This window comes from Coregonus clupeaformis, chromosome 37 (assembly GCF_020615455.1).
Source record: "Coregonus clupeaformis isolate EN_2021a chromosome 37, ASM2061545v1, whole genome shotgun sequence".
Classification (NCBI taxonomy): Eukaryota; Metazoa; Chordata; class Actinopteri; order Salmoniformes; family Salmonidae; genus Coregonus; species Coregonus clupeaformis.
In genome coordinates this window covers 5693686-5945444 of record NC_059228.1, presented here as the reverse complement: position 1 = coordinate 5945444, position 251759 = coordinate 5693686, and the positions used below count along the sequence as shown (strand labels likewise).

Below are 251759 nucleotides of genomic sequence, written 5' to 3'. Positions count from 1 at the left end.
TCTGAATACTTAGGCCATAGCCTAATTATCCAGAACATTTACTGTAATTTGTTATTTTATTTTCAAAGTGAAAAGATTGATTGTATTTAAAGGCATGACTGACTGACTCATACTTATATAGGCTACTATAGTACTTAATAATAATAATAATAACAATAATATATGAAGAACATTTGTAATCTAACACCTGTTTGGCAGTGACACACACGCCGAGACTCCGAGATCATTGAGTGCTTTTAAAGATCTGTAGCCTATCTCTGCTGCACTGTATCAGCACAATGGACAGCAATGCCGTTTAGATGGGCAATTACTCTATTATGGTCTCTTTTTTTGCTTTCTTGAGTAAGGCAGCTCCAAAATGCAGGTGTTTCAGCCTATCTCAGTGCTTTCTGTGGTGGTGGGGCAGCCAGCGGAAAATACAGAGCGTAGGTGTTGGTAATGTTCTCTAGTTGCACCATGATTAGCTCAGTGTTCTGTCACTCGTGGGGACAGTATGTCACCGCCAAGTCTAAGGGTAGACCTCGAAAATTCAAGCTCCTTGGATGCTGAAATAGAGTTACATTAGAAGTGCCCATCCAAGAAGGCTCAAGGTCATTGGCCACAGATAAAATGACGTCAAATCACGTTATATCTACAGTAGCTTTGATTGGACTGATCATGTCAACATCAAACTTTCAAAATCTTAGCTAGCAAGCTAGCAGTCAACATCATGAATTAAGTCGACAATCTACTGGCAAATCCTTTTTAATCCTTGTCATATGAAGATAAAAAATGAAGAGAAATGATAGATACAACGTATCGGTGCTCAGGGACATAAATATTACACAAGAAGTTGGAAAATCGCATATGAGTGGTTTGGAAGGAATCAGTGACAGTGGCTAACTGCAAGCATTGAAAGCAATCACTAGCCTGATATTCAGTGGAGTGGCTGTGTGGTCCCAAATCTGGGATTAAGGTTCTCTTTACCAAGTTTAAAATGATAAACATTCAACATTGGCCATGCTGTCAATGAAGCATGACTTGTGCCGCACTCAAAACAACTGTTAATTCGGAACTGCGAAAACTTGACTTCAGTGAGTTCAAGACAACTGAGAAGTCAGGAAAAAACTAGCTCCGACTGGGAAATACATTTTGAATGGTCATCCAACTCGGAATTGTAAGTCGGGAACTCAAGCCTCTTTCCAGAGCTACGACCTGAAGATCACTGACGTCATCATGATTCGACCTTGGTTTTTCTCCGAGTTCCCAGTTGTCTTGAAAGCACCATAAATCCTGAGAATGCCAGACTTTGATTACCAAATTTGCCCACGAAGGACCGCTGCGCCACCTTCCTGTTCAATTGAGCACAGCACAACAAGGTGAGTCCAAAAATGTAGTGTATGCTGCTGCATAAATTATGTAATATGCCAGGGAGATATGTATACTGTAGCTAAGAAAGTAATACTAAGTATATGTTGTGTAGTAAGCTGTTAGTAGCCCATGTCCCTCACCCTAATAATTTGGTCTATTTACCCCTCTTAATTTATTCTACTGTTCTGACTTGGTGGTGCACATGTAGCCTATAACATGTTTAAGATAAATGTAATCATCAAATTTTGTAATAGCTGTCATTGTCTGCTTATATGCCCCCTTTATTTATCCTACGGTTCTGACTTGGTGTACAGGGAGAATACTGTAAGAACGGCCCATGTTCTGAATTCTGTCGCTGTACATTTCAAAGTGCTAAACAAATAGTTATATTGACTACGTCTGTCCTAAATCGCTCATTAATGTCTTAATCGAAATTACGGATTGCCTCTTATCCGCTTGTCGTCCCCTTATGCCATAGTTTGTATATCTCAACTGTCAGTAGAAACCAATTTGTTTAAGCAAGTAAGCCATATCAGCTATGTTTTTTTAAAAGGTTGTAAATGAGGCTGAATTAACAGTTTCGCTACCAGACAAGGCTCCGCTGATAGCCAGGTTTAGCAGTGGTAAGATGTTGGGACAGCTTTATGTAGGCGCTAAAAGTTTCTGGGAACCGTTTGTCACTGTTATAGTGCAATTAATGTATTGTTTAGTGTTGTGTTGTGTAGTGGCTTTGCTGGCATACATCCCACTTGTAAATATTTTTTTGCCCCACCAAGATTTACATGCTAAAATCGCCACTGCTAAGGGGGCAGTTGAAATCGCTGATGGGGCTACATTCTTCATGAATAATTTACTCAGAATATTTTTCCCCCCAATACATTTATTGCTTTGAAATGTATTCCAGAAACAGTTTATTTTTACTTGGCATATATTTAAAAACAATACATAAATCTCACACATAGGGATTTTTTTTCTAATTGCATTTAGTGTTAGGCAACCTTATGATTACTTTGTCATATCTTGTATGTACTGTAGATAATACTTGCCATCTCATTTGGAGATTAGATTGAGATGGCGTAGACTATTGTAGGTTTATAATTTGAGATGTACACGTTTTGAAAACGCACAGAAACCTACTGTATCTAAGTATTAATGTTTATTATTATTTTTTTTGGGGGGGTAAGGGGGTGGGGGGTAAGGGGGGGTAGAAGGATTACTTTATCCTATCCCAGGTATTCCTTAAAGAGGTGGGGTTTCAAGGTGGTGAGTGACTCCGCTGTCCTGGCGTCGTGAGGGAGCTTGTTCCACCATTGGGGTGCCAGAGCAGCGAACAGTTTTGACTGGGCTGAGTGGGAACTGTGCTTCCGCAGAGGTAGGGGGGCCAGCAGGCCAGAGGTGGATGAACGCTCGTTTGGGTGTAGGGACTGATCAGAGCCTGAAGGTACGGAGGTGCCGTTCCCCTCACAGCTCCGTAGGCAAGCACCATGGTCTTGTAGCAGATGCGAGCTTCAACTGGAAGCCAGTGGAGTGTGCGGAGGATCAGGGTGACGTGAGAGAACTTGGGAAGGTTGAACACCAGACGGGCTGCGGCATTCTGGATGAGTTGTAGGGGTTTAATGGCACAGGCAGGGAGCCCAGCCAACAGCGAGTTGCAGTAATCCAGACGGGAGATGACAAGTGCCTGGATTAGGACCTGTGCCGCTTCCTGTTTAAGGCAGGGTCGTACTCTTCGAATGTTGTAGAGCATGAACCAACAGGATCGGGTCACCGCCTTGATGTTAGCGGAGAACGACAGGGTGTTGTCCAGGGTCACGCCAAGGCTCTTTGCACTCTGGGAGGAGGACACAACGGAGTTGTCAACCGTGATGGCGAGATCATGGAACGGGCAGTCCTTCCCCGGGAGGAAGAGCAGCTCCATCTTGCCGAGGTTCAGCTTGAGGTGGTGATCCGTCATCCACACTGATATGTCTGCCAGACATGCAGAGATGCGATTCGCCACCTGGTTACCACTCAACAACAATAGAAGAAGACGCCTGTGACAACTCTACCTACTGTCTCTTTTTTATTTGTTCTGTTAAGCAGGTATGGGTATTATTATTACAGGCACATTATCTATAGAAAATGATAGAGTCTAAATGGTTATCTGAGTGATACTTACCTTTTACAGTGCATTCGGAAAGTATTCAGACCCCTTCCCTTTTTCCCAAAAATGTTTACGTTACAGCCTTATTCTAAAATGGAGTTATATCCTCATCAATCTACACACAATACCCCATAATGACAAAATTTTGCAAATGTATTAAAAATAATTATTTACATAAGTATTCAGACCCTTTGCTATGAGACTCAAAATTGAGATCAGGTGCATCCTGTTTCCATTGATCATCCTTTTTGGATTGGAGTCCACCTGTGGTAAATTCAAGTGATTGGAAATGATTTGGAAAGGCACACACCTGTCTATATAAGGTCCCACAGTTGACAGTACATGTCAGAGAAAAAACCAAGCCATGAGGTCGAAGGAATTGTCTGTGGAGCTCCGAGACAGGATTATGTCGAGGCACAGATCTGGGGAAGGGTACCAAAACATTTCTGCAGCATTGAAGGTCCCCAAGAAAACCATGGCCTCCATCATTCTTAAATGGAAAAAGTTTTGAACCACCAAGATTCTTCCTAGAGGTGGCCGCCCAGCCAAACTGAACAATCGGGGGAGGGAGGTGACCAAGAACCCACTGGTCTCTCTGACAGAGCTCCAGAGTTCTTTGGACTGAATGGACTGAATGCGAAGCGTAACATCTGGAGGAAACCTGGCACCATCACTACGGTGAAGCACTACCCCCCCCAAAAAAATAAATAAAAAATAAATAAATAAAAAATAAAAAGAACAAAAAGAACAAAAAGAACAAAAATTTAAAAAAAAGAAATATAACATATTGTAAAGTGGTTATCCCACTGACTATAGGGTGAATGCACCAATTTGTAAGTCGCTCTGGATAAGAGCGTCTGCTAAATGACGTAAATGTAAATGTAAATGTATGGTGGTGGCAGCATCATGCTGTGGGGATATTTTTCAGTGGCAGGGATTGGGAGTCTAGTCAGGATCGAGGAAAATATGAAAGGAGCAAAGTACAGCGAGATCCTTGATGAAAACCTGCTCCAGAGCGCTTAGGACCTCAGACTGGGATGAAGGTTCACCTTCCTACAGGACAACGACCGTAAGCACACAGCCAAGACAAAGCAGGAGTGGCTTCGGGACAAGTCTCTAAATGTCCTTGAGTGGCCCAGCCAGAGCCTGGATGTGAACCCGATCGAACATCTCTGGAGAGACCTGAAAATAGCTGTGCAGCGACGCTCCCCATCCAACCTGACAGAGCTTGAGAGGATCTGCAGAGAAGAATGGGAGCAACTCCCCAAATACAGGTGTGCCAAGCTTGTAGCGTCATACCCAAAAAAGACTTGAGGCCGTAATCGCTGCCAAAGTTGCTTCAACAAATACTGAGTAAAGGGTCTGAATACTTACAGTACCAGTCAAAAGTTTGGACACACCTACTCATTCAAGGGTTTTCTTTATTTTTACTATTTTCTACATTGTAGAATAATAGTGAAGACATCAAAACTATGAAATATCACATATGGAATAATTTAGTAACCAAAAAAGTGTTAAACAAATCAAAATATATTTTATATTTGAGATTCTTCTAAGTAGCCATCCTTTGCCTTGATGACAGCTTTGCACACTCTTGGCATTCTCTCAACCAGCTTCACCTGGAATGCTTTTCCAACAGTCTTGAAGGAGTTCCCACATATGCTGAGAACTTGTTGGCTGCTTTTCATTCACTCTGCGGTCCAACTCATACCAAACCATCTCAATTTTAACGAAACACCTGATGACTGCTGATCGTTTTCCTCCTAGAATGAGTCAAAGCTCTCAAAATAGCAATATCATCACAACATTATGCAAGGATCTCTCTGTTGATGATGCCTGGCGTTATTTCAATCCGGATGCAAAGGGTTATACCTTGACCAACAAAACTATGTCACGAAAATCTAGAATATATTTATTCCTAATTTCCCCCTTTTTGTTACAATTTGTTATAGATGTAGATCATCAGTTGGCTCCATTTTCTGATCATCATTTGATTTCCCTGAATTTACAAGCTACTAAAAAATCAAAAGGTATTCGAGGATATTGGAAATGAAACAACACACTTCTTAAAGATCCTATTTTCATTGGAAACATCAAATTGTTAGCCAAAGATATTTTTGCAAGAAAATAATTCTTCAAATATAAAGTCAGAGTTGTAGCCATTAAACGTGCCAAAGAGCTGAAGCACCTAAAGAACCTGAGCGAAAAAGATTTGAAGATTTGATGAGCAAGCTTGACAGTTTTCTAATAATCTATCTCAAGAAGAATAGTCTGTATTCAAATCTTTACAACTAGAATTAGAACAGCTTTACACGGGTGCCTTAATTTCTCTTTCGGTGTCTTGAACTTTTTGTGTTCGGTGAACGTTTTATCAAAGTCATTCACATGTTTTACAAATATATAAATAGTTATGTGATACTAAACCAAGATACATCCAAAAGATTCAGTATCAACAGAAGTGAATGACAGGGATGCCCAATTTTGCCCTTTTTAATCATTTTGGTAGTGGAACTTCTATCTCTAGATATTCTGAATAATGCAATTCTGCATGGCTTATCCATTTTTAACAAAGAAATCAACATTTCCCAACTGGCTGACGATACTACTCTTTTTTTAAAAGACAAAGACCAGGTAGCCCATGCCCTTAATGCTATCACTGCATTTTCTATTGCATCTGGATTAAAGCTGAACATTTCTAAATGTGAAATCTTATGTTCATATGACTCTGATGAGAAAGAAATATAAAATATTCCTTTAAAGGACTGTGTTAAATATTTAGGAATACATCGATCAAAAAACCACTTAGTCAGACAACGTATGAATTTCTCTCCTAACATTAAGAAAACCAATAATATATTTAATAATTGCCTACAAAGGGATATTTCTATACTTGGGAGAGTGCTTCTGTCCAAGGCAGAGGGATTGTCGCATGTTGTGTACCCCTCATTATCTTTATTTGTAGAGCCCTCTACCTGTAAAGCGATCAACAAGACCTTTCTTGACTTCATCTGGAAAAAGAAGTCTCACAAACTAAAAAAAGTCAAATAAAAGATCTGAAGGAGGTCTGGAAGTGTTGGATTTTGTTGACATAAATAACACTTTCAAGGTCAATTGCTTGAAAATATGTTTGGTCAATACAGAATCAATTTGGTATTTCATTCCAAACAATGTGTTTAATAAATTGGGAGGTCTTCAGTTTTTTATTAAATGTAATTATATTCCTGAAAGATTACCCAATAAATTGGCTAGGTTTCACCAACAAGCTTTAATGTCCTGGAAAATATGTTTCTTACAAAATTTTTCCCCAAATAATGCTCTTTTGTGGAATAATTCAGACATAACTGTAAGGAATAAGTAATTGTCCTACCCTAGCTGGCATGAGAGGAATATTGACTTTGTTCTTGATGATTTTGACAACAGGGGTAATATTCTTTCATATGAACAATTTATAACACTGAATGAGTTTCCAATACCTCTCAGAGAGTTTATTTCTGTGATCAGAACCATTCCTAGTGGTCTAACTACACTAATGAAAACTCATCTTAGCTTTGGTGATGATCACGGAGCTTATCCAGAACTCAGTTTGGAAGGCTTGGGCTTACTTGAGAAATCTTGTTGTAACAAATACATAAGACACATTTTCCATTCACGGAACCAACTTACGCCTAGAGGAAAACATTTCTGAAACATGCTTATTCCTGACATTGTCTGGAAAAAAACTTGGTTGATTTTTTTCACATTTTTAGTCATTTAGCAGACGCTCTTATCCAGAGCGACTTACAGTTAGTGAGTGCATACATGTTATTTTTATTTTTTCATACTGGCCCCCCGTGGGAATCGAACCCACAACCCTGGTGTTGCAAGCACCACGCTCTACCAACTGAGCTACACGGGGCCCATGCCTTACAAATATTGGATACCAAACAAATTTAAGGAATTGTACTTTAAGATTCTACATAAGATATATCCATGTAATTCTATGTTGTCCAAATTTGTTGATATTGATGATATCTGCATTTTCTGTGAAAAAGAAGGTGAAAATCTGACTCACTTGTTCTATGAATGTAAATCTATAATAGATTTTTGGAAAAACCTAGCAGAATACTTATTTACCTTTTTGAACACTACCCATGTTTTTGACATGAAGGATATAATATGTTACTATTGCAATGATAACAAGACCTTTACAATCGGAAACGATGGCAACAAAACACAGAAGACAACGCAAAGACACAACTGTTCCTTCTGTATTCCCATGGATTGGATCTAGTGCCGTGCCAAAATACAGAGGCGCTTTTGAGAAGAGAAAGTGTCAAAACGAGCGTGCGGAGGTATGTAGTCTAATCATTGCAGTTCGAGTTGATCTGATTGTGTACCATTGCACCATATCATGTAGACTTAGCCTAGGCGCTCTATCGGTTAGCATACAGCGTGTGCCCTGTCTTTATGACAAGGGGTTTGAGGAAATAATAGACAATAATTGTGTCACCTTACATTGTAATAGGCAGTAATTGTGTCATCTTAGATTGCAGAATACACAGAATAAAAATGAAAGGTCTTGTTGCATTTTAATTACTCATTTTTTCATAATCATAATCTCCAATGTCTAATGTGTTGGCTAGCCATACTTTATTTGCATGACAACATTTCACATTTTTAACAACTCTATATCCTTGCGTGAAATACTGTACATGGCCCCAGGAACCACCTGGCGTAGGCCTATTTGGTTGCATGTAGTCTGGTCTATTGTGTATTCATAACCCCCACCTCGCCCTGTTGATAGTGGCCATGAGTATCCTAACAATATAATTACTTTTAAATCCATGGCCATAAAATGTTTATTACAGATTATAAACATGGTATCACTTGACTTGTGTGTTAGGATGGACGTGTTTCTTTGTCAATACACACAACAATAATAATTTGGCATATAACCCACACTATATCAACTTTCAATACCTTTCACTTTTAGAATTGTATGTATCATGAACTCCCATTGTGCCACAAATAACTGTGAGGTCAATATCTCCATCTCACTCACAGGTTCTGACCTCAACAGATTGGTCTTCAAAGGACCAAGCAACAGCAAGCTCCTCTGGCACCCATGTGAGTTGTTGTCTACTGGATATTTTCACACCTTTTCCCAATGTCTGATGTGTTGGCTAGCCATGGCTTATTTGCATGACAACATTTCAGGCAACTGTATAGCCTTGCGTGAAATACCTGGCCACGGGAACCACCTGTAGTAAACACTGAGTGTACAAAACATTAAAGGGAAATTTCACAGTTTTTCAACGTCAAATTCATCATCTCCAGCACCACCCGAACATCAACAAATGTGAAAATTGTGCGTTTCTATGTTTTGTAGTAAAAAATATAGAGGATTATGTTTTTCCAATGGCATTATCGGTGTGCATTGTGTGATTTTAACTAATTATGAGTAGGCTTTGCCCACTGATTGCCTACTAATTGTCAACTAATTGGTTGATGACGTATTGGAAACACTTATCTTCTTCTATCTTTTTTACTAGAAAACATAGAAACGCACCATTTTCAAGGTGGTGCTGGAAATGATGAATATGAAGTTGAACAGTTTGGAAATGTCCCTTTAAGAACACCTGCTCTTTTCATCACACCAGGTGAATCCAGGTGAAAGCTATGATCCCTTACTGATTTCACTTGTTAGTTCCACGTCAATCAATGTAGATGAAGGGGAGGATACAGGTTAAAGAAGGATTTTTAAGCCTTGAGATAATTGAGACATGGATTGTGTATGTGTGCCATTCAGAGGGTAAATGGGCAAGACAAAGGGACCTTTGAGCGGGGTATGGTAGTAGGTGCCAGGCGCACCGGTTTGTGTCAAGAACTGCAACGCTGCTGTTTTTTTCACGCTCAACAGTTTCCCGTGTGTATTGTCGTGGTAATTATTCTAATCAAAGGAGAGACTTTTAGATTTCCTCAAAACAATTTAACTTTATTAATTACTGCAGTAATGGAGTTAGTTGGTAACCACCTTGGAGGTGATCACTGAGAACTCAGAAGAGCAGAACTGAGGTTACAGCTCTTTATAGCAAAGACACATCCTTCTGAATACATGACAAACAGCAGATGTGTGGAATGGGTAAAAAGGTACATTGTGCTCTTATGCAACAGACATCAAGATTTAGATGGAGCCAAATATCTGTCTCTAGTTCATTTACTGCTTGTTTATACAGAAATACTAGAACATTAAGTCATTCCCTCAAATGATTAAGTCCAGTGTTCATCTTCCATATAGGATACATAAACTGGAGATTGGGTCTCCCTGGCACCGACAGACAGGCACACAGACACTAATCATGGAATGGAATGTTGTCTTATTACCAAGTCATCGCAAATCAATTGTCAGCGTTTAAATTTCAGAGGCTCATCTCAGTTCCACACAGACACAGGAGAGTTCTAAAAACCATATTATGTTGCCTCTCAGAAGAACAGACAGTGTGAATGTACTAATATATCTAATACATTCTAATATAAAAGTAATGTGATTAACATAATGTTGTAATTCTACGACAGAATGGTCCACCACCCAAAGGACATCCAGCCAACTTGACACAACTGTGGGAAGCATTGGAGTCAACATGGGCCAGCATCCCTGTGGAATGCTTTCGACACCTTGTCCATGCCCCGACGAATTGAGGCTGTTCTGGGGGCAAAAGGGGGCGGGATGTGCAAGTCAATATTAAATTTAACATTTTTGTCATTTAGCAGACGCTCTTATCCAGAGCGACTTACAGTTAGTGAGTGCATACATTTTCATACTGGCCCCCCGTGGGAAACGAACCCACAACCCTGGCGTTGCAAGTGCCATGCTCTACCAACTAAGCTACAGGGGACATAACTGAGCTACAGGGGAAGCTGTTCTTAATGTTTTGTACACTCAGTTTACGATTGCACATAGTCTGGTCTATAGGAGCCATGAGTATCCTAACAATATCTTTACGTTTAGGACTATGGCCATAACAAAAACGTTTTACAGGTTAGTAAACATGGTATCACTTGACTTGTGTGTTAGGGTGGAAGTTTTACTTTGTACAATAATTATTTGGCATGTAACACATACTATATCAACTATCAATCCCTTTCAGATTTCCTATTGTCTATAAATATTGTATGAACTGACAGAATTCTAATGTTGCATTACATCTCTTTTATGAAAGACTGCAGCAACAAGTCAAAGCCCTGGACCCACCTAGCCGGGGCTTGATGTCCTTCAGGCATCCTGGACCCCGACACCGGTCTCTGAAAGCTCCGGACCTTCTACCCATGTGTCCCCTAAGAAGAACAGGCAGGAGGTAACCAGTTTTGTGGAGCCGCTAACCGGAGCTGAACTGGACCCTGGTGGAGCGGACTGCCCTGGCTCCGGAGTGGAACCACTGACCGGAGCTGGACTGGAGACACGCACCACTGGTTTGATGCGGGGAGCAGGTACGGGCCGTACCGGACTGGATACACGCACCACTGGTTTGGTGCGGGGAGCAGGTACGGGGCGTACCGGACTGGATACGCGCACCACTGGTTTGGTGCGGGGAGCAGGTACGGGGCGTACCAGGCTGGGGAGGCGCACTGGTAACACAGTGCGTAGAACAGGAGCAGGATATACTGGACCGTGGAGGTGTACTGGAAGTCTGGAGTGTACAGCTGGCACAACCCGTCCTGGCTGGATGCCCACTTTCGCACGACACGTACGGGGCGCTGGCACAAGACGCACTGATCTGTGAATGCGCACTGGCGACACAGTGTGTATCTCCGCATACCTTGGTTCCTCAATGAACACACACTCCTTTTGTTGCCTGACCAGCTCCTCTCTCCGTGCATCCACTACTTCATTCTCCCTACGGGCCTCCTGCAGCACCTCCTCTTGAAGGGAGCTCTCCTGCTCTATTCTCGCTATCAGCCCCCGTAATGTGGTGGCCTCCTCTCTTAAACTGCAGATCCGCAGGTCTTGGAGGACCTCTAAAATAGCGGCCTCCTCCTCTACAGCCAGCCCTTTCACGGCCTCCTGCTGCCTCGTCGTCCACCCCGTGTGCCCCCCCCAAAAAAATTATTGGGGCTGCTTCTCTGGCTTTCTTCGTGACCGAGTCCTTTTAAGTCGCCGTTTCTCCTCCCTTGCTGCCTCTGTCTGCTCCCAAGGAAGGCGATCCATCCCAGCCTGGATCTCCTCCCATGTTCATGATCCCTTACCATTTAATATCTCCTCCCAAGTCCATGATTTCTGCTCCTCCTGGGCACGCTGCTTGGTCCTTGTTTGGTGGGATCTTCTGTCACGTTCGTTGAGAGACGGGTCAGACCAAGGTGCAGCGTGATATGCGTACATGTTTATTAAGACGAATAAACACTTGACAAAATAACAAAACAACGAAAACGTTAAGTCCTATGGGCTAATCACACAACAAGCCTAACAGGAACACAAACAAGATCCCACAACTAAGGTAGGCAACATGGCTGCCTTAGTAGGATCCCCAATCAGAGACAACGATAGACAGCTGCCTCTGATTGGGAACCACACCCGGCCAACATAGAAATACAAAACTAGATATACACATAGAAATTCACACCCTGACCAAACCAACTAAAGACAACCGGGCTCTCAAGGCCAGGGCGTGACAATCTCAGACAACCATTGGTACATCTGAAGAAGCTGTTCTAACAAACACTTCACTACCAGAGAAGCTCTACAAAGAAGAAGGACATTGTGACCTCTGGTGGACAATCAGAGCCTTACAAGTGAGCTGAGTGACGACCCAGCCAAAACCTCCTTTCCAAGATGTCTTGGGTCAACAGAGATAGATGAGTGGCAAACACGGAAATACATTCATTGGTTTCTTACTCCGAACGGGCGGTGGTTAGGGTGCTTAGTATTGTGATTACCGTGAGCGTAGTTTCCAAATGTATGTACGATAAGTTTGACTCTCTTTGTCCCTCTCTCCCTCCTTCTATTGACCCCTCCCTTTTTGATAGCCAAGCAGTCATGCTGTTGTTAGTCCGCTAGGGACTTTTCTAATGTATTAAGTAAGTATGTATTCTGTGTTATTATTTAGTTAGCTAGTTAATACATAATGAAGCCAATTAGTGTATTGTTGACTCATAAGTAAGGTTAGGGTTCTTGCAGATTCAAGGATTATGCGACGTTCAGAATGAGACTGATATGAGGTAATGATTAATAAGTGACTGTTATCGATATATAACATATATATATATCTTCTAAGAGTTTAATTCAGGAGATGGTAACTCATTAAACAACTTATTCCGTGGTGCCCCAAAATCCTAATGAGTTAATTGTTACATGATTAATTTAATCGAGTGACAATTAAACATAGTTCGTTGATTCGATAAATAACAGTCATCAGATTAATGAAAGTCACGTCACAACAATATGTATTCACACCCCTGAGTTAAAACATGTTAGAATTACCTTTGTCTGTGATTACAGCTTTGAGTGTTTCTGGGTAAGTCTCTAAGAGCTTTGCATACTTTTCTGGGTAAGTCTCTAAGAGCTTTGCACACTCCTTAGTCCTTGCCGATGGCAAGAATACCAGTAACATGATGCAGTCACCACCATGCTTGAAAATATGAAGAGTGGTAATCAGTGATGTGTTATGTTGGATTTGGCTCAAACTTAATGCTTTGTATTCAGGACATAAAATACATTTCTTTAACAAATGTTTTGCAGTTTTACTTTAGTGCCTTATTGCTAACAGGATGCATGTTTTTGAATATTTTTATTCCGTACAAGCTTCCTTCTTTTCACTCTGTCATTTAGGTTAGTTAGTAGTGGGTTGAGGTCGGGGGATCTGATGCAGCACTCCATCACTCTCCTTCTTGGTAAAATAGCCCTTACACAGCCTGGAGGTGTGTTCGGTCATTGTCCTGTTGAAAAACAAATGATAGTCCCACTAAGCCCAAATCAGACAGGATGGCGTATCACTGCAGAATGCTGTGGTAGCCATGCTGGTTAAGTGTCACCAGCAAAGCACCCCCACACCATAACACCTCTTCCTCCATGCTTTACGGTGGGAACTACACATGCAGAGATAATCCGTTCACCCACACAACCTCACAAACCTCACAAAGACATAGCGGTTGGAACCAAAAATCTCAAATTTGGACTCCAGACCAAAGGACAAATTTCCACCAGTCTAATGTCCATTGCTTGTGTTTCTTGGCCCAAGCAGGTCTCTTCTTCATATTGGTGTCCTTTAGTAGTGGTTTCTTTGCAGCAATTTGAAGGCTTGATTCACACAGTCCCTCTGAACAGTTGATGTTGAGATGTCTGTGTCTGTGACTTGAACTCTGTGAATTATTTATTTGGGCTACAATTTCTGAGGTTGGTAACTCTTATGAACTTATCTTCTGCAGCAGAGGTAACTCTGGGTCTTCCATTCTTGTGGCGGTCCTCATGAGAGCCAGTTTCATCATAGTGCTTGGTGGTTTTTGCGATTGCACTTGAAGACACTTTCAAAGTTCTTTAAATGTTCCGTATTGACTGACCTTCATGTCTTAAAGTAATGATGGACTGTCGTTTCTCTTTGCTTATTTGAGCTGTTCTTGCCATAATATGGACTTGGTCTTTTACCAAATAGGGTTATCTTCTATATACCACCCCTACCTTGTCACAACAGAACTGATTGGCTCAAACGCATTAAGAAGGAAAAAATCCACAAATTAACTTTTAAGAAGGCACACCTGTTAATTGAAATGCATTCCAGGTGACTACCTCATGAAGCTGGTTGAGAGAATGCCAAGAGTGTGCAAATCTGTCATCAAGGCAAAGGGTGGCTATTTGTTTAACACTCATCAAGAGAACATCCCTGGTCATCCCTACTGCCTCTGATCGGGCTGACTCACTAAACACATGCTTACTTTATAAATGATGTCTGAATGTTGGAGTGTGCCCCTGGCTATCCGTAAATAAAAAAAACAAGAAAATCATGCCATCTGGTTTGCTTAATATACGGAATGTGAAATGATTTTTACTTTTGATACTTAAGTATATTTTATTTATTTGTGTCATTTAAATTTGCCATTAAGATGTGGCCTTCTATTTTTTTTATGTGACTAAATAATCAAATAATCAATAATTGCTCAACGAGTCTGTGAAAGGTCTGTGCACGGCCCTGTGAGGGATGCTGGCATATCTGACCCTGGATCAGTGGTTGGAGGCAATTTATACCTATACAATTTGCAGAGTTGTGACTGGAGGGCAATCTTTGTACACTTAAAAGGATACTTCAGGATTTTAGCAATGAAGCCCTTTATCTGTTTCCCCAGACTCAGAAGAACTCATGGATACCATTTGTACGTCTCTGCATCCAGTATAAAGGAACTTAGAGGTACTGTAGTTTCTCGAGCTAATGCTAACCAGCATTAGCACAATGACTGGAAGTCAATGGTATCTACTAGCATGTTAGCAGTTACCATAGACTTCCAGTCATTGTGCTAATGCTAGTTAGCAATTGCGCTAACGCTAGTTAGCAACTTCCTTCAAACTGCACGCAGAGACAACATCTTTATCCACTATTTTATCTGACTCTGGGGAAAAGATTGCCAAAGTAAAATTATTTGTTGTATATTATTACACTACTGTTGGTGTGTGTGTGTGTGTGTGTGTGTGTGTGTGTGTGTGTGTGTGTGTGTGTGTGTGTGTGTGTGAGAGTTAAATACATCTATGGAATCTTGAGTTTGATTGTTTTGTTACCAGAGATGTACATACCACTGTCTTATTGTATGTCTTCTTTAGATAACGACAATGTTGAACCGTCTCATTATTTTCAGAGCTTCATAACACACCACACTATTAGCTGTTTCAGTTTCAATGGACAGTTTAGGAATAGGCTGTAGTTACATAATTTGCCTGGCTTTCACTGTGAATTAAGCAAAATGATCACTAAGAACACAAAGATGCATAGCAATGTGATTTGTATTGTCTCTGTACAAAATATACACATCTTACATATGCAATGCAACCAGTTGAGGCTTGCTAACTAACTACACACAAAAAATATATACACATCTTACATATGCAATGCAACCAGTTGAGGCTAACTAACTAACTACACACAGTCAGTAAAAATGGGTTAGTAGTATAGATGGGTTTCACTGGTGGTCAGTGCATGAAATCACCTACGGCACCTGCAAGCGGATAATCAGAGCCAGACCCCCCCCCCAAAACAAAAGACATTGTGAAAACATATTCAAGTGGATTAAATGTAGATGTACAGTAATCAGTAGTTACAAATACTGGATTGGAGTTGGAAGAAGGTGCATGTTATTACAACAAAGGTGTTAACCGATTAATTATACACTCCAGGTAGAAGTTGGCCCAGCGATAGTTTAACAAATTACAAAATTACATATCCCTGTAAGCAGTCTATGGACAAGGTGTGACAGCAATGAATGATTTGGCTTTGTTTCCCTGGCACTGTTTCCAAATTCTAGCATTTTAGCATTTGTGGCACAAACCCAATGCAAGTCAATGGCACCTCTATTAGCATTTTTGCGCTTCATGTCCAAATAAGTGACTTAAGCCTCGTTTACACCTTGTGCTAACATGTGTGTTTTGTGATCTGATCTATATGATCCAATCACTATCTGATCAATGTTTGTCACATCTACACATTGTTTTAAAATGTCTCTTATCCGTCCAATGTGTCTGCATTGTGACAAGATTAGCTGGTGCCTCCCTCTATGCAAATGATTCTTTCAAAATAATATGATTTTGTTCATTTTAAGACATTTAATGATGCCATAAGTCAATGGTGCAACCTGTCAATGACTTTAGAGTCCGGTCAAATTATGATTTAAATTATTTGACCATCTGTTTACACTTGATTGATATCCAGACACAATGTCTGCCTGACTACCTCCTGTCATGTCTCCTCCCGTTGCTCCCCTCCGGCGCTCTGATTTGCCGGTCTACTGAGCCACCGGTCTGAACGCACCCTAATCACCTCCAGCGCACCTGCACCTCATCATCTCATCACCACCCCTATATAGCACTGGACTGTTCAGTGTTGTCGTGTACTCTCTCTTTGTCGTTCTCTTGCGCAGTGTTAAGTAAACCTTTACGTTGTTGATTCCTGCGTCTTTGTATCCTCAGTACTCGTCACACCTCCAGAGGTGGTCAGGAAGATCTGATCACAATCAGATCACGATGTGTAATTTAATCATCTACACCCTGTCTAAAAATGTGGGCACAATCAGAATGTGGACAGGATCAGGACAAAGGAGGCATGTTAGCACCAGGTATAAATAGGGCTTAGTTGAACTACACAATCAAAATGAGACACTTTAGGTTGATTTGGATTTGCTAATATAAGTACCATTGACTTGCATTGGATTTGTGCTACAATGTCAACATTTGGAAACAATGGTGCAATGCCAGGTAAACAAAACCAAAGCATGGATTGTTGTCATACCTTGTCAATAGACTGCTTACAGGGTAAGGAAACCAAAATGAAATGTTGTAATTTGGGTGAACTCTCTCTTTAACCAGAGTCCTAGGATCAGTTATCCTACTCAATCATAACCTTAATCAGTATTTGGCTGTAGGAATATCTGACCCTGGACCAGTTGGTTAAGGGCAACTTCTATCTACTCTCAGGAACAGGTAAAAGGGGGTAGAATATGGACGTTATTGCTTATGCCACTTGTAGGGCTGAGAGGGATGAAGTAATTTAATGAGACAAATAAGAAGTAGTTGATGGAGACAGGTAATGTTATCTTACAAAAGATAAACATTCTCTTCAGAAACACAAAGGCATTCCACACCATTTCAAACAGCCTTTTTTAATCCCCAGTTCGAAACTTGAAGTTGGCAAAGAATTGGGAAACTACTATTCAGTTGACAAATCACTCTCTTACACAGTGACACACACACACACACAACCCCACAGCCATACACACAACATTCACATTCTATCCCTTTCCACTCCAATCTCTCTTTATCTCTTTCTCCACTTCCTCCTCTCCTCCCACTCTCTCTCACATTTCACACGTGTCTATTTATAGCCTGATATAACTGCAGGTGGCTTTAAATTCTTCTTCAGTTTGTGTCTGACTCTTTGGTAGAAACAGTACTGGTGTCCTCACACCCACCTACCCACCCACCTTCATGCACACGCACACACAAACACGCGCACACACTCACTACAACACACATGCCTGACTTTGTGTACGTAGACATGAAACAAGAGGCTTAATTTGGATACTGTAGCGGGTGGAATTGTTCTTGACATGTTGCTGCTCTTTCATGGTCGATCAAAACAGAAATGCTTCCAGTTTCAGTTGCATGATCAGTATAATGAAAAATAGGCATAATATAATGTATTACAGTATTTGATAAGCCAGACATTTCCATTTGAACTCCAATTCCCATGCTTCACTGCATCAGTTAGTCACCTACAGTAAGAAGTCTACTGGAGCCTAGAAGGTCCAAGCAGCATGTTCATCAATACAGCCCCACATTACTGTCTAGTAGTTCTTGACCGCAGGGTTATTGTAAGAGGTACAACAGTCAGCATAAGTTAGTGTTAGTACAAAGGAGGCCTCATATGGGTTGAAATTTGAATGGATTCCTACCAGAGACTGTAATGACAAGTAAGCACACGTATGCGCACACACACAGAGCGAGGCACCTGTGGATGACTCTAGCAACAGCAGACAGACAGACAAACAGACAGGCTTTGTACAGTATTTCTGTATATACGTACAGGTTATTATTAGTGACATCATCATGCGATATTCAAATCAGTCCCTTATTGAAAACAACTCTGTCTTCTATTCGCAAGAAGTCTCATCCTTCAGATCCTCAGTCCCTTCAGTTCCATTGTCCCTTTTCCAGGTGTCCTTTCCTCCTTTGTCCACTAAGTGGCGCTAGTTACCTTTGTTTTAATGACAGAGATGTCAGTGGTCCTGCTGCTCTGTAGAAGTTACCTCTAGCCACAGATCTAGGATCAGCTTAACCACTCCTGACCCTAACCTTAACCATTAGGTTGGGACATGCAAAACTGACCTTAGATCAGTGAGTATGGGGGACTTTATCCTACGTTGAGTCCAGGCTGCAGGCTACAGAAGCTTTCTCAGAAACAGGAGTGTTAAAAAATTATATTGTTAACGAAACGGGTGTTTTCACCAAGCAAAGCGCTCCAAATGTTGCAGATAGACGTAACGAATAGAGCTGACACGATTGACTCCCTATTACACAGAACAGGCAATCATATTTGTTCTACACAACACATTTCTATTTGAATGTTCTGTAACGTTCCTCACTGCTGAACTGGTCCTTGATGTGGTTGTGGGTGTGGATCACCAGCCCCTCTCTTCTCTGTGTCTCTGGGAGAGATGAAGGGCTGGAGAAGAGGAGGCACCCCCTTTTGGCTTGGAGTGGGGGTGGAGAGAAATGCATGCACACACGCACACACACACACACACAGGCACAAACACACACACACAAATACATGTGCAGTGGAGGCTGCTGAGGGGAGGACGGCTCATAATAATGGCCGCTAAGGAGCAAATGTAATAGCATCAAACAGAAGGAAACCATGTGTTTGATGTATTTGATACCATTCCACTTATTCCGCTCCAGCCATCACCACAAGCCTGTCCTCCTGTGGTACACGCTCACACACACACCTCCCCTGTCCTCCAGCCACTTTCCTATGTCAGAGGCTCCTAGATGACGTTGTCGAACAGCTGCATGGACTGCATGATGTTCTCATCCTGAAGAGAGAGAGGGGGGGGATAGAGAGAGAAAAGGAGAGAGATAGAAATGTTAGGCATAGAGAGAGACAACAGGGATAGCACGTTTCTAGAGGCACAATGAATCCCTGTTTGTTTCAGCTTTCTTTCTTAAGGGAGTCTGACTCCCTAAGACAGAGACGACAGTAGAGGTGACCCTCAGAAGAGTCAGCTTAGACATTTCTCTCTCTCTCTCTCTCTCTCTCTCTCTCTCTCTCTCTCTCTCTCTCTCTCTCTCTCTCTCTCTCTCTCTCTCTCTCTCTCTCTCTCTCTCTCTCTCTCTCTCTCTCTCTCTCTCTCTCTCTCTCTCTCTCTCTCTCTGTATTTAAAGTGCATTTTACATGGGTCACAACCCAAAAAGGGAACAAAACAATGTTGGAAAATGGGTGAAAAGGGAATATAAAATGTGCAAGCAGTAACGGTCCTAAAACCAAACCTTGGGGAATGCCCCAATTAACCTTAGTGAGATCTGAGGATACAGCGGTCAGTTACACAAATGGAACCTGTTTTACAAACAAGAACTCTCACACACCACACATACAACCTACCTTTTGGCATGACTCGATGAACTCATCAATAGTGACCACCCCATCATTATTACGATCCATTTTCTAGAAGGGAGAAAGGGGAGGAAAAAGGGGACACACGTCATTCAGTGCCCCTGGAGCAGTTTGGGGATTGAGTACCTTGCTCAAGGGCTTGCTCTAAAGTATTGGGTTTGATTAATAGAAATGGTATGTTGACCTGGAAAAAGCTCTCCACGTGTTCTCTGGGTGCCTCGTCCTGCATACAGGGGTATGTGTACTTCCCCATCATATCATAGATAGACTTCATTATATCCATCATCTCCTACAGAGAGAGAGAGAGAGAGATGACACAGGGTATACCCAGCTAGCATTTGGTTCCTTGGAAGTTGGGGGAATGTATATTTTTGGTTTCACATTGGTTGTGGGAACGAAGCCATACGTTTCCTGATGGGTAAAACTGAACGTTTTTTAAACGTTCTGAGGACAGAAATGAAAATAGTTTTACAGGTAGGTTCTGAGAACATTTAAAAATATATATATTGCGTAGTAGAACTGCATAAGTGTTGCTCTCCACTTTTTGAAATCAGTGGAATTAGAGTATGATAGCTAAGGAGATGGAGAAAACACCTGTCTCCGGATTACATCTTCAAACTAAGGGCAACCATGGCATCCGTGACAGAGAGGGCGAAGCATCCATCCATGTATACGGGTAAGATAGTCTAGCTAGCTACATTTTCAGATATTACACATTCCTAATTTTGTCAGAAAGTCGTTTTCATTTCAAGTTAAAGTGTACTGTTAGCTAGCTAGCTAACATTAGCTGGCTGGCTCGCTAGCTAACATTACGTGTATGATCTGTGTAGTAATATTATTTGTATCTCAGAGCCATTTGCTTTGATAGTTATAGCCTAATTTTAGCTAGCTAACATTGAACCTGGTTGGTTTGCTACCTGCAGATTCATGCAGGGTAGTAACATCATGTGTTGGGATTATGGTTCATTGTTTAGCTAGCTAGCTAGCTACATGTCTTAACAAAAGACTCCACTATGCAAGTAACCATTTCAATAGAATGTTAATGATTTCACTGTGACAACTGTTGATAGACGTAGCTGGTAAATTCGCTCTGGCTATCTACTCCGATTTCAGAGCACTCTCGTCTGAGAGTTGAATATGGCCGGTGTCAGTAAACGTTGGCAAAAAAGCGTAAATTGTTGCAAGCAGCACAGTTGCAGTCACCAACGCTCTGGATAACATAAAAACAGCCTAACCAGCTCTGCTAGGGTGAGTAAAATGGTCAGAGTGAGCTGTTCTCTCATTTGTGTCTGGAAGTATCTAGCAAGCTAGCCAACGTTAGCCAGTTAGCTTGGGTGCTTGACTGCTGTTAGGACAGAACGGTCACACATGACTTTAAACAGAACCATGAGAAAACCTGTAGGAAACATTATGCTGAAGTACTGAAATTGCCACAGCAGACTGTTCCCAATGCCAAACCAGTTGGAGAACGTTCCTAGAACATTACCAAAATGTAAATGAAATGTAACCATATTTGAACTTTTAGGAATTGTTCTGTTAAAGTAATGAAATACCAAGAAAATAATGTGTGTTTTTGTTAAGTTTCATAAATGTGCTGAGAATGTTCCAAAATCCAATCAACTATCCTGCACCATTCCCAGAAAGTTGTGGGAAGGTTGTATGCAAAATAACCATAGGACAGCCACGCTCTCACCAAGCTCTAAGAAACATAAGGTTCTCAGAACGTTATGTGCTAGCTGGGTACTGTCACAGCACAAGATCAGTCAATCAAGCTCCAATCAGAGATTGAGGGTCAACTTGAGAACTGTCAACTTTAGAATATACTTTAGATTTATAACATGGATAGACAGCTCAGAACTTAGAAGAGGAGACTCAGATTTCAGAATGGAGAGGTACAGTCTACACACCCCTTGCACAGTCTTCACATTTTACTGCCTTAACATTTTTACGGATCTACACAACCTACACCACATTTTTAAAGTGAAAGTAAATTATAGAACATTTACTCTTAGGGTGCCATTGTTTCTGTCAAAATTGCTCAAGCTCAATAACTTTGGTTGGGAATCTTTGATGAACAGCAATATTCAAACCTTGTCTCTGATTTTCAAGGAAATTTAAGTCAGGACTGAGACTGGACCACTCAGGATCACTCAACACCTCTTGGAAAGATATTCTGGTGTGTAGTTGGCATTAAAGTTTTTTCATTGACCCGCTGAAAAATACAACTCTATCCCAGGGTAAGTTTCCAGAAGACTGAGCCGTTTTTCCCTCTCACTTTATAGCTGGGCTTGCTCCATCATTTTTCTTTTGATCCTGACAAACTCCCTAGTCTCTGCCGGTGACAAGCACACCCATAATATGATGCTGCCACCACAATATTTGAAAATACAGAGGATTTGACCTATTGGATGTATTGAATTTGACCTAAACTATTTAGGCCAAAAAGTGTATTTCTTTGGTGTGTTGTCTTGCAGTATTACTTAATGGCTTTATTGCAAACAGAATGGATGATTTGAAGCAGATCTTTTTTAACATCCTTCTTTTCAAGCTGTCATACAGGCCAGTAATGTTGTTGATCCTCTGTATTTTTCAAGTATTGTATATGTGTGAGTGTGTGTGTGTGCATCCGTGTGTATGCATCTGTGTCTTACCTCTTTGGTGATGCAGCCGTCTTTGTTCAGGTCGTACAGGTTGAAGGCCCAGTTTAGCCGGTCATTTATCGTTCCTCTCAGAATGATAGACAGACCAAACACAAAGTCCTGAGAAAAGAGAGAAAGACAAAGATATTGAGAGAGAGAGAAAGAGAGAGAGAGCGATTTAACATTTTTGTATCCATTCTTCTCCACCCGTCATACTCACCAGCGTTCAACATTTACACAGCTAGCACATTTGGTTCCTTGGAAATTGTGGGAACGTATGTTTTTGGTTTCACATTGGTTGTGGGAATGAAGCTATATGCTTCCTGACCGGTAAAACAGAACATTTTGGAACGTTCTGAGAACAGAAGTAAAATGTGTTGCCCATCCCTGGGCTATAGCATCAGCAAAGAAGATGATGTGGCTCACTGCAATACACTATATGCTCCCCAGTGTGTCTATCAACAATGTTTTGACCCTTATGTGTGTGTGTGTGTGTGTGTGTGTGTGTGTGTGTGTTTGAAAGGAGAAGAAAGGCATATATTCTATCTGTATACATATTCAGCTGCATATACAGTATACAGACAGATATAGGTTTTCCTCACTCCCTTAGGAAGTAGACAATAGTAAACAATGATCTTACCTCAAAACTAACTGATCCATTCTTGTTAGTGTCAAAGGCCTCAAACAAGAAATGTGCATATGCACCCGAATCTGAACGGACAGAGATGTACAGAATGTAGCATCGAAATGTGTCTGGGACAACAACATACTAAAAATTCCTCAAACAAGTGGGAAATATATGTTTAGAACAATACCTGATCAAATACGTTGTTAGTACATACATGTAATTTCAGACAACACACTTTAGTTAGATATATCTTCAACCTAAATCTGATTTCAAACACGGCCTTGTAAGTGTCCTGCTGTAAGTAGTACAGACATAATGGTAAAAAATATATTATATGGCACATCACATAAATACAAAAATCACTGGTCTTAAATGTTGGTATTCTTGTTAAATGTTTCAGTCACTTTGGGGAGTAACATATCTTTAAAATACTAGGTTTGGGTTTATGGTTAAAGGTCAGGGGACAAAGCTTTAACTGTCATTGACTCACCTCCCTGGGGGAAGAATGTGGAGTAGATGGTTTTAAAGGTCTCCTCATTCACCACTCCACTAGGACACTCCTACCAACAACAACACAGAAAGAACAGGATCAGTCAGAAGGCAAATCTTCTGCCATCCATATACTTTTACTATTATACATCAAAACAGCTTAGCTTCAGGAAAAGTTATTGAAAGAGGGAGAAATTTTTTGCAGTTTTAAAGCTAATTTCCTGCAATTCTACACATTTTATCATGACTTATACCAGGTTAATATGATATATGAGTGAGAGTGACTAACACAATCAACGGGGGCCTCCTGGAGGTTAAATCAAATCAAATGACATTTTATTGGTCGCATACACATATTTAGCAGATGTTATTGCGGGTGTAGCGAAATGCTTGTGTTCCTAGTTCCAACAGTGCAACAATATCTAACAATACACAACAATACACACAAATCTAAAAGTAAAATAATGGAATTAAGAAATATATAAATATTACGATAAGCAATGTCGGAGTCCAGAGTACAGTATATATATACAGTACCATTCAAAAGTTTGGACAGTTGATTGTTAAAGTTGATTTGTGGAATTTCTTTCCTTCTTAATGCGTTTGAACCAATCAGTTGTGTTGTGACAAGGTAGGGGGGTATACAGAAGATAGCCCTATTTGGTAAAAGACAAGTCCATATTATGGCAAGAACAGCTCAAATAAGCAAAGCGAAACGACAGTCCATCATTACTTTAAGACATGAAGGTCAGTCAATCTGGAACATTTCAAGAACATTGAAAGTTTCTTCAAGTGCAGTCGCAAAAACCATCAAGCGGTATGATGAAACTGGCACTCATGAGGACCGCCACAGGAATGGAAATCCCAGAGTTACCTCTGCTGCAGAGGATAAGTTCTGAGTTACCAGCCTCAGAAATTGCAGCCCAAATAAATGCTTTACAGAGTTCAAGTAACAGACAAATCTCAACATCAACTGTTCAGAGGAGACTATGTGAATCAGGCCTTTATGGTCGAATTGCTGCAAAGAAACCTATACTAAAGGACACCAATAAGAGGAAGAGACTTGCTTGGGCCAAGAAACACGAGCAATGGACATTAGACCGGTGGAAATGTGTCCTTTGGTCTGGAGTCCAAATTTGAGATTTTTGGTTCCAAATAAAATAACATTTGATTTGTCACATGCGCCGAATACAACAGGTGTAGACCTTACAGTGAAATGTTTACTTACAAGCCCTTAACCAACAATGCAGTTTTAAGAAAGAATACAAAAAAAAATCACAAAAAAATAAATAAGAAAAGAATAAGAAAGAGTAGCAGTAAAAATAACAATAGCGATACCTGTACCGAGTCAATGTGCGGGGGCACCGGTTTGTCGAGGTAATTGGGTAATATGTACATGTAAGTAGAGTTATTAAAGTGACTATGCATAGATAATAAACAGAGAGTAGCAGCAGCGTAAAAGAGGGTGGGGGGGCAATGCAAATAAATGTAAATGTAAATAGTCTGGGTAGCCATTTGATTAGATATTCAGGAGTCTTACGGCTTGGGGGTAGAAGTTGTTTAGAAGCCTCTTGGACCTAGACTTGGCGCTCCGGTACCGCTTGCCGTGCGGTAGCAGAGAGAAAAAAGTCTATGACTAGGGTGGCTGGAGTCTTTGACAATTTTTAGGGCCTTCCTCTGACACTGCCTGGTATAGAGGTCCTGGATGGCAGGAAGCTTGGCCCCAGTGATCTACTGGGCCGTACGCACTACCCTCTGTAGTGCCTTGCGGTCGGAGGCCGAGCAGTTGCCATACCAGGCAGTGATGCAACCAACCAGGATGCTCTCGATGGTGCAGCTGTAGAACCTTTTGAGGATCTGAGGACCCATGCCAAATCTTTTCAGTCTCCTTAGGGGGAGTAGGTTTTGTCGTGCCCTCTTCACGACTGTCTTGGTGTGCTTGGACAATGTTAGCTTGTTGGTGATGTAGACAACAAGGAACTTGAAGCTCTCAACCTGCTCCACTACAGCCCCGTCGATGAGAATGGGGACGTGTTCGGTCCTCTTCTTTTTCCTGTAGTCCATAATCATCTCCTTTGTCTTGATCACGTTGAGGGAGAGGTTGTTGTCCTGGCACCACACGGCCAGGTCTCTGACCTCCTCCCTATAGGCTGTCTCGTTGTTGTCAGTGATCAGGCCTACCACTGTTGTGTCATCGGCAAACGTAATGATGGTGTTGGAGTCGTGCCTGGCCATGCAGTCATGAGTGAACAGGGACGACAGGAGGGGACTGAGCATGCACCCCTGAGGGGCTCCCGTGTTGAGGATCAGCGTGGCGGATGTGTTGTTACCTACCCTTACCACCTGGGGACGGCCCGTCAGGAAGTCCAGGATCCAGTTGCAGAGGGAGGTGTTTAGTCCCAGGGTCCTTAGCTTAGTGAAGAGACTTGAGGGCACTATGGTGTTGAACGCTGAGCTGTAGTCAATGAATAGCATTCTCACATAGGTGTTCCTTTTGTCCAGGTGTGAAAGGGCTGTGTGGAGCGCAATACAGATTGCATCATCTGTGGATCTGTTGGGGCGATATGCAAATTGGAGTGGGTCTAGGGTTTCTGGGATAATGGTGTTGATGTGAGCCATGACCAGCCTTTCAAAGCACTTCATGGCTACAGACGTGAGTGCTACGGGTCGGTAGTCATTTAGGCAGGTTACCTTAGTGTTCTTGGGCACAGGGACTATGGTGGTCTGCTTGAAACATGTTGGTATTACAGACTCAGTCAGGGACATTTTGAAAATGTCAGTGAAGACACTTGCCAGTTGGTCAGCGCATGCTCAGAGTACATGTCCTGTTAATCCATCTGGCCCTGCGGCCTTGTGAATGTTGACCTGTTTAAAGGTCTTACTCACATCGGCTACGGAGAGCGTGATCACACAGTTATCTGGAACAGCTGATGCTCTCATGCATGTTTCAGTGTTACTTGCCTCGAAGCAAGCATAGAAGTAATTTAGCTCGTCTGGTAGGCTCGTGTCACTGGGCAGCTCGTGGCTGTGCTTCCCTTTGTAGTCTGTAATAGTTTGCAAGCCCTGCCACATCCGACGAGCATCGGAACCGGTGTAATACGATTCGATCTTAGTCTAGTATTGACGCTTTGCCTGTTTGATGGTTTGTCGGAGGGCATAGTGGGATTTCTTATAAGCTTCCGGGTTAGAGTCCCGCTCCTTGAAAGCGGCAGCTCTACCCTTTAGCTCAGTGCGGATGTTGCCTGTAATCCATGGCTTCTGGTTGGGGTATGTACGTATGGTCACTGTTGGGATGACGTCATCGATGCACTTATTGATGAAGCCAGTGACTAATGTGGTGTACTCCTCAATGCCATCGGAAGAATCCCAGAACATATTCCAGTCTGTGCTAGCAAAACAGTCCTGTAGCTTAGCATCTGCTTCATCTGACCACTTTTTTATTGAGCGAGTCACTGGTGCTTCCTGCTTTAGTTTTTGCTTGTAAGCAAGAATCAGGAGGATAGAATTATGGTCAGATTTTCCAAATGGAGAGCGAGTGAGAGCTTTGTACGTGTTTCTGTGTGTGGAGTAAAGGTGGTCTAGAGTTTTTTTCCCCTCTGGTTGCACATCTAACATGCTGGTAGAAATGAGGTAAAACGGATTTAAGTTTCCCTGCATTAAAGTCCCCGGCCACTAGGAGCGCCGCCTCTGGATGAGCGTTTTCCTGTTTGCTTATGGACGTATACAGTTCATTGAGTGCGGTCTTAGTGCCAGCATCAGTTTGTGGTGGTAAATAGACAGCTACGAAGAATATAGATGAACACTCTCTTGGTAGATAGTGTGGTCTACAGCTTATCATGAGATACTCTACCTCAGGCGAGCAAATACTCGAGACTTCCTTAGATATCATTGTGACCTGTACGCTCTTGTTGGCTGGCCCTCACTACATATTCGTCACCAAACAAACTGGCTCCAGGTCATCAATAAATCACTGCTAGGCAAATCCCCGTCTTATCTTAGCTCACTGGTCACCATAGCAACACCCACCCGTAGTCTGCGCTCCAGCAGGTATATCTCACTGGTCATCCCCAAAGCCAACACCTCCTTTGGCCGCCATTCCTTCCAGTTCTCTGCTGCAAATGACTGGAACGAACTGCAAAAATCTCTGAAGCTGGAGACTTATCTCCCTCACTAACTTTAAGCATCAGTTGTCAGAGCAGCTTCCCGATCACTGCACCTGTACACAGCCTTTCTGAAATTAGCCCACCCAACTACCTCATCCCCATATTGTTATTTATTTTACTAATTTGCACCCCAATATCTCTATTTGCACATCATCTTTTGCATCTATCATTCCAGTATTATACGAAATTGTAACTATTTTGCACTATGGCCTATTTATTGCCTTACCTCCATAACTTACTACATTCGCACACACTGTATATATATTTTCTGTTGTATTTTTGACTTTATGTTTTGTTTACCCCATATGTAACTCTGTGCTGTTGTTTTTATCGCACTGCTTTGCTTTATCTTGGCCAGGTCGCAGTTGTAAATGAGAACTTGTTCTCAACTGGCTTACCTGGTTAAATAAAGGTGAAATAAAAAAAATACAAATACAAATATCGTGCACCAGCTGTCTTACCAGAGGCTGCTGTTCTATCCTGCTGATACAGTGTATAACCCGTCAGCTGTATGTTATTCATGTCACCGTTCAGCCACGACTCGGTGAAACATAAGATATTACAGTTTTTAATGTCCCGTTGGTAGGATATTAGTGCCTGTAGTTCGTCCATTTTATTATCAAGCGATTGTAAGTTGGCCAGTAGTATCGATGGTAAAGGCAGATTAGCCACCCGTCGCCGGCTCCTTACCAAGTACCCCGATCTCCTTCCGCGATATCTCCTTTTCTTTCTACTACGAATGACGGGGATGAGGGCCCTGTCTGGTGTCTGGTACAAATCCCTCTCGTCCAACTCATAAAATAAAAATTATTAGTCCAGTTCAAGGTGAGTAATCGCTGTTCTGATGTCCAGAAGCTCTTTTCGGTCATAAGAGACGGTAGCAGCAACATTATGTACAAAATAAGTTACAAACAATGCGAAAAAACACACAAAATAGCACGGTTGGTTAAGAGTCCATAAAACGGCAGCCATACCCTCCGTCGCCATCATTTGTCTTTGTGAGACGCAGTGTGGGTGAACAGATGATCTCCGCATGTGTATTTCCCACCGTAAAGCATGGAGGAGGAGGTGTTATGGTGTGGGGGTGCTTTACTGGTGACACTGTCTGTGATCTATTTAGAATTCAAGGCACACTTAACCAGCATGGCTACCACAGACATTCTGCAGTGATACGCCATCCTGTCTGATTTGGGCTTAGTGGGACTATCATTTGTTTTTCAACAGGACAATGACCCAACACACCTCCAGGCTGTGTAAGGGCTATTTTACCAAGAAGGAGAGTGATGGAGTGCTGCATCAGATGACCTGGCCTCCACAATCCCCCGACCTCAATCCAAATGAGATGGTTTGGGATGATTCAGACCACAGAGTGAAGGAAAAGCAGCCAACAAGTGCTCAGCATATGTGGGAACTCCTTCAAGACTGTTGGAAAGCATTCCAGGTGAAGCTGGTTGAGAAAATGCCAAGAGTGTGCAAAGCTGTCGTCAAGGCAAAGGGTGGCTATTTGAAGAATCTCTAATATAAAATATATTTTGATTTGTTTAACACTTTTTTTGGTTACTACATGATTCCATATGTGTTATTTCATAGTTTTGATGTCTTCACTATTATTCTACAATGTAGAAAATAGTAAAAATAAACAAAAACCCTTGAATGAGTAGGTGTGTCCAAACTTTTGACTGGTACTGTACATATGTTTGATATGGAATGTATAGACATTGTGGACAGTATGTGGATAGAATATGTAGTATATCTGTAGAATATGTAGGATAGAATAGTGCTGTATATGCAATAGTTGAATAGGATGGCCTTGACTAGAATACAGTATTATACATATGAAATGAGTAAAACAGTATGTAAACATTATTAAAGTGACCAGTGTTCCATTATTAAAGTGACCAGTGATTCCATGTCTATGTACATAGGGCAGAAGCCTCTATGGTGCAGAGTTGCGTAACCGGGTAGTAGCCGGCTAGTGACAGTGACTAAGTTCAGGGCAGGGTACTGGGTGGAGGCCAGCTAGTGATGGCTATTTAACAGTATGATGGCCTTGAGATAGAAGCTGTTTTTCAGTCTCTCGGTCCCAGCTTTGATGCACCTGCGCTGACCTCGCCTTCTGGATGATAGCGGGGTGAACAGGCCATGGCACGGGTGCCTGAGTTCCTTGATTATCTTTTTGGCCTTCCTGTGACATCGGGTGCTATAGATGTCCTGGAGGGCAGGCAGTGTGCCCCCAGTGATGCGTTGGGCAGACCGCACCTCCCTCTGGAGAGCCCTGCAGGTGCAGACAGTGCAATTGTCGTACCAGGCGGTGATACTGCCCGACAGGATGCTCTCAATGGTGCATCTGTAAAAGTGTGTTAGGGTCTTAGGGGCCAAGCAACATTTCTTCAGCCTCCTAAGGTTGAACAAGGTGCTGTAGCACCTTCTTCCCCACGCTGTCTGTGTGGGTGAACTATTGTCAGTGATATGTACGCCTAGGAACTTGAAGCTTTACACCTTCTCCATTGCAGCCCAGTTGATGTGGATGGGAGCATGCTCACTCTGCTGTCTCCTGAAGTCCACGATCAGCTCCATCGTTTTGTTGATGTTGAGAGAGAGGCTACTTTCCTGGCACCACTCCGCCAGGGTCTCGTCGTTGTTGGTAATCAGGCCTAACACTGTTGTGTCGTGTGCAAACTTGATGATTGAGTTGGAGGCGTGCATGGCCATGCAGTCATGGGTGAACAGGGAGTACAGGAGTGGGCTGAGCACGCACCCTTGTGGGGCCCCAGTGTTGAGGATCAGTGTAGTGGAGGTGTTGTTTCCTACCTTCACCACCTGGGGGTGGCCCATCAGGAAGTCCAGGACCCAGTTGCACAGGGCGGGGTTCACACCCAGGGACCGGGGCTTAATGATGAGCTTGGAGGGTACTATGGTGTTGAATGCTGAGCTGTATGAACAGCATTCTTACATAGGTATTCGTCTTGTCCAGATGGGATAGGGCAGTGTGCAATGCAATGGCGATTGCATCATCCGTGGATCTATTGGGGCGGTATGCAAATTGCAGTGGGTCTAGGGTGTTGGGTAAGGTGGAGGTGATATGATCCTTAACTAGCCTCTCAAAGCACTTCATGATGACAGAAGTGAGTGCTAAGGCGATAGTCATTTCGTTCAGTTACCTTTGCTTTCTTGGGTACAGGAACAATGGTAGACATCTTGAAGCAAGTGGGGACAGAAGACTGGGATAGGGAGGGATTGAATATGTCCAGCCAGCTGGTCTGGCATGCTCTGAGGACGTGGCTAGGGATGCTGTCTGGGCTGACAGCCTTGTGAGGGTTAACACGCTTAAACGTCTTACTCACGAGAACGAGTGGGCGAAGAAGGTGTTTAGCTTGTCCGGGAGCAAGACGTCGATGTCCGCGACGTGGCTGGTTTTCCCTTTGTTATCCGTGATTGTCTGGAGTCCTTGCCACAAACGTCTTGTGTCTGAGCCGTTGAATTGCGGCTCCACTTTGTCTCTATACTGACGTTTTGCTTGTTTGATTGCCTTACGGAGGGCATAACTGGACTGTTTGTATTCAACCATATTCCCAGTCACCTTGCCGTGGTTAAATGCGGTGATTCACGCTTTCAGTTTTGCGCGAATGCTGCCATCTGTCCACAGTTTCTAGTTTGGATAGGTTTTATTCGGCCAGGATTACTACAAGTTTAGATAGCTGGCTAGACTAACTAGACTAATTTACCAATCTAAACCATTTTACTTGACATGGGCTAATTCAGTGACTGTCAGCGAGTGACATATGTGACTCGTTTCAGGAAACTAGGCGTATGTCATGCGTCACTACTTCACAGGAGAGGCATTTGAATGTAAATATGTATTTTTTATCAAAAGGCGTTTTTGGGCAGAAATGCATTCTAGAACATGTGAACTTTCATGTGCCTTAATAACAAACTTGTATGCCATCTGTAAATATGAATACAATTGTTAAATTACGAGCCTAGTTGGTTTAGCTACAGAAAAACACAGGAACCTTCCTTCTAGCCATGATTGGCTGAGATAATGGATGGGCTGGACATACCGAGAGATGAGATTGGATTGGTTTGCCATGTACCACTCTTCTGTCTATAACATGAGCTGTTCAGTATGTGTAGGTAATACTTTCTAATGCAGCTTTTTTGAAAGATATCACAAAGAACTGCAAAAGTGTTGCTCTCAACTTTCTGGAGGACTGAGTTTTGAAATCACTGGAATGTCCACTGGAAGCATAGTATGATAGCTAAGGAGATGTAGAAAATTCTGCTGTTTGATTGCAAATATGCAGAGGGTGTCGAAAAAGAGAACACAGAAGGCTGTTGTATAAAACACCTGTCTCCGGACTACATCTTCAAACTAAGGGCAACCATGGCATCCGTGACAGAGAAGGAGAAGCATTCATCCATGTATACGGGTAAGAGATTCTTGCTAGCTACATTTTCAGATATTATACATTTCTAATTTAGTCATGAAGTCATTTTCATTTCAAGTTCAAGCGTACTGTTAGCTAGCTAGCTAACTTTAGCTAGCTGGCTCACTAGCTAACGTTAAGTGTATGATCTGTGTAGTAATATTATATCTCAGAGTCATTTGCATTGCTAGTTATAGCCTAATGTTAGCTAGCTAGCTAACATTGAACCTAGTTGGTTAGCTAACTGCAGATTTATTCAGGGTAGTAAAGTTATGATTTGGGATTAGGGTTCATTGTTTAGCTAGCTATAGTTGAAGTCGGAAGTTTACATACACCTTAGCCAACTACATTTATACTCAGTTTTTCACAATTCCTGACATTTAATCCTAGTAAAAATTCCCTGTCTTAGGTCAGTTAGGATCACTTCTTTATTTTAAGAATGTGAAATGTCAGAATAATAGTAGAGAGAATGACTTATTTCAGCTTCTATTTCTTTCATCATATTCCAAGTGGGTCAAAAGTTTACATACACTCTATTTGGTAGCGTTGCTTTTAAATTGTTTAACTTGGGTCAAACATTTCGGGTAGCCTTCCACAAGCTTCCCACAATAAGTTGGGTGATTTTTGGCCCATTCCTCCTGACAGAGCTGGTGTAACTGAGTCAGGTTTGAAGGCCTCCTTGCTCGCACACGCTTTTTCAGTTCTGCCCACAAATTTCGATAGGATTGAGGTCAGGGCTTTGTGATGGCCACTCCAATACCTTGACCGTAAGCCATTTTGCCACAACTTTGGAAGTACGCTTGGGGTCATTGTTCATTTGGAAGATCCATTTGCGACCAAGCTTTAACTTCCTGACTGATGTCTTGAGATGTTGCTTCAATATATCCACATAATTTCCTCATGATGCCATCTATTTTGTGAAGTGAACCAGTCCCTCCTGCAGCAAAGCACCCCCACAGCATGATGCTGCCACCCCCGTGCTTCACAGCTGGGATGGTGTTCTACGGCTTGCAAGTACCCACTTTTTCCTCCAAACATAACAATGGTCATTAGGGCCAAACAGTTCTATTTTTGTTTCATCAGACCAGTGGACATTTATCCAAAAAGTATGATCTTTGTCCCCATGTGCAGTTGAAAACCGTAGTCTGGCTTTTTTATGGCTGTTTTGGAGCAGTGTCTTCTTCCTTGCTGAGCGACCTTTCAGGTTATGTCGATATAGGACTCGTTTTACTGTGGATATAGATACTTTTGTACCTGTTTCCTCCAGCATCTTCACAAGGTCCTTTGCTGTTGTTCTGGGATTGATTAGCACTTTTCGCACCAAAGTACATTCATCTCTAGGAGACAGAACATGTCTCCTTCCTGAGCGGTATGACAGCTGCATGGTCCCATGGTGTTTATACTTGCGTACTATTGTTTGTACAGATGAACGTTGTACAGGTGTTTGGAAATTGCTCCCAAGGATGAACCAGACTTGTGGAGGTCTACAATTTTTTTTCTGAGGTCTTGACTGATTTCTTTTGATTTTCCCATGATGTCAATCAAAGAGGCACTGAGTTTGAAGGTAGGCCTTGAAATACATCCACAGGTACACCTCCAATTGACTCAAGTGATGTGAATTAGCCCATCAGAAGCTTCAACAGCCATGACATCATTTTCTGGAATTTTCCAAGCTGTTTAAAGGCACAGTCAACTTAGTGTATGTAGCTCTGAGTTTCTACTTTTATCCAATGTAAAAAACACCATTTCAAAATTTGCTACATAAGACCGAATTGAGCCTGTCGGTCACATATACTGTAAAAAGAGGAAAACTGCTGCAATCAAGTTCAAAATTGCACCTTGTGTATTCTACTAATCTAACGCTCAACAGTAAGTTGATCTACCGACTGACTTTTTTAAAAGTATTTTTTTACAGCCTTGGGCGTGACGCGACTGAGTGACGGAGCAGCAACCCATGAATACTCCTTTCCCAACCCCCCTCCTCAGCCCCAGGTCCCTAGCCTTCCCATATTCCCATCCCCTCTCTTCCCTGCATCCCCAGACTCACGTTCTTGAAGCCCCTGTAGAGAACTTGTAGTTCCTTCTTGTTGAACTTGGTCTGCTCCTGTAGTTTGTCCAGCCCCTCTGGTCGATGGCACACAGTGGACAATTCAAAGTCATCCTCTACGCTGTCTGTGGGACAGAGAGGACTGTTAGATATACCTATAGGAGAGTGGGGGCTGGTGGGAGGAGCTATAGGAGGACAGGCTCATTGAATTGGCTGGAATGGAATCAATGGAACGGAGTCAAACGTGGTTTCCATATGTTTGATGTGTTTGATACCGTTCCATTAATTCCATTCCAGCCAATACAATGAGCCCGTCCACTTATTGCTCCTCCCACCAGCCTCCACTGCTATAGGCTACTCCTACAGGTGCCTGCCTGGCCCACCTTTTAATTGGTACTAGTAATAATAGTGGTAAAAACACAACCAACTAAATCAATGTTAATTATCAACTGTTGAAATATCATTACATTACTGTTAGCATATATTAGCTTTACTAAAACATACAGCTAGATGAGAAATTGCTACATTTACATTGTATTACAATTCTCCAAAACTGATGAGTACAAAGAAAGACAGGTAGTCATCAAGTCATCAATAGAAAACAAAAATATATCAACATCACACTGTGAGATTCCTGAATGTCTATGGAGAAGTTAATTTAGTAACCCGGTGTACTCATTGATGATAACTTTCAGTGAAAGTAGTGGTAACCCATCGAAACATCAGCGAAATGACAAAAGCCATCAGATCTTCAGACAATATGATAATATGATCCTCACATTCCATCCCTCCCTCCCCATCCATTTCTCTCTCCACTCATCCCTCTCTTCCTCTATTCCAACCTCATTACACCCACAGTCAGCTGAAGACAACCATGCCCCACTCCTCCTCTCCTCTTATCCCAAGATGCAAAGCAGGGCTGACGGTCTGTCCGCATCTCACCTCTACACATCAGATACATCAGTCACACACCATACCAGAAAAAATACCATCAAATACCACCAGAACACACAGTCCAATGATACTGAGATATATCCAGATATATTGTATATATAGTGTGTGTGTGAGAGAGAAGGTACGTGTGCATGCGTGTGTTTGTATGTATGTATTTGTGTGTGTATGCCGTAAGTGTGTGTCTGTAAGACTAAGAGAGTGTGTGCTGTGAGCATGTGTGTGTGCCGTGAGTGTGTAGATGTGTGTGTGTGTAAGAGTAAGAGAGTGTGTGTGTGCATTTGCGGGCCCATGTGTGTGTGTGTATGTAGACTGAAGACTGAAGAGTCACTTGCATTGACTGACTGAGGCGGCAACGGAAGGCGTGCAGCAGGGCAGCAGCTTGAGGAATCTCTGCTTTATAGTCTTTTTACTTTTGATGGTGGGAGTGTTACCTGTAATCACCAACCATGGCAGAGGTTAGACATAGAGCACACACAGACAAAAAAAAAATGCAGAAAAACTCACAGACGCAGGCCTTCACGTGCACACAAACTGACATGCACACCCACAGCCATGCACGCACGCACGCACGCACACACACAAACGCACACACACACACACACACACACAGCATAAGCAACATGCAACTCATTGAAGCATGCACAGCAGTCTCCCATAGTAAGGGCAACGGTTCGGTTTGCTGACCTGGCTTTTCTAGGACGGGCGTGTGCGTCCATTTCAGCTGATAGTTTACACCACCATACACAGACCTCTACGGGTGAGTCATTGGCAAACACAAAGAAATAATTAATACTCAGTATGAAGCCATAATTACATCTTGTGTCTGAACGGACTATAGGGAACTGAGGGAATTAAATGCCAAACAGAGAAAGGCAAAAAGGTTCTTATGAGTTACGAATCCACATTTATGTAACCTTTTCAAAGATTTCAAGGAATCAACACATCACAATTTCTAGACAATTCCTAGACTACCAGTACAATCGTTTTTGATAGCCCTCATGCCTCCTAGACAAAAGCCATAAGGTTAGCCAGTTGAGCTAAAGCCCAACTCTCTACTCCAGCCGTTTTCAAAGTCTGAGATAATGGGCCTCCCTTCAGAGAACATCAAGACAATAATTTGCATGATATATATATTCCATTCTGTTGAAAAAAAAAATAGTTGCAATGAAACTGTTAGAAAACAACTTTTATATTATATTTTTTGGACACAACTTAATTAACATGCAACTGACTTATATATTTTTAAATCAATAAAAGTGCTTTCAAAATATCCAGTTAATTATTATTCAGTCTGCATTTTTTGTTGTTGTTTATTTTACAAAGTATGTCATTGCCCTTTTAAAACGCTGTTGCCCCTTTAAGAGCTCTGTTGTGCAGTTGCCTAAACCCTGCTACGCATTTTTTTAACGATGCCATGCATGCAACTTTAGGAGTTGTGAAATAAACGTGGTAGCACTGGAAAGCTGGAATACCCCTCTTTTTAAATGTAGCCACCAAACTGCTTTAAAAGGTGTGTTTTCCCCGCGATTGTAACTAGAAACAGGCCTAATATTGATTCATTATTAGAGAACCGAATACAGTTATGCTGAATCCCAAACCAGTCCCTTCCAATCGGCCCTCCATTTGCGTGTTCACGTGCACCTCCGCCATATTCACGTGTCCCAAAGCCAAGGGAGTGAAGATTATCAAGGGTGTAGGGGCTAATTAGACCCTCCGATAGCCTATTCGACCAAGCCAGCAAGGCTGCTGGCTCCAGAGCAAAGTGGTATCCCGACATGCACCGCAATATGTTTGGAGTTTGTGCAATTTCATACAGAAGAATGGAGAGGTGGGCCTAATTATATGACATGTGTGATTGTTTGTGACTGATTTCGAGGTTTGACACATAAAACAAATGAAATACCTCCCAAATTAAATGTTTGACTGTTACTGAGGTTTATATCTTGTATAACGACAGGGGTGATTTGTTAATTTGAATTTCATGCTCTTTTTATTATTTAAACACGGAACATTAATTGCATCATTCACAGGGTTGGGTAGGTTACTTTCTAAATGTAATCCGTTACAGTTACTAGTAACCTGTCCAAAATTGTAATCAGTAACGTAACTTTTGGATTACCCAAACTCAGTAACAATCTGATTACTTTCAGTTACTTTTGAATGACTTTCCCCTTAAGAGGCATTAGAAGAAGACAAATAGGATCCATCAAACACATGTGATGTGATATCATAGTGGTCTCTGACTTTCTGTCATTGAGAAAACAGAAAGGTATCATTATGTATTATTTCCCTGCAAACATCCTTTCAGAATTTAAAAGTAATCCAAGAAGTAATCATCTAGTTTTTTTAAAAAGTATCTGTAATCCGATTACAATATTTTTGCTGGTAACGTAACCGATTACAGTAAAAAAAAATTGTAATCAGATTAAATGTAACCGATTACATATCATCAGTTACTCCTCAACCCTGATCATTCAAGTGTCCCGAAGTTGTGTCCAGAAATAGTTTGCTTTATTGATCCTCTCCCCACGCTTTGGAAGTCACCCTCTGAGTTTCATCAGCAACACGTGACAATGGAGGGCCCTCTGAACTCATCCACCAGAAATCATCCCATGTTACTCACTACTCACCCTCACCCCACCGACCACAAAAACAGTACATGTACAAACCAAGTTGGAACCAAGAATAATCACAGTGCAATTCCAAGACACACTCAGTAAGAATCAGACCTGGTACTATCAGAGAGAAGTCATGTGTGTCCTAAAGGTTAAGGCAGAGAGAAGAGAGCTGGACTTACTCTTGCCCCTGCATCTCCATAGTTACAGCAATTTCACAACTTTTAGTAGAACTCCAGCAGTTTGAGGGATGAAGGCCATGATAGAGCAGTATTGTATGACCCGTAACTATACCAATACATTAACACACCTCTGAACGAACACACGCACACACGCATTCGCACACGGACACACAAACACACGCACACACTCAGGTTGACATAATCTCTATTATGTATGCTGACCTTCCCTCACACTGTAGGCTTATGTATAGTGCAAAAGTGATTTAGTGTGTAAGTCACATTGGGTTTTGTTTGTGGTGACACTGAAGACATGTATTTTCCAGAATGCGGTCAAAGACTAGTTTGAATTGGATGATTTATGAAAGGATGCACGGCAAGCCATCTTGGATGTATTACTTTAAATGTAGGCTTCTCAACCCATACCCAACAACACCAACTGTGGTGAATGCAGCGAACAGCCCTCTGAAGCATACCCTGACACATGTTTACACATAGCTCTGCTTAGTCTGAGATGTGCTTGTAATGTGGATATTCAGGTTCCTTCAAGTTCTTTCAGACTCTGCGCGAGTGCAGACAGCTGGTTTGCAATGCTGTAGTAGGATTGACTTGAAGAGATTTAGGGGAAAATGGAGGGCAGGGGCGAGGAAGGTGGGATGGCCTGTAATGACTTGTCCCAGGATTATTCCATGTTCCTCAACTACCCGGCTGTCATTCCTGGCCTTTTCGTAGAGGCTGTGAAACTCTTCTCAGTATACATAGTAGGCCCATGCATTTGTTGTGTAAATGTTATTGTTCATGGCTATTTTGAGAACTAATGTGCTGTATTTGCATAATTATGTGGCTAGATGAAACTATGCCACAGGGTGGGAAAAGTCTAAATTATCAGCAGAATAGATTTTCGAGTCTATGTGATTGACTGCCTTGCTTAACTTGCAGAAGAACAGAACACAGGATCTCATATAGACTTGGAGTGAATGTTGTCTGAGCTCTTGTGAAGTGCCTCATACTCGGGGACTTCTTGGTGGTGCCTCATACTTTGGCACAGAACACAAGGAGACATTTTCCGTCTTTAATCATACAAGCCTGTCATATAGAATCATGAGTCATCTGACCCACCCAGCCAGGTCCTGTCCTGAATGAATCAGGGTTTCTTTGTGGCGAGAACTAGATGTGCACAGAACAGTGAGGTCAAGTGAGTGTGTGCAGTGGGTCCATAAGGCCAACCTCTCTCCAACCTGTCACACACCACCACTCCCCTCCAAACAAAGCCCCAGAACACATCAGTCATTGCATGATGTCAGTCATCCTCTCTTAGGCTATGAGAGTGCTTGCCTGGTCGTGCTGGGCACAGATCACTGTCCTGCTGAGAAGCACTGTGAATTTGAGCCTGCGCTATCACCACTCCATATTGGAGGCCACTTACATTGCTGGGCAGTCAGTCACTTGAAATACCAGCAGCTGGCTTGCAAAACGATCAACCAAGTATGAGGATTCAACACATATACTGTAGGCCTATCCAGTTTTCCTCCTAAGGATCAGGATGTTAGAGATATCAGTATGGGTGTATTTGATCTAGGCTAGACTTACTGTGCCATTGATTGTTAGTGAATGTGTGGGAGTCATAGTTCATAGTCCATATTATACAGTTTCAGTGCTATGCTGGTTAATGATAGCTGTAAGCCATGCAGAGGACCACTGAAGAGAATGGCACAGTGTCACACTGTGTGAGTAGAACATAATGAATAGAACAGGCTTGGAACCTCTAACCCTGGCAATTTGTCTGGTAAACTCATGGGCACACACGCAATGGCTGCCTGGTATTGTGATGCAATAATTTCCATGGTAATGTAGAATGTCGACACTCATCTCGGTTTGTTCTGAAATCGTTTCTGTTAGAAACATAAGGTTAGCTTTCCTGCAACATTATTTTGTTGGGGCCTCCCCCAGTGGCGCAGCGGTCCCGGGCTGTGTCGCAGTCGGCCGCGACCGGGAGACCCATGAGGCGGCGCACAATTGGCCCAGCGTTGTCCGGGTTAGGGGAGGGTTTGGCCGGGATGTCCTTGGCGGGCCGGGTGCATGCACTTTGACACGGTCGCCAGTTGTACAGTGTTTCCGCCGACATATTGGCTGGCTTCTGGGTTAAGCGAGCAGTGTGTCAAGAAGCAGTGCAGCTTGGCAGGGTCGTGTGACCTTCGCCTCTCCCGAGTCCGTACGGGAGTTGGGACAAGACTGTAACTACCAATTGGATATCACGGGAAGAAAAAGGGGTTTAAAAACCATAATAAAAAAACATTATTTTGTTGAAATATAATTTAATCTCTGATAAATTTACAGAATTTATTGCAAATCATAGGATTCACCCAAATCTATAGGATTCATGTAATATTGAATAAATATACAGTGCATTCGGAAAGTATTCGGACCCCTTCCCTTTTTCCACATTTTGTTAGGTTACAGCCATATTCTAAAATGGATTAAATCCTCATCAATCTACACACAATACCCCAAAATGACAAAGCAAAAACTGGTTTATCTTTTTTTTGCTAATTTATTAATTTACATAAGTATTCAGACCCTTTGCTATGAGACTCGAAAACTGTGGTAAATTCAATTGATTGGACGTATTTGGAAAGGCACACACCTGTCTATATAAGGTCCCACATTTGACAGTGCATGTCAGAGCAAAAACCAAGCCATGAGGTCGAAGGAATTGTCCATAGAGCTCCGAGACAGGATTGTGTCAAGGGTACCAAAACATTTCTGCAGCATTGAAGGGCCCCAAGAACACAGTGGCCTCCATCATTCTTAAATGGAAGAAGTTTAGAACCACCAATACTCTTCCTAGAGCTGGCCTCCCGGCCAAACTGAGCAATCGGGGGAGAAGGGCCTTCATCAGGGAGGTGACCAAGAACCCGATGGCACTCTGACAGAGCTCCAGAGTTCCTCTGTGGAGATGGGAGAACCTTCCAGAAGGACAACCATCTCTGCAGCACTCTACCAATCAGGTCTTTATGGTAGAGTGGCCAGACGGAAGCCACTCCTCAGGCACATGACAGCAAAAAGGCACCTAAAGGACTCTGACCATGAGAAACAAGATTATCTTGTCTGATGAAACCTCTTTGGCCTGAATGCCAAGCAGCACATCTGAAGGAAACCTGGGACCATCCCTATGGGGAAACATGGTGGTGGCAGCATCATGTTGTGGGCATGTTTTTCAGCGGCAGGGACTGGGAGACTAGTCAGGATCGAGGGAAAGATGAACGGAGCAAAGTACAGAGAGATCCTTGATGAAAACCTGCTCCAGAGTGCTCAGGACCTCAGATTGGGACGAAGGTTCACCTTCCAACAGGACAACGACCCTAATCACACAGCCAAGACAACACAGGAGTGGCTTCGGGACAAGTCTCTGAATGTCCTTGAGTGGCCCAGCCAGAGCCCGGACTTTAACCTGATCGAACATCTCTGAGAGACATGAAAATAGCTGTGCAGCAACGCTCCCCATCCAACCTGACAGAGCTTGAGAGGATCTGCAGAGAAGAATGGGAGAAACTTCCCAAATACAGATGTGCCAAGCTTGTAGCGTCATACACAGGAAGACTCAAGGCTGTAATCGCTGCCAAAGGTGGGGCCAGTATGAAAATAACTGTAACTCTCACTAACTGTAAGTCGCTCTGGATAAGAGCGTCTGCTAAATGACTAAAATGTAAAATGTAAATGTAAATGTAATAAGGACAAGATGTTGATCTGTTGACCTTGTCATTCACTTTCTTCCCCAAATGCTCGCTGTCCCACCCCCTACAGGTGTGCTGCCAAAATAGGCAGTTCGAGGTCAGAGATTAGAGCTAGAGGTACTGATATACAGACACACACACACACACACACACACACAAACACACACACACACACACACACACACAGAGAAGCCTTGGGAGATGGGAGGGAGTGTGTGTGTTTGATCTGGCCCACGCAGGGTCATCAAAGCCATTATGGCGACAGGGCAGAGTCACTCACACACTGCTCCATCCCTAGCCAAAATGCACGCACTCAAACACACACACAGGGTGACATTATACCCTACATAATAAGGAAAAGCTGTTTATTTTTATATTTCTTTCATAATATTTTGGTTTTTCTTAGGGCGTAGATCAGCTTTAATATTGCGAGTAGATTGTAGCCTCCATCAATGTAATTGTCTGCATAATTTCCAATCCCCCATATATTTACATAAAAAAAAATATATATATATATACACTACCGTTCAAAGGCTTGGGGTCACTTAGAAATGTCCTTGTTTTCGAAAGAAAAACTATTTTTTTGTCCATTAAAATAAAATAAAATTGATCATAAATACAGTGTAGACATTGTTAATGATGTGAATGCCTATTGTAGCTGGAAACGGCTGATTTTTAATGGAATATCTACATAGGCATACAGAGGCCCATTATCAGCAACCATCAGTCCTGTGTTCCAATGGCACGTTGTGTTTGCTAATCCAAGTTTATCATTAGCTCAGCTGGTAGAGCACGGCGCTTGAAACGCCAAGGTAGTGGGTTCGATCCCCGGGACCACCCATACACAAAAATGTATGCACGCATGACTGTAAGTCGCTTTGGATAAAAGCGTCTGCTAAATGGCATATTATTATTATTATTATTATTATTTTAAAAGGCTAATTGATCATTAGAAAACCCTTTTGCAATTATGTTAGCACAGCTGAAAACTGTTGTGCTGATTAAAGAAGAAATAAAACTGGCCTTCTTGAGACTAGTTGAGTATCTGGAGCATCAGCAATTGTGGGTTCGATTACAGGCTCAAAATGGCCAGAAACAAATAACTTTCTTCTGAAACTTGTCAGTCTATTCTTGTTCTGAGAAATGAAGGCTATTCCATGTGAGAAATTGCCAGATACTCCACAGAGATTTTTGCCCATTCTTCAAGGCAAAACTGCTCCAGCTCCTTCAAGTTGGATGGGTTCCGCTGGTGTACAGTAATCTATAAGTCATACCACAGATTCTCAATTAGATTGAGGTCTGGGCATGGACTAGGCCATTCCAAGACATTTAAATGTTTACCCTTAAACCACTCGAGTGTTGCTTTAGCAGTATGCTTAGGGTCATTGTCCTGCTGGAAGGTGAACCTCCTTCCCAGTCTCAAATATCTGGGAGACTGAAACAGATTTCCCTCAAGAATTTCCCTGTATTTAGCGCCATCTATCATTCCTTCAATTCTGACCAGTTTCCCAGTCCCTGCCGATGATAAACATCCCCACAGCATGATGCTGCCACCACCATGCTTCACTGTGGGGATGGTGTTCTCGGGGTGATGAGAGGTGTTGGGTTTGCGCCAGACATAGCATTTTCCTTGATGGCCAAAAAGATAAATTTTAGTCTCATCTGACCAGAGTACCTTCTTCCATATGTTTGGGGAGTCTTCCACATGCCTTTTGGCGAACACCAAACGTGTTTGCTTATATTTTTCTCTAAGCAATGGCTTTTTTCTGGCCACTCTTCCGTAAAGCCCAGCTCTGTGGAGTGTACGGCTTAAAGTGGTCCTATGGACAGATAGCTCCTTCAGGGTTATCTTTGGTCTCTTTGTTGCCTCTCTGATTAATGCCCTCCTTGCCTGGTCTGTGAGTTTTGGTGGGTGGCCCTCTCTTGGCAGGTTTGTTGTGGTCGCATATTCTTTCAATTTTTTAATAATGGATTTAATGGTGCTCCGTGGGATGTTCAAAGTTTCTGATATTTTTTATAACCAAACCCTGATCTGTACTTCTCCACAACTATGTCCCTGTCCTGTTTGGAGAGCTCCTTGATCTTCATGGTGCCGCTTGCTTGGTGGTGCCCCTTGCTTAGTGGTGTTGCAGACTCTGGGGCCATTCAGAACAGGTGTATACAGTGAGGGAAAAAAGTATTTGATCCCTGCTGATTTTGTACGTTTGCCCACTGACAAAGAAATGATCAGTCTATCATTTTAATGGTAGGTTTATTTGAACAGTGAGAGACAGAATAACAAAACAAAAATCCAGAAAAACGCATTATGATAAATAGATTTGAAACTATAGCCAGTTATAATTGTAATGGCTTAGCAGATAATAACAAAATAAGAACAATATTTACATGGCTCAAAGAGAAGGAATATAATATCTATTGTTTACAGGAAACTCATTCAAGAATTCTAGATGAAGTTGTGTGAAAAAAGGACTTGGGGGGGATATACGGATGATATTAATTAACAGTCATCTTGATCCGAATGTGCAAATTATCCAAACAGATCCGCAAGGTAGATGGATGATTTTAAATATGTTATTGGACCATAAACAGATATGGCTCATTAACCTTTATGGACCAAATAATGATGATCCATGCTTCTTTGACAATATGTTAATAAATTATCAACCCTGCAAGCAATACAAGACTCTATTATTATGGTGGGAGATTATAATACTTTTTTAAATAGCTCAATGGACCATAAAGGAAATCACACTACAAACTATCACCCTCATGCTCTTAAGGAAATCATGAATGTCATGGATACATTAGAACTAGTGGATATATGGAGGCTTAAATATCCTGACCTACCGAGATATACATGGTGGAGACTCAATCAAGCTAGTCGTCTTGACTTCTTGACTTCTTTCTTATGTCATTCTCGTTGGCACCTAAAGTTAAAAAAGTGTTGATAGGGGACAGAATGCGGTCGGACCATCATATAATTGGCATATTCATTACTCTTACTGAATTTCCACGTGGGCGAGGATATTGGAAATGTAATCAAAGCCTATTGGATGATAACTTGTTTTTAACTAGGACAGAGGAATTTATAACTTCATTTTTCAAACATAACATAGGTACAGCAAATCCCCTTATTGTATGGGACACTTTTAAATGTGCCTTTAGAGGCCATGCAATTCAGTACTCATCTTGAAAACAAAAGCAATTTAGGTCAAAAGAGTCCATACTAACAAAGGAAATAGAAGGTCTAACAGAACAGATAGATAGCAATAAAAACTGTAACATAGAGCTCAGAATAAATTAGAGGAAAAACAAAAAGAAATGGAGAAACTTATTCAAGAAAGATCAAGTGTAATATATTATGAATATAAAGCAAACTGGATGGAATATGGGGAAAAATGCACCAAATTATTTTTAAATCTTCAACATAGAAATGCAACCAAAAAGAATTTACTGAAACTGGTTACAAATGACGGAGTCACCCATGATTCACCAAATTATATTTTGAAGGAGGAAGCAAAGTACTTTAAGCATATGTTTTCATTTCAGTCGCCTCCATATCCTCTAACTGAAGCTAATTGTAGGGATTTTTTTTCTATAGATAATGTAAAATTAACAGCCATACAGAAAGACTCATGTGAAGGTGAAATTACAGAGGAGGAACTTCTGGATGCAATTAAAGACTTTAAGTCCGGGAAAACTCCAGGGTTGGATGGCATACCTCCTGAGTGGCGTACCTCCTGAGTGGCGCAGTGGTCTAAGGCACTGCATCGCAGTGCTAACTGTGCCACTAGAGATCCTGGTTCGAATCCAGGCTCTGTCGCAGCCGGCCGCGACCGGGAGACTCATGGGCGGCGCACAATTGGCCCAGCGTTGTCCAGGGTAGGGGAGGGAATGGCCGGCAGGGATGTAGCTCAGTTGATAGAGCATGGCGTTTGCAACGCCAGGGTTGTGGGTTCGATTCCCACGGGGGGCCAGTATAAAAAAAATATCTGGGAAACCAGGCCTGCTATTCATAGCAGACTTTGAAAAGGCATTTGATAAAGTACGACTGGAGTTTATATATAAATGCCTGGAGCATTTCAATTTTGTAAAATCTCTTATAAAATGGGTTAAAATCATATATAGATGGGTTCAGAACTTTTGTGAAACATCACAGTACAGTTGAAAAATATATGGCAAATAGAAATCCAAAATGGATGGTGTTGAGAGCTAGATGGGAGGTGTTGAATGTAGCTGAAGGATGGGACTAATAACAACTAACAAAAACTAATAACAACAAGATAACTAATGTAAAGCATACTGTGTCCATAATAAGTATATAGGTTATAGGTTGAGAGCTTTTGTGAAAGAGCACAGTTAGAAAGATATGGCATATATTTACATTTACATTTACGTCATTTAGCAGACACTCTTATCCAGAGCGACTTACAAATAGGTGCATTCACCTTATAGCCAGTGGGATAACCACCTTACACATTTGTTATTTTTAAAATATTTTTAATATTATTATTATTTATTTTTTTGGGGGGGTAGAATGATTACTTTATCCTATCCCAGGTATTCCTTAAAGAGGTGGGGTTTCAAGTGTCTCCGGAAGGTGGTGAGTGACTCCGCTGTCCTGGCGTCGTGAGGGAGCTTGTTCCACCATTGGGGTGCCAGAGCAGCGAACAGTTTTGACTGGTCTGAGCAGGAACTATGCTTCCGCAGAGGTAGGGGAGCCAGCAGGCCAGAGGTGGATGAACGCAATGCCCTCGTTTGGGTGTAGGGACTGATCAGAGCCTGAAGGTACGGAGGTGCCGTTCCCCTCACAGCTCCGTAGGCAAGCACCATGGTCTTGTAGCAGATGCGAGCTTCAACTGGAAGCCAGTGGAGTGTGCGGAGGAGCGGGGTGACGTGAGAGAACTTGGGAAGGTTGAACACCAGACGGGCTGCGGCATTCTGGATGAGTTGTAGGGGTTTAGAAGCAAACCGGATGGAAATCATGAAAATGATCGGAGTGGTTTAGGGTAGAGCAAGTTCAGGAGTAAAAACAAACAAAATAGAATTATTGTAAAATTGACTGTGTCCATAAAATGTATATAGTATGTATAAGCAGGAAGTAGAAGCCTAAGCGTTGTTGTTCACTAGTTTACTCCAATTAGGGGAGGGGTGGTGGGGTTGGAAAGTAATAAAGGGAAATATATATATATTTTTAAGGATATGTATATATATGTATATACAGTTGAAGTCGGAAGTTTACATACACTTAGGTTGGAGTCATAAAACTCATTTTTCAACCACTCCACAAATGTATTGTTAACAAACTATAGTTTTGGCAAGTCGGTTAGGACATCTACTTTGTGCATGATACAAGTAATTTTTCCAACAATTGTTTACCGACAGATTATTTCACTTATAATTCACTGTATCACAATTCCAGTGGGTCAGAAGTTTACATACACTAAGTTGACTGTGCCTTTAAACAGCTTGGAAAATTCCAGAAAATGATGTCATGGCCTTAGAAGCTTCTGATAGGCTAATTGACATCATTTTAGTCAATTGGAGGTGTACCTGTGGTTGTATTTCAAGGCCTACCTTCAACCTCAGTGCCTATGTGCTTGACATCATGGGTAAATCAAAAGAAATCAGCCAAGACTTCAGAAAAAACATTGTAGACCTCCACAAGTCTGGTTCATCCTTGGGAGCAATTTCCAGATGCCTGAAGGTACCACGTTCATCTGTACAAACAATAGTACGCAAGTATAACACCATGGGACCACGCAGCTGTCATACCGCTCAAGAAGGAGATGCGTTCTGTCTCCTAGAGATGAACGTACTTTGGTGTGAAAAGTGGAACTCCATCCCAGAAAAACAGCAAAGGACCTTGTGAAGATGATGGAGGAAACAGGTACAAAAGTATCTATATCCACAGTAAAACGAGTCCTATATCGACATAACCCGAAAGGCCGCTCAGCAAGGAAGAAGCCACTGCTCCAAAACCGCCATAAAAAAGCCAGACAACGGTTTGCTACTGCACATGGGCACAAAGATCGTACTTTTTGGAGAAATGTGCTCTGGTCTGATGAAACAAAAATAGAACTGCTTGGCCATAATGACTATCGTTATGTTTGGAGGAAAAAGGGGATTGCTTGCAAGCCGAAGAACACCATCCCAACCGTGAAGCACGGGGGTGGCAGCATCCTGCTGTGGGGGTGCTTTGCTGCAGGAAGGACTGGTGCACTTCACAAAATAGATGGCATCATGAGGAAGGAAAATGATGTGGATATATTGAAGCAACATCTCAAGACATCAGTCAGGAAGTTAAAGCTTGGTCGCAAATGGTTCTTCCAAATGGACAACGACCCCAAGCATACTTCCAAAGTTGTGGCAAACTGGCTTTAAGGACAACAAAGTCAAGGTATTGGAGTGGCCATCACAAAGCCCTGACCTCAATCCTATAGAAAATGTGTGGGCAGAACTGAAAAAGCGTGTGCGAGCAAGGAGGCCTACAAACCTGACTCAATTACACCAGCTCTGTCAGGAGGAATGGGCCAAAATTCACCCAACAATACATTTAATTTGTTGTCCTTAAGCCATTTTGCCACAACTTTGGACGTATGCTTGGGGTCATTGTCCATTTGGAAGACCAAGCTTTAACTTCCTGACTGATGTCTTGAGATGTTGCTTCATTATGTCCACATAATTTTCCTTCCTCATCAGCAAAGCACCCGCATAGCATGATGCTGCCACCCCCGTGCTTCACGGTTGGGATGGTGTTCTTCGGCTTGCAAGCCACCCCCTTTCTCATCTAAACATAACGATAGTCATTATGGACAAACAGTTCTATTTTTGTTTCATCAGACCAGTGGACATTTCTCCAGAAAGAACGATATTTGTCCCCATGTGCAGTTGCAAACCATAGTCTGGCTTTTTTATGGCGGTTTTGGAGCAGGGGCTTCTTCCTTGCTGAGCGGCCTTTCAGGTTATGTCGATATAGGACTTGTTTTACTGTGGATATAGATACTTTTGTACCTTTTTCCTCCAGCATCTTCACAAGGTCCTTTGCTGTTGTTCTGGGATTGATTTGCACTTTTCGCACCAATGTATGTTCATCTCTAGGAGACAGAACGCGTCTCCTTCTTGAGCGGTATGACAGCTGCGTGGTCCCATGGTGTTTATACTTGTGTACTATTGTTTGTATAGATGAACGTGGTACCTTCAGGCATTTGGAAATTGCTCCCATGGATGAACCAGACTTGTGGAGGTCTACAATGTTTTTTCTGAGGTCTTGTCAGATTTTTTTTCCCCCCATGATGTCAAGCAAAGAGGCACTGAGTATGAAGGTAGGCCTTGAAATACATCCACAGGTACACCTCCAATTGACTCAAATTATGTCAATTAGCCTATCAGAAGCTTCTAAAGCCATGACATCATTTTCTGGAATTGTCCAAGCTGTTTAAAGGCACAGTGGACTTAGTGTATGTAAACTTCTGACCCACTGGAATTGTGATACAGTGAATTATAAGTGAAATAATCTGTCTGTAAACAATTGTTGGAAAAATTACATGTGTCATGCGCAAAGTAGATGTCCTAACTGACTTCCCAAAACTATAGTTTGTTAAGAAGACATTTTTGGAGTGGTTGAAAAATGAGTTTGAAGGACTCCAACCTAAGTATATGTAAACTTCTGACTTCAACTGTATATATTCGCGGAAAAGAAACATATGGGGGATTGGAAGTGATGCAGACAATTACATTGATGGAAGTTACAATCTATCTGCAATATTAAAGCTGATCTACCCCCTAAAAAAATAAAGAAAATAATAAAATAATAAAATATAAAGTATAACTTTTGTATGACTGACGCCTTTAGTGAGAGGTCTAATGCTTTAATATTTAATAATTTATTTTATAATTTATGCCCTCTGAATTCATATTCCTTATATAAATAGGCCTGTTTCATTTTGTCTGACATGCCATTCCAAATAAAATGTAATGTTTTTTTGCTCATGTAATTTAAAAACAGTTCGCTAGGTATGGGCAAATAAGCAAATAGGTGAACTGGGATATGACTAAAGAGTTAATCAGGGTAATTTTCCCACAAATAGACAGGTATTTTCCTTTCCATTGTAGCAAGATCTTATCTATTTTGCTAACTTTCTATTAACATTTAGTGTAGTGAGATCATTTATTTATTTCAGGATATGTATACCGAGTATGTCCACATCAACATCAGACCATTTTATTGGTAAACTACACGGTACCGTAAAAGTTGTATTTTTTTGTGATCCAATGCGTAATATAGTACACATCATAATTTGGTTGTAATCCAGAGAGGTTATAAAAAGTATCTCGATCCTCTATAAGGCTGTGGAGGGATCCAAATTGTGGATATTTTTTAAATACATGAATCATCAGCGTACAATGACACTTTTGTTTTTAAGCCCTGGATTTCTAACCCTTTGATATTATTGTTGGATCTGATTTTAATAGCTAACATTTCAATGGCCATAATAAATAGATATGGCGATAGTGGACAACCATGTTTTACTCCTCTTGACAGTTTAATACTTTCTGAGATGCAGCCATTATTTACTATTTTACACCTAGGGTTACTATACATGACTTTAACTCATTTCATAATAGATTCTCCAAAATTGAAATATTCCAGCATTTATATAAAAATTCAAATTCCAAGGAAAAGCAGTTGATGAAATGGACCCTATCATCTCAAATCAAAGAATGTCTGGAAAGCCATTGTTTTGTGTCTTTTCGGCTAGCTCTGCCTTGTGTTCCCTGAGGGTACCCATACACAAACCATGTTTTGGAAAAACGTGTCTACTAATACCTTCAAATGGCTACAATCCATGACCAACTAACCATCTAGGAATCTGTCTAGTACTAATATAAACTATAGACTGTCCCAGTCCACAGTTCATTAGGTACAGAGAAGAGTGAGAGAGGAAAAAGAGATGTAGACACAAGCTAGGTTTCCATCCAATTGACGACAGATTTTTATGCAAATATTCTAAAATCTGCATAAAAACAATATGCGCATTTTCCCACCAGAGATGTTTCCATCAAATTGACTTGTTGCGGATAAAAGCCTGCGCGTTTATGACGTAGTGCACATAAAAATACCCTTTGCGACTAAATTCCCATGTACTGAATAAAAAATAGAAGTTAAATGGGTATTCATCATATTTTCAACTCTACTGATGGTTTTCTCATAAAAAAAAATTGGGTTATATAGCGAGTGTGCCCACTCTGATATTGGCACGTGTGCTCTAACCAACAGCGCTATCTGCACACTGTTGGCTAGAGCGCACGTATAGCCTATATATGATGAGATTATTATTATTGACAAAATGATTATTTTTATTTGTCAAACTGCAGCCAAGCATCGATTATCATGTCACCAGAATAAGACCCTCGATATTTATTGGAAAGGAGCATCAAACTCATCACCTTGCACTTTCACCACCCTGTGAAGTTCCTCATAATTGATTTAATCTGTAGCCTAATAAACTGCATGCTTTCCTGATGAGTCATAGTGGGAGGACCACAAAACATGTCATTGTGTGACTCAAAGTTGACTTTGATATGATGGTTAATATATCCATATTTGCACATTAAAGCATTAAAGCATTTCCACCGACATTTCTCACATCATTAATTTTACCGACACAAAAATATCCCACCTTGTCTAGCGTATTTTGTTTAATCAACATTTGGAAAGTGTACCGAAAAATGTACGCACGCTCGATTAGACACCCAACAACCTGAATTATAGCCATTCAAGTCCACCATTTATCAGACAGATTAAGGATTGAGTCTACTTCCGTACATAGACGTTCCCTTCTTGAATAAAAAACAGAAACATTTCCCTCCTTTAATATATAATGTTTTCTCTTTCCCTTCTTCTGCCCCTACTCTTATCTCTACCCCGGCCTGAATCATCACCTTCTACACCTACTCTTGCCCCAGATCCTGCTACTGCCCATGCCTGCCTCTCCTTTACCTCAACTCTACAGTTACCCCGATCCCTGACTTCTACCCTTCCCTGTCCTCGGACCTTATCCTCAGCCTGATCCCAACCTACCCCCTGTCCCCAACCCTAATCCCAGTCCCTACCCCCTGTTCCTAACCCATACCCCTACTTCTCTCCCACCCCCTAACCCTCTCCCTAACCTCAAGCCCCTCTGTACCCAGCCCATAACCTTGCCTCTTCTCCTACCCCTATACCCACGACTCTACCTAGCCCCCCCAACCTTCCTGTCCCTTAACTATACCTGTCCCCTGTCTTATACCCAGCCCTCAGCCCCCTGTATCTTACCTCCGGAGGAGAAATCGATGAGCCCCAGGAAGTGCATCAGTTTGAGGGAGCTACAGACCACCAGGAGTATCCCCACTGTCTGCAACCCCTCCATCTCCCACACCTCATGGAAAAACACCAACTGCATCCTGACACACTGTCCCAGAGATAGAGAGATCTCTCCTCTCCCTCTTTCTTTCTCTCCTTCTCTCTGTCTATCCGTGTCAATCCAAGAGAGCCCCCGTTAGCTCAGAACCCCTCCGGTCCCTCAGTCACATTTATATCACTCTGTCCACCTTGTTCTCTCTCTCTTGTTCAGTCTCCCACTATCTGCCAGTAGAAAGCCATGGTACGTCCACTAAGGTCAGAAGTGACGACGATGTAGAGATTAACTCCCTCTGTCCCCTCTCCCCTGTCTGCAGTAGGTAGTATTGACAGTATAGAGTTGACTCTGTCCGTAGTAGCTGCCCTGTCAAGAACAGCTCACAGGTGGTTGTCTGTCAAAGCCTTGATGCCTCAGAAGGCACAGAGAAGGTCCTCTGGAACTCAGCCGCCCTCCGGTTTGACCTGTCAGCCAGCCTCCTCAACTCTCATCAATCGTCCGTAAGTCCAGATAACAATCGTTAGAAGTAAGAAGAATTCACGTCATTTACCAGAGTAGAGAGGTGATTATAGTCCCCTCTAGTTCTAAGGTATATCTAAGGTTTATGATTTGATCTACCTATTCCCTTTTCTTTCTGTCATTCTGTTTGTTTCCCTTCCCTAAGTCTCTCCATCCCCTCCTGCTCAGTCCCTCCTAGTGTGTAATTGGGTAAGTAGCATGAGTTTGGATAGAGGGAAGAAAGAGCTAGGAGAAAAGGATGAAAGATGGAGGAGAGCTGGGAGAGAGGGGAGAGAGGGAGGACAGAAGAAGAAGGAGAGGGGAAGAGGGAGGAGAGAAGGATGGCAGACTCAGGAGAGGAGAGGAGAGGAGGGAAGGAAAGCAGAGAGATCACTTCAGAAAATGCTGTGAGTCTGTGAGGATAGGGGTGGAATGGGGAGGGAGGAGAGAGACCGACATGCAGCTGGGACTGACATTATGTTGGCAGCAGTGGCCATACTCACGGATGTGTCTCTCTCTACTATAGGTGCTTCCCTTGCACCTACACAAACACACACATACATACGTGCAGGTGCAGGCCTGTGTGTGCCAGTGAGCTGTATTGTGTGTCATTGGATGAAATCTGACTCCAGGTGTATCATGTCTTTGTGCCAGTAAGATGCCAGGCCTCAGGTTGTTTAGCTTGGCACCTGATACACTAATGCAGTAATAACGCCACAATACCCAAACCAACACCATGCCAACTAACCACAAACTGACAAACTGACACCAAACCAACAGTTAACCAGACTGACAGACCAACTACAGTGTAACTTACCCAGCCAAACTAAGCAGAGACTAACAAACTAACCACAGTTAAACTAAACAGTTAAACTACAGTAAGTTACCAAAACTAAACCAAACAAAATCCAACCAACACCAAATGACTCAACTAACCAGGCTACTGCTATACGCTGAAGCCAAAAAAAATATCAGACTTTATAGCAGAAAGAGAAAGACATTACGTCACAACCTTTTAGATACACTCCTCTGTAGCTCAGCTGGTAGAGCACGGCGCTTGTAACGCCAAGGTAGTGGGTTCGATCCCCGGGACCACCCATACACAAATAATGTATGCACGCATGACTGTAAGTCGCTTTGGATAAAAGCGTCTGCTAAATGGCATATTATTATTATTATTATTATATACACGATATGGGGCACTATCAACAAGTGGAAATACACTCTCAATGAGAGCGGTAGAACTGGGGAGGAAGAGTAAAAATATACAAGGGATGAGATGGAAAGTGGGTTGAGGGACAGGGCTGGGTGTGTGCGTGCGTGCATGTGTGAGTTCTCAATGCATTTTCAATAATAATAAGGGACTGGTCTGCCTGCTCAGTGATTAATGCTCCACTGGCGTTATTGGAACTAAGCTCCTCGGCAACAGCACCTAGTGACCACTAAACACTCAGCCACACCAACGAGCAACTGAGGGCTAGCTCCTTGCTAAATCAGATAACCTTGGCCAACACACACACAAACACACGTTCTCCAAAAATGGTTTTCCTTTGCATAACAGTTGAATGAAATGCCACTGATGTGCTGCTGATGTTTTACAGTTGTTTGTTTGTGATGTTTATCATGTCACTTTCAAGCCAAAAGCAATGTTCTACATTGATTCTATTTACATCTATTCTCAGTGACGGTAACAGTTCTGTGATATGAAGGTCATGTAGTGCCATGTAAAGAACATCTTGTTTTCTGTTTACCTGCGAGAGCGAGATCTGAGTGGTACTCTGGATCTGACTGGTACAGGTTTGATATGTGCATGTCCCAGATGACAGTTTGGAAGTAGAACAAACTGAGCAACCTTTTCAAACTGAATTGTCTTTATACTGCAACCTTTTATGCTCAGACTGATAAGATATATATGTCAGATAATTCAGAGTAGGATTTTCTATGTCTTGATTGTGTGTGTGTGCATGTGTTTGTGTGCTTGTGTGTTTGTGTGTGTGTGTGTCCTGATATCCTGGTGGAAGAATCTGCACGATTTCACTGTAATTACAGAATAGCTCAGATAAAAGTAGCTGTCTGACTGTTGGTCAGTACACAGCGTTGGAGACATGCTTTAAATAGCTCCCATCCAATGTTATACTGACACATGCACGCACGCACTCCAAACACACACACACACAGACACACACAAACACACAGACAGCCCTATTGGAGAGCAAACAGTGTGATGTCTTAAGTTAATCAGCCAGACTATGTATTAGTTATGATGAGGGATACTTTGCCTACAGCCAGACAGACAGAATAATTGAAACACCTCCAGATTTAGACTTCTATCTGTGCAATTATCCCTCTCAAAGATAATAAGCTAATTAAAATGTCTAGGTGTGTGTGTGTGTTTGTGTGTGTGTGTGTGTGTGTTTGTGCACGCGTGCGTGTGTGTATAGGTGAGAGACAGAGGGGGGGCATTGACGAATGGCGCTCAAAATACAGTAATGTGTTCCCAATTACTGTAAATGAAAGGCGAGATCAATTTCCATAGATCATTAGCTTTAGGAAGGTATTTTTAAATAGGGATCTAGGACAAAATAGATTAATTACATTAACTAGGCCCTTTTGGCATGAACTACATAAACTGACAAATCTGACTACAAAGTAGGAAAAATATTCACTGTATTCATAGCAGAAACATGCACCACACCTGCACACACAGGCACACAGGCACTCGACTGGCAGCATTGAAAAATCTGCTTTGAGGCTGTTCTGTCTTTTTAGAGTCACATTATCAAAGTTGTGTCAAAGCCTTCTTTCTTAGCCAAAATGCAACATTGACTGGGGAATTCTTCTGATCAAATTATGTTATTTGTGCTCACATAATTTGTATTATGCATAATAGATTTGTCATTACAGTCAATAATGAATTCATGATTGGAATCCACTAACACTCCTCAAGAGGGCAGTGTTGTGTAAATCAAATGGAGCATCATCATTAACATTTGTATGTAACAGTGATTTGTCAGTCTAAATTCTACCTTGTTTCTTCCTGCCTGCCTGCCTGCCTGTCTGTCTGTCTGTCTTTCTGACTGCAATTTCTGCATATTATGTGGGTGTTAATGGTTATGATTATGATTATCATCAACATCATAACCATTATCTATAGCAGTGTTATATAAAAATCAGCAGTAACTATGATACAGTATGAAGAGGTGAGGTCAACAGATCATGTCTGTAAAGCACTCCCCTCTTGCATCGCTCTCCTCACTTCCACGTGTGTGTGTGGGTGTGCCTGTGTGCCTGTGTGTGTGTGCCTGTGTGTGTGTGTGTTTATATATAAGTGTGTGTGTGTGTGTCATGCTTCCGGTAACTCCTTCTAAATTGTGGTTGTATAGCTTTCCACACTTCCTTAGTGTGGTTTCCATCTCTGACCAATCAGAATCACCCAGCTGGCCAGCTGTGCCTGCCCCTGCCCCAAGGCCAGGAAGACCCCATGGAATCGAACAATCATAAAGCAATCAGTTACTCAGATACCATCAGAATGATTAATATAAATCATGTTATATCAAAATGTATGGACAAAATAGATTTGGGTGGAAAGATACAGAATTGTAGCAGTTTGTTTGTTCTGGTGTGCATTGAGAACATTTTAGCTATGTTTTCCTAGATATCCTTTAGCTATTCATTACTCTCGTTTGCGCCTCCAAGTTGCTCCTTGTCTTTTCCTCTGGGGGAAGCCATGGCTTGTTGGATTTGTGTCGCCGCGCCGCTTTACGAACTGAGTGGTTCACTGTTGTACATTACTGACACTCACTCTCTCCCAGTTGATTGGGGATATATTGATTTATCAATTTTAGAGGCTTAATTTAAACTTTGTACACTTTCAGGCCTGAATGTGTACAAGCACGCACATACGCGGATTACGTGCGCACAAACACACACAAAACCAGGTCGCTCAAGATTCACCTCGAAATTGGGTGTCCATCCATGTCCCGAGGATGTCGTGAGATCCCTTCAAAACACACCACTAGGGGCAACAGTATGCACTATTACCGTCAAGTAGGCTTGGGTTTTGCTAGGGTGTTGTGGACGGGGATGGTGGATGGGCGTAAGAATTGAGCTCCAGCTACGAGGGTTGCATGTTCAATCACAGTGCTAGACACAAACCTTAACCCTTAACTTACCTAATGAATACCTACATTTAACCAGCCACCAGGCTCCTTGCCAGGAGGCTCAACCAATTGACCGTGGCAACGCAGGGTGTCAAAAACAACTTTGAAATTTGACGTTTGGAATAATTTCGAAATTTGACGTTTGGATAAACGTGGACAAACATCAGAATCTGAGGTAAAATTGGTCAAAGTGTGACACACACACTCCCCTGGACAGGACCAATGAAACTCCATATCTGAATCATCATGTTACTTGGCAACTTCCTATGCCACTCTGAACAGCGTCACAATCCTCCTCAAAGTACAAATAAGCAATACATACACTTCTGCCCACTGATATTCAAGGAGTGGGGAGAGAAGGAGAAGAGGGAGGGAGGATGGAGGGGGAGAGGAGAAGGGAAGAGAGGCTGAGGAGTAATGAATGGGAGGTCCAGTGGCTATGCGCCCGGGATTAGGTAAAAGGTAGAGAGAAATAAAATGAGACAGAGGGAGAGAGAGCGAGAGAGAGAGAATGGAGAAGGAGGGAGAGAGGGGAGAGAGAGATGAACAGAACATCCTCTCAGAGTAATGAGTTATCAGGAGAAGAATTGAAGGTCAGCTCACTTAGTGTGTGTGTGTGTGTCAGCAGAGCAACAGTGTGTCAATACTGACAGAACTACAGTACAGGACGCCACACGCACACACGCACGCCCGTCTGATCGACATTAAGTACTTAGGGGCTAAAGGTTGATTTGGAAAGGAACATCACACAAATTCATGTCTACTCGACCTGACGAAAATCCTTGGGATTAAAATGTTGTCTATAAAGGTAGTAATTGGGAGCATATACAGTGTGCAGGCCTTTTCTTTATTTTTGTATGTATACTTTATTAGCCAGGCAAGTTTTTGGGCGTATGACCACTATCTTTTTTATTACAGTATTTCGGGAAATCAGACACCTTGACTTTTTCCACATTTTGTTATGTTACAGCCTTATTCTAAAATTGATAAAATCAAATACATTCCTCATCAATCTACACATAATACCCCATAATTTTAGCCAATTAAAAAAAAAAAAAAAAAAAAAAAAATTATTTACATAAGTATTCAGACCCTTTGCTATGAGACGCGAAATTGAGCTCAGATGCATCCTGTTTCCATTGATCATCCTTGAGATGTTTCTACAACTTGATTGGAGCCCACCTGTGGTAAATCCAATTGATTGGACATGATTTGGAAAGGCATACACCTGTCTATATAAGGTCCCATAGTTGACAGAACCAAGCCATGAGGTCAAAGGAATTGTCCGTAGAGCTCTGAGACAGGATTATGTCGAGAAACAGATCTGGGGAAGGGTACCAAAACATGTCTGCAGCATTGAAGGTCCCCAAAAACAAAGTGGCCTCCATCATTCTTAAATGGATGAAGTTTGGAACCACCCAGACTCTTCCTAGAGCTGGCCTCCTGGCCAAACTGAGCAATCGGGGGAGAAGGGCCTTGGTCAGGGAGGTGACCAAGAACCCAATGGTCACTCTGACAGAGCTCCAGAGTTCCTCTGTGGGGATGGGAGAACCTTCGAGAAGGACAACCATCTCTGCAGCACTCTACCAATCAGGCCTTTATGGTAGAGTGGCCAGTCAGAAGCCACTCCTCAGTAAAAGGCACATGAAAACCCGCTTGCAGTTTGCCAAAAGGCACGTAAAGACTCTCAGATCATGAGAAACTAAATTCTCTGGTCTGATGAAACCAAAATTGAACTCTGTGGCCTGAATGCCAAGCTTTATGTCTGGAGGAAACCTGGCACCATCCCTACGGTGAAGCATGGTGGTGTTAGCATCCTGTTGTGGGGATGTTTTTCAGCAGCAGGGACTGGGAGACTGGTCAGGATCGAGGGAAAGATGAACGGAGCAAAGTACAGAGAGATCCTTAATGAAAACCTGCTCCAGAGCGCTCAGGACCTCAGACTGGGGTCAAGGTTCACCTTCCAACAGGACAACGACCCTAAGCACACAGCCAAGACAATGCAGGAGTGGCTTCGGGACAAGTCTCTGAATGTCCTTGAGTTGCCCAGCCAGATCCCGGACTTGAACCCGATCAAACATCTCTGGAGAGACATGAAAGAAGCTGTGCAGCGACGCTCCCCATCCAACCTGCCAGAGCTTGAGAGGATCTGCCGAGAAGAATGGGAGAAACTCTGTTCTATGAGGTGTACTGTATATTTCTGTAAAAGTGTTAAATGCTCTACAATAGTAGATGGTAAACAGGGCACCAACCTCGATCCCTTCCTGCTATTCCACACATTTTGCCATGAGGCTGAGAGATACATTTGCATTTTTAAAGCAAATTTCCTGCAATTCTACACATTTTGCTATCATATGCTATCTTTTTGGGGTGTTGGGGGCCCCCTGGAGGTTGGGGGCCCGGGGGTACGTGCCCTGCGTGCCCGTATTTTTTCAATACAATATTTGACTATAACTTGACATGCATAATTTTTTAAATAATTTGTATCCAATGGCAGGTTGTGAGCATGTTGAGAAATACAGTGGGGGAAAAAAGTATTTAGTCAGCCACCAATTGTGCAAGTTCTCCCACTTAAAAAGATGAGAGAGACCTGTAATTTTCATCATAGGTACACGTCAACTATGACAGACAAAATGAGAATTTTTTTTCCAGAAAATCACATTGTAGGATTTTTTATGAATTTATTTGCAAATTATGGTGGAAAATAAGTATTTGGTCAATAACAAAAGTTTCTCAATACTTTGTTGTATACCCTTTGTTGGCAATGACACAGGTCAAACGTTTTCTGTAAGTCTTCACAAGGTTTTCACACACTGTTGCTGGTATTTTGGCCCATTCCTCCATGCAGATCTCCTCTAGAGCAGTGATGTTTTGGGGCTGTCGCTGGGCAACACAGACTTTCAACTCCCTCCAAAGATTTTCTATGGGGTTGAGATCTGGAGACTGGCTAGGCCACTCCAGGACCTTGAAATGCTTCTTACGAAGCCACTCCTTCGTTGCCCGGGCGGTGTGTTTGGGATCATTGTCATGCTGAAAGACCCAGCCACGTTTCATCTTCAATGCCCTTGCTGATGGAAGGAGGTTTTCACACAAAATCTCACGATACATGGCCCCATTCATTCTTTCCTTTACACGGATCAGTCGTCCTGGTCCCTTTGCAGAAAAACAGCCCCAAAGCATGATGTTTCCACCCCCATGCTTCACAGTAGGTATGGTGTTCTTTGGATGCAACTCAGCATTCTTTGTCCTCCAAACACGACGAGTTGAGTTTTTCTATTTTGGTTTCATCTGACCATATGACATTCTCCCAATCCTCTTCTGGATCATCCAAATGCACTCTAGCAAACTTCAGACGGACCTGGACATGTACTGGCTTAAGCAGGGGGACACGTCTGGCACTGCAGGATTTGAGTCCCTGGCAGCGTAGTGTGTTACTGATGGTAGGCTTTGTTACTTTGGTCCCAGCTCTCTGCAGGTCATTCACTAGGTCCCCCCGTGTGGTTCTGGGATTTTTGCTCACCGTTCTTGTGATCATTTTGACCCCACGGGGTGAGATCTTGCGTGGAGCCCCAGATCGAGGGAGATTATCAGTGGTCTTGTATGTCTTCCATTTCCTAATAATTGCTCCCACAGTTGATTTCTTCAAACCAAGCTGCTTACCTATTGCAGATTCAGTCTTCCCAGCCTGGTGCAGGTCTACAATTTTGTTTCTGGTGTCCTTTGACAGCTCTTTGGTCTTGGCCATAGTGGAGTTTGGAGTGTGACTGTTTGAGGTTGTGGACAGGTGTCTTTTATACTGATAACAAGTTCAAACAGGTGCCATTAATACAGGTAACGAGTGGAGGACAGAGGAGCCTCTTAAAGAAGAAGTTACAGGTCTGTGAGAGCCAGAAATCTTGCTTGTTTGTAGGTGACCAAATACTTATTTTCCACCATAATTTGCAAATAAGTTCATAAAAAATCCTACAATGTGATTTTTTTCCCTCAATTTGTCTGTCATAGTTGACGTGTACCTATGATGAAAATTACAGGCCTCTCTCATCTTTTTAAGTGGGAGAACTTGCACAATTGGTGGCTGACTAAATAATTTTTTTCCCCACTGTATGTTCCCACACACACACACAATCCAATTATTTAAATAAAACGATAAAGCAACAAGCTTTCTACCTCTTCTCTGACCTGCTAAATAATGAGTAATAATAATATCACCATGATGAACTGCCATCAGGACACTGGTCATCTATTACAGAGAGCACTCATTAGACTAAGTAAGGACATACACACACACACGTACACGTATGCTCACACACACACACACACACACACACACACACACACACACACACACACACACACACACACACACACACACACACACACACACACACACACACACACACACACACACACACACACACACACACACACACACATATTGAAGTACTTATTGGAGATGCCACTTTCCAAAGATTTTCAAGGATCTGGTCAGATCTGTCAAAGCCTAATGCACTATAGAGAGAGGCTGCTTATTCATTAATTCTGAGTGGGCCAATCCTGGCACAGGGATTGGAGAGGGAGAGTTCTATAGAACTTTACTTTTGACGAACCAGCTGGCACACCTTGAACACTGGGTACTGTCCAACAGATATAGAGATGGTGTGTGTGTGTGTGTGTGTGCGTGCGTGTACACATTTTCTATACTTGAGAGTACCAGAAGTCCTCACAAGAAAAGTAAACCAAGTAAAATCCAGAGAAGTGAGGACATTTTGCCGGTCCTCACTTGCAAAAAGTCAATTTTATGTTTAAGGGTTAGGTTTAGGGTTTAGAATTAGGGTTCAAATTACGGTTAGGTTTAGGTTTAGGGGTTAAGGTTAAGGTTAAGGTTAGGGTAAGGGTAAGGGTAAGGGTTAGGGTTAGGTTTAGGGTTAGGGGTTAGGGAAAATAGGATTTGGAATGTGAATCAATTGTCGGTTCCCAAAAAGTCCTCACAAGTATTGTAAGACATAGTTTTGTGTGTGACAGTTGTCTACCTATACAGCTCTTTAACTGCATCTAAAGAGATTATGGCAGATATCCATTTCTAAATTGATTATCAAATAACCATTTCATTGAGTACTAAAAGTGCTTGACAGACAGCCCTAAAATGAGAAGGGAACTTCAGTGAACTTAGTATAAGTGCAAACTTTCATAGGAAGAGGTGACCCCAGGAATTACAACAGGCCAGAAATGCAGTCATTTTCTTATTGTCTGAGAGGAGGGCACCCTGGGCATCTGCGATAAGAGTGTGTGTGTTTGTGTTTGTGTGTGTGTGTGTGTGTGTTGGTGAGATTAGAATCTTTCACAGCGTCACTCTGAGCGAGAGCAGATTAAAATATTAACAGGGTGCAAGAGAAAGGTAAGGGCCATACAAACTTCTGATTAAAAACAACACACTGGGTAACCCTCACAAGGCCTACATATCCTTGTCATAAGACTGACTAGCCTTGGACACAGTTTTAAGCCGGGACTCAAACAAACCGCATTGCCCCAACATCGCATAGAAGTTGACTGGATTAGTTGGTGCAGTGCGGTTTATTTGAATCCCACCCAGAATTATCCACAGCCCATCATCTATGTATGTTCTTCCATTTGGGAAACACAATCCTGCCCTTTCCCCCTTTAAAACCCACTGAAGCTGAGGTTCCCTCAGTAAGACAAGAGCCAGAGCACTCAGCCACTCTCCATAGTGCTATTGATTAAAGTGTAAAAGCTCATATCAGCAGAGGAGGGGAGAGAGGGATGAGGGAAAAAGAGAGGTATGGTGTGTGTGTGTGTGTGTGTGTGTGTGTATGTGTGTGTGTGTGTGTGTGTCTGTGTGTGTGACAGAGCCAACAGTTCCGTCAGTAACCCAACTCCTAAGCCAAAGACAATGTGGCCCCCTCAGGACATCAGCAATGCGGAGAACAGAGGGTCACACACACACACAGACACACACACACACCGACACCGTCCATTACCTTCCCATCTTATGACTTCAAAGAGTCCAAACTGCTCCAGAACTTTGACGAACAGTCCCATCACCACCAGGACAGCTATCATCTCCAGCCCATCCAAGCTCAACATCCTGGGGACACGATCTCATCGAACTAGGCCCAGGCCCAGCCAGACCCAGTCCCTTATGCCGGATTAGACCTAAATGTATATATTGTGCCTCAGTCCCCAGACAGAGCAGTCCCTCTGCCTGTACCAGCAGAACCAAGCTGGGTCAACCAGATTCAAGGTGGGTACTTCCAATGAAACCCAAACGGTCACCAAGTTTCCCCCGCCTCTGGAGATAAAGGCAAAGAGAGAGAGAGAGAGAGAGAGAGAGAGAGAGAGAGAGAGAGAGAGAGAGAGAGAGAGAGAGAGAGAGAGAGAGAGAGAGAGAGAGAGAGAGAGAGAGAGAGAGAGAGAGAGAGAGAGAGAGAGAGAGAGAGAGAGAGCGTGAGAGAGAATACTGGATCAGTCCTGGACTACCATCCGGTAAAGACTCCCCCTGCCTCCTCCAACATTCCCTTCTTCCTTTCCTTTCTGCTGTCTTTCCTGTCCTCCAACCCTGTTCGAATAAAGGAATCCAGGGAAAAGTGCTGTCTCCTAATCCTTTGGCTGTGGTTGTGTGTGTGTGAAGGAGAGTTAGAGTGACAGAGTGAGGGAGATGCAGGAGACGGAGGGAGAAAGAGGGAAGGAAGGGAAAGAGAGAGTAGGTGGGAGGCGGGAGAGTAAGAGAAAGAAAGAGAGGGGGGATGAGAGAGAGAGAGAGAGAGAGAGAGAGAGAGAGAGGAGAGGGAGGTATGCCCAGTGACTTTACCTTCATTGATTTGCCTTATGTGGTTTCCAAGGTAACTGGCTGAAAATGTTTGGGAGAACCCGACTCTAGAACAGGCGTGACAACAGAGACAAAATCTATCCTGCTTGTAAAAAAATAGCTGTTTAACTTTTTTTAAATACATGTATAATTAGCAAGTTAATCTATTTAATTTATGCTTTAATTTTGGTGCATTGTGGGAAACTGTTGTGGGCGGGGAAATAATTGATGTATTTCGAATGGTACGGTAATTTCACCCCACAGAATACAGTACTGTACCATATCTTTGGATCGCCAAAAACCTTTTGACCACTAGTGGGTGAATGGTGATGTCAAAGATTCTTATACTGTAAGTAATGCAAGATAGACTACAGCCTGTCGTTTCCAATGGGAGAAAATGAATGGAGTGGGCAGATCCAAGCATGCGCTAGCGAGATCCTATTGGCGCGTTCTAGCATGTATTTGCATATTTCCGATAGGGAACGTCTACTCTGTGAAGTGCGCGTGTGCAATAACTCAATTCACCCTTGCAGTCCTAAACAACGTAATTTTTAGAAACTTTTGTCTGTTCGTAACAGATTGTAGTTTTGGGAACAGAAAACTGTACTGAGATCAAATGTTTCATCAATGAGATCAATGTGCAGAATGTATGCCAAAATCCATCTCTCTTCATCTTCTCCCACTGGCTTCCTCCACTGGCTTCCTCTCATCACATTATTTGCTTCAGAGTTATATATCCGGTGAAACATCTGGCTCATTGTTCTATCTGTGTTACTGTTGTTTCTGCCTTATCAACATATTTTGAGGCGTGCCTTGTAAGAGGCTATGTGTTGCACCCATGAGTGAGAATGCTGTACCAATTTAACTGCTCTATGGTTATAGTGCCCCATCAATTTAACATGTACTGTGTAGGAGACAGATTGGAGTGGCAGCAAGCCTTAAACCTTAAATGGTTGAGCATTTTGACATGTCCCTTTGGTCTATTTTGCACTGTAGTCACTGCCAGTTTGGAAGCCTTTGTTAAGGCCTCTAGCAGTGCAAGTGATATAAAACACCAAATATTCATTAATATGCTGTAATGTGTAAACACTTTACCTACAGCCAACCTTCCTGCACCAATTCCTTGTAATTACAGTAAAATATTGTGAAATACAAACCCCTACCCTCAATGAATTTAATTAATTCATACATTAATTCATTCACTCTGATTTCAGTAGCATTAACTTTATTTATTTTCTACAGTATAATACAGTCAATTTTACGGTATTGTACCGTCATTATGCAGTACTTGCTTTGATATCGTATTTACAGTATATTACAATTTTACTTGTGACTGAGCTACCTGTAAGTTACTGTCAAATTCACGGAAACCTCTTTACAGTGTATGCAGTAAACTTCTACCCACATAATGAATGCAATATTTCATTAGACTACGTAAACACCAGCACAAAATCCCTTCAGTAGTAGCTTTAGGAGAAACAGCAAGAGCTGGATCTGAGCAGAGAGTGGGTGGAGGAAACAATTAGATGGAGGAATACTGGTAAAAACGAGCCCCTTCTCCTACAGCTCCTCCCACAAGCCTCCTCTGACACCCACACACATACACACACACACACACACACATTAAGCTTGGCTACCTCGCTCGGGCAATGAACAGACACTTAGCCATTAGTAGGAGTGATGACTGGTCAGGGTCAGACCACAACCCCGTCATTACCCTGATGAGATGTGGATGTAGTAGACTACCACTGCAGTACCATTAATCTAATCTCCATTTAGGCTTTGAATCCTATTAGAATAAGCCAGGACTCCCCTACTCTTGTGATAAGTGCCCTGGGATCTCCAGTGACCACAGAGAGTCAGCACCTCAGCTTAATGTTTCGAAGAATGATACCCTCTATAGTGCAGTGACCCCGTCACAGTCCTGGGGTATTGAGGTCTACTTCAAACTAGAAGACGATTTCCCACTACTGGCCCTCCAACACCACTTCCAGCAGCATCTGGTTTCCCATCCAAGGATTGACCAGGCCCTGCTTAGCATGGAGATGAGAGCCAGCAGAGGGAGGCAGGGGGGTAAGGCTCAAAGTCCTGTCCCAGTGAAGATATCTCTTATCTCTGTACTACAAAAACAACAGCACTGGTAAAGCATTCATTCATTCACTCTCTCTCTCTCTCTCTCTCGCTCTCTCTCTCTCCCTATCTGCCTCAACCTCTCTGCCTAAAACTCTCTCTCACTGTCCTCTCTTTCTCTCTGCCTCAGGCTCTCTCTCTATATCACTGCCTCTTTCTCAATGCCTTTCTCCTTCCCTTTCAATGTGTTTATTAGTCATGCCTGTGTTGTTTGTTTAGAGTCTCTGCACTAGACATCTCATTACTGTGGCTGTCTCAGCAGTACACAACACCAGGGAACACCCTGGCATGGCAAGTCATTGTTCTCATAACCCCAATTTAGCCTGTCCTTGATTGACACTACAGGGAGGCACACAATTTGACAGGGAACACAATCTGACATACTGTAACTGCTGATATCTGTGGGGGTTTGACAACAAAACAAACACCATGCTGTGACCTGCTCGCTCCTCCAATCGGTGTTGACAGTGATGTATATGTCTGTATTGAGCACAGGCTATTTTCAGAAACATAGTACCCCCCTGTCAACACACACAAACAAACGCTAGAATTGTCATTGGGCCTGAAAATTAGAGCCCGGTCCAACCTAGCCCGACCACAACCTGAGCCCGAGCCCCACCCGAGTCCGAGCCCCACCCGAGTCAGCCTGGGGGGCGGAGCTAGCATGTTGGAGTGAACGGCTGTGTGTGAGAGGCTCCCGCAACTTTTTTGCGAAATAATCTAACCTAACTTACTTTATTGCACTTGTTACAAAAAAACTTTTATTTCTAATACAATATTGTAACTTTCTATGTGAAAATGCCTAGTAATAAGCGACCAAAGGACAATAAATCCACATCAGAGGCCTACTCCCCACCAAACAACGAGACAGACATGGCGGAAGGCACAGGTAACAACGTGACACTTACAGAATTTACCCGGGCTTTGGGAGAACTACGTGTTGCTATAGCGGAGGATCTTAAGGCTACTATTGCTGAACTGGACACTAAAATCGAGAGCACCATTCGAACGGTCGCTTCGCAGGGCCAGAGTATTGTGGACCTTGAGAAAGCTTCTGAATTCAACGCTGGTAGGATCGACGAGTTAGAGAAGCTATGCACGTCATTGCAGGATAATGTGCAGAGGCTTTCTGTGAAAGTGGTCGACCTGGAGGGCAGATCCAGGCGTCATAACCTTCGCGTTGTGGGTCTGGCAGAAGGGGTGGAGGCGGGCTCTCGCCCCACCCACTTCTTCGCCAAGCTACTGAAGGATGCAATGGGACCGGATGTTTTAGCTTCGGATCCCCTACTGGACCGTGCACATCGCACCCTTGTCCCAGTGCCTGGACCGGGCCAGCATCCTCGCCCAGTAATCATCTGTTGTCACAGTTTCAAGACCAAGGATCTTATCCTGCGCGAGGCTCGAATGAGGTGCAACCTGTTACATAAAGGGCACCCCTTTCGTGTCTATGAGGACTATGCGCCCGATGTGGCAAAGCACCGCGCTGGCTACAGAGATGTCATGACCAAACTCTACAAACTCCATCTTCGCCCAGCCTTGCTCTTCCCTGCAAGACTAAGAATTACCCCGCCTTCCGGGGAGAAGATTTGGCTCTCCTCGGTTTTGGACGCAGAGAAGTTTATCCGGGAATATACGCCAATCCCCCGTACAGGTTAGAGTGCCTTGTCATTGTGTGTTAGGGTCTGCTCATGGACTCGAATCCATACCATACCATAACGGGTGAAACCGTATTAAACGGTCTCAGCAAGGGCTACCGAACATGTAATACGATGAGCTGACCAATGGAGGGCGGTCAGAGCTCTCACTTAACGTTAATTTCACTTTCATTCCGACTGGGTTTAGAGCGATGCCTGTTTGGGAGGCCTTCCAGGTCGGATCATTGACACTTTCGGAAGGATATACTTATATTCCCCCATTTTTGTTTTGTTTCGTTATTTATTTTTCAATTCTTGCATTATTCCTATTACCATGTATTTATTGCTTGCAGGGGTCTGGGGGTGATGGTTGGGAAGGGGCAGACGCAGACACCTGGATAGCAAGTTGATGCTTTGTGCTGTTCTGCCTTTGTCATAGCCTGGCCCGCTCTCACGATCTGATTCCCACCAGCCCTCCGTGGTGCTTGTGTCTGTGTAGGTGTGCGTACATATAATAATTATTATTTGTACTTTATTAGCATTTTAGTGTTATGTATGTGTATATTTTAAATTAGTATAGATTATTATTCTGGGGTATGAATGTTTGTGTATGTAGATGTGTGTGTATGGATGTATGTGTGTATGCGTGTGTATGTATCTGTATATATTTAAGAATATTTATTGTATATGTATATATTTTTTTGGGTTTGTGTGTGTGTATGTATGTGTGTGTGTATACGTGTGTATATGTGTGTGTGTGCGTAGATATATACGCACGTGTATGTGTGTGTGTGTGTATGTATGTAGGTATGCACATGTATGTATGTGTGTGTGTGGATGTGTATATGTGTATGTGTGCACATATGTATATATAAATCACTATCTTTTAAAATAATTTTAAAATAATGTATTATTATTTATTTTATTTTTAATCCTTGTTCCCATCTCCTATCCCACAATATGTAACTGTACTGCTGTCTATGTCGGTTACTGATGGTTTATGTTTAGACCGGCATTGCTTAGCAATAGAATATTGTGATGATACATCTTGCTTATCTCAGGGATTGACCCAAGATTAACCTTAAGTGCGCAATATGTTTAAGTTGCAACTTATTCTGTTTAGGTTTATTAGATGCTAATTGAACACTTTAAGTGCGGGAGCCTCCTCAGTTCATATGTTAGTAGAAGTTCTAGGATAGTGAGAGGTGAGCGTATAGTTGGGATTTTATTTTTGTTTTACCTCTTGTTCGAGGTTGCGCCGTGCTTTTTTGGCATCGGCCAGACAATGTGTTTGTTATTCAAGCGAATTCTTGAATACCTACATAAGAAATTCGAACTTATTTGATATATGGAGGATCTCTAATCCTACGGGTAGGGAATACTCCTTTTACTCTCATGTTCACAATGTATATACTCGAATTGACTACTTTTTGGTTGATGCTGAACTACTCCCCTATACCTGTAATGTGAGATATCATGATATTATAATCTCTGACCACAGCCCACTCACCTTCTCCCTGAGATTGGGTGACATCGTACCAAACGAGAGGGTCTGGAGGTTGAATCCTCAGCTCCTCACAGAACCAACATTCTGTGAACATCTTAAAGACCAAATTTCATTTTTCTTTGATACCAACGACAACACAGAGACTTCCCCAGCATTATTGTGGGAAACGCTGAAGGCTGATTTGAGAGGCTGTATCATCTCCTTTCAGACTGCCAGGAGTAGGCAAAACAGAAATTTTTTTGTAGAACTGGAGGGACAAATTCACTTACTGGATAGGGAGAATGCTAGACATCCATCTATGGAGAAACATAAAAAAAATATGTCTTTAAAATTTAAATACAATCAGATCCTCTCGGCTAAAATTGCTAAATCTTTTCTCTATGCCAAGCAAAAATATTTGGAGTTTGGTGACAAACCACACATATTACTCGCCAGACAACTTCGAAAAAATGTGAGTGACCGAATGATTCACAAAGTTAAATCTGCATCTGGGGAATTACTCTCCTCCCCCAAAGACATCAATGACAGATTCCGTCAGTTTTATGAGACTCTATATACATCTAAAGCGGATCCTAACCCCTTAATTATGCAAAACCTTTTGGAGGACTGTAATCTTCCTGCCCTGAACCAGGAAGACTCTAACTTCCTGAATAAGGAATATCTCTTGAAGAAACTAGAGAAACAATTAAATCTCTAAAGAGTGGCAAGACCCCGGGCCAGATGGATACCCTGGTGAATTTTATAAAACATTCAGCAACATGCTCTCTCCCTACCTGCACAAAATGTTGGTTCGGGCCAATGAGGATGGAGCTCTCTCATCTACTTTGGATGAGGCGTTTATTACAGTTATACATAAGAAGGGTAAAGATCCGGAAGAGGTAGGGTCATACAGACCAATATCCCTCCTTAATACAGACCAAAAGATTTTAGCAAAAACTCTGGCTAACAGGCTTAGCACTTTAATTGGCAAATTGGTCCATTCGGACCAGACCGGCTTTATCTCTAACAGAAACTCATTATTTAATCTCAGGCGCCTCTTCAACATTATGTATTCTCAGAGGTTACCTAACGTGGACCTTGCCGTTATATCTCTTGACGCCGAAAAGGCCTTTGACCAAGTTGAGTGGCCCTATCTATTCAAGGTCCTACAGAAATGTAATATTGGAGATGGGTTCATAAATTGGATCCAGCTTTTATATAGGAACCCCTGTGCGAGAATACTCACTAACCAATCACTGTCGCCCCGATTTAACCTTCACAGAGGGACAAGGCAGGGTTGTGCGCTGTCGCCTATGCTCTTCGCCCTAATTATTGAACCTCTCGCTCAAGCGATCAGATCTCATTCAGCAATACACGGCTATAATACTAAAGATACTCTAAATAAGATTTCCCTATACGCAGATGCTATTCTCCTCTATGTAACAGAACCCCAAGCTAGTATTCCAGCTATTCTTGAGGTGATTAATTTGTTTGGTACCTTCTCGGGATACAGAATAAATTGGAACAAGAGTGAATTAATGCCCATACGGTTGCAAAACACCTCCTGGCTAGAACATCTTCCAGTTAAGTTATCTTCAGAAAGATTTATCTACCTTGGAATTGTTGTCACGGCCGTCTACGGAAGGAGTGGACCAAAGCGCAGCGTTTGTAGCGAACATGACTTTATTAAAGTTAAAGTGCACGAACGAGAAAACAATAAACAATGACGGATAGTGAAGTCCTCAGTACACAGACTGAAACATGGAACAAAAACCCACAAACACAAAGTGAAACACAGACAGTTAAATATGGCTCCCAATCAGAGACAACCAGCACACAGCTGACACTCGTAGCCTCTGATTGGGAGTCATTCATTCAAACATAGAAATGAACCCAACAGAAATACCAACATTGAAATACACCCAATGAATGAACACACCCTGGCTCAACATACAAAGTCCCGGAGCCAGAGCGTGACAGTACCCCCCTAAAGGCGCGGACTGCGACCGCGCCTCAAAAACCCCAAACAGGGGAGGGCTGGGTGGGCATTACTCCTCGGAGGCGGCTCCGGCTCCGGGCTTGACCACCACCCTTCTTCAATCCCCCCGTAGCGCCCCGGTCCGATCTGACCCAGCTGGTAGGATCTGGACTGACGACGCGCACCCCTGGCTTGGCGCGTGAGGCAGGAACGGACCGGACCTGGCTGACGATACGCACCCTAGGCTTGATGCGTGGAGCCGGAACGGGCCTCACCAGGCTGACGACTCGCATCCCTGGCTTGGTGCGAGTAGCAGGAATGGGCTGGATCAGGCTGACGGCTCGCACCCTTGGCTTGGTGCGAGTAGCAGGGACGAGCTGAACCAGGCTGACGACTCGCACCCTTGGCTTGGTGCGAGTAGTAGGAACGGGCTGGACCAGGCCGACGACTCGTACCCCTGGCTTGGTGCGAGTAGCAGGAACGGGCTGGACCAGGCTGACGACTCGCACCCTTGGCTTGGTGCGAGTAGCAGGAACGGGCTGGACCAGGCCGACGACGCACACCGTAGGCTTTGTGCGTAGAGCAGGGACAGGCCGGACTGGGCTGGCGACGCACCCCGTAGGCTTGGTGCGTGGAGCAGGAACAGGCCGGGCAGGGCTGGCGACGCACACCGTAGGTTTGGTGCGTGGAGCAGGGACAGGCCGGGCCGGGCTGACGACGCACCCCGTAGGCTTGGTGCGTGGAGCAGGGACAGGCCGGGCTGGGCTGGCGACGCACACCGTAGGTTTGGTGCGTGGAGCAGGAACAGGCCGGGTCGGGCTGACGACGCACCCCGTAGGCTTGGTGCGTGGAGCAGGGACAGGCCGGGCTGGGCTGGCGACGCACACCGTAGGTTTGGTGCGTGGAGCAGGAACAGGCCGGGTCGGGCTGACGACGCACCCCGTAGGCTTGGTGCGTGGAGCAGGGACAGGCCGGGCTGGGCTGGCGACGCACACCGTAGGCTTTGTGCGTGGAGCAGGAACAGGCCGGGCTGGGCTGGCGACGCACACCATAGGCTTTGTGCGTGGAGCAGGAACAGGCCGGGCTGGGCTGGCGACGCACACCGTAGGCTTTGTGCGAGAGGCAGGAACAGGCCGGACCGGGCTGGAGACGCGCACCGTCCATTTGGTGCGAGGGGCCGTAACAGGCCGGACCGTACTGGGGACACACACCACTGGCTCTACTCCGGGAACTGGAACGGGCCGGACCGGACTGGTAACACACCCCAGTACCTCTCGCCGTGCCTCTATACCTCCTTTCCCTACTTTGACCAGTGGCCCCCGTAACCTGGTGGCCTTTTGGATACGCCCCTTCTCTGCCTCCGTCAGCCCCGTCGTCCATGCCCTGTGCCCCCCCCTAAAAAATTCTTGGGGGTGCCTCTCGTCCCTCCGACGCTGCTCCCACCTCCAGGCTGCCTGTTCCTGGACACGCTGCTTGGTCGTAGAATGGTGGGTTTTTCTGTCACGGCCGTCTACGGAAGGAGTGGACCAAAGCGCAGCGTTTGTAGCGAACATGACTTTATTAAAGTTAAAGTGCACGAACGAGAAAACAATAAACAATGACGGATAGTGAAGTCCTCAGTACACAGACTGAAACATGGAACAAAAACCCACAAACACAAAGTGAAACACAGACAGTTAAATATGGCTCCCAATCAGAGACAACCAGCACACAGCTGACACTCGTAGCCTCTGATTGGGAGTCATTCATTCAAACATAGAAATGAACCCAACAGAAATACCAACATAGAAATACACCCAATGAATGAACACACCCTGGCTCAACATACAATGTCCTGGAGCCAGAGCGTGACAATTGTAGTTACCAAACAATACTCCTTACTATTTAAAGAGAATTTCCCTTCTCTGATGCAAAATCTCAAGGCAAACATACAATTTTGGAGAACTCTCCCAATTTCTCTGCTCGGAAGAATTAATGTCATTAAAATGGTCTTCCTCCCACAACTGCTCTACCTATACCAGAACATCCCAGTATTCATACCTAAATCCTTTCATAAACAACTGGACTCTATTATCAATCCTTTCATCTGGGATTATAAAACACACAGGATAGGTAAAAAACACCTATGTAAATCCAAGATGGAAGGAGGATTGTCTCTCCCAAATTTTATATTTTACTATTGGGCCGCTAACCTCCGCGCTGTTACGTTTTTGCTGGATGACGCACCCCCGCCATCCAGCTGGCTTAGCATGGAGAGTGAGGAGTGCCACCCCTTCTCTATTGGTGCTGTGATTTTGTCACCTGTCAATCTGGAGATGTCACTTTACCGTAACAATCCTATTATACATAGCACAGTCCGAATCTGGAAGCAAATTAAAGTCCACTTTGAGCTTAGACCAATATCATTCATGCTCCCTGTTGCCAGGAATCCCTCCTTTGCCCCCTCTAACCTTGATAACACCTTTGAGCGATGGGGAGAGTTGGGGATAAGTACCATAGGGGATGTATATATAGGAGGGACCTTTGCTTCCTTTGAATCGCTGAGGGAAACTTATAACCTTCCCAGAAGTAACTTTTTCAGATACCTACAAATTAGAGACTATGTTAGAAAACACCTTCCAACATTTGGGAATGCTAAACCTTCCATGTTTGACGGATGCATAAAAATATGCCCCACCTCAGACAAACTGATATCTCGTCTATATGACGCTTTTCAATCTGTTAGCGCACCCTCTACTGATGCCATTAAGGCAAAATGGGAGGAAGAACTAGGGACTGATATTTTGGTGGCAGACTGGGAGGATAGCTTGGAGTATATCCACACCTGCTCCATTAACTCCAGACATCGTCTCATACAATTTAAGGTATTACACAGATTACACTATTCCAAAACTAAACTGCATAGGATATTTCCTGATACATCCCCTATGTGTGATAAATGTCAGGCTGAGCAGGGTACACTACTCCACTGCTTTGCCCTATGCTCTAGTCTGTATGGTTATTGGTGTGGAATTTTTGGGGTCCTCTCTGAAGTTCTAGAGACTTCAATAGACCCAGACCCGCTTCTGATAATCCTGGGAGTGTCCGATTCCCTAAACGGATTAACCAACTCCCAAAAACAACTCATCTCTTACAGTCTCATTTCGGCAAAAAAATTAATCTTGTTGTTTTGGAAAAGGAGGGAAGCGCCCTCTACCAAATTATGGCTCAGCGAATTGGCAAACACTGTACACTTAGAAAGAATTAGATATATTCTGAACAATAAATTATCAACATTTGATCAAATCTGGCAGCCTTTCCTCTCTTACTTGGACCAGTCGGCGCTGTGAATTTGTACTTTTTAACGCACTCTCAATTGTCATATTGTAATCTACCTTTGGGCAGCGTGTGCTGGCCCCGACATTCGAGCAGTCGGGAGGGGAATAGAGTGGAATAAGGGGGGGAGATAAAGGGGGGTATAAGTGGGGGGTTACATCTACCCTTTTTCTTTCTACCTGTCCCTGTTCTGTATGTCGTGTTTTGTAATATTTGTTTTGTGTCCAGAACTCTGGGTCTTGTTGTTCATGTCTGTTCTCTTATGTTTAGATAAGAACTGTACACATGTCTTTCATACCTATACACCATTCTTGTGTGTGTTCAATAAAAAATATTTGAACAGAAATTTGTTCAGCCTGAACAAGAAAAAAAGACGGATTTCTTGAAAACGGTTGCGCCTTTACCCAGACCATGTTGCCATTGTGCATAACAGCACATTTCACCAGTGGGCTATATTGACCGGTGAGAACAATGTGGCGGAGGCATCAGCGGAGTGAGGAGACGAGCAATCATATTTTCTAAGAAAAGTGTGTAGAGGAAAACTCACTTTACTTATGATCAACAACTATTGAATGTGTCAGGCTTTATAAAACATCCATAGCTTCAGAAGTTAGACAGATCTAGCTGCTATTGCCTGTTTTAGAGTGTTTGTTTAAAGGGATACGTTGTGATTTTGGCAATAAAGCCCTTTATCTACTTCCAGATGAACTCCTGGATACCATTTGTATGTCTCTGCATCCAGTATGAAGGAATTTAGAGGTAGTTTCAGGAGCCAATGCTCACTAGCGTTAGCGCAATGACTGGAAGTCTATGGTATGTACTAGCATGCTAGCAGTTACCATAGACTTCCTTTCATTGTGCTAATGCTAGTTAGCAAATGCGCTAATACTAGTTAGCAACTTCTTTCAAATTGCACACAGATAACATTTTTATCTACGAGTTCATCTGACTCTGAGAAAGTAGATAAACGGCTTCATTGCCAAAATCCTGAATTATCCCTTTAAAACGGATTCCATAATCCAATCCGATATCAATTGAGCTCCAAGCCTCACCCAACAGCAGCATGTTGGACAAAGCAACTTAATTTCATGAATGCTTTTAGTTTTTAGTTTTTTTTTGTCTATGCTGTAATAAAGGCTTTACAGCTTGATTTAGTTCGAAAAAACTGGGATTTCTTAAAATGTGTATACTTTTGTTCCAAACAGTCAAAGAAATCAACGTTTTAATGTACTACCTGTTTGGCACACAGAATATCACGCAGCGCTCGCTCCTCTTCCTCCTACTTCTTTTTGGTGTTCTTGATGTTGTTCTTTTTTTTATTGCTCTTATTATTATCATTATAATAATACATATTACTATTATCATTAACTAGGCCTAGTAGTAGTAGCCTTGTATAATCTATCTATCCAACATCGAGCTGTGAGAGTGTGTCCTGTTATAGCTGTCTTTAACGTCACTTAGGCCTACTTCAATGTATCTCAATCAATCATTAATTCATACAGCATAGGAGTCATTCATGGCTTTAAAACAATAAAGCATTTTATTTTGAAAATGAAATATAACGAAGGGAGCCTTGAATAATTAAAAATAAATTATTCAATCATTTGAATAATCGCTCAAAAGCCCTGTGTTTTGAATGTATTTTTCATTCCGAAATAACTGCATCAAGTCTATGCCTGATTAGGAAAACATATGTCTACTTTCCATAGTTTACCAGGTCCAGCAAAGCACAATAGCAGGCCAGTCATAGGGTGTATTTTGTTAGGATGTATCGGTGTTAAAGATGCGTTATGAAGGTTTTGTATGATTTCAATCAGAAGTTTTGAAAGTAGCGCACACGAGCCAAAATGGATCGCCGAAAATTGTGGCCAATTGTTTACATCGTCATCCATTTCATATGATGCAAAAAATAAAAACATGTTTTTTTTTGTTTTTTTTTTGCAATTCTTATGATATGTTATGAATTCCAATTTGCAAAATATGTAACGAATTTGTAAGTGCTTAAGATCCCGTTCAGCGAATATTGGAATCCTGGTGCCACTAGTGGTTGCAACTGCTGCTGCTGCTGAGAGAGAGAGAGAGAGCAGTAGTAGAAGGTGCGCAGACACGCACACACACATACGCGAAAGCACGCATACACAGACATTGTTCTCTGTTGAAAATGCACAAGAGCACAGGAGGCACGTTTGTTAGAGATTATTCTTCTCATGGATGTATTGATGAGGTGTCATCCTATATATATGGAAGGATGACAGGAGAAAGGGAACAAGGGAAGGAACAACAGAGAACGAGAGAGAGAAATGACCTATGTGGAGTGACTAAGGCCTGATGACATTGTGAGTGTCAGTGAGAGAACGACAGAATGAGAGGAGAGGAAAAACCATTGCTACTTTATTACCCTCCAGCATCTCTTTTCTCCTGCAGTATTCTTCACCTCATTTTAGCTGTCAGCAGGTAAATTGGCCTCCTACAGTGCCTTGCAAATCTTTTTTTTTTATTCATCCCCCTTGGCGTTTTTCCTATTTTGTTGCATTACAACCTGTAATTTAAATGGATTTTTATTTGGATTTCATGTAATGGACATACACAAAATAGTCCAAATTGGTGAAGTGAAATGAAAACAATAACTTGTTTCAGATTTAAAAATAAATAAATAACGGAAAAGTAGTGTGTGCATATGTATTCACCCCCTTTGCTATGAAGCCCCTAAATAAGATCTGGCGCAACCAATTACCTTCAGAAGTCACATAATTAGTTAAATAAAGTCCACCTGTAACGCAAATCTAAGTGTCACATGATCTCAGTATATATACACCTGTTCTGAAAGGCCCCAGACTCTGCAACACCACTAAGCAATGGGCACCACCAAGCAAGCTGCACCATGAAGACCAATGAGCTCTCCAAACAGGTCAGGGACAAAGTTGTGGAGAAGTACAGATCAGGGTTGGGTTATAAAAAAATATCTGAAACTTTGAACATCCCACAGAGCACCATTAAATCATTTTTTTTTTTATGGAAAGAATATGGCACCACAACAAACCTGCCAAGAGAGGGCTGCCCACCAAAACTCACGGACCAGGCAAGGAGGGCATTAATCAGAGAGACAACAAAGAGACCAAAGCGGAGATTGGAGTATCTGTCCATAGGACCACTTTAAGCCGTACACTCAAGCCATTGCTTAGAGAAAAAAATAAGCAAACACGTTTGGTATTCACCAAAAGGCATGTGGGAGACTCCCCAAACATATGGAAGAAGGTACACTGGTCAGATGAGACTAAAATTGAGCTTTTTGGCCATCAAGGAAAACGCTATGTGTGGCGCAAACCCAACACCTCTCATCACCCCGAGAACACCATCCCCACAGTGAAGCATGGTGGTGGCAGCATCATGCTGTGGGGATGGTTTTCATCGGCAGGGACTGGGTAACTGGTCAGAATTGAAGGAATGATGGATGGCGCTAAATACAGGGAAATTCTTGAGGGAAACCTGTTTCAGTCTTCCAGAGATTTGAGACTGGGACGGAGGTTCACATTCCAGCAGGACAATGACCCTAAGCATACTGCTAAAGCAACACTCGAGTGGTTTAAGGGGAAACATTTAAATGTCTTGGAATGGCCTAGTCAAAGCCCAGACCTCAATCCAATTGAGAATCTGTGGTATGACTTAAAGATTGCTGTACACCAGCGGAACCCATCCAACTTGAAGGAGCTGGAGCACTTTTGCTAGATGTGCCAAGTTTATAATCCCAGTGGTTAGATGTGCCAAGCTTATAGAGACATACCCCAAGAGACTTGCAGCTGTAATTGCTGCAAAAGGTGGCTCTACAAAGTATTGCCTTTGGGGGGGTGAATAGTTATGCATGCTCAAGTTTTCTGTTTTTTTCACCCAAAAAATATTTAGCAACTTCAAATGGTAGGCATGTTGTGTAAATCAAATGATACAAACCCCCCAAAATCAATTTTAATTCCAGGTTGTAAGGCAACAAAATAGGAAAAATGTCAAGGGGGTGAATACTTTCGCAAGCCACTGTATATGTGTTGTGTAGTTGTATTATCACCTCTCCTCTCCTCTGCTCTCCTCCTCCCCTTCTCCTCTCCTCTCCACCCCTCCTCTTTAGCTCTCTATATCCCTCCTCCCTACACCCCCACGCAGGCAGGCACACACACACACACACACACACACACACAGACACACACACAGACACACACAGACACACACACAGTTGCTATTTCATTCACCCAGCAAGCAAGACGAGGAGGAGAGGAGAGTAACATTAGTCTCAGTGCCCTCATAAAGATAACCTCAGAGAGATCATCTAACTAGTGCTAAACAACACACAGCTTTCATTTAGCCCTATCACGTACCCTCCATACAGTAATGATGCTATCAAATGCACTCACTAATCTGTCAGGATGAGGTCCGACTGCAGAGTGGAGTGGGAGGCAGAGAGAAGAGGACACACAGACACAACAAACACACACAAAGACCATTAGAAACACGTGTACACACGCTTATGCACACACACACACACACACACACACACACAGCCAGCCAGCCAGCCAGCCAGCCAGCCAGCCAGCCTATCAAAAGCACAGTCCATTATAAATGAAGAAACTTTTCTGTGTGTGTTTTTTATATATTTTTTATAATTTTTTTATTCTAGAGCGGTCTGAAGCGTTAGTAGCAAATGTGATAGAGGGACAGGCAGGGCTGGCTGTTCCTGTTGTTATTTCCGAGGCGTATGGATGACTGCTGTATACACACACTGAGCTGTGGTGGGATAACTTAAACTTATGTGCTCCATTCAATACTCCACTCCATATCCTTTTAGACATATTTCCAACCTCTTTCTCTCTTTTTCTCTCTCTCTCTGCGTCTCTCTCTCTCACACACGCAGACACACTCAATGCTCTTCCTCGCTATCCATTAATTCTCGCTGTGACCATACATCATACATCTATTTAGTTATTCATCGAGCAGGTTGTTTATCATTTATCACTTTAAACAGGCCTCATATCTGCTGTAGAGACACAGACAGTCTCTATAGTCTTCATTATCTGTGCTACAGATAAGGGCTACAGAAAAATGAATATTTCAGCTAAAATAGGACACCTAGTGGGCAGAGAGAGTAAAAACAATACCCGAAGTCAATTGTTGAATATGGAATATTACTATTCTTCAAAATAACATTTAGGGCATACTCGTGCGCACACACACACAAACACACATGGTGGAGCTAGACTCACCCTTTCCAAACAGCAGATAAGATAGACGGAATCGAGACAAGATAGTCCCGTGTAGCTCAGTTGGTAGAGCATGGCGCTTGCAACGCCAGGGTTGTGGGTTCGTTTCCCACGGGGGGCCATAATGGAGAATTTTTTTTATTATGCACTCACTAACTGTAAGTCGCGCTGGATAAAAGCGTCTGCTAAATGACTAAAATGTAATGACGGCGTAGAGACCTCCCATCCCCTCCTCTGGGAGGCTTGGAAACTTTAGCGACCTGACAAGCATAGCCAACACAGTATATGTGTGTGAGAGAACAAATATGTGTGTGAGGAGGTATATTCTGACCTACTGCCACACCCAAGTGTCCCCTCCCTTCTAAACAAGAACACACAAACACACCCTGTACCATCACCTGTGTTCATTATGTGACCTAATTTCAGTTATAGAAATGGTTTACCAGAATCTAGCCAGTGTTTACAGCTATAGGTCAATATACTGAGTGATGTAGCTATTGTCATGTATGTGTGTAAGCTATTGAGAGTTTTTTGTGTGCTTGTGTGCCTGTTATTCATTGAATGTTTTTTATTGTGAAGTAACAATGTTGTTTGTCGCCGTTATGCCCTGTGGCAAGGGACAATAGGTGTGGACAAACACAGGCTCACTCTCTCTCGTATTCCCTGCGTGTGTTCTCTCTCGCACTCTTGCTCTCTCTCTCTCTCTCTTTCTTTCTCTCTCCAGTGTGTGTGTGTTAATGACGCTAGTAGATATGATCAAACACACTCGCATGCAGTGTGACAGGATCACAGTCAGAACATTTTAATTCCCATATTTCCAAACGCACCCCCCCCACACGCACACTAACTTGAACAGAAGAAAGCCACATCTATTAACTGTGGAGTAGAGAAGAAAATGCAGAAATGTGAGCTCTCTATTAAACTTTGGGAGAATGCATAAGCCTGGAAACCTGGAGTGAGACAGAATAAACAGAAAGGGGAAATAATGATAAAAGAAAAGACAGACAGAAAGACACAGACAGAGTGAAATTCCTGGAATATCCAAGGCCTGAGGTCATCTGCCTTTTGCCTAAAGAGCAGAAACCGGGACTTCACCAAAGAAATTGGAAATACAGACATTGTCATCCTACAAGAAACATGGTATAGAGGAGACGGACACACTGGTTGCCCTCTAGGTTACAGAGAGCTGGTAGTCCCCTCCACCAAACTACCAGGTGTGAAACAGTGAAGGGACTCAGGGGGTATGCTAATTTGGTATAGAGCAGACCTAACTTACTCTATTAAATTAATCAAAACAGGAACATTTTACATTTGGCTGGAAATTCAAAAGGAAATGATCTCAACAGAGAAAAATGTCCTCTTGTGTGCTACCTATATCCCCCCACTAGAATCCCCATACTTTAATGAAGACAGCTTCTCCATCCTGGAGGGGGAAATCAATCATTTCCAGACCCAGGGACATGTACTAGTCTGTGGCGACCTAAATGCCAGAACTGGACAAGAACCTGACACTCTCAGCACACAGGGGGACAAACACCTACCTGGAGGTGACAGTATTCCCTCCCCCATATGCCCCCCTTGGCACAACTACGACAACATAACCAACAAAAACGGGTCACAACTCCTGCAGCTCTGTCGCATGCTGGGTATGTACATAGTCAATGGTAGGCTTCGAGGGGACTCCTATCGTAGGTACACCTATAGCTCATCTCTTGGCAGTAGTACTGTAGACTACTTTATCACTGACCTCAACCCAGAGTCTCTCAGAGCGTTCACAGTCAGCCCACTGACACCCCTATCAGACCACAGCAAAATCACTGTCTACTTGAACAGAGCAATACTCAATCATGAGGCATCAAAGCCAAAGGAACTGAATAATATTAAGGAATGCTATAGATGGAAGGAAAGTAGTGTCGAAACCTACCAAAAAACAATTAGGCAACAACAAATTAAATCTCTTTTAGACAACATCCTGGACAAAACGTTCCACTGTAATAGTGAAGGTGTAAACTTGGCAGTAGAAAACCTAAACAGTATATTTGACCTCTCAGCTTCCCTATCAAATCTAAAAATCTCTAACAGAAAACCGAAGAAAAGTAACAACAGTGACAAATGGTTTGATGAAGAATGCAAAAACCTAAGAATAAAATTGAGAAACCTATCCAACAAAAAACATAGAGACCCAGAAAACCTGAGCCTACGCCTCCACTATAGTGAATCACTAAAACAATACAGAAATACACTACGGAAAAAGAAACAACAGCATATCATAAATCAGCTCAATGTAATTGAAGAATCCATAGACTCTAACCACTTCTGGGAAAATTGGAAACACTAAACAAACAACAACACGAAGAGCTATCTATCCAAAATGGAGATGTATGGGTAAACCACTTCTCCAATCTTTTTGGCCCTACAACAAAGAACAAACAGCAAAAGAATATACATGATCAAATGAAAATCTTAGAATCAACAATTAAAGACTACCAGAACCCACTGGATTCTCCAATTACATTGAATGAACTACAGGACAAAATACAAACCCTCCAACCCAAAAAGGCCTGTGGTGTTGATGAAATGATAAAATATACAGACCACAAATTCCTATTAGCTATACTTATACTCTTTAACATCATCCTTAGCTCTGGCATCTTCCCCAATATTTGGAACCAAGGACTGATCACCCCAATCCACAAAAGTGGAGACATATTTGACCCCAATAACTCCCATGGGATATGCGTCAACAGCAAACTTGGGAAAATCCTCTGCATTATCATTAACAGCAGACTAGTTCATTTCCTCAGTGAAAACAAGGTACTGAGCAAATGTCAAATTTGCTTTTTACCAAATTACCGTACGACAGACCACGTATTCACCCTGCACACCCTAATTGACAAACAAACCAACCAAAACAAAGGCAAAGTCTTCTCATGCTTTGTTGATTTCAAAAAAGCTTTTGACTCAATATGGCATGAGGGTCTGCTGTACAAATTGATGGAAAGTGGGGTTGGGGGAAAAAACATACGACATTATAAAATCCATGTACACAAACAACAAGTGTGCGGTTAAAATTGGCAGAAAACACACACATTTCTTTCCACAGGGCCGTGGGATGCAGTTTAAGCCCCACCCTCTTCAACATATATATCAACGAATTGGTGAGGGCACTAGAACAGTCTGTAGCACCTGGCCTCACCCTACTAGAATGTGAAGTCAAATGTCTACTGTTTGCTGATGATCTGGTGCTTCTGTCACCAACCAAGGAGGGCCTACAGCAGCACCTAGATCTTCTGCAAAGATTATGTCAGATCTGGGCCCTGACAGTAAATCTTAGTAAGACAAAAATAATGGTGCTCCAAAAAAGGTCCAGTTGCCAGGACCACAAATACAAATTCCATCTAGACACCGTTGCTCTAGAGCACACAAAAAGCTACACATACCTCGGCCTAATCATCAGCGCCACAGGTAACTTCCACAAAGCTGTGAACGATCTGAGAGACAAGGCAATAAGGGCCTTCTATGCCATCAAAAGGAACATAACATTTTACATACCATTTAGGATCTGGCTAAACATACTTGAATCAGTTATAGAACCCATTGCCCTTTATGGTTGTGAGGTCTGGGGTCCGCTCACCAACCAAGAATTCACAAAATGGGACAAACACCAAATTGAGACTCTGCATCCAGAATTCTGCAAAAAATATCCTCTGTGTACAACGAAAAACACAAAATAATGCATGCAGAGCATAATTAGGCCGATACCCGCTAATGATCAAAATCCAGAAAAGAGCTGTTAAATTCTATAACCACTTAAAAGGAAGTGATTCCCAAACCTTCCATAACAAAGCCATCACCTACAGAGAGATTAACTTGGAGAAGAGTCCCCTAAGAAACCTGGTCCTGGGGCTCTGTTCACAAACACAAACAGAACCCACAGAGCCCCAGGACAACAACACAATTAGACCCAGCCAAATCATGAGAAAACAAAAAGCTAATTACTTGACATATTGGAAAGAATTAACAAGAAAACAGAGCAAACTAGAATGCTATTTGGCCCTAAACAGAGCGTACACAGTGGCAGAATACCTGACCACTGTGACTGACCCAAACTTAAGGAAAATGTTGACTATGTACAGACTCAGTGAGCATAGCCTTGCTATTGAGAAAGGCCGCCGTAGGCAGACCTGGCTCTCAAGAGAAGACAGGCTATGTGCACACTGCCCACAAAATGAGGTGTAAACTGAGCTGCACTTCCTAACCTCCTGCCAAATGTATGACCATATTAGAGACACATATTTCCCTCAGATTACAGCGATCCACAAATAATTTGAAAACAAACCCAATTTTGATAAACTCCCTTATCTACTGGGTGAAAAACCACAGTGTGCCATCACAGCTGCAAGATTTGTGACCTGTTGCCACAAGAAAAGGGCAACCACTGAAGAACAAACACCATTGTGAATACAACCCATATTTATGTTTATTTATTTTCCCATTTGTACTTTAACTATTTGCACATTGTTACAACACTGTATATATACATAATATGACATTTGAAATGTCTTTATTCTTTTGGAACTTCTGAGTGTAATGTTTACTGTTAATATTTATTGTTTATTTCACTTTTGTTTACTATCTACTTCCCTTGCTTTGGCAATGTTAACATACGTTTCCCATGCCAATAAAGCCTTTAAATTGAATTGAATTGAATTGAGAGAGAGAGGGGGGATGAGAGAGAGAGAGAAGGAGAGAGAGAGAGAGAGAGAGGGGGGTGAGAGAGAGGGGGGATGAGAGAGAAAGAGGATGAGAGAGAGAGAGAGAGAGAGGGGGTGTGTGTGAGAGAGAGGGGATGAGAGAGAGAGAGGGGGGGTGAGAGAGAGGGGATGAGAGAGAGAGAGAGAGAGAGAGGGGATGAGAGCGAGAGAGAGAGAGAGAGGTCATGCTCAACATGAGCTCCTGATTTATTTCAGTTTTTTTTTTTTTTTTTAGAATCGAAATAATTCAAGGCAAGAAGTGATGAACAGCAACTCTATTAAATCAGAATATTTAAAAAAGTAACTTTGCGCCTCAAATTAAGAAGTTTTGACTCTCACTAGCTAGCTACACAACAAAAACCTAGCCAGCAGGCTAACAAGCCAGCCAGAAAATTGAGCTAGGACAAACCTAGCAAGGGGAGTTAATACAACTACATCAAACGACCAAACTGAGTGAGTATATCAAAAAGAAGCACGGACTTTAACTTTAAACATATCTTCTGTTTTTGTGTGTGAAGATTTTTCACTCTTTTTGCTGGTTTTTTAGCTAAACAGGAGCTAGCTAGCAACAGCAGCAGACAAACAAAACTGGTTGCCATAGCAATGGTGCAGCAGAACAGAGCAGCAGCAGCAGTAGTAGCAGAGCTCACAGGCACCATGTCCCCACTCCCCCTCAGCGCTGAGTCCATTCTCTACCCTCCAGAGGCCAAAAATGACACAACAAGGAAAGCTTTTAAACAGAATCTACTAAAGGGTAGGCCTGAAACCCTTTTCACAGACCTCTACAAAAACAGTTATGTGAGTAATCTCATCTTTCTCACTGACCAGCCAAATGCATGGCGCTCAGCAGTCTGCTCTCACTACCCATCCGTAAAGAAAGAGGGAATGTGTCATGGGTGGAAGCTGAAAGTCAAAGAGACAGACGACCCTGACAGCACCATGATAACAATCAACCTCTACAAGACTGGGACTGTCATGGTGCAAGGTAACCTTAGGCTGTTTGAAACAGACTTTCAGACCATTAAGGAGAGAGCAGAGAGAGAGAAGGACACCACCAGTGACTTGCCCTCCCACAAGACAAACTCCACCAGCACCACCCTCACCCCTACTATCCCCACCCAAAAAGGCACATCCAGCACCTCTCTTCCCACCATAGTGGACACGCCACAGGAGGAGAGCGACCCCCTCAGTGCAGAGCAGGCTCAGGCCCTCCTCACCACCATGGCTGCCATGAGGGATCAGTTCACCAAACTGGAGGGAGAGGTGGTCCTGCTCAGGGAGAGTGTGAGCAAACAGCAACCAGTCATCCACACCTTAGAGGAGCTCCTAACTAAGGTGTGGACAGAGCAGGACAGCAGCCTTGCATCACAGCTGAAAGAAGTTCAGCAAGAGAGAGACGGACTCAAGAGAGAACTGGCTGATCTAACAAAGGAGGTGAGAGAGCTCCAAAAAGCCAGGCAGAGCAGTAATAAACGAGCTGACCACACTAAGAGAGGAGCTGCAGGAGAGAAAGAGAACAGAGAACAGGCTGCAGGAGCAGCTAGATCACCACTCTATGACCTGCCCTCACACAGCAGAGGAGCCCACCTCAACCAGCCAGGCCTCCCCAGCCCTGCCGGCTGCATGCCTCCCCGCCAGCCCCCAGAACAGCCTCCCACTGACAGCGGCACCGGTACAGACCAGCCACACCCCAGCTCCAACACCCACCAGCCCCGATTCTACCCCCTCCAGTCCAGAAGAAACACTGGCTGAGATTGTCCTGTTGATGGACTCAAATGGGAAGTTTGTTCAGGAGAATAAACGTTTCCCTAGACACAAAACGAGAAAGGAGTGGTGCCCAACAACGCAGAGTGCCATGGCGCTGCTTGATAAGACCCAGCACAGGTCGCCAAGCCACATAATCATACACACCGGAAGCAACGACCTGCGTGCTCAGCAGGAGAGAGTGGCGACTTCACTACGGGGAGTGATTGAGAAGGCCTCCGCAATCTTCCCCAACTCAAGGATCGTGGTGTCAACCTTTCTACAGAGGAAGGACTTCCACCCTGCCACAATCCAAAGAATAAACGCCAGCCTCTCCCGGGACTGTGCCCTGCGACCCAATGTACACCTGGCCCACCATCCCACCCTCGATCTGGACTGTCTCTATGACCATGTTCGCCTGTACAGAGAGACAGTCCACATCCTTGCTAAGACTCTCAAGGACGTCGCTTTAAACCGCATCCCGACCTCTCCACCCAGGAACAGCGGAGCAATCTCCACCCCCCCCCGAGATCACCGAGACAACACCCCGGACCAGCACCCTGGACCACCCAGCCACGGCCACAGCACCACCAACCTCAATGCCCACCACATCCAGCGCAGCACAGACCACCCCAGCCCAGCTTCAGACCCACCCAGACGAGGCCTAACACCCCCCTCCCCCCCACCACAGACCCACACCTGGAGGAGCCACAGCCCGGCAGACAGAGCTATGCACAAGCTGTGAGAGGAGCAACTGGCCCAGCTCCCCACCAACGAAATGAGTGAAATCAAACAAATGCTGAATCTACTATGCTCACATGTGATAGGCCGAGGGTCATGGTAAGATGAGCACAAGAACTCCACCATCCTCACACCACATCCACCCAAGTGGCATGACACAAATACTATCTTAAATGATAAACAAATCACATTTGCATAATAAGAGTTTACCTTAATTGAAAAATCCTATTTTAATTGTTCTTGTTGGATTGCGAGTGTTTATCTCATTTTGAAGGTAAAGAAAAAACTGTTATGAAGTCCTTTTACGTTGCATGTTGGAATTTACAAGGCTTGAAGTCCTCTGCTTTTGTGCTAAAGAGCAGAAACCCAGACTTCCTTAAAGAAATTGATGATGTTGATATTGTAGTACTACAGGAAACATGGTGCAGAGGTGATGTTTCCACTGGCTGTCCACTAGGTTATAGGGAGATAATCGTACCATCCACCAAATTAAAAGGAATCACACAGGGCAGAGACTCAGGGGGAATGCTAATATGGTATAAATCTGAACTAACTAATTCAATCGAATTGATCAAAACAGGACAATTCTTTATCTGGCAAAAAATCAACAAGGAGGCTATCTTAACAGATAACAACGTATTCCTCTGTGCCACATACATTCCCCCCTCAGAGTCACCCTACTTCCATGAAGAGAGTTTCTCCATTCTAGAGGGGGAGATTAGTCACTTTCAGGCCCAAGGCAATGGGCTGGTCTGTGGAGACCTGAATGCTAGAACAGCAGAAGAACTTGACACTATTAACAGTCATGGGGATAAACACCTACCGGGAAGCAACATCCTTTCCCTCCCCACATACCCCCCCAGAAACAACTATGACAAAGTGAAAAACAAAAATGGAGTTCAGCTCCTGAAGCTCTGTCGCATGCTGGGTATGTACATAGTCAATGGTAGGCTAAGAGGGGACTCTTTTGGTAGGTACACCTACAGCTCATCCCTTGGCAGCAGTACTGTAGACTACTTAATCACAGACCTCAACCCAGAGTCTCTTAGAGCCTTCACAGTCAGCCCACTAACACCTCTCTCTGACCACAGTAAAATCACAGTGTATCTGAGAAGAGCAGAACCCAACCATGAAGTATCACGGCCCAATAAATTACATGGTACTAATCAGACCTATAGATGGAGTGCAGACAGTACAGACATCTACCAAAAAGCAATTAGTAGCCAAAAAATAAAATCTCTCCTGAACAACTTTTTAGCATTAACATTCTCCTACACCAATGAAGGTGTAAATTTGGCCGTTTGGAACATAAACTTTATATTTGACAAATTAGCCTCCTTGGCTAATCTTAAGAAACATAAGAGCAAACCAAAAAGAATAGATAACGAAAAATGGTTTGATAATGATTGCAAAAATCTAAGAAAGTCATTGAGAAATATATCTAATCATAAACACAGAGAACCAGACAACAAAAATATAAGTCTTCAATATGGGGAAACACTGAAGCAATACAAACACACCCTAAGAACAAAAAAAGAACAGCACATTAGAAATCAGCTGGATGTGATTGAGGAATCCAGCTGGAATAAATTAAATAAACCTCATAATGAGGAATTGGCTATCCAAAATGGGGATATGTGGAGAAATCACTTTGCAAACCTCTACAGCAATATAACAAAGAGCCCAGAACAACAAGATATACAAGAAACATTACAAATCCTTGAATCAGCAGTCAAAGACTATCAGAATCCTGTGGATACCCCAATTACAGAACAAGAATTATTGGAAATACTTTGCACTCTCCAACCCAAAAAAGGCCTGTGGTGCTGATGGTATTTTAAATGAAATGATCAAATATACAGACCACAAATTCAAATTGGCTATACTCAAACTCTTCAACATTATCCTAACTGCAGGTATTTTCCCCGATATTTGGAACCAAGGATTGATCACACCAATTTATAAAAATTGAGACAAATTTGACCCAAATAATTACAGAGGAATTTGCGTTAACAGCAACTTGGGGGAAATTCTCTGCAGTATCATAAACAGCAGACTACATCATTTCCTTGATGAACACAATGTCCTAAGCAGAAGCCAGATTGGATTTGTAAAAAATTATCATACAACAGACCACATTTACACCCTCCAGACTCTAATTGACAAACAAGTAAATCAAAACAAAGGCAAAATCTACTCGTGTTTTGTAGACTTCAAGAAAGCATTTGATTCAATTTGGCACAAAGGTATTTTTTACAAACTAATAGAAAGTGGTATTGGAGGGAAAACATATGATGTTATTAAATCAATGTACACTAAAAACAAATGTGCGATTAAAATCGGCAACAAGCAAACAGACTTCTTCTCTCAGGGACGTGGAGTGAAACAGGGCCAATAAATCCAACACTATTTAACATCTACATTAATGAATTGGCAAAAACATTAGAAGAATTGGCAGCACCTGGTCTCACCCTACACAACACTGAAATCAAGTGTCTGCTGTACGCAGATGACCTGGTGCTACTGTCTCCCACTAAGGAGGGGTTACAGCAGCATCTAGATAATCTGCACAGATTCTGTCAGACCTGGGCCCTGACCGTTAATCTAAAAAAACGAATATAATGATATTCCAAAAAAGGTCCGTAAATCAGGATGACAAATATAAATTCTATTTGGACACAGTTCTATTAGAACACACCAAAAATTACACATATCTAGAACTAAATATCAGCAACACAGGTAGCTTTCACATGGCTGTGAATGAGCTGAGAGACAAAGCAAGAAGAGCATTCTATGCCATTAAAAGGAATATTAAAATCGAAATTCCAATTAGAGTCTGGCTCAAAATGTTCCAATCAGTTATAGAACCAATTGCTCTATATGGCAGCAAAGTATGGGGTCCGCTCTCTAATACTGAATTTACCAAATGGGACAAACATCCAATCGAAATACTGCATGCAGAGTTTTGCAAGACTGTATTGCAAGTGCAAAGAAAAACTCCAAATAACGCATGTAGAGCAGAATTGGGCCAATACCCCCTCCTTATTCGAATAGAAAAAAGAGCCATCAAATTTTACAACCATCTAAAAACAAGTGACCCCAAAACATTCCATCACACAGCTCTACTATGTCAAGAGATAGAGTCCCCTCAGCCAGCTGGTTCTGAGGCTCAGTTCACTAACCAAAACCAACCTCATAGAGTCTCAGGACAGCACTCAGAAAATCTGGCACAACCAAATCATCACAAAGCAAAAATAAAAATCTATAACCTATTGGAAAGACACCACAAAAAATCAAAGTAAACTTCAATGCTATTTGGCTCTAAACAGACAGTACATGGTGGCAGACTATCTGACCACTGTGACTGATAGAAAACTGAGGAAAACAATGACTAGGTACAGACTCAGTGAGCACAGTCTGGCTATAGAGACCGGTCGTCACAGGCAAACCTGGCTGCCTAGAGAGGACAGGCTGTGCTCACTCTGCCTCCGGGGAGAGGTAGAGACAGAGCTGCATTTCCTACTACACTGTGAAAAATACTCAGACTTAAGAGAATCTTTCTTTCCCAAAATTATCATTCAGTACAAATAATTTGAAACTATAAAAGAGGAAGAAAAAATCAAATATTTATTGGGTGAAAAGCCAAAATGTGCAATTTTGGCAGCCAAATATGTGTCCTCCTGCCACAACCTGAGGGACAGCCAGTGAAAAGTGTAATGTAATGTCAATAATATTTCCTGTTTTGTTTTGGCTTTCATATCATGTAATGTGTCTTCTCAGTCATGTTGAGATTGGTCGACTACTATTGCTTTAATGTATTGTTATTCTCATTAATATTGTTGTTGTAGTTGCTGTTAATGGTAATCCCATTTCCACTACTTCTATTATTGCTCTTGGTCCCACCATTTTTGTTATATCTATACTTTGACAATGTAAGTAATTTTACTTGCCATTTCAATAAAGGCTATTGAATTGAATTGAATTGAATTGAATTGCGAGAGAGAGGGGATGAGAGAGAGAGAGAGAGAGAGAGAGAGAGAGAGAGAGAGAGAGAGAGAGAGAGAGAGAGAGAGAGAGGGGGGGGTGAGAGAGAGAGGGGATGAGAGAGAGAGAGGGAGAGAGATAGAGGGTGAGAGAGAGAGAGAGAGAGAGAGAGAGAGAGAGAGAGAGAGAGAGAGAGAGAGAGGATGAGAGAGAGAGAGAGAGAGAGAGAGGGGGATGAGAGAGAGAGAGGGATGAGAGCGAGAGAGAGAGAGAGAGAGAGAGGGATGAGAGAAAGAGAGAGAGAGAGAGAGAGAGGGGGATGAGAGAGAGAGGGATAGAGAGGATGAGAGAGAGAGAGAGAGAGAGAGAGAGAGAGAGAGAGAGAGAGAGAGAGAGAGAGAGAGAGAGAGAGAGAGAGAGAGAGAGAGAGAGAGAGAGAGAGAGAGAGAGAGAGAGAGGGGATGAGAGAGAGAGAGGGATGAGAGCGAGAGAGAGAGAGGGGGGGGGATGAGAGAAAGAGAGAGAGAGAGAGAGAGAGAGAGGGGGGATGAGAGAGAGAGGGATGAGAGAGAGAGAGAGAGAGAGAGAGAGAGAGAGAGAGAGAGAGAGAGAGAGAGAGAGAGGGGATGAGAGAGAGAGAGGGATGAGAGCGAGAGAGAGAGAGAGAGAGAGAGAGAGGGGATGAGAGAAAGAGAGAGAGAGAGAGAGAGAGAGAGAGGGGGGGATGAGAGAGAGAGAGAGAGAGAGAGAGAGAGAGAGAGAGAGAGAGAGAGAGAGAGAGAGAGAGAGAGAGAGAGATTACTAGGGAAGGCACACAGATAGAGAGGGAAAGAGAAAAGAAAGACAGAGGGCGAGAGCAGTAGGTGAAAGCAATAGTCAGGGAATAGAGCAGAGACCCTCATATATTAGTTATGTTGGTACTCTCCTCAGAGAGAGGAAGACCAAGGTCACACACACACACACACACACACACCACTCAAACCTGACTTCATGAGCTGGCAGTTGGTCAGTACAACATTCCCTACTGGCTTGCAACTCTCTCACTATCTCAATTATCCCTCTTTCTGTCTTTCTCATTGACACGTACTCATTAATATATGTACAAAAAGGTTTATCTAATTTAAAAAACGTGCAAACTCATTCTCACACTCCCTACCAGCACATCCTGGATGCATGTATGTTCATTATACAGACACTAGCAGGCAGTGTAGGGCACGCATGTGTGCATGCCTACGTTTCTGAGTGCGTGCATTCGTGTGTATGTGTGTGTGGACAGCAGTGCAGCATTTATGTGTGATTGATGATACAGCGTTTTGTTTAAAAATAATCCTGTAACATCAACAAGAGGACAAAACAACCTATCCACAAATGCCTGAATACACAATAGGGCTCTCAGTCTTTCGGATATGATTGGATTAAACTCTTCAAAGTCAGAGAAGATGGAACAGTTCACACACACAAGCACACGCATGCACGCACACACAAACATTAGTATTCCATAGGAGAATTTCAAACAGCTCTCAGAAGACGTCAGGTGTAAAATCACCAGACATTTTTTTCACTTTTCCCTCCCTTTCCCCTACCTCCCCCTCCCCCCTCCCTTCCCCCTCCCTTTCCCCTCCCTCCCCCTCCCTTTCCCCTCCCTCCCCCTCCCTTTCCCCCTCTCTTTCCCCTCCCTTTCCCCTCCCTCCCCCTCCATTTCCCCTCCCTCTTCCCTCCCTCCCCCTCCCTTTAACCCTCCATTTCCCCTCCCTCCCCCTCCATTTCCCCTCCCTCCCCTCCCTCTCCTCCTCCCTTTCCCTCCCTCCCCATTCCTTTTCCCTCATCCTGCCCCTCCATCATCAATGAGGTACTCTGGGACTGGTTAAATGTAAATGTGTCAGTTTCCCAGTTTAGGAAGAAAACAGATAAATAAGAACCCATAAGAAAATATTAAGTATTTCAATCATTTCATTTTTGCTCTTTCATGTTGTTGTTTTTCACGCACCCACATACACTGTGTAAAATGGCCAGTTTCTGAGTGATTTTCTGTTTTCTGTGCAACTAGAAGCAAAAAAACTCTAGATCACTTTTACTCCACACACAAAGACGCATACAAAGCTCTCCCTCGCCCTCCATTTGGCAAATCTGACCATAACTCTATCCTCCTGATTCCTGCTTACAAGCAAAAACTCAAACAGGAACTACCAGTGGCAAGCTCATTACGGAAGTGGTCCGATGAAGCAGATGTTAAGCTACAGGACTGTTTCACTAGCACAGACTGGAATATGTTCCCGGGATTCATCCGATGGCATTGAGGAGTTTAGCACATCAGTCACTGGCTTCATCAATAAGTGCATCGACGACGTTGTCCCCACAGTGTCTGTACGTACATATCCCAACCAGAAGCCTTGGATTACAGGCAACATCCGCACTGAGCTAAAGGCTAGAGCTGCCGCTTTCAAGGAGCGGGACACTAATCTGGATGCTTATAAGAAATCCCGCTACGCCCTCCGACGAACCATCAAACAGGCAAAGCGTCAATACAGGACTAAGATGGAATCCTACTACACCGGCTCTGACGCTTGTCAGATGTGGCAGGGCTTGCAAACTATCATGGATTACAAAAGGAATCCCAGCCGTGAGCTTCCCAGTGACACGAGCCTACCAGACAAGCTAAATGCCTTCTATGCTCGCTTCGAGGCTAGCAACACTGACCCATGCATGAGAGCACCAGCTGTTCCAGATAACTTTGTGATCACGCTCTCTGTTGCCGATGTGAGTAAACAGGTTAACATTCACAAGGCCGCAGGGCCAGACGGATTACCAGGAGGTGTACTCAGAGCATGCGCATGACCATCCCAGACACCCTGGACCCACTCCAATTTGCATACCGCCCCAACAAATCCATACCGCCCCAACAAAATGACGCAATCTCTATTGCACTCCACATTGCCCTTTCCCACCTAGACAAAAGGAACACCTACATGAGAATGCTGTTCAATGACTACAGCTCAGCATTCAACACCTTAGTGCCCTCAAAGCTCATCACTAAGCTAAGGACCCTGAGACTGAACACCTCCCTCTGCAACTGAATCCTGGACTTCCTGACGGGCCACCCGCAGGTGGTGAGGGTACACTGTAAACCCGAACAATACTATTCAATAATTGAATTAAGTTCTGTAAACATAATATAAGTGAAAACATAGTAACATAACTGTTTTAGGTTCCCATAACATGCACCCCACTTTTGATTTCGTGAGACTGTTATTTTTTTATTCAGATGAAATGTATCGGTGAGTTTATGTAAACAGGACTTCTGATGATAGATTGACAGGCACCTATATCTGTCAAGTTTGACCTTGATTACGTCTTATGCATTTCAAAATCTTTCCAACATGGCGGATGGTCCCTGCGACAGTGGATACTTTCTTAATGGTAAAAATGTAATAATGATTATTAACTGTATCGTGCGTGTATGATTTGTCAAACTTCGAATGGATATCTGTCAAGCTAGCAATCTGGTTAACTGGCAAGTGCCAGGCAGGTGGTGGGAAAGTAACGTTAGGTAGCATTGATGATACATAATCATTTAAAGTAATTAATGAAAGCTGGAAATTAAATGCAGGCAAGCCAAGGTCTGGGAGCACTCGTGACGTATGTAGGCGACTGGAGTCAGATTTGTCTCTGCTGGAGTGGATTTCACCAGCTACAAACGAATACACGAGCTACAAAAGTGCACACTGTTGCATGAGGGTTCACGCGGTAAGTTAATTACTTTGTTTCGATAGATAACGGTAGCTATACATTTTAATGTTTGAACATTATTTGAGTGGTAGCGTTTCTTTGGAGAATATATCCATTGTCAAGATCTCTATCCCTATCCGAATTGTACAACGCGCCAAACTCACCCACACTAGCTACCTCATTTGGCGCATGTCTGCATGACAGGTGCACAATATGGCGCAGGAGCAGGATGTCAGGAGGTCTCCGTAAACACAGGAAAAAGAAGCAGAAGCAATCCAGAGAATGAACCACCGCCCTCAAATATAAAGAGACCTAAGCGGGCTGAAGTGAACTTTCTGCCAAACTTCCCCCTTGGAGAGGACTTGGGAGTCTACAGTCCATTCAGAAAGCATTCAGACCCATTTACTTTTTCCACATTTTGTAACGTTACATCCTTATTCTAAAATGGATTTTAAAAAATTGTTCTAATCAATCTACACACAATACCCCATAACGACAAAGCAAAAACAGGTTTTTAGATTTTTTTTGCAATATCACATTTACATAAGAATTCAGACCCTTTACTCAGTACTTTGCTGAAGCACCTTTGGCAGCAAGTACAGCCTCAAGTCTTCTTGGGTATGACGCTACAACTTGGCACACCTGTTTTTGGGGAGTTTTTCACATTCTTCTCTGCAGATCCTCTCAAGCTCTGTCAGGTTGGATGGGGAGTGTCGCTGCACAGCTATTTTCAGGTCTCTCCAGAGATGTTCGATCGGGTTCAGGTCTGGGCGCTGGCTGGGCCACTCAAGGACATTCAGAGACTTATCCCAAAGCTCCTGAGTGCTCTGTAGCAGGTTTTCATCAAGGGTCTCTCTGTTCTTTGCTCCGTTCATCTTTCCCTTGATCCTGACTCCCAGTCCCTGCCACTGAAAAACATCCCCACAGCATGACGCTACCACCACCATGCTTCACTGTAGGGATGGTGCCAGGTTTCCTCCAGACGTGATGCTTGGCATTCAGGCCAAAGAGTTCAATCTTGGTTTCATCAGAATAGAGAATCTTGTTTCTCATGGTCTGAGAGTCCTTTCGGTGCCTTTTGGCAAACTCCAAGTGGGCTGTCATGTGCCTTTTACTGAGGAGTGGCTTCCGTCTGGCCACTCTACCATAAAGCCCTGATTGGTGGAGCTCTGCAGAGATGGTTGTTCTTCTGGAAGGTTCTCCCATCTCCACAGTGGAACTCTGGAGCTCTGTCAGAGTGACCTTCGGGTTCTTGATCACCTCCCTTACCAAGGCCCTTCTACCCATATTGCACAGTTTGGCCGGGCGGAGAGCTCTAGGAATTGTCTTGGTGGTTCCAAACTTCTTCCATTTAAGAATGATGGAAGCCACTGTGTTCTTGAGGACCTTCAATGATGCAGAAATGTTTTGGTACCCTTCCCCAGATCTGTATGTCGACACAATCCTGTCTAAAAGCTCTACAGTTAATTCCTTCAACCTCATGGCTTGGTTTTTGCTCTGACATGCACTGTCAACTGTGGGACCTTCCATAGACAGGTGTGTGCCTTTCCAAATCATGTCCAATCAATTGAATTGACCACAGGTGGACTCCAATCAAGTTGTAGAAACATCTCAAGGATGATCAATGGAAACAGGATGCACCTGAGCTCAATTTCGAGTCTCATAGCAAAAGGTCTGAATACTTATGTAAATAAGGTATGTTTGTTTTTTATTTGTAATACATTTTAGAATAAGGCTGTAACATAACAAAATGTGGAAAAAGGGAAGGGGTCTGAATACTTTCCAAATGCAATGTACATGATGCCCACACAAGGCGTACAACTGTTCTCCGTGCTCTTCCTGTTTTGCTGCGCGAGGAAGTCTCAGGATTTTTCAAAACATGCAAGGTAGGTTTCCTGTCATTCAACCCACCCTAGCTGCTGAGGTGATCTGAGAGGATTAGATGGGTGAGTATGGTCTATCTAGCCAAACATAGGTAATCATAGATATATTGCTATATAACATGTCTGCCTAGTATTCTCATCTGAAGTGCATCGTGTATTTCAGGTGGAGGATTCAGACGGGTTTGGTGACTCACCGGTAGCCCTGCTTACAATCGTTGGTGACAACATGGAAAATCCAGTCCACTACAATAGGGTCAAGTTCTCTGTCGTCCTGGAGAGTGAAGTTGTTTTGACTGACCTCCCCAGACTGCCGGATGCTTTCCTGGTAATGTTTGGTCTGATCTATGCTCTACATCTCAGTTATCCGAAATAACTGTCCAACACGTTCGAGTTCATTCAGAAAATCCTGCTAGGTTTAGAAGATGGCAAACTGAAGCCAAGACTACAGGCTCTGAAAAATGATTTGATTATACATGTGTAGGCATTGACCAAATGTCTACCACGAGCTGATAACACTCTTCGTTTTTGTTTCAACATAACGAGATGTGGCTTAAGGTTGGAGTCTTATTTTTTAGATGACATTGTGATGGATTCTGTAAGAAGTGTTATGCTGAGCTGCTAGAATACAGTACAAAAGATTGTCAAGAGTATTATGTTTGAAGTCGGAACAGAACATTTTACAGGCCACATACCACAAGTGCTTTACATGGGCTTTTCCCTGAACCATGCAGGTGGAATTTGCATAGAATTGTATTGTTGCGACTTTACTTTTTGTATGAAAACATACACTCCTGTGTCTTCACCTGTACACTTATTTTATGTTTTTGTTTCCATAGCATTTGGTTTTATGGTTAATATGCATGTTGTTCTTTTATAAGCTGTTTTATCTGCTAAAGCTGACATCTTTTGAAGAACTATCCCATGGTAATGGCAGTACAGTATGTTTTAGACTTAGAGCAACCTGGACACACAACAGTGTATGCTCCAATACTTTAGATTCAAGAACTGTTTAATAACAATAATAATTCTAAGCTAAATCTCAGAACCAAATACTGAGCCAAGTCATTACATGTCTGCAAAGAGATTAGCCTGAGAACAAAAGCCAGCCATGACTTTAATGTACAAAATGTTGTGCAAAGTGATACTGTTGCGTCACTGCAGTATTTCCACCCCATCATGGGTTTTTGATGATCTTTTGGAAGGTATTGTGCCTGTTGAGCTATCTCAATTGAATTTCTGTTTACTTAAATAAAAAGCTGTTTAATAATCCCACACTGACCTCAAAAAAGTATTATTTGTTGACATTGTTGCATTTTTTTTTTATTGTTTAGGAAAGGAACCCCAAAAGACACTTGCTCTTACTCCTTAATCATCATTACAGTAGCACCTCCACCAGGGTTGGGGTCAATTCCATTTCAATTCAGGAAGTAAACTGAAATTCCAGTTCTAATTTAATCTCATAGGAGGTAATGAGGAAAATTGAATTGATATTGACATTTTAGTTTACTTCCTGAATTGAAAAGGAATTGACCCCAACCATGGTGGAAGTGCTACTGAACCTTTGCAGTATGTAGGCTAATAATTGTAGGTCATGGTGTTTCTTAGATCTGCCATTTTCCTTAACTTATTATTTCCTTACTCAAATGTATTGAGATTACTTTTTCTAAGCATGTCGTTAACATGGCACTTGAATAGGTCTACCACTGTTATTTTTTTCAAGCATGTTGTCCACTGTTTGTAACACGGCACTTGACTAGGCCAAGCACTGCAAGTTGATTTACATATGGGGTAATGTCTCAGTGGAGGTCAGGGTCGGGTCAATTCCATTTTTAAATCAGTCATTTCAGGAAGTAAACTGAAATTCAAATATTGCGGAAAATATTAGAACTTCAGTTTACTTACCAAATCAACTGAATTGAAAAATGACTGACCCAAAGTCTGGGACCTAAAGGCTCCTGAACAGCTTCTACCCCAAGCCATAAGACTGCTTAACAGTTAATCACATGGCTACCCTTACTATTTGCATTGACACCCTTTTTATTAGCATTTATCTTGCACCGGCTCTATGCCCACTCACTGGGCTCTACCCATACACTCACACGTACTACACTGACACTCCAACACACACATTGGATTAAAATAGATGTAATTGTCATTTTTTTGTCAACAATCTACACAAAGTACTGTAAAAGTGGAAGAACAATTCTAACATTAGTGAAAAAAATATGAAAATAAAACACTAATATGTTGATTAGATACGTTTTCAACCCCCTAATATCTCGATTAGATAAGTATTCAATACATGTTACAATCACCTTTGGCAGCGATTACAACTATGAGTCTTTCTGGGTAAGTCTCTAAGAGCTTTCCACACCTGGATTGTGCAACATTTGCCCATTATTCTTTTCAAAATTATTCAAGCTCTGTCAAATTGGTTGTTGATCATTGCTAGACAACCATTTTCAGGTCTTGCCATAGATTTTTAAGCAGATGTTAGTCAAAACTGTTACTTTTTCATTCTTGGTAAGCGACACCAGTGTAGATTTGGCCTTGTGTTTTAGGTTATTGTCTTGCTGAAAGGTGAATTAATCTCCTAGTGTCTGGTGGAAAGCAGACTGATTTTGCCTCCATTACGTTTCTTTTTTATCATGAAAAACTGCCCAGTCCTAAACGATTACAATCATACCCATAACATGATGTAGCCACCATTATGCTTGAAAATATGGTGAGTGCTACTAAGTAATGTGTTGTATTGGATTTTCCCCAAACATAACAGTTTGTATTTAGGACAAAATGGTGAATTGCTTTGCCAATTTTTTTGCAGTATTACTTAACTGCCTCATTGCAAAAAGGATGCATATTTGGGAATACTTTAATTATGTATAGGCTTCCTTCTTTTCACTCTGTCCATTAGGTTAGTATTGTGGAGTAACTACAATGTTGTTGATCCTTCCTCAGTTTTCTCCTGTAACTGTTTTGATGTCACCATTGGCCTCATGGTGAAATCTCTGTGTGGTTTCCTTCCTCTCTGGCAACTGAGTTAGGAAGGACGCCTGTATCTTTGTAGTGACTGGGTGTATTGATACACCATCCAAAGTGTAACATCACCATGCTTTACTCATGTACCAATAGGTGTGAGGCATTGGAAAACCTCCCTGGTCTTTGTGGTTGAATCTTTGTTTTTCAATTCACTGCTGGACTAAGGGACCTTACAGATAATTGTATGTGTGTGGTACAGAGTTGCGTGGACTCACTCTGTGTTTAGTCATGTTAAACACTATTATTGCACACAGAGTGAGTTCATGCAACTTATTATGTGACTTGTTAAGCAAATTTGTACTCCTGAACATATTTAGGCTTGCCATAACAAAGGGGCGGAATACTTATTGACTCAAGCTCAGCTTTTCATTTTTTATTAATTTGTGTACATTTTTTAAAACATAATTCCATTTTGACATTATGGGGTGTTGTGTGTAGGCCAATGACAAAAATAACTCAATTTAATCCATTTTAAATTCAGGATGTACACTGGGGAAAAAAGTATTTAGTCAGCCACCAATTGTGCAAGTTCTCCCACTTAAAAAGATGAGAGAGGCCTGTAATTTTCATCATAGGTACACGTCAACTATGCCAGACAAATTGAGAAAAAAAAATCCAGAAAATCACATTGTAGGATTTTTAATGAATTTATTTGCAAATTATGGTGGAAAAAAGGTATTTGGTCACCTACAAACAAGCAAGATTTCTGGCTCTCACAGACCTGTAACTTCTTCTTTAAGAGGCTCCTCTGTCCTCCACTTGTTACCTGTATTAATGGCACCTGTTTGAACTTGTTATCAGTATAAAAGACACCTGTCCACAACCTCAAACAGTCACACTCCAAACTCCACTATGGCCAAGACCAAAGAGCTGTCAAAGGACACCAGAAACAAAATTGTAGACCTGCACCAGGCTGGGAAGACTGAATCTGCAATAGGTACGCAGCTTGGTTTGAAGAAATCAACTGTGGGAGCAATTATTAGGAAATGGAAGACATACAAGACCACTGATAATCTCCCTCGATCTGGGGCTCCACGCAAGATCTCACCCCGTGGGGTCAAAATGATCACAAGAACGGTGAGCAAAAATCCCAGAACCACACGGCGGGACCTAGTGAATGACCTGCAGAGAGCTGGGACCAAAGTAACAAAGTCTACCATCAGTAACACACTACGCCGCCAGGGACTCAAATCCTGCAGTGTCAGACGTGTCCCCCTGCTTAAGCCAGTACATGTCCAGGCCCGTCTGAAGTTTGCTAGAGTGTTTTTGGATGATCCAGAAGAGGATTAGGAGAATGTCATATGGTCAGATGAAACCAAAATATAACTTTTTGGTAAAAACTCAACTCGTCGTGTTTGGAGGACAAAGAATGCTGAGTTGCATCCAAAGAACACCATACTTACTGTGAAGCATGGGGGTGGAAACATCATGCTTTGGGGCTGTTTTTCTGCAAAGGGACCAGGACGACTGATCCGTGTAAAGGAAAGAATGAATGGGGCCATGTATCGTGAGATTTTGAGTGAAAACCTCCTTCCATCAGCAAGGGCATTGAAGATGAAACGTGGCTGGGTCTTTCAGCATGACAATGATCCCAAACACATCGCCCGGGCAATGAAGGAGTGGCTTCGTAAGAAGCATTTCAAGGTCCTGGAGTGGCCTAGCCAGTCTCCAGATCTCAACCCCATAGAAAATCTTTGGAGGGAGTTGAAAGTCCGTGTTGCCCAGCGACAGCCCCAAAACATCACTGCTCTAGAGGAGATCTGCATGGAGGAATGGGCCAAAATACCAGCAACAGTGTGTGAAAACCTTGTGAAGACTTACAGAAAACGTTTGACCTGTGTCATTGCCAACAACGGGTATATAATAAAGTATTGAGAAACTTTTGTTATTGACCAAATACTTATTTTCCCCCATAACTTGCAAATAAATTCATTAAAGATCCTACAATGTGATTTTCTGGATATTTTTTTCTAATTTTGTCTGTCATAGTTGACGTGTACCTATGATGAAAATTACAGGCCTCTCTCATCTTTTTAAGTGGGAGAACTTGCACAATTGGTGGCTGACTAAATACTTTTTTCCCCCACTGTAACACAACAAAATGTGAAAAAAGTAAAGGGGTGTGAAAACTTTCTGAAGGCACTGTAATTGTGGAGGGTCACGCAGGCCTTCACAATGGTCTCAGCTTTCTCTGGGGAAACCCCAAGGGCTCGTCCTAGGATCCTCCATCTCGCAGCAAGGATGCCAAAGCAGTACTCTAAAATGACTCTGTCTCTTGAGTGACGGTAGTTGTAGATCTTCTTGGCATCATCAAGGCCAGAATAACCTTTGAATAAAATAAGCATGTCATTAGTGTTGAACAGTAACATGAAGGCTATCAAATGTGTACAGTATCCAGTGCTTGACTTGGGCAGGAGCTCACCGGAGCTGAGTACCGGCACCTCACATTTTCTACCGCTTGAGCTCCTGTTCCTCTTATAGAATATTAGCTCCTGCACCTAAATATAAACAGTACCAGCACCCGTACCTATTTCAGTTCAAGTCAAGCACTGACTGTAACAACTGTGTAGTCTATACTTTGGACAGCACTTTTATGTGAGGCATATCATTACTACATTACATATAATTTTCACATCATAATATTACAAGTCACATGCATTTACAGTATCTTACCTGGTTATGGTCACATCATGTTGACCTTCAGAGGGAATGTCTTGTCTCCCACGAAGCCATATGGGCTCGGTGTTTGGGTCCCTGGCAAAGACTCTGGCCTTGGAAGAGGCAGCTCGCCTACACAGTGTTGCCAACATAGCGACTTTGTCGCTATATTTAGCGAGTGTTCAGACCCCTCTAGCGACACATTTTCAAAAAAGCAACTAGCGACAAATCTAGCGACTTTTTCTGGTGTTATTTGAGACTTTTGGAGACTCTGACGTAAAAGCACGTATCGTTCTTACTCTTCTCAACGAGCCATCCCAAAGCACTCACAGGCGGCCCAGTCCTTGCGCAGCAGTCCCTCCCAGCTGCAGTCAGAGCAGGAGATGTTCACCCTTCCGCCTCCAGACTGCAAATGAATCACGCATGCGGGAAACCGCCGCTGGCTGATCCCGCCCTGGCTTACATTCAGGGTGGGATGAAAATGTAGGGTGTTTTTTACTCACTTTTTGTCTCTCCCACGACGTTATTCCTCTCTCCTACAGCCAGTGTCCATCACAATTACATGCACATGGCAAATTATGCAAATTAGGTGATGACGTCATTTAGCGACTTCTATCGACTTTTAGGACAGCCAATAGCTACTTTCCTTACTGAGGAGTTGGCAACACTGGGCCTACAATGAGTTCAGAGCCGAACTTACTTCGCAAGAAGATTCCCTCATCTCCCTCCCGACCAAATGCGCCCACGTCGACCATGGTAAAATGGTACTTTGCATCGCAGACTGCCATCAGGACCATTGAGAAATAGCCCTTGTAGTTGTAGTACTCGCTGCCCGAGTTTGCCGGAACTCAGATCCAAATATTTTTCCTGTCGACAGCTCCTACAAAAAACGGATAATTCGCCAAAAACCGAATGGTCACAGTCAACCTTTCTTCAGCACTTACGGGCAAGATGTGATTTCTCTCGTGCGAGATGTGAGGAGCAAGCCACTGAAGCAAGTCGTCAAATCTGTTAGCCGACATGTGAAAGTATTGAAAATGTATTTCCTTGTCAATGCTTCGCATAGTTCGGACATGAGACATATTCTCCATCATGCCATCTTGTAGTGTTCAGGGGACGAACATGCCATTTTCTTCCTTGTTGTTTTTATTTATCATCTTGAGTAGTAAGAGCAGTTCAAGCTCTTCCAATTTGGAGGCAGACATGTTTGCTTCTGCTTCTGTAGCTAGTTTAATCCTTAATTAAAGTAGTTGAAAGCATAGAACACCAGACATGTAGCTAGTTAGCTAGTATTTTTAAACAGGCATATAACACGGGATCCGGAAGTTCAAATGACGTTGCTAGCTAGAGTCAAAAAGAGTGCCTTGGCCCCTCTTGCTTGGTAAGCTACTCTGGCAACCCAAGCTCCCTAGTGGATAGACACTACACAACGCAGACTTCCTCTCTGGGTGGAACGAAACGAAAAGTGTCCACTGCCCTAAAAAAACAGTGTAGAGCCCTTTACTCATCAACACCTCATGGCCACAACCTTGTGAGTGCAACTAGCTAGTTAGCTATGCTATAGCGGAGCTAGAGTAGCTAAGAAGTAGCTAGCTAACTAGCTAAGTTAGCTAGTTAAATTACTAATGTCACAGCCAACAACAATGTAGCCAAAAACGACTTGCTACTTAGCTAATGTGTTACGTGGATATCACATAATTTGTAGGAGTAAGAAATTGCACATTGCTGTTTTGACTAAAGCAAGCTAATGTTAGCTGGCAAACAAAGTTTGCTAGCAAACGTTAGCTAGCTAACTGGCTACCAAAGCAAAGTTGGCTAACGTTAGCTAGCTAGTTACTCAACGTTATTTGTGGAAGAGCAGTTTAGCTAGCTTGTTAAGAATAATAAAATACAGCAAAGGAGACAAGTGGCTATTGACTGTTTATGTTTTCATTGATCCACTTAGTTCGTGGGACCCTAGGACCCTGCAGGAATCTCTTCTTGCCAGGGCAGCCATGATGTATTATTACTTTGGCTCCAGCAACTGCACCAGAACAGGCGAGGGGCGTTCGTCGACCAAGACGGAATGAGATTTCCACAAGTGAAGTAGTCGTTTTTTACAACAACTTTAACATTGGTTGTATATTCGAATCGTGTCAATTTGCTTATGATGCCCTTTTCTGTTTTAATAGTGGGCAGTTAGCTAGGGATCTATAGAATGTTGCTGTCGAGGAGGATACATTTAAGCCGCACGAAAGGTGAGGACACATTTCTATCAGGCTTTATATTTGACAACATAGTTTATTTTGAAAAGATAAGGTTTGGTTGATTTATGATTGTTATACATTCCCAAATATGTTGCATGACATAGTTGTGTGAATATCATGCAAAAACGTAATTTCATGTTTTTTTCTTTCTCATGTCTCAGTAAGACCAGTCCGCAACACCCGTATACTGGAGAGTGGAGCAAAGCAGACTTTGAAGGTGAGTTAGTCCCATAAAGACATGGACTGACTAACATAGTTCAACATCGTACCATTTTCTCAAGGATTTTGATGCATAAAACCATAGCTAGTACACCACACTAACTCCTCCGACTCCACTGACTCATTCCTCACAAATGCAGCCGCAAACCGATATTGGGCTGAACGAGAGAAGCATTGATCGTCGGACAGGCCAGACAGAGCATCAGAGAAGGATGCAAAAAAGTGAATGCGGAGTCGCCAGAGATGGGTTAGTATATAAATGTGAACCAATCTATATATTTTAAAGGGATAGTTCACCCAAATTACACAATGACACATTGGTTTCCTTACCCTGTAAGCAGTCTGTAGACGTGGTATGACAATTCAAGCTTTGGTTTAGTTTTCCTGGCACTGTTTCCAAATGCTAATGGTTTAGCATGGGACCGTTATTAGCATTTCTTCGCGCATCATGACCAGCTTATTAGGATAACTTATTGTCTATTGTATTTCACAGGCCTTAGCTAGTCGGATGAATGAACTCTCTGCTGAAGAAAGGCAGCGCTTTAAGGGGGCTACTGAAGACATGATGTCTGATGTGGAGACAGACCCAGAAGACCCCAACGTGTTTACTGTGACATCCCCATCCTGGCGCCCACCTGAGTTCGAGGACTTCATCGCATCAGTAGACCAGAGAAGGGCCAAGCGAGGGTACACTCTTAGAAAAAAAGTGCCATTTGAACCTTAAAGGGAACCCTTTGAAGAACCCTTTTTGGTTGCAGGTAGAATTGATGTCGGGACCTTGACAAACTTTACAATGAGTGAGTGATGACCTTGAAAGCACACAAGACTGATGGCTATAACACTGGTGAGGTGTGAGTGTCAAGAGTACAACCAACCCCTATCACTGTCTTTAGTGTCAGCACTTCTCAGACAGGACACAGAAGTACTCAGGCTCTATAGTGCCCATTGAGTGGTTTTCACACTTTCTGTTTCCATTCTGGCAGAGTCACGTCAGAAAGCTTGTTTTGAGTGAGCACAGATACCAGTCTTTACATCTTCACAGTGGTCAGGAAGTGACAAGACCTGCCCGCCCTAATAACCCATCGGCAACCGCCCGACTATATGTGATGAAGTAAAAATTGTAGGCCTGCACCCGACCCTAACCCGCAAATATAGACAATGCACTGTACAGAGACGCCGGAATAATGTTTTGACAGGGGGTGGGAGATCTTTTGACGTTTCTGCTTATAAATTCCGACATTTTGGTAGGCTATCTTTTAGTCAACTTATCAATAATTAAATACATGCAGCATCTCTACTGTCATTACTTGTTGCCCTAGAAGACTAAAGACACCCTTGCTCACCAGAATAATAATAATACATTATAGAATGAATGCTTCAATCTTTTCTCTTTCATATCTGCTTCTCTTGCGGAGCAAGGACATTTAGGGACCGGGTAGAAAATGCAATAGCAAAAAAAAACAGGAAAGATTTTCTGTTTGACCGGTTTAATGGAAAATAAAAGCTGTGAAAATGACGCAACATGTTTCTGATAAGATTTCAGTTCAGCTTGGATGCATATTTTAGCTAAGTGGTTGAAATACTATCAGCTTATATGATGCTAATAAAGACGGTCCCTGCACAGACTGTCCCTATCGCGCATTCACATTCTCTCAAGATGCTGAAAGAAAGAAATCCTATTTCTCCACTCCTGTCCCTGAGTCAAAATGTAAGTTCAGTATATAATTTTACTGCAACAAATGCTTAATTGTACAGGAATTAATAGCCTATTATATTAGGCAATGTGAGAGGTTATAGACCTATAGTCAGTGTCCAGATTTCAGTTACTATTCTATTTAACCCATCTGAACAGTACAGTTCCCTTGACGTGCCATATTTGAAGTCCCGGTCTGGTGACTGTCAAATTTGTATAGCGCCTCACAATCAGCACACATAACATAGCCATCATCCTCTTTTACCACTTCACCAAATCTTTCCCAAACAGTAGACTACTGTTCTGGTCCTATTTATTTTCAATTCTCCATTTCCCAGCTTTTCTCTTATTGAATTAAACTCAGATGATGTCAAGCAAAGAGGCACTGAGTTTGAAGGTAGGCATTGATATACATCCACAGGTACACATCCAATTGACTCAAATAATGTCAATTAGCCTATCAGAAGCTGCTAAAGCCATGACATCATTTTCTGGAATTTTCCAAGTTGTTTAAAGGCACAGTCAACTTAGTGTATGTAAACTTTTGACCCACTGGAATTGTGACACAGTGAATTATAAGTGAAATAATCTGTCTGTAAACATTTGTTGGAAAATTACTTGCACAAAGTAAATGTCCTAACCGACTTGCCAAAACTATAGTTTGTTAACAAGAAATGTGTGGAGTGGTTGAAAAACAAGGTTTAATGACTCCAACCTAAGTGTATGTAAACTTCCGACTTCAACTGTATGTTCCAACCCAACAGAACCCACACAGTGAGTCAAGGACACCATACATAAATACCTAATGAACTCTAAAGCTTATGGAATCATCTATGTGTATGAGTGAACATGTTCTGTATATGTTATCCTGATGTGCACTTTAAATATGTATCGTACAAATATGCTTTAAACTGTACTTTTAAATATGTATAAGCATGTGGCTTCATAAAGTAGGACAGAAAATGGCATAACATTGTTGTAGATTTAGAATCTAAACATTTTAACCTCTGTCATTTTCCTCTTGTGAGTGTCATTGTTTTATCTGTATTGTTCTTATGTCTTGTGTTTAACACAAATAAAAATGATGTATTGCATGTCAATACAGATGGTCAGGCAACTTGTCCACATACAGTAGAATGTCCTAGGTCTTTTTAGTATTTTGACTCTCCTACACACCTACCCAACAGCAAAACATTGGCAGTCTACTTTCTGACACGTCTGTGTTTCACCTTGACATAGAGAGAGAGAGAGAGAGAGAGAGAGAGAGAGAGAGAGAGAGAGAGAGAGAGAGAAAGAGAGACAGAGAGCTGGGTCGGGAGGTAGGCCTACTGTAGATTCATGGTGCCATAAAGCTGCCTAAACAGAGAGCTCTGTACATATTTTAGTGTTTTTTGATAGGCATCACCCAAGTGAGCGCTACATGTTACTTGTGGAGGAGTACGAAGTCCAGGCTACAGAGAGGCTGAGCTGAGGACGACATTAGGGCCAGCATGCCAACTACTTCACCCATCACCCATCATCACAGGCTACAGAGAGCCCAAGGATAACATCAGAGCCGGCAAGACAACTGCATCACCATCATCTGGCATCAACTGCCTCATCATCTGGCAAAACCTGGCATCACCATCATCAACCATCAACTAACTCAGTTTAGGAGCCTGAGATTGCTGATCTACTGAGGGAGTCCTGCACTAGCCTATGACAATGTCATCCTATCCTTTGTTTTGTTCTGTGTTATATGTGTAGGCCAGGTATGCATAGTAGGCTAGGTCTACTGTGTAGGCTAGGCCTGCTATGTTTATGTTTGTACTTGTTCTACCATTTATTTAAGAGGACAGAATGGAAATACTTTTTCAAACTTTTTTGTGTCTCCCTCTATGATTTTAAATGCATTATCCACGTGTGTGGTTGTATTGTGTTTGAAATGGTCAAATACATCTATCTACTGTGGGTACAAATACAGTACCTTTGATCAATGGAGTTTTAACACACTGTCATCCGTCCCTAGAGAGAGCGAGAGAGACTAGACAACAGGAGACATAACTCTCACGCTCCATATCTGATAATAATACTGTCTTTGAAAGACACGTCATCTTGAGAGCAACACAGTGTTTACATGAACCCAGACAAATGGACAGGAAGACTGATGGACGAACAGACAGCACTCCAAAGCACTCCTTCATGAGCATACCACTCTGAGAGAGAGAGCGAGAGAGAGAGAGAAAGAGGGGGGAGAGAGAGAAAGAGAGGGATGTGCTGCCTGTGAGAGAGACATGACTCCTGAGAAACAAGTGATAGAACCAGAGTCTGAAGAGAGGGGCAGAACTCGTCATGTTCATTAGTACATGCAACAGAACTTTTAACCAAAATTAGGATTTCTTATTGGACAAGTTCAGGTTGTCCCTCCCGGTTTCAGTATTTTTTCAACGGTTTGGTGCCTAATGAACACAGCCCTGTTCATCTTAAAGCCAATCAGTGTCATATGAGCTTTGAGACTAAGTGAAAACCTCTTTACAAACAATAAGTCAAGTTGAGCTGTGTTAGTATGCCACTGACAACCCAACCTCTGACTGCAACCCTGCTCTCAGTGCTAACTGGCATTCAAACAAGGTGAACGTGTTCAGAGAGATTACAAATCTATTGAGTATTCCGATGGATGGATGAGAGTGAAATGAACAAGGTTTGACTTGATGTAGAAGGAGAGAGACGATAAGGAGCTCTCTCTCTCTCTCTCTCTCTCTCTCTCTCTCTCTCTCTCTCTCTCTCTCTCTCTCTCTCTCTCTCTCTCTCTCTCTCTCCAGCTCCCTGTCTCACCTCACTTTGTTTACATCTATCTTTTTCCATTTCTCTATTCCCATCTTTTACATTGTCTTCTCTTCCCTTGTCTCTTGCCCTCTCCAATACCTGTCTCCCTAATATAACTTCAACTCCCCCTCCCGCTTTCTCTCTGCAGTACTCAGTAGGGGTCATAGTGAGAGTGTTTCAAGGTCGTCTCTCTCCAAGGTCTCGTCTCGCTAGCTGACTGGAGTAGACAAGCAATTCCCACAAGCTAGTCACACACACTTTTAGTGGTCTACACACAAGCGCATACACACAGGCGCACACATGCACACACACACACAAACAAGGGATGCAGGCAGGCACACACACAAAGACTGTTTGAGTGTGTCTGTGTGTCTGTGTGTTTGTGTGTGTTCGTGTGTCTGTGTTCTGAAGCTTCTGCTTCTAGAGGTCAAATTTGGGCCACACACACGCATGGACACACACACACACACACACACACACACACACACACACACACACACACACACACACACACACACACAGGTTAATCTTGGCTACGAACCCAAAGTGAATCCAAATTTATTGGAAGAGAGAGACAGGGAACAAGGTGAGTCTGTGTGTGTGTGTGTGTGTGTGTGTGTGTGTGTGTGTGTGTGTGTGTGTGTGTGTGTGTGTGTGTGTGTGTGTGTGTGTGTGTGTGTGTGTGTGTGTGTGTGTGTGTGTGTGTGAATAGAGAGATCCCTCAGGCATTTAATAGCTATAGTTAGACTAGATTTATTCACCGCTGTGATAGCTATAGTTAGATTACATTTATCCACCTGCCATAGTAGGACGTCACACACACACACACACACACACACAGTGGTGGAAAAAGTACTCAATTGTCATACTTGAGTAAAAGTAAAGATACCTTAATAGAAAATGACTCAAGTAAAAGTGAAACTCACCCAGTAAAATACTACTTGAGTAAAAGTATATAGTATTTGGTTTTAAATACACTTAAGAATCAAAAGTAAATGGAATTGCTCAAATGTACTTAAGTATCAAAAGTAAAAGTAAAAGTATAAATAATTTCAAATTCCTTATATTAAGCAAACCAGACGGCACAATTTTTTATTTTATTTTTATTGACTGATAGTCAATAAAAACACTCCAACACTCAGACATAATTTCCAAACTAAGCATTTGTGTTTAGTGAGTCCGCCAGATCAGAGGCAGTAGGGATGACCAGGGATGTTCTCTTGATAAGTGTGTGAATTGGACCATTTTCCTGTCAAAATGTAACAAGTACTTTTGGGTGTCAGGGAAAATGTATGGAGTAAAACGTACATCATTTTCTTTAGGAATGTAGTGAAGTAAAAGTAAAAGTTCCAAAAATATAAATAGTGAAGTAAAGTACAGATACCCAAAAAAACTACTTAAGTAGTACTTTAAAGTATTTTTACTTAAGTACTTTACACCACTGCACACACACACACATACACACACTGAAGAACATGTCAAAGGTTTAGCTGTTACTTTAAGCTTTCTAAGCTTCTAATGACTAAAGATCCGTGTGAAAAGACACTGATTAGAAAATTAATTATTTATCAAAATTCTACCATGACATCATGAACTAGTCATTATGTTGAAAAGTGAATTTTCTGACTGTGGATTACAGATGATGTGCAGGTGTGTGTGTTTGCGTTCGCATTGGTGTGTGTGCGTACATGTGTACTTGTGTGTTTGCATAATTTGGACAGAAGGAAAAGAGGAGAGAATGTAGAAGTGAGAGGCGTTTCATAGAATGAGAAAGAGATTGAAGATCGAGAGGAGGGGAAGAGGACATGATAAGGAGGAGAGGAAGAGAAGAAGAGGAGGATCATGGCGAAGCAGAATACAGAGGTGAAGGGCAATGAACAGAATGAGAGAGTGAATGTTACGTACAGCCTCTGTCAGTCTCTAGGTGTAGTACACTGTATATACAGTAGAGACACAGTCTAATAGGGGCGGCAGGTAGCTTAGTGGTTAAGAGCGTTGTGCCAGTAACCAAAAGGTTGCTGGTTCTAATCCCCGAGCCGACTAGGTGAAAAATATGTCGATGTGCCCTTGAGCAAGGCACTTAACCCTAATTGCTCCTGTAAGTCGCTCTGGATAAGAGCGTCTGCTAAATAAAAAATACAATATTAATAATAGCTCCCAGAAAAGCTTGGTGATATATGCCTGTAATGATATAGCGGTAATCGGTCTCAGTAAGAGATATAGGGTTGTGTTTCAACACCCAGAACAAGACTGGGGACAGAGAGGGAAAGAGGTGAGAGTGAGATATATATTTTTATACACACGACCAATGTGAGGTTGAGCAGAAAGGTCAGGAGAGAGGACAGCTACTTCACACATACTGATTGATGCCAGGACAAATGTGTGAAAGAGAGATAGAAATGGAGAGCTCTGCATATTTTAGCACCACAGACCTGGATAGAGATCTTTAGGGATAGAGCTCTCCTTGTTTCAGCACCAGGGACAGAGATAGCACTGTTTAGGAGTAAAGCCTCTTATTTCAGCACCACAGACAGGGCTAAAGCTGTTTATGGATAGAGCTCTCCTTGTTTCAGCACCACAGACAGGGCTAGGACTGTTTAAGGATAGAGCTCTCCTTGTTTCAGCACCACAGACAGGGATAGAGAGAGGGACAGAACCTTTGTGTAAACGAAACATACAAACTAAAAGCACACACACACACACACACACACACACACACACACACAGACACACACTGTGAAGCACATCCCAGTCACAGAGGGCCAACAGCTGGTGGTACTTGAGGAGGCTTGCGTCAACTCTCTCTCCTAAATGCCTCTAGAGTGCAGTCACACAACCACACTTGTGTGTGTGTGTGTGTTTCCAAGCTCATACATTCTCAAGGGGGAAGTGTGGGGGGGAAGGAGGGAGAAGGAAAGAGATGTCTATGACAGATCTAAGGCTGCGTAGGCCATGGGAGACAGAAAAAGGCAGGGACAGATCATTAAGCATCTTGAAATTATCACTCTCTCTCTTTCTATTTCTTTCTCTCATGCACGCATGCATGCACACACACACACACACACACACACACACACACACACAAACAATGATCAATGAGGTAAGGGTTCTCTCACTCAAAAAACAGACCATTTACACTCAATTTGAGAGTTGTAATCCCCGTATTCCCCCTGGAAACCATTAGTATATCAACATCTGAATTTTGGAAACTTGTCATTTAGAGAGAGGGAGGGATAGAGATAGATCTACAGTGTGTGCAGACTTTAGGTACAGCCTTGGTCCTATAGCAACACCTTATTCACCACTATAATCATAAAGACCATGATTAGTATAATATGGTAGTTAGTGAAGGGCTGGCACTAAAGCCTGAACTCCGTATAGCTCACCAGTACCAGGAATGAAATAATACACTCTTCCATTCCCTTCTCTCCTCATCTTTCTCTTTTGTCCTTTCCTCTCCTCCTCACCCTGTCCTCCCTTATCCACTCATCTCCTTCTGTGCCAGAGAGATGACTTCATCTTCAAGATGGAATGTGATGTTTTGCAGGTCCACAGGACATTGAGAGATGCAGTCAAACCATCCCAAAGAATACAATAAAAAACTCCAAACAAATGCCTAGAGCTGGGATTGAACTCACCGTCTATGGAGCAGGAGCTCACTGCTTAGACCACTGCGCCATCCATCCAAAATGTGTTAGCATGGCCAGTCTTAATTCATGGCTAAACTTAACCGTGGAGTTGTTTTTCTGTTTTATCCTATCCCAAACCTTACTCCTTAACTTAACCAATCGGAATTAATGCCTGAACTTAATTAACCATATCCCAAACCTTAATCCTTAACTTAACCAATCGGAATTAATGCCTGAACTTAATTAACCATATCCCAAACCTTAATCCTTAACTTAACCAATCAAAATTAAACCCTGAACTGTTAACCAATTAATGTTTGAACTTAACTCTAGAGTTGTTTCTGTTTGAACCCTATTCCAAACTTGAACCCTTAATCCAGTCAGAATGAATCCATTAACTTAACTGTAGAGTTGTTTCTATGAGCCTAAATCGTCTAGAGCTCATGTGGGAGCTGTGTGCCTTAATGGGTCTTTCTATAAATAATGCGGCCAATGTGTGACATTGGGATAAACATTTCTAAATGGTTTGAAACTAAAATAAAAAGGATGTTTATGCATTTCCACATGTGTACTCAGAGGAATACAACTGAATATATGCAAATTGGCCCATAACTCCACCTATACAACAACATAGGCCTAGGACTATACATCCTTTAAGCAGGGTTCATACAGATATTGGCAAGTCAAATTCAAGGACTTTCAGGGACTTTTTCAAGCACTTCATTGTAATTTTCAAGGACATCAATGTTATACAACAGTATAATTTATATAATTGTACATAAAATGGCAAATATAGAACCACCCCTACCCCCAGAAACCATGTTTTTTTTGTTTTTTTTTTGAAAAAGTAGGCCATTACCACTTTAAAAATAATCATTTTTTTAGGCCTTGTCAATGCATTGATATTCAAATTATTATTACATTCTAAAATATGTGAGAATAGTGTGGACATTGCCTGACTAAATAGATTGGATGCATGCATACGCAGGCACACATAATAAAGCCATGGATAGCATTAATCTCAGAATTTGAATCTCACCATCGCTGTTTTTATTATGAGAAAGTGACCAAAAACCAGGTTCCTTTTTTAATGGAAGGATTTGTATGGAAAGCCAAGTTGAAGCCAACATTAGATGTTTGTCGTCCTCAAATAACCGCATGTGGTTTTACCGCAACAGAGTAGCACAACACCCTTCAATTGAAGTGGTGGGAAACAAACTGAAGTGGCCACATCTCTCACAGAAAATGAGAAAAAAATGAAATCATAGATAATTGTAAGGGAGCAGGATAACTTTTCAAGCACCAAATTGAGGAAATGTCAGATTTTCCAGTACTTGAATTTTTGAGCTCCAAATTCATGTTCAAGTAGGCTACTTCAAGCCTAATAATAAAAAAATCCTAATCAAAATCTGTTTCTTTAACTACAGATATCAGTTGGCGGCCTACCGCATTTGCGGTGGAAGGTGGCCGAGCTACAGCTGTTTGTCAGACCATGAGACATGAGGTCTTGTCACAAAAACATCTGTAGCGGCCTACAAACTAATATGACAACTCAATGGAAATATGAGACTCTCGCGAACATGATGGTGTTCTCTGTTTTGCTCTGTGACCCCCAAAAGGGGTGCTAGACCGTCTGAAGTCGGTAGCGCTGATCTGCCAACTTCTGTCTGTAGTGTCAGTTTGGGCTACACACTAATATAATTTGCTCTAGGACGCCCACAAGCCTCACAAGACTCGCCTGAAGGTAGCCGGTACCAGTTTAAAAAATGAATGGAAGTAGTTTAGTGCCTAAAAAAAGGGGTTCAATATGTGTCAACATTTATTATAGAACGTTTCCTGATCTTTCTTATATCTCTCGGATATAGGACAAACACTTCTAAACAGGCTAGTCTATCCTACACAATTGCGCACAGTAGACTCAGTGTCCAATCCGAGGCACAAAAACATATGAAAATGTAGGCTTGGCCCTAATTTATGTGCTCTCTGACACCTAGAGTTGGAAGACTGAAGACAATGCTAAAGGACTAGTCAGCCTTTCCCCCTTCTGAGGGGCGAAAATGTTTCTACAGTATTCAGAGGACTGAGTATTGAATGTGATAGAATAATACTATAGTATCCATGTTTGGTATGTATCTGAAACGTGTTCACTGAGGATAACCCTGACGCTATCTACAGTATATGGATGTATTATCGCTGTGGTAACTAGTATCTGTACAGGGTGAACACTAAATTACTCTCAAAAATATTTTATGGTCCTCCCATTTACATTGGTCTCATCCCCCACATATGTTATTTAAATGCTGTGACACCCTGTGGAGATTGGGCCTTGGTGGTCAGGTTACACTGTAAACTTGGTATCGTTTGATTGGTTAATGGTGGTTGGTCTTGGGTTGAAAGGTTACTTAAATGCCTTTGTTCTCTCTCTTATCCTGTATCCAGTCCATGGAGGAAGGTTGCATGATCAGTTCTCATTTCCTAGGCTTCTAGGCCTCTGGCCTAGTATGCATCTCTTTGTTCATGCTTTGTCCTGTAAGTTAATGTTAGGACCTATATGCTTGGAATAATGCCTTGTAATGCTTGTTAATGCCTTGTAACTTAAGCTTTATACAGTACCTTGTATGTGATTCCATTCATTGTACAATGTTAATTAAATATCTGCCTTTGATATAGACCATTCTCAGACCAATTCCTGCTGGTCTACGTCAAGTTATTGCCTAATGCTTGCGTGTATATTCTAATTATCTTTATGAAGTCAGATAAAGATTTTAATAGGCTAATTGCTTAGTCTTATTACGAGTCACATGTGAGGTTTTTATAATATCATATATACTGTATATACACATGTCAAATACTACTGCCCCACTACAAAAACATGAACTCATTACCTTAATGCTTTCTCTGTTAAATCTAACAAGACCCTGCTGTAAATCAAGCAGACAACAGATGATCAATATCAATTCGCTAGGGATATTAGATCCAACATGGATCCAGGCACAACTGTCTTCACCAGCGTAACGAATGAGACACCAAAATATTCTGGACATTCCTCGCGAACACCTTTTTTCCAGCATTTGGGCTGTTGTTGCATCGCATGCGCTATCACAACAGCTGTTTGCCACTTGACTGTCACTCAGAAAATTCCTTCTTGGATCAGATGATGATGTGCGAAAATATCACGGCATAACTAATCATCTGGACACCAAGTGCGCATCCAACAAGTATGATGCATAATTATTGAAGAACCACATTAATGACAGTATTGATTTAGGTTTTAATTATGAAAGTAAGGTTACTCTTTCGGTTAGAAGCATTCGATTTTGCAATGCATACATTATTTTGGATTTGTGTGCCCATGAAAACTGTTTTCACCCCGTAACATAAGGAGACACGAAACGTTACGTAGTTACACTGCATTTCTGAGATATCTATACAAAAAACTGTCCGACAGCTAGATCCAGGATTCTTACAGGGTTCAAGTTCAATGTCTAATTAAATTGATTAATGCTTAATATATAATATAATGACAACTTACACTGCCATAAATGCAAGGACAGAAAAGTAATGTTTTATGTCATGATAAAGGGTTTTAAATCAACTCATGAATTTTATTGAATATAGCTATGATCCCCCTTATATGTGACTAATTTCAGGAAACTAGGCACATGTCGCACGTCACTACTTCACAGGAGAGCCATTTGAACGTAAACATGTATTTTTTATCAAAATGCGTTTTTGGCAGAAATGCCTTCTGAATCATGTGAACGTTCCTTAATAACAAACTTGTATTCCATCCATAAATATGAATACAATTGTTAAATTTAGCCACGGAAAAGACAGGAACCTTCCCGCTAGTCATGATTGGCTGACATAATAGTTTGGATTGGTCTGCCATGTAGCATGCTTCTGTCTATAACGTGAGCTGTTCAGTATGTGTTGACAGTCCTTTCTACCGCGCCGTTTTTGAAAAATATAACGTTAGCCATCGAGAACTACAAACGTTTTGCTACTTTTATCAACAACATTGATGCCCTGAATTTAGCAGGCACTATCGACACTATCGACACTATCAGTTGGAAAAAGTGATGGGCTACTTTCTGTACACACCACGGTCAGTGTGAACCGGAGTGACTTGACACAACGAGATGTTTATTATTTTATTTTTTGTATTTTACAAAAATGTTTCTCCCCAATTTTGATCTTGTTTCATCGCTGCAACTCCCCAACGGGCTCAGGAGGCGAAGGTCGAGTCATGCATCCTCTGAAACATGACCGGCCAAACAACGCTTCTAAACACCCGCCCGCTTAACCCGGAAGCCAAACGCACCAATGTGTCGGAGGAAACACCGTTCAACTGATGACCGAGATCAGCCTGAAGGCGCCCGGCTCTCCACAAGGAGTCGCTAGAGCGCGATGAGCCAATTAAAGCCCCCCGGCCAAACCCTCCCCTAACCAGGACGACGCTGGGCCAATTGTGCGCCACCCTATGGGACTCCCAATCACGGCCGGCTGTGACACAGCCCGGGAATGAACCCAGGTCTGTAGTGACACCCCTAGACCGCTGCGCCACTCGGGAGGCCCAGAAAGTTGTTTTTATTGCAAGATATAGCGTACTGTTAGTTAGATAGCAAACATTAGCTTGCTGGCTCGCTAGCTAAAGTTACGTGTATGATCTGTGTAGTAATATTATTCGAATCAGAAATCCATTTGCATTGCTAGTTATAGCCTAATGTTAGCTAGCTAACATCGAACCTAGTTTGTTAGCTTTAGCTACCTGCAGATTCATACTACAGCTATGACAATGTTTGTATTGGTAGTAGAATGAGTTGGGATTATGCCGGTTCATTGTTTAGCTAGCTAGCTACATGTCTAAACAAAAGACCCATCAAATTAGCCAGGTGTGTCTGGGGGTGATTACGGCCATCTATTTCATTTCATGAACATGTGTACATGTCTAGACAATAGTGACCCATCCACTTAGCTAGATGTGGCTGGGGGGTGGTTATAGCATTTCCTTCACATGACCCATCAATTTAGACAAGTGTGTCTGGTAAGCGTCATCTAATACTGATACAATATTTTATCTGGACACTTTCTGTTTTTGATGTTGCTACTATGCAAGTAACCACTTCACTGTACCATTTACACCTTCTGTATCCTGTGCATGTGACAAATAAACATAGATTTTATTTTATATAGTGCGTGTTTACCACATGGCCTCAGATGTGAATCCTTAAAGAGGTGGGTGGGGCTAAGGCTTAAGAGGGTGTGAATAATGCTGAATGGGTAGACAAAGAAGAGCTCTCCAGTAGGTGTACCAAAACGTTCAAGGGCCATTTTCTCAAAAGTGGGGTTAGAAGTTTATCCATTTTCAAAGCAGAATTACTTTCCCATTGTTCCTCAACTGCAGTGTATGATATACAATTTTCTAGCTCTGGGTCTCTACTTTTATCCAATGTAAAAACACCATTTCAAATGTTTTCCTTCATAAGACCGAATCGAGGCAGTCGGTCACATATCTTAATGTAATAACATGAAAAAAAAAATCCATATTATTATCAATGATTTATCAACAGCTGTAACAAGTTGTCCAGTGTAGGAAATCCTCAGTGGTACCTAATTTATAAAAATACCCAAATACAGGACCATGGGACATGAAGTCAGTTTACTAGTCAAAAATAGAGGTTTAATCAAGGACATCAATAAATGACGTGAGACTGTTATATATTGTTGTCTGCGCATGCTTCATCTCAACTCTCTCTTCTTTCTCCTCTCCTCTTTTTCTGTACTTTTCATCATGTCATCTTTCTCTCTCTTATCCTATCCTCCCTTCTCCGCTCACTCCTCCCTTTCTCCTTCCCTAACCTTTCTCCTCTTCTTACAGACAATGTCTCTTTTCTCTCTTCCCCCTCTCCCCTCCTCCCAGTCAGACTGCTGTTAATAGGAATTCATTTTTAGTGTGAGGTGAGGTGTGTGTGAGAGTGCGTATTTTCGGTGGGTGTGTGAGAAGTGTGTGTGTCGATGATGGATGAAGGTGATATTTCCCACATATCTCGTAAGGGAGGAGGGAGGGAAAGGGGGGGGAGGTAGGAAGGGGGACGAAGGGATGGAGGGTGGTAGACAAGGACACATGCTGTGAGACCTTCTACTTCTGATAGCCCAAAAGAACAGAGTGGAGCGGTAGAGACATAGCTACACCACCTAAGAGGAAGCCAGGAAGATACTGACAAAGGAACATTTGCAATGTAACCTCTAAGACAAATGGAGACATTTGTCGTAACTGTAGGCAACAGAGATTACAGAATGTGTTGGCCTTTTAATTACGGAGTGTTTTACCGTCTGTTAGCTGTAAGCCAAACTGTGCAAAAGTGAAATCGAAACTAACCTTGATGTTATGTTTAGGCATTCATTCCGAGCTCTTTGTTAAGTTTAGGCGTTAGGGTTACATTTATGCAATAATTCTGATTGGTTAGGGTTAAACGGGAACTGCAGCCACTGATTTAGCCTTGTTTTTTGGCTTGCTCCTCAAGAAATGCTGCCGGCCATAACATAAGCCAAATGTGAGTTGTCTTGGGGGTGTGGTTTGATGTGGGTGTTTCTTGGGTGTGTCATTGCCACCACCAAGACACACCCATCTGTCAGAACCTTGCCCGCAGCTGTTTCCCCTGACTCAATCACAACAAACAAACCTCCTGCAGGTTGAGTTCAATAACTACAGGCAGATGTATTGTGAGATACTGGAGGAAGCTTTGAATAGGTCAGTAGCCTACAGCGTAATATGATAATGCAATTGGTGAATTAATGTAGATATTCTAAACTAAGTGTTTAGATAACTTTCAAATGTAGTAACAGGTCCATGTAGAATAAACTACTATTTACATAATGTCCATAGAAGCAGTGTTCTGCTAATATAACAATGTGCACATTTCAACTTTCATTGTCATTCCCGGCCGATACAGATACTGTGCCTATCGGCATTTTGTCTGGTGGTAATGGGGCTACCTTGGCAACAATGTCAGAGTGGTCATACCTTCCTGTGTGGTGTCCTGTATACAACAGGAGTTCCCTGATCCTGGTGCAGAATACACAGGGTTTCTCCCTCCCCATATTGACTGATACCATTCAATTCAATAATAAAAAAAGACAATACAAGTCAATGTTATGTCTAGTAAAATTGTAATGCAGAGTGCCAGGTCTCTCTCCATTCAGAGACATCAGTATCAAGCCCGTCTGTCAGTCTGGACTTCATCACATCATTTGGCAAGTCTCCATGTGCTGGCTCCATACATGTTTCTGTGAACACATACACACATAGTCACTGTTCTGTTACCAATGGCAGTTAGGATATGTAATATCTGACACACAAACAGGTGATATGTTAAAGTTTGAACAAGTCAGATAAAAGCTACTCAATTAAGGTCTCCCCATCAAACGACCGAGGCTGGCGTCTGGCAAAAGCATCTACAGTCCTCTCCATCTGTAGAAATAGGCAGAGTTGAGGCAGAGTACATCATTTCCACATGGAATGAAAAGGGTGTTGCAAATACTGGACATTTCTGCTGTACTGTATTATTACTAATCCCCTTCAGTCCCACATTGTGGATGTGTTGAGTGCCAGGTCTCTCTCCATTCAGAGACGTCAGTATCAAGCCTCTCTGTCAGTCAGAACTACATCACATCATCTTGCAAGTCTCCAAGTGCTGGCTCCATAGATGTATCTGTGAACACATACACACAGTCACTGTTCTATTACCAAGATAGGTGATATTTGACAAACGTGTATTATGTTGAAGTTTGAACAGGTCAAACTAAACCTACCTAATCCTGGTCTCCCCATTGACGACCGTTGGTGAGCAGGCAAGAGGTGAGGCTGGAGGTGAGGTCTTTGCCAGCGCAACATTGATGGGCATGGCAGCGTAGATCAGCTCCTGGCCCCTCATCAAACATACTGGTCGGTCACACACAAACACACACACACAGAGCACTGATTACATTATCAATGGTGGTTATGATTAGCCTGGTGGAACCAACCTGATTGCTGCATTCACCTTTCTATTTCACTTCAGATATCAAGTGAAATAGAATGGAAAACACAGCAATCAAGCTGATTCTACTAGGCTAGGTTATAAAGGTGAATTGGGACAGAACTAGAAACTGTTTTGATCTTTGACCAGGTCAAATGTCACCAACCTGATTCAAGTGTCCTCCCTGCTCCATTTATAGCTCACAGTGAGGGCATGCCTGTGTGATGGTGAGGGTCCCTTTGCTGGTCTCCTCTATGGTACATGTGCGGCTGCAAACTGGACATCTCTTGAACAACTTCAGCAGGAAATCCTCATAAACAATGGACTTCCTCATCTTATGAGGTTGTGTTGACTGGAAGGGCCTGTGACAGGGTGATACAATAGACAGCCAAGTGGTAAATTGCATTTTGTTGTAAAGAAAGGACAAAGCTTTTTGATAATGTACTTCACAAATAGAATTACTCTACTACGTGTATCTGCTTGGCTGGGTAATTAACCTACTAGTTTATCAAACCGGGTATTTTTTAATACAACTTTTCACATAACACACACTACTGTTGTTGATCAAGCTAATTTTATGCTTTACAGATGTAGACTGACTGTAACTCCAGAATGGATTAGATTCAGGCTGGTGACGCTGTGACTGTTTGTTGCTCCTAGTTCACTGTATTAGTCAGAAGCAGACATGAGTTAGCTACCACCACAGCTGCATCCATTATTTAGTTTTGCAATACAGAATACACTTGTATGAGCAATGAACTAACTTGCAAATCCGACTTGTAGGCTAACTAACGTTAGCTAACCTGTAGCTAGTTAGCTAGCCTGCCTCTCTAGCATTATCAAATGATAATGTTACATAACCAGCAGTATCTAGACAATACACAATCAACTTGTATGAGCTATGACCTAACTAAGTTGTAATGAGGTAGTTAGCTAGCTAGTTACCGAGCTAGTTATCTAGCCAGCTACGCTAACATTAGCTAAAATGTTAGATAGCCTGCCTCGCATTATCAAAGAAAGCTAATTATATAACCAGCAATAACGTTATCGAACGTCGTTAGCAAGATGTCATTTTATTCAAGTATCTCTGCTTATACTCACCACCACTGGTCGTTGCACACCAAGCTAGCATTACTGGTACAGACTTGGGGACCAACGATCTCCAACCACCTATTCCGCACGGTAGGGTCCTTCAGCAGGGCATGCAAACCGTACTTGGCTGTGCATCCTGCTGGAAGGATGCGTTGTCGAACTGGAGCCGGCTTGGTCAATCCATATAGGGCTTTTCAGTCTCAAAAGGATGTGATCCTTTGAACGTGTTGGGGGCCATGAAACAACGGAGCCCCATTCAATGAAGAGAAGCGAAGTGGGTGGAGGGGCGATTTTCACTTGGAGTTTGGCAAAAGGGGGCATGTTATGTTGACATGATTGTAATCCAAACCCAACCTCCATTTACATGTTGTGACGCACTCAGGTTCCAAACTCCGTTTTAGATGAGACTGACTTTATGACCAAAATTGTCCTATTTACACTTTGTAGTCAATTATGACACTAGAATACATTTTTCTGACAAATATCGATGCCACATAGGCCGTTTTCAAATGGATTCGATTTTTAGGGGCAGTCGCTCTTTAAGGTTTGGGTTTAAAGAGAAAAACGAATATTACAAAACGAGTGCCTAGCACTGGGATTGGACCCGAGATATTCGGAGCTATAGCCCACGGTTTAAGCCTGTCCTCACCCCCATCCCCAACGCCCTTGCTTGAGCCTACAAGATGGTAACAGGCACTCGCGTTTCCCCTAGTGGACGGTTGGAACTTGCCATGGAATTAATATGTCAAACTGTGCCATAACTTCACCATTCTAAAAACGCCTGGACAGCACGTAATCCACTGGAGTTTGGGCTCGAAATTCCCTATAGCATTACTGGAGACTAGTGAGTGTTGCTTTGTCAAAAGTGACTTAAAATCATTTGTTAAACAGAAACGAGGGAGAGGAGTGAAATAACAGAAACAGTGTAGTCCTTGAGGTCTGGATTTAGAGCATAAAATGAGGCAAGGTGAGACGAGGAGAGCAGATTATGGCAGTGAGGCTGCTGCGGAGACACTCAGCGTGACCGAGACAAAAGCGAGATGAGAGCATGACAGAAGTGAAGCATGCAGCAGACGGGCAGATAGTCAGTAGGGCAGAGATGAAGGAGAAGAGATGACACGCACAAAGAGTTTTTCTGAACTCAGATAACATTACAAGTATTCCCAGTATTCTCATTCTTTCCAACAATAACTGAAGTGAATTACAGACTATGGCCATTTAGGTTCTAAGCATCTCCGCAAATAGTTTTCTATTTGTTACATTGTCACTTATCTGTCATTTCTCTGGTAAAATTACCTATTCTTACAGTTGAAATCAGAAGTTTACATACACCTTAGCCAAATACATTTAAACTAAGTTTTTCACAATTCCTGACATTAAATTCCCTGTTTTAGGTCAGCTAGGATCACCACTTTATTTTAAGAATGTGAAATGTCAGAATAATAGTAGAGAGAATGATTTATTTCAGCTTTTATTTCTATAATCACATTCCCAGTGGGTCAGAAGTTTACATATACTCAATTAGTATTTGGTAGCATTGCCTTTAAATTGTTTAACTTGGGTCAAACATTTTGGGGAGCCTTCCACAAGCTTCCCACAATAAGTTGGGTGAAATTTGGCCCATTCCTCCTGACAGAGTTGGTGTAACTGAGTCAGGTTTGTAGGCCTCCTTGCTCGCACACGCTTTTTCAGTTCTGCCCACAAATGTTCTATAGGATTGAGGTCAGGGCTTTGTGATGGCCACTCCAATACCTTGACTTTGTTGTCCTTAAGCCATTTTGTCACAACTTTGGAAGTATGCTTGGGGTCACTGTTCATTTGGAAGACCCATTTGCGACCGAGCTTTAACTTCCTGACTGATGTCTTGAGATGTTGCTTCAATATATCCACATAATTTTCCTTCCTCATGATGCCATCTATTTTGTGAAGTGCATCAGTCCCTCCTGCAGCAAAGCACCCCCACAGCATGATGCTGCCACCCCTGTGCTTCACGGTTGGGATGGTGTTCTTCGGCTTGCAAGCGTTCCCCTTTTTTCTCCAAACATAACGATGGTCATTATGGCCAAACAGTTCTATTTTTGTTTTATCAGACCAGAGGACATTTCTCCAAAAAGTACGATCTTTGTCTCCATGTGCAGTTGCAAACTGTAGTCTGGCTTTTTTATGGCGGTTTTGGAGCAGTGGCTTCTTCCTTGCTGAGCGGCCTTTCAGGTTATGTCGATTAAGGACTTGTTTTACTGTGGATATAGATACTTTTGTACCTGTTTCCTCCAGCATCTTCACAAGGTCCTTTGCTGTTGTTCTGAGATTGATTTGCACTTTTCGCACCAAAGTACGTTCATCTCTAGGAGACAGAACGCGTCTCCTTCCTGAGCGGTATGACGGCTGCGTGGTCCCATGGTGTTTATATTGGCGTACTATTGTTTGTACAGATTAACATTGTACTCAGTTGGTAAAGCATGGCGCTTGCAACACCAGGGTTGTGGGTTCGATTCCCACAGGGGGCCAAAAAAAAAAGAGGTATGCACTCACTAACTGTAAGTTGCTCTGGATAAGAGCGTCTGCTAAATGACTAAAATGTCAAATGTACCTTCAGGCGTTTGGGAAATTGCTCCCAAGGATGAACCAGACTTGTGCAGGTCTACAATTTGAATTCTGAGGTCTTGGCTGATTTCTTTTGATTTTCCCATGATGTCAAGCAAAGAGGCACTGAGTTTGAAGGTAGGCCTTGAAATACATCCACAGGTACACCTCCAATTGACTCAAATGATGTCAATTAGCCGAAGCCTCTAAAGCCATGACATCATTTTCTGGAATTTTCCAAGCTGTTTAAAGCCAGTAAACTTCTGACCCACTGGAATTGTGATACAGTGAATTATAAGTGAAATAATCTGTCTGTAAACAATTGTTGGAAAAATTACTTGTGTCATCCACAAAGTAGATGTCCGAACCAACTTGCCAAAACAAGAAATTGGTGGAGTGGTTGAAAAACAAGTTTTAATGACTCCAACCTAAGTGTATGTAAACTTCCGACTTCAACTGTATGTGCAAGTGTGAGTGTGAGGTGAGAGCAGAAGGTGTCAGTGAGAGACAGAGAGGCTACAGATTTAGAAAGGGAATCAATTAAATTATGGGTGATAAAATGAGTGAGAATCTTCACAAATCTACATCTGGAGGGGGAAAAAGTGTGTCCTTAATAAAATTGGATGTGATCTTTAAGTGGTGTTGAAGGTCCAATGCAGCCGTTTTTTTTATCTCAATATCAAATCATTTCTGGGTAACAATTAAAGCTAAACTCAGTAAGTGCAAAATAAAGTAACACATTTTATATTTTGGTTTATATCTTTACATTTTGCAGCTGATTTCTCAGCCAGGCGACGTGATGACCTAGTGTAGCCATGACGAAATCTCCAGGCCCTCATGGTCCGGTCTGGAGCAACCTAGTGGTGCCAAAAGCCCTGGTCTGCCCTAGAAAGCCTATGTAAATTACGATAGCCGGAACAGCCAAAGATTTTCTTTTTTTATGGCCGTTTTGGGCTCTAAAATGTGTTTATGATCTAGTTCGATCCCCACAGTGAATTATTTTAAAGTTCGCTACATATTTTTACATTTCAGTCATTTAGCAGACACTCTTATACAGAGCGACTTACAGGAGCAATTACAGGAGCCTTGCTGAAGGGCACATCGACAGATTCTTCACCTAGTCTGCTCGGGGATTAGAACCAGCAACCTTTCGGTTACTGGCACTACGCTCTTAACCACTAAACTACCTGCCGCTACATATCGACATATTTAATGAAATAGTGATCCACGTGCTGACAGACCAATCCCAGGCCAGCAAGCTACAAGGACGCTCGCACCCTTGTACCATAGACAGTAAGGTTGACTTTCTCAGGCAGGAGGAAAATGACTACAGTACATCGACCAGGATCCTTTGCCACTTTCACCATGATCCTTAGCGGGGTTTTTTTTGTTGTCATTCAGCCCCATTCAGCAATATGGCGCGCTTCAAATTAAAATACTTCTGGCTTCATAGGAATACGGTCATGACTCATGAGTGCTGGTGTAGCGGTAATAGTCACTGCAACATCCCTATTTTAGACTGGCTTTAAGTACCTTACTGTGATTGTTACAATTAAAAAGCTCAAAAATAAACAAAACTAGCTTCTTAGCAAAGAGCAATTTCTCAATCAAGAATTTTGCTAGGACTGTCTGGGAGTGGTCTGAGTGGGGAGGGGAAAACTGAAAACTAGCTGTTACTGGCAGAAAGGTTTGGAACTTTCTTTCTTATTGGTCTATTAACTAATTTACCGCCTGGTGATGCCAAAACTCCATCCCACAAAAACAGGCAGAAATTTCAGGCGGTCTTTTCAAACAGCTCTTACATTAAAAGGCCTTATCATTATTTTCACAATTTCACAGTATTATTCCAACCTTATAGTGTGGAAATATATATAAAACACAGGAAAATCACATTTTTGACTGCGCTGGGCCTTTAATGTAACACAAGCACGCACATGCACATACACACACCACATTGACGAAACGTGAAAAGCAAGAGTCCTGACTTGTTAACAAAGTGTTACCTGTCAGAGTTCAGTAAGAAAAATAGCAGAGCTACAAATGATATTCCAACAATATCTCACGGTTTTACCAATTTGACTTCAGATTCTAATGTTTATCCACGTTTCTCCAAACGTCAAATTTCGAAGTGGCTCCAAACGTCAAATTTCGAAGGATTTTTCACACCCTTGGTTGCTCCTCCTGCTCAGCATCGTTCCGTTTCACCAAACGTCAAATGTAAAAGTGTTTTTAAGTGGTTAAGGTAAGGGTTAAGATTTGGGATAGGCTTAAAACAAAAAACAAATGTCTACCACTGGGATTGAACACATGACCTTCCGATCCAGAGTCACCCTCAGGACATGGACAGACGTCCAATTGCAAAGTCAATCTTGAATGATCTCCCTGTGATATCCATATACACTTACCAGCCAGTTTATTAGGTACGCTACCACGTTCACGAAAATGGATCCCTTCTACAGACATTGAGTCACGTGGCATTGGCTTGCTATATAAAGCAGGCAGACAGGCATCAAGGCATTCAGTTACTGTTCGATTGAACGTTAGAATAGGCAAAACGAGTGACCTAAGTGACTTTGAGCGTGGTATGCTCGTCGGTGCCAGGCGCACCGGATCCAGTATCTCAGAAACGCCCTCCTGGGCTTTTCACACACAACAGTGTCTAGGGTTTACCGACAATGGTGCAACAAACAAAAAACTTCCAGTCAGCAGTAGTCCTGTGGGCGAAAACAGCTTGTTGATGAGAGAGGTCGAAGGAGAATGGCAAGAATCGTGCAAGCTAACAGGCGGGCCACAAACAGACAAATAATGGCACAGTACAACGGTGGTGTGCAGAACGACATCTCGTTACGCACAACTCGTTGATCCTTGTCACGGATATTGCTATTGCAGCAGACGACCACACCGGGTTTCACAACATTGCCTGGAACATGACAGCGAGTTCAGTTTACTTACGCATTCTCCAGACCTCAACCAAATAGAGAATATTTTGGATGAGATAGAACGGGCTATTCGCAGCATGAATGTACCGCCGTCCAATCTGCAGAAACTGTGTGATCCCATCGCGTCAGACCAACATCCCTGTGGAAAGTTTCCGACACCTTGTAGAATGCCCCGAATAATTCCAGCTGCTCTGGAGGCAAAGGGGGGTCCGACCCGGTACTAGATGGATGTACCTAATAAACTGTCCGGTGAGTGTAAGCCATTGACTTGCTACTATAACTATAGGTGTACTTAAATGACCTCAGATTAACTGGAAATAAAACACTAGTCCTCATTGAACAATATCCTACTTTAAAATAACACTATACAACAATGATACAACGATATAAGACTTGTGGAAATATTGGAAAGTTATTAACAAAATGGTAGTAGCTCCACCTGTGATAAGCAATGTTGGACCTTCTGTCATATTTACTAGCCTACCAATACAATCCTCTCGGATCTACACAAGTTGAAAGAGGGGTTTGTTTCTGGACTGGGCCCTAGATCCATCTCTATCCAACCCCCAAGCCACACTCTGGCCATCCCAAACCCATCACCATGACTGGGATCCATCTCTACCCAACCTGCAGTCCTCACTCTGGCCTCCATCCTCTTCTCTATCCAACCCCCAGGCTTCGTTCTGGCCTCCTGCTGGGTCCTGATATTGCCTATTATACAGTCATATCAGAGCGTTACACACATGCACACACACACATACACCAACACAAACACACAGCAGAGTGTCTCCTCTATTCTCTCTGATGAAATAGACAGATACACAGGGAGTCCCACTATGAAGACATGCGGTTTGTTTTGAGGGATTTCTCTTTATGGAAATAAACATTTCCTCTCCTGTGGAGACTATTGACACAAGCAGGGATAAAATGCTACAGTCCGTTAGTCATTTCACACAAACAACTCTTCCCCAACTCTTCAGTGCTTTTCACGTCAGCCAGCGTATGGTTTATTCATGGTCTATTATACGTTGACAGTTATTGTCCATTTAATAAAGAAGAGAAACCGAAGCGGGAGAGATGGGCAGGAAGAAAAAGGGAGCTGAGCAGAAGGTGATATCATCAGTATTATACTAAATGTATTATAATATAGGCTTATACTGCATTAAAAGTCAGATAAGGATATCGTTAACATCATTAGGGATATAAAAGTGCATCAAGGTTAAAAAAGGGATGACTAAAATAGGTCTAACATAGGTCTCTTTTTGATTACATTCACATTTCTGTGTAGTCATCAGTAATTGGATCATCTGTTCAAGGTACAGGTAGAACTTGCAGCAAGAGAGAAGTGCTGTGCAAGTATTCACTGTGCAACTTAGTAATGTGCAAGAAAGAAATACAAGTACTGTAAGAAGCTGTTACAAAGCAGGTGAAAATGTATTTCCTTGTTAGTGAACCACTGATATATGATGTACTGCATGTAGTGTGTTTGTTTATGTGTGTGTGTGTGTGTGTGCGCGTGCGTGCCTGTGTGCATGTGTGTAGATAAGTACAGCACCATATGGGCTGTGTAATCGGAGGTCATTCATTAGGAGTGTGTATTAACGTTCCCAGGAGACTGAAGAATGAACCCTCTGTTTCCTTTAGCACCATGTCACTCTGACTAATTACTGCTACTGGTCGACTCACTGTGTTGCTGTGTGCTGTGTGTTGCCTACCTCGCCACCACGGTTTGTGCTTCTTCTCCTCCTCTCTTCCTCCCCTCCCTATCCTCTATTCTTTCCATCACCACAGTGAGTGGCTGTGTGTGTGTGTGTGTGTGTGTGTGCTTCGCCATGCATGTGTACAATACTTTATCTCCAGTAAATTAGATTGTTATCAGTCAGCCCTGTTCTCTATGGTTCTGATTCCAAATCAAATCAAATCAAATTTTATTTGCCACACGGGGGGCCAGTATAAAAAAATATGTATTCACTAACTGTAAGTCGCTCTGGATAAGAGCGTCTGCTAAATGACTAAAATGTAAAATGTATAAGTATTCTGACCTTGAATTTAAGCATGAGAATAGCGTGCAATTCACCTGCTATTCATTTTGGGTGGAGATTGAATAAAGTAAGGTGTGGCGGAGGTGTGTCTACAGATATGCCGTATTTTGACCTTGACTTAATTCCCTAATAATTCCACCAACTTGACCCGGTTCCAAGTGGAAAAAGCATCTACTTATGTTTTTCCTATGGAAAGAGCACCATTCTCCATGCACTGTAATTTACAACTTGATAAGAGCTATTGATAAGATCTAGGTAAATGAGTAATCCATTTGGATAAGGGAATTGTAAATATTGTTTTAGATATATTTTACCTTATAATCGCTGGTGACAAATGTGAAACCAGTCATATGGCAGCAATCTGAAGCATATCAACATATCAACTTTCCCACAGTAAAGTTTATCAAATGCTGTGCCATTATGCAGAATTTAAATTATATGTACAACCTTTTAACTTGCAGGGATGGGCACTCTTGAATATCTTCATTCTAGGCTACTCCAACTTTCTCTGTTTCCTATTTTCATCATGTTAAATACTACTATCAGTATCGACCGTCAATAGGCCTAATAATAACACATATTCAACTGCCAATTTACTGGTAGTTCAATTCAGTTGGTACCTACCGTATCCTTCTATTTAATTACAATGTTTTGTTTACCTTCATTTGTTTCCTCTGTAAACGCCGTCATGGCCATGTGGTTGTTAATGAGGATCATTAGTAACAGTTGATAATATATACAGTACCGGTCAAAAGTTTTAGAACACCTACTCATTCAAGGGTTTTTCATTATTTTGACTATTTTCTACATTGTAGAATAATAGTGAAGACATAAAAACTATGAAATAACACATATGGAATCATGTGTTAACCCAAAAAGTGTTAAACAAATCAAAATATATTTTATATTTGAGATTCTTTAAATTGCCAACCTTTGCCTTGATGACAGCTTTGCACACTCTTGGCATTCTCTCAACCAGCTTCATCTGGAATGCTTTTCCAACAGTCTTGAAGGAGTTCCCACATATGCTGAGCACTTGATGGCTGCTTTTCCTTCACTCCGCGGTCCGACTCATCCCAAACCATCTCAATCTGGATGAGGTCGGGGGATTGTGGAGGCCAGGTCATCTGATGCAGCACTCCATCACTCTCCTTCTTGGTAAAATAGCCCTTACACAGCCTGGAGGTGTGTTGGGTCATTGTCCTGTTGAAAAACAAATGATAATCTCACTAAGCCCAAACCAGATGGGATGGATTATCGCTGCAGAATGCTGTGGTAGCCATGCTGGTGTGTCTGTTACTTGATTTCTAAATAAATCACAGACAGTGTCACCAGCGAAGCACCCCCACACCATAACACCTCCTCCTCCATGCTTTACGGTGGGAAATACACATGCAGAGATAATCTGTTCACCCCCACCACGTCTCACAAAGACACGGCGATTGGAACCAAAGGACACATTTCCACCGGTCTAATGTCCATTGCTCGTGTTTCTTGGCCCAAGCAAGTCTCTGCTTATTATTGGTGTCCTTTAGTAGTGGTTTCTTTGCAGCAATTCGACCATGAAGGCCTGATTCACACGGTCTCCTCTGAACAGTTGATGTTGAGATGTGTCTGTTACTTGAACTCTGTGAAGCATTTATTTGGGCTGCAATATCTGAGGCTGGTAACTCTAATTAACTTATCCTCTGCAGCAGAGGTAATTCTGGGTCTTCCATTTCTGTGGCGGTCCTCATGAGAGCCAGTTTCATCATAGCACTTGATGGTTTTTGCGACTGCACTTGAAGAAACTTTTCTTGAAATGTCCCATATTGACTGACCTTCATGTCTTAAAGTAATGATGGACTGTCGTTTATCTTTGCTTATTTCATCTGTTCTTGCCATAATATGGACTTGGTCTTTTACCAAATAGGGCTATCTTCTGTATACCCCCTTATCTTGTCACAACACAACTGATCGGCTCAAATGCGTTAAGAAGGAAATAAATTCCACAAATTAACTTTTAAGAAGGCACACCTGTTAATTGAAATGCATTTCAGGTGACTACCTCATGAAGCTGGTTGAGAGAATCCTAAGAGTGTGCAAAGCTGTCATCAAGGCAAAGGGTGGCTATTTGAAGAATCTCAAATAGAAAATATATTTTGATTTGTTTAACACGTTTTGTTAATACATGATTCCATATGTGTTATTTCATACTTTTGATGTCTTCACTATTATTCTACAATGTAGAAAATAGTAAAAATAAAGAAAAACCCTTGAATGAGTAGGTGTTCTAAAACTTTTGACAGGTAGTGTATATATTTTAAACGTATATGCTACTTTATTCATTATGGAGCAGAGCGCAAACCAAGCCGTAACAGTTTGAACCCGACACATGGTGCAACACTTGGCTGTGTCATCACACAGTTCCATGGTTAGCACAGGCAATAGACAAGGGTATAGCCTACTATTATACACTATTCTCCTATTATAATTATATATACTCTAATCTTCCTACATTACCATCAGTGGAGGCTGCTGAGGGGAGGACGGCTCATAATAATGGCTGGAATGGAGTGAATGGAATGGCATCAAACACATGGAAACCATGTTTGATGTAGTTGATACCATTCCACCAAATCCGCTCCAGCCATTACCACGAGCCTGTTCTCCCCATTAAGGTGCCACTAACCTCTTGTGATTACCATGGGTTAAAGAACTGAATGTGGCAATTTTCAGAATGAATCAAACCACTGTATTTTTGATTCATGAATATATTTTGTGTGTAAAGGCTCTCCAAACCTGTTTTTGTATGATTCATACATATTTCCCAATTTAAAGGGATGGCTTAAGATAAATCTAATGAAAACTCCATGAGAACATCTGTTGGCCAGCAAGTGGGAGGGTTTTCAGCGTTTGAATTACATTTATTCAGCTTGCACTAGGGAACCACACCTGCAAAGCCCGTTACACACCTGCATAAGGTAAGTCTGAATACCATCTACTGAGAAGTGCGTAGGAAAGGCATGCGTAAGAAAATATATTTAATCAATTTTGTATTCTGGGTAACACAACAAAATGTGGAATAAGTCAAGGGGTATGAATACTTTCTGAAGGCACTGTTTGTCATGTTGATATAATTTTTTGTTTGATTCCATATGACTAGTTTCACATTTGTATAAGGAACAATCATCTAAAACAATTGCTATGTGTATTTACAATCCCCTTCTCCAAACGGATTACTCATTTACCTAGCTCTTATCAATAGCTCTTATCAATTTATAAATTACAGTGCGTGGAAAATGCTGTTATTTCTATTGTTAAAAAATGAAGTAGATCAGGGCTCTACAGTGTGACCATTTTTCTCGCATATGCACCTAAAAATTCTGCTGTGCGAACTGGAATTTGAATTTAGGAGCACCAGTGTGCCTAGATTCTTTTTGATTCTAGCTTTAATATCTCAAATACACTACATGACCAAAAGTATGTGGAAACCTGCTCGTCGAACATCTCGTTCCAGAATCATGGATGTTAATATGGAGTTGGTCCCACCTTTGCTGCTATAACAGCCTCCACTCTTCTGGGAAGGCTTTCCACTAGATCAGTGCTTCTCAATTATTTTCTGTTGCGCCCCCCCTAGGAAGAAGTAAACATTTCGCGCCCCCCAACTCTCCGCCGCAACTGGAAATAGTATCATTTGTCTATGAAATTGTTCTAAGTACACCTCTGCATAACATTGTATCCTTATTAACATTAAAGAAAATAAAAATAAAATAAAGAAATATAGATCAACTTACAACAAAGAATAACTTTATTAACATTGTTTTTTAGTCTGTAACAGAAAAGACTTAAAGTGCATCAATTTGCCTGAAATTTGCCTTATTTAAACTGTAAATTTTTTTGGACCATTTGATACTGAAAAATAAAATAAAATATAATCAATAAATAATCATAAATTCAAATTGATCAGCAACATGAACTCAGGAGCCCAATATATGAAACACTGACCTATAAAACAAAAATGAATAAAACCATTTGTGCTGATTTTTTTTTAGCAAAATGAGGAAGTCAGGATTAATGGCAAAAGGCACGTTTGTCTTTGAGTTTATCTACCAGCTGTTCTTTAAGATCGTTAGCAATGTCATTTATACGTCTGGCGACAGTGTCATTGGACAGAGGGATAGTTTTTATTTTTGCAGCACTTGCGTCATCCAGCATGACAGAGACCATGTCTAATGCTGCAGGCAGTATCAGCTCCTCTGCTATGGAGTGTTTTTTTTTGCACTGAGCAATTTGATACGCCACCTTATATGATGCTAACAGTGCTCGCTGGTTTCCTGAAGTAGCATTCACAAAGCGGGACGATTGTTGGCAATATTCGGCATGTTTTCGCAGAAAAAACTCAAGCGGCTTATCAGCGTGATTGGGGTGTAATGTATTTAAGTGACGCCTTAATTTATTTGGCTTCATGCTGTCCGCTGCCAACATTTTTAGACACAGTAAACATACCGGTCTTTCCTCTTCTCCCACCGTAGTCACAGTGAAGCCAAGCGCTACATACGCTTCGTCATATTTCCTCGTCTTAGCTTTCGGGAGACTTACGTTTGTCTCATTATCTCCGTCTCTCTCCGCCTTTCTTTTCATCCCTGTTAGATATGTTTCCATGGCGTCTCTTAAGGGTTTGTTATCTGCACTTCATATCTCCTACTCTGTGCTTTTGTTCGGTGCAAAAAAAAACTACTCCCTGCGGCAAAAAAAAGCATGTTCCCCAGGGTCACACGCGCCCCCCCGGCATCGCTCCGAGCCCCCCCAGGGGGGCGCGCCCCACTATTTGAGAAGGACTGCACTAGATGTTGGAACATTGCTGCGGGGACTTGCTTCCATTCAGCCACAAGAGCATTTAGTGAGGTCGGGCACTGATGTTGGGAGATTAGGCCTGGCTCGCAGTCGGCGTTCCAATTCATCCCAAAGGTGTTCGATGGGGTTGATGTCAGGGCTCTGTTCAGGCCAGTCGAGTTTTTCTACACCAGTCAAGTTTTTCCACACTGATCTCAACAAACCATTTCTGTATGGACCAACCATTTCTGTATGCTTTGTGCACAGGGGCATTGTCATGCTGAAACAGGAAAAGGCCTTCCCCAAACTGTTGCCACAATGTTGGAAGAACAGAATTGTCTAGAACGTCATTGTATGCTGTAGAGTTAAGATTTCCCTTCGCTGGAACTATGGGCCTAGCCTGACCCATGAAAAACAGCCCCAGACCATTATTTCTACTCCACCAAACTTTGCAGTTGGCACTATGCATTCGGCAGGTAAAGTTCTCCTGGCATCCGCCAAACCCAGATAAGTCGGACTGCCAGATGGTGTAGCGTGATTCATCACTCCAGAGAACACGTTTCCACTGCTCCAGAGTCCAATGGCGGCAAACTTTACACCACTCCAGCCGATGCTTGGCATTGCGCATGGTGATCTTAGGCTTGTGTGTGGCTGCTCGGCCATGAAAACCCATTTCTTGAAGCTCCCGACGAATAGTTATTGTGCTGACATTGCTTCCAGAGGCAGTTTGGAACTCGGTAGTTAATGTTGCAACTGAGGACAGACGATTTTTACGCACTATGCGCTTCAGCACTCAACGGTCCCGTTCTGTGAGCTTGTATGGCCTACCACTTCACGGCTGAGCCTTTGTTGCTGGTAGACGTTTCCACTTCACAATAACAGCACTTACAGTTGACCGGGGCAGCTCTAGCAGGGCAGAAATTTGACGAATTGACTTGTTGGAAAGGTGGCATCCTAGGACGGTGCCACATTGAAAGTCACTGAGCTCTACAGTAAGGCCATTCTACTGACAATGTTTGTCTATGGAGATTGCATGGCTGTGTGCTCGATTTTATACACCTGTCAGCAACGGGTGTGGCTGAAATAGCCGAATCCACTAATTTGAAGTTGTGTCCACATACTTTTGTATAATTAGTGTATATTTTCTTGTGCTCCTACATTTCTTAGTGTGAGCCTACATGTTTCCACTTAGGCCCACACGTGCTGTAAAAAAGTCAGCGTAGAGCGTAGAGCCCTGTAGATGCCTTATTCATGGTTTCCTCGTCCAGGTCAGAATATGGCGTATCTGTAGACACACATCCGCCACACCTTCATTTCTTAGATCTCCACCCCGAACGAATAGTGGGTGAATAGCATGCTATTTTAATGCTTAAGTTCAAGGTCAGAATACACATATAGAAAAAAGTGCATAAAATGGGAATTATGTTCCATTTACACATGCTTAACTCAGGTCGGAATTAGCCCCTAACTGAAGCTAATGAGAGAGACAAAAGACAACAAAAACAAAGCTCATACCCTTCAATCGGAGAATGGCAGATTAGCCGTCTGGCAAAACAAGAAGACAATAGAATATGTGCTCCTGTTACTTTACTCTACTGGCATAGATTATAGCTATAGCAGAGGTGGTTCATTGAACTGCACTCAGGTAATGAGTAACCTCGCTTGAGACCTAAAATACTTGTGTCAGCTCTCTGAGCTGCCTAGGCTTTAGCTCAGCGGTTTAACATGTAATGAATCAGATATAGGCCAAGGATTGCCTGGACATTTGGTCTCTTGCCATTCAGAGAATGACACAACCCAATGAATATCTTATCAGACAGACAATAAAATAAGTCAGACGAACAACACAAAACAACAGACAGACAGCCCAGAGGCACTGAGAGAAAGAGGAGAGAACAAAGAGAGAGAGAGAGAGATTTGCCGAATAGTGTTTCATGTCTGTTAGTCCAAGTAGAGATGGTTACACAACAATATAACAGCCCTAAGGCAGAGAGAAGAAGGTATATGCTGTGCAAGCCAGCTTAATTATCACAGTTAGAGTTCTCTCCCTCCCTTCATCCTCCTCAGAAATGGTGGAAGGCAGAAAAACTACATTTGGTTCACTCTACTAATAATTGAATGTGGGATCCCTATGGCTTGCTCAAACTGTGTGGCATTAAAAGTGGTTCCCTATAATTAACTTTTACAAAAGGCATTGTTTTGACCTCGGTTGAACTCAGTTATTGCGTTGAACTGTGGACCTACAGGTTTTCATCCTTCCCCTCTAATCAGGGACTGGTGGTCTAAAACTTGTGTATCCATCTAGTAAATGTTATCTATTGTAACATTTTATAGATTGTCTAGAGTGGCTTGCAAAAGTATTCACCCCCCTTGCCATTTTTCCTATTTTGTTGCCTTACAACCTGGAATTAAAATGGATTTTTTGGGGGGTTTGTATCATTTGATTTACACAACATGCCTACCACTTTGAAGATGCAAAATAATTTTTATTGTGAAACAAACAAGAAATTAAACAAAGAAACAGAAAACTTGAGCGTGCATAACTATTCACAGCAGACGTGTTTGCTTATTTTGTTCTTTAAGCAATGGCTTTTTTTCTGGCCACTCTTCCGTAAAGCCCAGCTCTGTGGAGTGTATGGCTTAAAGTGGTCCTTTGGACAGATACTCCAATCTCTGCTGTGGAGCTTTACAGCTCCTTCAGGGTTATCTTTGGTCTCTTTGTTGGCTCTCTGATTAATGCCCTCCTTGCCTGGTCTGTGAGTTTTGGTGGGCGGCCCTCTCTTGGCAGGTTTGTTGTGGTGCCATATTCTTTCCATTTTTTAATAATGGATTTAATGGTGCTCTGTGGGATGTTCAAAGTTTCTGATATTTTTTTATAACCCAACCCTGATCTGTACGTATCCACAACTTTGTCCCTGACCTGTTTGGAGAGCTCCTTAGTCTTCATGGTGCTTCTTGCTTGGTGGTTCCCCTTGCTTAGTGGTGTTGTAGAGTCTGGGGCCTTTCAGAACAGATGTATATATACTGAGATCATGTGACAGATCATGTGACACTTAGATTGCACACATTTAGACTTTATTTAACGAATTATGTGACTTCTGAAGGTAATTGGTTGCACCAGATCTTATTTAGGGGCTTTATAGCAAAGGGGGTGAATACATACAGTGGGGAAAAAAAGTATTTAGTCAGCCACCAATTGTGCAAGTTCTCCCACTTAAAAAGATGAGAGAAGCCTGTAATTTTCATCAGAGGTACACGTCAACTATGACAGACAAATTGAGAAAAAAAATCCAGAAAATCACATTGTACGATTTTTTTATGAATTTATTTGCAAATTATGGTGGAAAATAAGTATTTGGTCACCTACAAAGAAGCAAGATTTCTGGCTCTCACAGACCTGTAACTTCTTCTTTAAGAGGCTCCTCTGTCCTCCACTCGTTACCTGTATTAATGGCACCTGTTTGAACTTGTTATCAGTATAAAAGACACCTGTCCACAACCTCAAACAGTCACACTCCAAACTCCACTATGGCCAAGACCAAAGAGCTGTCAAAGGACACCAGAAACAAAATTGTAGACCTGCACCAGGCTGGGAAGACTGAATCTGCAATAGGTAAGCAGCTTGGTTTGAAGAAATCAACTGTGGGAGCAATTATTAGGAAATGGAAGACATACAAGACCACTGATAATCTCCCTCGATCTGGGGCTCCATGCAAGATCTCACCCCGTGGGGTCAAAATGATCACAAGAACGGTGAGCAAAAATCCCAGAACCACACGGGGGGGACCTAGTGAATGACCTGCAGAGAGCTGGGACCAAAGTAACAAAGCCTACCATCAGTAACACACTACGCCGCCAGGGACTCAAATCCTGCAGTGCTAGACGTGTCCCCCTGCTTAAGCCAGTACATGTCCAGGCCCGTCTGAAGTTTGCTAGAGTGCATTTGGGTGATCCAGAAGAGGATTGGGAGAATGTCATATGGTCAGATGAAACCAAAATAGAACTTTTTGGTAAAAACTCAACTCGTCGTGTTTGGAGGACAAAGAATGCTGAGTTGCATCCAAAGAACACCATACCTACTGTGAAGCATGGGGGTGGAAACATCATGCTTTGGGGCTGTTTTTTCTGCAAAGGGACCAGTACGACTGATCCGTGTAAAGGAAATAATTAATGGGGCCATGTATCGTGAGATTTTGAGTGAAAACCTCCTTCCATCAGCAAGGGCATTGAAGATGAAACGTGGCTGGGTCTTTCAGCATTACAATGATCCCAAACACACCGCCCGGGCAACGAAGGAGTGGCTTCATAAGAAGCATTTCAAGGTCCTGGAGTGGCCTAGCCAGTCTCCAGATCTCAACCCCATAGACAATCTTTGGAGGGAGTTGAAACTCTGTGTTGCCCAGCGACAGCCCCAAGACATCACTGCTCTAGAGGAGATCTGCATGGAGGAATGGGCCAAAATACCAGCAACAGTGTGTGAAAACCCTTGTGAAGACTTACAGAAAACGTTTGACCTGTGTCATTGCCAACAAAGGGTATATAACAAAGTATTGAGAAACTTTTGTTATTGACCAAATACTTATTTTCCACCATAATTTGCTAATAAATTCATTACAAATCCTACAATGTGATTTTCTGGATTTTTTTTCCTCATTTTGTCTGTCATAGTTGACGTGTACCTATGATGAAAATTACAGGCGTCTCTCATCTTTTTTAAGTGGGAGAACTTGCACAATTGGTGGCTGACTAAATACTTTTTTCCCCCACTGTATGCACGCACAACTTTTCCGTTATTTATTTTGTATAATTTTTTTAACAAGTTCTTTTTTTAATTTCACTTCACCATTTTTTACTATTTTGTGTATGTCCATTACATTAAATCCAAATAAAATAAATTTAAATTACAGGTTGTAATGCAACAAAATAGGAAAATCGCCAAGGGGGATGAATACTGGGCACTGTATTAGCTGGGCCTCTTTACATAAGCATGTCCTGAAATGCCATGATGCCGAAATACAAACAATGATTGACTTTGATGAAATCATGGCAAACTCCTACTGTTAGCTAGCTCCTATACACAGAGGACCACATTCACCTCTCTCTCTCTATATTTTCTACATCCCCCTCTCCATCCCCACCCCCCTCTCTCTTTCTCGCTCTCCTCTTCCTGGAACAGACACGCAGGAACTGGTTGTCATGGAAACCTTGCTCTCTGGGCAAACTTACGGAAACACACATGAACAAGCGCACACACAAACACACTGTATTTAATAAATACTTAATGGATCTGCTGAGGGGATTATAAGACCACTGATTTACTGACTGGACAGTATAGTATTTCATTATGCATAGCATTTCTGATAGCAGCTCTGCTGTGTTTGTGTGTGTACAATACCAGTCAAAAGTTGACACACCTACTCATTCAAGGGTTTTTCTTTGATTATTTTTACTTTTTTTACATTGTAGAATAATAGTGAAGATGTCAAAACTATGAAATAACACATATGGAATCATGTAGTAACCAAAAAAGTGTTAAACAAATCAAAATATACTTCAAATAGCCACCCTTTGCCTTGATGAACACACTCTTCTGCAGATGTCAAAGTCTAACGAGAGAAAGAAGAATGAGAGAAAGAAAGAAAGAAAGAAAGAATGAAGACGGAGGATGAAATAGGTACCTTGTCAAGTAGATCAATAAAATAAGCTTATCACACAGTAACCCACTTAACAGGTGAACTATACTGGTATCATATCATTGCTCAACAGTTTGTAGGGGATGAATGTCTTTTGGTTCTGCTGAAGAAAGATAGTGATTCAGATAGAAAAGCAAAAATATCGAGCGATGGAGTGACAAAATAAATAAGAGAGAGAGGGATTCATGAAGAAAGATACAAGAAGAAAGTTTACTCAGTCCAGCCTTTCTTTCATTCTATACTGAACAAATATATAAACGCAAAATTCTAAAATGTCTAAGATTTAACTGAGTTACAATTCATATGAGGAAATCAGTCAATTGAAATAAATTCACTAGGCCCTAATCTATGGATTTCACATGACTTGGTCACAGATACCTTTAAAAATGGGCCTCTCATCACGGAATTTCTGTGCATTCAAATTGCCATCGATAAAATGCAATTGTGTTTGTTGACCGTAGTTTATGCCTGCCCATACTGTACCATAACCCCACTGCCACCATGGGACAATCGGTTCACAAAGTTGACATCAGCAAACCGCTCATCCACACTATGCCATACACGTGGTCTGCGGTTGTGAGCCCGGTTGGACGTACTGCCAAATCTTCTAAAACGACGTTGGAGGCGGCTTATGCTAGAGAAATTAACATTAAATTCTCTGGCAACAGCTTTGGTGGACATTCCTGTAGTCAGCATGCCAATTGCATGCTCCCTCAAAACTGGCATTGTATTGTGTGACAAAACTCCACATTTTAGAGTGGCTTTTCATTGTCCCCAGCACAATGTGCACCTGTGAAATGATCATGCTGTTTAATCAGCTTCTTGATATGCCACACCTGTCAGGTGGATGGATTATTTTGGCAAAGAGGAAATGCTCACTAACAGGGATGTAAACAGATTTGTGCACAGAATTGGAGAGAAATAAGCTTTTTGTGCATAGGGAACATTTTTGGGATCTTATATTTCAGCTCATGAAACATGGGACCAACACTTTACATGTTGTTTTCATATTTTTGTTCAGTGTATAGTACATCCACAGTTCAATTCATTTAATAATTACCATGTAATCTCCATGCACAGAGAGTATAATGGCTCTCTCTCTCACACACACACATACACACACACACACACACAGTGGCTGTGACCCCATTTTCCGAGGGGGTCTCAGATTATTGCTTTTTAATTTTTTACAATTCACACATTTGTATAATACACACTTGTACATGTGTGAAATAGGACAAATATAAGCACCCACATACATACATATACCTTATCCACACACACACACACACACACACACACACACACACACACACACACACACACACACACACACACACACACACACACACACACACACACACACACACACACACACACACACACACACACACACACACACACTACAAGGCATATATTGAAAACCACACCGAACCAATAGATATAAAACATCAGATACCAGCAGCACCACACAGCTAGAACACTTCAGCTCCTAGACATAGAATGACAAAGCTGGAACAGAGATACAACTATAGAGCTACAACACAACAGCTCCTAGTCCAAAAACACTCCTATATTGAAGCAAGAACCAGGAGCAGCTCCAGACCCAGACCCAGAGCTCTGCTCTCACCTTACCTGCGGAGGTGAGCCCGCTGTGGGAGTCTGGGTCTGGTTAGGACCAGGACCAGGACGGGGGGTTACAGTGGAGAGACTGCCTACCTTTCTCCAGTGTCCCTGTGAGGAAGCGGTAGAAAAAGCGAAACACTTTGGTCAGCTGTCTCTTGCATCTCTTCCTGCAATGGCTCATCTTGACTGTAGTGGCTAATGATAGTCACAAGGTGGGGGTGATGGCGAGTGTTGGGGGGTATCGACTAGGCAGAAAACCAGCGAAAAGAGGGAAAGAAGGAAGAAAGGAAAGGGAGTGTAAAGTGTAGCTGCTTGCTGCTCTTCTCTCTCTCTCACTCTCTCCACCTTCTCTATCTCCTTTCGTTCGTGGCTCCACCTCTAGGCCTCCTGCTGTCAATCAACAACAGTGTTCTGTCTCCTCCCCCTTACCCTGTGAGAATCCTCTCACTCGATCTGATTGGCTGGGAGAGTGGCGGAAAATTCTGTGTACTATACAACTACTGTACTCTGAGTGACATGTTTTTCTACTCTCTTATTTTCTCTCCTCTACTCGTTATATTGTCTTCTCTTCTTCCTCCAGTGACTATTTATTTTCTCCTTCTCATCTGTCTCCTGTTGTTTTTCTCTACTTGCTGCTTTCAAAGAAACAAACACTGCCTGGGAGGTTTGTTTTGGTGTGAGCCAGCGGGAGAGTAAGTGTGCATGTTTGTGTGTGTGTGTGTGGGTGTTTGTGTATGTGTTCCAGCGGGAGAGTAAGTAATGCGACAGGGAGAAACAAAGCAAACACGGCAATTAGCGTCACTCGCCGCTCTCCTCTCCTCCCTCACTCTCTCGCTATCTTTTCCGTCGCCTCTCTTCTCTTCTCCCAGTGTATGCTAAGCTCTCATGTGGACCAGAGGGAAGAGAGAGGGAGGGTGGAGGAGGAGAATCTGGTCAATGACTTCCTCTCTTAATTTTGTATTCTCTCCGAAGATGTAGATGCATGAAATGTCCAAATCCCAGTAGAGCCAGAGGAGGAAAGGAAGGCGTGAGCTCTCCCTCGTCTCTCTCAGCTTGTCGACCCACAGTCTCCATCTGTAGCCTTTGACCGCACACCCATTCAGGTGGGTGGAACTGTCTCCTGTGTCCCAGTTGTGGTGGAGAGCGAATGCTCTATTCTAGCCAGCGACCCTCGGTCACCCACAGTCGGCGTCACCCGCACCCCAATGAAGGACTCAATGAGAGTGACAGTTGGCTCCTTCGCCCGTCGCCTCGGCATGCTCCTCCACGGCGACTCTGTAGAAATAGTTGCCCCTACACCCTTTAACACGTTTCCCAACCTCAAGGTGGAGGAGGCGGCAGTGGTGGAGGGAGAGTTAGGCTCCAGTGAGCCCCTTCTCTTCCCTCAGCCATCACAGGTCTCAAGTGACATTACATTTTTACATTTACATTTTAGTCATTTAGCAGACGCTCTTATCCAGAGCGACTTACAGTTAAGTGAGTGCATACATTTTCATACTGGCCCCCCGTGGGAATCGAACCCACAACCCTGGTGTTGCAAACGCCATGCTCTACCAACTGAGCTACATCCCTGCCGGCCATTCCCTCCCCTGGACGATGCTGGCTAATTGTGCGCTGCCCCATGGGTCTCCCGGTCGAGGCCGGCTACGACAGAGTCTGGATTCGAACCAGGATCTCTAGTGGCACAGCTAGCACTGCGATGCAGTGCCTTACAGCACTGCGCCACTCGGGAGATGATCCGGCCCTCTCCCCAGAGCGTGACTAGTCATACGCTTCTCATCCAGAGCCCCTTTGTTCTCGTGGGGAGGCCCAGATAGAAGTCGAGGCCGATTTCACTCTGGAGGAAGCCGAAGAGGCCAAGGAGTCTTCACTACACAAGCGCCTGAGTATGAGCTTGATCACCTGCCACGACAGCATCGCCCCATCCCAGACCTTGGCCGAGGTGCACTACGAAAGCCCTGAGTCTCCTCTCCCTGACAACGCTGCTGCTGAACTCCACAAGGACGAACGTGACCACGCGTATGCCCTTCCCTCAATCACCTCTGACCCCGCACAAGCTCTGACCCCAATGGCTGAACCACCCATCCCCACCGTTACCGAGTTAACTGAAGTCACTGTTGCTACGGAGATGCCCAAAGCGGAGGAGAAAGTGGAGGTCCCAACACCAGTGGAGGAGCCAGTGATGCCTGTCACGCAAGAGTCGCCTGTTGTACCATCCCCCACAACCACTGGCCCAAGCCCCAGTGTGAGCCAGCAGCAGCCCCAAACCACTGGGGGATGGTACCACTGGGGGATGGGATCCGCTGCCCCACCTTCAACACCAAGAGCCCCAGTCAAATGGTGTTCAAGCCCCAGTGGCTAGGGAAGGGCTTCGGGGCCACAGGGGTGAGGGCCAGAGGGAGAGGAGGCAAGGGGGGCTCGTCCTTTTCACCACACTCCGTCCAGGTTGGAAACAAGAACACAGCCAATGAGAACAAGGGGCAGTCGGTCAAACAGAAACAGAGCGACAAGGCACTCGTGGCTGAAGGCCGCTCCCCTCTGCAGATGCTCAAGGACACCAACTCCCCCCGGGAGCAAGCTACACAGATGAAGCTGAAGGTGTCCACCCCAGACAGACAGAGGCTGGGCCAGATGGACCGGAGAGTCCTGACTGTGTCCCTGGACAAGGAGAACCGATAGACTGATGTGGCAGAAGAACATGCACAAACACTAACTGACCAGTGTACAGAATCTTGCCATTTTTCTACATCTTTCTAAAAACAAGCCTTTTTTAAAGTGTACAGCCTTTTTTTTTCAACTGACTTTTTCAAACTGCTAACAAATTATAATTTGTGCACATGATGTTTTTGGAAGTGCCATCGATACGATTTATTGTCTGACAGTTTTTTCTTTGCATTTATTTCAAACGTCCATATCAGTGTTTTTGCTATTCTGTCCTTTTATGTAAATAAATAAATAAATAAATACATTTGCTTTCAATCGGAATCTGTTTTTATGCTCTTAACTGGAAAATGTATGCACTCACTAACTGTACGTCGCTCTGGATAAGAGCGTCTGCTTAATGACTAAAATATAAAAATGTAAATGTATGTGTAGTACAGGAGCAGAAACCCCAGTAGGAGTGAAGGAGAGGGGGAATCAGTTGTTTTCCCACTTGTAGTAGAAATCCCAGCTGATGGAGTGAAAGAATGAGACATAGAGTGGTATCAGTCTGTCAAAAGGAGAGGAGGAGGGATCTAATCCTCTGAAGAAGAGTGTAGGAGAAGCAGCTTTCTCTCCCGCTCGCTCTGTCACACGTCTTTCTCTCTCTCTCTTTTGCTCCTGTCCTCTCTCAGTCCCTGACCTGTCACTCAGCCAGCAGAGTGGAAAACACAACACACACTTGCAGCAGTGGATGCTGCTGAGGGGAGAACGGCTCATAATAATGACTGTAACGGAGCGAATGGAATGGCATCAAACACATGGAAACCATTCACCCATTCCGCTCCAGCCATTACCATGAGCCCGTCCTCCCCAATTAAGGTGCCACCAACCTCCTGTGACTTGCAGTCACAATCACTTTCTAGTAGACTTTGCTTTCACCTCACTTTCTCAATTTACCTCTCTCTGTCTGCTTCTACCATTCTCTGTTTTTTTCTCACCCTCTTCTCTCGCCAAGGCAACGACAGACTCCATGGATTTTCCTTGTGGCCAATCAGAGACTATGCAGGCCTTTTATGCTGCTTTGAACAGTTTATTAATTCCTTTACTCACCACAGGGATTGATTACTCACAGATGGCAGAGAAAACACAGAGGAGGGGGGTCAGAGGGTAATTGTCAGAGAGTAAGAAATAGAGCGACAGACAGAGAAGAAAACTGAGCAGGAGAGAACTGAATTGAATGTAGAGAAAGGTGGAGAGAGCACAAAGAGGAAGCAGAAAATAGGGTGACAAAGATAGATTTAGAGAGTGAGATTAACAACCGTGTGTATGAGATACGGAGCCAGTGAACATCTGTAATATGACACACACTCACACACAACCTCTTCATGTGGCAGGCAAAAGCGACAGGTGGTATGACAGACTCAGCACTCGATTCAATGTGAACATGACGGTGGGAGAGAGAAAGAGAATGAAAGAGGGAGCCACCAGGTGGAAGTGCTTGTGTCAGTTGACTGTGCGGACTAATGTTGGACAATTCTATGAGGTCATAAGTGCACACACACACACACACACACACACAAACACACACATATATACAAAACAATTAAGCGTCGCCCTTTCTTTCTTACTTCCATCCCCTCTCTCCCCTCCACTCTCCCCTCCACCTATGCAGAAAAAAAGGGAAACACTGTTTGTGATAAACAGAAGGAAAAGTTTCTCCTGAGAGAGGTAGAAAGACAGAAAGAGAGAGCGATAACAGAGATGTTGTAATGGAGTCTAAAGAAGCCCATTAGACTAAACTAATGATGCATGTCTCCTCCACAGAGAGAGAAATAGAACCAGCGTTGATTTGTAATGAATATTCATTAGCAACTGTTTGGCCCCGTTTGTAGAGGAGAAGTGTGTGTGTGTTTACGTGTGCATGTGTTTGGCTTTGCTCTTGTCAGGTTTGTGGTAGCTTCTGCTGAGTGAGTGATCTCATCTGTTGGCAGGTGAGCGCAGAACAACTTATAGCATATTATGTACAGTAGGAAGACAAGGGCAAACGTTCAGACGTGTTAGGGCCTTGCGTCGCTGGCAACAGCTTCGGTCCTGCCCATTAAGGGGATAGAAAAGGGAATCTCTAATTGCAATCCATTTCATTTTAGTGCTGCGTTAAATGGTTTAGAATAATATTTTCATAATCATGTATTCTATCAATTACCGAGTTGAAGCCTGACATGTGATGTGCAAGTTACCAAGTCAAATGTCAAAATAAATCACTTTTACCACTTATTTCAAGCTATTAAGCCAAGGTGGTGAAATGCTAATGCAATACAGCATTTGCATGTTTACGGGTGTCCTGTGCCACTGTAAAAACATACAAGTTTGGTGGATTTGTATCTAGTGTGAGTGGGAACATGACCACAGGTGTTTTTTGCTTTGGTTCTTCTCCACTGCAGTGGCTAGGACTGTAAATAACTTGTGCACATTAGCTGGTAAAATAGCCAGCCAAGCATGAAATTGGCTGCTAAGTACTACTAATATAGTAGCTAATATCGACAAGGCAAAGATTATTTGCATCTCTGTAATTTATTTGAGATAAACTAAAAAGAGGAACTTTCGTCAAGTGTTGTGCATGTTATGTATACCTAGCAATAGCTATCTTGAGGCAAGGCAGAAGCAGTGGCACTCTTCATCAGCAGAAATCAGATATATTGTTGAGAAAACAACATCACCACTTTGTGTGCAATTCAAAGACCTGAGCCAGCTAGTTGTCATCGATAACAGATCAGGTTTGAATAACCTAAACATGTGTTTTACGGTCGGGACGGACTGCATGACCAAAAGTGAGTGACTGACTCAAGCTACATGACAACTTTCAAGCAACCTATAGCCAGCCATCTAGCTAGCTAACTATTTTCCAATCAAGGCATTCGTTTGATAGCCTATCTAAGATATAATATAGCTAGATATAATTTCTCAAGTTGAAGTTGGATATAATAGTGCTGTAGCAAAGGATCTACTATACAGACAGTTGAGATTGCATGAATACGTTTTAAACCAAAAAATTTAGCATCTTAATTTGAACCAAAATGTATGTAAATGTGTGGGTTTTCCCAGAGCCATGTATTTAGAGAGTTGGGACATTGAGGTTTCTGCATTTCGATGCATTTACATGACACTACAAAATGATATTGCCCATAACCCCATAACCATTACATGGAGAATATTTAAACAATGCAAGCATTATAAAATAATTTATAGTTTGAATGTGGAACCCTTACGCACACGGGTGGCAGGTAGCCTAGCGGTTAAGAGCGTTGGGCCAGTAACCGAAAAGTTGATGGTTTGAATCCCTGAACCGGCAAGGTGGAAAAATCTGCCTTTGAGCAAGGCAGTTAACCCCTAACAACAACTGCTCCCTGGGCACCGATGACATGGACGTTGATTAAGGAAGCCCCCCGCACCTCTCCGATTCGGAGGGGCTGGGTTAAATTCGGAAGACACATTTTGGTTCAATGCATTCAGTTGTGCAACTGACTAGGTATCCCCTTTCCCTGTACACCACTGAAATGTAAACTGTGACCATAAGCAGCAGTGTGAACCAAAGACATTGCGTGAGGCTGCGCTTGTACACAGAGCATCTGCACTTGTACACAGGAGTTTGCTTCACTTTCCTGCAATGTGGTAGCTGCATAACAACTGCTGAGGAAATTAGCCTGTTTGTTTGTTTCTCTCTGCTAATGCTAATGTGTATGCTAACTGCTAAATAGACTCTAGGGCAGGGATGGGCAACTTTGATGGGGGTGGGGGCCACAAAAAAAACGGAACTCATCATGAGGGCCGCAGTGGCCCCCTCGTGACAGTGAAGATAAACAATTTACGTGAATTTCCTGCAATTCTGCAAATTTTGCCATGGGCGTAGAGAAAATGTTGCAGTTTTAAAGCAAATTTGCTGCAACTCCATACATTTTGCCATGGGGCGGAGAGAACATAATGCAATTTTCGAACTCATTTTATGCAATTCTACTCATTTTGCCATGGGGCGGAGGCAAATGTTTGCAGTTTTTATTATGATAACTGATGATCAATGGGCCCCACCCCGGTCGGTAATTCGACCATGCTTACTACAAGTTTAGATAGCTGGTTGCTAGACTAATTGACCAATCTAAAAACATTTTGCTGACATGGGCTAAATGAGTGACTGCTGATGCACAACAAAATTTCTAAATTGCACGTTGTGTATTCTATTATTATAACTCTCAACAGTAAGTTGAGACCCCGACTGAGTTCCATTTTAATTTCTGTATTGGTCTGCAGGCCTACAAAAGGGGGGACGCCAGTTGCCCATCCCTGCTTTAGGGGGTCACCAAACACATAGCCCCTAGATGCTGTCAATTGCCCAATTTATAGGCATGCACAATTTAGGGATCTTTTTTAACAACAAGATATTGGGCTCCAAAGGGATAACTTGAATTTATGACTCAAATAGCAGAGTCTACTTGTAAGGCCTGACACAGTGTGGCGAGTGATTTAGGAGTCAGGCGCAGAAGGGTAAATCACAGAATAACAGGTTTATTCCGTAACACAGCGGTACGCAGCAATGCGTCAAACACTCCAGCAGTTGGCAAAGCCAATAAAGCGCTGCACCTCCTTTACCGTGGATGGAGTCGGCCAATTACGCACGGCTGAAATACAATCTCCCTCCATCTCCACACCTGAGGTGGTGATGCGGTATCTGAGGAAGGAGACGGACTGATGGAAAAACAGACACTTTTCTGCCTTGGCATAAAGGTCATGTTCCAACAATTGGCCCAGCACTTTGCGAACCAGGGACACATGCTCGACGTGCGTAGCGGAATACACCAGAATGTCATCGATGTAGACCACTACACCGCGACCAAGCATGTCCCGAAACACCTTGTTCACAAAGGGACTGGAAGACTTATGGAGCATTCATCAAACCGTATGGCATCACCAGGTATTTGTAATGACCCGTGGTTGTGCTGAATGCTGTCTTCCACTCGTCCCCTTCTCGGACACGCACCAGGTTGTACGCACTCCGGAGATCTAATTTTGTGAAGAAGCACGCCCCATGCATTGACTCGATTACAGATGGAATGAGGGGTAGAGGATAACTATAACAAATTGTCCCCTTGTTAAGTGCTCAGTAATCAATGCAAGGGCGCAGACCTCCGTCTTTCTTCTTCACAAAAAATAAACTTGAGGAGGCGGGCGAAGTGGAGGGATGTATGAACCACTGATGCAGGGACTTGGAGACGTATGTCTCCATCGCCTCCATTTCAGCCTGCGACATGGGATATACATGACTCCTGGGAGGCACAGCATCTACCCGGAGGTTTATCGCGCAATCCCCCGCCCGATGAGGTGGTAATTTGGTCGCCTGCGTTTTGGAAAACACGTGCGCCAAATCGAGGTATTCAGGGGGAATGCGCACAGTGGAGGTAGTGTCTGGACTTTCCACCGTGGTTGCACCAACGGAAACAGCTAGACACCTACCCTGACACTCCCGCGACCACCCCGTGAGAACCCTCTGCGGCCATGAAAAGGTGGGGTTGTGTAGTGCTAACCAGGGAAGAACCAACACAACAGGGAAATCAGGAGACTCAATAATAAAAAAGGTGACTTGCTCTCTATGGGTCTCTTGCGTAACCATTGTGACTGGTGCTGTAACTTCCCTAACAAACCCTGACCCTAATGGTCGACTGTCAAGTGCTTTGATGGGAAGTGGTATGGATAGGGGAACCAACGGAATACTTAGACTATGAGCTAACGACCTGTCCATAAATTTCCCAGCTGTGCGGTCCGCAGCAGAGGGCTCTGAACGAGTGTGGGTTTGTGCTACCTGGGGTGACGCGAGAGTGCCCTGCCTGCCGCCTCCAGACCCGGAAGAACCCTGACGACAGCGTGCAGTAGAATGTCCTCTCCTGCCACAAGCGTGACACTGGAGCTGTCGTCCTCCTTTCTCCCGGATCGCTGCACCACCCAGCTCCATCGGAACTGAATCCGGGTTGAAAGGGGGTGAAACAGGCAGGCCCCTTCCAGAACGTCCTCTCGCAGCTAGCAGGTTGTCCAACCGGATGGCCATGTCCACCAGCTGGTCGAAAGTCAACATGGCATCCCGGCAGGCTAACTCCCTTCGGACGTCCTCTCGCAGGCTGCACCGGAATCTGTTGATGAGGGCCCGCTCGTTCCACCCGGACCCAGCTGCTAGAGTACGAAACTCCAGGGCAAAGTCCTGCGCGGTCCTCGTCCCCTGCCTCAGTTGGACCAGCCGCTCGCCCGCCTCTCTTCCTTTGGGCGGGTGATCGGTTACTGCCCGGAAGAGGTGAGCGAACTCCTCATAGTTGAACTCCTTCACTCCAGACTGCGTTGGCCCACTCCAGGGCTTTCCCAGAGAGGCAGGAGACGAGGGCGGACACCTTCTCCCACTCCAATGGAGCCGGGCTGATGGTTGAGAAGTAGAGCTCCAGCTGCAGGAGGAATCCCTGGCAGCTGTCCCGTCATAATCCCTCGGTCGGGACAGATGAATCCCTCTGGGTGATAGGGTGTAGGTGGCTGGATCCGGTCGCTCAGCTGGTCCTGAAGGGTCGGGTCCTCTCCTCTCCAGGCGTTGGATGACCTGGAGAACCCGATCCATCGCTTCTCCCAAGCTGGCTAGCATAGTAGAATGCTCCCGGACCCGCGCCACGACTCCAGGCATGTTCTCCTCTCCTGCTGACACCATGTCGTGGTGTGTGATTCTGTGGCGAGTGATTTAGAAGGAGTCAGGCGCAGAAGGGTAAATCACAGAATAACAGGTTTATTCCGTAACACAGCGGTACGCAGCAATGCGTCAAACACTCCAGTGCGGAAATACGGCGCACTGGAAAACAACAAGGCACACAGGTGAATATCCCAGTGATAGAAAATACAAAGAGCTCCACCGAGCTAATCTAACCTCCACAATAAACAATCACACACAAAGACAAGGGGGCAGAGGGAACACTTATACAGGTCCTGATGAGGGGATATGAACCAGGTGTGTGTAATAAACAAGACAAAACAAATGAAATGATGAGATGAGGAGCGGCAGTGGCTAGAAGGCCGGTGACGACGAATGCCGAAGCCTGCCCGAACAAGGAGAGGAGGCAGCTTCGGAGGAAGTCGTGACACACAGACAAGAAAACAGGTTGGAATCTGTAGATTATAATCCAGACTAGAGCAAGATTAGGAAAGTAATCTGCTCATCTGCATAAAAAAGGAGGACAGTCAAATGAGAGTATGTTAGAGGTTAGCGAGAGAGGAAGGAGAACAGGAGAGTGAGAGGAAGTGAGAGGAGCGGAGACAGGGGTAGTGAAAGGAACTATTTGAAAAAAAGATGATGCTGCCAAAGATAACAATACACTAACACAGAGGTGGCAACCCTGGTCCCAGATAGCTACAGGGTGTGCAGGCTCCTGTTCCAGCCCTACACTAACGCACTCCTGATGAGCAGCTGGTTGGTGTAATCCGGTGTGTTAGTGCAGGGCTGGAACAACATGTAGTTGAATTGTAGGACTCTGATCACACTAAACTAAGTCTCTGGTCACATCTAGTGGTTCAGATGTTGTATTACAGCTGAGACACACCAACATATCCTCAGTTCAATTCTACCATTCAGTTGGTTCCATCTGAATAAAGTAAGTCGGATTTTAATGCTGATGCTTCCCAAATTATGTGTGCGGCTCAGTTGGTAAGTGCATGGGGCAAGCAATGCCAAGGTCATGGGTTCAATTCTCGCAGGGATCACGTACACATACTAAAAATATATGCAGTTGCTCCTGTACTGTAAGTTGTTTTGCTTTTGTTAAGTGTCTGCCAAGTGGGCATTCCTGTAGATCTGATGATTGGATAGATATAAACAATATGGTAATATCATAATCTTGCCTTCTGATTGGCCGGGTAAAAAAGGTTGCCATGTTGTACCCACCCATCCAATCTCTCAGATTTACAGGAATGGCTAGGAACAAGGGTCTGCTCCCCAGGCGCCGATGACATGGATGTCGATAAAGTCAGCCCCCCGCACCGCTCTGATTCAGAGAGGTTGGGTTAAATGCGGAAGACACATTTTGGTTGAATGCATTCGGTTGTGCAACTGACTAGGTATCCCCACTCTCCCTTTCCTTTCCTTTTTAAGGCCAGGGGTTGATCTGGAATTCAGCACTGAGGGGGGCATATTCATTACGATGATTCTGTTGCAAAACATTTTTTAAATGGAAGCAAACGCAACGAAATGGGGAGGGACCTACCTGAATTTGTCCAATAGAAACGTGCTTTTTTGTTGCAAAAACACAACTGTTTGGACCAATGATTACAACCATAGTGAATGTCATGTACTGACCCATTGATACCAACAGAGGGCAGCCTACCCATGGTAGAGCCAGGTGGCGTCACCTCTCATTCATTTACATTTTTAGTCATTTAGCAGACGCTCTTATCCAGAGCTACTTACAGTTAGTGAGTGCATACATATTTCATACTGCCCCCCCATGGGAATCGAACCCACAACCCTGGCGTTGCAAATGCCATGCTCTATCAACTGAGCTATACGCCATACCCACTAAAAGACAGTGTTGGACCACAAAGAAAAAGTGCATCCATAAACTCATCTCATTACAGGGCCCGTATTCACAAAGCATCTCACAAAAGGTCCTAGGTCCTAAGACAAAAAAAGGTCCCAGCTCAGAGTAGGTTTTAGGATGTTGTTAAGATACTGCCAAGACAAACACTGAGCCATGAGTAAAATCAACTCATAAAAGTTTATCTCAGCTGGTAATCACAACAATTTGAGGTATCGCAAAGGAACGATAGTGAGGTTGGGTTAAATGCGGAAGACACATTATTACCCATCATTGACATTGTTGCAAATGATGGGTAATAACCAATCGCGATGAGGCATCGCCAGCTGTGAACTATATAGCTTCAGACAACCACTGTGAATGTGACTGTCCATTAAATGTTTCAATGGTAAAAAGTTGGAGGTAATTTTTGCTTGACACGATCACTTTGCTTACTCTTAATTCTTGCCTAGTATGTATGTTGGCATGCATGACCCTTTTTATTTTTTATTTTTTAGAAATGTCTGATATTTTGAATAATGTTTTATTATATTACTGTTATATCAACACACTCGTCACTCCCGTTCAACAACTCTAAATAGCTTTTGGCACAGTAGGCATCAAGTTACTTGCCGATAATATTGCATAAAAAGTTTGAAAGGTCACTCAGTGAGGGTCCGGCGTTGGGTTTCTACTAAGATAACATATGGAATTGTTTTAAGATAGTCAAACCAAGGATAATTATTCTATTATTTGATTTGGAATTTTAGCACACCTGTAGGTATCCCAAAAATATATACAAACAATATATACAATTTTTTTTGGATGAAACATTGAATTTGGCTGCTATTATCCCATAGAAATTCTTTGAATAACAACCCACTGGGCAAAAACTGGTTGAATCAACATTGTTTCCACGTCATTTCAACCAAAAAATATGTGATGATGTTGAATCAACATGGAAAACTGACTGAAAAATAAAATAAAAAATAAAGGTCAGGGAATTTCATCTTTTATTCACCCCAACCTTTTACCAAAGTCCAAAGACATGGTGAATTATTTTGTTGATTTCATGTTGAATTCACATTAGTTGACAACTCAGTGCCCAGTGGTAAATTCATACATGGCAAAACAGATAGTAAAAACATTTATGAAAAGGAAGAATGTTTTGAAGTGTCTGTCCTATGTCTGAGAGATATAGGACAGACACATATAACGCCAGGGTAGTGGGTTTTATTCACGGGACCACCCATATGTAAAATGTTTGCATGCTTGACTGTAAGTCGCTTTGCATAAAAGCGTCTGCTAAATGGCATATAATTATACAAGAAAGCTCATAAATAGTTTTTAAAAAACCCATATTTAACCCCTTTTTTATTTGCATAAAACTACTTCCATAAAACATTTTTACCGCTACCTTCAGATGAGTCCCGTGACACTTGTAGGGGTCGTAGAGCAAAATGGAGAACACGTGTTCGTGAGAGTCTCCGCTCTCCATACTGGGGTCATATTAGTTTGTAGCCCAAACTGTTCAGAGCCATTTTTGGGATGTCTCTTGGTCTTATATCCTGGACACCCACATGAGTGACCCATACACCAAAAATAAGTTCCCATCTCTTTTATGGACCTGCTGTGAGTATGCAGCCTAAACAGAGAAATAAATGCGGTCAGAGACCTACTTGAGCAGCACTGCCCCCTCAAGATTCTGAGCCTGTCTGGCAGGGTTGGTCCTACAAAGCCAGAGCCCCCTGATTGGAGAGCATTATATACAAGGAAATTCTCAAAGCTGCTAATGAGAACCTTGATGACCTTGTACCTAGCCGGTGGGGATTCCGGTGGGGTACCCCCACCGAGGTAGTGGCAGTGCTGGCAACACTGGCTGCAGTAACCCATGGGAAGGGGGGTTTATCATTGTGGCCCAAGTGGCACAAAATAATCAAAGGTCTGACTGCACGGAGATGCTTGGGAAAAATTGTTACAAAAGGGAACCAGAGTGTTTGTGTCTCAGGTGAAGAGGGTGGATCTGATCTCCATCACCTAGGACTTGACATAGATTAAGTAGATTAATCAAATCTCACATTGTTGTCAATTTCTGCTCAATCTTGCATGCTCTCTCAATCAGCTGTAACTGTATGTGCACTCGTAAATCAGGTCCTCAACAACCGTTGAGTATCTGATTTTATGGTGGATTGTGGAGGGGGGGGGTTGAGTATGTTGGAGTATGTGAGTATGTACGTGTGTGTTTGTTTGGCATCTGTTGTGGAGGGGTGGGGATGTTGGGGGGGGAGGGGGGGGGGGATGGACCGCGGTAGCTATTTGCTAGGATAATAATTGTTTATCAATAAATTAAATGTAATACAATGGCAATCCGGGTTATATGTTAAAATCCTAGGCATGAACTGTCGACATTATTACGCATATTCATTGATAATGATGGAAAATAAGATATGCAAGATATTTGAATATATATATATATATATATATATATATATATATATATATATATATATATATATATATTTTAAATAGTTATATATAGAGGTGACAGCATTGGAAATGCTTTTGGCGGTTATTCTGCTTCTGTGTTGTGGGTGGCACTGTGTGCTGTTTTTTTCGAAGGATGGGTCCTGGGCTCTCGGGGCCCTAGGGATCCGGAGGGATGTGGGTGGGATGCCGATCACTGGGATGACGGCTCAACTTGGGATGGGGAGTGGCTTTAGCGGGGGAATTAGTGGAGAACAATTGAAGGGATACTTAGTAGCAATGCAAATATCACGGTACAGCTATATGGACACTCAATCATTACGGTATTTTTTATTGGTAAATTTACAAACATATATAATCATAAATAGACTTGAAATGTATATCTCATTATCCTGTATGGTGAAATAAGTATAGCCAGTTATAATTGTAATGGCTTAGCTGATAATAACAAAAGAAGAACAATATTTACATGGCTCAATGTCACGGTTTCGGCCGAGGCGGCTCCTCCTCCTTGTTCGGGCAGGTTTCGCCGGTCGTCGTCTCCGGAGTACTAGCTGCCACCGCTCTATGTTTCTTGTTTGATTGGTTTTGTCTGTTAGTCACACCTGTTTTGTGTTATGTCTCATTTAGCACCCTATTTAGTTTCCTTGTTGTTAGTTTAGTGTTGTGTGTAATTGTTCGTGTCGTGTTGTTGCGCTACCCATGTCGGTACGCTATTTTCATAGCTTCCTCCTTGTGTTAGGAGAGTATTTTCGCACCTGTGTGTGCGCTCGCTATTTTACACCTGTGTGCGTCTTTTTGCCTCCGGGCTGTTTGGATTTTTTGTGTGCTCTAGTAAAGTCTTGTTGGACTTATCCTCTGCTTCCTGCGCCTGATTCTCCACCACACCAATCCACAGCAACGTGACAGAATTACACACCTTTACATGGAATCAGCAGGAGCACCCGTCGACATCATGGAGGAGCGTCTCCTTGGTCAAGAGCACCGGATCAACCAGATCGGGCACGCCTTGGAGGGCGTCATGGACACCCTTCGTCGATGGGAAACCAGCGGGGTTCCCACAGCCCCACCTATCGCACCATCACCACCGGACAGCCAGCCCGTCCATCGACCGGAACCCAGTGGGATTCGGCTCTCGCTCCCGAGGGCGTACGACGGCACCGCTGCCGGGTGTCAGGGTTCCTCTTACAAGTGGAGCTCTACCTTGCCACCATACACCCGGCGCCCTCGGGATACGAGAGCGTTTCCGCCCTCATCTCCTGTCTCACCGGCAAGGCGTTGGAGTGGGCCAACGCCGAATGGAGGGGAATAGACGCCGCCACAGTCACCTATGCGGAGTTCTCCCGCCACTTCCGTGCAGTCTTCGACCATCCACCAGAGGGGAAGGCGGCGGGGAGCGTCTATTCCACCTCCGACAGGGGATGAGGAGCGCTCAAGAGTTTGCGCTGGAGTTCCGGACTCTAGCGGCTGATGCTGGGTGGAATGAGAGGGCCCTCATAGACCACTTTAGATGTAGCCTTCGGGAGGACGTCCGCAGGGAGTTAGCATGCAGGGACACTACACTAACATTTGACCAGCTGGTGGACATGGCCATTCGACTGGACACCCTGCTTGCGACCCGCGGACGTCCCAGGTGGGGGCCTCCCATTCCACCCTCCAGCGCCTCCGAGCAGAGTCCGATGGAGCTTGGAGGTGCTGGCGCTAGAGGGAGAAGAGGTAGGAGCCCGAGGGGGGCAGTCTCCTGCACCAAGTGTGGCCGCGGAGGGCACACCGCGGCTAGGTGCTGGGGAGGGTCCCCTGGTGAGGGAGATGGCAGGTCATACAGTGGGGAGTCCTCCCAGGTGAGTAGGCGCCCTACTTACCCAGAGCTTTCTGTCGTACACATTACATTACCTGTTTGTTTCCCACAGGTTGCACCTCGTTCCCAGCATAAGGCGCTAGTCGATTCAGGCGCAACTGGGAATTTTGTAGATCGGAAATTCTGTGTTAAGTTAGGGATTCCCCTCCTTCCAGTCGAAAAGCCCTTTCCTGTACATGCCTTAGATAGTCGTCCGTTAGGATCTGGGTTGATTGGGGAGGTCACAGCGCCACTTAGGATGATGACGCAGGGGGGTCATGAGGAGACGATTCAACTCTATCTGATCGACTCTCCTGCGTATCCGGTGGTACTGGGGCTTCCCTGGTTGATTACCCATGATCCTACTATTTCGTGGCGAGAGAAGGCTCTTAAAGGGTGGTCTGCTCAGTGTGAGGGGTTATGTCTGGGTGTTTCCGTAGGGGCGACCTCGGTGGAGAGTCCGAACCAGATGCCAGCACTGCACATTCCTCCTGAGTATGAGGATTTGGCGCTCGTGTTTAGTAAGACCAGAGCGGCACGGTTGCCACCTCATAGACAGGGGAATTGTGCGATAGACCTCCAGACAGGAGCCGCGCTTCCGCGGAGCCATGTGTATCCTTTGTCACAGGAGGAGAAAAGGGCAATGGAAACTTACATTGCCGAGTCTCTGAGACAGGGGTACATACGGTCCTCCACTTCTCCCGCGTCCTCGAGCTTCTTTTTTGTGAAGAAAAAGGATGGAGTTTTGCGTCCGTGTATTGATTACCGCGGTCTCAATCAGGTAACTGTGAAATATAGTTATCCACTCCCGCTGATTGGGACCATGACGGAGTCATTACACGGGGCACGGTTCTTCACAGCCCTGGTGCGCAGGGTATTGAGGAGACTGTTGGAGCATGACCTGTATGTCAAAGCTGAGAAATGTCTGTTCTTTCAGGAGTCAGTTTCCTTTTTGGGTTACCAGTTGTCTGCGTCAGGGGTGAGAATGGAGGTGGACCGAGTGGCAGCCGTGCGTAATTGGCAAACCCCAACTACGGTTAAAGAGGTGCAGCGGTTCTTGGGTTTTGCGAATTACTACCAGAGGTTTATCCGGGGTTTTGGACAGGTGGCAGCTCCCATAACGTCTCTTCTGAAGGGGGGTCCGGTGCGCTTGCAGTGGTCGGCTGAGGCGGACAGGGCCTTTGGGAGACTGAAGGACCTGTTTACCTCGGCTCCGGTGTTGGCGCACCCGGATCCCACTTTACCCTTCCAAGTTGAGGTGGACGCGTCTGAGGCCGGTATCGGGGCAGTTCTTTCTCAACGATCCGGTACACCACCTAAGCTCCGCCCCTGTGCTTTTATTCTAAGAAGCTCAGTCCGGCGGAGCGGAATTATGACGTAGGGGACAGGGAGCTGTTAGCCGTAGTACAGGCCCTAAAGGTGTGGAGGCATTGGCTTGAGGGGGCTCAGCACCCTTTCCTCATTCTGACCGACCATCGTAACCTGGAATACATTCGGGCAGCTAGGAGACTGAATCCTCGCCAGGCTCGATGGACTATGTTTCTCACCCGGTTTGTGTTCAAGATCACTTACATCCCTGGGTCCCAGAACGAGAAGGCAGATGCTCTGTCCCGTCGGTATGACACGGAGGAGAGGTGCGTGGAGTCCATCCCCCATACTACCGGAGTCTTGTCTGGTGGCACCGGTGGTGTGGGAGGTCGATGCGGAGATCGAGCGGGCGTTACGCACCGACCCTAGTCCTCCACAGTGTCCGGTGGGTCGGGCGTACGTCCCGCTCGAGGTCCGGGATCGGCTGATTTATTGGGCTCACACGTCCCCCACCTCTGGACATCCAGGTATTGGCCGGACAGTGCACTGCCTTAGTACGAAGTACTGGTGGCCAACGTTAGCCAGGGATGTGAGGGTTTATGTCTCCTCCTGCTCAGTGTGTGCCCAGTGTAAGGCGCCCAGACACTTGCCCAGGGGTAAATTACAGCCCCTGCCCATTCCACAACGACCCTGGTCTCACCTCTCTGTGGATTTTGTTACCGATCTTCCCTCCTCACAGGGGAATACCACCATCCTGGTCGTTGTGGATCGGTTCTCGAAGGCCTGTCGTCTCCTTCCCATGCCGGGTCTTCCTACTGCCCTACAGACCGCTGAGGCTCTATTTACTCACGTCTTCCGGCATTACGGGGTGCCCGAGGATATAGTGTCCGATCGAGGCCCCCAGTTTACCTCCAGAGTCTGGAGAGCATTTATGGAACGTTTGGGGGTCTCGGTGAGCCTTACCTCGGGTTACCACCCGGAGAGTAATGGGCAGGTTGAACGAGTCAACCAGGATGTGGGTAGGTTTCTGAGGTCTTATTGTCAGGGCCGGCCGGAGGAGTGGGCGAGATATGTGCCCTGGGCCGAGATGGCACAGAACTCTCTCCGCCACTCCTCCACGAGACTAACCCCTTTCCAGTGTGTGTTAGGGTACCAGCCGGTTCTGGCACCGTGGCATGAGAGCCAGATCGAGGCCCCCGCTGTGGATGAGTGGGTGCGGCGCTCGGAGGAGACGTGGAACGCTGCACACGTCCATCTGCAGCGTGCCATACGCCGACAGAAGACGAGCGCCAACCTACACCGCAGTGAGGGGCCAGTGTACGCACCTGGAGATCGAGTCTGGCTCTCAACCAGAAACCTGCCCCTCCGCCTGCCCTGCCGGAAGCTGGGTCGGCGGTTTGTGGGGCCTTTTAAAGTCCTGAGGAGATTGAACGAGGTGTGTTACAGGTTAGAACTACCTATTGATTACAAGAATATTAACCCCTCGTTCCATGTGTCTCTCCTCAGGCCGGGTGGTAGCTGGTCCACTCCAGGACTTTGAGATTGAGGAGACTTCTCCGCCCCCGTTGGACATCGAGGGGCTCCGGCGTACACTGTTCGGACCATCCTGGATTCGAGACGCCGGATGGGGGTCTCCAATATCTCGTGGAGTGGGAGGGGTACGGTCCGGAGGAGCGGTGCTGGGTGCCGAGGAGGGACATTCTGGATCCGTCCCTGATGACCGAATTCCATCGTGGTCATCCTACGCGCCCTGCTCCGCGTCCTCCTGGTCGTCCCCGAGGCCGGAGGCGGCGCGCGGCTGGGGCCGCGCGTCAAGGGGGGTACTGTCACGGTTTCGCCGAGGCGGCTCCTCCTCCTTGTTCGGGCAGGTTTCGCCGGTCGTTGTCTCCGGAGTACTAGCTGTCACCGCTCTATGTTTCTTGTTTGATTGGTTTTGTCTGTTAGTCACACCTGTTTTCTGTTATGTCTCATTTAGCACCCTATTTAGTTTCCTTGTTGTTAGTTTAGTGTTGTGTGTAATTGTTCGTGTCGTGTTGTTGCGCTACCCGTGTCGGTACGCTATTTTCATAGCTTCCTCCTTGTGTTAGGAGAGTATTTTCGCACCTGTGTGTGCGCTCGCTATTTTACGCCTGTGTGCGTCTTTTTGCCTCCGGGCTGTTTGGATTTTTTGTGTGCTCTAGTAAAGTCTTGTTGGACTTATCCTCTGCTTCCTGCGCCTGATTCTCCACCACACCAATCCACAGCAACGTGACACTCAAAGAGAAGGAATATAATATCTATTGTTTACAGGAAACTCATTCAACAATTCTAGATGAAGTTGCGTGGACAAAGGAATGGGGGCAAATATACTTCTCCCATGGGCAAAGATATTCAAAAGGGGTGATGATATTAATTAATAGTAATTTCGATCCGAATGTGCAAATTGTCCAAATAGATACGCAAGGTAGATGGATTATTTTAAATATGTTATTGGACAATAAACAGATATGGCTCATTAACTTTTACAGACCAAATAATGATGATCCAAACTTCTTTGACAATATATATAATAAATTATCAACCCTACAAGCAATACAAGACAATATTATTATGGTGGGAGATTATAATACTGTTTCAAATAGCTCAATGGACCATAAAGGAAATCATATTACAAACTATCACCCTCATGCTCTTAAGGAAATCAGGAATATCATGGATATAATGGAACTAGTGGATATATGGAGGCTAAAATATCCTGACCTAGTGAGAAATACATGGCGGAGACTCAATCAAGCTAATCGTCTTGCCTTCTTTCTTATCTCATTCTCGTTGGCTCCAACAGTTAAAAAAGTGTTGATAGGGCACAGAATGCGGTCGGACCATCATATATTTGGCATATAGATTACTCTTACTGAATTTCCACGTGGGCGAGGATATTGGAAATTTTTATTCAAAGCCTATTGGATGATCATTTATTTTTAACTAGGACAAAGGAATTTATAACTGACTTTTTCCAACATAACATAGGTACAGCAAATCCCCTTATTGTATGGGACACCTTTAAATGTGCCTTTAGAGGCCATGCAATTCAGTACTCATCTCGAAAACAAAAGCAATTTAGGTCAAAAGAGTCCATACTAACAAAGGAAATAGAAGGTCTAACAGAACAGATAGATGGCAATAAAAACTGTAACATAGAGGCTCAGAATAAATTAGAGGAAAAACAAAAAGAAATGGAGAAACTTATTCATGAAAGATCAAGTGTAATATATTATAAAAATAAAGCAAACTGGATGGAATATGGGGAAAAATGCACCAAATTATGTTTTAATCTTCAACATACGAATGCTACCAAAAATAATTTAATGAAACTGGTTACAATTGACGGAGCAACCCATGATTCACCAAATGATATTTTGAAGGAGGAAACAAAGTACTTTAAGCATATGTTTTCGTTTCAGTCGCCTCCATCTCCTCTAACTGAAGCTAATTGTAGAGAGTTTTTTTCTATTGATAATGTAAAATGAACAGCAATACAGAAAGACTCATGTGAAGGTGAAATTACAGAGGAGGAACTTCTGGATGCAATTAAAGACTTTAAGCCCGGGAAAACTCCAGGGTTGGATGGCATACCAGTCGAGGTATACCAAACCTTTTTTGATATACTAAGAGTACCGTTATTAGCATGTTTTAACCACTCCTATGTAAATGGTAGATTATCTGACACTCAAGAAGAAGGTCTGATCTCATTATTACTGAAACAGGATACAAGTGGAAAATATAAAGATCCAGTCCATTAAAAAAATTGGAGGCTCCTTACACTTCAGTGTTGTGATGCAAAAATTCTAGCATAGAATTAAAAGGCAAGTATTGGAAACAATAGAACATTATGGAAAATCAGAGAAACCAGGCCTGCTATTCATAGCAGACTTGGAAAAGGCATTTGATAAAGTACGACTGGGGTTTATATAAAAATGCCTGGAGCATTTCAATTTTGGTGAATCTCTTATAAAATTGGTCAAAATCATGTATAGTAACCCTAGGTGTAAAACGGTAAATAATGGCTATTTCTCAGAAAGTTTTAAACTGTCAAGAGGAGTGAAACAAGGTTGTCCACTATCGGCATATCTATTTATTGTGGCCATCGCGATGTTAGCTATTAAAATCAGATACAACAATAATATCAGGGGATTAGAAATACAGGGCTTAAAAACAAAGGTGTCATTGTACGCTGATGATTCATGTTTTCTTTTAAATCCACAACTAGAATCACTCCACAGCCTCATAGAGGATCTAGATACATTTTCTAACCTCTCTGGATTACAACCAAATTATGACAAATGTACTATATTACGTATTGGATCAATAAAAAATAAAAATTTTACATTACCATGTAGTTTACCAATAAAATGGTCTGATGGTGATGTGGATATACTCGGAATACATATCCCAAAGTAAATAAATGATCTCATTTAATAAATTATAATAGAAGGTTAGCAAAAATAGATAAGATCTTGCTACCATGGAAAGGTATATACCTGTCAATTTGTGGAAAAATCACCCTGATTAACTCTTTAATATTATTCCAGTTTACCTATTTACTTATGGTCTTGCCTACGCCTAGCGAACAGTTTTTTTAATGAATGAGAAAAAAATATTCAATTTTATTTGGAACGGCAAGCCAGACAAAATTAAACAGGCCTATTTATATAATGAATATGAATTCGGAGGACAGAAATTAGTAAATATTAAACCATTAGATCTATCACTAAAAGCTTCAGTCATACAAAAGTTATACTTAAATCCGAACTGGTTCTCTAGCAAATTAGTAAGATTGTCTCACCCAATGTTCAAGAATGGCCTTTTTCCCTTTATTCAAATTACAACCACTCACTTTCAGTTATTTGAAAAGGAAATCATCTCCCAGATATCACTATTTCTAAAACAAGCCATAGAAAGTTGGTTGCAATTTCAATTTAATCCTCCAGAAACGACAGAACAAATAATGCAACAAATATTGTGGTTAAACTCAAATATACTAATTGACAAAAAAACTATTTTTTTGACAAAATGATTAAAAAAGGTATAATCTTTGTAAATGATATCATCGGTAGTAATTATTTATTATTTATTATTATAATTATTATTTATCGGTAGGAATGGTGGAGTTATGTTGCACATGCAGCTAACAAAAACATATGGAAATGTCTGCTCTACCCAAAATTACAACCAAATAATTGCAGCCTTACCGCAAAAATGGAAGAGGAAAGTGGAAGGAGGAGAAAGTAAGGAACTTGTCTGTCGGCCTTGCATTAAAGAACATAATTGGTTAAGGAAAACTGTGATCAATAAAAAAGTACATCAGTTTCATTTAAGGACCAAAGGATTGACAGCCGTCCCATATAGATTGCAAAATAGTTGGGAAGAGATTTTTGACGTAACGATCCCATGGAATAGTGTTTATGAACTGATACGCAAAACGACACTGGATTCAAAACTTAGAATCTTTCAATTTAAATTATTATATAAAATTCTTGCTACCAATAGAATGTTATTTATATGGGGGATACAATCTTCCCAGCTCTGCAGATTTTGCTGCGAAGAGACAGAATCATTAGATCATTTGTTTTGGTACTGTCCATTTGTAGCTTGTTTTTGGACACAGGTCCAGGAATGGCTAAAGGATTGCAATATTTACCTGGAGCTAACCCTGCAGATAGCACTACTGGGTGATCTGAAAAGTCATAGTCAATCGATCAATAACATAATAATACTATTAGCAAAAATGTTTATTTTCAATTCACAATCTGTAGAAACAATGAGAATAGAAAGGTTCAGAACTTTTGTAAGACATCACAGTACAGTGGAAATGTATATGGCAAATATAAATCCTATATGGATGGTGTTCAAAGATAGATGGGAGGTGTTGAATGGAATTGAAGGATGGGACAAATAACAACTAACAACAAACAACAACAAGATAACTAATAATGTAGGCACGCTGTGTCCATAATAAGTGTATAGGTTGTAGGTTGGGAGCTTTTGTGAAGGAGCACATTTAGAAAGATATGGCATATAGAAGCAAACCGGATGGACATCATGAAAATGATCGGAGCGGTTGAGAGTAGAAGAAGTTCAGGAGAAAGAACAAACAAAATGTAATTATTGTAAAATTGACTATGTCCATGAAATGTAGATAGTAAGTATAAGCTGGAAGTAGAGGCCTAAGCATTGTTGTTCACTAGTTTACTCCAAGTAGGGAAAGGGTGGCGGGGTTGCAAAGTAATAAATATAAATATATATTTATTTTTTAAAGGATATGTATGTGTATGTACGTATGTATGTGGTTATGTATGTGTGTGTGTGTGTATGGGAGTATATGTGTGTGTATGTATATATGTATATATATGTATATGTGTGTATATATGTACAGTGGGGAAAACAAGTATTTGATACACTGCCGATTTTGCAGGTTTTCCTACTTACAAAGCATGTAGAGGTCTGTAATTTTTATCATAGGTACACTTCAACTGTGAGAGACGGAATCTAAAACAAAAATCCAGAAAATCACATTCTATGATTTTTAAGTAATTAATTTGCATTTTATTGCATGACAGAAGTATTTGATACGTCAGAAAAGCAGAACTGAATATTTGGTACAGAAACCTTTGGTTGCAATTACAGAGATCATACGTTTCCTGTAGGTCTTGACCAGGTTTGCACACACTGCAGCAGGGATTTTGGCCCACTCCTCTATACAGACCTTCTCCAGATCATTCAGGTTTCGGGGCTGTCGCTGGACAATACAGACTTTCAGCTCCCTCCAAAGATGTTCTATTGGGTTCAGGTCTGGAGACTGGCTAGGCCACTCCAGGACCTTGAGATGCTTCTTACGTACCACTCCTTAGTTGCCCTGGCTGTGTGTTTCAGGTCGTTGTCATGCTGGAAGACCCAGCCACGACCCATCTTCAATGCTCTTACTGAGGGAAGGAGGTTGTTGGCCAAGATCTCGCAATACATGGCCCCATCCATCCTCCCCTCAATACGGTGCAGTCGTCCTGTCCCCTTTGCAGAAAAGCATCCCCAAAGAATGATGTTTCCACCTCCATGCTTCACAGTTGGGATGGTGTTCTTGGGGTTGTACTCATCCTTCTTCTTCCTCCAAACACGGCGAGTGGAGTTTAGACCAAAAAGCTCTATTTTTGTCTCATCAGACCACATGACCTTCTCCCATTCCTCCTCTGGATCATCCTGATGGTCATTGGCAAACTTCAGACGGGCCTGGACATGCGCTGGCTTGAGCAGGGGGACCTTGCGTGCGCTGCAGGATTTTAATCCATGACGGCGTAGTGTGTTACTAATGGTTTTCTTTGAGACTGTGGTCCCAGCTCTCTTCAGGTCATTGACCAGGTCCTGCCGTGTAGTTCTGGGCTGATCCCTCACCTTCCTCATGATCATTGATGCCCCACGAGGTGAGATCTTGCATGGAGCCCCAGACCGAGGGTGATTGACCGTCATCTTGAACTTCTTCCATTTTCTAATAATTGCGCCAACAGTTGTTGCCTTCTCACCAAGCTGCTTGCCTATTGTCCTGTAGCCCATCCCAGCCTTGTGCAGGTCTACAATTTTATCCCTGATGTCTTTACACAGCTCTCTGGTCTTGGCCATTGTGGAGAGGTTGGAGTCTGTTTGATTGAGTGTGTGGACAGGTGTCTTTTATACAGGTAACGAGTTCAAACAGGTGCAGTTAATACAGGCAATGAGTGGAGAACAGGAGGGCTTCTTAAAGAAAAACTAACAGGTCTGTGAGAGCCGGAATTCTTACTGGTTGGTAGGTGATCAAATACTTATGTCATGCAAAAAATGCAAATTAATTACTTAAAAATCATACAATGTGATTTTCTGGATTTTTGTTTTAGATTCCGTCTCTCACAGTTGAAGTGTACCTATGATAAAAATGACAGACCTCTACATGCTTTGTAAGTAGGAAAACCTGCAAAATCGGCAGTGTATCAATAACTTGTTCTCCCCACTGTATATGTATATATACAAACAAGAAACATGGGGGATTGGAAGTGATGCAGACAATCACAAGTTACAATCTATCTGCAATATTAAGATGATCTATCCCCCCCCCCCCCAAAAAAAAAAATAATAAAAAAATTCAACAAAAAAAAACACTCACTACCTAGTTCCAAACTGCTTTTGGAAGCAACGTCAGCATAAGAACTGTTCGTCGGGAGCTTCATGAAATGGGTTTCCATGGCCGAGCAGCCGCACACAAGCCTAAGATCACCATGCGTCGGCTGGAGTGGTGTAAAGCTTGCCGCCATTGGACTCTGGAGCAGTGGAAACGCGTTCTCTGGAGTGATGAATCACGCTTCACCATCTGGCAGTCCAACGGACGAATCTAGGAGAACGCTACCTGCCTGAATGCGTAGTGCCAACTGTAAAGTTTGGTGGAAGAGGAATAATGGTCTTGGGCTGTTTTTTATGGTTCGGGCTAGGCCCCTTCGTTCCAGTGAAGGGGAATCTTAATGCTACAGCATACAATGACATTCTAGACGATTCTGTGCTTCCAACTTTGTGGCAACAGTTTGGGGAAGGCTCCGTATCAGCATGAAAATGCCCCCGTGCACAAAGCGAGGTCAATACAGAAATGATTTGTCGAGATCGGTGTGGAAGAACTTGACTGGCCTGACCTCAACCCCATCGAACACCTTTGGGATGAATTGGAACGCCGACTGCGAGCCAGGCCTAATCACCCAACATCAGTGCCCGACCTAACTAATGCTCTTGTGGGTGAATGGAAGCAAGTTCCCGCAGCAATGTTCCAACATCTAGTGGAAAGCCTTGCCAGAAGAGTGGAGGCTGTTATAGCAGCAAAGGGGGGACCAACTCCATATTAATGCCCATGATTTTGGAATGAGATGTTTGACGAGCAGGTATCCACAAAGCATCTCAGAAAAGGTCCTAGGAATCTTGTTAAAACCTGTTTTAAGACACTGCCCAGACAAAGTCTGAGCCAGGAGTAAAATCAACTCATAAAAGTTTATCTTAGCTGGTAATCACGACAGTTTAAGGTACCGCAAAGGAAAAATAGTGATGACGCTCATTGACATTGTGACCATGTGACTGTCAAATATTGCAATCGTAAAACGTTTGATATTATTTTCGCCTGATACGATCATTTTAGTTACTCTTAATTCTTTGCTAATATGTTTACGTGCATTTAAGACCAATTTTGTACTCTGAGACGGGCCGTATCCACAAAGGGTCTCAGAGTAGGAAATTGGTCGTAAGCGCTTAGAATAGAGACATTTTACTCCTACTCTTATGGGTAAAAATAAAAGCTATGCATGAAGCCTCTTTAGTCATAAGAATCACACCTAGTCGACAGATATTCAAGACACCTCATGAGCTGCACTAACCAGTTGCCAAGAGTTACCAGCAGGTATCTTGATAATAGAAAAATGCAGTGAGTCAGTGGTTCCTGCGCCACATGCAATTGCTTTGGAGTTATATTTCAATATGATCAATCCATAAATAATCTAGACCTACATGCAACAGTAACTCTTGTGCCTTGGACAATGATTTCACAAGGCCTATTTCACATGATATGCCTAAATACTTATAACCACTAGGCTAATAATTAAACCTGATAAACCTGTTTTTCTTTAGATTATTTAACCTTTTGACACGTAAATTCTAAATATTAATAATGGCCCTTACAGCGTGAGTTCCTTTTGCACGCGGTACCAGAATTCTATGCTGCTGTTCTAGAATTTGATTGTTGCATTTTGCCGCTATTTTCTGCACCCCTCACTGCATCAAGACCATATTTTCTGCTTCATATTAGGCTTTATAAAACTGTCTTTTTTAACCACTCAATCTCTTATCCTTTTTGCCTATAGCAGTAGCAGTGAGTATCTATAGTATTATTATAACTATTATTACATCTATATTACATTTATTATTATCTGAAAAAGGCTTTGGTATTAGCCTGTCTGAGGAGCTGCGCGTGTGAGACAGGGTGGGAAACCTGAGGTGCAATAGTGGCTAACAAACAAAGTGAGAGCGGGGTATGAGCATATATTACATATGTCGACCATGGTTAATAAGGGAAATGCAGGCATCCAAAATACTTTTTGTAAAAAAAAAATCATTAATTAAATTTATTCTCCCCTGGAAAAACTAGGCTACAGCGGTGCCTACATTTTATCATCATGTAAACGTATTATCACCACTGGACATGTAGCCTACAGATGCCTGCCTCGTCGCCAAGCGAGGAAGATATTTTGCAATCATCAAATGCGATGAGTATTATGGCTTGGATAGGTTTTAGCCTGGTTGGGGCCAAGGAGAGTGAGAACAGGGTGGATCAAGTCATGTAAACAACAAAGTGAGGTAGTTTGTGCGCGTGATCAGATTGAATGGTGTGTGTGTGTAATCAGCTATATTGTGTGCAGAGACCATGGCACGAGTGAGGCGAGGTTGTAGATGTGGTAAACGTGGTTACATTTGTATAAACTTCAAGTATTACTGACTACAAACCTCCCTAAAATGGTTTCACCCAAATCTGTCAAGCCAGTTTAGCTTTCGCACTACGGCTAGGCTAAGCATTAGGTTTGTATTTGAAGTTGTAATCTGTGAGGTGTTAACATTTTATTTGTTTTGTGATTCGTCACAAACTGTAAATGATTTGTCAAGTCATGTGCTCCGGTTCTTGTATACACTGTAACAAGCACATCGAAGAATTGTACAAATCTGAAAAGTGCCCAAACTATGTTGATCTTATTTGGGCAACGGGTGCAGTCATCTTTGACTTTGTTTTTTTTGCTTCTTATAGTGAATGGCATTCTGGGATTAGGGTGTTTTTTCAAACATACATTTTTGCGTCGTAACCGACTTCAGTGGGCAAATGCTCACATTCGATGGCCACTGGAGAAGTGTGCTCTTCACGGGTGAATCCCGGTTTCAACTGTACCAGGCAGATGGCAGACAGCGTGTATGGCATTGTGTGGGCGAGTGGTTTGCTGATGTCAACGTTGTGAACAGAGTGCCCCACGGTGTCATTGGGGTTATGGTATGGGCAGGCATATGCTACGGTCAACGAACACAATTGCATTTTATCGATGGCAATTTGAATGCACAGACATACCGTGACGAGATCCTAGGCCCATTGTCGTGCCATTCATCCGCCGCCATCAGCTCATGTTTCAGCATGATAATGCACAGCCCCATGTCGCAAGGATCTGTACACAATTCCTGGAAGCTGAAAATGTCCCAGTTCTTCCATGGCCTGCATACTCACCAGACATGTCACCCATTGAGCTTGTTTGGAATGCTCTGGATCGACGTGAACAACAGTGTGTTCCAGTTCCCGCCAATATCTAGCAACTTCGCATACCCATTGAAGAGGAGTGGGACAACATTCCACAGGCCACAATCAACAGCCTGATCAACTCTATGCGAAGGAGATGTGTCACGCTTCATGAAGCAAATGGTGGTCACTAGGGATGCGCAGGTTGACTCATAACCCGCAGTCCCCGCGGTGATATCCGCGGGGCAGACGAGTTTAGGGTTATTCAATATTGTGTGGCTGAAGGGCTGGTGGGTGGCAGGCTGGTTGAATAAAGAGAAAACAACACCTAAAAAAATCAATAAATGTATAATTCTTCTGCAATTTACATCTATAGACTATATTGAGGTTTTTCTTTTATTATTTTAGGCTATCTGGTATTAGTGCATTAGCCTAAGCTTTAGGACGTAACTGTATGCACTCCAAATAGCCTACACTCCTCACCCAAAAATGCTTTTGGGAACTGGCAGAAAAAGTGTCACACCCTGGCTCTGGGACTCTATATGTTGAGCCAGGGTGTGGAATTTCTATAGGTTGTATTTCTGTGTTGGCCAGAGTGGTTCCCAATCAGAGGCGACGAGTGTCAGCTGTGGCTGGTTGTCTCTGATTGGGAGCCATATTTATGGAGGCTATTTGCCCACAAATGGTGTGGGATCTTGTTTCTAGTCTGTTTATGTTAGACCGTGAACTGTCACGTATCGTTTGTTGTTTGATCGTGTCTCTAAATAAAGAGTATGTTTGCCTGCAACGCTGCGCCTTGGTCCTCATCTGTTCTGGACGATACTGACAAAAAGTTAACGTCAATCCACGGAGGCAAAAAGGACATTTGTCAAAGTTTAATTCAGTAAGACAAAAGCTGCAAAAGGAGAGTTGAAAATAAAGAGAAGGGAGGGCCAGGAAAGTAATGTTTGGAAAATATTTGGTGAAGTGGTAAAAGAGGATGATAGCAGTGCCGGCTATGTTATGTATGATGATTATGAGGCACTATACAAATTCGACAGTCACAAGACGGGACTTCAAATAGGCCTATGGCATGTCAAGGGAACTGTTCACTACTATTCAGATGGGTTAAATGGAAACTGAAATCTGGACACTGACTGTAGATCTACAGTGCTTTAGGAAAGTATTCAGACCCTTTGACATTTATTTTTATTTTTTTATATCACCTTTATTTAACCAGGTAGGCCAGTTGAGAACAAGTTCTCATTTACAACTGCGACCTGGCCAAGATAAAGCAAAGCAGTGCGATAAAAACAACAACAACACAGAGTTACACATGGGAACAAAACATACAGTCAATAACACATTAGAAAATATATATACAGTGTGTGCAAATGTAGTAAGTTATGGAGGTAAGGCAATAAATAGGCCATAGTGCAAAATAGTTACAATATAGTATTAACACTGGAGTGATAGATGTGCAGAAGATGATGTGCAAATAGAGATACTGGGGTGCAAATTAGCAAAATAAATAACAATATGGGGATGAGGTAGTTGGGTGGGCTAATTACAGATGGGCTGTGTACAGGTGAAGTGATCGGTAAGCTGCTCTGACAACTGATGCTTAAAGATAGTGAGGGAGATAAGAGTCTCCAGCTTCAAAGATTTTTGCAGTTCGTTCCAGTCATTAGCAGCAGAGTACTGGAAGGAATGGCGGCCAAAGGAGGTGTTGGCTTTGGGGATGACCAGTGAGATATACCTGCTGGAACGCATACTACAGGTGGGTGTTGCTATGGTGACCAATGAGCTAAGATAAGGCGGGGATTTGCCTAGCAGAGATTTATAGATGACCTGGAGCCAGTGGGATTGGCGACGAATATGTAGTGATGGCCAGCCAACGAGAGCGTACAGGTCACAATGGTGGGTAGTATATGGGGCTTTGGTGACAAAACGGATGGCTCTGTGATAGACTACATCCAATTTGCTGAGTAGAGTGTTGGAGGCTATTTTGTAAATGACATCACCGAAGTCAAGGATCGGTAGGATAGTCAGTTTTACGAGGGCATGTTTGGCAGCATGAGTGAAGGAGGCTTTGTTGCGAAATAGGAAGCCGATTCTAGATTTAACTTTGGATTGGAGATGCTTAATGTGAGTCTGGAAGGAGAGTTTACGGTCTAACCAGACACCTAGGTATTTGTAGTTGTCCACATATTCTAAGTCAGACCCGCCGAGAGTAGTGATTCATGTCGGGCGGGCGCGGTGCAAGCAGCGTTAGATTAAAGAGCATGCATTTAGTTTTACTAGCGTATAAGAGCAGTTGGAGGCTATGGAAGGAGTGTTGTATAGCATTGGAGCTCGTTTAGAGGTTTGTTAACACAGTGTCCAATGAAGGGCCAGATGTATACAAAATGGTGTCGTCTGCGTAGAGGTGGATCTGAGCAAGAGCGACATCATTGATATACACAGAGAATAGAGTCGGCCCGTGAATTGAACCCGGTGGCACCCCCATAGAGACTGCCAGAGGTCCAGACAACAGGCCCTCCGATTTGACACATTGAACTCTATCTGAGAAGTAGTTGGTGAACCAGGTGAGGCAGTCATTTGAGAAACCAAGGCTAATTAGTCTGCCAATAAGAATGCGGTGATTGACAGAGTCGAAAGCATTGGCCAGGTCAATGAAGACGGCTGCACAGTACTGTCTTTTATCGATCGTGGTTATAATATCGTTTAGGACCTTGAGTGTGGCTGAGGTGCACCCATGACCAGCTCGGAAACCAGATTGCATAGCGGAGAATGTACGAATGGGCAAGTTGCAGCGGAGGGTGCAGAGCTGGTGACCGGGGTAGGGGTAGCCAGGTGGAAAGCATGGCCAGCCATAGCAAAATTATTATTGAAATTCTCGATTATCGTAGATTTATCGGTGGTGACAGTGTTTCCTAGCCTCAGTGCAGTGGGCAACTGGGAGGAGGTGCTCTTATTCTCCATGGACTTTACAGTGTCCCAAAACTTTTTGGAGTTAGTGCTACAGGATGCACATTTCTGTTTGAAAAAGCTAGCCTTTGCTTTCCTAATTGATTGTATATATTGGTTCCTGACTTCCCTGAAAAGTTGCATATCGCGGGGGCTGTTCTATGCTAATGCTGTACGCCACAGGATGTTTTTGTGCTGGTCAAGGGCAGTCAAGTCTGGGGTGAACCAGGGGCTATATCTGTTTTTAGTTCGGAATGTTTTGAATGGGGCATGCATATTTAAGATGGAGAGGAAAGCACTTTTAAAGAACAACCAGGCATCCTCTACTGACGGAATGAGGTCAATATCCATCCAGGATACCAGGTCAATTAGAAAGGCCTGCTCGCTGAAGTGTTTTAGGGAGCGTTTGACAGTGATGAGGGGTGGTAGTTTGACCGTGGACCCATTACGGACGCAGGCAATGAGGCAGTGATCGCTGAGATCCTGGTTGAAGACAGCGGAGGTGTATTTAGAGGGTAAATTAGTCAGGATGATATCTATGAGGGTGCCCATGTTTACGGATTTAGGGTTGTACCTGGTAGGTTTCTTGATAATTTGTGTGAGGGCATCTAGTTTAGATTGTAGGACGGCCGGGGTATAAAGCATATCCCAGTTTAGGTCACCAAGCAATACGAACTCTGAGGATAGATAGGGGGCAATCAATTCACATATGGTCCAGGGCACAGCTGGGGGCTGAGGGGGGTCTGTAGCAAGCGGCAACAGTGAGAGACTTATTTCTGGAAAGGTGGATTTTTTGAAGTAGAAGCTCAAACTGTTTGGGCACAGACCTGGATAGTATGATAGAGCTCTGCAGGCTATCTCTACAGTAGATTGCAACTCTGCCCTCTTTGGCAGTTCTATCTAGACTGGACATTTTGTAGTTTGGGATGGACATTTCAGAGTTTTTGGTGGCCTTCCTAAGCCAGGATTCAGACACTGCTAGAACATCAGGGTAGGCAGAGTGTGCTAACGCAGTGAATAACTCAAACTTAGGGAGGAGGCTTCTGATGTTAACATGCAAGAAACCAAGGCTTTTACGGTTACAGAAGTCAACAAATGATAGCGCCTGGGGAGTAGGAGTGATACTGGGGGCTGCAGGGCCTGGGTTAGCCTCTACATCACCAGAGGAACAGAGGACTAGAATAAGGATACGGCTAAAGACTTTAAGAACTGGTCTTCTAGTGCGTTGGGTACAGAGAATAAAAGGGGCAGATTTCCGGGCGTTGTAGAATAGATTCAGGGCATTATGTACAGACAAGGATATGGAAGGATATGAGTACAGTGGAGATAAACCTAAGCGTTGGGTAATGATGAAAGAGATAGCATCACTGGAAGCACCGATTGAGCCGGTCTCCGTGTGTGTGGGGGGTGGGACAAAGGAGCTATCTGAGGCAGGTTGAGTGGGACTGGGTGCTCTACAGTGAAATTGTATAATAAGAACTAACCGAAACAGCAATAGGCAAGGCATATTGACTTGGGAGAGAGGCATAAAGCAATCACAGGTGTTATTCGAGAGAGCTAAGACAACAACTGGTAATGGCGACGAAAGTTTGGGCTGAGACAAAACAGATAAACAGGATGGGGTACTGTGTAAAGGAACAGTCCAGCAGGCATCAGCTGTGTAGCTGAGTGATCATAAGGTCCAGTGAACAGCAATAGATGAGTCCGGGAGCAAGTTCGATGGCTGCTAGGGCACAGGCGAGCAGGAGATTTTAGAATAAGGCTGCAAGATAGCAAAATGTGGAAAAGGGGAAACGTTCTGAATACTTTCCGAACGCACTGTATAACCGCTCATATAGCCTTAATAATAATTCTTGCAGAATTAAGCATTTCTTGCAGTAAAATGATACACCAAAAGTAGGCAAAATTTGGACTTGGGAACAGGAGTGGAGAAATGCGATTTATTTCTTCCTGCATCTTGAGAGAATGCAATGCTCAGTTAGATACCATCTGTAGAGGTGCTGTCTACTTCATAAAAGCATCATATAAAGCTGATAGTATTTCAACCACATAAAAAATGCATTGAAGCCGAACTGAAATCTTAACAGAAACATATTGAGTCATTTTCACAGCTTTAATTTTCCTTACAACCGGTCAAAGAAAATCTTTCCCGTTTTTTATTTTTGTCCCTAAACGTCTTTGCTCCGCGAAAGATGACAGAGAAAACTTTACCTATGTCAACTAGATTGAAGCATTAATTATATCGATCTACAGTGGCTTGCGAAAGTATTCACCACCCTTGGCATTTTTCCTATTTTGTTGCCTTACAACCTGGAATTAAAATTGATTTTTGGGGGGTTTGTATCATTTGATTTACACAACATGCCTACCACTTTGAAGATTCAAAATAATTGTATTTGTGTCACAAACAAGAAATAAGCCAAATAAACAGAAAACTTGAACGTGCAAAGTCAATACTTTGTAGAGCCACCTTTTGCAGCAGTTACAGCTGCAAGTCTCTTGGGCTATGTCTCTATGTCTAAGCGTGTCACATCTAGCCAATGGGATTTTTGCCCATTCTTCAAGGCAAAACTGCTCCAGCTCTTCAAGTTGGATGGGTTCCGCTGGTGTACAGCAATCTTTAAGTCATACCACAGATTCTCAGTTGGATTGAGGTCTGGGCTTTGACTAGGCCATTCCAAGACATTTAAATGTTCCCCTTAAACCACTCGAGTGTTGCTTTAGCAGTATACTTAGGGTCATTGTCCTGCTGGAAGGTGAACCTCCGTCCCAGTCTCAAATCTCTGAAAGACTGAAACAGGTTTCCCTCAAGAATTTCCCTGTATTTAGTGCCATCCATCATTCCTTCAATTCTGACCAGTTTCCCAGTCCCTGCCGATGAAAAACATCCCCACAGCATGATGCTGCCACCACCATGCTTCACTGTGGGGATGGTGTTCTCAGGGTGATTAGAGGTGTTGGATTTGCGCCAGACATAGCGTTTTCCTTGATGGCCAAAAAGCTCAATTTTAGTCTAATCTGAGCTCCTTCTTCCATATGTTTGGGGAGTCTCCCACATGTCTTTTGGCGAACACGAAATGTGTTTGCTTATTTTTTTCTTTAAGCAATGGCTTTTTTCTGGCCACTCTTCCGTAAAGCCCAGCTCTGTGGAGTGTACGGCTTAAAGTGGTCCTATGGACAGATACTTCAATCTCTGCTGTGGAGCTTTGCAGCTCCTTCAGGGTTATCTTTGGTCTCTTTGTCGCCTCTCTGATTAATGCCTTCCTTGCCTGGTCCATGACTTTTGGTGGGTGGCCCTCTCTTGGCAGGTTTGTTGTGGTGCCATATTCTTTCAATTTTTTAATAATGGATTTAATGGTGCTCCGTGGGATGTTCAATATTTTTTTATAACCCAAACCTGATCTGTACTTCTCCACAACTTTGTCCCTGACCTGTTTGGAGAGCTCCTTGGTCTTCATGATGCCGCTTGCTTGGTGGTGCCCCTTGCTGAGTGGTGTTGCAGACTCTGTGGCCTTTCAGAACAGGTGTATATATACTGAGATCATGTGACAAATCATGTGACACTTAGGTTGCACACAGGTGGACTTTATTTATCTAATTATGTGACTTCTGAAGGTAATTGGTTGCACCAGATCTTATTTTGGGACTTCATATCAAAGGGGGTGAATACATATGCACACACCACTTTTCCATTATTTATTTTTTAGAATTTTTTGAAACAAGTTATTTTTTTCATTTCACTTCACCAATTTGGACTATTTTGTGTATGTCCATTACATGAAATCCAAATAAAAATCAATTTAAATTACAGGTCGTAATGCAACAAAATAGGAAAAACACCAAGGGTGATTAATACTTTTGCAAGGCACTGTAGGGAGGAGGTCAGAGACCTGGCAGTGTGGTGCCAGGACAATAACCTCTCCCTCAACATGAACATATTCTGTTAAGCAAGGGTTTATTTAGTCTTCAAGGGCAACATATAATGACAAAAGAGAAGCTACATGTATCTAATTATATACAAGTTGACTAACAAATAGCCTACCAAAATGAAACATATCTAAATTAGGCCCAAATAAATCCTGCACCCCCTGTCAAAAAATGGTTCTGCCATCTTTGACTGTAGCCTGTAGCGCATTTTCTATATTTGCGGGTTAGGGTTGGGTGTGGGCCTCAGATTTTCACTTCATCACATATAGTTGCCCAGTTGCGGATGGGTTATTAGCAATTGCGGGCGGGTGCAGGTGAACAAACAGCTGACCCGTGCACCACTAGTGGTCACACCAAATACTGACTGGTTTTCTTTTTTTTTAAGGTACACCATATACAAAAGTATGTGGACACACCTTCAAAATAGTGGATTCGGCTATTTCAGCCACACCAGTTGCTGACAGGTGTATAAAACCGAGCACACTGCCATGTAATCTCTATAAACAAACATTGGCAGTAGAATGGCCTTACTGAAGAGCTCAGTGACTACAGCTACCCTGATCAACTGTAAGTGCTGTTATGTGAAGTGGAAACGTCTAGGAGCACACAAGCTCACAGAACGGGACCGCCGAGTGCTGAAATGCGTAGCACGTAAAAATTGTCTGTCCTCGGTTGCAACACACACTACCAAGTTCCAAACTGCTCTGGAAGCAACGACAGCACAATGACTGTTCATCGGGAGCTTCATAAAATGGGTTTCCGAGCAGCCGCACAAAAGCCTAAGATCACCAATGCCAAACGTTGGCTGCAATGCCAAACGTTGGCTGGAATGGTGTAAAGCGTGCCTCCATTGGAATCTGGAACAGTGGAAACACGTTCTCTGGAGTGATGAATCACGCTTCACCATCTGGCAGTCCGACGGACTAATCTGGGTTTGGCGGATGCCAGGAGAACGCTACCTGCCCGAATGCGTAGTGCCAACTGTAGAGTTTGGTGGAGGAGGAATAATGGTCTGGGGCTGTTTTTCATGGTTCGGGCTCGGCCCCTTAGTTCCAGTGAAGGGAAATTTTAACGATACAACATACAATGACATTCTATGCAATTCTGTGCTTCCAACTTTGTGGCAACAGTTTGGGGAAGGCCCTTTCCTGTTTCAGCATGACAATACCCCCATGCACAAAGCAAGGTCCATACAGAAATGGTTTATCGAGATCGGTGTGGAAAAACTTTGACTGGCCTGCACAGAGCCCTGACCTCAACCCCATCGAACACCTTTGGGATGAATTGGAACGGCGACTGCTGCGGGGAAGCAAATCCCCGCAGCAATGTTCCAACATCTAGTGGAAAGCCTTCCCAGAAGATTGGATTGTTATAGCAGCAAAGGGGGGACCAACTCCATATTAATGTCCACGATTTTGGAATGAAATATTTGACGAGCAGGTGTCCACATACTTTTGGTCATGTAGTGTATCTGTGACCAACAGATGCATATCTGTATTCCCAGTCATGTGAAATCCATAGATTAGGGCATAATAATTTGTTTCAATTTACAGATTTCCTTATATGAACTGTAACTCAGTAAAATCTTTGAAATTGTTACATGCGGTTTTATTTGTGTACAGTGTACATACGGTGTGCTACAGTAGAAACGACATAACACAATATACAGAAACTATTATGATAACGTAATAAGGTACTTACTTTGATAGGAATGCACACATGTCCAACGTTATTATTAGTAAGGAAAACAACAATGTGGAAAACTCACACATGAACATTTCCTGCAATTCAAAGTTGCAGTTTTAAAGGGAAATTTCCCCCAAAAAACTACTTGATATTCATCATCTCAAGCGCCACCCCAACATAAACATATGTGGAAATGTCGCGTTTATATGTTTTGTAGTAAAAAAAGATAGAGGAAGATAAGTGTTTCTAATGACAATATCAAACCATTTACAGTATTAGACAATTAGTAGGCAATGCCTACTCATAATTGTTTAAAATCACATGATGCACATTGATGATGTCATTGGAACCACTAATCTTCCTCTATCTTATTTACTAAAAAATGTAGAAATGTGCAAATTTCACATATGTGGATGTTGGGGTGATGCTGGAGATGATGAATATGAAGTTGAAAAGGTTCAACATTTTGCTTCAAACTTTTCCATGGGGAGAAGAGAAGATTAAGCAATTCTATAACACATTTCATGCAATTCTACACATTTTGCCATGGGGCGGAGAGCAATGTTTTCAGTTTTGAACATGATATCTGAGATCGAGTTACTAACAAAATCAATGGGTGCCCCCGGTCGGTATTTTGACCCTGATTACTAAACTCAGCAAAAAAAGAAACGTCCTCTCACTGTCAACTGCATTTATTTTCAGCAAACTTAACATGTGTAAATATGTGTATGAATATAACAAGATTCAACAACTGAGACATAAACTGAAAAAGTTCCACAGACATGTGACTAACAGAAATTGAATAATGTGTCCCTGAACAAAGGGGGGGTCTAAATCGAAAGTAACAGTCAGTATCTGGTGTGGCCACCAGCTGCATTAAGTAGTGCAGTGCATCTCCTCCTCATGGACTGCACCAGATTTGCCAGTTCTTGCTGTGAGATGTTACCCCACTCTTCCACCAAGGCACCTGCAAGTTCCCTGACATTTCTGGGGGGAATGGCCCTGGTCCTCACCCTCCGATCCAACAGGTCCCAGACGTGCTCAATGGGATTGAGATCCGGGCTCTTCGCTGGCCATGGCAGAACACAGACATTCCTGACTTGCAGGAAATCACGCACAGAACGAGCTGTATGGCTGGTGGCATTGTCATGCTGGAGGGTCATGTCAGGATGAGCCTGCAGGAAGGATACCACATGAGGGAGGAGGATGTCTTCCCTGTAACGCACAGCGTTGAGATTGCCTGCAATGACAACAAGCTCAGTCCGATGACGCTGTGACACACCGCCCCAGACCATGACGGACCATCCAAATCGATCCAGAGTACAGGCCTCGGTGTAACGCTCATTCCTTCGATGATAAACGCGAATCCGACCATCACCCCTGGTGAGACAAAACCGCGACTTGTCAGTCAAGAGCACTTTTTGCCAGTCCTGTCTGGTCCAGCGACAGCGGGTTTGTGCCCATAGGCGAAGTTGTTGCCGGTGATGTCTGGTGAGGACCTGCTTTACAACAGGCCTACAAGCCCTCAGTCCAGCCTCTCTCAGCCTATTGGGGACAGTCTGAGCACTGATGGAGGGATTGTGCATACACACTGGTGTAACTCGGGCAGTTGTTGTTGCCATCCTGTACCTGTCCCGCAGGTCTGATGTTCGGACGTACCGATCCTGTGCAGGTGTTGTTACACGTGGTCTGCCACTGCGTCCTGTCTCCCTGTAGCGATGTCTTAGGCGTCTCACAGTACGGACATTGCAATTTATTGCCCTGGCCACATCTGCAGTCCTCATGCCTCCCTGCAGCATGCCTAAGGCACATTCACGCAGATGAGCAGGGTGTCACGACCTGACTCAGGGGACTCTTATATGTTGAGTCAGGGTGTGTGTATTCTTTGTTTGTGTATATTCTATGTGTTTTTTCTATGATGGGTATTTCTATGTTGGCCGGTGTGGTTCCCAATCAGGCAGCTGTCGCTCGTTGTCTCTGATTGGGGACCATACTTAAGCAGCCTATTGGCACAGTCTAGTTGTGGGATCTTGTTCCGTGTAAGGTATGTTGTGTGTGCGCTACCTTGGACTTCACGTTTCGTTTAGTTTGTTGTTTTGTTGTTGTGTTTATTTGGTTTAATAAACATGTACGTATATCACGCTGCGCCTTGGTCTGACCCGTCCTTCAACGAACGTGACACAGGGACCCTGGGCATCTTTCTTTTGGAGTTTTTCAGAGTCAGTAGAAAGGCATCTTTAGTGTCCTACGTTTTCATAACTGTGACCTTAATTGCCTACCGTCTGTAAGCTGTTAGTGTCTTAACGACTGTTCTACAGGTGCATGGTCATTAACTGTTTATGGTTAATTGAACAAGCATGGGAAACAGTGTTTAAACCCTTTACAATCAAGATCTGTGAAGTTATTTGGATTTTCACTAATTATCTTTGAAAGACAGGGTCCTGAAAAAGGGACATTTCTTTTTTTGCTGAGTTTACAAGTTTAGATAGCTGGCTAGACTAAATAATGTTAGCTGACATGGGCTAATTGAGCGACAGTCAGTGGCTGGCATAACAAGAGATAAACTGCTGATGCACAACCAAATTTCGAAATTGCACCTTGTGTATTCTACTATTCGCAACATTAAGTTGAGACCCCGACTGACTTCCAAAAAAATTAAACATGAAAGGGAGACTTCCTTGGATTGCATTTACTTTCTGTCTTTTAAGTATGTCTCTCTTTTTCTTGAATTTGTTGTTCAGCAATTCAGCAGACGTGCAATTATAAAAATGAAAACGTTTTCCATGAAGGGAAAGCCTGCTTCCACCTGTCATGTTACTACCACTCCTTCTCACTCCCCTCTCTTCTCTTCCATTAAACTAATGTGACAAATCAAGTCAATCTACCTCTCTCTACCTCCTTCTCTCCCCCTCTGTGCTGTGTCTCCCCCATGGCACATCACTAATGACTTGGATCAGTAGCATGGCTGGTTGATGGTGTGATAAAGACAGATGTAGAGGTAAACAGCCCATCTGGGTCTAAATAGCATCATGATAACTGCATAATCACCCTCTGACAAACACACACACACACACACACACACACACACACACTCTCTCTAACAGCCTAATCGGTTCTGATAGGAGAAAGAGACATCATATCCCACAGGTGAGACTGACTGGGACAGGAGGTGACCTTGACAATAACAGGGTTGTGTTACGTACAAATATTGTAGGGTGTCCAATCAAAAATGCATATTTTGATAAGGAAAATTGCACAGCATCGCATCAGCTAGGCTCACTTTCTCATTGAACTCGTCATCTTTCTTCTCGAATCCGCAGGACATAAAACAATATAGAAGTAATATAGATTTTGAGACATGACGTAGAATTTTCATATTTTAGTATACACTTTTCATATTAATGCGAAATTCCTGTTCTTTTTCGTTGATTTCTCACGAAAACAAGTGTATCTCTGTGAAATGTCAAAAGAGCACTGGGCTTTTATCTTCTCGAATCCGCAGGACATAAAACAATATAGAGGTAATATAGATTTTGAGACATGACGTAGAATTTTCATATTTTAGTATACACTTTTCATATTAATGCGAAATTCCTGTTCTTTTTCGTTGATTTCTCACGAAAACAAGTGTATCTCTGTGAAATGTCAAAAGAGCACTGGGCTTTTTATTTTCAAAGCATTTTACAGTAATTCAGCTCGTGTCATGTTAATTTAGCTTTTTGTGACCCGTGGAAACAACTTTGAAGACAACCACCACAACATGTAAAATCCTCAAAAGTAGCTGCGAGTAAGCTGTACCGCTCAGTTACAGTTTTTTTCAATTGCTAACATGCATTGGTCAAAACTGAAGTCACATTGTCAAAACTCTTCACACAGTCAGCTAAATAGAAGTGTATGTGGACCAAACTGTGAATCATTTTTTATTGCATTCACACAAAATGCATTCAATGACCACATTCTCCGAAATCCATGAACTCTTTTCTCATTCATGATGGCAAATGTCGTGCATTTCTGCAGTAACCAGATTGAAACATATAGCAGTATTCATCATTCCAAACACAGCTGATTGAAATTTCAGCTGAAAGCCTACACAAGTGTCCTGTTTTTAGTCTCGTTACCAAACAGACAAAAGAGGATGGCTTCGGAATGATTTCGTTTGGAAACATGGATCAAGGAAGACAGGTTGGTGGGGAAAGAAGAGTGGCAGGGAGAGGGAGAATGCGTGGAGGACAAAGGAGAGGAAGACCAAGAGCGGTGGTCTCTGATGAGATAAGAGCCACAATTATTTTTGTAAACCATGGTCTCTCTTTGAGAGAGGCCGGTTTAAGGGTGCAACCAAATCTGCAGCGTTCAACATTTGCATCAATAGTACACATTTTCCGGCAAAACAACAGGTGAGATGTGCATCCTTCAATGATAATTGAACTACATATTACAGTACAATACAGTATGTTCACATTTTTACATGTACTGACATTTTGAAATATATTGATTGTTTTGTGTTTTTCAGTAGGATCCAAAGGTTGCCTCACACAGGCGGGAGAGCCAGAATATTATCAGATGCGCAGGAAATTGCCATTGTTGACATTTGGCAACAATGCAATAAAACTGTGGGAAATTCGGGACAGAGTGCTGGCAGACAATATCACTTTTGGGAATGTGAATACGGTCAGCACAACGACAATTGCCAGAGTCCTAGAGAAACATAAAATAAGGATGAAGTAGTTGTACACTGTACCCTTTGTGATGTCACGAGAGGCTGTGTCCTGGAGGGACGTTACATCCCCCTGAGGTGGCTGCAAACCCAGACAGCTATGGCTCCATCTGCTGGTATGGTCGGGAACTCCACCCCTCTATGGCCAATCTTCCCACGCAGCTGAAACAAATGAGGAGCTGATGAGCTGAAGGTTTGGGAAGGGAAGAGACACAGTCTCCAACCTGGGCTCTCTGGAGGACAAGAGTGCTGCACGTCCACTTCCATGAGGAATATAAGGATTTGGAGATACTTACCTTTGGGAAATACTCACCTTTGGATATATGCACCTGTGGAAATACGTGTGGGGATTTTGGAAGGACGTTTTGCTGGGTTGGCCACCAGCTGCAACGGGGAATACAGTAAGACTGGGGAAAAGTTATTTGAGCGAGGGAGAGTTATGATTTTGGATGTGGAAGAGACATCCCTGAACTGTTAACCCTTAAAGAGCCCCCAGAGAACAGAGTTGTGTTATACTTTCGTTAGTTTCCCAAGACCTTTAATAAAATCCTTGTTTTGGTTGAACCTGGTCTCCTTGCACTACTTGAGCAATCCCGCTGAAAGCTGTGTAGCCTCTCGTGACATCACAGATGGTGGAGAATACGGGCACGCTCAAGCGTTAATAGTGCATGTCAGAGGAGGATACCGAAGGTTTGATCACCCAGTTTTCCAAGTTGGCCGTAGGCTCCCCGCCCGACTGAAATGGAGGACATATTGAAAGCCCTTGTTGCTGGCCAGCAAGCCCAGATGCAAGCAAACGTGGCTCTCTTGGAGGAGCAAAAGAAAGCCAACCTTCTGAAGGCAGAGGAATTGCAGTTGCAGAGACAGAGGGTTGTCCAAAATACCCGCCCAATAAAGGCAAGTGACTTTATATCTAAGATGGGAGCTACCGATGACATTGAGGCATACCTGCATGCATTTGAGGCCACGGCCACTAGGGAAGCCTGGCCCAAGCAACAGTGGGTTGGTCTGTTAGCCCCCTTTCTAACCGGGAATCGCTGAATGCTGTCCGGGACCTGGGCCCTGACCAGGTTACTGACTATGATGCCCTGAAGTCTGAGATCCTCAGCAGATATGGACTCACAAAGTTTGGTATGGCCCAGCGCTTTCACGGCTGGACCTTCCAACCAGACCAACCTCCTCGGGCGCAGATGCATGAACTTGTCCGAATCGCAAGGAAATGGCTGGATCCGCAGAGGAATACAGCAGCGGCGGTGGTGGAGGCCGTTGTGGTGGATCGTTACATACGCGCCCCTGCCTTATGAGGCAAAACGGTTCATCAGTCAACAGGCCTTGACCACGGCTGATCTGACCGTGGAAGCTGTGGAAAAGTACCAGGCCACAGCGGAGATGCTGAATGCTTCCCGAAAAGACCCCAGGAGTGCGGCCCCACCACAAATGGGAAGAACCCGTCCAAAGGACCCCAAGGTCTCGAACCCAGCCACGTCAGGACTTATCCCGGCTCCAGGGGGAGCCAGAAACCAGGCGGGTCCAAGAAATGTACACCAGGAGGGGGAAACTCGACAGTGTTACCGGTGTGGGGAGATGGGACATATCTCCTGGCAGTGTGGGAAACCAGCCGATGAACCTATGCCCACTGCGGAGTCCTCCAGCTCAGCACCCACACACCGTGTTGCCTCGCTCTTGGGAGTCGTAGATGGCGGCCCAGATCGACCCCCCACCTGCCCGGTAACTGTGAATCACCCTGATGTGGAGGCCTTACTGGATTCTGGTAGCCGGGCCACCCTGGTGCGTAAAGGATTTGGTGGGCCCAACGTGTCTGACCCCGGGAAAGTCCTCCCAGTTTCCTGTGTCCATGGGGACACCAGAGAATACCCCATTACTGAACTTACAATGACCAGCACACGGGGAACCATACACACGACGGCGGGGTGGTTGATTCCCTCCCCGTCCCTGTCCTAATTGGACGAGAGACTGCCCAGCCTTTTACCCACTCTGGAGAGAGTCTCAGGAGAGGATAACCCGAGTACCTCGGAAACGGAGAGGCAAGACTCATCCTGGGAAGGCTCCGGTGCAATCCTCAGAGTTACTCACTCCCGCCCGGGCTCTGATAGGGATGGCAGGTGCCCAGACCGACACAGAGACGGAGCTACAGAATCTGGACAAAGAACTGTCTGGTCTGAAGGGGACCGCTGAGAGGTATCGTTTGTTAAAGCAACAGTTAGACATGAAGACAGAAGAGTTAGATATCCTCCAGGCTAAACTCCAACAGAGCTCCTTCCATAAGCAACAGGAGAAGCTGAGAGGCTGCGCAGGACCATCGAGGAGTGTGAGGAGACCCTGCGCAGTAGTAAGGAGGTCCAGAAGAAGGCAGAGGAGAAGTACAAGGTGTTGGAGAACAAGATGAAGAATGCGGAGGCAGAGAGAGAGAAGGAACTGAAAGCTGCTCAACAGAAGCTAAACTCTGCTAAAACCAAGGCTGATGCCGTTCAGTAAGAAACTCAAGGAGAGACAACAGGAGGCTGAGTCCCTGGTCCTAGAGGTGGAGGAGTTGAAGAGAGAGCAGGCGGGCAAGCACCACGGCAATGCGGACGCCCTCTCCCGGCGTGATGCCTTCTTCGCTGCCTTTACCCCGACGAGGACGTCGGTCCCGAGGAGGGGGATGTGTGATGTCACGAGAGGCTGTGTCCTGGAGGGACGTTACATCCCCCTGAGGTGGCTGCAAACCCAGACAGCTATGGCTCCATCTGCTGGTATGGTCGGGAACTCCACCCCTCTATGGCCAATCTTCCCACGCAGCTGAAACAAATGAGGAGCTGATGAGCTGAAGGTTTGGGAAGGGAAGAGACACAGTCTCCAACCTGGGCTCTCTGGAGGACAAGAGTGCTGCACGTCCACTTCCATGAGGAATATAAGGATTTGGAGATACTTACCTTTGGGAAATACTCACCTTTGGATATATGCACCTGTGGAAATACGTGTGGGGATTTTGGAAGGGACGTTTTGCTGGGTTGGCCACCAGCTGCAACGGGGAATACAGTAAGACTGGGGAAAAGTTATTTGAGCGAGGGAGAGTTATGATTTTGGATGTGGAAGAGACATCCCTGAACTGTTAACCCTTAAAGAGCCCCCAGAGAACAGAGTTGTGTTATACTTTCGTTAGTTTCCCAAGACCTTTAATAAAATCCTTGTTTTGGTTGAACCTGGTCTCCTTGCACTACTTGAGCAATCCCGCTGAAAGCTGTGTAGCCTCTCGTGACATCACACCTTTGAGAGAAATGGTGAACGTGTGAACGAACTCCGGTATCAATATGTCCAGGTAAGATGTCTGTTCAATAACCAAACAGGGTACATACACAGCTATGTATAATGTAAAGTACTGTAAAACTGTGGATTTACTGTATTTTAGAGAGTAATGGAGATGGAAGCCAGGCAAACTGCACATACATTCATCTTCGTGGATGAAGCTGGATTCAACCTGGCAAAAACACGCCGCCGGGGAAGAAATGTGATTGGACAGAGAGCAACCGTGGATGTCCCAGGCCAGAGAGGAGCTAACATCACAATGTGTGCAGCACTGTCCAATGATGGTTTGCTGTTACACAAATCACTCATTGGCCCCTACAATACAGAGAGGCTCATTTATTTTCTGGATGACCTGCATAATCAACTTGTGCCAGCGGAGGAGAGAGGGGCAAGAAACTCCTCTACCTTCGTTGTTGTGTGGGATAATGTGGCATTCCACCACTCTGCTGCAGTCACAGACTGGTTTGCTGCACATCCCAGGATGTCAGTACTATTCCTGCCTCCATACTCCCCCTTCCTAAACCCCAGAGAGGAGTTTTTCTCTGCGTGGAGGTGGAAGGTTTATGACCACCATCCACATGACCAGATGTCCTTACTGGATGCCATGAATGCAGGGTGTGGAGACACTTCTCCTGAAGACTGCCAGGGTTGGATTAGACATTCCAGAAGATACTTTCCAAGATGCATCGCCAGAGAAGAAATAAGATGTGACCAAATGCAGGAGAGGTGGATAACTAGAACCCTCACAGTACTGTACAGTATGAGTGATTATACTATACATGTTGTTGATGTTTTTTTTTTGTAATTACTATTGCAGTCCTGGAATATCAGGAATTTGTTTTTTGTTTCAACTTTTTTTAGTAAATTACTATATGCAAAGGTATAGAAAATATAAAGGCTATTGAAGTGAATTACTGCATTTCTGAATCATTCTTGCTACATATACTTTAGTACAGTCAATAAAGTGAAAATGTGTTATTCTTATTCTACAATGAAATACTCATTTACAGTGTGGAGAACAAGTATTTGATACACTGATGATTTTGCAGGTTTTCCTACTTACAAAGCATGTAGAGGTCTGTAATTTTTTTATCATAGGTACACTTCAACTGTGAGAGACGGAATCTAAAACAAAAATCCAGAAAATCACATTGTATGATTTTTAAGTAATTAATTTGCATTTTATTGCATGACATAAGTATTTGATACATCAGAAAAGCAGAACTGAATATTTGGTACATAAACCTTTGTTTGCAAGTACAGAGATCATACGTTTCCTGTAGGTCTTGACCAGGTTTGCACACACTGCAGCAGGGATTTTGGCCCACTCCTCCATACAGACCTTCTCCAGATCCTTCAGGTTTCGGGGCTGTCGCTGGGCAATACGGACTTTCAGCTCCCTCCAAAGATTTTCTATTCGGTTCAGGTCTGGAGACTGGCTAGGCCACTCCAGGACCTTGAGATGCTTCTTACGGAGCCACTCCTTAGTTGCCCTGGCTGTGTGTTTCGGGTCGTTGTCATGCTGGAAGACCCAGCAACGACCCATCTTCAATGCTCTTACTGAGGGAAGGAGGTTGTTGGCCAAGATCTCACGATACATGGCCCCATCCATCCTCCCCTCAATACGGTGCAGTCTTCCTGTCCCCTTTGCAGAAAAGCATCCCCAAAGAATAATTCCACCTCCATGCTTCACGGTTGGGATGGTGTTCTAGGGGTTGTACACATCCTTCTTCTTCCTCCAAACACGGCGAGTGGAGTTTAGACCAAAAAGCTCTATTTTTGTCTCATCAGACCACATGACCTTCTCCCATTCCTCCTCTGGATCATCCAGATGGTCATTGGCAAACTTCAGACGGGCCTGGACATGCGCTGGCTTGAGCAGGGGGACCTTGCGTGCGCTGCAGGGTTTTAATCCATGACGGCGTAGTGTGTTACTATTGGTTTTCTTTGAGACTGTGGTCTCGACCAGGTCCTGCCGTGTAGTTCTGGGCTGATCCCTCACCGTCCTCATGATCATTGATGCCCCACGAGGTGAGATCTTGCATGGAGCCCCAGACCGAGGGTGATTGACCGTCATCTTGAACTTCTTCCATTTTCTAATAATTGCGCCAACAGTTGTTGCCTTCTCATCAAGCTGCTTGCCTATTGTCCTGTAGCCCATCCCAGCCTTGTGCAGGTCTACAATTTTATCCCTGATGTCCTTACACAGCTCTCTGGTCTTGGCCATTGGGGAGAGGTTGGAGTCTGTTTGATTGAGTGTGTGGACAGGTGTCTTTTATACAGGTAACGAGTTCAAACAGGTGCAGTTAATACAGGAAATGAGTGGAGAACAGGAGGGCTTCTTAAAGAAAAACTAACAGGTCTGTGAGAGCCGGAATTCTTACTGGTTGGTAGGTGATCAAATACTTATGTCATGCAATAAAATGCAAATTAATTACTTAAAAATCATAGAATGTGATTTTCTGGATTTTTGTTTTAGATTCCGTCTCTCACAGTTGAAGTGTACCTATGATAAAAATGACAGACCTCTACATGCTTTGTAAGTAGGAAAACCTGCAAAATCGGCAGTGTATCAAATACTTGTTCTCCCCACTGTATGTGAAAAATCTTTCAAACTTCTAAGAGAAAAGTTAATAATTTATGTAATGCTCCCTGTTGTTAGTGTTTTTTAGGTCAGTGTGTTATAGTGACAATGTATGCTTTCTGAGTGAGAATTGTTGCCAGTGTTGTGGTCGAATAAGCTTATTTTGTTTTGGTGGTTTGAGTGAGTTTTGGAGGTGTGATTAACTGTTTGGCCAAGATGCATGTTGGTAATGCAGACTGTGTGAAGAGTTTTAAAAAAGTTGCTTCAGTATTGACTGTAACAGAGCTCGGTGCTTATTATTGGATGTATTAAGTTACGCAATCAGACTATATCTGGATAAATGTATTTCATAACATAAGGAAGTAAAATGTAATCACCAAAGCGTGTTTTCACCCACTCTAAGACTATACTGGCAGAGCAAAGGTGTGAGTGAGTGTGAGTGTGTGTGTGTGTGTGTGTGTGTGTGTGTGTGTGTGTGTGTGTGTGTGTGTGTGTGTGTGTGTGTGTGTGTGTGTGTGTGTGTGTGTGTGTGTGTGTGTGTGTGAGTGTGTGCGTACGCAACAAGCTCTCACAGTCTCACTACAGAATTAGACGTTCATCCACGTTACTCCAAACGTCAAATTTCGAAGTTGTTCCAAATGTCAAATTTAGGTTAAGGGTTAAGTAAAATAAGTAAAATACAAGTGCCCACCACTGGGATCAAACACGGAACTTTCTGATCCATGGAATTACGCCTATCCGCCACCCCCGTCCCCAATGCCCTAGCAAAACCCAATCCTCATTGATGGTAATAGCGCTCACTGTTTCCCCTAGTGGACTATTTCAATGGCATTTCCGCAAATCCTCAGGACATGGACAAGACGTCCAATTTCGAGGTCACTATTGAGCGATCTGCCTGTGTATGTCAAACCCTGCATCCTGGATAACAAACCACAATTTCATTCTCACACAGATGGCACGCAGTTGAACAAGTGCACTAATAACAACTTTTATCATAGAGAGTGGACTGCTACTAGGTTGACCATTTACAGTGCTACTATAATCTCTTACACTCCATCTATACAATTATACGTCAATCCCCAGCAAGCCTTAACACCTACTAGACTAGAGCTTTCTCAAGGAACTCTCTGTCTCTCGACCAACACTTATTTGAGTACACTCAACTCCACTTCTTCTCATTCTCTCTCGCTTTGATCACGCTCTCTCTTTATGAAGTGTCTGTACTCCTGGCTGTCTCTGGATTGTGTAGCACCCACACACACACGTCTCTTTCACTCTCGCTCTCCCCCTCTCAGAATAACCTCAGTTCATCGGGGCATGGACTCTACAAGGTGTTGAAAGCATTCCACAGGGATGGCCCATGTTGACTCCAATGCTTCCTACAGTTGTGTCAAGATGGCTGGATGTCCTTTGGGTGATGGACCATTCTTACATTTACATTTTAGTCATTTAGCAGACGCTCTTATGTGAGTGCATACATTATTATCTTTTTATTTTTTTCATACTGGCCCCCCGTGGGAATCGAACCCACAACCCTGGCATTACAAACACCATGCTCTACCAACTGAGCTACATCCCTGCCGGCCATTCCCTCCCCTACCCTGAACGACGCTGGGCCAATTGTGCGCCACCCCATGGGTCTCCCGGTCACGGCCGGCTACGACAGAGCCTGGATTCGAACCAGGATCTCTAGTGGCACAGCTAGCACTGCGATGCAGTGCCTTAGACCACTGCGCCACTCGGGACACTTCTTGATACACACGGGAAACTGTTGAGCGTGTAAAACCGAGCAGCGTTACAGTTCTTGACACACTCGAACCGGTGAGCTTGGCACCTACTACTTTTGTCTTGCCCATTCACCCTCTGAATGGCACACAAGCCATGTCTCAATTGACAAGGTGACTGGGAATATGGCAGAATACAAACAGGGTAGCTATTCACTGCAAAACGTCAGTATAGAGACAAAGTGGAGTCACAATTCAGACACGAGAAGTATGTGGCAAGGTCTACAGACAATCACGGACTACAAAAGGAAAACCAGCCATGTCGCCGACACCGACGTCTTGCTTCCAGACAAGCTAAACACCTTCTTCGCCCGCTTTGAGGATAACACAGTGCCACCGGCTCGGCCCACTACCAAGGACTGTGGGTTCTCCTTCTCCGTGGCCGACGTGAGTAAGACATTTAAGCATGTTAACCCTCGCAAGGCTGCCGGCCCAGACGGCATCCCTAGCCGCGTCCTCAGAGCATGTGCAGACCAGCTGGCTGGTGTGTTTACGGACATATTCAATATCTCCCTATCCTAGTCTGCTGTCCCCACATGCTTCAAGATGGACACCATTGTTCCTGTACCCAAGAAAGCAAAGGTAACTGAAATAAATGACTATCGCCCCATAGCACTCACCTCTGTCATCATGAAGTGCTTTGAGAGACTAGTCAAGGATCATACCACCTCTACCTTACCTATCACCCTAGACCCACTTCAATTTGCTTACCACCCCAATAGATCCACGATGCAATCGCCATCACACTGCACACTGCCCTATCCCATCTGGACAAGAGGAATACCTATGTAAGAATGCTGTTCATTGACTATAGCTCAGCATTCAACACCATAATACCCTCCAAGCTCATCATTAAGCTCGAGGCCCTGGATCTGAACCCCGCCCTGTGCTACTGGGTCCTGGACTTCCTGACGGCCGCCCCAGGTGGTGAAGGTAGGAAACAACACCTCCACTTCGCTGATCCTCAACACTGGGGCTCCACAAGGGTGCGTGCTAAGCCCAGTCCTGTACTCCATGTTCAACCATGACTGCGTGGCCAAGCACGCCTCCAACTCAATCATCAAGTTTGCAGATGACACAACAGTAGTAGGCTTGAATACCAACAATGACAAGACAGCCTACAGGGAGGAGGTGAGGGCTCTGGGAGTGTGGTGCCAGGAAAATAACCTCTCATTCAACGTCAACAAAACAAAGGAGATGATCGTGGACTTCAGGAAACAGCACCCCCCTATCCACATCGACGGGACCGCAGTGGAGAAGGTGGAAAGCTTCAAGTTCCTTGGCTTACACATCACTGACAAACTGAAATGGTCCACCCACACAGACAGTGTGGTGAAGAACCTCAGGAGGCTGAAGAAATTTGTCTTGGCACCTAAAACCCTCACAAACTTTTACAGATGCACAATTGAGAGCATCTTGTCAGGCTGTATCACTGCCTGGTACAGAAACTGCACCACCCGCAACCGCAGGGCTCTCCAGAGGGTGGTGCGGTCTGTCCAACGCATTACTGGGGGCAAACTACCCACCCTCCAGAACACCTACAGCACCCGATGTCACAGGAAGGCCAAAAAGATCATCAAGGACATCAACCACCCGAGCCACTGCCTGTTCACCCCGCTATCATCCAGATGGCGAGGTCTGTACAGGTGCATCAAAGTTGGGACCGAGAGACTGAAAAACAGCTTCTATCTCAAGGCCATCAGACTGTTAAATAGCCATCACTTGCACATTAGAGGCTGCTGCCTATAGACATAGACTAGAAATCACTGGCCACTTTAAGAAATGGAACACTAGTCACTTTAATAATGTTTACATATCTTGCGTTACTCATCTCATATGTATATACTGTATTCTATAATATTATACTGTATCTTAGTCCATGCCGCTCTGTCATTGTTCGTCCATATATGTATATATTCTTAATTCCATTCCTTACTTAGATTTGTGTGTATTGGGTATATGTTGTGAAATTGTTAGATATTACTTGTTAGATATTACTGCACTGTCGGAGCTAAAAGCACAAGCATTTCGCTACACCTGCAATAACATCTGCTAAACACGTGTATGTGACAAATACAATTTGATTTGATTTGTTTTGAATTGTCTCAAGGCTTAAAAATCCTTCTTTAACCTGTCTCCTCACCTTCATCTACACTGATTGAATTGGATTTAACAGGTGACATCAATAAGGGATCATAGCTTTCACCTGGAGTCATGGAAAGAGCAGTTCCTAATGTTTTGTACACTCAGTGTATATAAAGTATTGATGTCACTGTGGGTACGAATCTGTCCCATTGCCTGTTTGACAATAAAAACATTAAAAACATGAAAGTAGTGGGAATTCACAATCTAAAAAAAGAAGGGAAAAGGATGGTATCCTGTCACAGTTGGTACATTCTAAACAGAAAGGCTCAGACACAAACACACATGCCCTGTTCAGTGCAGCCCCACAGTAGGCTACAAGGGTTGAGTGAAATACTAGGGTACCAGGGACTCTGTAAACTGACAAATACAAGCACACACACACACATACACTGCCCTGGATGTGACTGTCTGTGGCAGTTCTGGGCTGCAGCTCTCAGAATCACGGCTCTGAAAACGGAGGTCATTTATACAGCTAGAGCCCACGCACATACAGTATGCACACACACACACACACTCACACTCTCTGTTGAGCATATACTCTGTTTCAATCTTAGATATAAGATGTGTTGAGGTCAATATAAAGGCACTCAACTGAACACATCATCACTGTATGACTTAATTCAAGCCACAATACACACAACATTATTATAGTCAGTAGCTAGTAATAACACAATGATCATGAGAAAACCACAGAAAAAAAACAAAGGAGAATCACAACAAAAAACAGGTGCGAAGTTTGAGTCAGAAATATATCTGAGAGAAGAAACTCAAAAGGACAACTCGATATTAAAAGACAATATATAAGTCGGAAGTTTACATACACTTAGGTTGGAGTCATTAAAACTTGTTTTTCAACCACTCCACACATTTCTTGTTAACAAACTATAGTTTTGGCAAGTCGGTTAGGACATATACTTTGTGCATGACACAAGTAATATTTCCAACAATTGTTTACAGACAGATTATTTCACTTATAATTCACTGTATCACAATTCCAGTGGGTCAGAAGTTTACATACACTAAGTTGACTGTGCCTTTAAACAGCTTGGAAAATTCCAGGAAATGATGTCATGGCTTTAGAAACTTCTGATAGGCTAATTGACATCATTTGAGTCAATTGGAGGTGTACCTGTGGATGTATTTCAAGGCCTACCTTCAAACTCAGTGCCTCTTTGCTTGACAAAATGGGAAAATCAAAAGAAATCAGCCAAGACCTCAGAATTCAAATTGTAGACCTCCACAAGTCTGGTTTATCCTTGGGAGCAATTTCCAAACGCCTGAAGTTACCACGTTCATCTTTTAAAACACGCAGCTGTCATACCACTCAGGAAGGAGACACGTTCAATCTCCTAGACATGAATGAACTTTGGTGCGAAAAGTGCAAATCAATACCAGAACAAATGCAAAGGACCTTGTGAAGATGCTGGAGGAAACAGGTACAAAAGTGTCTATATCCACAGTAAAATGAGTCCTATATTGACATAACCTGAAAGGCCGCTCAGCAAGGAAGAAGCCACTCCTCCAAAACCGCCACAAAAAAGCCAGACTACGGTTTGCAACTGCACATGGGGACAAAGATCGTACTTTTTGGAGAAATGTCATCTGGTTTGATGAAACAAAAATATAACTGTTTGACCATAATGACCATCGTTATGTTTGGAGGAAAAAGGGGGTTACTTGTAAGCTGAAGAACACCATCCCAACCGTGAAGCACGGGGGTGGAAGCATCATGCTGTGGGGGTGCTTTGCTGCAGGAGGGACTGGTGCACTTCACAAAATAGATGGCATCATGAGGAAGGAAAATGATGTGGATATATTGAAGCACCCTCTCAAGACATCAGTCAGGAAGTTAAAGCTTGGTCGCAAATGGGTCTTCCAAATGGACAATGACCCCAAGCATACTTCCAAAGTTGTGGAAAAATGGCTTAAGGACAACAAAGTCAAGGTATTGGAGGGGCCATCACAAAGCCCTGACCTCAATCCTATAGAAAATGTGTGGGCAGAACTGAAAAAGCGTGTGCGAGCAAGGAGGCCTACAAACCTGACTCAGTTACACCAGCTCTGTCAGGAGGAATGGGCCAAAATTCACCCAACTTATTGTGGGAAGCTTGTGGAAGGCTAACTGAAACGTTTGACCTAAGTTAAACAATAAATGTCAGGAATTGTAAAAAACTGAGTTTAAATGTATTTGGCTAAGGTGTATGTAAACGTCCGACGTCTACTGTATATGTACAGTATATATTCTATCATGGGTTCTTCAAATGAAAAGGTGTGTGTGTGTTCGTGTGTGTATGTGTGTGTGTGATCTATAATAGTTGGCACTGATCTTAAATACTTATGTACCCTCCTGTTCCCCAATCTAACACACACAAACAGACTTTGCTAGTTTCACTTTCATATGGAGATGTGCAAAGGCTCATTTCATTTGTAAAACCTCCTAGTCTGATTTCACCTGAAACAAAGCATAGTTCTAGTCTGTCTTTAGTTCTAAAAATATGTTATGGGGATTCTACTTCCTCATCCATCACTAGCTATTACTCTTCTATTACCTCTTGCTCTCTTTTTCATTCTCCTCAATCTCACTCCATTACAGCCCTTATCTGTTACTCAATGTATCTCCCCTCTCTCTTTTCCACCTCTGCCATCCTCTGTTCCTCTCTCTCCTCCTAATGGTGAGTGTCAGACTCCAGCCTTTCTCTCTCCAGGGCACCACATCTAATCACATTTACACCTGTAGAGGAAGAATGGGAGAGAGGAAGAGAGAGAAGGAAAGAGGGAGAGAGGGAGAGAGAGCGAGAGAGAGAGTGTCATGAGCCCTCTCACTCCACCGGGTTACCACCTTAATTGGTTTCCACTATCTTCCACTCTGCTCACCTCCCTCTCTCTACTCAGCCTAACTAGCTCCACCTGTCCCTGCTCTGCTCGGCTCTAATTACTCTGCCAGCTGCGCTGCATTACCCACTAACCTCTCCCAGTATTTTAGGCCCTGTCTTTCAGCTCTCCGGTGTCAGATCGTCTGCAAAGCTCACACCCGGAACCTGTTTGCTCGCGCTTCTGGCTCACCCTGGTTTTGTGACCCCGGACCTGCCTGGTTTTTGGATACTCTTCTGCCTCAGGAGTTCCAGACCTGCTTCTGCCATTACGACTCCTGACTACTCTTCAATCCCGGTAACTCTGACCAGCCTTCTGCCTTGCTACTACGTATTTTGGATTTCCCTTGAACTGTACTGCTGCCTGGTTTCATTCCGCCCCGTTGTGTCTGTGTTTCCTCCCCCCCCCAGGACTTCTGGACCACCAACCACCGGCGTCATCGGACGCATCGCTGCCACTGGGGGAGGCACAGACCCAGCACATCGGACGGGATAACCCCTGGAGCCTTCACTCACTCCCTACATCCCTTTCCCCTTAAGTTTAAATAAACTTTCTGGTGTGACGCAATTGTGGTCCTCTTGTCGTCTGTCTGGACCGTGACAGTACGATCTGACCATTATGGACTCAGCGCACACTTCCCCCGACATGGAAACCGAAGAACCTGAGCAACCCACCGCCATGCTACGCCTGGAACACACTGAGAGAGAGCTAGGCCGCATGAGCGGCGTCATCTCCTCTCTGCTTCAGGTCGGCCACCAACAGCATCAGCAGTTCCAGCAGCACCAGCAGCAGTCCCAGCAGCAGCAACAACAACTCGCCATGATCATTCAACTCCTCACCAACCTGACCCCAGCCAGTCTGCCCACCAGCCCTGCCCCGAGTTACCTGCCCCGGTCATTGCAGCCGCTGCTCCGAACCCAAGATTGGAAACCCCGAGCGGTTCAACGGCGATTCAACCCAGGTCCGGCCATTCCTGACTAGCTGCCGACTTCAGTTCTCCTTGCAGCCAAGGACCTTCGCCACGGAGGGGGCTAGAGTTGGGTATGCCATCACTCACCTGACGGGCCGGGCTCGACTCTGGGGAACAGCAGAGTTCGAACGTCAAACCCCGCATGTGCAACCTTCGACCTGTTTGCTGAGGAGATGCTGAAGGTGTTTGACCTGGATTCACCAACCGCAGAGGCGTCTCGTGAACTGTTCAGTATTCGACAAGGCAGACGTACAGTCGCAGACCATTCCATCGACTTCCGAACCCTGGCTAGACGAAGTTCTTGGAACACACCATCGTTGGTGGACGCGTTCTTCCATAGTTTGGCTGACTATATCAAGGACGAGTTGGTCTCCCATGAACTGCCTTCCACTCTTGATGAAGCCATCGCACTGACTGTCAGGATCGACAGAGGGATACAGACCCGTCGTCGTGAGAGGGGCGCCAAGGTCCACCTACTACCGGCATTCGGAGAGATCCGACTGGGCTCCTGTCATCTACTGCCACTCACCCAGGTCAGCTTGATCAGTCTGAGCCTATGGAGATTGGGCGAGCCTCTCTCACTCCTGCAGAGCGCCAGCGACGCTCACCTCAAACCTCTGCCTCTATTGTGGAGGTGATGGACATCGTGTGGTAACCTGCCCTTTAAAGGGCCGAAGCTCACCGGGCATAGGGGGAGTCCGGTTGAGTTCAATGACCATCCAGTCCTCCGACCGCAAACCCCTGCTGCAAGTTCACCTCCGCCTCCCTGACTCAACTCACACCCTGGCTGCTCTGGTGGATTCTGGCGCCCGAAGCCAACATAATGGACATCAAGCTGGCACGCCAACTGGGACTGGAGAACCTCCGTTTGACACCTCCTATTCCTGCCCGGGCACTGGACGGACACTTACTCGGATCGGTCACTCATGTCACGGCCCCGGTCTCGATGGGTCTGTCCGGAAACCATCAAGAAACTATCCAGTTTCACCTGCTCCCCCTCTCCAGGCCAACCCCTCATCCTGGGTTACCCATGGCTCCGCCGGCACAACCCTCAGCTCGACTGGGTGACCGGGGTGATCAGGGAGTGGGGAGAGGACTGCCACCGAACCTGCCTGCTTGCCGCCGCACTACCCCCTCGGCCAGTACCTACTAACTCCGCTCCTGACCCCTCCAAGGACCCTGTGTCGATTCTGCCAAGTCCCTGCATCGTTGCAGCTCTGACCTGGGCTGTTGAGGAACAGGTGCTGGAGGCTCTCCGTAACCAGCCAGGTCCCAGCACTTGCCCAGCTGACCGCCTTTTGTCCCCAAAGACCTGAGGTCCCAGGTCGTTCAGTGGGGACATGACTCCCGCCTAGCTTGTCACCCTGGCTCCACCCGCACTTACAACCTGCTCGCCCAGAGGTTCTGGTGGCCCTCTCTGAGGAAGGATGTACGGGAATTCGTCCAAGCCTGCCCCATCTGCAACCAACACAAGTCGTCCTGCCAGCCCCCAGCCGGATTGCTGCAGCCCCTGCCTGTGCCCAGGAGTCCGCTGGTCCCTGCTGCGCCTTGTCCTCCTCCTCCACGGCTCGTCGAAGGTGGTCTGGTTTACACCGTCCGCCGCCTGCTTCGGTCCAGACGGAGGGGGTAGGGGTCTCCAGTACCTCATTGACTGGGAGGGCTATGGACCTGAGGAAAGGACCTGGGTGCCAGCTAGTCGGATTGTGGATAGGACTCTCATCACCGCTTTCCACCAACGGCATCCTGATCAACCTGCAATCCGTAGGGGCCGCCCCAGAGGGGTCCCTAACCGTCCGGCCCGCTCGGCTTCCTGTCCTGTGCCTGACCCTGTCTCGGGACCTGTCCCATCTCCCCGACCACGGCCCTCCGGCTTCCTCCGAGGATGAGGACGTTCACTCGGACCGTTCGGAGGAGTTCTAGCCCTCCTCCGGCTCCCCTCCTCCCGCCCGGCGTGGTGTTGCTCTTGGGACTTCTGGGGCCGTCCCTTGGGGGGTTCTGTCATGAGCCCTCTCACTCCACCGGGTTACCACCTTAATTGGTTTCCACTATCTTCCACTCTGCTCACCTCCCTCTCTCTACTCAGCCTAACTAGCTCCACCTGTCCCTGCTCTGCTCGGCTCTAATTACTCTGCCAGCTGCGCTGCATTACCCACTAACCTCTCCCAGTATTTTAGGCCCTGTCTTTCAGCTCTCCGGTGTCAGATCGTCTGCAAAGCTCACACCCGGAACCTGTTTGCTCGCGCTTCTGGCTCACCCTGGTTTTGTGACCCCGGACCTGCCTGGTTTTTGGATACTCTTCTGCCTCAGGAGTTCCAGACCTGCTTCTGCCATTACGACTCCTGACTACTCTTCAATCCCGGTAACTCTGACCAGCCTTCTGCCTTGCTACTACGTATTTTGGATTTCCCTTGAACTGTACTGCTGCCTGGTTTCATTCCGCCCCGTTGTGTCTGTGTTTCCTCCCCCCCCCAGGACTTCTGGACCACCAACCACCGGCGTCATCGGACGCATCGCTGCCACTGGGGGAGGCACAGACCCAGCACATCGGACGGGATAACCCCTGGAGCCTTCACTCACTCCCTACATCCCTTTCCCCTTAAGTTTAAATAAACTTTCTGGTGTGACGCAATTGTGGTCCTCTTGTCGTCTGTCTGGACCGTGACAGAGAGAGAGATAGATAGATAGGTAGAAAGAGAGAGAGATAGATAGATGGACATCTGCTGCCATCAAGCAGGGATCAAATCTACGGCTTATCCCTCTCTGCTGATATATGCACAAAGACGGTGGAGAATGAGAGGGGAATAAAATTTATGCACACACACACACACACACACACACACACACACACACACTCTTAGCATTAGGGACAACCATCATCACCAACAATACAGGAGAGCTTAACAAGAGAGATGGGTCATGGAACAACAAACAGATAGAGGGATGGAGCGAACGAGAGAGACAGAAAAAGAAGGGAGAGAGGGATGGGGTTGGTGTCTCAGTTGACTTTTTCACATTCATTTTTCTTCCAGTGTTTGTGCCACTGAAGGAAACTCACTGTCCTTTCTCCATCCCACTCCCCCTCTTTCCTCTCCTCAGCACCTCTATTTGTCCATATCCTCTGACTAATTGAGTTGACTGGCCAAATCTCATAAAACATTATTATACAACATAACTCATCCTCTTTATGAAATATACTGGCATTAACTTTAGGATAATCTTCTCATTGTAGAACGTATTGCAGCTTTAAAGCTTCATTTAAATGGATATAGATACTTTTATAAAAAAAGACTTGATAAAATATTGAATTTGGCCTTTACTACTATAGCCCATAGAAACGCATTGAGTAACACTTTAATAAATGGCAAAAATGACCGTTTATGAAGTGTCTGTCCTATATCTAGGATATATATATTTTTTACATTAAATAAGGGGTTAAATTTTAACCCCCTATTTTTATTGGCACAAAACTAACTCTATACTTCCATTCATTTGTATGGGATACCTTTAGCCACCGTGACACTTGTGGGGGTCGTAGAGCAAAGCGGAGAACACCATCGTGTTTGTGAGAGTCTCCCCTTTCTATAGAGTGATAATAATTTGTAGGCCAAACCATTTAGATGCTACAGACATTTTCGTGAGATGACCGATTTTCGGATGTCTCCTGGTCTGACAAACAACGCTGTAGCTCTGCCACTTTCCATCACAGATGCGGAAGGGCGATATAGGCGGATGCAGTGGATTGAGACGCAATCCATGCAAAAAAGCTGATATCTCTAGCTTAAACTGACAGATTTGGGTCATTATGTTTCTTAGGTTGACGCACCGGCGCGTCAATAGACTCTATGGGGTTAACTACTCAGGTGTTCATCTTTGGTATCAGTTGCATCTCTATTAGTCTCTCAAGGACAACCGTGGATCAGCATTAGTAGTGTATCCTGACGTGTCCACTGTGCTATTGTTTGGAGGCCTAACACATAAACACGCATGCAGGCAGGCAGGCAGGCACGCACACACAAACACACACACACACACACACAGACACACAGCAAAGGGATTGGAGTGCAGCTCTTGGGTTACATTAAAATGGAGAGGTCTTATTGTAAAATTGTGTCCATAAAATGTAAATAATATGTATAAGCTGGAAGTAGAGGCCTAAGCGTTGCTGTTCAACAGTCTACTCAAATTAGGGAAGGGGTGGTGGGGTTGGAAAGTAATAAAGGGAAATATATATTTTTAAAAAGGATATGTACAGTGGGGGGAAAAGTATTTAGTCAGCCACCAATTGTGCAAGTTCTCCCACTTAAAAAGATGAGAGAGGCCTGTAATTTTCATCATAGGTACAAGTCAACTATGACAGACAAATTGAGGAAAAAAAATCCAGACAATCACATTGTAGGATTTTTTATGAATTTATTTGCAAATTATGGTGGAAAATAAGTATTTGATCACCTACAAACAAGCAAGATTTCTGGCTCTCACAGACCTGTAACTTCTTCTTTAAGAGGCTCCTCTGTCCTCCACTTGTTACCTGTATTAATGGCACCTGTTTGAACTTGTTATCAGTATAAAAGACACCTGTCCACAACCTCAAACAGTCACACTCCAAACTCCACTATGGCCAAGACCAAAGAGCTGTCAAAGGACACCAGAAACAAAATTGTAGACCTGCACCAGGCTGGGAAGACTGAATCTGCAATAGGTAAGCAGCTTGGTTTGAAGAAATCAACTGTGGGAGCAATTATTAGGAAATGGAAGACATACAAGACCACTGATAATCTCCCTCGATCTGGGGCTCCACGCAAGATCTCACCCGTGGGGTCAAAATGATCACAAGAACGGTGAGCAAAAATCCCAGAACCACACGGGGGGACCTAGTGAATGACCTGCAGAGAGCTGGGACCAAAGAAACAAAGCCTACCATCAGTAACACACTACGCCGCCAGGGATTCAAATCCTGCAGTGCCAGACGTGTCCCCCTGCTTAAGCCAGTACATGTCCAGGCCCGTCTGAAGTTTGCTAGAGTGCATTTGGATGATCCAGAAGAGGATTGGGATAATGTCATATGGTCAGATGAAACCAAAATATAACTTTTTGGTAAAAACTCAACTCGTCGTGTTTGGAGGACAAAGAATGCTGAGTTGCATCCAAAGAACACCATACCTACTGTGAAGCATGGGGGTGGAAACATCATGCTTTGGGGCTGTTTTTCTGCAAAGGGACCAGGACGACTGATCAGTGTAAAGGAAAGAATGAATGGGGCCATGTATCGTGAGATTTTGAGTGAAAACCTCCTTCCATCAGCAAGGGCTTCCAAACGTGGCTGGGTCTTTCAGCATGACAATGATCCCAAACACACCGCCCGGGCAACGAAGGAGTGGCTCGTAAGAAGCATTTCAAGGTCCTGGAGTGGTCTAGCCAGTCTCCAGATCTCAACCCCATAGAAAATCTTTGGAGGGAGTTGAAAGTCCGTGTTGCCCAGCGACAGCCCCAAAACATCACTGCTCTAGAGGAGATCTGCATGGAGGAATGGGCCAAAATACCAGCAACAGTGTGTGAAAACCTTGTGAAGACTTACAGAAAACGTTTGACCTGTGTCATTGCCAACAAAGGGTATATAACAAAGTATTGAGAAACTTGTGTTATTGACCAAATACTTATTTTCCACCATAATTTGCAAATAAATTCATAAAAAATCCTACAATGTTATTTTCTGGAGAAAAAAAATCTCATTTTGTCTGTCATAGTTGACGTGTACCTATGATGAAAATTACAGGCCTCTCTCATCTTTTTAAGTGGGAGAACTTGCACAATTGGTGGCTGACTAAATACTTTTTCCCCCACTGTATTTGATCATTTCATTTAAAATACCATCAGCACCACAGGCCTTTTTGGGTTGGAGAGTGCAAAGTTTGTCCAATAATTATTGTTCTGTAATTGGGGTATCCACAGGATTCTGATAGTCTTTGACTGCTGATTCAAGGATTTGTAATTTTTCTTGTATATCTTGTTGTTCTGGGCTCTTTGTTATATTGCTGTAGAGGTTTGCAAAGTGATTTCTCCACATATCCCCATTTTGGATAGCCAGTTCCTCATTATGAGGTTTGTTTAATTTATTCAAATTCTCCCAGAAGTGGTTTGATTCTATGGATTCCTCAATCACATCCAGCTGATTTCTAATGTGCTGTTATTTTTTTGTTCTTAGGGTGTGTTTGTATTGCTTCAGTTGTCTGGTTCTCTGTGTTTATGATTAGATATATTTCTCAATGACTTTCTTAGATTTTTGCAATCATTATCAAACAATTTTTTGTTATCTATTCTTTTTGGTTTGCTCTAATTTGTCAAATATAAAGTTTATGTTCCAAACGGCCAAATTTACACCTTCATGGGTGTAGGAGAATGTTAATGCTAAAAAGTTGTTCAGGAGAGATTTAATTTTTTGGCTACTAATTGCTTTTTGGTAGATTTCTGTACTGTTTGCACTCCATCTATAGGTCTGATTAGTACCATGTAATTTATTGGGGCGTGATGCTTCATGGTTGGGTTCTGCTCTTCTCAGATACACTGTGATTTTACTGTGGTCAGAGAGAGGTGTTAGTGGGCTGACTGTGAAGGCTCTGAGAGACTCTGGGTTGAGGTCTGTGATTAAGTAGTCTACAATACTGCTGCCAAGGGATGAGCTGTAGGTGTACCTACCAAAAGAGTCCCCTCTTATTCTACCATTGACTATGTACAGACCCAGTGTTCGACAGAGCTTCAGGAGCTGTACTCCATTTTTGTTTTTCACTTCGTCATAGTTGTTTCTGGGGGGGTATGTGGGGAGGGAAAGGTTGTTGCTTCCCAGTAGGTGTTTATCCCCATGACTGTTAATAGTGTCAAGTTCTTCTGCTGTTCTAGCATTTAGGTCTCCACAGACCAGCACATTGCCTTGGGCCTGAAAGTGACTAATCTCCCCCTCTAGAATGGAGAAACTCTCTTCATTGAAGTAGGGTGACTCTGAGGGGGGAATGTATGTGGCACAGAGGAAGACGTTGTTATCTGTTAAGATAGCCTCCTTGTTGATTTTTAGCCAGATAAAGAATTCTCCTGTTTTGATCAATTTGATTGAATTAGTTAGTTCAGATTTATACCATATTACCAATACTCAGTCCTGCCACTTCCACACTGCCAGATCGTAATCTCTGCTCAGTCAGTCTACGGTTCTAGCCATTTCTTACTATTCAGATCCTGTTATCCTGTTGTGCCTGTTTTCCTTGCCTGACACTGTTTTCCCCCCCGCTACAGTTCAGCCCGCTCTGGCTCTGGTCCCTGTCTCCTGTCCCACGTTTTGTCATCCTGCTACTCTGTCCTGGATTCCCCACTCTACTACTCCCTTGGATTCCCCTCCGGACCTGCTCACCCTGTCTCAACCCCCCTCACTCCAGCCTCTGCCTCCGCAACTGGTTTCCAGCAGTTTCCCCTGTCCTGCACTCCATCTCCCCCCTGTGTCTCAATAAATACCTTGGTTACTTCATCCCAGTCTCCTCATCTGAGTCTGCTCTTGGGTTCCCCTGTTCCACTCCACGTAACACCCTTCAGAGAACAACGCAAACTGTCTCTAACCAGAATAGAAAGAGGAGTGGGAGGCCCCGGTGCACAACTGAGCAAGAGGACAAATATATTAGAGTGTCTAGTTTGAGAAACAGACGCCTCACAGGTCCTCAACTGGCAGCTTCATTAAATAGTCCCCGCAAAACACCAGTCTCAACGTCAACAGTGAAGAGGCGACTGACCTTCTAGGCAGAGTTGCAAAGAAAAAGCCATATCTCAGACTGGCCAATAAAAAGAAAAGATTAAGATGGGCAAAATAACACAGACACTGGACAGAGGAAGATTGGAAAAAAGTGTTATGGACAGACGAATCGAAGTTTGAAATCACAAAGAAGAACATTTGTGAGACGCAGACCAAATGAAAAGATGCTGGAGGAGTGCTTGATGCCATCTGTCAAGCATGGTGGAGGCAATGTGATGGTCTGGGGGTGCTTCGGTGGTGGTAAAGTTTGAGATTTGTACAGGGTAAAAGGGATCTTGAAGAAGGAAGGCTATCACTCCATTAAGCAACGCCATGCCATACCCTGTGGACGGCGCTTGATTGGAGCCAATTTCCTCCTACAACAGGACAATGACCCAAAGCACAGCTCCAAACTATGCAAGAACTATTTAGGGAAGAAGCAGTCAGCTGGTATTCTGTCTATAATGGAGTGGCCAGCACAGTCTCCGGATCTCAACACTATTGAGCTGTTGTGGGAGCAGCTTGACCGTAAGAAGTGCCCATCAAGCCAATCCAACTTGTGGGAGGTGCTTTAGGACGCATGATGTGAAATCTCTTCAGATTACCTCAACAAATTGACAACTAGAATGCCAAAGGTCTGCAAGGCTGTAATTGCTGCAAATGGAGGATTCTTTGATGAAAGCAAAGTTTGAAGGACACAATTATTATTTATATAAAAAATCATTATTTCTAACCTTGTCAATGACTACATTTCCTATGCATTTTGCTATATGTCCTATTCTAACTCATTTAATGTATGTTTTCATGGAAAACAAGGACATTTCTAAGTGACCACAAACTTTTGAACAGTAGCATACATAATTGATTTTTTATTTTTTTAATGAAATATTGAATTTGTCCTTTACTACTATAGCCCATAAAAAAGCATTGAATAACACATTAATAAATGCAAAAAAGACAGTAAAAAAATAAATAATAAGGAATAAGGTTTTGAAGTGTCTCCTATATCTAGGATACATATTTTTGGACACATATTTAACTCCTTATTTTGGTTGGCACAAAACTACATCCATACATTCATTTGTATGGGTTACCTTCAGACGAGTCCCATGACACTTGTGGTCGTCGTAGAGCCCAAACGGTTTGGACGCTACAGACAGAAGTTGGCGCATCAGTGTTACCGACTTCAGACGAGTCCTGTGGGGCTTGTGGGGGTTGTATGAGTGGTCATATTAGTTTTGAAGGCCAAACTGTTAGGACGCTACATTTTTACAGTCTTTGGTATGGTATGACTCGGCCTGGATCGAATTCCCAACCTTTCAATCTCAGGGAGGACAGTCTAACCACAAGGCCACTAATTGACTGTAGATCCTAGATAAAGTTTTACAACATTTTCACTCTTCCGACTAAGGGCAAAGATCGAAACTGCATTTTTTATCCCTATTCTTGTTGTTGTGATCGACATTATCAGTCAACTGCAGCAGCGAAAAGGTGCAGGGATACAGCAATGGCGCCGGAGGAGATGGCTTTTCAGTTTTACGGGCTCCTAACCAATTGTGCCATTTTGTGTGTTTTTTCACTTGTAACTTATTTTGTACATAATGTTTCTGACCAAAATTACTCACCTCGAACTGGGCAAATATTTTTTCTTGAACGAGGCGGACGTGAAGGATTTACTGCTGACACCGGACCAGGCCCAAATCCCTGTCATTCGCATGAAGAAGAGACGGCGATACAGGGGACGCAGGTCCGGGTGCCTTGTGAGAATTTGTCGGCGATTGGGTAACCCGACTCTACCATCCGTCCTATTGGCCAACGTGCAATCATTGGAGAATAAATTCAAGACTATCCTACCAACGGGACATAAAAACTGTAATATCTTATGTTTCACTGAGTCATGGCTGAACGACGACATGGATAATATACAGTTGGCTAGGTTTTCAGTGCATCGGCAAGACAGAACAGCTGCCTCCTGTAAGACAAGGGGTGGCGGTCTGTGTCTATTTTTCAATAACAGCTGGTGCGCGAAATCTAATATTAAGGAAGTTTCGAGGTTTTGCTTGCCTGAGGTAGAGTATCTCATGATAAGCTGTAGACCACACTATTTACCAAGAGAGTTTTCATCTATATTTTTCGTAGCTTTCTATTTACCACCACAAACTGATGCTGGCATTAAGACCGCACTCAACGAGCTGTATAAGGCCAAAAGCAAACAAGAAAATGCTCATCCAAACTTAAATCCGTTTTACCTAATTTCTACCAGCATGTTACATGTACAACAAGAGGGAAAACAACTCTAGACCACCTTTACTCCACACACAGAGACGCGTTCAAAGCTCTCCCTCGCCCTCCATTTGGCAAATCTGACCATAATTCTATCCTCCTGATTCCTGCTCACAAGCAAAAACTAAAGCAGGAAGTACCAGTGACTCGCTCAATACGGAAATGGTCAGATGACACAGATGCTAAGCTACAGGACTGTTTTGCTAGCATAGACTGTAATATGTTCCGCGATTCATCCGATGGCATTGAGGAGTATACCCCATCAGTCACCGGCATCATCAATAAGCGTATCGTTGAAGTCGTCCCCACAGTGACCGTACGTACATACCCCAACCAGAAGCCATGGATTGCAGGCAACATCCGCACTGAGCTAAAGGGTAGAGCTGCCACTTTCAATGAGCGGGACTCTTACCCGGACACTTATAAGAACCATGAAACAGGCAAAGCGTCAATACAGGAATAAGATTGAATCCTACTACACCGGCTCTGACGCTTGTCGGACGTGGCAAGGCTTGCAAACTATTACGGACTACAAAGGGAAGCCCAGCCACAAGCTGCCCAGTGACACAAGCCTACCAGACAAGCTAAATTACTTCTATGCGCGCTTCGAGGCAAGCAACACTGAAGCATGCATGAGAACACCAGCTGTTCCGGACGACTGTGTGATCACACTCTCCATAGCTGATGTGAGTAAGACCTTTAAACAGGTCAATTTTCACAAGGCCACAGGGCCAGACGGATTACCAGGACGTGTACTCTGAGCATGCGCTGACAACTGTCTTCACTGACATTTTCAATCTGTCCCTGACCGAGTCTGTAATACATTTACATTTACGTCATTTAGCAGACGCTCTTATCCAGAGCGACTTACAGTTAGTGAATACATTTTTATTTTTATTTTTTCATACTGGTCGCCCATGGGAATCGAACCCACAACCCTGGCGTTGCAAACGCCATGCTCTATCAACTGAGCTACATCCCTGCCGGCCATTCCCTCCCCTACCCTGGACAACGCTAGGCCAATTGTGCGCTGCCATGAGTCTCCCGGTCGCGGCCGGCTGCGACAGAGCCTGGATTCGAACCAGGATCTCTAGTGGCACAGCTAGCACTGCGATGCAGTGCCTTAGACCACTGCGCCACTCAGGAGTATACCAACATGTTTCAAGCAAACCACCATAGTCCCTGTGCCCAAGAACACCAAAGTAACCTGCCTAAATGACTACCGACCCGCAGCACTCACATCATATAAAGTCCCAGAAACCCTAGACCCACATTTCAATTTGCATACCACCCCAACAGATCCACAAATGATGCAATCTCTATTGCACTCCACACTTCCCTTTCCCACCTGGACAAAAGGAACACCTACGTGAGAATGCTATTAATTGACTACAGCTCAGTGTTCAACACCATAGTGCCTGCAAAGCTCATCACTAAGCTAAGGACCCTGCGACTAAACACCTCCCTATGCAACTGGATCCTGGACTTCCTGACGGGCCGCCCCCAGGTGGTAAGGGTAGGCAACAATACATCTGCCACGCTGATCCTCAACATGGGGGCCCCTGAGTGGTGCGTGCTTAGTCCCCTCCTATACTCCCTGTTCACCCATGACTGTGTGGCCAAGCACGACTACAACACCATCATTAAGTTTGCCGACGACACAACGGTGGTAGAATTGATCACCGATAACGATGAAACAGCCTATAGGGAGGAGGTCAGAGACCTGGCAGTGTGGTGCCAGGACAACAACCTCTCCCTCAATGTGATCAAGACAAGGGAGATTATCATTAACTACAGGAATAGGAGGGCCCGAGCACCCCCCCATTCTCATCGACGGGACTGTAGTGGAGCAGGTTGAGAGCTTCAAGTTCCTTGGTGTCCACATCACCAACAAACTAACATGGCCCAAACACACCAAAACTGTCGTGAAGAGGGCACAACAACTCCCATTTGTTCCCTGAGATTGGAAGGTTGGGAATTTTATCCCCTGCCGAGTCATACCAAAGACTGTAAAAATGTAGCGACTGAAAAGATTTGGCATGGGTCTTCAGATCCTCAAAAAGTTATACAGCTGCACCATCGAGAGCATCCTGACTGGTTGCATCACCGCCTGGTATGGCAACTGCTCGGCCTCCGACCACAAGGCACTACAGAGGGTAGTGCGTACGGCCCAGTACATCACTGGGGCCAAGCTTCCTGCCATCCAGGACGTCTATACCAGACGGTGTCAGAGGAAGGCCTTCAAAATTGTCAAAGACTCCAGCCACCCTAGTCATAGACTGTTCTCTCTGCTACCGCACGGCAAGCGGTACCGGAGCGCCAAGTCTAGGTCCAAAAGGCTTCTTAACAGCTTCTACCCCCAAGCCATAAGACTGCTGAACAGCTAATAAAATGGCTACCCGGACTATTTGGATTGACCCCCCCCCCCTTTTTACGCTACTGCTACTCGCTGTTTATTATCTATGCATAGTCACTTTACCCCTACCTACATGTACATATTACCTCAATTACCTCGACTAACCTGTACCCCCGCACACATTGACTTGGTACCGGTACCCCCTGTATATAGCCTCGTTATTGTTATTTTATTGTTGCTCTTTTCTTTTTTTACTTTAGTTTATTTAGTAAATATTTTCTTCACTCTCACTCTACTTTGTTGGTTAAGGGCTTGTTAGTAAGCATTTCACGGTAAATTCGGCAAATGTGACAAATACAATTTGATTTGATTTGATTTTGATTTGACAAACTATGTATTTTTACCACCATCAACAGTGTCATAAAGTTGGAATAAGTAGCTCTGGTGGTCATAACATCATGATATCACCATAATCTAGCCCAGGCTTTCCCAAACATTTTCACTCTGGCCCCTCTTCCAGCATTGGGGAACATCCCGCGCCCTCCCATGCGCGCACGCGCCACGTCTATTTCTATGAGCACAAGCACTGTTCATGACACAAACTGTTCACACCCCTCTTGTTGGTGGAGAGAATTTTGCAGGTTCAAAGCTTATTTCCTGGAATTCTATACATTTTGTCATGGGGTGCAAAGAACATTTTACAGTTTTAAAGCTATTTTTCTTGCAATTCTATACATTTTGCTATGTCTAATGTATATTCATGTAATATTTGAGTGACTAAAAAATTACAACAATATCTATGGGCTAAAAAACCTAAATAAGAAAACATTAGCTGACATGACAAGAGGAACTGATGATGCACTACCCAATTTAGAAACTGCACGTTGTGCTATTATAACTTTAGTTTAAAGCTGGACCTTTAAAAAATATATCTATAAATATATATACAGTTTGGGAACCACTGCTCTAGCCTGGACCCACACACACACTCTGATGACATCCTCTAACCATTCCTTGCCATCATCTGCCCCTTCGGTCCCCTAACGACAGCAAACCGTCCATGCATGACAGTCCCCCTGACACTATTAACTACAGACAGTTTAGCCTAATCACCTTACAGAGATCATCTGAGGAGGGAGGAGGATGATGGGTGAGGATGGATGAGGAGGGGTGAGGAGAGGGGTCAGAGAGGGGTGAGGAGCTGACTCTTTAGACAGAGTTTTATTCACCAAGCAGACCTCTCATCTAAGGGGGAGAGGAAAAGAGAAGAGGAGAGAATGCAGTCATCAGAGCTGTCTTTTCTTCAAACCATTATACATTATAGACAGAAGAGGAGGGGTGAGAAGGAAAGAGGTAGGGGTGAAACGGGTGATGAGGGTGGAGGAAAGGGTGAAGGATGGCACACACACATTCACACAAACACACACACACCCCAGGAGTACTTGATTTTTCAATAATTACATCAACATTCAAACCCAGTGAGTTGCAATCAACGTTCATGAGAGGCATACTCAGGCAAATAGATCACATAACACCACATACATAAATATACAACTTTGATGCAGAGCTCTTTGAAACAACCTTTGCCTTAACTACTGTATAATGTGGCAATGGGTTATGTAGAATGTTGAACTTTGATGAAGCAATTCAAGTTGGAGACTTCTACTATGTATTCTCTGGCTGTGTTTACACAGGCACTCCAATTCTGACCCTTTTCCCAATTATTGGCAAAATAGCTTATATGATTGGTCAAAAGACCAATTAGTGGAAAAATATCAGAATTGGGCTGCCTGTGTAAACGCAGCCTCCGTGTCTTTAGGTTACCTTGTGAGCTCAGAGATGTGTGAACTTGTGCACTAAAATCAGATACCTTTGAACCTTTTCAGATTATGGAATTTTCACAATGCCCACAAATTCCATAATTGACAGGTGTTCATGCCTTACTTAGTGTTATATCAAGGATACAAAATCTACTCTGACCAAAATATTATTGCTGATTATTTTATGATGTATTTAGCTGTGAAATCTTTGCCTGCCACCTTTAACACTGTGGACATTATGCATGGCTTCTGGGTGAAGTTTCCCGTAGGCACAGATCTAGGATCAGCTTCCCCTGCCCCAATCCTAACCTTAACCATTAGGGTGGGAAATGTTAAACTAACCAAAGTATAAACAATGACTAGTACATCGATAAAGTTTGATCATAAAGTGACTGGCTTCCTCCTCTGCGTCAAAAACTTGATTTCAGGAAGCCAGCTTATTTTTTATTTACGTTTTTTTTATCATTTACCAGATGCTCTCATCCAGAGCGACTTACAGGAGAATTAGGGTTAAGTGCACATCGACCAATTTTTCACCTAGTTGGCTTGGGGATTAGAACCAGCGACCTTACAGTTACTGACACAACGCTCTTACCCACTAAGCTACCTGCCACCTTCATTATTGGAGATGTATGTGACATCATATTAAGCCGCTCATTTTAATACGCCAATGGTAATGTATTATTCTCTTGTTCAAAAAGTAGTGCCTTGTAACCATCATTGCATATGGCGTGTTCGCAGAGGGGTGTGGTTTACATACATTTACATTTTAGTCATTTAGCAGACGCTCTTATCCAGAGCGACTTACAGTTAGTGAATACATTATTTTTTATACTAACCCCCCGTGGGAATCGAACCCACAACCCTGGCGTTGCAAACGTCATGCTTTACCAACATCCCTTCCCTCCCCTACCCTGGACGATGCTGGGCCAATTGTGCGCCGCCCCATTGGTCTCCCGGTCGCGGCCGGCTACGACAGAGCCTGGATTCAAACCAGGATCTCTAGTGGCACAGCTAGCACTGCGATGCAGTGCCTTAGACCACTGTGCCTAGCTAGCTAGCTAGCTAGTCCACTGGTGCCAAAATTTGACTGCAGTGTGTTAGCAAATATCACTATAGGTTTTCCCTTTTCATCTGTGGCAAAGATACTTAACGATATCCCCTTTCATCTCTGTCTGGTGGGGGGGGGGGGAGAACTCCAATCCAGTTATCATGTCAACATCTCATTCCAAAATCATGGGCATTGTCGTGACGTGCCTTTCATTATTGTGATGACTGTTATTTATTAAATAATTACCTACTATATTTAATTGTTTAATGAGTCATTGTTTAATGAGTCATTATTCCCCAATATACTCGTCATGCTTCATCCCATATGAGTTGGAATCAAAACTTTGATATGTAGCCTAGCATAGCATTATATAACTGAATATATCGATAGAGGAGGGAGAGAGGAACAGAGAGAGAAAATGAGTGAGTCAGAGGGAGATATAGGGAGAGAGAAAGATCACCCTCTGCCAAACCAGACTGTTAAAACCATTCACTCTCACATATTTAGTCTGTCTGTCAAATCAAATCAAATGAAATGTTATTTGCCACATGCGCTGAATACAACAGGTGTAGACATTACAGTGAAATACTTACTTACAAGCCCTTAACCAACATTGCAAACAAATAAAAAAAGTGTTAAGCAAAAAAAAAAAAGCAAATAACTGAAGAGCAGCAGTAAAATAAAATAACAGTAGGGAGGCTATATACAGGGGGGTACCGGTGCAGAGTCAATGTGCGGGGGCACCGGCTAGTCGAGGTAATTGAGGTAATATGTACATGTGGGTAGAGTTAAAGTGACTATGCATAAATAATAAACAGAGTAGCAGCAGCATAAAAGAGGGGGATGGGGTGGGGGGGTAGTGCAAATTGTCCGGGTAGCCATGATTAGCTGTTCAGCAGTCTTATGGCTTGGGGGTAGAAGCTGTTGAGAAGCCTTTTGGACCTAGACTTGGCGCTCCGGTACTGCTTGCCGTGCGGTAGCAGAGAGAACAGTCTATGACTAGGGTGGCTGGAGTCTTTGACAATTTTGAGGGCCTTCCTCTGACACCGCCTAGTATAGAGGTCCTGGATGGCAGGAAGCTTGGCTACAGTGAAGTACTGGGCCGTACGCACTACCCTCTGTAGTGCCTTGCGATCAGAGGGCCAACAGTTGCCATACCAGGCGGTGATGCAACCAGTCAGGATGCTCTCGATGGTGCAGCTGTAGAACTCTTTGAGGATCTGAGGACCCATGCCAAATGTTTTGTCTCCTGAGGGGGAATAGGCTTTGTCGTGCCCTCTTCACAACTGTCTTGGTGTGTTTGGACCATGATAGTTCGTTGGTGATGTGGACACCAAGGAACTTGAAGCTCTCAACCTGTTCCACTACAGCCCCGTCGATGAGAATGGGGGCGTACTCAGTCCTCTTTTTTTCCTTGTAGTCCACAATCATCTCCTTTGTCTTGATCACGTTGAGGGAGTGGTTATTATCCTGGCACCACATGGCCAGGTCTCTGACCTCCTCCCTATAGGCTGTCTCATCATTGTCGGTGATCAGGCCTACCACTGTTGTGTCGTCGGCAAACTTAATGAAGGTGTTGGAGTCGTGCCTGGCCATGCAGTCATGGGTGAACAGGGAGTACAGGAGGGGACTGAGCACGCACCCCTGAGGGGTCCCCGTGTAGAGGATCAGCGTGGCAGATGTGTTGTTACCTACACCTGGGGGCGGCACGTCAGGAAGTCCAGGATCCAGTTGCAGAGGGAGGTGTTTAGTCCCAGGATCCGTAGCTTAGTCATCGCAGCTCACTGCATGCACTCACACACACACGCACATATGCACACACCCAGGCAGTTGGAAATTACGACTACGAGAGAAAATACAAAAAAATGGGTCTTCAATCAAGAAAACATGTAGTGTGCTAAAAACAACTGCTCCCCTATACCACACTCTTCTTTGCTACCACCCTCTCTCTCGCTCTCTCTCAGTTAATCATTTTATGTATGATGCCATGTTGATGTTAATGTTGTTGGTTGCTGCTCTACTCCAGGTCTGGGCCGATTGCATTGCTGTCATGTCAGCTACCTCACCAATCAATCAAGCTTCTCGGTGTGTGTGTGTGTGTGTGTGTGTGTGTGTGTGTGTGTGTGTGTGTGTGTGTGTGTGTGTGGAGTGCGTGCGTGTACATGTTTGTGTTTGTGTTTATTTGTGTGTCTGTGTTTGGGGACTCCATTTCAGCTTATGAAAGAAATTCCAGCGCAGTGAACTCTGTGCCTAGGGATACCAACTCTTGGAATGGCGGAATGTGGTGTGTAATCCGTTTAACGGATTTTGGGAAAATAAGATTCCCAGTGCCATTCCCAGAACCCAGAGTGCCGTGCCTTGCTGTTGGCTGTATACATGATTCAGTAAAAGGATTTAAAAGTTTACAAATACTTTCCCTGGGGTTTTCTTGTCTCTTTTGTCTTTTAAAAATATTGATTGGTTTAAGGGTTGACTGACTGTGTTGTAGTAGAGATGGGAGTACTTTAGTATGGTATCACAGTCAAGTCAATATTCACACAGTCTAGGTAGGTGTGTGCAGATTACGTTTCCTTGAAAAGGGCCTGGAGAAGTGTCTAACTTGTCAAGAGTCATGTCAGTATTATACAGTATGTGTGTGTGTGTGTGTGTGTGTGTGTGTGTGTGTGTGTGTGTGTGTGTGTGTGTGTGTGTGTGTGTGTGTGTGTAGGTCTCTTGGACCTTGGGAAAGGCATGTCCCAATATGTCACATTTTTGTCATAAGTCCTGATATTGTCTATAAACACGTATGTGTGTGTGTGTGTGTGTGTGTGTGTGTGTGTGTGTGTGTGTGTGTGTGTGTGTGTGTGTGTGTGTGTGTGTGTGTGTGTGTGTGTGTGTGTGTGTGTGTGTGTGTGTGTGTGTGTGTGTGTGTGTGTGTGTGTATTTGTGTGGTAACGAGCTGTCAGTCAGGACATATCAACCTGGCCTGAGGCTGACAAGGGTGATGGAAGCCATTTTGGAAGCAGATACACTGTTCTACCCCTGGCAGTACTGGCAAGGCAGATGGAAACACAACAGAGATTGGAATGGTTGGTTGTGACAAAAATACAGCTGGTTTGCAGTTAGTTTTGAAACATTACATTCTCAACATTGGGGTTGCTTATTTGGAGGGTCACAATTGCAGGATGTCGAGTTCACAAACGAATAAAACTGAAATGGAGATTGTTGCTTTCAGCATGACGCAACAGAACAGTGAGTGTTGACACATTTGTTACATTCTGAGATTGGTGTGAGGATTCTAAGAATTGCATAAAACAGCTGATTCAACATTCCATTAGCAGCAGCAGGTGTTCTCATCTTTCCCACTGTCACTGACACTTCTGCTCATTGATGAAACCAGCGTGTGAATATGTGTGTGTACCTTATGTGTGGACCATCTGGGTCACATTAATCTATGAATGTTTTCATTGTTTTAATTTGGTGATTGTGTATGGATGAATGTCATCGTCATACTGTTTCCTGTTAAATGGGACCCAGGTCGATTTTTCCTTATCTTAAACTGGCACCTCTAACTACAGGGTGTCGCTATTTTTCAACTAAATTAAAATGATGTAGGATGCAAACCATAATCATTCATAATATACAGTATCACTGTGGCTGCTTTTGAGGGTGAACGACCAGAGTGTGGCTTGGACCAGCAACCCTGTGGTTAGAGGGCAAGCTCACTACAACCTAGTCACATGATACATTAGAGTGGGCTATAAACTACTCAGCGGAAATAATTGGTTTATTCTGTTTAAAGCGACAAAATGACTGACAGACTGACAGATATCGACTAGGACCTTGTTCACTTTGGTGTGTGTGTGTGTGTGCATGTGTGTTGTCCAGATATTGACTAGAGCTGTTCTCCTGTCTAAACTAACTGACTGATTGACCACCAGTCCACCCACAGTGTTTCCCTGTGGTGCTATCTTTCAGCTCACAACAGGATGTGTGTGTATACGTGTCACTCTGTGCGTGTGTATGTGCATGTGTGCACGTCTGTGTGTGCGCCCCTATTTGCATGTGGGTTTTTGTGTCGTATGTGTGTGTGTGTTTATTTCTCTGTGTGTGTGCTGGCAATGTATAACCGTATAAAGCCACAGTTGGATATGAGTCCAAGGCAGGGGTTAGGGTTATTGACTATATTGACTATATAGTATGGCAGGGGGTAAAGTACTCTAAGGTACACAGCCCAGCTAGCGCTGTGGGCACCTTATACTTTAACTACCAACTTCCTTTCTCCTTTCCTTCTATCTCCTCTCCTCTCTCTCTCTGCCATCCTCTTGTTCTCTCTCACACTGTAGGGTTTGAGGGGTTTGAGAGAGAGAGAGAGAGGACTAGAGAAAGAGAGAGAGAGCGAGACTGTACATCTGATCAGTGAATATAACCCTGATGATGAGACAATACGATACTCACTACGACCTTCAACACACACACACACACACACACACACACACACACACACACACACACACACACACACACACACACACACACACACACACACACACACACACACACACACTGCATGAGTCATGAATATTGAGGAGGGGAGAAAGAAGAGAGAGTGAAGGACAGTGGGGACACTGCTTCACTGACAAGCCAGGATTTGTATTGAATACCATTATCCCTCCCAAAAACCCATTGGCAATTACGTAGAAACAGACAGGGGTTTTGTTGGTGGGGGGCTCATCAGCTTGTAAACAATGTCAACATCCAGTCTGAATGTAGTGAGTATTATCATATCATATGCTCCTGTCTTCTTCACTTACATACACTGTTAAGGTTGTTGCTGTTAGTATAATACAATTTGACTCAGCTAATGGTGGAATGCCATCCGCTAATGCATGTTCTCTCTCTGACTGACTGACGAGGAGAGAGAGAGAGAGAGACAGAGAAGAAGTGCTAAAAAAGAGAGAGAGAGAGAGTGAGAGAACCAGACACAAAAAGAAAGGGATAGACTAACGACTCAGGAGTGGTGCTTTGTGGCACCTACTGAATCAATCCTTCTTCATAAAAGGCTGATACTTTTGAAATAGGGTGTTTAATAGCTTGGGACCGCTGGGAAAGAAATGTGTCCACAACCCCAAATCTCTCCTCCACTCTCCTCCTCCTCTTCCTCCTCTTCCTCCTCCTCCCGTCTCCTCTCTGCACAGTAAGCGTATATAGATGAGTATGTATTTACAGGGGAGGAGAGCCGTGCATATTTTAATTAACGATCCCAGTCCTCTCAAGATACACTCCCAGATTTAAACTCGTTAGCATTGATTCTGGCTGCCTTTACTATTACCCCACAGACCACTAGTGACCTAAGAGAGCAGTAGCGGTCAGTGCCGTTTAAGATGAGGGAGGAATGTTTATTTTTTTCATGAGCATGGCCTTATCTCTATTACAGCATATTGGATGACTGTCATTCATATTTCATTCACCCAGTTCAATGTAACAGTGATAAGCTTAGGCTATTACATGATACTCAAAATGTCCCGATACCCATCCTGAGGTTGCTACAACCTAGCCTATGAATGAAAGTTTACAACGTAGGTGCACACAGGTCGAGAGAAAAATATGAGGTGACAGACAGTGAGACATGGACAGACAGTAACACATTCAATACCGCCTTGCACACCCTTGCCTGCATCTAGCTGATATAGGGTGTAATCATTAGTCCAACAGTTGCAAACTAGAGTTTCTATTAGACAAATTCAGGTATGTTTATCCCCATTTTGCTCCATTTAAGAAAAGTTTTACAACAGAATCAGTGGAATAAATACACCCCTGATCACGTGTAAACACAGTTCACTTTCATAACAGCACCTATGCGCTCTCCTCCTCTCATCTTTTCCCTTCGTCGCTTGTGGACGTCAACACACAACACATCAGCTGTATTTGACCAGGCGAAAAAACCTTTCCAAGCCAAACCATATCATAACTGCTACACACAGCCTACATCGTTGTCAACGTATTAGCTAAATTAACGTCATAGTCAACATAGCTAATAGAACTAACGCGTTAGTAAACCTGCTGCAATCATGCAGTAACGTTACAGTGTGTAGTCAGTAAGCGGTTTAGCACTTACACCGGCGGGCCCCGGTGGCAATAAATTAGGCAAACCAAAAGCTTACCTTGACTTGGAAGAGTTCCAGTGTTGTGTTGGATAGTCATAGCCAGCTAGATAACATAGCATCCCTCTGATTGAGCAGGGTGTTTGAGTAGGTTAAACTTGCTAGCTGCATTTGCTAGCTAAGTAAGTGAAACTGAAAGTGAAAAACAAATGTAGAAATATCTCTCTCTTTCTTGCTTCTCCTTCATTTTGGAATAAATATATTTTTTCAAAATTGTTCAACTATTGTCTTTCTCTCTTTGAGTCAACTACTCACCACATTTTATGCACTGCAGTGCTAGATAGCTGTACCTTATGCCTTCAGTACTTGATTCATTCTCTGATCCTTTGATTATGTGGACAACATGTCAGTTCATGCTGCAAGAGCTCTGATCGGTTGGAGGATGTCCTCCGGAGGTTGTCATAATTACTGTGTAAGTCTATGGAAGGGGGTGAGAACCATGAGCCTCCTAGGTTTTGTATTGAAGTCAATGTACTAAGAGGAGGACGGAAGCTAGCTGTCCTCCGGCTACACCATGGTACTACCTCCTCTGAGGAGCCTCCACTGTAAGAGAGAGAGGGAGAGATGGAGGGATAAAGAAGAGAGAGGGATAGAGAGAAAAGGAGCGTAGAGAGGAAAAGAGACAAAACAGAGACAAAAGAGAGAGAAGAACATGAGAAACAAGCATAGAAGAGACAGAAAATGGGGAGAGAGAGAGAAAGAGAGAGAGAGAGAGAGAGAGAGAGAGAGAGAGAGAGAGAGAGAGAGAGAATCTTCTCATGCTTTGTTAATTTCAAAAAAGCTTTTGACTCAATTTGGCATGAGGGTCTGCAAAACAAATTGATGGAAAGTGGTGTTGGGGGAAAAACATACAACATTATAAAATCCATGTACACAAACAACAAGTGTGCGGTTAAAATTGGCAAAAAACACACATTTCTTTCCACAGGGCCGTGGGTTGAGACAGGGATGCAGTTTAAGCCCTACCCTCTTCAACATATATATCAACGAATTGGTGAGGGCACTAGAACAGTCTGCAGCACCCGGCCTCACCCTACTAGAATCTGAAGTCAAATGTCTACTGTTTGCTGATGATCTGGTGCTTCTGTCACCAACCAAGGAGGGCCTACAGCAGCACCTAGATCTTCTGCACAGATTCTGTCAGACCTGGGCCCTGACAGTAAATCTCAGTAAGATAAATATAATGGTGTTCCAAAAAAGGTCCAGTTGCCAGGACCACAAATACAAATTCCATCTAGACACCGTTGCCCTAGAACACACAAAAAGCTATACATACCTTGGCCTAAACATCAGCACCACTGGTAACTTCCACAAAGCTGTGAATGATCTGACAGACAAGGCAAGAAGGCCTTCTATGCCATCAAAAGGAACATAGAATTCGACATACCAATTAGGATCTGGCTAAAAATACTTGAATCAGTTATAGAACCCATTGCCCTTTATGGTTGTGAGGTCTGGGGTCCGCTCACCAACCAAGAATTCACAAAATGGGACAAATACCAAATTGAGACTCTGCATGCAGAATTCTGCAAAGATATCCTCCGTGTACAATGAAAAACACTGAATAATGCATGCAGAGTAGAATTAGGCCGATTCCCGCTAATTATCAAAATCCAGAAAAGAGCCGTTAAATTCTATAACTTAAAAGGAAGCGATTCCCAAACCTTCCATAACAAAGCCATCACCTACAGAGAGATTCACTTGGAGAAGAGTCCCCTAAGCAAGCTGATCCTGGGGCTCAGTTCACAAACACAAACAGACCCCACAAAACCCCAGGACAACAACACAGTTAGACCCAACCAAATCATGAGAAAACAAAAAATTATTACTTGACACATTGGAAAGAATAAAAAAAAAAACAGAGCAAACTAGAATCCTATTTGACCCTAAACAGAGAGTACACAGTGGCAGAATACCTGACCACTGTGACTGACCCAACCTCAAGGAAAGCTTTGACTATGTACAGACTGTGAGCATAGCCTTGCTATTGAGAAAGGCCATCGTAGGCAGACCTGGCTCTCAAGAGAAGACAGGCTATGTGCAAACTGCCCACAAAATGAGGTGTAAACTGAGCTGCACTTCCTAACCTCCTGCCAAATGTATGACCATATTAGAGACACATATTTCCCTCGGATTACACAGATCCACAAATAATTCGAAAACAAACCCAATTTTGATAAACTCCCTTATCAACTGGGGGAAATACCACAGTGTGCCATCACATCAGCAAGATGTGTGACCTATTGCCACAAGAAAAGGGCAACCAGTGAAGAACAAACACCATTGTAAATACAACCCATATTTATGTTTATTTATTTTCCCATTTGTACTTTAACTATTTGCACATTGTTTCAACACTGTATATATACATTATATGACATTTGAAATGTCTTTATTATTTTGGAACTTCTGAGTGTAATGTTTACTGTTAATTTTTATTTTTTATTTCACTTTTGTTTACTATCTACTTCACTTGCTTTGGCAATGTTAACATACCACGCCAATAAAGCCCTTAAATTGAATTGAATTGAGAGAGAGAGAGAGAGAGAGGGAGAGAGAGAGATAGAGAGAGAGAGAGAGAGAGAGAGAGAGAGAGAGAGAGAGAGAGAGAGAGAGAGAGAGAGAGAGAGAGAGAGAGAGTCTAAGGGACCTCACTGTGACAGAGATGGTCTGACTCAGAGAGAGAGAACGAGAGAAAGGAGGACAAGGCAAGAGAGCAGTGATGACACAGAGGAGAGCGAGAAATGGAACTCCGCGTGCAGGACACTAGCAAGGGAGAGAAACAGAGAGTGCATTAGTCTAACAGACGTAGAGCAGGGTAGGATAAGGGGATAGGAGGAGGAGGAGAGGGGAGGACAAGAGAACGAGGGAGGACAGATAAATAATGATCCCCGATATAAGCATCTCTGATGAGTCTGTCCAAACATTCCTCATACTGAATCCAGTTCACCCTGAGATAGGGCCTGCCTGAATGACAGGCACACGGTCTCCTCTCCTACTCACACTCCAACACACACAAATACACACGTAGGCACGTACACATCACACACACGTAGGCACGCAGACATCACACACGCGTGCACACATCTGTCACACTTATGTGCGAGTGGGCGCACTAACCCACCCACGCACACACACACACATACACACACAGGGCTGAACCCAGGCTAAGTGACATAAGCGGTCGCAAAACTATTTATACCCCTTGGATTTCTTCACATTTTATTGTGTTACAAAGTGGGATTCAAATGGATTTCATTCTCAAACAAAATACTCTGCAATGTCAAAGTGGAAAAAATATTTTTTTTAAAGGTTAATAAACTCACTCTGTGTGAAATAATAGGGATTGACATGATTTTTAAATCATACAACATACAACATCTATAAGGTCCCTGTTACAGATACAGGTATCCTGTGTCTTTTTGTGTTTTTCCTCTCCTTCTGCCCTAAATCACAGGTGTCCTGTATGTTCCTGATTGGTGGTCGTTGGGGTGTCTGTCTGCTGATTGCTGAGGTGGACCAATCAGTGGACATTCCTCTGCATTGCACCACCTGTTTCTGGTTTTTCAATCACACATCCCATTGTTTAAAAGTTGGTCAGTTGTGTTTGTAGAGGAAGACTATTTTCTGTATGTGAGTATGGATACTGTGGTGTCCTGTGTTTTGTGTACTCACTCATTTGCTGGTTACTCTGTTTGGTAACTTTGTTGTGTGTTTCTGGGAAAAGGGGAATTTAAGCAAGTTGCCCTTGGGCATACATTACCCGTAGGAAGAAAACTGTCTAAAAACACTAGTTAGACCTGAGCGGACCACCCACTGTAATTTTTGTATGATTAGCAGTAGCTTAGCGGTTCTTGAGGCAGGCAAGATCAGTTTGGAGGTTTTTTACACTATTGTTTCATTTCTTGGGTCCTGCTCAGCCCTTTTTCCCAAACCTTTACTGTGTGTTCAAAAATAAAAAAATTATGTTTGACGGTAGTTTATGGTTGTCGTGTAGTTTCTGTTCTCACTGTTCCATGTCACGATTCTAATTTGCATGAATTATGTTACGGGTCTCTTGTCCATCCACCCTAGACATTTAAAGCCACGGGGTTCGTAACAGTCCCTCAGTCAAGTATTGAATTTCAAGCACAGATTCAACTACAAAGACAAGGGAGCTTTTCTTAAGCCTCATAAAAAAAGGGCAGTGATTGGTAGATGGGTAGCCTCGTTGCGAACCAGGCTTTTCCCTAAAACTGGAAGCCTGTGGTAGTTCCATGGCAGAAATCAACTAAAGAGGGGTTGGAACCCGGTGTAAATCAGTGACGCCTCACAACACGTCAAACCAATCAAATGCCTTGCTTGGGCGGAGCTCCAAAAGATTAGTGCTGTAGGAGCTAAAGTACTTGAGGACAAAACATTTCAACAAAACATTTTAGAACATTTGCAGCATGCTGGTTTTCAAAGCATTTCTCTGTTATTTCGAGATGAGCTAAAGTTGCAGCAAGAGGGGAGAACAATGGTAAGCCACATCAATATTTTTGGGGGGGCTGTTTCTGAAGTTATATTTGGCTGTAAAGGCTAGCATGAGGGACACGAAGTAGCTAGCCACAATGAGGTTCGTTTTGAGAAAGGTTGGCTAATCTTGTAAGCTACCTAGTTATAACTAACTAGCTAGCTACTAGCTAGTTCAATATCTCTCACAATTTTGAAGCCAACAAAGTTTTAATAAAAACGTCATATTATTGACCTAAAAGGTTAGCTGTGTTAGCCCAGTCGCTAGCTTATTGAGAGGCAGTGATACGTAGAGTAACCATGTACTGTCTATCTATGGAAACAACTGCAATCATTTTGCAACTATTGCTAAAATTAATGAAATAAAATGAACCTCATAAAATGTTAAATGTAATGCTCATCTCCTGTAGCCTAATTGTCATCTCCTAATTTTCATACTGTACCTAAATTACAAGGGTTGGTTTTGCACTAAACAATTTTATATGTCAGCACTTAAAAGTAATGTACAATATCTGGTTTATGGTTTGCCTCATATACATTGTCTACTGGTATCATTTTAAACTGAACATATACACTACCGGTCAAAAGTTTTAGAACATCTACAGTGGCTTGCGAAAGTATTCACCCCCTTGGCATTTTTCCTATTTTGTTGCCTTACAACCTGGAATTAAAATAGATTTTTGGGGGGTTTGTATAATTTGATTTACACAACATGCCTACCACTTTGAAGATGCAAAATATTGTTGGGGGTGAAACAAACAAGAAATAAGACAAAAAAACATAACTATTCACCGTGCTCCATTGATCCCTGATCTACTGGGTGAGCAGACTTCTATTCCAGCCCAGCAATCGCACACTTGATTATCAACTCATTAGATTTGATAAGTTGAGTCAGGTGTATTATTGTTTGGCTGAAACAGAACCATTCACATTCCAACAGGGTTGGCCTGCTCCAATTGTAATAGATTTATACATTGTGTGTGATGTTTAACTGTATTTTTTTATAAAACATTTGCTAACATAAGTAGGCCTACACATGTAACCCATGGCATATAGGATACACCCTTAGTCTCTTGGGATATTCATTAGGACCTCTCTCTTCATCTGCAAACAGGCTTTCACAGCTTTCCATATCTGAGGAGAGAAAACATCACAAAGAAACAGGCTTCATTATACTCAAATTAGACAGCACTGAAAATTATGTTGCTATTATCGCTCTTAGTTCAAAGTTTAACCCTCTAGAGACTGGAACTGGAGAAACTTTTCATAAAGTCCTCCCAAAAAGTACCTGCCCCAGTAGCCTACACTCTCCCTTTACTGAAAGCTGGAGCTACAATTTTCACCCTCTGACTGTTATCTTCAAATGCATTTGGAGACTGTGTTTTTAATTTACAATGATTACATCAAGATAGCTAGCTAATAGGACATTAGCTAGCTGATTACATTTAATTAACTTAACTAAACAGTATGTTAAAGTTAGCTAGCTAGCTAGCAGCTCAGTTGAGTTAGCCTACAAAGTGGCCTACTGTAGCCAGATAGCTAATAATAAATATTTACTTACTTTAATAGATTCTCCCACTGCAAAACGCAGCCAACAGCCATGTGGACGATATAAATCGCAGACTATCGGACACACTTGATAACTTGAAAACTAGCACTTGAAACTAGCATAGTTAACAACTACCCGGATGGAAAACAGTGATGCACATAACACACAGCACCCCTTCTGGGTGTGTGGGGGGAGGGTTCTTGAAATGTAACATCCAATCAAAATCTTGCGGACCATTCAAACCGTTTTTGCAACACAAAATTCTCCAGACCTCCAAGGGAGCCGTGACAACAAAGTGATTTTGGAGGTATTGTATTAAACCACCCAGACACCTCAAAGATAGTCGTCCTTCTGAACTGAGCTGCAGGACAGGAATGAAACTGCTCAGGTTTGTTACAATGAGGTGATTTTAAAACAGCTACAGAGTTCAATGGCTGTGATAGGAGAGAACTGATCAGTTCAACATTGTAGTGACTCCACTATAATGACCTAAATGACAGAGTGAAAAGAAGAACACAAATATGCAAAACATGCATTTTGCTCTAAAGTAATACTTTTACGGCCTAAATGCAAAGCCTTATGTTTGGGGCAAATCCAACTCAACAAATAATTGAGTAACTGCCTCCTTATTTTCATGCATGGTGGTGGCTGCATCCTGGTAAAGGTATGCTTGACATCGGCAAATACTAGGGAGTTTTTCAGCATGAAAAGAAACGGGATAGGGCTAAGCACAGGCAAAATCAGCTTCAGTCTGCTTTACACCAGACCAGCCACGTGCACAGATAGGGCTCTACCTGTGCAGAGCACATGCCACTTTGCCCTTCCAATCTCCAAAGTGCCCTTTTCGGTGGTGGTAGAATCCCCCCGCCCCACACCAACAAAGAAAAACACGCTTTGTGTACATTTTTTGTCGTTGTTCTGAGCCCACAGCCCGCAAGTCATCATTCAATTCTCATCTCTGCTTCAGAACCAATTGTTGCACATCTTGATTGTTGATGTTGACCAATGACCAGTCATCAGCATTTGAGCACAAAGGCGGGTGTGCATATCATATTCATTTTATTTGTATTCATCTTAAAAAATATATATAATTTTTGGTAACACTATATGTGTCATAATGTCATAACAGCTTACATAACTTGTCATAACCTGTCATAATATGGTCGTAACACTGTCATGACACATATATTTAGACCTGTTGTGACATATACAGTGGGGAGAACAAGTATTTGATACACTGCTGATTTTGCAGGTTTTCCTACTTACAAAGTATGTAGAGGTCTGTAATTTTTATCATAGGTACACTTCAACTGTGAGAGACGGCATTTTGTTGCATGACATAAGTATTTGATCACCTACCAACCAGTAAGAATTCCGTCTCTCACAGACCTGTTAGTTTTTCTTTAAGAAGCCCTCCTGTTCTCCACTCATTACCTGTATTAACTGCACCTGTTTGAACTTGTTACCTGTATAAAAGACACCTGTCCACACACTCAATCAAACAGACTCCAACCTCTCCACAATGGCCAAGACCAGAGAGCTGTGTAAGGACATCAGGGATAAAATTGTAGACCTGCACAAGGCTGGGATGGGCTACAGGACAATAGGCAAGCAGCTTGGTGAGAAGGCAACGACTGTTGGTGCAATTATTAGAAAATGGAAGAAGTGCAAGAAGACGGTCAATTACCCTCGGTCTGGGGCTCCATGCAAGATCTCACCTCGTGGGGCATCAATGATCATGAGGAAGGTGAGCAATCAGCCCATAACTACACGGCAGGACCTGGTCAATGACCTGAAGAGAGCTGGGACCACAGTCTCAAAGAAAACCATTAGTAACACACTACGCCATCATGGATTAAAATCCTGCAGCGCACGCAAGGTCCCCCTGCTCAAGCCAGCGCATGTCCAGGCGCATCTGAAGTTTGCCAATGACCATCTGGATGATCCAGAGGAGGAATGGGAGAAGGTCATGTGGTCTGATGAGACAAAAATAGAGCTTTTTGGTCTAAACTCCACTCGCCGTGTTTGGAGGAAGAAGAAGGATGAGTACAACCCCAAGAACACCATCCCAACCGTGAAGCATGGAGGTGGAAACATCATTCTTTGGGGATGCTTTTCTGCAAAGGGGACAGGAAGACTGCACCGTATTGAGGGGAGGATGGATGGGGCCATGTATCGCGAGATCTTGGCCAACAACCTCCTTCCCTCAGTAAGAGCATTGAAGATGGGTCGTGGCTGGTTCTTCCAGCATGACAACGACCCAAAACACACAGCCAGGGCAACTAAGGAGTGGCTCCGTAAGCTGCAGCTCAAGGTCCTGGAGTGGCCTAGCCAGTATCCAGACCTGAACCCAATAGAACATCTTTGGAGAGAGCTGAAAGTCCGTATTGCCCAGCGACAGCCCCGAAACCTGAAGGATCTGGAGAAGGTCTGTATGGAAGAGTGGGCCAAAATCCCTGCTGCAGTGTGTGCAAACCTGGTCAAGACCTACAGGAAACGTATGATCTCTGTAATTGCAAACAAAGGTTTCTGTACCAAATATTAAGTTCTGCTTTTCTGATGTATCAAATACTTATGTCATGCAATAAAATGCTAATTAATTACTTAAAAATCATACAATGTGATTTTCTGGATTTTTGTTTTAGATTCCATCTCTCACAGTTGAAGTGTACCTATGATAAAAATTACAGACCTCTACATGCTTCGTAAGTAGGAAAACCTGCCAAATCGGCAGTGTATCAAATACTTGTTCTCCCCACTGTATTACGTTATTTTATGGTTACATAAGAGTGTCAAAACACACAAACCTACCACACAACCAAAAATATTGTATTACACCATACCCTACTTGTCAACAGTATGAATTTGACCATATTATAATTGTAATTGCACACACATTGATGTCAGACATACACCTACCCCAATGCTCTGTTTCTGATGATTGGAATGAATACAGGAGCAGATTTCAGCCTCTTTGTGACTGATGACTGACATAAGGGCATATACCTGATAGGCCTATCTGGCTTATATGTGACCCTTTTCAGGAAGCTAGGCGTATGTTGCACGTCACTACCTGCAGATTCATACTACAGCTATGACAATCAGTTTGTATTGGTAGTAGTATGAGTTGAGATTATGCCGGTTCATTGTTTAGCTAGCTAGCTAAACAAAATACCCCACTTCGCCAGATGATTACATGACCCATCAAGTTAGCCAGGTGTGTCTGGGTGTGATTACAGCCGTCTATTGTATTTAATGAACATGTGTACATTTAAATGAAAGGAAATTTCTTGGCAGAGAAAAAATACATTTGAATAAATGTGGGTCTTGACACTCTTATGTAGGTGTCATAACCAGCCATTAAATAACGCAATATACTGTATGTCACAACAGGTGTAAATATATGGGTCATGACAGTGTTATGACCATATTATGACAAGTTATGTCAGCAATTATGACATATATGGTTATGACCGTGTCATAACGTGTTATGACGCTGGGGGTCAAGTAAAGTGTTACCAAAGTTTTCGTCCACTTTGACATTAGAGTATTTTGTGTAAATTGTTGACATACATTACAATTAAATCCATTTTAATCCCACTTTGTAACACAATCAAATATCAAGTATTCACACCCCTTGAATTTTGACACATTTTGTTGTGTTACAGCCTGAATTATGTCACTGGCATACACACAATGTCCCATAATGTAAAAGTGGAATTATGTTTATTGAAAAAAATACTGAAAAGCAGAAATGTCGTGAGTCAATAAGTATTCAACCCCTTTGTACATTTGAAAAAATCTCCCCCAAAAAAAGCTATGTTCTGCTCCTTCCATGACTTTTCCTAAATGTTTGTATTTTTCATTGCTCATTTGTCAGAATTTTGAAATCACAAACAAAAAAGCATTTAGAGCCTTTTCACCCCTGCTTTTTTCCACACCTAATCCCAACGTTGGTAGCCAGCCAGGTGCTAAAGCGTCGCTCTCTCCTCAATGAATGAATGACAAATGGATGAATGGGCGATAATTGACCATGCTACTTCACAATTAATTAAAATTAGGCCTAACTGAATGATAAGGAGGGTGGGGAGGTTGATTTAATTTAGAAAGACAGTGTAATGATGAGTTTTTTGTTATGCCTTTTCATCAGCTTTGGCGCTCATGTTTATAGCAAATAATTTGACCACGCAATGTGCGGGTTGATATCATTTTCTTCTACGTTTTACTTTGTAAAAATAAGCTGTTACAGGACTGTTTTATTTACTGTAACTGTATTACTAATTGAATGTATTGTAAGGGAAACTAAAACATGCTACGTGATGCAGTAGGCCTTTAGAATAATGCAAAACATATCCTTGACTCTGAGTTGATGAGCGAAGGGAAGCAAACGATGGCAGCCCACTGAATGAATGACAAATGGATGAATGGGCGATAATTGTGCAAGTTACTTCAAAATCAAATTTGAATTAGGCCTAACTGAATGATGACGGTGAAGAGGAGGATTTAATTTAGAACAACATTAGTGGAATGGTGAGTTTGTGTTATCAACGTTGGCGCTCATGTTAATAAATTGACAATGTAGGTTGATACCATTCTCTTTTACGTTATACTTTGTAAAAAATCAGCTGTTACGGGAGTGTTTTATTTAATATAACACTATTACTAATCAAATGTATTGTAAGGGAAACGATAACATGCTACGTGTGGCAGTAGGCCTTTAGAATAACATATCCTTGACTCTATCCAAGTTGATGAGCAAGGGGAAATGCCAGTCAGCCTGCACAGCCGGCCCATCGAAACTACACCTAAACTATACCAAAACTAATTTCACACATAATAAGAGTTAGCCTATAGATAATATTAGATTGACAATAGTCTGATGAGTGACAGTATCATCTGTGGTCAAATTGAACATGAAGAGATGGGCACATCTTGTAATTGACAGTTGCAGGGAAAGGAGTCTCACATTCAGTGGCGACCCGTCATTCAGGGTAGAGCCCCACCTGTTTTGAGCCTTACCTGTTTAGCTAAAATATATATATACAGTGCTATGAAAAAGTATTTGCCCCCTTTCTAATTTTCTCTACCTTTGCATATTTGTGATAGTGAATGTTATCAGATCTTCAACCAAAACATAATATTAGATAAAGGGAACATAAGTGAACAAATAATACAACAATTACATATTTATTTCATAAACAAAGTTATGCAACACCCAATTCCCCTGTGTGAAACAGTAATTGCCCCCTTACACTCAATAACTGGTAGTGCCACATTTAGCTGCAATGCCTCCAACCAAATGCTTCCTCAGTCTCTCACATCGCTGTGGAAGAATTTTGGCCCACTCTTCTATGCAGAACTGCTTTAACTCAGTGACGTGTGGGTTTTCAAGCACGAACTGCTCGTTTCAAGTCATGCCAGAACATCTCAATTGGGATTAGGTCTGGACTTTGACTAGGCCATTCCAAAACTTACAATTTGTTGCTTTTTAGCAATTTTCATGTAGACTTGATTGTGTGTTTTGGATCATTGTCTTGCTGCATGACCCAGCTGCGCTTCAGCTTCAGCTCACAGACGGATGGTCTGACATTCTCCTGTAGAATTCTCTGATACAGAGCAGAATTCATGGTTCCTTCTATTAAGGCAAGTCTTCCAGGTCCTGAGGCAGCAAAGCATCCCCATACCATCACACCACCACCACCATGCTTGACCTTTGGTATGATGTTTTTACTGTGGAATGCAGAGTTTGGTTTTCGCCAGGCATTACTGGAACCATGTCGTAGCGGTGGTAAGGATTCACTCCATTGTGCTGAAAGGAGAGCTCCGCTGTCGGGACAGCTTTATGTAGGCCCTAACAGTTTGTGGGCACCATCTGTCACATAGTGTAAATAATGTATTGTTTAGTGTTGTGTTGTGGCTTTGCTGGCATGCATTAAACATTATTTTTTGAGTTTGCCCCACCAAGAGTTACATGCTAAAATCGCCACTGCTCACTTTATCAAATCATCCTTCAGAGTCACATGCAGGTAAAACGTTTTGATTTCTACAGTTGAAGTCGGAAGTTTACATACACTTAGGTTGGAGTCCTTAAAACTCATTTTTCAACCATTCCACACATTTCTTGTTAACAAACTATAGTGTTGACAAGTCGGTTAGGACATCTACTTTGTGCATGACACAAGTAATTCACTGTATCAAATTCCAGTGGGTCACAAGTTTACATACACTAAGTTGACTGAAAAATGATGTCATGGCTTTAGAAGCTTCTGATAGGCTAATTTACATCATTTGAGTCCATTGGAGGTGTACCTGTGGATGTATTTCAAGGCCTACCTTCAAACTCAGTGCCTCTTTGCTTGACATCATGGGAAAATCAAAAGAAATTAACCAAGACCTCATCTGTACAAACAATAGTATGCAAGTATAAACACCATGGGACCACTTAGCCATCATACCACTCAGGAAGGAGACGCGTTCTGTCTCCTGGAGATGAATGTACTTTGGTGCAAAAAGTGCAAAGCAATCCCAGAACAACAGCAAAGGACCTTGTGAAGATGCTGGAGGAAACAGGTACAAAATTATCTATTTCCACAGTAAAATAAGTCCTATATCGACATAACCTGAAAGGCCGCTCAGCAAGGAAGAAGCCACTGCTCCAAAACCATAATTTGGCCATAATGACCATCGTTATGTTTGGAGTTAAAAGGGGGTTGCTTGCAAGCCGAAGAACACAATCCCAACCGTGAATCACGGGAGTGGCAGCATCATGCTGTGGGGGTGCTTTGCTGCAGCAGGGACTGGTGCACTTCATAAAATAGATGGCATCATGAGGAAGGAAAATGATGTAGATATCTTGAAGCACCATCTCAAGACATCAGTCAGGAAGTTAAAGCTTGGTCGCAAATGGATCTTCCAAATGGACAATGACCCCAAGCATACTTCCAAAGTTGTGGCAAAATGGCTTAAGGACAACAAAGTCAAGGTATTGGAGTGGCCATCACAAAACCCTGACCTCAATCCTATAGAAAATGTGTGGGCAGAACTGAAAAAGCGTGTGCGAGCAAGGAGGCCTACGAACCTGACTCAGTTACACCAGCTCTGTCAGGAGGAATGGGCCAAAATTCACCCAACTTATTGTGGGAAGCTTGTGGAAGGCTACCCGAAACGTTTGACCCAAGTTAAATAATTTAAAGGCAATGCTACCAAATACTAATTGAGTGTATGTAAACTTCTGACCCATTGGGAATGTGATGAAAGAAATAAAAGCTGAAATAAATCATTCTCTCTACTATTATTCTGACATTTCACATTCTTAAAATAAAGTGGTGATCCTAACTGACCTAAGAGAGGGAATTTTTACTAGGATTAAATGTCAGGAATTGTGAAAAACTGAGTTTAAATGTATTTGGCTAAGGTGTATGTAAACTCCCGACTTCAACTGTATATAGCATCAGAAGGAGCATATTCTGCAGTTTCTATGACACTTACTTTTGTCAGATATCTCAAAAAAGTCAAGAGATACAGCTCTATTTCCAAATGTAACTTCTTCCAAGAATATCTACGCTGTACATGTGTTCAGCACATGACCACTCACGTGGCAGCATTGCTCTGGCTACTAAGCAGACTAGTAACATAATAAATGTAAAATTCACTATTCTGTTTTCTTTCACATATATTTTCTCATTTCCACAATGTTTCTTTAGACCTGCCTAAATTAAATTATAATGGACTTTTTTGTGATGGACTAGTGGTTTTTCGTTTTTACTTATAGCTTAGAGTAACATAAACTAATGAAAATGCTATTATGTTCTTTGAAATAATTATTTTTTGTTTTCTAATGTTAAATAAGACCTTTATAAACACAACCAAATTATTATTCTACTGATAGCATATATAAAATGTATTTATTAGACTGTTGGAATGTTGATGCGTCATTGGTTGGAAGTGTCGAAAATTGGCTTTAGGCCTACATTTTTCAGTAGGACCAGGGGCACAACTTTCACTGAAGACGGGAGGGACATGACCCCCCCACAATTTTGTCCCCACAGTTTTATCATTGCATTGTGGCTACCACAGCCAGTTCAGCTCTAGCTAGCCTCTAGCTACTGTATCTGTCTGGTAGCAGTATCTAACAGCTGTTGTGTGTTTGGAAATGTTTTGTAACCATTGTTTTGTCCCATTTCAACAGAAGTAAATTTGATGATGTACCATTGTACCATTTAGCTAGCAGAGCTAGCCAAAAGTTGGCTAACGTTAACTACCTCACAAACTTTAGCTATTATTTTTGCTTCAGTCACACTAGACCTGAATTAAACTATGAAACCAGCGGCCAAACGATTGAAGACCGATATTCTGACGCTTTTTCAGCGCAATGTGAGTTTTTATTAGTCAGTATAGCAATGTAACGTTATTGATCTGTCAGTTTCCTTAGCTAATTCCCTACTTTTCACACTGACACGGTATAAGCTCTACAGGCTTCACTGTCATGGTGCACAGTCAGTACACAACACTATGCTCATCATGTCTTAGCAGGATCAGATGGTGACAGGTGTCCCTGCAGGGTCAGACAGGCAGGGAAAAACAGTCTACAGAGCTCAGGTGAATTTTGCAGTATATTATAACAATCAGTGAATGGATACAAAGTTCCACCTTGGTTTGATGCATAGGCTACAGTCTGGGATCTGGGAATAATGGTAATTTCAATTGTTGAACCATTGATTCTATTCATGGATAATATAATATATAAATGTACACCAATGTAATTCTTTGTCATGCCTCATCTGAGCAGGATCAGATGGTGACAGGGGTCTCATCAGGGTCAGGCAGCCAGGGAAGACCAGTCTGTGATGGAGGCACATTTTTGCTAAATGGGACATCCTGCAACGTTCTCAACGTTCTCTAGGGGGTATATATAGGGTTTCCGAGTGGCGCAGCGGTCTAAGGCACTGCATCTGCAAGAGGCGTGACTACAGTCCCTGGTCTCACATCTGGCCGTGATTGGGAGTCCCATAGGGCGGTGGCAATTGGCACAGCGTCGTCCGGGTTTGGCTGGGGTAGGCCGTCATTGTAAATAAGAATTTGTTCTTAACTGACTTGCCTGGTTAAATAAAAAATATATAGGGTGAAAGGCCAGGCGGTTCTAGTGTTAACAAGTCACATAATAAGTTGCATGGACTCACTCTGTGTGCAATAATAGTGTTTAACATGTTTTTTTTACGACTACCTCATCTCTGTACCCCAAACATAGAATAATCTGAAAGGTCCCTCAATTGAGCAGTGAATTTCAAACACAGATTCAACCACAAAGACCAGGGAGGTTTTCCAATGCCTCGCAAAGAAGGGCACCTATTGGTAGACATTGAAAATTCCTTTGAGTATGGTGACGTTATTAATTACATTTTGGATGGTGTATCAATACACCCAGTCATTACACAGATACAGGCTTCCTTCCTAACTCAGTTGCCAGAGAGGAAGGAAACCGCTCAGGGATTTCACCATGAGGCCAATTGTGACTTTAAAACAGTTACAGAGTTTAATGGCTGTGATAGGAGAAAACTGAGGATGGATCAACAAGATTGTAGTTATTCCACAATCCTAACTTAATTGACAGAGTGAAAAGAAGGAAGCCTGTACAGAATAAAACATATTCTAACAAATGCATCCTCTTTGCAACAAGGCAATAAAGTAATACTGCAAAAAAATTTGCAAAGCTATTTACTTTTTGTCCTGAATACAAAGTGTTATGTTTGGGGACAATCCAATGCACCACTTTACTGAGTACCACTCTCCATATTTCCAAGCATAGTGGTGGCTGCATCATGTTATGGGTATGCTGGTAATCATTAAGGACTGGGGAGATTTTCAGGATAAAAAAGAAATGGAATGGAGCTCAGCACAGGCAAAATCCTAGAGGAAAACCTGGTTCAGTCTGCTTTCAATAACAAGGCCAAATCTACACTGGAGTTGCTTACCAAGAAGTCAGTGAATGTTCCTGTTCTACTTGAAAATATATGGCAAGACCTGAAAATGGTTGTCTAGCAATGATCAACAACCAATTTGACAGAGCTTGAAGAATTTTGAAAATAATAATAGGTATATGTTGTACAATCCAGGTGTGGAAATCTTTAGAGACTTACCCAGAAAGACTCACAGCTGTAATCGCTGCCAAAGGTGCTTCTACAAAGTATTGACTCAGGTGTCTCATTTACTTATGTAAATTAGATATTTCTGTATTTGATTTTCAATAAATTAGCAAAAAATTTGGTTAAACATGTTTTCACTTTGTCATTATGAGGTATTGTGTGTAGATGGGATTTAATCCATTTTGAATTCAGGCTGTAACACTAAAAAATGTGGAATAAATCAAGAGGTATGAATACTTTTTGCAGGCACTGTAGCTACTGGGTTTGCAGGTGTCTGTTCCAGCCCAGCCCTGTCCCTGACATTCTGCTTATTATTTGTATTAAACACTATTTATTTAAGTATTCAATCATGTCTTGTTTTGGAGTAAAATGAATGTCTAAACCCATTAACCATTTACATAGGCATTCTTTGTATGATTAAAGTGTTGATTCTTTGATTTAAGTATAGTGTATTTTTTGGTATTTGAACATTCCCTGTTTCTATTTCACTTGGTTGTCACTCACTCTCATTTTGTCTGATGATATTGCACAGATTTGCAGCTGCAGCTAATGTCCTTGATCATTGGTGTGGGTGTAACAATCCTTGAATGGCTGACATAGGATGCAACCCTGGTACACAACAGCACTTCATACGAACAAAGCAGTGTCCATTATCCTCCCAAAACCATGATCTTGGTTGGACTAGGATAACAGTACTTTACGTCTCAGGGCGGGTGACATCACCACATGATGGCTCCTAGGGCTTTGTCTCACTTTGTCTTTCCTTGATTACTTGCATCCTATCTACTCACCTGTATTGTATCGCAACTGTATTGGAGGAGAAGGTACAAGGTCCCTCCCCTTCTCCAATCGGTTTTTAGAAGGAGGCGAGGAGAGGAATCGAGGAAGGATAAATTGAGAAAGAGCCTAGCACTCACCTACCAACTAGCTCATATGCTACATAAACACTCACCCCTCTGATACACTTACTGACCTTCTCCGCATCAACCTCAGCAGCCAGCAGAGCAGACTGTGTGAACTGAATCGATGTAGCCATTGTAATGTTATGTCATTCCCCATGAGACTTGAAGTAGTGTCTCCTCCTGTCTATCATGAATGTATCTATATTTTAATACTGTAGGCATCTCAGCTACGGGAGGATCTCCTCCTGCAATTTTGCACCGGTTTGCTTCATTCTGCTACACTCGCAGTCCTCCTTCTCCAGTGGTTGGCATGCTAGCTAAAAGTGTCATTTGATATGGGTTTGCGTCCCGGCCCAGTCAGTCATACAGGGATGGAACTCATACATTACATCGCTACTTTGCAGCCCATGTAAAAGTGACCCTTCACTGTGGTCACTCTCCAGGGTATTTCTCTTGCCTCCACTATCCGTGCTCTACCCTTTTGGTTACAGTGGACATACTGTATGATGGGATAAATATTGGCCTCGTGGGCATATCCAATGCACTTGTAGATGTGGCTTGTCATTTCTTTACTGAAACAGGATGATCAAATCCTCACACGTTGCTTAAATGTTGTTACGATGTTTTCTCCATTTGAAATGACACTATTAGAAATAGGAAAAGCACTCACACATCTGAGATAACTTATGTGTGTGGGAATCATTTGCTAATAACTTGAAAGAAAAGAAAAGGCTTATACTGTTAAGATCAGTGTGTTGGTTTTTCTTTTTCTATAGACAATTAATAAGGCTAACCATGTTGAAGGATACCAGATATGACTTCTACAACTACGGTACATGCAGTCATTAAATGGATTAGTGCAAGCCCTACCCTTGTAATGACGGTAGGCCTTAAGGATGACATGCAGAGGAGACATTATTAGCAAATATCACTATCATGAGGGTGTGCAGAAAGGAATATTTTAAGGTAAATTGGTTTGCAATTTGTTTGCTTCATGTTATGTATCATTCTGGTGTAATTAATCTGCAGTTCAACATAACTTGTCAGGGCTAGCATTTGTATAGTCTAGCTTTACTACATATAAACAAACCACTAGCTAGGTCTTGTAATGTGAGGTCGATAATACATGCCTAGCATAAGCTAGCGGTTCATTAAAACTACAGTATGTTTCTTAATTGAAACTAAGTGGGCAATACATCTGGGTAAAATATAGTTGCGTTTTGGAGGAAGCAGATGAAGAGCTAGGAGAGACAGATTGGTGAGGGGGGAGAGAGAGGTTGATAGTGTGGTAATTACTGCTGCTAGCTAACTTTTGATGTAAACAATGTGGCCTTCAAACATTGGACTTGTAGGCTAGCTACATTTAGTTTTGTTATATTGTTGGCTGTCGTGAGAGAAATTCATCTAGCTGGCTAACAAGGTAAACTGATCTTTCTCTACCTTCACATTATGCTAGCTCTGTGGTTATTTGCTGTGCTAGCCAAATGTAACACCACCATAGCAAGCAGATAATAAACAGGAAATAAACGTTGTCTGATGATTTTGTTTAGTGGATCTGGTAGCAACAAGTCAATGTGTGTATATAACTTGTTTGTTCCGTTTCTTGATCAAGAAATATGAACTTTCAGAGGTGGGACCAAGTCACTATTATTCGAGTCACAAGCAAGTCTCAAGTCACAAGGTTCGAGTCTCAAGTCGAGTCCCAAGTAGAACAGGTCAAGTATCGAGTCAAGTCCAAGTAGTGCATTCTAAGAGCAAGTCAAGTTGAGTCACAAGTTTCAAGTCAAGTAAAACAAAAAACTATACATGCAATGACTTGTTCAATTACAACAATGTGTCTATTTATTGAGGCTACCATACAGCCATTTCCGTTATTTTGCCTACAACACATTATGATTACGTAATTGTAAAATAGGGACCTTGTAGCAGTCGTAGGGGCATGAAATCAGCACAAGGCAAGGCAGGTTGATGTGCTCACAATGTAGATTTATTTACAGGTCTTGGTGATCCAATGATGAAAGCGCGGCTGCCATATCATACATAATATACAAGTAGATTGACCAAATATACACATGCAATAGCACAAAAGAAATGGCCTCTGTGTTAGGCTTAACCTGTCCTATCCGAACGGACACAGGTAGAGGGCAAGACTGCCTAACAGGAGCTCTAACAGGTACATAAGTACTTGGCCGACTTCCGACTTCAGTGCATTCAAGAGAACTGGGAACTCGGGCTCCGACTGGGAAAAGTCGTTTTGAACGGTCATCCAACTCGGAATTTCAAGTTGGGAACTCTGGCATGTTTCTAGAGCTCTGACTTTCCGACCTGAAGATCACTGACGTCATGATTTAAGGAGGGGTGCAACTCTCGCTCTCTTGAGGACGGAAGGGACATAGCCAGCGGTCAAGGATGAGTTGATGAGCGTGGTGAGGTAAGGGAGAAGGTCTCCGGAAATGGTCTGGAGAAGAGAGGAGGGGATAGGGTCAAGCGGGCAGGTTGTTGGGCAGCCGGCCGTCACAAGTCGCAAGATTTCATCTGGAGAGAGGGGAGAGAAAGAAGTCAAAGCATAGGGTAGGGCAGTGTGAGCAGGACCAGCGGTGTCATTTGACTTAATAAATGAGGATCGGATGTCGTCAACCTTCTTTTCAAAATGGTTGATGAAGTCATCCACAGAGAGGGAGGTGGGAGGGGGAGGAGGATTCAGCAGGGAGGAGAAGGTGGCAAAGAGCGTCCTAGGGTTAGAGGCAGAGGCTTGAAATTGGTAGAAAGTGGCAGAGGAAGAGAATGTAGAGAGGAGGGAGTGAAAAGATGACAGTTCCGCAGGGAGTCTAGTTTTCCTCCATTTCCCCTTGGCTGCCCGGAGCCCTCTTCTGTGAGCTCGCAATGAGATGTCAAGCCATGGAGCAGGAGGGGAGGACCGAGCCGGCCGGGAGGATAGGGGACATAGAGAGTCAAAAGATGCAGAAAGGGAGGAGAGGAGGGTTGAGGAGGCAGAATCAGGAGATCGGAGGGAGAAGGATTTAGCAGAGGGAAGAGATGATAGGATGGAAGAGGAGAGAGTAGCGGGAGAGAGAGAGCGAAGGTTGCAACGGCGCATTACCATCTGAGTAGGGGCAGAGTGAGTAGTGTTGGAGGAGAGCAAGAGAGAAAAGGATACAAAGTAGTGATTGGAGACTTGGAGGGGAGTTGCAGTGAGATTAGTAGAAGAACAGCATCTAGTAAAGATGAGGTCAAGCGTATTGCCTAACTTGTGAGTAGGGGGGGTGAGAGGGTGAGGTCAAAAGAGGAAAGGAGTGGAAAGAAGGAGGCAGAGAGAAATGAGTCAAAGGCAGACATAGGGAGGTTAAAGTCACCCAGAACTGTGAGGGGTGAGCCATCCTCAGGAAAGGAACTTATCAAGGTGTCAATCTCATTGATGAACTTTAAAATTATAATTGTTGTAAACTACAGCGGTTAAATTTTTTCTAGGAATAGACTCTAACTTAGTTTATTCAGCTAGCTAACATGAAACAGAAATGTTGAAGTGTTGCAATAAACGGTACGGGATGGAATTATGAAATGCTAGCAATTATTGTAGGATTAGATGGAATATAGATTTACCACATATGTGAAACCAACAGCAAACATTTCAACTTGAGAACAAAGCGCTCTCCAATGGTGGGAGTTTCGAGAGCGCAAGTGGTGACGTGCCTACAGTGCGTCTTCGCCACAGTAATAATAGATTTTAACAATAAACTCCAAACGCAAGGTTCATAAGTAAATGATCAATTTCAAGCAATTTTGACATACCAAAAGACCAGTAGACCTAAGCTAGTAATTGTTGGTTGATGCCCCATGCTGGTGATCTTGCAAAACTTAACAGTTAATATTCTTGATCACCAAACAATTTTTGGACCTGCACCTTTATTTATTATGGCAATCCTCTCGCCTTACAATTGCACCCGATCCTATAGCTGTACAGTAAATCAGTGTAGTGGGCAGTAATATTTATCAGGTAAATATTCAGTATATTATATATACATCACATGCAACTTGTAATAAGACTAAGCAATTAGCCTATTCAAATGTTTATCTGACTCCATAAAGATAATACAAATATACAAGCAAGCATTAGTGCTCCCGAGTGGCGCAGCAGTCTAAGGCACTGCATCTCAGTGCTTGAGTTGTCACTACAGACCCCCTGGTTCAATTCCAGGCTGTTTCACAACCGGCCGTGATTGGGGTTCCCATAGGGCGGCGCACAATTGGCCCAGCGTCGTCCGGGTTTGGCCGGTGTAGGCTGTCATTGTAAATAAAAATTTGGTCTTAACTGACTTGCCTGGATAAATAAAATTAGGCAATGTGTTGATGTTGACTAGTAAGAATTGGTCTGAGAATTGTCAGTAAATGGATTCACAAACAAGGCATGAAGCTTAAGTTACAAAGTATTAACAATCATTACAAGTCATTATTCTAAGCATATACAGTTGAAGTCGGAAGTTTACATACACCTTAGCCAAATACATTTAAACTTAGTTTTTCAGAATTCTGACATTTAATCCTAGTAAAGATTCCCTGTCTTAGGTCAGTTAGGATCACCACTTTATTTTAAGAATGTGAAATGTCAGAATAATAGTAGAGAGAATGCAGATCTTCTCCAAGTCATTAAGGTTCCGAGGCTGACGTTTGGCAACTCGAACCTTCAGCTCCCTCCACAGATTTTCTATGGGATTAAGGTCTGGAGACTGGTTAGGCCACTCCAGGACCTTAATGTGCTTATTCTTGAGCCACTCCTTTGTTGCCTTGGCCGTGTGTTTTGGGTCATTGTCATGCTGAAATACCCATCCACGCCCCATTTTCAATGCCCTGGCTGAGGGAAGGAGGTTCTCAACCAAGATTTGACGGTACATGGCCCCGTCCATCGTCCCTTTGATGCAGTGAAGTTGTCCTGTCCCCTTAGCAGAATAATATCCCCAAAGCATAATGTTTCCACCTCCATGTTTGACGGTGGGGATGGTGTTCTTGGGGTCATAGGCAGCATTCCTCCTCCTCCAAACACGGCGAGTTGAGTTGATGCCAAAGAGCTCGATTTTGGTCTCATCTGACCACAACACTTTCACCCAGTTCTCCTCTGAATCATTCAGATGTTCATTGGCAAACTTCAGACTGCCCTGTATATGTGCTTTCTTGAGCAGGGGGACCTTGCGGGCGCTTCAGGATTTCAGTCCTTCACGGCGTAGTGTGATACCAATTGTTTTCTTGGTGACTATGGTCCCAGCTGCCTTAAAATCATTGACAAGATCCTCCCGTGTAGTTCTTGGCTGATTCCTCACCGTTCTCATGATCATTGCAACTCCACGAGGTGAGAGCTTGCATGGAGCCCCAGGCTGAGGGAGATTGACAGTTCTTTTGTGTTTCTTCCATTTGCGAATAATCGCACCAACTGTTGTCACCTTCTCACCAAGCAGCTTGGCGATGGTCTTGTAGCCCATTCCAGCCTTGTGTAGGTCTACAATCTTGGCCCTGACATCCTTGGAGAGCTCTTTGGTCTTGGCCATGGTGGAGAGTTTGGAATCTGATTGATTGATTGCTTCTGTGGAAAGGTGTCTTTCATACAGGTAACAAGCTGAGATTAGGAGCACTCCCTTTAAGAGTGTGCTCCTAATCTCAGCTCGTTACCTGTATAAAAGACACCTGGGAGCCAGAAATCTTTCTGATTGAGAGGGGGTCAAATACTTATTTCCCTCATTAAAATGCAAATAAATGTATAACATTTTTGACATGCGTTTTTCTGGATTATTTTGTTGTTATTCTGTCTCTCACTGTTCAAATAAACCTACCATTAAAATGATAGACTGATCATTTCTTTGTCAGTGGGCAAACGTACAAAATCAGTAGGGGATCAAATACTTTTCTCCCTCACTGTATGTTTATAGATATGTGTTGTGTATTTGATGTATTGATGCAGGGTTCAGCCATAAATGTATTGATGCAGGGATCACCCCCTGCTAAAATAAATGTTAAATCAAATAAGTAATAGTAAACTTGAGTTCTAACTGAGTTTAAAAAATCCTCAATAGTGGTAGAGATGACCTCTGGGAGCCAACTCCAAAGACACCTCTGTAGCTCAGCTGGTAGAGCATGGCGCTTGTAATGCCAGGATAGTGGGTTCGATCCCCGGGACAACCCATACAATACACAAAAATGTATGCACGCATGACTGTAAGTCGCTTTGGATAAAAGCGTCTGCTAAATGGCATATTATTATTATTATTATAAGTCCTCCATCCCCCACTCATTCAAACATAGGAACTGGTTCCTCCAGTCTGACCTCTGCTGCTGTCTCTGGCTCCACCCCCACCCCCGCCTGGACATCTAGAGGTGTGAAGAGGCCAGCCCAGAAGCGGAGGAGGGTCAGTGCACCAGTGGCAACTACCACCGAAGGAGAGGACCATTGGCACGCTGTGCTAGAGGATGATGTGGAGCCACTTCCACCAACATTTCGACCTAAAAGGCAGCCAGCACCTCAGCTGGACATGACTGGAAAGTACAGCCCCCTTCATCTTTGTGTGTAAACTTACATTTTTTATTACCATAGCATTTCTGTATGTTGTCTATAGTTATGTACTTGAACATGTTTCAATTGATCAATTCGGCCACTTGGAGGCCACTTGGGTACATTTGGGCAAACTCGTGAGGGACACTTTGGAGACTTCATACTCAATATTATGTAGCTCTCTCATTCTTGAATGTGTCAGTTTGCACACACACTGTTGCCCTGTTGAGGACAACATCTAAATTATGTCCCACATCTAAATTATCCCCAGCTTCCTATCTCAATGTATGGCATTTCTTTTGCATTTCCAAAGATGATGCAACAAAAATAAAAAATGGAAAACACATGTTTTTTTGTTTGTTTTATCTTTTGCCAGATCTATTGTGTTATATACTCCTACATTAATTTCACATCTCCACAAACTTCAAAGTGTTTCGTTTCAAATAGTATCAATAATATGCATATCCTTGCTTCAGGTCCTGAGCTGCAGGCAGTTAGATTTGGGTATGTCATTTTAGGCAGAAATTGAGATGAAGGGTCCCATCCAGAAATGTCTGCATCATTAGTAAAGATGTGATCAATACATGTTGATGATTTAATTCCTGTGCTGTTTGTAACTACCATGGTAGGTTGACTGATTACAGTTTTAAGCTTTTTCTTGATTGGGCAGCTTGATGAAAGCCAGTCAATATTGAAATCACCCAGGAAATATACCTCTCTGTTGATATCACATACATTATCAAGCATTTCACACATATTATCCAGATACTGACTGTTAGCACTTGGTGGTCTATAGCACCTTCCCACAAGAATAGGCTTTAGGTATACTGACTGGTAGCACTTGGTGGTCTATAGCAACTTCCCACAAGAATAGGCTTTAGGTATACTAACTGGTAGCACTTGGTGGTCTATAGCAACTTCCCACAAGAATAGGCTTTAGGTGAGTCAGGTGAACCTGTAGCCATATTACTTCAACAGCATTTGACATGAGATCCTCACTAAGCTTTACAGGAATATGACTCTGAATATTGGCATTCCTGTCTCTTCTGTAGATTTTATAACCATATATTGCTACCACTGTATCATTAAAGGTATTATCTAAGTGAGTTTCAGAGATAGTCAGAATATGAATGTCATCTGTTACTAGCAAGTTATTGACTTGGCTACATATGTTAACGTGGCTATTTTCAGCACTTTTCTGGGATGCTTGATTGTTTTCATTGCTTTCCTGGGAAGCTTAGCAGAAGTAGACATGCTTATGTTATTTATGTTAGTGCAGGGTGAGCTGCACACAGTGGACTTCCTACTAGGGCACAATGCCTCAGTGCTAACAGTATAACTCTGGTTCATAGGCACATGATTACTGCATAAAATAGCTGTGGGATCAGCACAGGCATTCAGGGCAGTTAGAGGGACATACATTAGGTTACCTACGTTGTCTTCCAACGCCCCTGGGATAATGTACATTTGCTGAAGCATTATGACAACTAAGCAACACAATGGTGGGAATTAATGGTCACGCCCTGACTCAGGGGACTCTTATACAGTGGGGAAAAAAAGTATTTAGTCAGCCACCAATTGTGCAAGTTCTCCCACTTAAAAAGATGAGAGAGAACTGTAATTTTCATCATAGGTACACGTCAACTATGACAGACAAAATGAGGAAAAAAAATCCAGAAAATCACATTGTAGGATTTTTTATGAATTTATTTGTAAATTATGGTGGAAAATAAGTATTTGGTCAATAACAAAAGTTTCTCAATACTTTGTTATATACCCTTTGTTGGCAATGAAACAGGTCAAACGTTTTCTGTAAGTCTTCACAAGGTTTTCACACACTGTTGCTGGTATTTTGGCCCATTCCACCATGCAGATCTCCTCTAGAGCAGTGATGTTTTGGGGCTGTCACTGGGCAACACGGACTTTCAACTCCCTCCAAAGATTTTCTATGGGGTTGAGATCTGGAGACTGGCTAGGCCACTCCAGGACCTTGAAATGCTTCTTACGAAGCCACTCCTTCGTTGCCCGGGTGGTGTGTTTGGGATCATTGTCATGCTGAAAGACCCAGCCACGTTTCATCTTCAATGCCCTTGCTGATGGAAGGAGGTTTTCACTCAAAATCTCACGATACATGGCCCCATTCATTCTTTCCTTTACACGGATCAGTCGTCCTGGTCCCTTTGCAGAAAAACAGCCCCAAAGCATAATGTTTCCACCCCCATGCTTCACAGTAGGTATGGTGTTATTTCGATGCAACTCAGCATTCTTTGTCCTCCAAACACGACGAGTTGAGTTTTTACCAAAAAGTTATATTTTGGTTTCATCTGACCATATGACATTCTCCCAATCCTCTTTTGGAACATCCAAATGCACTCTAGCAAACTTCAGACGGGCCTGGACATGTACTGGCTTAAGCAGGGGAACACATCTTGCACTGCAGGATTTGAGTCCCTGGCGGCGTAGTGTGTTACTGATGGTAGGCTTTGTTACTTTGGTCCCAGCTCTCTGCAGGTCATTCACTAGGTCCCCCCGTGTGGTTCTGGGATTTTTGCTTGTGATCATTTTGACCCCACGGGGTGAGATCTTGCGTGGAGCCCCAGATCGAGGGAGATTATCAGTGGTCTTGTATATCTTCCATTTCCTAATAATTGCTCCCACAGTTGATTTCTTCAAACCAAGCTGCTTACCTATTGCAGATTCAGTCTTCCCAGCCTGGTGCAGGTCTACAATTTTGTTTCTGGTGTCCATTGACAGCTCTTTGGTCTTGGCCATAGTGGAGTTTGGAGTGTGACTGTTTGGGGTTGTGGACAGGTGTCTTTTATACTGATAACAAGTTCAAACAGGTGCCATTAATACAGGTAACGAGTGGAGGACAGAGGAGCCTCTTAAAGAAGAAGTTACAGGTCTGTGAGAGCCAGAAATCTTGCTTGTTTGTAGGTGACCAAATACTTATTTTCCACCATAATTTGCAAATAAATTCATTAAAAATCCTAAATTTGTCTGTCATAGTTGACGTGTACCTATGATGAAAATTAGGCCTCTCTCATCTTTTTAAGTAGGAGAACTTGCACAATTGGTGGCTGACTAAAAACTTTTTTCCCCCACTGTATGTGTATGTGTATGTGTTGTGATGTCACGAGAGGCTACACAGCTTTCAGCGGGATTGCTCAAGTAGTGCAAGGAGACCAGGTTCAACCAAAACAAGGATTTTATTAAAGGTCTTGGGAAACTAACGAAAGTATCACACAATTCTGTTCTCTGGTGGCTCTTTAAGGGTTAACAGTTCAGGGATGTCTCTTCCACATCCAAAATCATAACTCTCCCTCGCTCAAATAACTTTTCCCCAGTCTTACTGTATTCCACGTTGCAGCTAGTGGCCAACCCAGCAAAACGTCCTTCCAAATGTCCCACACGTATTTCCACAGGTGCATATATCCAAAGGTGAGTATTTCCCAAAGGTAAGTATCTCCAAATCCTTATATTCCTCATGGAAGTGGACGTGCAGCACTCTTGTCCTCCAGAGAGCCCAGGTTGGAGACCGTGTCTCTTCCCTTCAACAAACCTTCAGCTCATCAGCTCCTGATTGGTTTCAGCTGCGTGGGAAGATTGGCCATAGAGGGTTGGAGTTCCCGACCATACCAGCAGATGGAGCCATAGCTGTCTGGGTTTGCAGCCATCTCAGGGGGATGTAACGTCCCTCCAGGACACAGCCTCTCGTGACATCACACATCCCCCCTCCTCAGGACCGACGTCCTCGTCGGGGTAAAGGCAGCGAAGAAGGCATCACGCCGGGAGAGGGCGTCCGCATTGCCGTGGTGCTTGCCAGCCCTGTGGACAACAGAAAAGTTAAACGGTTGCAAGCTCAAAAACCATCTGGTTACTCTACTGTTTGATTCCTTGTTCTTGGCCATCCACTGCAGAGGGGCGTGATCAGATACCACCATGAAACGTCGGCCCAGGAGATAGAACCGAAGGGACTCCAGGGCCCAGACTACAGCCAGACATTCTTTCTCCACCGTTGAATAGTTCTTCTCTCTTGGAAGTAACTTTCTGCTTAGGTAGAGAATGGGATGTTCTTCACCGTCATGTGCCTGGGTGAGGACAGCACCCAGACCCACCTCCGAAGCATCCGCTTGGACAATGAATTCCTTCTTGAAGTCTGGTGCCACCAGGATCGGACTGGAGCAGAGTGCTCGCTTCAGGTTGAGGAAAGCCGCCTCCGCCGCAGGGTTCCACTTCACCATTCGTGAGTGGCGTTTGGTCGTCAGCTCCGTCAACGGTGCAGCTATGGTAGCAAAATCTGCAATAAAGCGTCTATAGTAGCCAGCGAGGCCCAAAAATGACCTTACTTGCTTCTTGTTGATGGGCTGCGGCCAGTCCTGTATGGCCCGCAGTTTGGCTTCCTGTGGTTTGACCAACCCCCGCCCAATGGTGTACCCCAGGTAGTTTGTCTCACTGAAGGCCACCTTGCACTTCTTCGGGTTTGCCGTGAGCCCTGCTTCCCTGAGCGAATCCAGCACCGCTTGTACCCGGGGTAGGTGGCTGGCCCAATCCTGACTTTGTATAACAACATCATCCAAATAAGCCGCTGCGTGCCTCTTGTGGGGCGCAAGGACTCGATCCATCAGGCGTTGGAACGTGGCAGGTGCCCCGTGGAGACCAAACGGAAGTCGGGTATACTGGTAGAGCCCCTCCGGGGTGGCAAAGGCTGTCTTCTCCTTAGACGCCGGGGGTCAAGGGGCACCTGCCAGTAGCCTTTTGTGAGATCAAGAGTGGTTAGGAAACGAGCATGCCCCAAGGAGTCTATTAAATCATCGACACGAGGCATTGGGTATGCATCAAATTCAGACACTTCATTCAACTTTCGATAGTCATTACAAAATCGTACTGAACCGTCTGGCTTGGGAACTAGTACGATGGGACTTGCCCAGGCACTGTGGGACTCTTCGATTACTCCCAACTCCCGCATCTTCCTTACCTCCTTCTGTATAACCACTTTACGAGCCTCTGGCACGCGGTACGGGCGCTGGTTTACCGTTCGGCCAGGCATGGTGCGGATCTCATGTTGGACCACCTCTGTGTGACCGGGAAGGGAGGAGAAGACATCCTGGTTCTGCTCCACGAGTTCCAGGGCCATCTGTCGTTGATGTGGGGACAGATTTGGACCCAGCTGAACCTCTTCTCGCGCCGGTTCCTGGGTCTCTGTGGGGGGTAGAGAGCTGAACAGCGCCTCTCTGGCGTGCCACTTCTTTAAAAGGTTAACATGATAAATCTGCTCAGTTTTCCTTTTATCTGGTTGCCTCACCTTGTAGTTTACTTCTCCCATGCGTTCAATGACCTCATATGGTCCTTGCCAGGTTGCCAGGAATTTGCACTCAACGGTTGGCACCAGGACCAGCACTCTGTCCCCCGGCTTAAACTCCCTGGGTTGAGCAGATCTGTTGTAGGAGGCTTGCTGTTGCCGCTGACTGGCCTCCAGGTGTTCCCGCATCATGGGATAGATGGCCTTCATTCTCTCCCTCATAGCCCCTACATGGTCGATCAGTGTCCGCTGTTGGCATGGCTGCTCCTCCCAGGCCTCCTTGGCGATGTCGAGCAGTCCTCTGGGTCTGTAGGAAAGCAAGAGCTCAAAGGGTGAAAAACCAGTAGAAGACTGAGGTACCTCTCTCACCGCAAATAATATGTATGGTAACAGCTGATCCCAGTTGCGCCCATCTTCCCCTACCGCTTTCCGCAGCATGGATTTTAGTGTTTTGTTAAAACGTTCGACTAGGCCATCTGTCTGGGGGTGGTAGACCGAGGTTCTCAGCTGTTTGATTTTCAGTAAAAGCACAGAGTTCTTTCATCACCCTGGACATGAATGGAGTCCCTTGGTCCGTCAATATCTCTTTTGGGATTCCCAGACTAGTTGAGAGACGGAACAGCTCCTTGGCGATTTGTCTGGATGTAGCCTTCCTCAGCGGAATGGCCTCCGGGTACCGGGACGCATAGTCCAGAATGACCAGAATGTATTGATGTCCCCTGGCACTTTTCGGTAAGGGCCCGACTATGTCTAATCCAATCCTCTCAAAAGGAGTTTCGATAATGGGCAAGGGAATGAGCGGGTTTCTATATGTGGGCTTTGGCGCAACCTGCTGACACTCAGGGCAACTACGGCAGTAGTTCTCTATCTCTTTGTGTACTCCTGGCCAAAAGAAACGTTGCATGATTCTTTCCTTAGTCTTCTCTACCCCCAAGTGGGCCCCTAGCGGGTGTGTGTGGGCTAGGTTGAGTACTGTGGCCCGATAGGGCTGTGGCACGAGGAGCTGTTCATGCACTTCCTCATTTTTCTTGACTATCTGATATACTAACCCCCGGTTTACTGCGAAATGGGGGTAAGTAGGGGTTGTCTTATCACCTACCACTACACCTTCTAATACCTGCACATTTCTTAAGGCATTTGCAAGAGTAGGATCTTGTAATTGAGCCGTACCATACTGGCCTGTGAGAGGGGGAAGCTCTTGGGTGCCTGGGACGTCTTCTGCACTGGAGAACGGAGCACTTTCCTGGGCTGCGTTCTCTTCTCCCGTATCCGGACCAGTCTCGGTGTCGGTCTGGGCACCTGCCATCCCTATCAGAGCCCGGGGCGGGAGTGAGTAACTCGGAGGATTGCACCGGAGCCTTCCCAGGATGAGTCTTGCCTCTCCGTTTCCGAGGTACTCGGGTTATCCTCTCCTGAGACTCTCTCCAGAGTGGGTAAAAGGCGGGGCAGTCTCGTCCAATTAGGACAGGGACGGGGAGGGAATCAACCACCCCCGCCGTCGTGTGTATGGTTCCCCGTGTGCTGGTCATTGTAAGTTCAGTAATGGGGTATTCTCTGGTGTCCCCATGGACACAGGAAACTGGGAGGACTTTCCCCGGGGTCAGACACGTGGGGCCCACCAAATCCTTACGCACCAGGGTGGCCCGGCTACCAGAATCCAGTAAGGCCTCCACATCATGGTGATTCACAGTTACCGGGCAGGTGGGGGTCGATCTGGGCCGCCATCTACGACTCCCAAGAGCGAGGCAAAACGGTGTGTGGGTGCTGAGCTGGAGGACTCCGCAGTGGGCATAGGTTCATCGGCTGGTTTCCCACACTGCCAGGAGATATGTCCCATCTCCCCCCACCGGTAACACTGTCGAAGTTTCCCCCCTCCTGGTGTACTCTTCTTGGACCCGCCTGGTTTCTGGCTCCCCCTGGAGCCGGGATAAGTCCTGACGTGGCTGGGTTCGAGACCTTGGGGTCCTTTGGACGGGTTCTTCCCATTTGTGGTGGGGCCACACTCCTGGGGTCTTTTCGGGAAGCATTCAGCATCTCCGCTGTGGCCTGGTACTTTTCCACAGCTTCCACGGTCAGATCAGCCGTGGTCAAGGCCTGTTGACTGATGACCCGTTTTGCCTCATAAGGCAGGGGCGCGTAGGTAACGATCCACCACAACGGCCTCCACCACCGCCGCTGCTGTATTCCTCTGCGGATCCAGCCATTTCCTTGCGATTCGGACAAGTTCATGCATCTGCGCCCGAGGAGGTTGGTCTGGTTGGAAGGTCCAGCTGTGAAAGCGCTGGGCCATACCAAACTTTGTGAGTCCATATCTGCTGAGGATCTCAGACTTCAGGGCATCATAGTCAGTAACCTGGTCAGGGCCCAGGTCCTGGACAGCATTCAGCGATTCCCCGGTTAGAAAGGGGGCTAACAGACCAACCCACTGTTGCTTGGGCCAGGCTTCCCTAGTGGCCGTGGCCTCAAATGCATGCAGGTATGCCTCAATGTCATCGGTAGCTCCCATCTTAGATATAAAGTCACTTGCCTTTATTGGGCGGGTATTTTGGACAACCCTCTGTCTCTGCAACTGCAATTCCTCTGCCTTCAGAAGGTTGGCTTTCTTTTGCTCCTCCAAGAGAGCCACGTTTGCTTGCATCTGGGCGTGCTGGCCAGCAAAAAGGGCTTTCAATATGTCCTCCATTTCAGTCGGCGGGGAGCCTACGGCCAACTTGGAAAAATGGGTGATCAAACCTTCGGTATCCTCCTCTGACATGCACTATTAACGCTTGAGCGTGCCCGTATTCTCCACCATCTGTGATGTCACGAGAGGCTACACAGCTTTCAGCGGGATTGCTCAAGTAGTGCAAGGAGACCAGGTTCAACCAAAACAAGGATTTTATTAAAGGTCTTGGGAAACTAACGAAAGTATCACACAATTCTGTTCTCTGGTGGCTCTTTAAGGGTTAACAGTTCAGGGATGTCTCTTCCACATCCAAAATCATAACTCTCCCTCGCTCAAATAACTTTTCCCCAGTCTTACTGTATTCCACGTTGCAGCTAGTGGCCAACCCAGCAAAACGTCCTTCCAAATGTCCCACACGTATTTCCACAGGTGCATATATCCAAAGGTGAGTATTTCCCAAAGGTAAGTATCTCCAAATCCTTATATTCCTCATGGAAGTGGACGTGCAGCACTCTTGTCCTCCAGAGAGCCCAGGTTGGAGACCGTGTCTCTTCCCTTCAACAAACCTTCAGCTCATCAGCTCCTGATTGGTTTCAGCTGCGTGGGAAGATTGGCCATAGAGGGTTGGAGTTCCCGACCATACCAGCAGATGGAGCCATAGCTGTCTGGGTTTGCAGCCATCTCAGGGGGATGTAACGTCCCTCCAGGACACAGCCTCTCGTGACATCACAGTGTATATAGATATATATATATATATATATATATGTATGTGTATGTATATGTATATATATATGTATGTGTGTATATGTATACAGTGGGGAGAACAACTATTTGATACACTGCTGATTTTGCAGGTTTTCCTACTTACAAAGCATGTAGAGGTCTGTAATTTTCCTCATAGGTACACTTCAACTGTGAGAGACGGAATCTAACATTGTATGATTTTTAAGTAATTAATTTGCATTTACCTATGATAAAAATTACAGACCTCTACATGCTTTGAAACCTGCAAAATCGGCAGTGTATCAAATACTTGTTCTCCCCACTGTGTCTATATATACAGTGGGGAGAACAAGTATTTGATACACTGCCGATTTTGCAGGTTTTCCTACTTACAAAGCATGTAGAGGTCTGTAATTTTTATCATAGGTACACTTCAAATGTGAGAGACGGAATCTAAAACAAAAATCCAGAAAATCACATTGTATGATTTTTAAGTAATTAATTTGCATTTTATTGCATGACATAAGTATTTGATACATCAGAAAAGCAGAACTTAATATTTGGTACAGAAACCTTTGTTTGCAATTACAGAGATCATACGTTTCCTGTAGGTCTTGACCAGGTTTGCACACACTGCAGCAGGGATTTTGGCCCACTCCTCCATACAGACCTTCTCCAGATCCTTCAGGTTTCGGGGCTGTCGCTGGGCAATACGGACTTTCAGCTCCCTCCAAAGATTTTCTATTGGGTTCAGGTCTGGAGACTGGCTAGGCCACTCCAGGACCTTGAGATGCTTCTTACGGAGCCACTCCTTAGTTGCCCTGGCTGTGTGTTTCAGGTCGTTGTCATGCTGGAAGACCCAGCCACGACCCATCTTCAATGCTCTTACTGAGGGAAGGAGGTTGTTGGCCAAGATCTCGCGATACATGGCCCATCCATCCTCCCCTCAATACGGTGCAGTCGTCCTGTCCCCTTTGCAGAAAAGCATCCCCAAAGAATGATGTTTCACCTCCATGCTTCACGGTTGGGATGGTGTTCTTGGGGTTGTACTCATCCTTCTTCTTCCTCCAAACACGGCGAGTGGAGTTTAGACCAAAAAGCTCTATTTTTGTCTCATCAGACCACATGACCTTTTCCCATTCCTCCTCTGGATCATCCAGATGGTCATTGGCAAACTTCAGACGGGCCTGGACATGCGCTGGCTTGAGCAGGGGGACCTTGCGTGCACTGCAGGATTTTAATCCATGATGGCATAGTGTGTTACTAATGGTTTTCTTTGAGACTGTGGTCCCAGCTCTCTTCAGGTCATTGACCAGGTCCTGCCGTGTAGTTCTGGGCTGATCCCTCACCTTCCTCATGATCATTGATGCCCCACGAGGTGAGATCTTGCATGGAGCACCAGACCGAGGGTGATTGACCGTCATCTTGAACTTCTTCCATTTTCTAATAATTGCGCCAACAGTTGTTGCCTTCTCACCAAGCTGCTTGCCTATTGTCCTGTAGCCCATCCCATCCTTGTGCAGGTCTACAATTTTATCCCTGATGTCCTTACACAGCTCTCTGGTCTTGGCCATTGTGGAGAGGTTGGAGTCTGTTTGATTGAGTGTGTGGACAGGTGTCTTTTATAC

At 43.4% G+C, this 251759-nt stretch overlaps 2 protein-coding genes across 3 annotated transcripts; one reads left to right on the top strand and one right to left on the bottom strand.

Annotated features, from left to right (window-relative positions):
- Nucleotides 1–17462: 17462 nt before the first annotated feature.
- On the bottom strand, nucleotides 17463–141624 carry LOC121553502 (Kv channel-interacting protein 2-like). Of its 2 annotated transcripts, none has more exons than XM_041866647.1 (8): nucleotides 141400–141624; nucleotides 34227–34351; nucleotides 23591–23660; nucleotides 23113–23183; nucleotides 22485–22592; nucleotides 20018–20122; nucleotides 19822–19884; nucleotides 17463–19255 (listed from the first exon to the last, which is right to left on the bottom strand). In XM_041866647.1, the coding sequence occupies exons 1-8, from the start codon at nucleotides 141485–141487 to the stop codon at nucleotides 19208–19210; spliced, it is 678 nt and encodes a 225-aa protein (XP_041722581.1). In that variant the 5' UTR covers nucleotides 141488–141624; the 3' UTR covers nucleotides 17463–19207. The 2 variants fall into 2 exon arrangements, with proteins under 2 accessions (XP_041722581.1, XP_041722580.1); XM_041866646.1 differs by lacking the exon at nucleotides 141400–141624 and adding an exon at nucleotides 62763–63045.
- Nucleotides 141625–142040: 416 nt separating this feature from the next.
- LOC121553297 (cell division cycle-associated protein 3-like) lies at nucleotides 142041–143985 on the top strand. Its single transcript, XM_041866318.1, has 4 exons — nucleotides 142041–142058; nucleotides 142374–142671; nucleotides 143091–143485; nucleotides 143545–143985. Exons 1-4 carry the CDS (start codon nucleotides 142041–142043, stop codon nucleotides 143983–143985), a joined length of 1152 nt encoding a protein of 383 aa, XP_041722252.1.
- The last annotated feature ends 107774 nt before the right edge of the window (nucleotides 143986–251759 follow it).

Excerpts from the sequence above, each read along its gene's own strand:
- LOC121553502 (XM_041866646.1), bottom strand. The coding sequence starts at position 62,868 with ATGTTGAGCTTGGATGGGCTGGAGATGATAGCTGTCCTGGTGGTGATG. Across the intron at positions 23,184-23,590 it reads CACATTCTTCCCCCAGGGAG|ATTCGGGTGCATATGCACAT; the intron begins GTGAGTCAATGA and ends CTGTCCGTTCAG. Across the intron at positions 22,593-23,112 it reads ATGGATCAGTTAGTTTTGAG|GACTTTGTGTTTGGTCTGTC; the intron begins GTAAGATCATTG and ends CTCTTTTCTCAG.
- LOC121553297 (XM_041866318.1), top strand. Across the intron at positions 142,672-143,090 it reads GGAGGGAGAGTTAGGCTCCA|AGCCCCTTTGTTCTCGTGGG; the intron begins GTGAGCCCCTTC and ends CTTCTCATCCAG. Across the intron at positions 143,486-143,544 it reads CAACACCAGTGGAGGAGCCA|CCCCAGTGTGAGCCAGCAGC; the intron begins GTGATGCCTGTC and ends CACTGGCCCAAG.